At 41.1% G+C, this 288,358-nt stretch overlaps 2 protein-coding genes and 1 long non-coding RNA gene across 3 annotated transcripts; 2 read left to right on the top strand and 1 right to left on the bottom strand.

Annotated features, from left to right (window-relative positions):
- Positions 1–73,671: 73,671 nt before the first annotated feature.
- On the bottom strand, positions 73,672–163,236 carry LOC124789653 (TNF receptor-associated factor 6-B). Its single transcript, XM_047257086.1, has 8 exons — positions 163,146–163,236; positions 152,628–152,669; positions 125,755–125,885; positions 119,751–119,877; positions 109,047–109,154; positions 108,499–108,627; positions 79,603–79,883; positions 73,672–77,876 (listed from the first exon to the last, which is right to left on the bottom strand). The coding sequence occupies exons 2-8, from the start codon at positions 152,667–152,669 to the stop codon at positions 77,549–77,551; spliced, it is 1,146 nt and encodes a 381-aa protein (XP_047113042.1). The 5' UTR covers positions 163,146–163,236; the 3' UTR covers positions 73,672–77,548.
- A 5-nt stretch (positions 163,237–163,241) lies between these two features.
- Positions 163,242–286,267, top strand: LOC124789654 (dolichyl-phosphate beta-glucosyltransferase). Its single transcript, XM_047257087.1, has 7 exons — positions 163,242–163,518; positions 175,725–175,896; positions 205,512–205,711; positions 231,048–231,156; positions 254,880–255,123; positions 269,870–269,955; positions 285,923–286,267. The coding sequence occupies exons 1-7, from the start codon at positions 163,447–163,449 to the stop codon at positions 286,030–286,032; spliced, it is 993 nt and encodes a 330-aa protein (XP_047113043.1). The 5' UTR covers positions 163,242–163,446; the 3' UTR covers positions 286,033–286,267.
- LOC124789655 lies at positions 183,402–185,370 on the top strand. Its single transcript, XR_007016147.1, has 3 exons — positions 183,402–183,971; positions 184,118–184,612; positions 184,792–185,370. It is a non-coding gene; the product is annotated as an uncharacterized LOC124789655 (long non-coding RNA).
- Positions 286,268–288,358: the final 2,091 nt, after the last annotated feature.

The raw sequence follows: 288,358 nt of genomic DNA, 5'->3' as shown, positions 1-288,358 counted from the left end.
TAGAGACGTGGAGTTTTATTAAAAAATATAAAACAATTAACTCCGAAAGCATGCGCTAAACACGTGATGACAGTCATTATGAGTTTAATGTACACACATCAAAAAAAGTTTTGCATCACCGTGAGTTCCGGAACATGTACAGAAAATTGGAAAAGAGATCAACATAAACATCATTTTGCTCTTTCTATTGCTCATGAAAACCACACACTGCATGTTGTACCACCATGTAGCGATACCTTCAGAGGTGGTGGTCCAGATTGCTGTACACACTGGTATCTCTAATACGCAGTGGCACGTCCTCTTGCATTGATGCATGCCTGTATTCGTCTTAGAAGAACAAATTGTAAATAACACCATTTGGACGTTGAAAAACGTGTTCCCAGCATGTTGCATTATGATCAGTGACATCAGAAAAAGGCTCAGAAACAGCTTCATACATATGCAACATAAATAATAGTGTATGTCACCAATGCGACAAACTTGGAGCAACACGTTTTAACTGCAACAAATTCCAGTGCAACGATGTACAGCCAAAATATGGCGTGACAATCCGTATTCTTGCTTGGCGAAATACAAGTACTACATGATAATATTTTTCGTTTATACTTTATACGTGGGTATGGTATTCTGCTGATAAAGTGCATTTATTTGTAAATCCCAATATTGTAATTTCTACCATGGGGCTGTTATCAAGGAAATTATGTTCCTGATTACCACCTTCTCATGTGTATTGTATTGTAAGTATGATGCTCGCATTCTGCTGTTTTTGCTCACATCCATAATACTGGGTGGAGCTGGGGGAGTGACTATCGATAGTCAACAGAACACTGTATACATTATCATCCTGACGAGTTGCTTTGGACTAATGTTTTGAAGTATGTTTCGTTTCTTGTGTTGCGGGATCAGTGTGTCGAATCCGGGACTCCATATGGCAGAGCTGAAGCCGGGACCCGCCGCATCATATTTCGTCAGGAGGCCGAGCAAGTTCAAGAGCGTTGATGGGCAGTGCAGTGTGATACAGTAGTATTCGGTGACATTGCGTTAGCTAATTTATAGTACTTGATGGTGAGGCATACTGTCAGCATGCCGCCTGCTGATGTCCTGCAAGTCCAGCTGGCTCAGCAGACTCCTGGTATGCTGATGCCACTGCTGTCGTCATCAATGCTGCCCACCAATGGAAGTCGGCCGCTGCTCTCCCAGTCGCCACCCACCAATGCATTGCGACTTGCATTGTGCTGCTGCCCACGATTCTGGAGACTGCTACAGTCCCTGGTCCTCGCTGCCCTCTGCCCCGTTTGGCCCGCTCTGTCCAACCATAGGACGAAAGTGGATGTACTGGCCACCCGTGGCCCTCAGCCCGCCACTGCTTCCAGGACAGGACCAGACTCGAACCAGCCCCCTCCTGGACGCTGTGCCGCAACTTTCCGCTAGTGTTGCTTGCCGGATGGAAACACTAAATGCCGTCTCTAGTGCTGTTGCAGTGCTGCTGCGCCTCCCACAGCATACACCACGCCCCAGACCCCGGTACACCAGGTGGGAAGCAAACATGGCCCATAGACTGGATTGGAATCGAGCCCATCCTGGACCCGCTGCAGAATGCTGTCATTGCCCTCTTTCAGGCAGACCGTGCACTCTCCAAGTTCCAGGCTGCCATTCCGTTACACCCCAGTGTAGTGTCCTCGGAGGCGGAATTTAGCCCGAACAAGTACATAGAACCAAAGTACAAGTTTATTCCGAATACTTGTAACGTTGCTGCCAGACTGGCCACTATAAGCATAGACAAGCACAGGACCTTCCTAATGTTCGACTGACCTGGCACACACTGTCAATCTAAAATTGCCCGTCTATTTATATTGGTTTCTTCCTCGCTTCTGACATAGTGTCAGAGAGAGACAGAAACTATGGCAGGGATAAATTTCTACACATCAGCCATTTACAAATCGCCACTCCTGGCTCTGGCCTAGTGCCCCACCTCATACATTGCAATAACTTAAAACCGAGCGAGGTGGCGCAGTGGCTAGCACACTGGTCTCGCATTCAGGAGGACAGTGGTTCAATCCCGCATTTGGCCATCCTGATTTAGGTTTTCCGTGATTTCCCTATATCGCTCCAGGCAAATGCTGGGATGATTCCTTTGAAAGGCCACAGCCGACTTCCTTCCCCGTCTATCTCGAATTCGATGAGACCGATGACCATGCTGTCTGGTCTCCTCCCCCAAACAATCCAACCAACCAACCAATAACTTAAAGCAACACTGCAGTCTCCTGCCTCATTGTTGCTCCACTCAAAACAAATCATGCGTGCAAACCGTTGTCGCAGTTCCGTGCACATGAGTGCCATGTTTACCTTGCCTGGCCTGCTGGCTGTCGTCGTTACCACACTCTGCCAGTGGGCCCAGATTTCATCGCCCAACCACGCCTTCATTGAATTTTGACAAAATTTCCCTTTCCCTCGACTAGGACTGACACTAGCACAGCACTCGCTTGATGTAAGTCATTGTTCCGTTACGCTGTGGTTCAAAATTGTTCAAATGGCTCTCAGCACTATGGGAGTTAACTTCTGAGGTCATCAGTCCCCTAGAACTTAGAACTACTTAAACCTAACTAACCTAAGGACATCACACACATCCATGCCCGAGGCAGGATTCGAACCGGCGACCATAGTGGTCGCGCGGTTCTAGAACCGCTCGGCCGCCGCGGCCGGCCATTAGGCTGTGTAATAAAGTTAAGTGCATATTAGCACAAATATGAATACATGTTCTTTTATGTAGTGCGAGTATCCCTACATAAGTGGTCACCCTAAAACTACGGAGTAACAGTAAGGAAAAATCTCAATGATGGTGCAAGTTTGAAAAGTCAAAGATTTTGGCTAGTTCAAAGATAGCACATTGCATCAACACCTCTTTCTTGTGGTCGATGACTGCCACAGAACACCTTCCCTCCCACTGCCCCCCCCCCCCCCCCCCCATCATCCAGTGTGAAGCCTGGGGAGAGGTCGTGATGTAGGTTAGCATGGCACTCGGTCTGTGGTCATGTCTAAAGACGTCCCTGTGGGGAAAGAGGATCCGTGGGTGTAGATTCTGTTAATGATGAAGTTGTATTGCCACGCCACAGGTGACCAAACCATGAAACCGGGATCAGCCCGGTGATGTGGGGTTGTGGTGGACCATGAGTGGCATGTGAATACAGAGATGGCCATCATCGTCATTTGAGGCGGTGATGGTTGTCTCCTCTGCATCTGCAGGGATTGCTGATGCATGGAGGAGTGTGACCTGGTCGATCGAATCATCAGTGTGCATGTAGGACTAACAGTGTGCCTTTGTGTAGCTGCAGACAGATCCTTGACAGGAAGGGGTGACATGTTGACAGGGAAGATGGCAAAGCAGGTGTTGTCAGATGGTGTCGGCCGGTCAGTGTGATTTTGTATTGTCATAAGCACTATTATAACTGGAAGGAGAGCTCTGCTTATTAGGAGCACTGGGAGTGAGGGGTCGCATGGAAGCGGGATTGCTGGAAGAGTTGTCCTCCGAATTTACATCTTCGTCGAGCCGGCAAGCTCGTCTGATACTTGGGATGGATGCTGCTTTTCTTATACCATGGAGCAGAATGCGAAAGGGCTGCAGCGAGTGCCATAATACCTTATGTGGGAACAGGTAGCGTGGGTGTAGTGCAAGTCGCACCTTGTCATCATGCAACATCACTCAGTGTGATGAACTGTTGGATACATTTTACTAACATCGGAAGTTCAGAGTGTGTGGGAAGGTTGGAGTTCTCAATGAACTAAGCTGGAAGGACGAGAGGTTCCCCATACAGTAAGTCAGGGGAGGCTTGTAAATCCTCTTTGCACACTGAATGAACGCCAAGCAGGAGTCAGGGGAGAACGTCTGATCAAGACATGTTGTGGTACATCAGGAAGGCTTTTAAAGTGTGGTCCCAGCACTCATCCAACCCACTGCTCTACAGGTGGTAGGCTATTTTACGTAATTTGCTTGCAGTGCACAGGTCACACAGATTGGAGAAAACAACAGCCCCAAATTGTCGTCCCTGATCTGTTGTGACCAAAGATGGGCAGCTGAACTGCATGATCCAGGAGGCTATCATGCGAAAGAGTTGGCTGTTACATCTATGATCAGAATGGCTTCGACCCACCGACTAACAAGGTCGATGATAGGAGGTATCGAAAACCCTCTGAACGAGGGAGTGAGCCAATCAGGTCGAGGCGTACATGACAGAACCACCTTTAGCTATGTCAAACGACCCCAATGGTGGGTGTGCATGGTGGACAATCTTGGAACATTGGCAGGCTACACATGCACACATCCTGTTTTTGCAGTTTTCCCTAACCCCTGTCCATATGAAACACTCCATTATTAGGATCATGGTGGCCCAAATACTAGGATGCATGAGGTCATGGATAGCAGCAAATGTCTTACAACGCAAGACGGCTGAAACTAGGGGTGGATCATGCCTGTGTAAATGTTGCAGAGGACCGGTATGGAAGAACCCAGAATTCGGCGTGGCTCAACTGAAAATGAAGTAGACTCGCTGTGTAGTAACTGCTATATGTCATCATCTGTTTGTTGCTGGGCTGTTAGTTTGTCGAAGTCCCAAGAGAATGAAATCGTACAAACTCGTGATATGTAGTTGGCGATGACATTGTCTGCACCCTTAACGTAAAGGACATCAGTGAATTAACATGTCAGGTCCATGTGCTGTATCATTGGGGAGGGAAGTCAGCTGTGGGGTTACGCACTGCATCAGCCAGCGGCTTGTGGTCCATATATATAGTCAGTGACCTACCCTCGACGTCCTCATGGAAATGTCAAACTGCTTCCTAAATGGCAAAAAGTTCTTGGTCGGAAGTGGACCATTTGCATTGGGAGACGGACAACTTTCGCAATAAGAGACAAAGTGGTTGTGTGGGACCCTCAACCTGCTGCAGAAGTGTGGCACTGATGGCTGCATCACTTGTGTCTACCCTGATCGATTCCCACGCCCGGGTTCCCGGGTTCGATTCCCGGCGGGGTCAGGGATTTTCTCTGCCTCGTGATGGCTGGGTGTTGTGTGCTGTCCTTAGGTTAGTTAGGTTTAAGTAGTTCTAAGTTCTAGGGGACTGATGACCGTAGATGTTAAGTCCCATAGTACTCAGAGCCATTTGAACCATTTTTTTGCCCTGATCGATACTGGAATGTTGGAGACTGAGTGAGTGAGAGCGACAGTGTATGCGAGTGGAGTTTTTAGTGAAATGAAAGTGTGTCGCCTGTTGTCGCATCATGGAACCTTGAGAAGTCTGGAAGTGTTCTTTCCTGCAACTGCATCAGTCAACAGTACTTGCAGGGGGATGTGTCGTTGAAAAAAATTATTATGACAGGAAATGGCGTACATTGCTGTAAGTCTCAAGCAGAGGATGGCCATGGATAAATATAATTCATTCCGACGTGGGGCAGATCCCTTCAGTGGAGACAGCATAAACTAGCAATGTCACAATAGCAGCTCACAACTGTGATTTATCATCACTCGTCACGATCCAATTCTTGGCGAGTATATTAAGAACTCTTGATAGATGTTGTTCGTGTTCCTCAGAGGTAGTTCACGAAAAAAGAATATCATCCAGATATGCATCACAGTACAGGAGCGAGAATAGTATGGAATTGATGAAACGTTTCCAGGTCAGTGCAGCGTTTTCTAGGCCGTGCAGCATGTAGCAGTACTCATAGAGTCCGAAAGAGGTGATATGTGTAGTCTTGGGAATGTCATCCCAATGCATTGGGATATGGTAGTACGCTTTCTGACAATCTATCACACCAAAACCGCGCACTGTGGAGCTGTTAGGCGAAATCCTGTATGTGTGTTATGGGATAGTTATCTAAGAATGTCCAGGCGTTCAGTTGTCGGTAGTAGCCACACAAAATGAATGAACCGCTCTACCTTTGGAACTAAGTGGATCGGTGAGGACCAATTACTGTTGGAGGGTGGACAGTCTAGCAGTTCTTGTACTGCAGTTCTTGCATCCTGCAATTTAGTGGCGTTAAGGTGTCGAGCCTTGTGGCATACTGGGGGGGGGGGGGCTTCCGTGGTGTTCAGTCTGTGACAAGTACCATTAGTAATCGCACCTACCACCAAAGGTATTCCCTGAGCAACAACAGTGGCAACAGACGTAGGAACTCTCGCAACACTAGAAGCTGGACTGTCACTGACCTGTGGGAATAGGCGTCGCTATGAGCATGTCTGCAGCACCTGCGCCACGGAGGTATTGGAATGGTCATGTCCACGTGGTGTGGTCGTGTCCTCTGCTGCCTTGAGTGCACGTGTCAGGTCAGCTGACATGGTGGCGATCAGCTGTTGAAGGCGCGTGTTCTCAGCATGAACGTTGGTGCTCTCGCTGCGCTGATTTGTTGATGGGCTAGGGAAGAGTGAGTTCTGCAGCGAGATGGGGACATTCAATTGTGGCAGCAGACAGGACATCACAGTGCGTAGTAGGAGGCAGTGGGGTGGTAGCGAAGACCCCTACTATCCAACTGGTGGTAGCGTAGTGCAAGAGGGCTGCTGCTTCAAGGTCCAGTGAGAACCTGAAGTTACATAACAAATCCATGCTGGTAACAGGGCAGTTGACATCCGTGGTGCAAAATGTACAGGTGCAGTGTAAGGCAGACGAAAGATGCAGTTGAAGTTTGGCCAAGCTATGGACGCGAATTGCAGAGTTGTTGGCTACCCGGAGTGGTATAGAAGACAGCAAGAGTGCAGATGGAGTGCTCAACCTGGGAATGATGCTAGCATCCCTGCCCGTGTCTATGAGGAAATAGAGCATGCTGATCCTGTCAGTGTATAGCCTGCCAGAGTGATGGGTGGCGGAAGTGGTCGACCTAGGATGTGAATGGCACGCTGAAGTGTTGGTGTGAGCTGTGGCACCTATTCGACCTCATGCTTCATGTTTGGGTAGTTGCAGGGCGCGCGACACGAACGAGTGGCTTCCCAAATGTAATGTGGTACTAACATAGTGAGTATGCTGTGTGCGGCGCCTGGACTGGAGAGCTGGCAGCGTGGGGTGTGGCGTTCTGCTCTGGCATTGGGGTGGGCTGGGCATCCAGGCAAGGAGTGGCAGCAGGTACAGTGATCTAGGCACCAAGTGGCATTGTCGAATGTTGTTGTGTGCTACACACCCGACCTCTATGGCCAGCCAATGAAATACAAGAGTTGGAAGGGTGCAGTGCTACCAGCTTCTGGCATACCAGAAGAACAAGAGGATGTGAGTTGGTGGTGTTTGATGATGCTGTATGCCTGTCTTCCAGGTGCAGCTTTTCTTCAAGGGTGGCTTTTTTGCATAGCTGAAGATCTGATGGCAATTTCATGAGCCACAACAACCAGAGTACGAAGTCGGGGTGTTCGTTCATGCCAAACTGACCTCATAAGTGGCGCCAAAGCTGAGAAGGCATATGGTCACCTAAAGACACTTTATGAATAACGGAGTGGATGGCTTCTGCAGGAGGACATGTTAAGTGCTTGATGATTTGTGCTCTTGCAGTTGGGTATTTGTGCTGGCTCAGTGGCATGAGCAATAGATCGCTGACCAGGTCTGGCTCATTGTGTAGATGGCTCATCAAACAGATGGAGCGTGAGTCGTCTGCCAACATGCCATGGATGTCGAAGACTGTCCTGCAGTTGTGGAAGCTTCAGAAACCGCCCAACAGGTGGCCACTGTAGCATCGCTGGAACATGGTGGTGGGGGGTGGTGGGTATCCAGGAACTGGTGTATGATCTAATGTCTGTAATGCAGCATAAGTAAGCATGACACACAAGGCGCAGGAAAAAATATGGTAGGTGTGCGCGCCATAGCAGCTGTGAATGCAGTTGCAAGTTGTTGATGCGGCAACATATTGACATGTGAGTTGGGTGGAAGTTTATGCTCTTGTTTTGGGCTGGGAGGAAATGTGTTCCTTCAAATGTTGTGGAGCACTGCGGCGAAGAAAGTTCTCGTTTCAGCTGTGGTACAAAGTCCGGGAACTGCCACATATGTGGACACAGTGTAGTCTGTGTGTGCCACAGCTCGTGGACAGTACTTGTTAGGTTATATTGTGCCAACATGGAAACACATGGGTGTGCAAATACACTCAGAACTGTTGATGTCCGTATCGCCAGCAGCTCGTCAGTGAAATGGACTGTAGGCAAACTCATGGCCACTTCCAGATCACACAGCACGTGGCGGTTCATTAATGCTTTAAGGCACACAAATAATGCAGAACGAGTGTAGCAAAAACAGGTGCGCGGTCATATTGAAGAAGTCTGAGGTACCGCTATGGGTAACAGGTCATACAGTCGTCATATTAATAACCTGAACATTACTTTATACAGAAACTGGTATTAATTACGAACACAGTATACAATACAATATCACATGTCAAGTGTCGGGATGAGACTAAGGAACAAACCGCAATGGCGGCGAAAGTTTGAAAAGTCAAATATTTTGGTTGGTTCAAAGATAGCAAGTTGCATTGACACTTGATTCTGATGGTCGATGACCGCCACACATGTGTTCCACACCATCCCATACCGTCATGTCGTCCAAGCAAAACTTGCTCCACAACACTGACTGTGCCATCCATAATATCAAGAAGGAATTCTACATGGGACAACAAATTCCCTAGTTCGTAGTGTTATGGGATCCTATGTCTCAAACTGAATCCGTCCACGACGTTACATTTCCACCCAAGCCGGTCATACGGTCATTTCCCGCGCCTCTGGCATAGGATATTGCCTCGCACAGCCAGCCTTCAAGACAGTGAAATCAAGCAAACTTTAAAGACGTTCGCTTTTCCGTTACTTGCGCCGGTGCCGCTTCCACTTTTAGCTCGCCAGTTCTCACGGCCCACCCACGCCACGACTGCAAATTCAGGCCCTGCCGTTAGTGCCTGAAAACCTGGAGATGTAGTTTACAGTTATGGAGAACATTTTCATGCAGGAACATATTGTAGAGGATTTCGAACAGTTCACCTTAGTGATCTGTAGCCTTGACCACCTCAGTGCAACGGAATGTCGTACCTAACGGCCTGGGTTCGATTCCCGGCTAGGTCGGAGATTTTCTCCGCTAAGGTACTGAGAGTTGTGTTGCCCTTATCATCATCATTTCATCCCCATCGACACGAAAGTCGCCGAAGTGGCGTCAACTCGAAAGACTTGCACCAGGAGAACCGTCTACTCGACGGGAGGCCGTAGCCACATGTGTGTTGTTTTTTACCTCGACCACTATTCTTCATCTGTGACGTCGGACATCATTTTACATCCCCCTCCACAACAAGCTTACGTTATGATCAAGACAGCGCTAATCTCTTGCTGCACAAAACCTATAGCTCAGCGACTAACACAACTCCTGTACCACGAAAAGCGTGGAGACGGGCCGCTTTCAGACTTTTGGAGGCACTACGTACTATGGTGGACCGTTGTGTGCTGTCAGAATGCTTACTTTCGCACATTTGGCAACAGCAGTTACCTCTGCAGGTGCGATTAACCTTGATAGTGCACAAGAGTTGGCCGTTAAGTGAAGTGCTGCAAGTGACTGATAAAGTGCACACCCTGCTCAACTCACAGACCATGTTGGCCAATGCTGCTACCATCACGGCTAACGAATCGCCTCAAGCTTGGCCAAATCTGGCCAACATGGCCCTGGCCTGCGCTGCCACGGCTGCCTAATGGCCGCCGGACAGGAACAAAGATCTACGATCCCTCGTGCCACCATCGATCAACTGAACGCCCAGCTGCAGCACTGACAGCAACATGATGTCACGACTGAGGATTCACACACACGATCTTGCCATACGATGCAAGCCCCATGGTTCTTAAACAACCAAACTGGTTATAGCTGGTTCGTTTCGGCTCATTAGCTACCATGTGAATGATGCCATGTTCACACCTAAGTGCCTTTCACAGTCTGCCGTAGGCTTAGCTGACTGTGACGACCACCACATGCGCTGAAACCCACAGCAGCGCAAGACACTCCCATTTCAGTGGGACCCTATATTATGCTGATCGATTTCAACAGCTGTCAGATATGCAGATTCACAAAGGCTGTTCATTCCTTATCCCTCTACAGGGCAGACGTTTTTGGTCGACACCAGATCAAATGTCAGCACCTTACCTTTTGTTCCCCCCAGACAGACGCACAGACGAGGTTTGATTGCAATCATCATCAACTCGGCCACTCAAAAGTATGAACGAAAAACATTGACGAATGATATTGGACATGCAGAGAAATGCAGCTGGACCTTTGTGATGGCTGATATGGACCAACGTATACTGGGCGCCGATTTCCTGACGAAACAAACACTGATTGTGGAATTGTACAATGTCTGCCATGTCCATTCCGCCAATGGCGGCATTATCAACAGAATACTGGGACAGCTAACATCTCACACCTGCCTGAGGGTAGACGTCTCAGTGCACCTACATTGCAGGATGACAGAAGTTGATGGGAGCATTATCACCACAATCTGCAAGAGCCCATCCATGTCTTGGATAAAGAGATGATGCAAACAGAGGCATGTCGAACAAGCTACACACAGAAAACGACAGACTGAAGAGTGCCATACTGAAGAGGGAGTCTGAACTGCAGAAGGCTCAAATGATATTAAAACGGCTGATGGTGCAGCAACAGCCACCCACCGCTTCCTCTGCAGTGCCAGCACCCAAGCCACAGCAACATGGAACAAGAACGGGCGTGGTTAGGCACAAGAACGTGCACCACAGTTGGACAACACCAGGCCCACTGGTCTCCTCCCATGTTCGCAGATTCGCACCTGATACCTACACAAAACGAAGGCTGTTTTCGACAAAACGTTACAAGAAGGACCCACCCAACCATCCAACAGTCCATGGTCCTCCCTGCTACACCTAGTACATAAGAAAAACTGTCCATGGTGTCTGCGTGGTGACTATTGGGCACTAAACGACCAAACAGTGCTGGACAGATACCCTGTGCTGCACATGCAATACTTTACTCATTCACTGGCCTGGGCGACCATATTCAGTGTGTTGAATTGCTGTAAGGCTTACAACCAAATTCCCTTGGCCAAACCAGACATATATAAAATAGGAGTGACAGTCTTATTCATGCTGCTTCAATTTTTGGTAATGCCATATTGGACTCAAAAACGCTACCCAAACTTGGCAGAGATTTTTGGATAGTGCACTAAGAAGGTTACCTTATTGTTTTGCATATCAGGACGATCTTTCGGTGTTATCCGAAAATGCTCAGGAAACTGAGAAGTATGTCAAAGAGTTGCAAAACAGGCTTTGTGGTCATGGACTAACACCTAATGAGGACATGTACATGTTCGGAGAACCAGTGGTAGCCTTCCTATGTTACAAAGTGTCAGATCACTGCCAGAGAGATTGAAGTTGTTGCATACTCTTGACCTCAAAATTATCAGGAAATCAGATGATTCCAAGGGATGATAAACTTTACCGACGCCACCTCCCAAGAATGGCCACCATTCAGACACCACTAAATAACGCATTGGCTAGATGTTACAAAAGTAGCAAACACCTGCTCGTGTGGATGCTTGAGATGGAGTCGGGGCACGAAGCTGAAAGAGCCTGCGTGATGCAGTAGCTCACACCTTGCACCAGGAGCTCACATAGCCCTAGTAGTCGATGCAATCCAGTTCGCAATGGCTGCAGCAGTCTGTCAGAAGGTGAATGGACATTGGCAACAACTAAGTTTTTTCTCTCAAAAATTACATGTTGGCCGAACTCTCTGGAATGCATATGACAGGGAACTCCTTGTCCGCCCCCGGTAGCTGAGTGGTCAGCGCGACGGAATGTCTATCCTAAGGGCCCAGGTTCGGTTTCCGGCTGGGTCGGAGATTTTCTCCGCTCAGGGGCTGGGTGTTGTGTTGTCCTAATCATCACCATTTCATCCCCAAGTCGCCGAAGTGGCGTAACATCGAAAGACTTGCACCAGGCGAACGGTCTACCCGACGGGAGGCCCTAGTCACACTACATTATTAGGGAACTCCTTGCGATGTACAAGGGTGTCATGCATTTCTGCCGCTTCATTGAAGGAAGACCTGTCACAATATTCACTGGCCACAAACCCATCTTGACGGGTTTCTGCGAAATCAGATTCATGTTTTCCTTGGCAGGCTCGCCAAATCGAATACACATGCCAGTTTTCTATAGAGCTGCGCCATATCCAAGGAGCTGACAATATTTCCACAGACTACTTTTTATACTTCAGTGGGATAACTCCAGTATCGGACTATTCTGAACTTGCAAGTGCTCAAATTTCGGATGCACAGCTACAGTCTTTGCTGGCAGACTTTCCCACTGGCCTGAATTTCCAACTTATGGACGCACCCTGCAGCTCATCTAAGGTATAATGCAACGTATTTATTGCTAGACCACACCACATGTTACCACTCAACTGTGACAAGCCGGCCGGTGTGGCCGTGCGGTTAAAGGCGCTTTAGTCTGGAACCGCGTGACCGCTACGGTCGCAGGTTCGAATCCTGCCTCGGGCATGGATGTGTGTGACGTCCTTAGGTTAGTTAGGTTTAATTAGTTTTAAGTTCTAGGCGACTGATGACCTCAGAAGTTAAGTCCCATAGTGCTCAGAGCCAAGAGCCAACTGTGACAAAAAGTATTCGACAACATCTACAACCTGGTACACTCAGGAACTAATGCCTCAGTGAGGTCGGTGACAGACCTTCCTGTGCGGCTGTCAATCGAGAACGTACATGGGAGTGGATTTGCAACTGCTTTCAGTGCCAACACAGAAAAGTAGGATGAGATGTGCAATCTCCAGTATGGTAATTCCCGACTTCTATTGTGTATTTTGGGCATGTCCACGTTGATTTGATCGGATTCCTCCTCCCTTCTGAAGGTTATAGGTATCTGCTTACAGCAGGGTTCATTGCATACGATGTGTAGAGGCCATTTCACTCAGAGATAGTTTCATGGAGACTATCGCATGAGTGTTCATGGAAACTTCGATGGCTCATAGTTGGTGTCCATTTTTCGTTACCATCGACTAGTGACGCCAGTTTGAGTCTACACTGTTCCAGAAATTGTAAAACCTTTGAGGCTTCCACCGTAACCAGACAATCAGCTACCACCCAGCCAGCAACGGCTTGGTGGAAAAGTGGCAGCACACCTTAAAGGCCACCCTGACGTGCCACAGAGACTCTTGGACTCAAGTGTTGCCACGGGTTTTGTTGGGTTTGCAGACTGCCTTAAAAACTAGCATGGGCTGTTCATCAGCAGAGTTAGTGCGCAGGGAACCATGATGTGTCCCAGAAGAATTTCTCTTGCCTGTGCCACTCCCATACGAGGTGCAGCTACCCCATCTCTTGCAACAAGTCAGAAAGCACGTGGAGGCACTTATGCAACTCCGACGTCACAGCACAACACAACCTAGTTTCCGTACACCAGGCTCTCAATAGAAGTTCAAACGTCATGATTTGCACTGATCTGCTACGCCATCCTCTGTAACCACTGTGCACTGGCCTGTACCAAGTACTATGACATGACAAACACACGGTGGACATCCTCCTCCAGGGAAAGTCTCCTTAGAGTGCGTAAAACCGGCTTGCTTGGACGCTGCCAGTGCTACCCCCCCCCCACCTCACTGTGAACTTCAAACACACTTCACACTGAGCCAACGACCCTGCCCAAGCCAGACAGCCGTGGCACTCAAGACTTTCATATCAGAGGACTGAATGCATCAGTGGAGCCATTCAACAGCACCCAATTCCCTACTGTCTGCACTTGAATGGGCCGGGAGATGAAGTTTAAGTTCCCAGACGTAATTGGCACTCTGCATTTTAGGGGGAAGGGGGCTATGTGTGAGTGACTGTCGACAGTTGAAAGGTCACTCTTTGGAACGAGTTCCTTTGGACTAATGCTTTGAAGTGTGTTTTGTTTCTCACTTAATGTAAGTTGTTCTTCTACTCTATGTAATACTGCTAAGTGGATATTACCACAAATATGCGAACATGTTCTTTTATGTAGTGTGACGACCCCTACAGGTTAAATGATTACATATATGTTTTCGTTTCATATGAAACAGAAGCCAGTTTTGCTGAATGGTATTACGTTGGACTGTTTGTTACTGCTTATGAATCTGTGTATAATTGCTCAATTTCAATGCATTATAAATATATTGCTCGTATTCTACATTATTTTTGTTCCCATCCAGTTTTCGTACTTTTGCATTTAATCAAGGCCACCGAAATTTTCCATGACTTCTAATAAAATGTACTGTTTGATGGGCCTGTCGCTAATGTGTGAAAAAATTTGTGTAACTACTGTTGCTTTTTTAGTATATGCAAGGAAGAATGCTCTAGTCACCATGACTACGAAGCATATTCATCTACACCTACATCCATAATCTGGAAGTCACAGTGAAATGTATGGCAGTCAGTGGCAACTCCATTCAAAGCAGAGTTACTTATTCATTCCGTGAATAGATATAATAAGGCTGGAGACCTGAGAAACCCTCATCAATAGTTTATGCCTGGAAAGCCTACAGTCACAGATATAATAAGGTTGTATACCAATACTGTCGGAACCTGGTAACACAGAGTTCTCCATTAAATGCGAGAAAATATAGAAAATGGTTGCAAGGAAGAATAAAGTAGAATAAAAGCAATATAACTACAATGCATTTAAATCAATTAGTTCACTCACAGATTCATAAGCAATAACAAATACACATAACACCATAGAACACCATGCAATGAAGCAGCTTCTGTTTTATATGAGACAAAAACAAATATTGAATCATTACCTCACTCGGTACCCAAGTAGAACACATTCAGAATATTAGTAGCAGTTCAAAGAGTGCAATAGACACAAGAAGTCGTAATCATAAAAACACTGTTATGAAAGCGACATCTGTTAGCTATGAAACTACAACAAAATGGAAGACCAAAATCAGCCACTAAGAGAGTGAGATAATGGACTGTCAAACTTTCAGCACTCCAAGTGGCCTGGCAGTGAATCAAGTTCAAATTACTGGCCTTTGCCTTTCGCGGGCAAGGCGCGAAAGGCAAAGGTCCCGAGTTCGAGTCTCGGTCGGGCACACAGTTTTAATCTGCCAGGAAGTTTCATATCAGCGCACACTCCGCTGCAGAGTGAAAATCTCATTCTGGAAACATCCCCCAGGCTGTGGCTAAGCCATGTCTCCGCAATATCCTTTCTTTCAGGAGTGCTAGTTCTGCAAGGTTCACAGGAGAGCTTCTGTAAAGTTTGGAAGGTAGGAGGAGAGATACTGGCAGAAGTAAAGCTGTGAGTACTGGGCGTCAGCCGTGCTTCAGTAGCTCAGTTGGTAGAGCACTTGCCCGCGAAAGGCAAAGGTCCCGAGTTCGAGTCTCGGTCGGGCACACAGTTTTAATCTGCCAGGAAGTTTCATATCAGCGCACACTCTGCTGCAGAGTGAAAATCTCATTCTGGAAACATTACATATGTATTTAACTTATTTGGAGAGTAATAATTATAGCTGTTACAATTTGTATGTTTTTAGGATGGTTAGTGCCTCCAAGAAAGTGTGGCAAAAACAAGCCATTAATGCTAATTTTCCCCAGGCTGCAGGTCAGGTATTGAAGTGTGGATGTGTAGGTCCACAAAAGGTTAGTCTTTACTGACAATGTATACCATCTAGTGCTGCAGCTACGGCCATGCAGAAAACATCAGGTCATAAAGTTTGTGTCGTGTTTTTAGGAAGACTTCGATTCAGAGGAAAAACAACAAAGACACTGATGTATGTACATATTAAGATGCCACACATAAAAATATCTGTTACACCATGTGTGTGTGTGTGTGTGTGTGTGTGTGTGTGTGTGTGTATGTGTGTGTGTGTGTGTGTGTGTGTCTGTGTGTTTATGTGCATGTGTGTGTATCCAGACGTGTTCAAAAGAACAGATATCTTGTTGGATCTAGCGAGCATACAACTAATCATTCAAATTTTTCATGACGTTTGGGCACTTTGGGTACTGAAATGTATCAATTATATGCAGGTGATAATTTGTGCCAGACAAGGTTTTCACTTCCCACGAGCAGTCGCCGTAACTGCCTTGAACATCTGAGGATGCTTCCGTTCCAACCCAAATTTCCAGCCTGTTACTCAGTACTGACAAAGTGATACCTACCCATGAACCTCTACTTGTAGTCCCTGCGTTCCATAAGAGATCGGACAGGGTGTGACTCTGCACTGAAGGAAAGTATCGTTGGTCGTCATCACCTTATTGATCTATATGTAAATCAGCGACTATGTGTAAGAGATTCTTGGTAGGTATCACTGTGCCAGTAATGAGTGATTTGGGTCAGAAGGGAAGCATACTTGGATGGCTGAGGCCATTAAGGCGACCCTTCATTTTCAGTAGGAAATCTGGGTAATGCCTCAATTTTTTTATCTGAGAACTCTTAAAGTTTTTTTTTATTCAAAGAAACCTTATAACAACCTACATCCTTATTCTTCATGTCTACATATTTATTTCTCAACGTAGTCATCCTGATGATGAACACATTTCTCCCAACAAGACACCAGTTTGTTGATACCATCACCTCACCTCATCTTGCACTGCTTCAACAGTAACAAAGCGAAGTCCTAGAAAGTGTTCTCTAAATTCTGGAAACAGACGAAAATCGGATGGATCCAAGTCAGGACTCTATCGAGGGTGGTCGATGATAGTGAAACCAAGACATATTGGATTGTAGTAGATATAGTGCTTGAGTGTGGCCTGGCATTGTCATGCTGAAGGAGATGGTGCTATATGTGTGGACAAACTCTTCAAATTCATGCTTTCAGTTTCCTATGGGTCTCACAGTACCTTGCAGAGTTTATGGTGGTGCCTTTAGGCGTGAATTCCAAATGCACCGCACCTTTGACATCCCAGAACACCGTGAGCAAGGGTTTGCCTGCTGATGACATAGTCCAGAACTTTTTTGATGTCGGTGATCCTTTGTGGTGCAACTCCATCGATGCTCTCGTTGTCTGGGTCAAAACGGTGAACGCAGCTTTCAGTACCTGTCACAATATTGTTAAAGACCCCATGATCCCCATGCTCATTACGCAAAAGCACTTGTTTACAGATGTCCAATCTACTCTGTTTCATGTCACGAGTGAGCATATGAGGCACCCACTGTACACAAAGTACTCTGTACCACAGTTCTGCAGTGAAGGACCTTACATGCTCTTCTGATATGCCACCACACTTACATATGAATTGCATCTGTGTCATCTGATGCTTTTCTCTGATGACTCCATCAAACTGATTCCATTGAATCGCGTCAGTTGCCAAATGTGGTCATCCATTCCAGCTCTGTCACACACGCTGAGGTTAGCACAATCGTTTCCTTCATTATGAGAATGAACAACCCAACATCACACATTACTGATGTTGACACAATCATCACCATACACAGCTTTCATTCTTCTACAAATTTCAGTTGGACACACGTTTTCTGCTGTTTGAAAATCGATGACAGCGTGCTGTTTGTCACGCACCACGATAATTACATTAAACACTGCCATTTACACGCTACAGTTCAGAGCCCTCTAGTGGCAGAGCGTTGCAACGTCCGTCGGCGAAGCGGGAAGTCGGTCGAGTAATACGCATAACACGAATACATCAACTGATAATGAGAACAGATTAAAAACATTGGAGGCATTACTTTTCAGCATGCCTTCATAGAAAAACAATTAAGCCTGTGGTATCTGGCAGAACTGAACATTTATTTCCACAAAAAACACGTCTATACAGAATAGCTTACAAGCGTGGTGGTGAATGGTTACCTGTCAAGAGCGACATAGAATCCTCTGTATCACTTACGTCAAAGAGTAACAACACTACTGGCCATTAAAATTGCTGCAACACGAAGATGACGTGCTACAAACGCGAAATGTAACCGACAGGAAGAAGATGCTGTGATATGCAAATGATTAGCTTTTCAGAGCATTCACACAAGGTTGGCGCCGGTGGCGACGTGTACAACGTGCTGACATGAGGAAAGTTTCCAACCGATTTCTCATACACAAACAGCAGTTGACAGGCGTTGTCTCGTGAAACGTTGTTGTGATGCCTCATGTAAGGAGGAGAAATGCGTACCATCACGTTTCCGACTTTGATAAAGGTGGGATTGTAACCTAACGCGACTGCAGTTTATCGTATCGCGACATTACTGCTCGCGTTGGTCGAGATCCAATGACTGTTAGCAGAATATGGAATAGTTGGGTTCAGGAGGGTAATACAGAGCGCCGTGCTGGATCCCAACGGCCTCGTATCACTAGCAGTCGAGATGACAGGCACCTTATCCGCATGGCTGTAACGGATCGTGCAGCCACGTCTCGATCCCTGAGTCAACAGATGGGGACGTTTGCAAGACAACAACCATCTGCACGAACAGTTCGACGACGTTTGCAGCAGCATAGACAATCAGCTCGGAGACCATGGCTGCGGTTACCCTTGACGCTGAATCACAGACACGAGCGCCTGCAATGGTGTACTCAACGACGAACCTGGGTGCACGAATGGCAAAACGTCATTTTTTTGGACGAATCCAGATTCTGTTTACAGCATCATGACGGTCGCATCCGTGTTTGACGACATCGCGATGAACGCACATTGGAAGCGTGTATTCGTCATCGCCATACTGGCGTATCACCCGGCGTGATGGTATGGGGTGCCATTGGTTACTCGTCTCGGTCACCTCTTGTTCGCATTGACGGCGCTTTGAACAGTGGACGTTACATTTCAGATGTGTTACGACCCGTGGCTCTACCCTTCATTCGATCCCTGCGAAATCCTACATTTCAGCAGGATAATGCACCACCGCATGTTGCAGCTCCTGTACGGGCCTTTCTGGATACATAAAATGTTCGACTGCTGCCCTGGCCAGCACATTCTCCAGATCTCTCACTAATTGAAAACGTCTGGTCAATGGTGGCTGAGCAACTGGCTTGTCACAATACGCCAGTCACTACTCTTGATGAACTATGGTATTATGTTGAAGCTGCATGGGCAGCTGTACCTGTACACGCCATCCTAGCTCTGTTTGACTAACTGTCCAGGCGTATCAAGGCCGTTATTACGGCCAGAGGTGGTTGTTCTGGGTGCTGTTTCTCAGGATCTATGCACCGAAATTGCCTGAAAATGTAATCACATGTCAGTTCTAGTATAATATACTTGTCCAATGAATACCCGTTTATCATCTGCATATCTTCTTGGTGTAGCAATTTTAATGGCCAGTAGTGTATAATGTCAAATATTAGTCACACTGAAATTTTATACACTCGAGTTTGCAGGGAGAGAATGAGACGCTACATCATGCCTCCTCCCCGTCCCCCCCCCCCCCCCTCTCCAGTCTTAACGATATCGCAGATTAAGCATCACACATTGTCCTTCATGCGTTATCACTGCTTTCTTGAAACCTGGAATTGTGCCACTGGAGTCGTTGGTTCCAGCGGGATGTGAAGTATCAGTCTGTGGCGTCATTTTATTCTCTGAGGCGCCTGGCGTCCGTGGCTGTGGGGTATGGGGACGTTTTCTGGTACTACAGTCTTATCTTCTTGTTCATCTCTTGCAGTCCTTGCTGTGTCCAGTGCATCGAAAAACGAGGGTTTGAGTCGTTCTAGTGCAGCGGTGGTAGGCATACCATTTATTCTAATCTGGAATGTGTGGCCGCTTCTGATAATCACCGGATATGGTCTGTCTTATGATGGCTGCAACGGCTTGCATACTTCATCATTGTGTTCTCAAGATCTGCGCCGCGCGGGATTAGCCAAGCGGTCTAAGGCGCTGCGGTCATGGGCTGTGTGGCTCGTCCTGGCGGAGGTTCGAGTCCTCTCTTGGGCACGGGTGTTTGTGTTTGTCCTTAGGATAATTTAGGTTAAGTAGTATGTAAGCTTAGTGACTGATGACCTTAGTAGTTAAGTCCCATAAGATTTCTTGAACATTTGAACAAAATCTGCAAACTCAAAGAAGTGGCTCCCAGTCTGACTTGTGGGCGTCATTGGTCTAAGCTGACGTATGTGCTCTCATAATATAGCAGAAAAGCCTGATCATCAACTGCATCGTCTACCATGCAGTGCAAGACTTCTCATGGCAGATGTAACATTTGCCCATATACTACCTATGCTATCGTAGCATTTAGATTGCTTTTGAATGACGTCTGTAGTCAGATGAGTACACTACGTAGTGTCTCCATCCAATTGTGCGTCATGTGACATCGCAGAGTTGCTTTCAATTGGCGATGCTGGCGTTCAACTATACCAATTGATCCAGGATGATAGGCTGTGGTGTGTATATGCTTCATGCCTAATAATGTAGCTAATGTTCTGAACTGCTTCGAATTGTAGTCCCTGGTAGTAGTAAGGCAACAGGGGCACCACCCCACGTTGCGTTATTGCCAAATGTATTCAAGATGGCAGGTCCAAGATGGTGGTGATAGAAGTGGCAACATCGCAATGATGTCATGCCAGGAAGTTGAAATTTTGGCAGGAAATAGGCCAATTGGGCTACCTCTACTTACCTAACGCCCTCCCCTCCCCACTGCCTTTCATCTCCCCTCCCCGAGAAAATGGCGAGAATTTCAAATTTTTGCAGAAGAAAGGTCACTTGCACTGCCTGTGCTAAGCTAAGAAAGTGGCGGGAAACTTTTGGCTGGAAAACACGTCAATTGGACTACCTCCACTAACCTAAGTCATCCAACCACCACTTTCTCCTTGGAACTGATGGGAAAAGGACTCCTCTTTATTTCACAAGCAGTGTTTATTTCAACGATTTGAGTTGTCATAGGCAGTAGCTCCATCCAGTGTGTTCACCAAGAGATCCGTATTCCAGCTGACCTAGTACACAGTACTGCCACCAGAGAGCACTGTCATCCCATGACGGTCTGCAGAAAAACGGTGGGAAAAGGACTCAGTGTGTGTCCAGCTGCTAGGGAAAGGAATGGGTGTAATTTATTTATTTTCAGTGGGAAGTTGGAACAATTTATTTAGGGACGATTTCACATAGTTTGTTTATTACACTGATACAAAACACTCTCCCTGCACAATAAATAACCTACAGACTACTCGTAAATTATCGAAAAAATGCAGTGCACTGATGTACAGAAAGGCAGACAACTCGTAAATTATCAAAATAATGCATGTATAATGCTCTGCAAACACGCTTGCCAGTTGTAAACTGTTGAAATAATGCATTGCACAGCCTGCAGACCTGTAAGCTACTTGTAAATTATCGATATAATACAGTACACTGATGTATAGACACGAGAACCAACTCGTAAATTGTCAAAATAATGCATGTAAAACGCTCTGCAAACACGCTCACTAATTATAAATTGTCGAAATAATGCATTGCACAGCCTACAGACTTGTTCACAAAATAATGCGACAAACACATTCACTACACGTAAAACCGGCAAAATAATGCATGTAGAACACTCTACAAACACGTTCACAAAGCTTAAACAGCCGAAAATAATGCACTGCACAAACACTCACTGCACATAAAAACGCTTATCGTTAAGAAAGTCGACCACAATGTATCAGTGAACTGTTCCTTACAGAGGCCCTAAGGCAGCACGCTCACACTGGTCCCACATGCGAGATGCATCTTGGCATGCACCTATTCACTATTGCTGACTCATAGCTTTTGTACATGCACAGGCCTAATTCCCGTGCAAGAAATTTTTGCCTAGCGCCTCACCATCGCAAGTGCAACTAGAAGAACAAACCAACATCACGTGTCTATGTAAATAAAGGCCAAGTCTCCCCCTGGAGGCACTATGGAAATCTTTTGCAATGCTCTCAGAAACTGTTAAGGAAAATAGTCCAGAATAACACTGAATGCATTCTTCCAGATGGTCCTAAAAGTAGAGCCCATCCATCACATATTAGTCCCTCACGGGTATTGTGAAGTGTCGCAGAAATAGTTAACAGTCGCTTTTGTTGTTGTAGGAGCTTTCGTGATGTCTCAGCTTGTCTGCATGGAAATTCTTGCCCTAACAGGACCTGTTTACGAAAACAGTCCTGAATAACACCGAATGCTTTCTTTCTGAAGGTCCTAATGAGATAACCCATGCTACCCATATTGAATATTGTGATGTCCTGCTTTCAATAAAGGGCTCCGAAACGGTAAATGTTCTCACCGCTAAAAGTCTTGATCATGCCTGTGCGCTCTTGTGAAAACACAGTTAACCCTAAAAGCATTCTAGTTGTATGGAGGGACAGCACCCTGCTAGAGCACGCAGACTCCTCTGTTCCCATCCCCGGAGCACAGATACCCTTTGTTGCTGAACATTAACTGCTTGAGAAATTGTTACAGGGAGGACACAGGCTTTTTCAAACAGCCAACTGCTGTGCCCGAATGCCTTGTGACTGCTGCCTGCATTGGACACCCCCATAAACTTGTGGAGATTGCCCACCTTGAGGTGATGATTCTTTATCAACACAAAAGCAATTATAGGTAACTAAACAATAGGAGATAAATGTACAGCCATCCCAAGTGCAACTTGTTCGTCTAAACCGTAGCAACACAGGCCTCCCTAATGGTGAGGGGGGGGGAGCACACAGGCGATGGCGAACTGACAAAGACTCGACAGATTCCCACAGCTAGGTGGAGTGTGCTGTAAACTACTGAGTAGTTAGAAACTTTTCTCATCTGTGAAGACCTTCACGTGAAAACTCGAAAAAAATAGAGGAAACTGATATTTTAACTCGCTAATACTGATGTCGGTGAATAAAAGATTCCAAATCATCCTTATAATTTACAAAGTCATTTAAGATGTTTCTCATGTCTAGAGAACCAGCAAGCATGTCTTCCACCTGTCTTTCACCTACTATATGCACACAATGCACACCACAATCGATGATCTCTCAAGCAAATAGAGATGGGAAAATGTGAAGAAACAGTCAGCCGGACAGGGGAGGGAATAATGGTCCAGCACAAACACACGTCCTATTGAAGCTTCTCAAATTTCCATGGGGAACACACACGATCACGAAGGCTGTCCAACATATACTGAGAATTAATTCGCTATTCAGCCGTCTAGAGGGCGACACAGTTAGGTCAGCTACATTCCTGTACCCCAACCGGCCTTTCCATTTGGACGGCTGCTGCTGTTAGCGGGAAACGTGAATCATTCTCGCCACAGGCCACCACTACTACGTACTCCTCGCACACCAGACAGAACTGTCCTAGGAAACCGGTCACATGTATATTTGATCGCTATACTTACAATTAAATATTACGATTGCGGTCTCAATTGGACGATATTCGACAATGAGCACAGTATCAGAAATACCCCACGCTGAGAGCTGTGGCTCTGGAAATAGAAATATCTGTACTATTCTTATGACTTGACATACTTTTCCAAATAAAAAAAAATCTTCCATTCCCTTTGCTATCACAGTATTCCACGTCAAATCCCTATCTTCCTTACAACTGACCATAGTCCTTTTCTTTGCATATGTCGGAACACACACACACCTACTTTATAAGCCTGATGCTCAAGGCGAACCTATCACGCATCCCCTACTTCTAAGTATAATACTTCGCCAATAACTGATTGCTGGCAAGTGAAAATCAGTTACGGGTGGACATGTCTCATAAATTTTTCCTGCGAGTGGTACCATTGTGTCTCAGAAAGAGAGGTGTAATCATCTTACAAGCTGCCAGGTGTTAAAAACACGATCACAATGACCATGTTGCTGTCACAATCAGTATTGGTTCTACAGGTGCTCATAAGTATCGCTAATGATATCTATGTTAAAAATTGTACAGGCCTTATAAATCGTGATATGGCATTGCCTCCAAATGAAGTGGTTTTTCCAGACTAATACTGCAACACTGAAAATAGTCAGTGATCACCGGAGTATTTATTAACAGGCCAAAAGTGCGGGAGCACGTCACCGATGGTGTAAGCTCGTAATAAAATAACCGAATTTAGAAAGTGATTCGGCAAACAGACAATAATCGTCGCAGTTCCGGCATGGTACACGAGTTATCGGATACACGGACACTTCTAGGTACTGTACATTTGTAATGCGGTCTGTGACAAAAAGTCGACATGCGTTATCGGTATGAGTAGTTGTTGCTGCTACGTTTTCGGCTTCATGCTTCCACTTGCATGGTGGCGTACACTTTCGCCCGTCATTCCTGACTTTCTTGTGGTACGTACCAGTACAAAATTTGCGCCGATGGCGAGTGGTTACGATTTCTTGATGATCGGTGGAGTGGTCGCTGACCTGTGTGCGTCGTTTGTAATGCGGCTACTTGCGCGGTAAGCTCCGCTAATTGCTGCTGGTGCTATGCTAGTGTCACTGCAGACGTGTCCGTTTGCAGTGGTGTCAGTGCTGACACGTTTGTTGCGGGATACATGTCGACAATCCTGTACGTTGTTTGCGCTAGAGCATTTAAATCAGCCCCGCACACTTTCAAAAGTTTTTAAGTCTCAGAGGGTAATGGAGACAATAAAATATTGCGCAGCACGTTGTTGTTCACCGTGTTACTTGCCACTCCGCACAAACGGCGTAAAAGTTGTGACGGGATTTGATAGCCGAGATGCTCAGTCCCTAAAACCTTCTCTAGTCGCTTAGCTTCTGATTGTGATAGGCGCGTCACTAGCGCGTTCTTAATTGACGCATACCATTCGGCGTTGGGCGGTGCAGCAAAGATATCTTTTATCTCAGCAGTTAAGCCTTCTGTTAGTGCTGCGACTACATAGATATATGTCGTTTCGTCTGCAGACGCCTGCGCAAGGACGAGCTGGCTTTCAAACTGTGCAAACCGCAACACCCGATTGTGTTGCCAGAACGGCGATGGTTTAATTGTAACCTATTAACTGTGCTGCTCTCAGCTGGCTCTGTGGTGACTGGCGGATTGTCCACTTTTGTGCGAGAATGAGCGCGGCGCAGCTGACGCAAAGTAATCAACGTCCACGTTACGATGCGGTGCAGAACGTCGAAGCCGACGCGGTCGTGTTGTTGTGTTTTCGCCGGAGTCACAAAATATGTGATATCTGGTAGAATTGAACATTTATTTCCGCATAAAAGGTGTCTATCAGGGTAGCTTACAAGCGTGGAAGACTGAACAGTTAACTGTCAAGAGCGACATGGAATCCTCTCTATCACCAATGAGAAAGAGTAATTATAATGTCAAATACTAGTCGCATGGAATTTTTATACACCACTGTTTACTCGTGTTTGCAGGGACTGAATAAGATGATACAAGTCTCTCATTTCTCAGTATCATAACAACACCTACAATGACAACAGGATTCATTAACCGACTTTGGAAAACTTTTCGTCAGCAAGCTACATGAGCTAAGAAAAGAGCGGTGACACCAAATAAATTTACGACGATTTCTATGAGGCAGAAAATGATGTATTTAGGAGGCAGCAGTCAGTAGTAAACGTGGATGTGGTATGGAGATCATCAACAGCGTATTCCTCTGTCACATTTGTTGGAAGTATGAGTGGGACTGAAGCTAAAAAATTTTTTTATTGAAAATGATAATTTGGATTAATTTTAATGTGAAAATGAGATAAATATGCGATCAATTAAATGTAGGGTTCAGTGCTATTAACATAACTGAATTACGTTTACATAATCCTTCAACCCTTCATTCAAAGATTCACGAGCTGCAGGAACTATCTGAGATATGGCTGGTTTAGAAATGTGGAATCAATATGCAAGACTTTGATACGGATCTCCTCTTGCTTTCCTGAAATTTGTGCCTATATTTGAAACAACTGACCCTGCAATATTCATTAGAATTTCAAAATCAGACTGTGACGTCCTAGTGAAGTTACGAAAACCAAAGCTGTCTTCCTAAATTCAGCTCACAAAGAATGTCAGCCTTCCACGTCTTCTATGGCATGTTTTTGACCACTAACGACGAAAATCTTTTTGTTTGTCTCCTTATATCGTTGAGTATTATTAATGCAGCACCACATGCGGTTAATTCTTCCTCTCTATTTGTCATAGCGTAGCTCTCAATGCGAATACAAAATGTTAAACGCTTGCTGCCAGTTCAGCACAGAAGATGATGTAAATACATATTTGGAAATGTTTGTCGCCATTGTAGATGGGAACACAAATAAAGAACAATTTTGCCAACATGTTGCAGAACAAGTTACAAACAGTGTTGCGAACAGAAACATATTTAGCATTTGGAAATGGAAATGAAGTCCCATGCTTCTTTACAGAGCGTAGGGGAACGATGCGGGAGACCCGCACCGCCTTACTAGGCAAGGTCCTAATGGAGGTGGTTTGCCGTTGCCTTCCTCCGACCGTAATGGGAATGAATGATGATGATGAAGACGACACAACAACACCCAGTCATCTCGATGCAGGAAAAATTCCTGACCCCGCCTGAAATCGAACCTGGGACCCCGTGTTCTGGTAATAAATATGCAACCAGTCACTTTTTTACGATTTATTCAACCATGAACATGTTTTCGAGCCACTTCAGGCTCATCTTCAGATGGAGGTATTACAGAAACGTTATCTTGTGGACCAAGTGTAGCTAGATGGAGTGCTGGTGAGTGCACTGCCTTGGGGTATTGACATCAGATTGCGTCTTATAACATGCATTATTAAGCTATGCACACAAATAAACACAGTATGTAGCTAAACTTGGTTTTACACTGGCTCACAGGATGTAAACATTCGATTTTTTTTACAAAGAATATTCTTCACTAAGAGACTCTGCGTACCATACTTTTCTAAGCAGTGATGTAAAAGCTCAGTGTGGCATAAGCAAGAATAACTTTTCATGGTGATTAATTTTACATAATTGTAAATTGCCATATTGCAATGCTGTTTTGATTTCTTTAACTAACAATGCCCAATATAATAGTTAAAACCAGATTTTGTCCATTAACATATTTCCTTCCATAATCATAATAATTTTACAAACTTGTTGACTTATGATGTAGTCTGTATTATTGAGAACATTTGCTATCAATACTAACAAGGTAAAAGTTGGACGCTTCTCTCCCCTTTCATGTGCCTTAAATTGCAAATACTTCTTTATTTACACATTTTACAAGTGGTTATATGCATTTGAATGTTTTATTTTTCACATTTTGATCTCATACCGATTACTTAGCTCTGCCAATGGATTTTGAGCGCTATGCATTATCCACTATTGCATTATCAGATAGAAACATGTCACGAGTTGTTCAGTTTGTTTAGGAGAAAATTTTATCAGTGGTAATCGATTTTATTTGGGCTAGTGGGTTATCATTCGTAATGTTATAGTTTCTGTATAATTACTTGCATGTGCGAATGTAGTGTTCAGCCAACTGAAGAGGAGTATGGTACTCCTCGTCCCAATTAAGGTGGGTAGGTCGTCAAACGGACTGACTTGGAGCAGGACAGGCACCACATGACATATTCATTCCCACTGTCTAATCTTTTACAAATAAATTCATAAAACTTTGTCAGCATGACCAGCAAGGATTCAGGATTCACACTCATAGCAGCAGAAGCTCCAAAAAAACGAAATAAACCTTTCACATGTGAAATTTCATCATTTATTCACTTACTATTGGCTACATTTGTTGTTATAGGTACACTTTTCTTCCTAAGTAAGAGAGATTCTGCACAGCATACAAACAATACTTACAGATGTTTGAAACTCTAGAATTTATTTATGTTATGAGAAAATGAATGAGCTGTTACATTTTAAACTTCATGTTTAGAAAAAACTCAAATTTTATAGTTAATTATCTCAGTTTTACCACTGTTTTTTATAGCTTTGGAAAATTCTAGAGTTTTGCATTAAGGAGTTAGTGTTTAATAAGCATACCAAGTTTGAAAGTAACAGGATATTTGCGTTTTGCGGAAAATGGCCGTTAAAGTTTCTGCCCGTATTTGGCATCCTTTTAGAACTGTCAAGCAACATAAGCAGGTTTTTTTTTCATTTTCTAAATTAGTTCTCTTCCTTTTCACATTCCTATGATGCACTCTTCTTGATTTTATCACCTTCAAAAATGATTTATCTATTTTCACTGCACACTCTCTGTCTATCGCATACAAAGCTTTGACGAAGTTCACTCTGGGCTTAGTTCCTGTTTTCTCTAAAACATATTTCCTGCTTTGCACACCATCATTAAAACATGAAACTGCATCATAAACACCAATAGCAAGTGCATTTCTTCCCACTAACACTTTTTTGGTAATCGTTCCTTTACATATTGGTTAAAAATTGTATTTGGGTTTTGGGTAGTGCCATGAAGACATTTCTTCAATAACTTTTCATTTGCAAGGTCCCTGAATATAGGTTTGATGGCTTCCATTACAGTGGTCGGTAGAGAATTCCTGTGATGATATTCTTCACCACCAGAAATTGGCCTTTGGTAACCACACCATGATTCAATTTTTTTGGGCAGAAGTTATTGATAGGGTTATTGTCTGTGGACATTTTGTGGAAGTATAAGGCCCAAACTGTTTGCTTCATATTTTTCAAGCCCCTGTGTTCCTTCTTATTGCCAAGCCATAATATGTCAGTAGCTTGTCAATTTCTGCATCTGTCAGTCGCCCTCTCCCTTTTTTACCTTTCCCATCAGATAATTTTTTCCTGACAAGTCTTGTCTCAGCCTTCTAAGTCTAGTGCCAAATCTTTTCTGTACATCTCCCACACATTATAACTTCTGTACCATATGGAGCACATATTTGAATCTCAAGGAAAGCTTTACTATCACCATCACCAAGATATTTTCTGTATTGCAGGCAACGAGAGGCAACAGAACTGGTAAATGAACTGACAACTCCCTGCACTTCCATACCTCCGCTTGAGCGTTTATATTTCATAATTACATTCATTATCTGGAATCCTTTTCACAAACCATGACAAAATTTGCTCAACACTTCAGCGTCTAGTATTTTGCCAGTGTCAACAGATGTTGTTTTAACAACACCATTCATAGAAGTGTGCCCTCTTTTTTGCCAGATACCATCAAAAACGTGTCTGTGTGACCATAATTTTCGATAATAGATTCTTCTGCAGCATTTTTCGTTGAAGATTCTGGAACTTCTTTTACAGCCCCAAGCAGTAATATGTAATATCTCTCAAATTTTGCTGGAGGAGGTGGAAGATTCATCACTGCACAAAGTGTTCTTGGTGCATTCTGCCCCTTACCGATACAGTGCATGCCATATGCTACCCTCAAATTCACATCATAACCTTTGTTTACGATTTTAGATGTCACACAAGACACATCAACTTTGAATTGCTGCATATCACAGATAAGTTCGTAGAACTGCCTTTCCTGGCACTGTCATCTTCCACCACAGAACACATTGCACACCAAAGCAATACTTGCACATAACATTGTCCAAAATTAACTGTGAAAGTATGTTAACATCACCAACAATATTACACAAACCCTCAGATTCATAGCCTCCTTTTTCATTTAGCACCAAAAACAAGTTTCCTCCTTGAAGCACTCGGCGGTGGCTTGTTCATCGGCTCTAAGAGGTTGCTGTCTTGAGCCACTGGTGTAACATTTGTTGTAGCACCTTTTACAGTGTATCTGTTGCCCTGGTGACGTTGTTTGCGGTTGAAGCAATGAATTCTAGGGATCTTGTGCTATAATATGCCACAAAGGAACACAAAACAACATGGCCAAATGAAAATCGTATCGAAATTCATAACACCACACTGCAAGCCTTTCAAAACAGAACACACAAAATCAGCGATAAAACAGTGCACGTCGGTAGCAGCAGAGAAAGTATCGATATCAATATCAATGCTTAAATCAATAGCACGTAACACAGATGATCGTTCTTTTAAATTCAAAGTGTACATCATTGCATATGAACATCGACTGATGAAGGAATGTTTAAAGCTCTTCCTTATATTCTTCTTCTTCATCTTCCTCTTATTTGTAAATGTGAAGAGAAACATGATGCATAAATGTCCACAGAGATGTGCATTTAGGTTCTAGTAGCGCCGAAAATTGTAGAACACACGTCTTGTGCGAGTGAAGTATCGTTGTAATTCTTCTTCTAGTTGCAGGTCACGAAACGGGTCGAAATAGAAAACATTATTTGCATTTTTCATAGAACATGAAACCCAGTGGGTGCCAGGACCTCCAGAAACATCTAAAGTCACAGTAACACATTCACCAGTTTTCCACATAGTCTTTGGTAATGTATTCTGCATAAACACACCACAGAATCTTGGAATGTTGAATTTTTTTCTAACAAACTTAAGAAAATTAGCATTTGTGAGACGCCAGTCTGGTAGGATTGCTAATGGGCTTTTTTTATTTATGAGCAGACCAAGCCCTTTCCTGCAAGGTTTCAAACATAATCCTTTTCCAATGGCTGTGGCTTCCATCATGTGGTTATGAATTCTTGTTTCTTTTAACTGCACTTGGGAGTATTACACATTCTTGACTGTTCGAGCAGTAGTTGCAACACCACTAGCGAGGGACCCTACGGCCGAGACAGTGGAAAGGGCTGGGATGAGGAATGGAAGAAAACCACCAGCCATCTTGGGTATTGGTAGAACTCTAGGTGCTTTAAGCGATCCTCATCTTCTTCCCGCACCCTTCTGCTTCAAAGCGTTTTTAGTTGCATACATCACTGTCAGGATACAGTCATCTGAGGGTGGGGGTGGGGGTGACGGTGGGGTGATAAATTGATCAATTTAATTAATTTGCATATCAATTTGATGTCAGAATTGTGCTCAGAACGCCATCCCCCAACTACTTTCGCATCCCATGACCTCGTTGTGAAAGTGTTTGATTGCCTTTTTAGACCTGAGACGTTGGTGGTCGAATGTTGACCATTTGCACTGCGAGGTCAAAAGTGTCTTAGAGAAGAACCAAAGAGGCTTGGTTGTAACACTGATATGTTGCTTTAATATTGCACTCACGCCTGCAGTAATCAAGTTGTGAGCATCAGGTATGGGGTGAGCCAGTATAACAGTATGGGCGAGAACGACCTTGAGGGGCTCGAAATCTGTGATCATATCATTTGTTGAAGGCGCCTTCCTAGCGCCTTATATGTTCTTACCAATGAGGAAATAGGTAAGGGGGTCCTGTACAGAGGCAACATGTGGGAGATGGCAGCAGTAGAAATTTATGATACCGAGGTATCTACACAGGTCGCAGTAGTCTTTAGGTAAAGGGAGGTTGTGAATTAGCTCAACACAGACGTCAGCTGAATGCCTTTAGACAAAACGATGTAGACCAGGAAGGTATACTGTCATGGGGTTAAGATGACGTTCCTTATGATGTACGGGTGGACCTTCACTTGTATTAATTCCTTGGTACCTGCCATTAGAGATAACTGACATGACCATTTGTTGCAACTTGCCTGAAGAGCTTCACTGTCAGAAAGTGAGGGGAAAGTGCACTGGGAAGATACACTGGAGAGACAAATGTCACTGATCTTCAGGTTCTGAGACATCAGCATCACTGAAGGTAGAACAGACCTGGTAGCAGCTGAGTCGCCCAGTTGGGTAGAAATCATGTCAGAGAGCTGGCATGCAATGTGAAGAGCTGTGCTAGCCATATAGATGAAGTGTCAAAAATGGCTCTGAGCACTATGGGACTCAACTGCTGAGGTCATTAGTCCACTAGAACTTAGAACTAGGTAAACCTAACTAACCTAAGGACATCATACATCCATGCCCGAGGCAGGATTCGAACCTGCGACCGTAGCGGTCTTGCGGTTCCAGACTGCAGCGCCTTTAACCGCACGGCCACTTTGGCTGGCGATGAAGTGTCAATCTGTTGATGTAGTGAGGCATTGTGTGCCTGAAGAGCATTGACAGTGGAGCACATGAGCAAAAGCTTGAGTAGTGAAATGGTGACATGGCCAATAATGTGGAGCACTCGAAGAGGAAATGGAAGAGGGAGTCTTGTATAGGCAGCATGGAAGGGGCAGTGCCGAATAAGCCCAGAATTAGTGCACCAGATGCATGTTATAGCAGTAAGGCTGACTAGTTGTTGAGTAAAAGTACTAAGTGTCTAAGGAAAACGACAATGAGGACCGGCTGTCGACATCAGTGACATGAAATGTTCATGGGAAAAACAGTTCAGACATGAGATGAACCTAGAGATCCACAACATCAAGGACTTTGATGTGGGTTTTGTTTGTCAAGTGCAGTGTCAGTTTGGTAGGGAATGTGGGAGATAGGGTCAGCCTCTGCCCCTGCATTGATGAGAAATTGGAGACCTGATGTGCAGTCCAGAACGAAAAAACGACCGCTGGAAGATGTGGAACTGTTTGCTGACTGTTGTTTGATGAGTCACGGTGTATGAGAGGTAAGGACTGGGGTGTCTAAACTGTTCTGCATATAGAGTTTACCACATGGAAGGGGGTGGGGGGGGGGTGGCAGTTCTGAGCAATGTCTTTAAATGTAATGTGGAACCAGCAGAAGGGGTACACAATGTGGGGAGTAAGCCATGGCACACGCATACCCTCTGTTGGATTCTGCAGAGAGATGTCCTGTTGTTTGGCTGCTTTCTTGATAGAGGTCAGATGTGTTCAGGGAGTCGAACAACCACGTGCACCTTCACACAGCCTCTGCCAACTGAATGAATTGGAGTGGGGCAGGGGGTCGACCATAGTGACAACATTAACATCCGAATGGCTGTGTGGGCTAGCAAGAATGTGTCTGTGATGCAGAAAGCTATATGCTTGATCTGTGAGTCATAAAATGCCTTCCAGTCGTTTTGAAGTATGTGACAATAATTGAAATTGCAATTCATATGAGAGTTTGACAAGCCACAATGTCCTAAACACAATTTCTAGCATGAATTCAACATGCACTGACATGTGAAGGTGCCACCAAAGCTGGGATGGGAACCTATATCCTAAGTTATTGTCATGTATAATATGATGCATGAGATCGAAAATGGGATGTGACAGCCGGCCGAAGTGGCCGAGCAGTTCTAGGCGCTACAGTCTGGAACCGCACGACCGCTACGGTCGCAGGTTCGAATCCTGCCTCAGGCATGGGTGTGTATGATGTCCTTAGGTTAGTTAGGTTTAAGTAGTTCTAAGTTCTAGGTGACTGATGACCTCAGAAGTTAAGTCCCATAGTGCTCAGAGCCATTTGAACCATTTTTTTGGGATGTGACAAACATTAAGTAATAGTAGTTTTAGCCACAGATTATCTGCAATGGGCAGGTGCAGCGAGGGCCAAGTCACTGATAAGATCCGTGCGATCCTGCAAATGAATAGCCAGGCAAATAAACCAGGACTCTTCGTCCATAATGCCATAAAAGTCAATGATCTGCCAAGGTGAACCACGTAGTTGGATTGTCCTTCAGTAACAGAGGCAATTTACGAAACCTGCTGGATAAAACTGTTTGCAGAGGTGTTGGCGTAGGGGGTTGACAGCAGTGACTGGTGAAACTGATATAGCATTGCCTACAACAAAATTTTGATTGAGCAGTTGTGGGTGTCTCAGTGAGGCGTCACCTGATGTCTTTGTAGGGATGTCAATTGCAGTGACTTCATAGGCAAGAGAGCACAGTAGGCTGGCGCAGCAAGAACAACCATGTCTGTAATTGAAGGTAGCACTGAAGGAACAGTCGGAGGACAGACATAAGCAAAGTGTTACCAGACGCCCGCAGGGGGGTGGGGGGGCTGAGGATTTGCGATGCAGAAGGCACAGAAGCGCTGTTGACCATCACAGGAGGTAGAGCCGTAGCTACAGATTGTGAAAACAGAGAAGTCAGAACAAGAACATACAGAGCCAGGGAGTGGACAATATCTGTAGAAGACAAGTAATGCACAATGCCACGCCAAATAGCGACAGTGATGAAGTATGTAGTACAGTAACATACATTATAAACAGGTTGTGTAAAGTGCAAAGACAGATGATACTGTGTGGAAATACTGAAGTCGGTGCACTGCTTTTTCACCATTGTGCAGTTGGTAAGGTTAGAGTCTCCAACTGAGTTCCATAAGGGCGAAATTGTTTCTGCTCCAGTTTAACAGTAGGATGTTGAGGGTGATACATTTGAGATTCATAGCCTACTGGCACAATGTGATGGGGTAGCACACAGTCTGATACATTGTATGTTGCAGGATTCATGGTTAGTGAAGCGCACACATTGATGTAAACAAACATCAGAATAATGTTTAACAAAACGCAGGCGAATTTGGGGCTGTACACACTCAGGTCGAGAAAATATACACAAATCACACTTCTAGTACGCTACATACATATGAACTGAGCTGTTAAAATGGCGAACGTAGAAGTCTAACAAAAGATAGAAACATTGTCAGTCCATGACAAAGTGCAAATCCACGTTATAGGCGACGAAAACAATGTTCGTGAGCATCATTGGGGTCACTAAAGTGGCAATTCCAGTGCCAACGATGATAGGGTAGAGGATGGAAATCGTCATCAAGTGGTTCACTATTAAAAATTTTAATGAAACGTAGAAACACGATACAACTGAACGATTCGTAATGGCAAGCAGCCTCAAAGACAAAGATAGCAGAGTGAGTTACCACAACATCAAAGATGAACGATATTGTTCTAGTGCTCGATGGTCGCCAAAGCTCCTTCGTGGTGCGTCTTTTATTTTCTTTTGTGTATTTACCGTTTTCTTAACCATATTCAACATACAGTTGTTTGACAATCATTGACATCAGTTGCATGTCCGTTTTCACCAGCACTCACATGAGGATACAACCAAAGTGACATTGGGCTACATAGTATTGTCTTAAATGTGTGTCTACATGATGTGTTCTTTTTTTGCGTAAAGCGCATTGCTTCCGGCCGTTGGTGGGAACCTTTATGCTTTTAGTAGACGACAGGGAGCTGGAGCCTGTGCTTGTTTGATAGTGCAGTGTGTTGAGGTTATGCTGTGAAGCTATTTACGTAGAATAATGTCTGTTAACTCCAAAGGAAGCACGCTTAAATGTATAGACCACTGCAGACAACGAAAATCTTATGGAATGCCATTTCTAAAGATTATTTGAATAAAACTTTGAGAGGCGACACGCTGAATGTCAAGTATTGGATAAAAAGTCTCTGATCATCCTACTATAAAGAAAATGTATGTGAAAATTGTGGACGAATATTCATGCTATGCCGATTTAATAGCACAATTAAGGGATCTGACAAGAGAACAAACGAAATCATGGAGAATGTGTAGCTCCTCAACAAACTACTAGAAATAGAAATGAAACACAGTGATGATGAAAAAAATACAAAATTTGAAAACAAAACCTCCATTCTACTAGGTTCTGGCGTCTATGAAATTCCCAAATTTGTCCAGTCTGAGAGTGTTAGTCTACATCCAGTATAACCTTTCATGATTAAAATTGTTTAAACAATTTTTTTGTAAAACAAAGAACAAATGACGTATTGAAAGTTGATCAATCTTCAAATAATGACTAACGTCTCTTAAATATGTATAACTTTCAACAATAACTGAAATGCTTTGTTTTCAAAAGCAAAATAAAAAGTTCAACTGGTGTATAAGTCGCCACTTACTAGCTAGTGAAATGTTATTCCAGTCTTTTTATCACTAGAGTTTCCGAAGCAGAAAATCTAAAATCTCACTGTGATATTGCTGTGGCCATACCACAGAAACGCGATGTGGCAGAACTGAGGTCACAGCGACACAAGCATACAGTGCCGGCGTTCGCCGGCCCGCGCACGCAATTTACCGTTACTCTAAATTTTGGCAAATTTTGGCAACGGTGCGAACTGGACAACTCAATACAACATACGCCTCGGATCTTTCTCGCCGCGGACCACGTGGGTTCCCACAAACGCGAACGCAAAGTTTTGGTCATTCGTTCGTTTCATAGTGTTTTTCATCTGTCCGAAAAAGACACGACGCTCGACAGGTCGCGCCGGAACTGACCGATCTGAGATGTACAGTCACGACACCTGTGTAGGTACAGGTGAAAAACCACCGGATAGGGTACAGTTAAAATTTATTAAAAACAAAAAATGAAACAGCGATCGACCATAAGCGTTGGCAAATACATTAATTATGAATCTGCAGTAAGGCGCGGACAAATGAAAGAAAATTATCATTCATTTTTCTTTGTACATGATTTAGTTTTTGACTCTCATGAAGATGTACGGCTTAAAGTATGAAGTATTACGAGTGTTATGTATTATGCATGTGTTGGAATAAGATAATACTTAACAACAGTACGGTATTAAGTATTTTTATTGAAGTGAACTGGAACCAAGTAAGGAGGATTTTCTTATTTTTCACATGCACTGGTGTCCTTGAAGTCAGCTACCTGCATCTACAAAGAAATGTTAGAGAGGAAGTTTAAATAGTATAAATTCGCACAAGCGGAACATTTCTAATAATACAATTGTACTATCCTTTAATTTTTTTTCATTCACATATGCATATTTCTTATTCTTTTTATTATTATAACACAACTGGTGACCATGACAGGACTTCAGGGCACTGGTTGTAAGCAGGGTTTGTTAACTATTGTTACAGTAAGAAATTTCTATGACATTGTTATGAGTCATAAAAACTAATTGTCTGCATTTTTCTGTTTACATGAATCACGAGCGGGAGCAAGTAAAAGAAAAGGACAAAAATTGAGGAGAACACTTTGGAAACCAGTAAGAATTGGACCCAGGTCACATAAAATTTTCCATGGTAAGCTATTTTGTTCGGCACAGCAAAGGTAGGGCAGCTACCCAAGTTGCTTGCATGGTTATGCTTGGAAGTGCCTCTTTTGATGTAGATAGAAACCTTTTCCTCATTATTCTCTTCCTTGAATTTTATGGTGGAAAATTTTACAGGAGTTTTTTAGTGTGATATGCGTGATCCGTACAACATAAAGAATTGAGACACAATAGTTTGCGTATCATAATAGACACAAAGCAGGCTTTGACATCACATAAATTACAATGATCAAGTGTAATAATTAGCATGTAAAATTTTAACGTTTTTTGTGAAAGTTTTATTTTTACATATTCATACAACATGGCAGAAAAATATATGTCCATTGTTGATACCAATAGCGGAAACGCTATCAGCCAAGGTGGCGTAGCATTGCGCGATCGAACAATTGAAGTTAGGGCGCCATGCATGCCTACTGCAGAAGGTGTAAGTAAGTCAGAGATGAGTGTCGCAAGTGTGACAAATGATAGTGACGCTCCACATCAGAATAGCCTTGATGACACAATGTTTACAATTGACGAGACAGTGTCACGCATCTCCCAGAATGATTTACCACTCACGAATGAAATATTTATGAAATTTGACAACACGTTACAAACACCACATGTTCTCAACACAAGCACTAACTTGGAAAGTACAGCTGACAGCAGCTGCAGTAGCACAACTGATGCACTGCTATGGCAGTTATTATCTAACATAAACACGAAATTAGATAGTATCAACACCAATTTCAGTGATATAAACAGGATATAAACATGGTGACACAAGACCTAAATACAATGAAACAAGAACAAAAACAAGTATTCAAGGATCTGCAAGACATGGTCTCACAGAAGTTTGATGACTTAGCCAAACATTTTCGAATTGAAATCGACGAAAAATTGAATGATATGAAAGAACAAGTAAAGGATGAAGTACTTTCTGAAGTTAATGGTAACATTACGGAATTAAGACAGAGGGTAGATTCTTCTATGGCCATCATGATCTAGTAAAGCAACAGATAAAGAAAATCACAGGCGCAAACACAAATATTAAAGCCACACAAAATCAGTTGTGTTCGACAGTACAAAAGGTAACCACTGTCGTTAACAAACTAAATAAAGACTATGAAGGTGTACCTCTAACTGTAGAAGAGCTTATTTTAAGGGTAGCGACATTAGAAGTTGACTGAGCATGTGCTAAGAAGGAGAGAGAGAAGATCAATGAAAATCTGAATGATATTATTAGTCAAACTGAAGCAGGTACGTTAGATAAGGTAATACCATTGCAGAAAAGTTATTAACAGATTGTAGGTTATGCACAGATGTAGTAGAAAAACCTATTCAGAAAAAAGAAAATGAAATAGTGAACAAGGTAAACATTAACATACAAGCTGCGGAAAATAGGATTCGCAATCTTTTAGAAGAAAATATTATAGGATCTCGAAAAATGCACACAAACAATACATAAGCTACAGTGAACAAACTACAACCATTTGGTATTTATCCACAAACTGTCACGAGCCCTACACAAGGTACCAGTGACAATTGTAGAGTGCAAAATGTAAACATACCCTCAACTCCAATACCTGAGCAATTACCAACCGGAATTACAGGTATCAACAATAGCCATATAAATACGACCGAAAATGCCACGTGTCTATCAATTATTTTTGCAGACGAAGGTTTGCTGAGACATCGACAGTTGCCTACATTCACTGTGGAAGGTAAAGGAACGAATCCATTAGTATTTATCAGTGTTTTTCGTCATGTATTTCCACGCAAGTGGAAGGTAGCACAGAAAATCAGATCTCTCGTGGGATGTACGCAAGGTGACCTTCTTTTATGGGTAACTGATGTGGCCGAACGTTTCAGCCCTTACATCCAATCTGAACGAGCTTTCAACGACAAATACTGGTCTGAGGCAGCGCAGGAAAGACTCAACGTGAGGTTTTCAACCCCGCACCATTCAATGGCAAATTCGGTAGTCTACGTTGACACTTTGAAAAATACCTGAACAAGACACGCTACTGGACGAACCCAATATCACAGACAGACGCGTTAAAATTTTTGAAAAATCGTTTTCCATCGCACATTAGAGAAAAATTAGTCACAACGCCAGAGCACGACACTGAGTACTTTCTGTCAGTGCTTTATTCTATCGACTTAATCTATGAGGAAAGACCTGTACCCAATAGAGCAACAGAGAATCAGGCAATGATGGTACACACAATAGCAAAATTACATACCCGGAGGTAACGAGTACGGTAACGGGAAAAGAAAAAACAAACGATTTAAAAGAAATTTTCAAAACAGCAGGAGAAATTTCAACGCACGAGCGAATTACAATCCACCATCACAAGGCCCTATGCCGAACATGAACAGAAACAGTCAGCCGCAGCAGCCGACCTTTGGGCAGCAAAATAACGGCACAGCAGCTAACTACACAAATAATTGGCGAAATATCCACACATGCAACTAACTGAAATTACTCCAGGTAATGAATTAAGTCACACTACACCGTCGGAAAACACCAACCGGTCGTAGTTAAGTCCCCAGGCTATTGGCCTCTCAGTGGCTGGGGGCATGCTTGTTCCAGATGAGAGAATAAGAAGGTAAAGAAGTATCCAAGGTCATCAGTTTTGCTAGTCGCACATTATCAGAAGCAGAAAGGTCTTACTCTGTGTCAGAACTGCAAAGTTTAGCTGTAATATGGTCATTTAAAAAGTTTGGATTTTTTTGTGGGGCAAGAATACGAAAGTTTACTGTGACCATCAGTCACTGTCATTTCTTTTAACATGTAAACTATTGCACCATAGATTAGCTAGGTGGTGTATATGTTTACAAGAATTCAGTTTCGAGATCATTTATATTAAAGGAAGTCAGAACGTTATTGCAGATGCCTTGTCTAGGTTACCACAAGTTTTACACGAATTTCGTGAATTAGCAGAGCAAGATGCAGTAATCAAAACGTTATTAAAGCAAGGTACAACACAACAGTCTGATTACCATAAGTTTTGTTAGCAAATGACAATTAGGCTCGATGCACATGGGCGAGAAACAGCCGCGCATGCTCGCAGCGAGATAGCGGCGTCAGAACTATTCCAGTGCGCACACGGCGGCATCGCAGCGATAATCGCGCAACGGGGAGTGAAATTTCAAGTCATCCGATTTGCGTTAAAAAAATTGTTTTATGTAGATGATGCAAAACTACACCCATATCTGTACTTAGTTTCTCAATAAAACTTTGACTTTTCTCCTAAAAAACACTGTTTTAGAATGACGTACGTTCTCTGATATACAGTCTTTCTCACTCGATTTTGAGAAAACTGTTAGGTAAAACGAAATGATTTTTTCGTATGTTATAGCCAGAAATCTCAGCTTAACAATGAACTGGTTTTCTTTTCATTGTTTCTCGTAGTTATTGTCATACTTCAAAGCAAAGTACAACCCGCGCATATTTTGAAGAGTTTGCAGTGAAAAATGTAGTCTGGTTGGTTGTTTTTGGGGAATGAGACCAGACAGTGTGGTCATCGGTCTCATCGGATTAGGGAAGGATGGGGAAGGAAGTCGGCCGTGCCCTTTCAGAGGAACCATCCCGGCATTTGCCTGGAGTGATTTAGGGAAATCACGGAAAACCTAAATCGGGATGGCCGGACGCGGGATTGAACCGTCGTCCTCCCGAATGCGAGTCCAGTGTCTAACCACTGCGCCACCTCGCTCGGTAAAAATGTAGTCTCTGGCCAGTTTGCGTTTGGTGCATTTTACAGCATATAATGCATATAACGCTGGAAGGAATGCCATACCTGTTTCCAGCCTCGAGTCTTGTGGCCGTGACGAAATACGACGCGCCATACTCGAAGCTATGACTGCGCGCTGAACTATTCCGAAGCAGTACTAGATTGGGAGCCAACTAGTATGGTCGTATACAGAAGAAAGCAGGACTGTTTGTTTATTTCGTTTACAAATACATGAAGCAACGCAACAGGAGATTTTGGGTTCACCCGCTTGTTAGTTCACGACTGCTGAAAGGAGCATTCGTGACTCTGTTTACAGATTTACGAGAAGATGAAAGTAAATTCTTTAGTTATTTTCGAATGACTGTACATTCGTTTGATGAATTAACAGTGAAACTGCAGTCATTCATCAGAAGCATAGACTCTGCGATGAGGCTTTCAGTTTCACCTCAAGAAATGTTGGCTGTGACTGTGAGGTAAGCAGAGAGTATTTAAATATTCACACCATGTTTATTATTTTCATCAAAAGCTAAAATATAGTGAACTGGATTATAACTGTAAATGGTATTTCATATCAACGATATTCTGTTATCGTATTACTGAATATGGGATTTTACTAATGTATTTTGATGTAAAACATCATAACTAACATCAGTAGATTAGGAGCAGTCGAAATATTTTGCATATAGAGCTGTAAAGTAATTAAACAACGTTGTGCAGAAACTCCAATGCAGTACAAGAATATGTAAAGGGCAGTCGAACAACAGACACATATCTCAAAACAAAATATTTATTAGAAAAGTAATTACTAACACACTTAGAAATACCGTTCTTTTCTATACTTGTTGAGTACGGGTATCAAAAATGTCCACAGAATCCTCACTTTCTGTTGTCACACATGTACTGCTCTAGGACGAAGGGCTAGCCGTGGTGTAGTGGTGTTGCAGGGAACTGGCCCGTGCGTTGCGTGAGTCTGAGTAGGAGAATAACGAGACAATACACTCTCTTGATTGTTGCAGTGTGCAGAACGATCAATAGATTGCCTTCATTGAGGACATTGCGGAGCACTAAGATGGAAGCCTCATTCATGTTTCAGAACTTTTGCAATAATTTCATCACCTCGCATCTAAACTCCAATTTAACGTCCAAAGACAACGTTTCAACTGCATGAACCAGTGACTCAAAAAATAATTTGTCATCATTCGGTGCTTCGGGTGAAACTGACGGTACTGGAGTATTCGTGAATCTTAATAAAAAATCTTCAATTATCCTGCGTCGTTTGGTAGCAGGTGCATTATCCAAATTTTTCATAGGCTCACTCTGGGCAGTTGATGATGTTTCTGCTGTCAATTCATCCACAGTTTCATTACCAGCCACTCCATCATCATCGACACTAGTTTGCGTGGGACCTGGATCTATTGTGTTTGCACGGAACGACAGTTGACGGCCGTGTATATACCTTCTATACGAAATCGCTCCTTGCCCTGCTTTTGTGCGTTTCCTTTCACGTTTAATGAAGGAATCTTTAATACCCTTCCGCCTTTTCATGAATTTTGAACCTGTATCAAAACACAAACTTCAGTGTACCGGGGTGCTACTAAAGACATAGTACTATTATTATTATTATTATTAAGTTAATATTGATCTTTTGCAGATACCTGGGTAGTGACTGCAATCTAATTGACCAACATTATCAATACAGAATCGGTCACACAACACTGTGTAAAATAGTAAGGAAAGTTTGCAAAGCTCAGTGGGAAGTCTTGCGTGAAGAGTGTATACCAAAATTTACAGAAGGAAGGTGGCTGAAAAGTGCCAAGAGATTTGAAAAGCATGCAGACTTCCTGAACTGCTTAGGTGCCTTAGATGGTAAGCACGTGAGAATAGTTAAACCGTATTTAAGTGGTTCTCAGTTCTACAACTATAAGAAATTCCATTCTGTAGTCTGTTCGTAGTTGCAGAGACCGTACACCAGAACTTTCCTCTCCTACAAGAAACGCATCTTTAACTACCGTTTAAGTCGTGCTCGGAGATATGTGGAGTGCGTATTTGGTATTCTGAGGAATGAATGGCGAATATTTCACAGACCTATCAATGTTAAGCTGAACTTCACTGTTAGCATCATCAAATGTTGCTGTGTCCTTCACAACTGTTGTCGTTCCAGAGATAGCTTTAACTTTGTAGACACTTTAAGTATACAAGGCCTATGTGGTCTGGACAATGAAGTTCCAACAACCCAAGGAGGAAGTTTACTTAATTCTAGAAGAAATGTTCTCGCTGATTACTTCATAAACGATGCTGGGAAAGTACCATGGCAAGACAAATGAATCGCTGATTGCAGAAACAACACTTGTCCACTTTTTGGTTAAACTGAGTTAAGAGCTGATTTCCATGTTATGGCGCTCCCTCTGTGGAATGAATGCAGAAACAACATTTGTCCATCATTCTTAATTGGGCAAACAAGATCCCGACGTTAAGAGTGAGAGGAGAAAGAACACTTGTCCAGGACTAGTGCTATTTCTGCAGCCAACGTTGGCTAGCCTGTTGTGTAATATCATCTCTGCGTTCACACGGTTTTTCTTTGCGAAGCACAGCAATGTTGAACAGGGAAGATATGGACGTACATGAAGGTGGTGAAAGTAGAAACAGGAAAAAAGGTGTAAAGAATGTTGAGTATCAGCATGAAATCATAAAAAGGTCGCGAATTAGAGGTTTAGAGTACAAAAACTACAGTGGAAAGTTAGTTTCAAAGAAAAGCATTGGCGTGGACTGCAAGTAAGTAATGTTCTAATACGGGATGTTATACGTCAGTAAAATAGTAAACTAATGATTTATTGCGTGACTGAAATATCTCTGTAATCTTGTAGATGTTGTAGAAACTGCTTTGGAAGAATTCCTGAAGAGGAAAGAAATGAAGTATTTTCACTTTTCTACAATATGATATCAAAGGACGCACAAGATTCTTATCTCCAAGGGCTGATTACTTTAGGTAATATTTCCAGAAGACGAAAAAGAGTACCAGAAGGGGGCAACTGCAAACCAAGATGCAACAATTTTCAGTATTTTATTAATTCCAGCACTGGACGATCAGAGGTATGCAAGAAAGCGTTCTTAAGTATCCATGGTGTCACAAACCAAAGGGTAAGGAGGATAAGCAATCTGCTTGCTTGTGGAAAGTCGCATAGTGACCAGAAGGGTAAAAAGCATCGGGAAATCAAATCGGTGGTGCAGAAATAAGTTTGATAATTGGTCACATAAATTCCTATCCCCCAAAAAATTACTCACTATGGCAGGAGAGAACGGCGTTATTTAAATAGCCAACTTAATGTCAAAATCAATCTCCAAGCAAGTAATATTAAGTACGAATTTTATTTAAAAATATTCAAAGAGCGTTTTTCACTTACATTTGATCAACCACAAGTTGACACATGTGGTTCTTGTGAAGCGCTTCAAAATAAATTACGAAACAAAACACTGAATGAAAAGGCTAAGAGGGTTGCCGCGGCAGAAATGATGGTTCATAAACACAGGGCTGCAAAGTTTTCTGCTTGTATTCGTGAAGTACAAGTATTGCGTCAAAAAGACGAGGATGTTGCAGATATTGCCATAGATTTTATGCAAATCTGTCCCTTCCTACCTTCAGCAACTCAATGCTAATGTATTCAATATCAACAACCTGAAGACAGGATATGCAACATTCTACATTTATCACGAAGGTGTAGCAAAGAAGGGTCCCGATGAAGTCTGCACGTTTCTGCTGGATTACATACGAAACGAGTTGTCACCAAACATAAAATACCTGCATACATTTTCAGATGGCTGCCCAGGGCAGAATAAGAATAATACTATGGTCAGGTTCCTCATGGCAGTTGCAGCATCTCAGCATTTACTCAGAATTTATTATTATTTCCCGGTCAGAGGCCATTCATTCTTACCCTGTGACAGGAACTTTGCAGTGATTAAGAGGAAAATTCGAGCTGTCGATAGGATTTATAGCATCATGCAGTTTGTAGAACTTATTGTTGCTGCAAGTACCTTTAACAAATACCAGGTTAAAGTTGTTTCAACAGAGTTTGTACTGGCTTTCAAACAATGGTGTCCTAAATTTTACAAACGCAATGCCTTGTCTTTGGAAACAATGAACAGCAAAGTGCTCACAAGGAATGAGAAACAATCCTTCACCGTTTCAGAATTCATGGAATCTGAATACAACAGTGAGTGTAGTGGGAAAGTCATTGCAAAACCATACATTGGAAGCCTGTGATGCACACTTTTCGTTTACTTCTTGATTTAAAAACAACAGTAACTCTACTGACTGCTGCAGCATACGAAAAATGTATACCACTAAGTGAGAAGAAAATAGCTGACTTCAAGAAATTGGAGCCGTATATCCCTGAAGAGCACCTATCCTTTTACAGAGCTCTCTACAACTGGCCTTCAGTAGGCAGCAGAGGGCCAGACAGTGAATAATAGACATGAGTACAACCAATATTTCACTAAGCTTGCTATTTACCTGATTGTAATTCGTAGTTAAAAGTAGTTGTTCAGAATCTGTTATGTACACATAAAGTAAGAATTTTGGTAATCAGAAATAATATAGCTGATCTTCAGAAACTGTTATGTAGCCTAATAATAACAATTTTTGAATTGAACATAATAAATTTACAAATAAACTGCTGAATAACACAGACTTACATTTCTGGCAACCAACTGATTTCAGAAACAGCACATGTTCACGAAATTTGCGTATTTAAATCATTATATAATCTAATCATTACATCATTGAAAATAGTGTCTGGACATCGCCAGAAACTGTGCCGCTCAAAGTAAAATAGAGCTGTCAAAGAAAATAGATTTTTCTCAAAATCAACATGCATGGACTAATGCTGTTACTGCTATCAGTGATTCAAATTTATTTAAATCTGGTCGGTATCAATAATAGTGAACAGTGAAGCAATGTATTGTCGAATGTGAAAGATTATTTCATTTATGTCACTATTGAAATGTGTGTAATTATGTAGTTTGTGGCTGCAATACAGTAAGGCTGAAGTAACAAAATTTATTTTAAATTTTCATTATTAACTGGAGATTTGTTCATTGAGATGATGTGCTCCCACCAGGGAGCACAAAGCATTTGTTGCTTAACGCTATTTTAAGTTTTGAATGCTCACATTCGAACAAAAGCGCCACTAGAACACAAACACAAAATAGTTTAACGATTATGCCTACCTATATAATTTTTCTCCTGATCCGGTTTCGCAACAAAACCCTCACAAAACTCTTCACACACTTGAAACCAAGCGGCTCTCTTCTTAAGTCGATCGTGATACTCCTTGCGAGAAGTATCCCATATTTCTCGGTATTTTTTCACCTCTTCAATAAACAGTTCGACGTCGAAACCGATTGCATCCATGGCAGGCTGACTGCAGCTGTTGGTGTGGTTGCGAACACATGTGTGCTGCCCCATTCACGTGCAACGACTGCTGCGATCGGCGAGATCGCTCCGATGCAGCAGTGGCTGGCGAGCGCAATTCGCTCGCAGCGATATCGCTGTGGTGTGCGGAGCTCCATTGTTTCACATGCACTGCTGAAACGCGCAAGAAACTGACGCTGCGATCGCGCGATAATAAATCGCTCGTGTGCATCGAGCCTTATACAACAACAGTATCGCAGATGGAGTGAAGTCATGCAAAACCTTAAGCAAGATGAAGGCGGAAAGGTAAGTAAATGATTTCAGGAGTACAAGGAAGTTTTGTTTCATAGGAAACACGAAAATCTGATCAGTAGTGTGTGTGTATTCCTGAAGACTATATTGGCGAATTTATAAGACACACACATGAAGTTGGGGACATTATGGAGTAGGCAAATCTACTAAAAAGTTGCAACACATTGTTACTTTCAGAATTTGAGAAGGCGAGTCCTAAAGGTATTAAGAAAGTGTGCAATATGTCAAAAATCAAAACAGTCCAGTGTGTCAAAATATACTGAGCTACACCCAATACTCACAAAAAAAACCCTTTAGATATAGTAGTATCCCTGGACATAGCTGGTCCATGTCAAAAAAGTAAAGGTGGGGAAGATACATAGTAGCACTACACGATGTTTTCTCGAAACATATCAAAATGTTGACGAAGATACATGTATTCCTTTTTCTTTTTTTATGTATATTCTTCACTCAAGAACTTCTAGTTTGTGTTTTTTTGTCATGTGTTGTGTTATTTCCATTGTGTGCTTTCCCCTCGCACGAAAATTTGACTCTAAGCCAAGATGGCGAATCTAGAAGAACTATAAGAAACCATAGAAGACTTGCTTGTGCACAACCAGAGGCTCGAGGGTGAATTACAGGCGCGCTCTGCACTTACAGATTCTGTGCACCTGCAGACAGCTTAGGAAAATTTTGGCACACCAAACCCTGCAACACCGCCGCCTCCTACTGGTCCTGGAACGGCGACAAACACTGCACGGGTGTAGGTCAGGCTGCCTCCGTTTTAGCTTCAAGACTTGGTCATATGGTTCAGCCAAGTAGAGGTGGTCTTCATGAGTAACAACGTAACTTGCGAGCTTGCGAAATTCGGGCACATAGCGAGCCAGCTCGACCAAAACTACACGGCCAAAGTGTGGGACATAATTTCCGCCCTGCCAACGCAGGGTGCACTGAGGGAAGGACAGATCCGTTGGATCTTGTTGTCTATCAAACATCTAGTGCACGAATTGCTGTGTCAAGAGGAATGGGGCGACCAGAGACTTTCTAAGTTCCTGTGCCACTTGGGGCGCCTCACACAGTTCGACTTAACACCAGACTCACTGTTAACACTATTTGGGTGCGCAGCCTCCCTGCTCAGGTGCAGGCAGTAACAGCAGTCCAGACAGAGACGCAGCTGGATGCCATTGCAAACATGGCCGACCAGGTGCATGAGATGCTGGTAACGGTGCCAGCACTCACCTCCCATAGCCTCCGCCAAGGACACCAGCTAGTTCACGACTTGACCACAATGGTGGCAGCTCTCACCGTGCAAATTGACCAGTTGATGCATTCATGGGCAGAGGTCAGCAGGCACTGTAGCAGCAGCTGAATGAGGCACTGCTGAACTAGCTCACACAACTAGCAGTGCAGCACCAGTCATTCTAACGGTACTCCACTCACAGAAGAGCAGCTGCTGAGTAACTTCTGCTGTTACCATATGCAGTTCAGCATTGATGTGACACAGTATCATCTTCCATGCACCCAAACTCCAGTTGCAACTGGGCCTAGACACAACTGGCTGCAGTTCAGCACCCAGGTGTCTCTTCATAGCAGAATAGGTGGGTGGTTTGAGGTACCTCATTGACACGGGTTTGGACCTCTCGATATTCCCCCGTTCTGTGCTGAGAGGCCACAGACGGGCCAAGGCTCTCTCTCTCACTGCAGAGAACAATTTGACCATTAAAAAGTATGGCACACACAACCACAATATAGATCTTGAACTATGCCACACATTCTGATAGACATTTACTTTGACTGACACCAATGAGTTGATCTTGGGGGTGGACTTCCTTGGCCAGATGCTAGCTGACAAAGCGAACTGCTAGCTGATTGATGTGACAACAAATTTAAAAATAGCAGAATAGTCTTGGCAGGCTGTATTCTACTGTGTAAAACGTGTGATGTGCCCTTGACCTTATGATGACGTTCTGGAAAAACTTTCTGAACTCACCAGCCCAGTTGGCGCACTGAAGGACATCAGTCATTCAATGGTGCACCACAGTCAATGTTATTGTTTTTACACATGGCCTATTGTGTAATACTTATTTCACAGATGCATTGTTGTTTATCTAACCAACACAGGTTCCTCATGCCACATCATGCCGCCTATGTCAACTTATTCCTGAGAGCCTGGTGGTAGCAAAAACCGAGTTTGAGGCAACGTATCGTTCAGCCATCAAGCAGCCCATGGTCGTCTGTGTTGCAATTAGTTCCAAAACAACACAATTAGCAGTGCCGGTGTGGAGATTATCATGCCCATAATTCACAAATAGTGCTAGATCGATATCTGGTACGGCACCTTCAAGATTTTAATAACCCCTTGGCAGGCTGCATCATATTTAGCAAGATCGACTGCGCAAAAGTGTACGTACCCAGCTAGCACTCAAGCTCATTTCAAGGTGGATATTGAGTTTAGGTTCAGTTGAAAATTCAAGATTGAAAAATCAACTTGTTACACAGCTTATTTCAAGGTGGATATTGAGTTTAGGCTCAGTTGAAAATTCAAGATTGAAAAATCAACCTGTTACACAGTTTACATCAAGCTGTAAAAATTTAGCTTGAATTAAAATAATTTTCCCAAGCTTGAAATAAACTGTAATTTCCCTAGAAGGCTGTACAGCAGATGCGCGCGCAGCATAGCTTCCATAGACGTCCACGGGAAGCGCCACAAGCGTTTATAAGCCTTGCAGTTGCACTGACTCTGCTAGGTTTACGGCCATTTTATTTTTGTGACGTGCGTTAATGATTGTTGACTGTTGTGAAGTTTGTTTTATACTGGAAAATATTTCGGAAAGTGTGTGGCGTCCCCTGCCTTACTGCTACACCGGGTCTGAAGAAGATATATAGTGTATTACAGGTATGCTGGTGCATTTTTTCTCTAGTGGTACGTTAATATTACAAATGTTAAATATTATTACATAACGTAAAGAAATATCATATTCTTTTACGTAGAAAAATTGAACCTGGATGAAAGTGAAATGGATTACCAGCTAAGAAAACATATTACAAGTTGTTCAGCAAAAAGAGGTTGTTTTAAACTAGCTCTCTAGTACGAGGCACCAATAAATTAAAACTTAATGTTATTTTACCTTTTTAAAATCTCGCCTTTTTATATATATCGCCCTATTACATTTGTTTACTTGTAAATACTTGCGTGTGTCACACCATGAATGAATAATCATGAAGTGTGAAAAGTTTCTTTGCTAATACAAATAGTAATGACATGGTGAACGGGAAAAGTGCAACAAGAACCAGTCACTACATAGGTGTCAGTCTTTTTTTATTTACGTAGCTTTGACTGGTCTTCAATTGCTCTTAATTTTGTTGTTCCCTAGGTGAAATAATACTGCAAGGCCTACTGGTATTTCTTACTTTTATTGTTAGGCTATTTGTAATGTGGCTGAAATCTAATAAACGGCAATATTAAAATATGACAAGGAGAACATTTTTTGTTCTTTTACATTTCAGTTCCACTGAACTGGTAATTTCTTAGATTCATTTCGATTTCATCTTTTATTTCATTTTGATTCAGTTTTACTCACCAAAATATAATTGTGGATAGAATAAACGTCTACATTTTTCTAAACGGTAGTTTCCTTATAGGCTTACAGTATGAGGTGTATATGATTTCAAGTAATTGCTTCTTTATAATTCAGATTAAATGGTCCTGAAACTGTTAGCAATAGTGATGTGTGGCTTCTTCATGAAGTCATCGCAAAATTACCCAAATGTCATCTTTACTTTCAAAATTTCAAACAAAAAGTTATTTCAAATTACTTTAAAAACTGTTTGGAATGAAGTCACCAAAAGCAGCTGCTTACTCAGTGACGTGTATACTAGTTAATGATTCTTACTACATCAGTGAGTTTGAAGTTATTTTGCTAATCTGGGGCATAAATTATATTTAGGTTGATCAGTTTCAACGTTTTACATTTTTTATGTTTAGGTATGTCTAACATTTTCTTTTACCTGTTACAGGAGCATTATACCAGCAGAAGTCAGCGATATTTGATCCTGCTCTGGTCTGTGTGCTGGGGCCGGAGGGGCTTCAGAATAATTAAATTTTAAATTAAAACAATTTTAAACACTTTGAAAATAAAATTTTTTAAACATACATGTCTTGATAATTTTTTTCACACCATTTCCATTCTGATATTTATTTAATTAATTAGGTTCAATAAATTCAGATTAATAATTATGTAGCTTAAAACAAGCTGTAAATACCAGGCTGTATTCCACGTGTGTAGATACAGCTGGAGCCAAACTTGATAAGTCAAGCTTGAAATATAGCTTGAACTCTGCCAACTTTGATGTTTGTTTCAAGCTTGAATCCAACTAACAGGCCGGAATATTCCAGCTTTGATCAAGCTTATAAACTTGAACTTTACATCTGGAAACAAGTTTGAAACCGGCTTACTGTGCTATCTGGGTACAGATTACAATGGCGCCGAAGACGGCTATTATCACACCCTTTGGGCTTATCGAAACTCTGTTTACAATGTTCGGTCTTCAGAATGCTGCCCAGACCAGGCAGCGCTTCCTGGTAGCGTCTTGCATGGCTTTCCATTTTGTTTTGGATATCTCGACAAACTCCTGGTGTTCTTGAAGTTGGCTGAGCTCCACCAACCCATCTAACAACTGCCTTTCAGCGCCAGAGTGAAGCTGGATCGTTATCAATCCAATGTAATGCGCATCCAGTGTGAGGAGAATGGAGTTTCTTGACCATTCAATTACCCCCACTACATCAATACCACTACCGGAGAAAGTACAAGTGATTCTGAACACGCTTCATCCACAGACACACAAAGAATTACTCCATTAGCTCAGCATGTTGAACTTGTCTCGCCCCCATTTGCCCAACACTGCCAATGTGCAAGAACCTATGACTACAGTGCTACTTGGTCCCAGCGCAAAAGGGAAGACTCGTGTGAATTGGATGGACACTCTCGATCAGAGTTTCAGGGAGCCAAAAGGAATCTGACAAGCAATGCTGCTCGAGCACTTGGTACAAGACACAGGCGTAGCCGTATTGGTAGACATCAGCCAGGTTGCTATTGGCTTGGCGCTGCAACAGCATGTTGGTGGGACCTGGTAGTTAGTAGGTTTTTTCTTGCAGAGGATATAGGAATTGCAATGTGCTTGGAGTTCTTATCACCAGGAGTTGCTTGCAGTATATGCAGCTGTGAAGTACTTCTGCCCATTGATAGAAGCCTGACTGTCATTTTCATTGTCCGTATACCAGTAAGTCAGGCTTTTTGGAACAGCCACTCCAAGTGTTCACCATGTCAACTCCAGTAACTAGAATATGTGTCACAATTTACAACAGACATGCGCCATATTTCAGGGATAGACAATATATATTCTCTGACCCACAAGCTACCATCCTGTGTAGAAGGGCATGGTCGAATGGCTCCAAAGGACTCTGAAAGCTACCCTCATGTGCCACAACACTACCTTGATGAAGGCACTTCCTCTGGTGCTGCTGGGCCTGCAAGTAACTCTGGAGGAGGAGATCGATGTGTCACCTGCCAACCTCATTTATGTACAGGCTCTCGCAATTCCAGGTGATTTTGTAGAAATGGTTCAAATGGCTCTATGCACTATGGGATATGGGACTTAACATCTGAGGTCTATACTTAGAACAACTTAAACCTAACTAACGTAAGGACATCACACACATCCATGCCCAAGGCAGGATTCGAACCTGCAATTGTAGCAGCAGCACAGTTCCAAACTGAAGTGCCTAGAACTGCTCTGCCAAAGAAGCTGGCTGATTTTGTAGAGGAAGGACCACTCCCACATGACCCCACAGCACCCACCTTGACAGAACGTCTGCGCACTCACAAGGTTGAGCTCCGAACACATGCACCGATGCAGCTTGGTATGACGAAAGTATTCATGCATGCTGTTCTGTAGTGGAGCAGGCACTTGATGTTGTGCACTGACATGGAACAGCCATCTCTCCGGCTACCCTACACTGGACTGCACAACACAATAGCCGATAGAGAAAAAATGCAGCACACTGAGTGCTTCTAGAGTCTCAATTGACTGCATCAATCCAGCTTGTGTTTTGCCCACTCCAGCAGCCACCCACTTCTTCAACCCGACAGAAGATCTGACAACAGACGACACTCGCTCCAACAGTGGTCAGACAGATGACAGCTGCAGCCAGCTGTCATTGTGCCACCACAAGCATCTCCCACCACCTCACCAAGGCAACAGTGCTGCCACTCAGACTGTGACCACCACAGGTGCACGGTCACCCTCACCACAGCCACCAGCAGACTATGTCATGCACACCAGATACTGTGTCTGCTTCAAATGCAGGTGTAGGTCATCAAAACGCCATGCTATGCAATGCAGCAAGCTTGTGCCCCAACCACTGTATGTCACTAGAATTTGACACCACCCTGCCACTGTCTGCTGCAGAGACACTGTCCCCAGCTGGCCATGCCTGCAGCCAGTGTCTTCAGCTCAGGATACCAACTCCCATATCAACAGCGGCTTGTCCGTTGTAGCTCATGGACTTGCATTCACATCCGTGTGCCTCTGCCGTGTTGGGCGTTAGGCCGGATCGTCATCCATGCCAGTTTCCATACTCACATTCCCATTGAGATTCAGAATCACCCTCTGTGCCATTGAGCTCGTCCGTCACAGCTCTGGGACCCATGTTCAAGTCATGGCGACACCGGTTGAAATGGCTCTTTGAGAGGAGTATATCTATTTATTTATTTATATTCTTCTCATTAATTTGGTGTCTTTAAAAACACATGTGAGTGTAATTGTGTGGTCCAATATGCAAAAATTGTTAAAATGATTTTTACTTGAAATCTATCATTCAAAGAGATTTAAATATACTCTCTGATTTATGACTGTTGAGTTATTTATCTATTTTAGAAAATTATTTCAAAATTGGTTTTACTTTTATGTAACTCGCAATTGAGCAGTCAAATATTGAAATTATTGTGGACCCACACAACACTCGAAGAAAACTCCTCTTACCATCATATTCAGGCTGTGGTTGTCGAATTCTCGATCTCAGCGTAAACTGATACGTGAAATCTTAAAACTAGTGTTGTTCTCTGCTGTGGCTCATTGCTGTGAAAACAAGGCAATCTCTGCATTTCTACTATGATTTCGCTTTATGGGTCAATGCATAATGGTGTCCATTGAAGCAGTGGCCGCTAAATTTGTGGAAGTGTAAACGTCATAAGAAAAATTAATTCAATGCAAGGAATATGACATTAAAATAACTCGCACTCGAACTTAAATGTACTATATAACAACCACTAACCTTCGTGGTAGAATATGTCGGCTTCCTATTACTAGAAACAAGCGAAGTGAGAGGGAGATAAGAACAATCTAAGAGCGTTCTTCTCCCTTATTAACTGCATATAAGTTATTACATTTAAGGAGTTTACTCCTTGATACTAAGATTAAATTTACTATAAAACAGGAAAATTTTACGCCATCTATGTGGTCAGTGAAACACACAAGGTTCGTGCACATTTGTTTTATCGCGAGACACCTTCTCGTTTCAAATTTTTTTAATGTCTTTATGACACAATTGTCGCTGAGAGGGCACACATACTCGTGCAAGTTTATATTTAGTGTGCAATCTCCCTACCTCTGCTGTCTCATGAACTTTGGATTTGTCATTCTGAACAATTCAGATAGTGAACTACATTCTATTGTAGTGTATTAACTGTAGCACTAGTAAATGCTATGTGTCATTATTAAGCTATCAGTGCATCAGCCTTTGAAACATCGTTCCAAATGACTCACAGCCACATGCCTACATTGCCCATTGCTATGGACAGTTTGTTGACAGCCCTGGCTGCTGCTGTTGCTGTCACTAGCCAACTGTGCAAGAACATGCCCACCACATGCTCATCAGCCCCGCACACTGACATCATGAGTCACAGCCCTTCCACCACTGACTGATGTCACCATACAGCACATGAACTCTGAACACATGTACACCACAGATTGATTACCATGCTTTCTCGCAGCTATGGAGCTCCACTTTCCAAGGAGGGATCAGTGTGGTGGCTGTACCACAGAAATATGACAATGATGGAATTGTGGTCACAGCCAACATAAGCAAATAGAGCCTGGTATTCACTGGCCTGCATGTGCAGATTTACTGTTACACCAAATTTTGGCAATGGCGTGATGCACACCAGCCCGCACAAGATGCGGCAGGCAGTCAGTGTGAGTTGGACAAATCAATACGACACATGCCTCCGATCTTTCTAGCCGCAGACCATGTGGTTTGAATGAAAGTGACTCCCCAGAAATGTGTACACAAAAGTTTAGTTCATTTGTTTGTTTCACGGTGTCTTTCATCCTCCTGTGCAAGACACGATGCTCAGCAGGTCGCACCAGTTTTTAGCATGGATAGGGACTGTGACTGCTGTGTTCCGATGCGGGCTGAGTTGGCATCCCTTCGCTCCCAGCTTCAGGCAGTGTTGGCTTCGGTCACACAACTTGAAGCTGTTGCCAATGGGCATCACTGTGGGGGTCCGGATGGGGGTTTGTCGGGGACAGCCAGCTTGTACCACGCATCCCCTGATTGGACTACGGCTGTGGCTGCGCAGGATACTGCTCGCATTGAGGCTGACCCTTCACCCGTGTTAGAGTGGGAGGTCGTCTCGAGGTGTGACAGGGGTCGAAAGACATTCCAGAGGGCTAAAAGGAAGGCCACTCCAGTTTGTCTGACGAACCGGTTTCAGGCTCTGTCTCCGGCTGATACTGATCTTCGGCCGGACATAGCTGCTTGTCCTGTTCCAGAGGTTGTCCCTCAGTCTGCAAGATCCGGGCGGTCGCAGAGGGTGGGCTTACTGGTAGTTGGGAGCTCCAACGTCAGGCGCGTAATGGGGCACCTTAGGGATATGGCAGCAAGAGAGTGGAAGAAAACCAATGTGCACTCCGTGTGCATACCGGGGGGAGTCATTCCAGATGTGGAAAGGGCCCTTCCGGATGCCATGAAGGGTACAGAGTGCACCCATCTGCAGGTGGTCACTCATGTCGGCACCAATGATGTGCGTTGCTATGGATTGGAGGAAATCCTCTCTGGCTTCCGGCGGCTATCTGATTTGGTGAAGACTGCCAGTCTCGCTAGCGGGATGAAAGCAGAGCTCACCATCTGCAGCATCGTCAACAGGCCTGACTGGGGAGCCGAGTGATACAGAGCTGAGTGGAGGGTCTGAATCAGAGGCTGAGATGGTTCTGCAACCGTGCGGGCTGCAGATTCCTCGACTTGCGCCATAGGGTGGTGGGGTTTCGGGTTCCGCTGGATAGGTCAGGAGCCCACTACACACAGCAACCAGCTACATGGGTAGCAGGGGTTGTGTGGCGTGGACTGGGTGGTTTTCTTAGGTTAGATGGCCTTGGGCAAGTACAGAAAGGGCAACAGCCTCAAAGGGTGCGGGACAAACTCAGGACATGCGGGGACCAAGCAGCAATCGGTATTGTAATTGTAAACTGTCGAAGCTGCATTGGTAAAGTACCGGAACTTCAAGTGCTGATAGAAAGCACCGAAGCTGAAATCGTTATAGGTACTGAAAGCTGGCTGAAGCCAGAGATAAATTCTGCCGAAATTTTTACAAAGGCACAGGATAGATTGCATGCTACCGGTGGTGGCGTGTTTGTAGCCGTTGGTAGTAGTTTATCCTGTAGTGAAATAGAAGTGGATAGTTGCTGTGAATTATTATGGGTTATATTCACACAAATTTTCTCAGTATGTTATAGTCTTAGGTGGAGATTTCAATTTACCAGATATAGACTGGGACGCTAAGATATTTAGGACGGGTGGTAGGAACAGAGCTTCGTGTGACGTTATACTGAGTGCACTATCCGAAAATTACCTCGAGCAATTAAACAGAGAACCGACTCATGGAGATAACAAACAGACCCAAACTTTTCGACTCTGTAAGCGCAGAACACGGAATCAGTGATCATAAGGCCATTGCAGCATCCCTGAATATGGAAGTAAATAGGAATATAAAAAAAGGGACGAAGATTTATCTTTTTAGCAAGAGTAATAGAAGGCAAATTTCAGACTACGTAACAGATCAAAACGAAAATTTCTGTTCCGACACCGAAAATATGGAAAAAGATCAAGGCAGTCGTAAAATGCGTTTTAGAGAGATACGTGCCGAGTAAAACTGTGAGGGTCGGGAAAAACCCACTGTGGTTCAACAAAAAAGTTAGGAAACTACTGCAAAAGCAAAGAGAGCTTCATTGCAAGTTTAAACATGGCCAAAACCTCTCAGGCAAACAGAAGCTAAACGATGTCAAATTTAGTGTAAGGAGGGCTATGTGTGAAGCGTTCAGTGAATTTGAAAGTAAAATTCTATGTACCAACTTGACAGCAAATCCTAGGAAGTTCTGGTCTTATGTTAAATTAGCACGTGGCTTGAAACAGCATATCCAGACACTCTGGGATGATGATGGCATTGAAACAGAGGATGACACGCGTAAAGCTGAAATACTAAACACCTTTTTTCAAATCTGTTTCACGGAGGAAGACCGCACTGCAGTTCCTTCTCTAAATCCTTGCACAAATGAAAAAATGGCTGACATCGAAATAAGTGTCCAAGGAATAGAAAAGCAACTGGAATCACTCAACAGAGGAAAGTCCACTGTACCTGACGGGATACCAATTCGATTCTACACAGAGTACATGAAAGAGCTTGCCCCCCTTCTAACAGCCATGTACCACAAGTCTCTAGAGGAACGGAAGGTTCCAAATGATTGGAAAAGAGCACAGGTAGTCCCAGTCTTCAAGAAGGGTTGTCGAGCAGATGCGCAAAACTATAGACATATATCTCTGACGCCGATCTGTTGTAGAATTTTAGAACATGTTTTTTGCTCGCGTATCATGCCGTTTCTGGAAACCCAGAATCTATTCAGTAGGAATCAACATGGATTCTGGAAACAGCGATTGTGTGTGACCCAAACTCGCTTTATTTGTTCGTGAGACCCAGAAAATATTAGATACAGGCTCCCAGGTAGATGCCGTTTTCCTTGACTTCCGGAAGGCGTTCGATACAGTTCCACACTGTCACCTGATAAACAAAGTAAGAGCCTACAGAATATCAGACCAGCTGTGTGGCTGGATTGAAGAGTTTTTAGCAAACAGAACACAGCATGTTGTTCTCAATCGAGAGACATCTACAGACATTAAAGTAACCTCTGGCGTGCCACAGGGGAGTGTTATGAGACCATTGCTTTTCACTATATATATAAATGACCTAGTAGATAGTGTCAGGACTTCCATGCGGCTTTTCGCGGATGACGCTGTAGTATACAGAGAAGTTGCAGCATTAGAAAACTGCAGCAAAATGCAGGAAGATTTGCAGCGGATAGACACTTGGTGCAGGGAGTGGCAACTGACCCTTAACATAGACAAATGTAATGCATTGCGAATACATAGAAAGAAAGATCCTTTATTGTACGATTATATGATAGTGGAACAAACACTGGTAGCAATTACTTCTGCAAAATATCTGGGAGTATGCGTGTGGAATGATTTGAAGTGGAATGATCATATAAAATTAATTGTTGGTAAGGCGGGTACCAGGTTGAGATTCATTGGGAGAGTCCTTAGAAAATGTAGTCCAGTAACAAAGGAGGTGGCTTACAAAACACTCACCTATACTTGAGTATTGCTCATGAGTGTAGGATCCGTACCAGGTCGGGTTGACGGAGGAGATAGAGAAGATCCAAAGAAGAGTGGCGCGTTTCGTCACAGGGTTATTTGGTAAGCGTGCTAGTGTTATAGAGATGTTTAGCAAACTCAAGTGGCAGACTCTGCAAGAAAGGCACTCTGCATCGCGGTGTAGCTTGCTGTCCAGGTTTCGAGAGGGTGCGTTTCTGGATGAGGTATCGAATATACAGGGCTATTACAAATGATTGAAGCGATTTCATAAATTCACTGTAGCTCCATTCATTGACATATGGTCACGACACACTACAGATACGTAGAAAAACTCATAAAGTTTTGTTCGGCTGAAGCCGCACTTCAGGTTTCTGCCGCCAGAGCGCTCGAGAACACAGTGACAAAATGGCGACAGGATCCGAGAAAGCGTATGTCGTGCTTGAAATGCACTCACATCAGTCAGTCATAACAGTGCAATGACACTTCAGGACGAAGTTCAACAAAGATCCACCAACTGCTAACTCCATTCAGCGATGGTATGCGCAGTTTAAAGCTTCTGGATGCCTCTGTAAGGGGAAATCAATGGGTCGGCCTGCTGTGAGTGAAGAAACGGTTGAACGCGTGCTGGGAAGTTTCACGCGTAGCCCGCGGAAGTCGACGAATAAAGCAAGCAGGGAGCTAAACGTACCACAGCCGACGGTTTGGAAAATCTTACGGAAAAGGCTAAAGCAGAAGCCTTACCATTTACAATTGCTGCAAGCCCTGACACCCGATGACAAAGTCAAACGCTTTGAATTTTTGGCGCGGTTGCAACAGCTCATGGAAGAGGATGGGTTCAGTGCGAAACTTGTTTTCAGTGATGAAGCAACATTTTTTCTTAATGGTGAAGGGAACAGACACAATGTGCGAATCTGGGCGGTAGAGAATCCTCACGCATTTGTGCAGCAAATTCGCAATTCACAAAAAGTTAACGTGTTTTGTGCAATCTCACGGTTTAAAGTTTATGGTCCCTTTTTCTTCGGCGGAAAAAACGTTACAGGACACGTGTATCTGGACATGCTGGAAAATTGGCTCATGCCACAACTGGAGACCGACAGCGCCGACTTCATCTTTCAACAGGCTGGCGCTCCACTGCACTTCCATCATGATGTTCGGCATTTCTTAAACAGGAGATTGGAAAACCGATGGATCGGTCATGGTGGAGATCATGATCAGCAATTCATGTCATGGCCTCCACGCTCTCCCGACTTAACCCCATACGATTTCTTTCTATGGGGTTATGTGAAAGATTCAGTGTTTAAACCTCCTCTACCAAGAAATGTGCCAGAACCGCGAGCTCGCATCAACAATGCTTTTGAACTCATTGATGGGGACATGCAGCGCCGAGTGTGGGAGGAACTTGATTATCGGCTTGATGTGTGCCGAATCACTAAAGGGGCACATATCGAACATTCGTGAATGCCTAAAAAAACTTTTTGAGTTTCTGTATGTGTGTGAAAAGCATTGTGAAAATATGTCAAATAATAAAGTTATTGTAGGGCTGTGAAATCGCTTCAATCATTTGTAATAACCCTGTATTGCTTTCCCCTACTTATACCTCCCGAGATCACGAATGTAAAATTAGAGGCATTCGAGTGCGCACGGAGGCTTTCCGGCAGTCGTTCTTCCCGCGAACCATACGCGACTGGAACAAGAAAGGGAGGTAATGACACTGTTGGGTGGCTTGCGGAGTATAAATGTAGATGTAGATGTTAACTGTTCAGAGACACAACCTTTGTTTAATGTGGTTAACATGCCTGTACAACGTGCTTATCACAGGAGTGTGTACCCTCCAGGATCAGTGATCAAACTGTATCATCAGTACAACACATCCGTATGGGCATTGAAGATAAGGTTTTGTTTGTAACATCTAGTGAGCTATGGCAAAACAAATGTGTGTCACAGGAAAAAAAAAACCTCAACAATTCCTGTCAAGTTCCCATCGCCATGTTTCTTCCTTGGACATAGTGCATGGGTGGGGCAGTAAAGCCAGTTCACTGCACGTCAGGGACTATTAAGGGTGATAACATATGCCCACACTTCTTTCTCCTTCTCAAATTTGCAAACAAAACGTTGTTGCTGCTTTGTATTTTTTTGTAGCTCTTGGAAATACAGAAGCGTCCGATCTTACCCGTCGGCTTTGACCCATGACGTCACAAATACCGTGGAAACGACCATAAACAACAATTCCAATATGGCGGATATAAAAACATCGAATACGTATTGTAAATCAATATTTTCGAATCATAGGCGGCCGCTGCCGCGGCCGCATTCCAAAAAAAAACTCCCAACCTAACCTCAAGTGGGCTACGCTACAGATCAATATGTTCATCAAATTGCTTCATATTACGTATACATGTTCTTTAAACAAGAGTACATCAAACCATGTATTAGGTTTTCCGCGCCGTAATGACGTCACACACCACAACACGCTTACGTCACGGGTCAAAGCCGACGAGTAAGATCGGACCTTTCTGTTGACCCTAGCTCTTTATTTAGACACTTCCTTACATATAGTCGCTTTTGTGTTTTCTTTTTCTGTCACCTTTTCATCACAATAAACACAGCATAAGATCCCAAGCAAAGAAGGGGATCCATAGCAGACTGCTAGCACAATGAGGAAATGTGTGGACACGAGAACACCCATGCGCACATGCATTCTTTCCACAAATTTTGTGCATGGCTTTTTATTCCTGTGTGTATGTAATTGCACAAGAGGCATTAGGGGTGATGAGTCCTGCAAGTGTACACCTTGTTTACCTCATGTGTCAGTACTACAGTAGTTGCACAAATGTACAGTAGTGTTGTTACATGTGCAGTCAAAACACTATGTGTCAGTTTAGTGGAAATGCAAAAGGTCTTCACACATGTGGAGAATGGTGACATGGTCTTTATCTAGGTGTTTTGCAATGGGAGTTCCAAAGCTGGTGTTCATGAGTATGAATGACTGTTTTCCAATCACAAAGTTCCATATAGCAGAGTATTTAGCATGCTGCTTGACAGATTGCGTGAGTGTGGCATACAAGAATGGAAATAATATGGGGTTTAGCAATATCCCCATCACGCCATCTGAGCTCTAACCAATTGACCAATGAAAAACTAGAACTGGATGGCCAATCAAAAAATGCAATGTTTCGCCTCCGTGAAGGTTTATGTTATTAATACTGTTGTTGGTACATTGAATATTTGTCATAAACATGTAACCCTTTGTATGATTTCTTATACACTGAAGTGCCAAAGAAACTGGTATAGGCATGGGTATTCAAATACAGAGATCTGTAAACAGGCAGAATATGGTGCTTGGTCGCCAACCCCTATATAAGACAACAAGTGTCTCGCACAATTGTTAGACTAGTTACTGCTGCTACAATGTTAAGTTATCAAGATTTAAGTGAGTTTGAACGTGGTGTTATGGTCGGTGCACGAGCAATGGGACACAATATCTCCGAGGTACTGGTGAAGTGGAGATTTTTCCATATGACCATTTCTCGAGTGTACCGTGAATATCAGGAATCTGGTAAAACATCAAATCTCTGACATCGCTGTGGCCAGAAAAATATCCTGCAAGATTGGGACCAATGACAACCAAAGAGAATCGTTCAGCATGACAGATGTGCAACCCTTCCGCAACTTGCTGCAGATTTCAATGCTTGGCCATCAACAAGTGTCAGTGTGTGAATCTTTCAATGGAACATCATCGATATCGGTTTTTGGAGCCGCAGACCCATTTGTGTACCCTCGATGACTGCATAACACAAAGCTTTGACCCTTTCCTGGGTCTATCAACACTGACATTGGACTGTTGATGACTGGAAACCTGTAGCCTGGTCAGACGAGTCTCATTTCAAGACCCTGCATGTCAGCAGGGGACTGTTCAAGTTGGTAGAGGCTCTGTAATGGTGTGGGGAGAGTGCAGTTGGAGTGATATGGGACTCCTGATATATCTAGGTATGACTCTGACAGGTGACACATACGTAAGCATCCTGTTTGATCACCTGCATCCATTCATGTCCATTGTGCATTCCGACAGCTTAGGCAATTCCAGCAGGACAATGTGACACACCACACTTCCCAAATTGCTACAGAGTCGCTCCAGGAACACTCTTCTGAGTTTAAAGACTTCCGCTGGCTGCCAAACTCCCCAGACATGAACATTTTTGAGCATATCTGAATGCCTTGCAATGTGCTGTTCAGAAGAGATCTACACCCCTTCATACTCTTATGGATTTATGGACAGCCCTGCAGGATTCACGGTGTCAGTTCCCTCCTGCACTACTTCAGACATTGGTCGAGTCAATGTCATGTCGTGTTGTGGCACTTCTGCGTGCTCGCGGCGATATTAAGCAGGTGTACCACTTTCTTTGGCTCGACAGTGTAATTTGCTTCTTGCTCTATAGACACACACACACACACACACAAATGCAACTAACACACACATGACCACAGTCTCTGGCAGCTGAAGCCAGACTGAGCAGCAGCACATGATCAGACAGGCAACCGAGTGGTGGGGGGTACAGAGAGGGTGGGTGCGGGGCGTGGGAGGGACAGCAGGGTAGGGGCTGGATACAGTAAAGTGCTGCTTGTGGGAGCTTACATGGACTAGGTGGATATATGGTAGGGCACCTAGATGCATTTGGGAGGTTAGACGGAGGTTGGGGGGGGGGGGGGGGGAGGGGGTAGCGGAAAAGGAAAGAAGTAAAAAGACTGAAGTAAGACGGAGGGTGTGTTGGTGGAATAAAGGGCTTTGTACTGCTGGAATGGGAACAGGAAAGGGATTAGATGGGTTAGGGCAATGACTAATGAAGGTTGAGGCCAGGGGGGGGGGGTCACAGGAATGTAGGATATTTTGCAGGGAGAGTTCCCACCTGAGCAATTGTCAAAAGCTGGTGTTGGTGGGAATGATCCAGATGGCACAGGTTGTGAAGCAGCTGCTGAAATGAAGAACGTCATGCTGGGTGGCATGCTCAGCTGTTTCTTGGCATCAGTTTGTTGGTCACCATACATGCGGACAGTCAACTTCTTTGTTGTCATGTCCACATAGAATGTAGCACAGTGGTTGCACCTTAGATTGTAGATTACATGAATGGTTTCACAGGTAGCTCTGCATTTGATGGTATAGGTGACGTTTGTGACCGGACTAGAGTAGGTCGTGGTGGTGGGGGGGGGGGGGGGGGGGAATGTATAGGACAGTTTGCATCTAGGTCTCTTAAAGGGATATGAACCATGAAGCAAGGGGTTGGGAGCAGGGATTGTGTAGGAATGGATGAGGATATTGTGTAGGTTTGGTAGGCGTTGGATTACCACTGTGGGAGGGATGGGAAGGATAGTGTGTAGGACACTTCTCATTTCAGGGCATGATGATAGGTAGTCAAAACCATGGCAGGGAATGTAATTCAGTTGCTCCAGTCCTGGGTGGTACTGAGTAATGATGGGAATGCTCCTCTGTGGCCAGACATTGGGAGGTGGGGGGTGACTGGAAGGATAAGACATGGGAGATAGGGTTGGGAGGATAGTTATGGTCTGTGGAGGATTCAGGGAGGCCCTCAGTCTATTTCGAAAGGGACTGCTCATCACTACAAATAGGAAGGCCACAGATGGCTAAAATGTATGAAAAGGATCTTGCTATGGAATGGATGGCAGCTGTCAAAGTAGAGGTATTGCTGGCAGTTGGTAGGCTTGATACGGAAAGAGGTACTGATGTAGCAATCTTTGAGATGGAGTTCAATATCGAGAAAGGTGACTTGTTGGATTAAGTAGGACCAGGTGAAGTGAATGGGGAATGTGTCGAGATACTGGAGAAATGTGGACAGGGTGTCCTCACTCTTGATCCAGATGATTAAGATGTCATCAGTGAATCTGAATCAGGTGAGGAATTTGGGATTCTGGGTGTTTAGAAGGGATTCCTCTAGATGATCCATGAACAGGTTGGCTTAGGATGATGCCATATGGGTGCCCATAGCCATACCCCGGATTTGTGGTTGAGTATATAGTTGGTCTTGGTGACCAGGAAGGAGGCTGTTGGCTTGGAATCCGTTGGGTGTTGTGTTCAGTAGTGGTAAGGCAATGGGCATTAGGAATGTTAGTGTAAAGGGAGGTGGCATCAGTAGTGACAAGCAGAGCATCATGTGGTAAATGAACAGGAACTGCGAAGAGTCACTGCAAGATATGGTTGGTATCTTTTATATAGGAGGGTAGAGTGCTGGTAATAATCTGAAGGTACTGGTCCACGAGAGTGGAAATTCTCTTAGTGGGGGCACAGTATCCGGCCACAATGGGGCATCCTGGCTGGTTGGATTTATGGACTTAAGGAAGTATGTAGAAGATAGGAGTTATATTGGTTAGGGAAGAGATATATGTAGTAATTATCAGTAAGCTGCACCAAAATTTCTGCCCAGAAACAAGCGCAGGGATGAGATAAATGTTTATCTCGCAGTTTTTGTGGGCAGCTTGGTAATTTACCTTTTCTCCCCAACAATGTACAACAATGCTGGCATAGCTGTGGCGGCAATTCTGTCTTCATAAATAACGTCTATGAATGTGTCCATTTAAAAATGCAAGTTCTCATCGCATCAGGAGAAGGAAAGGAGGACATAACTCGGTAGTAGAAAGAAAACTTGCCACTTCTGCATATTACAACTTCTACTTAACAAAGCACTCAGACTCAATTACATGCGTCTTTCTCACACCAACTCAGGAGACTGACAGAGACCAAAATGGGTGAAACAAGACAAATGAAGTAAATAAAATAATGGCTATTTTTGTTCTTCAATTTTCTGTCAGCATAGATATAATCATACATCTCCATAATAGCCTCGCCATACGGAGACAGCAGGAATATTTATTTATATGTATATACCATTTAAGGAACCTAGACTACACAGAGTGTGGGGAGTGGTGGAATTGAGGAGAGAGATGGACTCTAGGGAGATATTTTGGGAATGGCCTAAGTTTTTGAGGAGAGACTGGAGATCCTGCTGGATTTCTGGAATGTGGCAGGGTTTGTAGGTGGATGAATCTGACAGCTGGAGGAGTTGTTCTGCCAGGCAATCCTTGTGACTCAAAACAACAGTGGTGGAGCCTTCGTCAGCAGGTAGGATTACAAGGTCAGGATCAGTTTTTTGGTGGTGGATTGTGGTTCTTTCTGCAGATTGGGATTTGGGGAATGATGATGAGGCAAGGTTTGAGGTTAAGAAATTCTGGAAAGTTAACAGGGGTGATTTGGAGGCAGTGGGCATGGATCACGTTTGGATGGACGAGTGAAATGAGTAAGGCAGGGTTCAACATTGGTCTTTGGTTGAGTCTGATTGGTGGGGTTGGTGGAAAAAAAGTGTTTTCAATGTAGGGAACAGGAGAAGGAGAGAAGGTCTTTAACAAGTCCTGCATGACTGATTTGGGTGTTGGACAAAAGATGAGGCCTTTGGAAAGGACCGATACTTCTGTGGAGCTAACGATTTTGGAGGAAATGTTCAGGACTGCGTATCAGGTCTGTTTAGGTTCTGGATTCTGTGTGGTGGTGGGAGGCAGTTTTTGAGGGCGGGATAAGATAAGATACTTTATTGTCACATAACATGTTTTTATAGTCATTTGATTGAGAACATTGGTGACTTGTCAGTCTTTAACCTAAGTTGTTACAGTATTTTATATATTACAGGAAATAAGTCATACATACATTGCTTATTATAATAAAAATACAACATTATATTTTAAATCTTTTCGTAACTCATCGAATCATTACTATAGCCTTCACACACATGGATGTACTGAACGGGATACAAACTGCCATATAATTCTATATATAAACATGATATATAAAAACAAAGATGAGGTGACTTACCGAACAAAAGCGCTGGCAGGTCGATAGACACACAAACAAACACAAACATACACACAAAATTCAAGCTTTCGCAACAAACTGTTGCCTCATCAGGAAAGAGGGAAGGAGAGGGGAAGACGAAAGGAAGTGGGTTTTAAGGGAGAGGGTAAGGAGTCATTCCAATCCCGGGAGCGGAAAGACTTACCTTAGGGGGAAAAAAAGGACAGGTATACACTCGCACACACGCACATATCCATCCACACATACAGACACAAGCAGACAAGGTCTTTAAATATGTCTGCTTGTGTCTGTATGTGTGGATGGATATGGGATATGTGCGTGTGTGCGAGTGTATACCTGTCCTTTTTTTCCCCCTAAGGTAAGTCTTTCCGCTCCCGGGATTGGAATGACTCCTTACCCTCTCCCTTAAAACCCACTTCCTTTCGTCTTCCCCTCTCCTTCCCTCTTTCCTGATGAGGCAACAGTTTGTTGCGAAAGCTTGAATTTTGTGTGTATGTTTGTGTTTGTTTGTGTGTCTATCGACCTGCCAGCGCTTTTGTTCGGTAAGTCACCTCATCTTTGTTTTTATATATAATTTTTCCCACGTGGAATGTTTCCTTCCATTATATATATATAAACATGAATATACAGTGAACGTGTATACTTTGTATCTATATGGCTTCGAAAGTATACCATTTGTACTTGCATCTTTACTCCCTATTCCTATTTGTAAATTCTTCTAAACTATAACATTGCTTTTTATTCATTTAGAAATTCTTCTAGACTATAATAACATTTGCTTTTTAGGTATATGCCAATGGTCTCCAATGTGGCCTTATCTTATTTCTGATCTTCAGAGCCATGTAATATGGAGTATTTTCATATACTGTGAGTCAGTGACAAGGTAGCATGTACACTCCTGGAAATGGAAAAAAGAACACATTGACACCGGTGTGTCAGACCCACCATACTTGCTCCGGACACTGCGAGAGGGCTGTACAAGCAATGATCACACACACGGCACAGCGGACACACCAGGAACCGCGGTGTTGGCCGTCGAATGGCGCTAGCTGCGCAGCATTTGTGCACCGCCGCCGTCAGTGTCAGCCAGTTTGCCGTGGCATACGGAGCTCCATCGCAGTCTTTAACACTGGTAGCATGCCATGACAGCGTGGACGTGAACCGTATGTGCAGTTGACGGACTTTGAGCGAGGGCGTATAGTGGGCATGCGGGAGGCCGGGTGGACGTACCGCCGAATTGCTCAACACGTGGGGCGTGAGGTCTCCACAGTACATCGATGTTGTCGCCAGTGGTCGGCGGAAGGTGCACATGCCCGTCGACCTGGGACCGGACCGCAGCGACGCACGGATGCACGCCAAGACCGTAGGATCCTACGCAGTGCCGTAGGGGACCGCACCGCCACTTCCCAGCAAATTAGGGACACTGTTGCTCCTGGGGTATTGGCGAGGACCATTCGCAACCGTCTCCATGAAGCTGGGCTACGGTCCCGCACACCGTTAGGCCGTCTTCCGCTCACGCCCCAACATCGTGCAGCCCGCCTACAGTGGTGTCGCGACAGGCGTGAATGGAGGGACGAACGGAGACGTGTCGTCTTCAGGGATGAGAGTCGCTTCTGCCTTGGTGCCAATGATGGTCGTATGCGTGTTTGGCACCGTGCAGGTGAGCGCCACAATCAGGACTGCATACGACCGAGGTACACAGGGCCAACACCCGGCATCATGGTGTGGGGAGCGATCTCCTACACTGGCCGTACACCACTGGTGATCGTCGAGGGGACACTGAATAGTGCACGGTACATCCAAACCGTCATCGAACCCATCGTTCTACCATTCCTAGACCGGCAAGGGAACTTGCTCTTCCAACAGGACAATGCACGTCCGCATGTATCCCGTGCCACCCAACGTGCTCTAGAAGGTGTAAGTCAACTACCCTGGCCAGCAAGATCTCCGGATCTGTCCCCCATTGAGCATGTTTGGGACTGGATGAAGCGTCGTCTCACGCGGTCTGCACGTCCAGCACGAACGCTGGTCCAACTGAGGCGCCAGGTGGAAATGGCATGGCAAGCCGTTCCACAGGACTACATCCAGCATCTCTACGATCGTCTCCATGGGAGAATAGCAGCCTGCATTGCTGCGAAAGGTGGATATACACTGTACTAGTGCCGACATTGTGCAGGCTCTGTTGCCTGTGTCTATGTGCCTGTGGTTCTGTCAGTGTGATCATGTGATGTATCTGACCCCAGGAATATGTCAATAAATTTTCCCCTTCCTGGGACAATGAATTCACGGTGTTCTTATTTCAATTTCCAGGAGTGTATTTCAATTTATGTCTAGTTGCATAGGCATGTGTGAATGTATTTCCTTCAAACAGATGTGAGTTTTCTGTTCAAAGAGAAGTATTTCATATATGAAGATGGAAGGGATTGTCATGAAGTCCAGGCTTTTGAATAGTGGTTTGCATGAATGTCTACTATTGGTTCCTGTCATTGCTCTGATTAAATCTTCTTTTTTTTTTTTAGTTTGAAGATTCGAAGGAGGTTTATCTTTTCAGTACCCCAAAATATTATTCCCTATCTTATAAGTGTTATGAAATACGCGTGATATACAGTTTTCTTCACTGTTAAATCCGTTACTTTGTGTAGTACCCTCATTGCATAAACTAAACTATTTAATCTCTTCATTAAACTGTCCACATGGTCAGTCCATTGCAAGTTTTTATTTAAAGTTATCCCAAGAAATTTTACAGAATCAACTATGGTCAGTTCTTTACCTGAATATTCTATTTGTGATATACATTCAGTAGTTTGTTTGGTCCTGAAGTGTATGATTTGGGTTTTTTCAAGATTTAATTTCATAGCATTATCTTTTATCCATTGTTCAAGTTCTTGTAGAGTTTGTTTCGTGGTCCTTACTAATTCGTCAGTGTTTTTGCAGAAGACTACAGCAGTTGAGTCATCTGCGTAAAGTATTGTATCTGTATTTACTTTGCTAGGCATGTCATTTATGTAATATAAGAACAGAAGTGGTCCTAATATCGAGCCCTGGGGCACGCCTGCTTGAATTTCTTTCCAGTTAGAGCAAGTTTTCTCCCCCTTTTGATGTATCACCACCCTTTGGTATCTTTTTTTGAGATAAGATGAAAACCATCTTATAGATTTTCCATGGAAGCCACGGGTACCCAATTTTTGGAGCAGTAGCTTATGGTTTACTGTGTCAAACGCCTTTGAGAGGTCACAAAAAATACCAGATACACTTTGTTTGTTGTCAAGGCATTTACTTACTTTGGAGATTAGTTCATTTACAGCTTGTAAAGTGTTTCGTCCCTTCCTAAACCCATATTGGTTATTGAGAATAATATTACCTTCCTTATTGTACTTTTCTAATTGATTACATACTATCCGTTCAACTATTTTAGAGAAAACTGGGAGTATAGACACTGGGCGGAAATTTACTAAATCATCTTGTTTTCCCTTTTTGTAGACCGGACAGACTTCAGCATATTTCAGTCTGTCTGGAAAGCAGCCCTCATCAAATGCTTGGTTTATTATTTTACAGAGTTGAGGTGCAATGCTGTCACTTCCTGCCTTTATGATATTTGTTGGAATTTCATCTCAGCCCACAGATTTAAGATTTTTTAGGGATTTTATGATGTTAGCTACTTCATGACATGATACTGCAGTACATTAAAACTCTCTTGATTCCCGCAGTACTGCATCAGGTCTCATTTGTGGAAGTAAGAAGTTATGAATTTTGTTTGTGGTTATGAAGTACTTATTAAATTCTTCACAGATGTGCCGAGTGTTAGTAACAGTATTCCTGCCAATTTCTAGTTGGTAATTAAAATGTTTTGTTTCTTCAGTACCTGTTCCTTTCTTTGCAACCTGCCATACTGCTTTTGATTTATTTGAGGCATTAGCTATATATTTACTGTTTGCCAATTGTTTTACTCTTTTAATTACCCGATCAAATATTTTTTTGCATTTGATTTTGTACCTAATAAATTCAGCATCACGGTTGGTTTTCACTTCCTTATGCATTTACCTCTTTCTAATACTAGAGATCCTGATACCTTCTGTAATCCATGTATTACTTTTATTGTATTTATCATTTGTTGATATGCGGGGAAAGCATTCATTGAAAATGTTCTTGAATTCAGATATGAAAGTGTTGCAATTATTGTTTACTGAACACTGGTTGCTGAAGGTCCAATGGGTTTCCTTTAATTTCAAGATAAATGTGTTTATATTTGGCTGGCTGAAATTTCTGACCAATTTCACTGTGGGCCTATATGTTTTGTCTATGTATGGCAATGACATAAAAAGTGCTGAGTGATCAGATATTCCTAAGTCTAATACATGTTTTTGTGTATTCCCATAATTTTTGCTGCTCACTATATTATCAATGCTTGTGGCAGAAGTGGCTGTTACCCTGGTGTACTGAGTAAAATTTAGTGTTAAGCCATTTGTGGCCATCAAATCCTTCAGGGTGGTAACAAATCTGTTTTCGTCTCTCGTATCTATATTAAAATCAGAACAAATTACAATCTTTTTATATGGTTTCCCTACCTGCAACCTACTTATCAGAGTTTCAAATTTCTCTAGAAATTCCCTAGTAGCCCAATATTCTGGGACATGATATATGCTTATGATTAGTAAACCGTATTCAGACAGCTCAATGCAACAGCTTTCGAATACCTGTTCCTCATTTAAACAATCGAATGTCATTTTGGCTTCGAAGTTTTGTGTCTGTTCCACTAATATACATGATCCCCCATACCCCTTTTTTCTGCAAAAACTCGATGCTAACTTGTATCCCGAGAGTTAATTTAGTAGCTTGACATTGTCCCATTTAAGCCAATGTTCATTCAAACATATGACTTTTACAGAGTTAATTTGCCCTAATAGTATTTCTAAGTCATATAATTTGTTCATCATTTCTCCCAACACACCACCTATGTTTAAGTGCATTATGAAGCTATTTTTTCTGACTAAAGAATTTACAGTATCTATTAAACTGTCGGCAAAGTTTACACTGATGTGAGTTTTTACTGCAAATTTACGGTCCCTCGCTTTGTTAGTTCTTTCGGACCTAATTCCATAGGAATTGGTCCGCCGTATGTTTCCCCGTGTGCGGGAGGCAGGGTTTGACAGCTATGGGGGATACAGAGGAGGTTTGGAGGTTGTTGGATTGTGGTAGTCCAAAGACAGGAGTAGGACGTGAACAGGGTGGAGAGTTTTTTGAACTGGCATTGTGCATGTTGCTCTAGTTCCTGGAGGACAAGAGTTTCAATTTTGGATTACATAGCAGAAGAATTTTGCAGATGGAGAGGGGGCATTGCAAGGAGGTTTGGGCCAGATTGGTGTGGTTTTGCAGGATTATGCTGGTGAGGGTTAAAGATTGGTGGAATCTGAAGAGGTGGGGGTCACCCACCACCTCCCAAAGTCCCACCATCTAGCCACAAAGGAGCATTCCCCTCATGGCTCAGTACCACCCAGGACTGGAGCAACTGAATTACATTCTCTGCCAGGATTTCGACTATCTCTCGTCATGCACTGAAAGGAGAAATATATAGCCCAGTACCCTTCCCACCCCTCCCACAATGGTATTCCATCACCCACTGAACCTACACAATATCCTCATCCAGCCCTACAGAACTCCTGCTCCCAACACCTTGCTCCGTGGCTCATATCCCTGTAATACACCTAGCTGCCAGACCTGTCCCATACATCCTCCCAACACCAGCTACTCTAGTCTGGTCACAAACATCATCTATCCCATCAAAGGCAAAGCTACCTGTGAAACCATTTGTGTGATCTACAAGCTATTCTGCAACCACTGTGCTGCATTCTATGTAAGCATGACAAGAAACAAGTTGTCTGTCTGCATGAATGGCCAGCATCAAACTGTGGCCAAGAAACAACTGCTGTTGCTGACACCCAAACCTCCATATGTCTGACACTCAGATCGGTATCAAATGTTGTGTGTCGATAGAGTATCAATCAAAACACTGATTCAATACATGCTGTGTGCTGTCACCCAGTAGAACAAGTGTAAATGGTAATTAAAAGTAACACCAGAACTATGGAGTACAGGAAAAGTGCATCTGCGAAGTGCAAATGTCAATGTCTCTGGTAGGTCGGCTGGTAAAGCATCAGATCGTCATATTAAGGTTTGAAACCTACTGATGCCTTTTTTTTTTCTTAGCTTACACTTGGAATTGTTATATGAGAGAACATTTTTGTGACTTGTAAAAAGGACTTTTTGGAGTTTGTAGCAAAGTTGTTTTGGCAGTCTGTTTTTGTTTCGTTAGTTGAAAGTAGCTAACCTATAAAGTACATTTGTATAGATAGGTGTGGTGTTTCCGATACAAATGTACTCTACAGGGGTGCTACTTTCAGCTAATGAAGCGAAAACAGACTGCCAAAAGAACATTGCTGCAAACTCCAAAAAGTCCTTTTTACAAGTCACAAAAATGTTCTCTCATATAACAATTTCAAGCATAAGGTGTTAAAAAAAAAGAAAAAAAAAATCAGCATCAGTAGGTTTTGAACTCTGGACCCTTAATATGACGATCTGATGCTCTACTAACTCACCTACCAGAGACATTGATGTTTGCACCTCACAGATGCACTTTTCCTATATTCATAATTCTGGTGTTACTTTTAATTACCATTTACACATGTTCTACTGGACGACAGCATACAGCACAAACTAAATCAATGTTTCGGTTGATACTCTATCGACACACAACATTTGGTACCGATCTGAGTGTCAAACATCTGGAGGTTCAGGTCTTATCACGCAACCCAACATGACGTTCTTCATTTCAATGAATGCATCACAGTCTGTGCCATCTGGATCCTTCCTATCAGCTTTTTGGAATTGCGCACGTGGGAAAACTCCCTGCAATATATCCTACATTCTGTAACACACCTGGCCTCAACCTTCGTTAGTCATTGTCCTTACCCATCTAGCCCTTCCCCCTTTCCCATTTCAGCACTACACAGCCCTCTACTTCACGAACACACTGTAAGTCTTTTTACTTCTGTCCTTTTCCGCTATCTCGGCCTCCACCTTGGTGTTCCACCCTCTCTCCACCTCGTCCCTGTACGCCACCACAAGCAGCACTTTGCTGTGCCCAGTCCCTACCCCGATATCCCTCCCACTCCCTGCCCCAGCCTCCTCCTTACTCCAATCACTTGGCTGCCTGTCCCATCAAGCTGTGCTGCTTGCAGTCTGGCTTCAGCTGCCAGAGACTGTAGTCATGGGTGTGTGAGTTAATAATTATTATTAATAATTCTGGCGTATTGTATCCACCCCAAAAAAGTACATGAAATGGATAACATTAGAGCACTTGATCTCCTTTTCCCCACAGTCATTCCAGGAAAATTCAGAAAGGTTCCTAACGGGGCTATTATTCATTATTATCATTATCATAATCATCATCTTGTAGCTTCCCACAACTAGCAAGGTCTGCTTGGAACACATGCCTCTCCATCTTCTCTGGTCCACCCATCTGTCGCTACTCCGGTTCGCTCTTCTCATCTTTTGTGGACTTTTTAGCCATTTGTCACTTGGCTTTTCCCTTGGTCTTCTGCCCTCAATCATCTTGTGTATGCATAGTTATTGCTATTGTTGTTTTCAGATTTATGCTTAAATTTCACTGTTTCTAGTATTTTTAAAGTTTCTTTCCATAAATTTTGTGTGTGTTATGATGAATTCTATTGGCACTAAGTCACTGCCACAGATGTGTAATTCAATAAATGAATACAAATATAGGTGTATAAAAAAAAAAAAGGAATGGTGGTGAAGCACATGCATGAAACAACTGTGATATCTATTCACTGCATTCTAAACATGTTTGCAAGTTCAGTTTGTGTGATAATTGCTCTTTGTTAAAACTGTAAGTATCTTGCTCAGAGTTCGTAACTATTTCTTTTCCCAAGAAATGAACATAACATGGAAGCAAAACATGCAGGAATGAGGTAAATGTGACAGACTTATATATTAATAGAATAACCACAAAAAAATAAGGATTTGAAAGTGCTTTAATTGGATAAACAATATACATTCAATATCTACTATAACCCAACCACTTTCGTAATAAACTGGACGGCATAATAGTGATTAATACTGGTTAAAATGATGACACCAGTAATACATATATTCTAAAAACAATGCAGTAAAATGTACATTACAAAAGGATGTTGTTATTGCACTCTGGAAAAGATCCCACCCACAAAATATAATACTGACATTTTAAAGTGTATATAACATACCTCATAATGCAAAAATATAGAATCTAACAATGTTTTCCTACTGATAAAATAGTCTCTCATTGCTTCAAGGATTTAGTTAATGGTTTTCCACAGTATGGTAGTTATTTGCACTTTTGAGTAATACTTTAAGAAACTTATGTAATTAAAAAAATAAATGATATCAACAACAATGCTTGCTGTTCTTAAGGACACAGACTGAATCTTCACAGTGCCTGTTGAGTTTCAGCAGCATGTGGGAACTAATACCCTGAAAGGGGGGAGGTCATGGGGATGGAACAGGAGAGATCTGAGGCATCAGTCAAAATTGTTAGGTCCTGCACTTAGGAACATAAAAGTATATGCTGCTGTAACACTGTATTGGCCATGTATGACACCATATGTAAGCCACCATTGCTTTTGATTTGAATTATTCCCATATTCACTATGGGTGGTGACATTATCCAAATCTAAAATACAGTCAAAGAAAAACGTCCCAGTACACCATTATAGGTTCCTCAGTGACATGATAATCAGATTATTAACTAAGTGCAAAACTTTTCACCCTAGTAATTATACAACAGACCATGCTACAGAAATCAATGGAAATGATATCACAAAATGGAAACACATGCACTACATTCTGTGGTAATGTTCATGCAACAGACAAATATACTACTATTGTATTTAGATAATAACAAGTACAAAAATGTTGTAAACAAAACATTAACAGACAAAATATTCAAACTAGTCATAAGTATGGGTTTGCATTCTGTCAAAATATGGCAATACACCACAGAACAACAATACACAGGTTTTGACAAGTTTTAACAATCACTCAGCTCAAGTGGCAGCAGATTAGAGCTTATGAGTTTGTATGCTTTGTGGAAGGCAAAAATGGTTGAACTCTTGTGTTGCTCCCAAGAATGTTTTGAGCAATGTCAGAATGACTGCAGCTATATACAGATTACAAGGGGATCCATTTTAAAGCAAGTATAACTAATTGAACATACCTAGTAAGAATACAAATTTACAACATAAGTCTCATCTTTTTTGGTGTGACACTTTGCATATAATCTCTTCCGGTGGAGACCATGAACAAGTCTGTAGTAAACTGCTAGTCCAATGCCACAGCGCCGATTGATTTTGATGAAATTTATCACAGTGTATAAACACATTTCAACATCAAAACAATTGTACACTAATATGCCATGAAAAACAGCAAATGACAATATTTCTTGCGGTTGTTTTGAATTGAGTCAACTGTGGTATATTAAAAATGACAAAATATAAGTTATGTTTCTGCACTAAGTCAAAGAAATAATATTATGTACAGTGGTATATTTACACATAAAGTATGTCAAAAATAAATCAAATGTGGTGTGTAAATACTTTAGGAGTAAAGGAAAGAATTCGTCAAATAGTTTGCGTTGAGCTGCTAACAGGCACACAAAATAGAGTAAAAACTTGTTAGCTTTCAGATGAACCCTTTTTAACAAGTTCAAGTACACACACATACCACACACACAAGTGCACACCTGTGCAGCTACATTGTGCCAACTGAATACCTCTGCCACAAATGCAGCTTGGCAGGAGTGAGCGGTTATATCAGGTGGGGTAGGGTTGGGTTGGGTAGAGGGACGAAGAGGCGAGAATTGGAATGAGGGGTTGTGGAGATGTAACTTGTGGCTTGGAGGGTGGCTGCAGATGTGCGGGATAGAAATGCGGGATGGGGAGGTGGCATGTCCATGGGCTCGGAATGCGACAACGGAAGCCGAAGCTGGTGAGTTTGTATAGTGCATGACAATGTCAAAGTGGAGGCATAGAATGGGAGGGGGTAACAGGACTGAGGAAGAGGAAAGTTCTGGGTAGAGGGTGTGCATGAAGTGGTTTAGTGGTGATTGAGGCCAGGAAGGAAGGAAGATAGGCAGATTTAGTTTAATATCCTATCAACATCAAGATCATTAGAGATGGAGCACAAGCCCAGACTGATTCCAGGATGGGGAAGGAGTTTGACCATGCCCTTTTGGAGGAATAATTCTGCCATTTGTCTACAGTTGTTTCACAGAAATAATGAAAAAACTTAAATCTGGATGGCCCTTTGTAGATTTGAATCATTGCCCTCCCAAATGTGAGTCTAGTATTTGAGGATCTGAGGGTAGAAGGATTACGGGAGTGAAGGAAGTGTTGAAAGGATAACTCCCACTTACATTGTAAAAAAAAAAAAAAAGAGGTGCTGAAGGAAAATATCCAGATGGCATGGTTTGTAAAATAACCCCTGAGCTCCAGCATGTTGTGCTAATCAGCATGGTCTGCCTCTGGGTGGTCAACTTTGTTCTTGTCCACAGTTTGTCGGTGGCCATTCATTCTGGTGAACAGCTGGTTGGTGGTCATATCCACATAAAATGCTCTGTAGAAATTCCAGTAGAGCTGATGGCTGATTTCATAGGTGCCCTTGCCTCAGATGAGACAGGAGAAGCCTGTGACAGAAGTAGAGTAGGATGTGCTAGGTGGTACATCCTACACATGATCTTTCCCATCCATCCTGAAATGGTATTCCTTCGTCCAACCAACCTACACAACATCCCTGTCCATCCACATGATACTCCAACTTCCAGTTTCTTGGCACAGAGGTCATATCCCTGTGGAAGACCCTGAGAGCAAGACCTGCCTGATTCAACTACTTATCGATTTCAACTCCAATCTAGTCACAGGCTTCTCCTAGCTCATCAGAGACAGGGACACCTGTGAAAGTAGTCATGTCATATATAGGCTGTGCTCTAATTTCTGCAGAGCATTGCCACTGCCAAACTGTGGCCAAAAACAGCTGATCATCCAGTGGTGGAACATGCTACTGAGCACAGCATGCTGTTCCACAACCCCTGCCTTCCCTCCAGCTCCAGCTTCCCTGAACTAGGAAGATGGGAGTTGTCCTTGCACTCCCATAACTCCCATAACTGTCTTGGCCTCAATCTCTATTAATTCAATGCATGCACACCCTCTACTCAATGGCTTCCCCTTTCCTCTATCCCGTTAAAACTATCAGTCCATGCCTCCATGTCATTTTCACTGTGCATCGCACTAACTCACTGACTCCAATGCCTATGTGTCGCATTCGTAGCCAGTGCACCTGCTGTCTCCCTCTCCTGAATTTCTATCCTGCACACCTGCTGCTACCATCTGAGGCACCAGCTACCTCTCCACAACCCCTCATCTCCCACTCCCACCGCACCTGACACAACTGCTCACTCTGGTCCATCAGCCGAACTGCAATCCTGGTATTGTGTGTTCAGCCAGCACAATGTAGCTCTCTCTCTCTCTCAGTGTGTGTGTGTGTGTGTGTGTGTGTGTGTGTGTGTGTACTCCAGCTCATAAAAGTATTCGTCTGAATACCAGCAAGTTTTCTTTTCATTCTTCTTGTGTGCCTGCCAACAACTCAATGTTTCTATTTTGTGAATGGTCTCATTTATGCATGAAATATATAGATGCATCAGACAAGTACTAGGTGAATGGCCATATTATTGTGTTCCATGAGTGCACCTGATGACGGTCAGTCAGTAAACTGATGAAATATTGCACATGCCTATCCGGCTTCTTGTCCAAGGTTCCTTACTGATCTACTACCTTGAGGAAACCTGAAGAATCACATTAATTACACACTTTGCACTTTTATTTTGATGGTAAGTGTATCATTATGTATGAATCCAGCAGACATAAGCTCTGGTATTGAAATAAATTCTGTGTATCCAAACCCTCTAGGGTTAATGTTTTTTGTTGGCTGTTGAAATGCATCAATTTCAGGCCTAGACATCATGGTTTCTTGAATGTGTAACTGTGAATCTTTCATATTGACCAAGCGAAAACTGATTCTTCCAGTGAACGGCCAATCTAAGCAAACATCATGATCAGTCTTCATAAGATGAATCAACAATGATAAGCAATTGTGGTCTTTTGGTGATATATTGAGCCGAGCACAAAACCTGAAACAAATAATTCTGAATTATAAGCTAAAAATGAGATGACAATCATTATTTGGTTCTGACATTTATCTATATAAAATGGAAAATTCACATGAGAAAATTAAGTAATGTAAATAATGTACGAGACAGAATTGCTGGTCACCACATGCCTTCAAGAGATGAAAAATTTATTACTGCCAATAGATACACAAGGTGTGTGAGAAAAATGAGACTGACAACACTGTGAGCAATCTGGCAATGCTGTGTTGTTCTACTTGTGTAGACTGGTGTGTTTATCCCTTCCAGAAGCTCAGTCTGAGTTTCAGCTCCGTACAGCTAACGTGATTCTTGAGAGTGCCATTAGTGAAGTTGTGTTTTGTTGTGTGCTATGAAAATGGAACAGTGGAATTTAGAGCAACCTTAAGCAATCAAGTTTTGTGTTAAATCCGGGGAAACTGTGGGTGCGACCTTTGAAAAGTTGAAACAGGCTTATAGGGAATATTCCTTATCAACAGCACGTTTTTTTCTGGCACAAATCATTTCTGAAAGGCCAAGAACATACTGAAGATGAAGCTTGCTCAGGGAGACCTTCAACATCAAAAACCGATTAAAACGTTGAACGTGTGTCTGCTCTTATGAGATCAGACTGATGTTTAACAATAAGTATGATGAATGATCTGTTAAACTTAAATACTTTCAATGTACATCAAATTCTGACCAAAGATTTGCACATGCGAAATGTTTGCGATAAACTGGTGCTGAAAAATCTCACAGCTCAGCAAAGGACAACTGAAGAAATTTATGTGTTGATCGTCTTGAAAGTACTGCCAATGACCACGAATGATTCAGTCATGTGATCACAGGCAATGAAGCCTGGATTTTTTAGTATGATCCTGAGACAAAGCAGCATAGTGAGGGGTGGCACACTGAGACGTCTCCTCAGGCAAAAAAAAAGCTCAAATGAGCAAATCTAAGATTAAAGAATGCTAATTTGCATTTTTACAGTAGATGTATAGTGCATAAAAAATTTGTTCCTCCAGGACAAACTGTCAACAAAGTGACTTATAAAGCTGTCCTCGAAAGGTTCATGAAAAGAGTGAATCGAGAGAGATTGGACATTGCAGACAAGTGGATGCTGTATCATGACAAACTTCATGTCACATGGACACTTCCATCTCAGAATTATTTACCTAAAATTGCATTCCTGTTGTTCCATAGCCCCCTATTCACTTGATCTGAGTCTTTGTGACCTTCTTTTACCAAAATTGAAAAGTGTATTAAAAGGATGTCATTTTCAAAGAGAACTTCAAAAGAATGAGACCGACGAATTAAAGGTCTTATCAGGTGAAGCTTTCTGGCACTGCTAGACAGGAAACAACAACTCTAGCGGTGTATAACTGCCAAAGGAAACTACTGTAAATGGGGACCACAATGTTACTTGAAAAATAAAATAAAAACTTTGATAGATACAAAATCAGTTTCTCTACTTTTCTCACACACCTCATATATGAAAGTTCATGTACTATTCTACCTTTCGGGACTATCGGTTCCTTCATCTTTGAGAAGAGAGGGATAGGTTTAAGGGATAAAAAGGAAAAGCATGGCACTTGGACATCAGGATGACAGGGGCCCACCTGTTGTGAGGATTAAGGAGACAAAAATTTATTATGTCTTAAGTAAGTGGAAAACAATACAAAGGAATTTCAAAAGGAAAAAAATGCAGTGGGTGAACATAGTAATTTGTTACCTGTATCCATTGGGTGAAGTGTAAAAGCTGGGGCTGTAAAGGAAATAATGTGCAGGTTCTCTTTCCATTGTGTTCAGCTCTTTACGAAACTCAGGGATAGCCCACAACATGACACCACCACAGTGTTTACGACAGATTTCTTCGAGGACAGCACTTGAATTGCTGACATGTTGCTGCAGCTGCTGCTTGATGTTAGACAGCTGTATTTCATGTTCATTGTACTTCTGTTCCAGGACCACAATTCTACCAAATAAGTCACGTGCCAGTGCTTGCCAGGTTTCCTAAAAATCATAAGTGCACTGCAGTCGACTTACATACATTTGCACATGATCTCCTGTATATTTTAAAGTCAATATTAAATGTGAACTGTAGAAATATACATGACTGATATGATTGTGTGAAAGTCATGATCAAACACAGAATTAACCTTTTAATACTCTGTACAGATATCACATAATATCTTGTACCAGTAGGTTTGAAAGTTGCTCTACTGAGGGAGATTCACAGGACTACCACCATTTTTTAACTGAGAGATGCATTTTTCTTGAAATAATTGTAAGGAAACTTATGCACTATTAATCAGTTGCAAAACATACCACAACATTTTTGAAGGCTTGAAAAACATAATGCTTTTACAGACATGGTCTTACAGAAATTGACAAGCTATCACATTCTTCGGACCTAAAACTGGTTCCACATCTAGTTAACATGAGACAGTTTAAATGAAATGTACGAGGTATATTTGGAAAGTAAGGTCTGATTTGGAGTGAAATGGAAACCAATGTGAAAATCCGATGGAACTTTGCAAACAACGTAGAGAATTGGTGGAAAGCACAGGCCGCTGCTTTCTGTGATGACGATACTGGAAAGTTTGTACAACGCTACAACAAATGTCTAAGTCAGAGAAGTGACTATTTACAGAGGTAGTTGGAAGGTGGGGGCTAACTGTTGTGAATAAAAAATATTTGATTTTCACTGTGGTTTCCATTTTGTGGCCGATCGGACCTTACTTTCCAAACAGCCCTCGTAAGTCATGGCACAACCTAAATTCTGAAATTTAAATCAGTTTAGTCAATCACACGTTCACTACATCATAACCATAGTATGATGTGGAATTTGTTCACCGAGCAAAATTTATACACACTTGCCAAAACACACATTCACATCACTACACGGTGGTGGTTTCCAGATTTTTACTGACTATTTAGCAATGCTGAAATATTCTTTTAAGGTATAAAAAGAGCTGCTAATGAGAAAAACTTTACATTTGACAATGTTTCTGCTGTCTGATATAAATTTTATTTCTGAGGGTATACTGACAGTTCTATAGCTGGGTATTTCATTGAGTCCTGTGCCAAATTTAGATTAACAACAGGAAACTGTAGATAATCAATTCTTCTATTACTATAATTTTTTGTATGTGTGAATATACTGTATTTGTTGTTTTCAGACCCAAATAGTTTGTTGGAGTGAAAATCTGTGGTTAATATTCCCACTTAAATTGACATTTATAAGATGTAAATGTATGAATCTGGCAACTAATTCTATTACTTTGTCTTGTAAAATAAGTACTTTTCACCTAAGTGACAAGTTATCCACAAGTGTGTTAAGTTATAGATTTTTCTGCCCCATAGTTGGCAGTACTCTGATGGCAAAAGCAGTTGGACCTAAATGCCCTAGCAGGGCTGTTATATACAGTCTTTCCAGTTTAAGTTTTCTCTGGTACCACACCCAAGAACTTGAAAGTTTCTACCATGTTATTATTTCTTACTTGGTACACTACTTAACCCTGCATGTCCCACCAATAAGGGGAAAAAATAATTTTAAAATTTTTCACATAATTAACCTTCATTACCACAGTAAGCAATGAATACAAGAAGAAACTGGCAAAATGTAAACAAAAATTGTTTTATGGGTGTGGTTCCACTTTGGAACCACAAGGACATACAGTTTTCAAACACCCATCATTTTGGGTAATATATTTGAAAGCAAATTCACATTTCTCCTTGACACAATCCCACGTCTCAAAACTTCCATGAACTCATAAAGTCTGAAACAAATTATAGTCCCAAATAATAAGCAAAAATGGGCCTAAAACTTAATAAGTTCATATACTGCCCCAGTGATTCCAGTAGTACAGCTCAAACTTACGTTACCCTAACAGATACCCTTGCTTTCACTGACAGTGATCTCCTCAACACAGCCATTACACATTTAAAAAAAACTACATGCTGTTGCTTTGAACATTATAACCGACTGCTACAATGCACTACATTTGTAGAATTACCTCAGTGTACCACTAGATGTCTCTGTCTTGCAACAGAATCTGTAGTTTCATGTTTTGTGCTCAAGGCACTGGTACTTAAAAAAACAAAAAAAAATATGATGGTTTCAGACAGAAACTACAGGTACAAGACAGGTGTGTGTGTGTGTGTGTGTGTGTGTGTGTGTGTGTGTGTGTGTGTGTTTCCCACTATTTGAAATTGGATCAACTATGTTTTATTTCTAAGTCTGAAGAGAGAACAGTGTTGCCTTGGCAACCTAATCATAAACATCTGTGTGTATTTGCCTAAGCAATTTCTCTTGATTTCAATACTTTCTCAAATTTTTCTCAGCAGTTTATTTCCAGACTGTGCAATGTGGGCATGCCTTTATATATAGCTCTACTTTAAGTCCATCCTTGGTGAAGTGCAAGTGTTTATTGTGTTCCAAGTTGGGTATGTACACAGCTGTAACTTATATAACATGTTCACTTTCTTGTTAACATTTAAGTTCTTTTATACTCTATATTCAGTGTGTCTGTTACACTAAATGTGAATTGCCACATGGTCTAACTGCTACTATGTTGAAGAAGGTGAACAATCTCCTGCAGCCAGATTAAGTAGCAACAATTGGATTAGCAGCCATGGTCACCTCCACAGAAATCATCATCAATGATGGTAGCCAACCAGTATGGATACCACCGGAACCACCATTCAACAGTAACAGAAACAAACACCCATTCCTTCATTCATTGTGTTCTGTAGATCTCGTAAAGAAGGAGAATCTTCAGGGATGTGGAACAAGTCAAGGTACACATTAACATGAGACAAAGGCATCATAGAAACTTAATTTGTATACTGTATTACCATCAAAACTATCACTACTCTGATTAATGCTATTCACACTAATGCCTTCTAAATTTGGTGTTTTTATCTGTTAGTAGTAGCTAAATATTTGCTTGACTACAATGGTATTTTTCAAAGAAAATATTATTACATCTATAAATACTGAGTCCCATTTATAGTAAATTACTTGTTGTACAGATACCACTGCCGACAGAAATTTTAAATCCCTGAACCTGGATATTCCAATAATTTGTAGAAAGAGTGGATAATGAGATAAGCTCTCAGTTTTCTTTTGAAGTGGTAGGGATTCCAAGTTTCTATCTTTATGTTGGGCAGGATCTTGTCGAATATCTCACACTGGACAAGGAAGCTTAATTTAAATGAAAATCATTTTTGTGTCTTGTATTGTGACTTTGTTTCAAAGTTCAGTCAAAACAGATTTTTATTATCAGCAACAAAAACCACTAAAAGGTAAATATATTGAAAAGTGAGTGTAAGAATTCCAAGAACTTCAAAAAGGCTTTTGTAAGTTGTATGACTACATACTTTACACAATATTATTACTGCTTGGTTCTGAACAAACACATTTACTTGAAGTGCACGGCCCAGAAGAAATTCCATAAGGCAATGGAGAGTGAATATATGCAAGCCAACAGTTCTTGTCTTCAGCTCAATACAGTGGGACATGTATTTGAGGGCATAAAACGTTGAATTGAGCTTCTGGATTACTTTATCCATATACTGACTTCTCCTTAACTTGTTATCTAACCAAGGAGACTGTGCTTCATTCAGTGTGTGATGATTGATGTCTACTTCTGACATTAAAAGGTAATTATTGTTTGTCTGAAACTGCATATTATGAGTCTTTGTGAGGCTAAGACTTAAAAACAAACTGTTTGCTGTGAACCACTTGTTGGACTGTTCAGTTATCATATGAGCAGTGTCTGCTAGGGTTGAGTTAGGACCCCTGATTAGTATTGATTAAAACAACAGTCAAGATTGCAATAACATTTGTTTATTACTACTGGTTTCAGCTTATGTTAAAGCTATCCTCAAATTTTTTGCACCTCTATGGCTGGTGCTGATGGCTCCTTGGCTCTTCGAGCGATACCACGATTGTACACACGCATTTCTTGTGTCATCAGCAAACACTACAGTTTTTGAACTGCCCTTTAAAGTCACTGGAAGAACATACACATGCCAGTCACATTAATGTGACCTCCAGTTATGTCTGATGTCAACGTGCAATAATCACTCACAGATGGCAGGTGCTATCACTAGCAGTGGAAGGTATATACAGCATCTTGGGGGACGTGGAAAACAGTGTATTCATAGTAGTAATACAGAAATGACGCAATTTATCTGATGTCCAGAAGGCCCGGATCTTTGGCTTTTGGGACATTTCCAAAATAGGTAAGTTTGTAAACTGTCTGCATGCACTTTAAAGTATACTGTACACGGTAAAATGAGGCTATACAATCTCAGAGCTGAAGCAATGTGGTACATCGTGGGCCACAGATGACAGGGGTGAATGATGGCTGCAGAGATGTGTACAGGTGAACAGATGAGCAACTGTCAAGCATCTAACGACCGAGATGAACCGAGGGGCTACCAACGGTGTCTCCTCAACGATCGTTCAGCAAACGTGCTGCATAAGGGTGTCTGCAGCAAGTGTCTGGTTCATGCATCCGTGCTGATAAAGCCTATCACAGCTGGGCACAGCACTGGGATCAGCAGGGCTCTACATCCCTATCAGTACCTTCTAGAACCTCACTGACTCTCTTCCTATATGTCACGGAGTGACCCGCACTGCATTCATTTATTCATTTGAACTGACTGGACAGTGTGTGTGGGTTAGAAACAAGAATGAGCTCAGTACCAATCCCTGTGACACTCCACGTTATGTTTCCCCACATTGAAGTTATTTTCACACCCGAGACTGTTAATGTGACTCTCTGCTATTTTTAAGCCACACATTCAAAGGCTTTGGCAAGGTCACACAATATAGCAACATTTTCTTGATTAACTCTGTCAGCAGTTCATTTGTGAGATCTTTTATTGCTTTCTTTGTGGAAAATACTTTGTGAAATTCAAACTGAGAGGTGGTTGACAAGTACTGGTTAGTCAAATGAGTCAGTATTCTATCACAGACCACTTCCTTGAATTCCTTTGAAGACTGGAAGAAATGATGCACGTCTGCAATTAGAGGTGGTTTGCAGATGGGCCTGTTACAGAATATTTAAGTCTCTCAGGGTTGATTGATTACAAAGGTAGCTTAGAGGTAATCTTATCAAGTCAAGACAGCACAAAATTTTAATGTTCTACTAGAAACATCATTACAGCCAGCAAAATTACTAATTTTTACTCACCTGATGAATTGTATACTTTTTTTAAAGCTAGTGTCTGTTGGTGGTGCACCAAATGTCTGGACAAGTAAATCTAATGTGTCTATATTTGAGTGTTTATTGCTGTGTGTAGTGTTTGCAGTGACTGTGAGGAAGTAATGATTGAATCTGATGGCCAAGATTTGAACGTGCAACCATTTCTGCCAGAGGTATTTTCTGAGGGCCTAATTTAATTTGGATTACTAGTGTTGTTTGTTTCTTGTTTTAGTAATGTTTCAAATAGGTTTTGTCTTATTCCTGGAATATTTCATTTTTTTGAGTGTAGTAAATGAACTATTCTTTTTTTAATGACAGAGTGGAATATTCAACACTACATCCTAACTGATGGTAATGGAGTTCCAAATCTTGATTACTGCTTGTTCTCTGAATTACATAGAGCTCCCTCTTCCAAGCACATGGCATTTTAATCCCAAGGGTTATCTATTGTTTATCCTTTCTTTTGTTCAATTTTGCCCTAACTTGTTTTAGGGAATATGGTTAGGAAAGAGTTAAAACTGCCTGTTTTATAAACAGCCTCTGAGCACAACAAGAAGAAACTGGAGATTCAAGTAGGTCTGGCAAATTACAGCATGAATCTGAAGAATGTGTTGAAAACAACAGAAACTTCCATATCAAATAGCATCACATTATTAAGTAGGAAATACTAACTTTTGTTAACTGTATGTTTGCAGACAGTAAAAATAAAAATGTTGGAAGACTCTACCCAAAGTCATCTGTCGAGTAGTTAAGATAGGGCGCAAACATGATTACTATTCAAAGCCCAAGAAAGCCTGAGAAAGGGCCATCCATTGAGTTCACAGTGCTGTGCACGTTTAAGATATGACAAAAATGACAGCAGTGTGGGATATAGTCAGTGTGCCGGTTTGTACAGCAGAGTGCAGTGCACCACATGACACTGTATACCCATGACAAAAGTCATGGGGTACTTCCTGATATTGTGTCAGACCTCATTTTGCCTGACACAGTGCAGAAACTCGATGTAGTATGAACTTGACAAGTCGTTGGAAGTCTCCCGCAGAAATAGTGAGCCATGCTGCCTCTACAACAGTCCATAACTGTGAAAGTGTTGCCAGTGCAGGATTTTGTGCATGAACTGACCCTTTAATTACGTTCCATAAATGTTTGATGGGATTCATGTCGGGTGATTTGGGTGGTCAAATCATTCGCTCAAAATGCCCGGAATGTTCTGACATAGTACATTGTCATCCATAAAAATTCCATCACCGTTTGGGAACATGAAATCAGTCTCCAAGTAGCTGAACACAACAATTTCCAGACATCATTGGTTCAGTTGGATCAGATGACCCAGTCCATTCTATGTAAATGCTGCCACCCCCAGCTTGCACAGTACCTTGTTGACAACTTGGGTCCATGGCTTTGTGGAGTCTGTGCTACACTCAAACCCTACCATCAGCTTTTACCAACTGAAATAGGACTCATTTAATCAGGCCCCCAATTTCATCGTCTAGGGTCCAATCAACATGGTCATGACCCTAGGAGAGGCATTGCACGCAATGACGTGCTGTTAGCAATGGCGCTCGCATCAGTCAACTGTTGCCATAGCCCATTAACATGACATTTTGCTGCACTGTCCTAATGGGTACACTTGTTGCACACCCCACTCTGATTTCTGCTGTTATTTCATGCAATGTTTCTTGCCTGTTGGCACTGACAACTCTATGCAAACAAGTCTCATCTCGGTTGTTATGCGAAGGCCGTCAGCCACTGAGTTATCCATGGCAAGGAGGTAATGCCAAACATTTGGCATTCTCAGCACTCTCTTGACACTGTGGATCTCAAATACTGAATTCCCTACTGATTCTTGAACCGAATATCCCACGTCTCTAGCTCCAACTACCATTCTGCATTCAAAGTCTTTTAATTCCCATTGTGCGAACATAATCACTTTAGGTCATTATGAAGCTACCGACAGGTCATGTGAGAATGTGCTCGACAAAAAGCTACTGACAGCACTAAGGCATAGTCCAACTTGAGTTATTGGAAAGCATCTGAAGCTTACTACAAAGCATGTGAAGCTTACCAGAAAGCATGTGAAGCTTACCAGAAAGCATGTGAAGCTTACCAGAAAGCATGTGAAGCTTCCAGAAGCCAAACATATGCAAATGATCTTGCTGTCTTATCATGCCCACATGAGGGAAGTTTTGTTATCTTCAAGTATCTTTATTAATGCATCAACATAAACTATTTCCCCCTTCAAAGTAATCACCCTAAGATAACACACACTCCTGTCAGTACCTTCTCTAATCTTGGAAGAGCCGGCCGTTGGTGGCTGAGCGGTTCTAGGCACTTCAGTCTGGAACCGCGCGACCGCTACGGTCGCAGGTTCGAATCCTGCCTCGGGCATGGAAGTATGTGATGTCCTTAGGTTAGTTAGGTTTAAGTAGTTCTAAGTTCTAGCGGACTGATGACCTCAGCAGTTACGTCCCATAGTGCTCAGAGCCATTTTTAACCAATCTTGGAAGCACTTCTGGAACTCACTTTTGATTATGGTGTTCAGCTTCTTCAGTGATTCTGATTTTATCTCACCAATGGTGGCAAAACAACATCCTTTCATGGTTCTTTTCAGCCTCAGGAGTGCTAAGAAGTCACAGAGGGCCATGCCTGGTGAATACAGCGGCTAAGGCAACATAACTGGTTTGTTTTTTGCCAAAAAATCATGAACAAACATTGATGTGAGCAGCAGCATTATCAAGGTGCAATTTCCACAAGTGATTTTATCACATTTTTGGTCATTTTCTTTGGATTGCTTCAAGCAAGTCACAGAACTTCCTTACTGGCTGTATGACCATAAGGCAAGAACTCATAATGCACTATCCCATTGTAACTGAAGAAGGCAGTGAGAAGAACCTTCACCTGTGATTGAACGTGTCAAACTTTTTCGGTCTTGGCTCTTCAGGCAGTTTCGAAGTCATAATACCATGTTTTTTCACGTGTTATAACCTTCTTTAGAAGTTCTGGATCATTGTCAACTTCATTCAGCAATTCCTGAGTGATGTCTACAGGACATTGTTTTTGGTCAATATTCAACAATTTCGGAAAAAAAAACTTTGCTGCTACATGTTTCATGCCCAGAACATCTGTTACACTTGTAACAGCCCTCAAACTTCTCCATATACTAAACAGCAACATGCTGGTTTTAAATACAGGAAGCAAGAGACTGGTCAATATTTGCATTATACAACCAGTGCTTTCACAACAAGATATTGCAGGAGGGTATATATACAGGATGTTACAAAAAGGTACGGCCAAACTTACAGGAAACATTCCTCACACACAAATAAAGAAAAGATGTTATGTGGACATGTGTCCGGAAATGCTTAATTTCCATGTTAGAGCTCATTTTAGTTTCGTCAGTATGTACTGTACTTCCTCGATTCACCGCCATGATTTCATATGGGATACTCTACCTGTACTGCTAAAACATGTGCCTTTACAAGTATGACACAACATGTGGTTCATGCACGATGGAGCTCCTGCACATTTCAGTCGAAGTGTTCATACGCTTCTCAACAACAGATTCGGTGACCGATGGATTGGTGGAGGCGGACCAACTCCATGGCCTCCACGCTCTCCTGACCTAAACCCTCTTGTCTTTCATTTATGGCGGCATTTGAAAGCTCTTGTCTACACAACCCCGGTACCAAATGTAGAGACTCTTCGTGCTCGTATTGTGGATGGCTGTGATACAATACGCCATTCTCCAGGGCTGCATCAGCACATCAGGGATTCCATGCGACAGAGGGTGGATGCATGTATCCCTTGCTAATGGAAGACATTTTGAACATTTCCTGTAACAAAGTGTTTGAAGTCACGCTGTACATTCTGTTGCTGTGTGTTTCCATTCCATGATTAATGTGATTTGAAGAGAAGTAATAAAATGAGCTCTAACACGGAAAGTAAGCATTTCTGGGCACATGTCCACATAACATATTTTCTTTCTTTGTGTGTGAGGAATGTTTCCTGAAAGTTTGGCCGTACCTTTTTGTAACACCCTGTATAAAAAACACTGTCATAAAACCTCCAGTGAGAGGTTTACAACAAAACATAGCATGAAAGGGGATACAAGACAGACAACCAGAAATGTGTAGGCAGTTAAACAATATACAGCAATACCGAACATGACACCTCCTCTTATCAGTCCAGTGTCACAAATTACAAAGAATCCATAACCACGACAATATCATCAGCAGAAAACTCACTCAAATCTTCATATGCAAACAGCAGCCTGCTTGAAAGAAATCATGAAGCAGCAAATTATAACTTTTTCCACATATGAATAACTGTAGTCATTTCATCACTTCAAATCATGAACCGTAGACAGTCTTTACAAAATCCATCTCGGTAATGGCAAACAGACCACTCAAATTCAGTTAGTGAAGTACAAGCTCCATTACATCCAATAAAGTGATATTATCAAAATGTCTTACCAAATACCCGATATTCTGTGCCATATGCAAAATATAGCTTAAGACAGGAGCACAGTTTTATCTTCCTAGTTAGAGCATAAGTAGAGTTAGTTATTTACATATTCCCTGGATCATAATTGTGACCTCTTGCTATGATGTGGTTCAAGTCTGTTTTACAGTTATAGTGTATATATTCAGCACAAAAAATGGCAGTGTGCTGATCACTTACATGATTTCTTAAGTACATGCAGTGTGTCGGCTTGGTAGCATTTATTACATTCAACTTAAAATCATAAATACTACATCAAATGAAAGGGCAACTCAAACAGTTTTTCTTTGAAGTGTCAATGTGAGCACCATTCATCACACATCTAGTGATCGGTGAGTTCATCCCAAAACTCAATAGTGAATGGTGAGTTCTTCCCAAAACTCAACCAATGGGTCTAGAGTAATTATTGCAACCATGCTGTTTCTAAGGTTGGGTAGATTAGCTGGTAGCAGAGGCACATACAGATGATTCTTTATGAAGCTCCAAAGGTAAAAACCGCATGGCGTCAGATCAAGTCTGTATGTGAAAGGCACGCAAAACAAGCTCTGTTACTTGATCCCCTGTGGCCAATCCAGCAGTTGGATACAATGTTTGTTAAAAAACTGTGCACTGAGTTATGCCAGTGAGGCAGCGCACCATGTTGCTGCCAAGTTCTGTGGTTCAGTTTCTTCCAATTGAGGAAAGAGTCACAGTTCTAATGCAGTGTTATAAGAAACACCAGTTACAGTTGCTTCACTGAAAAAGAAATGCAGTACACTTTTCATCGGGATATGAAAAAAAGCAACTGTACCATCTCGCGAGGATTTGCTGATATCCAGAAGTGCACATTAGATGTTTTCACATTTCCACTTAGATGAAATGTCAATTCATCGCTGAAGACAACACGATTCAGAAAATCTTCATCGTTATGCAGCAACGTTTTGTTTGTAAGGTTGGCACAGAAACTGTAGTCTGTGGGCTTTACAGATTGGAACAACTGCAGTTAATAAGGATGTAGATGCAGTTGTAAGCATTTACTTAAAAGTCCCCACTCAGACATCGCTGGAATTGCTAATTCATGAATAGCCTTCCAAACTGATTTCTTGGGGATACGCATGAAAGACTCTCACTCGTTCAACGCGTTCTTCAATCATTCTTGGTCATTTCATACTCTTCCCTTTGTGCACAGGTATACAAACAAAGCTGTTTGAGTTGCTCTTTCATTTGATGTATTATTTATGATTTTAAGTTGAATGTAAAAAAACTGCAAAGCTTTAAAACCCATATATTCATCATTTTCAAACATCCTGCATATACTGAACAATGGAAGCTCCAGGTTGGGATAACAGTGATGTTAGGAAAATATAGATTGCTAATACTGTAATGACGACTCATTAAGTTGCACAATTAAAACACACTTACACATTTTCTTTCGGCCACAAATCAGCCTTCTGATGAAGGCTGTGGCTGAAAGCTAATGTGCAACTGTCTTTTAACTTGCCTGTCTGCAAAGTAATGTGTCATTTTTACAGTAAGTAGCAATCTATCTTTTCCGTACACTGTTGTTCCTGTATATACTGGGTTATACTTAGCTATGTTCAATCCTACTCCCAACAAACAAAAATGCACATGCACACACACATGCATGTACATACACAAAATCATACTACAATACTTTTAGAAATCCTTCTATGGAGTAGAAGCAGTTGTCAATAATATTTCTATTTATGTTTGAAGTTAATTTTACTATCCATTAAAGTATTTACATCACTCAGTAGGTGGTCAAAGATTTTTGTGACCGAGTACCTCTTCCTTTCTGTGCCACACTAAGCCATCTTTATGATTATTATTGTTATTTTTAAACTCTGATCAGTTGTCGACAACAAATTTGATAGGGGAGTAAATGTGCTGTGAGGCTGTTTTTGGTAAAGAGCTGTCTGCAAGAGATTCTAGAGTGCACATAAAACATTATCTCTATTACACACATCTTTGCTACAAACACTGTTTTCCTCAGTGATGAGTTATCCTAGAACATGGCGCCATAAGACAATAGTGAATGAAAATAGGAGAATTAATTCAACTTTTTTTACATTTTCATTTTCAAAATCTGAGACAGGGTGGCACAGATGAAGTAGTCCACGTAAGTATAAAAAAATATAGTGAAAATACTGAAATGAAACAGACTTACCTATTATTTACAGTGAAAAATACATTTAAAGAAGATGCTGAAAGTGACCCCCTGCAACATCAATACCTTTGACTTCCAGATATTGTATTGTGTGTGGATTTGTTTCACAGACCTTGCTCTTCAAATGTCTCCATAGGGCCCGGGGTGGGGGGGCTCACATATTGTTGTTAGATCTGGCGAATGTGGTGGCCGTAAATGTTTGCTGTCATTTTGTTACTCAGTGAAGGCATCATGGACTTGTTCCATGGATACCTTAGACGTGTGGCATGTTGTCCCATCTTGCTGGGAGTTTATTTATTTATTTACACGTCAAGTTCCGAAGGACCAAATTGAGGAGCAAATCTCCAAGGTCATGGAACGTGTCAGTGCATGAAATTACAACATAAAAGTAATAACAAATAAAAATAAGTCCATAAGTTTAAGTAAAAGCTATCAGCAATACAATAAGAATCAGCTTAATTTTTCAAGGAACTCCTCGACAGAATAGAAGGAGTGACCCATGAGGAAACTCTCCAGTTTCGATTTGAAAGTGCATGGATTACTGTTAAGATTTTTGAATTCGAGTGGCTGCTTACTGAAAATGAATGCAGCAGTATACTGCACACCTTTTTGCACCTTTGTCTTTCATATTTAGTGAGTTGCGCAGAAAATATATCAAAAATTTCCATATATGCAACCGTGATAAAGGTACTCTCAAAATATATTGGTCTACTGATGTGTGTTTCTGTTACACCACACCAAATGCCAATTTTTTCCATCATGGAGTGATTGCTGACACACAGTGTTAGGGCTCTCCATCATCCATTACCTCGTGTTCTTTGAATACACATGACCAGAAAGATAAAACCCTGCTTCATCACTCATGATGTAATGGAAAGGGTCTAGCAAACCACTGTTGATGTTATTCAAAAGCAAAGTGCAGTAATCTGCATGTTTCTGACAGTCATCGACCTGTATTTGCTGCACAACTGCCACACGATACGGTTTCAAATTGGGACTTTCAATATCCATTGGCAACTACTCCTATGTACATGCATCTCTTGGGCCAGTTTACGTGTTGAATTCTTTGGGCTCTCAATAATTCTTTGGTGAATGTCTGCAACAGCTTCCGGTGTGCAAACTGAAGGAATTCTTTGTCATTTTACATTTTGCACAGATCCATAGCTACCCTAATTTTTGTAGTCTCCATACTGCCCTCTTTTCAAGTAATCCTCTATCTGGATACTTGACCCCCGAAATTTTGTGTGTTTCCTTAATCAAACCTGTTTTCACATATGCTTCCACAATTTCAATTCTTCACTGATAAAATAAACTGAAATGTTGACTGAAGAATGGTAACAATTGATTATTGCATAAAACTGTCCATAACCATAGACATTAATTCTATTTCAAATGCCGAAATATTGCACTTGCCTTAATAGGGGAGGTGAGCTACTTTTCACTGTGCCACGGTGCATTATCTGTAATGCAGAAGCTGCAGAATTAAGACGTTTAAGAAGACATGTAACATTTGTATTCCAGTTCAAGTTCTTATCAATATAAACATCTAAGAATTTAGAAATATTCTGTTTCATTTATTGAGTTATTTTCATGCATTATTTCTACTGATATCGGCAGGCCCTGTGCATGTATTTTGTTCTAGCTAAACTCAGATCAGACACAACAGATGGTTATAAAGGACTTGAGCCTTTTTTTATCCATCCCTTTCCAAACAAATTGAAAGCAATCACATTTTTGTCATGCTAGAATAATGATATAAAGTAGAACAGTTACATTCATATCTATTTACAGAGCCCCAGATTAACATGTAACAAAAACAGATGTAAGCACATCAGGAGGTAGCAGTGGTAGGAGCCACGGGATAGGGAAATGATTGCAGAAGGAGCACAGCACCACCAGGATAGTTCTGAGTGACATTTTGCCCACCGCACTTGGAATAACTTTCCAAACCCTCCCCCCCCCCCCCCCCCCTCCACAATATCCTGCTCCTTTGGCAACCATTTCCTTGCCCTTAGCTCCTACCCTTATGACCATCCCCACTGTAAGACCTGCCCTATCCACCCACCTGCCACCACTTATACTAGCCCTGTAACTGGCAAAACATATACTGTCAATGGGAGAGACATCTACGAAACAACACACCATGTACCAGCTGTTACGTAAACACTGTTCAGCTTTCTACCTGAGTATGAGTAGCACCAAGTTATCAGTTAGCATGAATAGGCACAGATAGAAGGTGTACACTGGTAATACAAAATAACATGTTGCAGAGTGTGCTCTACAAAATGACAGCCATGACCTTGCTGCTTGTTTCACCACATGTGTCATCTAGATTCTTCCCCAGACACCACTTTCTCAGAACTCTGCAGGCAGGAACTGGTGTTACAACATACCCTTGGTTCTTGCCATGCCTCTGGCCTTAAATTATGTTAATTTCTTCAGTCTCAGCATCTGTTCTCAGTAACTATTCCTTTCTTCACATTTTTAGTTTTGTATACCTTTTATTTTCTGACCTGTCTGTTTTCCTCCGTCCCCACTTTCCACTCTTATTAACACTTGCACGATGTTTTTTCAGTAATCTCTGTCTTGCTTATTACTCTATCCTCGAACATAACCTTTCAGGTTTTCAAGTCCGATCTAGTGCAGTTGGCAACTGTCAGTCTTTTCTTCTCACCCTGTATTATGTCTCTGGGCAACTTTTCCGTAATTATTCCCTTTTCTTAAATCTTGCCAGTCCTTTTCCTTTGTCCCTCTTCCTTCCCATTCAACTATTCTGCCAGAAGGAGCCACTGATTCCGAAAGCTTGCACATTTTGTTAATTTTTGTGTGTTTTCTCCTTCTTGGTGAAAAAATCACTTATGGAGGACATTCACAACTGACCTGTTTAACAGAATGCTATCTTTAGGTGCAAGTACTGCCCCAGACCCACATAACATCCATTACCAACCTACCAAACATAGGAAAAAAAATTCTATTCAATATAATGAGAAGGTTATGGGTGTAGGTAGCGTAGGATACAATGGAGGATGTGCAGTGGCCATTTTTCATCCAAAGCACTAGGCGAGTTCATTTGTTTGCTCAGAATGGGAGGCTGACAAGCGTTTGCCACCTTTCAGCCAGTCAGTGATGACAGAATTGGCATGCATGCCCTGCAATCTTGAGATTGCACCATGCAAGCGATAAAGCCTGAGTGAAACATCCACAACATTTCTCATACTTCAAAAAAGGTTGGAGATATCGAAATAAGATTTTGTCAGATGATAGCACACACAGAGGGGAGTATTTTGTCGTATGGTGATTATGCAAAACTTCATTATCTACCAAGTTATTCTGCTAACTACAGAATTTTCGAATGAAAGAATATAAATTTAGGAGCCATCGATAGCTGGTGAAATGAGAAATGCTATGGGTTTTGGAACAATGTAAGTGAAGTCATTACACATATATTTTGTGCCAAGGATGTGTGGTGTCACCGCCAGACACCACACTTGCTAGGTGGTAGCTTAAATCGGCCGCGGTCCATTTAGTACATGTCGGACCCGCGTGTCGCCACTGTGTGATCGCAGACCTAGCGCCACCACAAGGCAGGTCTCGAGATACGATAGAGGACTCGCCCCAGTTGTACGACGACATTGCTAGCTACAATACGGACGAAGCCTTCCTCTCATTTGCCGAGAGACAGTTAGAATAGCCTTCTGCTAAGTCCATGGCTACGACCTAGCAAGGCGCCAATTGTAACAGTGCATGTATCTTACGAGTCGCATTTGTATAGTCAAGAGAGATGTATCACAAGGAGACATTAAAGTTAAGTATAAAGCAGCTCCGTACTTTTCTTGCTACCATTCAATAGTTATCCTGTTCCAGAATTCACGCCCGTCGGCGTGTGTGTACGCGTGCCTTTCTTTCGGCTACTTCAAGTGGCGTAACAGTCTTGTTACGTCACTACAGATTGGCGACGAGTAAAAACTTCTTTCTGATTGCTTACATTTATTTGTGTCATGGCTTCGCCACAATCTCCAGATGTACTGTCCGAATTTTATCGCTTGCAGACTCAGCAGACGCAGGCGTTATTGGATGCCCTTGGACAGCTCGTCCAGGGTCAACGTGCCATTCAAACCGATGCGGCCGCCGCCGCTTCACCGGTACCGCAGCCACAACCTGCCGTTGCACCACCGTTTCGCAGTTTTAATGAAACCCACGAGACTTGGCAGGAATGGTCCCGCCAGTTCGCCTTCCATCTCGCCGCCTACAGAATTCAAGGTAATGAGCGGCAGCCGGTTTTGCTTTCTTGTGTCGGTGTGTCCACCTACCGTGTGATAGTGAAATTGTTTCCCCGACGCGACGTAGCAACTCTGTCCTACGAGGAAATTTTGTCTGCTTTAGATGCCTATTTCAAAGAAACAGTTAATGTGGTTGCAAAACGGTATAAGTTTTTTCGTACGAAACGTACGGCCGGTCAAACTAATAGGGTGTGGGTAGCAACATTGCAAGGACTTACTAGGGACTGTGCCTTTGACTGTGACTGTGGCCTTTCTTATTCAGATACAATGGTACGTGATGCAATTGCACAGAACGTTCTGATGTTCGCATACGGGAGCACATTTTGAAATTAGTTAATCCCTCCCTTCAACACGTGATAGACATATTGGATAGACAAGACACACTTGACTGTGCTCAGGAATCTTTTGAAACTTCGCCAGCAGTGTGTAACATTAACCGGCCCGCCGGGCGAGCTGCGCGGCCCGGTCAACTGCCCTCGCGCAAACAAACGCAGCTGCCGCCGCGCTCTAAGCCACGTGTGCCGCGCCAGCCCACAAATGCAGTGAAATCATGCCCGCGGTGTGCTACTAGACATTCGCGTGAACATTGCCCGTCACGCCAAGCTATTTGCTTTTTCTGTAATAGGAAAGGACATGTTCAAAGTGTTTGCCAGAAAAAGCTCCGATCAGACAATCACAATCATTCCAGGCCCTTTGCTTCGCGCCGGAATCGAACCAAAGACACTCAGGATCGTGGACCTTCGCCCATGGACATTCATGTAGTTAATTCCGATTCGTCCAGTGCCACTTTCTCAAACAGTGACTGTGTTCGTCCCACAAAAACTGTGCGTCGACGTCGCCGGAAATCACGTCAATTAGCAAGTGATTCTGTACAAGTGTCTGTTCAAATTGCACAAAACAGTCGCTCTTGTCGTCAGCAGGACAATAAACTTTTTGTGGACTTAGACTTTGAAGGCAAAGTGATACCATTCCAGCTCGATACCGGAGCTGCAGTTTGATTGCTCAATCACGACACGTACAAACAACTGGGCAAACCTCCGTTGCGTGCCGCAAATGTTCAGTTAAAAACATATTCCGGACCACATGACGTCATCGCGCGTCGGCTACCCCGACGCAATGGAGGTCGACCCTTCGGCCCCTCTTGTCTCTTTACGGGCGCATACACCGCATGTTGACGTGCACCCTGGACTAGGTTTTCAGGCGTTTCCTAGCTCCCCTCGGACCGAATGGCCGGGTGCGGGTGGCACAGCCTCGCCTGTTGTTAGGCTCCCCACCTCATCGCATACGTCAACATGGGGTCCTCCCCACGGCGGGCGGAAGCCTTATCTTACGACCGTTCGCCGATTTGCGGGGGAGGAATGTGGTGTCACCGCCAGACACCACACTTGCTAGGTGGTAGCTTAAATCGGCCGCGGTCCATTTAGTACATGTCGGACCCGCGTGTCGCCACTGTGTGATCGCAGACCTAGCGCCACCACAAGGCAGGTCTCGAGATACGATAGAGGACTCGCCCCAGTTGTACGACGACATTGCTAGCTACAATACGGACGAAGCCTTCCTCTCATTTGCCGAGAGACAGTTAGAATAGCCTTCTGCTAAGTCCATGGCTACGACCTAGCAAGGCGCCAATTGTAACAGTGCATGTATCTTACGAGTCGCATTTGTATAGTCAAGAGAGATGTATCACAAGGAGACATTAAAGTTAAGTATAAAGCAGCTCCGTACTTTTCTTGCTACCATTCAATAGTTATCCTGTTCCAGAATTCACGCCCGTCGGCGTGTGTGTACGCGTGCCTTTCTTTCGGCTACTTCAAGTGGCGTAACAGTCTTGTTACGTCACTACAGATTGGCGACGAGTAAAAACTTCTTTCTGATTGCTTACATTTATTTGTGTCATGGCTTCGCCACAATCTCCAGATGTACTGTCCGAATTTTATCGCTTGCAGACTCAGCAGACGCAGGCGTTATTGGATGCCCTTGGACAGCTCGTCCAGGGTCAACGTGCCATTCAAACCGATGCGGCCGCCGCCGCTTCACCGGTACCGCAGCCACAACCTGCCGTTGCACCACCGTTTCGCAGTTTTAATGAAACCCACGAGACTTGGCAGGAATGGTCCCGCCAGTTCGCCTTCCATCTCGCCGCCTACAGAATTCAAGGTAATGAGCGGCAGCCGGTTTTGCTTTCTTGTGTCGGTGTGTCCACCTACCGTGTGATAGTGAAATTGTTTCCCCGACGCGACGTAGCAACTCTGTCCTACGAGGAAATTTTGTCTGCTTTAGATGCCTATTTCAAAGAAACAGTTAATGTGGTTGCAAAACGGTATAAGTTTTTTCGTACGAAACGTACGGCCGGTCAAACTAATAGGGTGTGGGTAGCAACATTGCAAGGACTTACTAGGGACTGTGCCTTTGACTGTGACTGTGGCCTTTCTTATTCAGATACAATGGTACGTGATGCAATTGCACAGAACGTTCTGATGTTCGCATACGGGAGCACATTTTGAAATTAGTTAATCCCTCCCTTCAACACGTGATAGACATATTGGATAGACAAGACACACTTGACTGTGCTCAGGAATCTTTTGAAACTTCGCCAGCAGTGTGTAACATTAACCGGCCCGCCGGGCGAGCTGCGCGGCCCGGTCAACTGCCCTCGCGCAAACAAACGCAGCTGCCGCCGCGCTCTAAGCCACGTGTGCCGCGCCAGCCCACAAATGCAGTGAAATCATGCCCGCGGTGTGCTACTAGACATTCGCGTGAACATTGCCCGTCACGCCAAGCTATTTGCTTTTTCTGTAATAGGAAAGGACATGTTCAAAGTGTTTGCCAGAAAAAGCTCCGATCAGACAATCACAATCATTCCAGGCCCTTTGCTTCGCGCCGGAATCGAACCAAAGACACTCAGGATCGTGGACCTTCGCCCATGGACATTCATGTAGTTAATTCCGATTCGTCCAGTGCCACTTTCTCTAACAGTGACTGTGTTCGTCCCACAAAAACTGTGCGTCGACGTCGCCGGAAATCACGTCAATTAGCAAGTGATTCTGTACAAGTGTCTGTTCAAATTGCACAAAACAGTCGCTCTTGTCGTCAGCAGGACAATAAACTTTTTGTGGACTTAGACTTTGAAGGCAAAGTGATACCATTCCAGCTCGATACCGGAGCTGCAGTTTGATTGCTCAATCACGACACGTACAAACAACTGGGCAAACCTCCGTTGCGTGCCGCAAATGTTCAGTTAAAAACATATTCCGGACCACATGACGTCATCGCGCGTCGGCTACCCCGACGCAATGGAGGTCGACCCTTCGGCCCCTCTTGTCTCTTTACGGGCGCATACACCGCATGTTGACGTGCACCCTGGACTAGGTTTTCAGGCGTTTCCTAGCTCCCCTCGGACCGAATGGCCGGGTGCGGGTGGCACAGCCTCGCCTGTTGTTAGGCTCCCCACCTCATCGCATACGTCAACATGGGGTCCTCCCCACGGCGGGCGGAAGCCTTATCTTACGACCGTTCGCCGATTTGCGGGGGAGGAATGTGGTGTCACCGCCAGACACCACACTTGCTAGGTGGTAGCTTAAATCGGCCGCGGTCCATTTAGTACATGTCGGACCCGCGTGTCGCCACTGTGTGATCGCAGACCTAGCGCCACCACAAGGCAGGTCTCGAGATACGATAGAGGACTCGCCCCAGTTGTACGACGACATTGCTAGCTACAATACGGACGAAGCCTTCCTCTCATTTGCCGAGAGACAGTTAGAATAGCCTTCTGCTAAGTCCATGGCTACGACCTAGCAAGGCGCCAATTGTAACAGTGCATGTATCTTACGAGTCGCATTTGTATAGTCAAGAGAGATGTATCACAAGGAGACATTAAAGTTAAGTATAAAGCAGCTCCGTACTTTTCTTGCTACCATTCAATAGTTATCCTGTTCCAGAATTCACGCCCGTCGGCGTGTGTGTACGCGTGCCTTTCTTTCGGCTACTTCAAGTGGCGTAACAGTCTTGTTACGTCACTACAGGATGTACTTTTCTGTAAGATTTTGAGCTTACTTTTCCTGAGTTCCTCACTTAATACTTACAAAAAATATGAGTGTAGGCTTCAGTTTATAACAGCACTTCCCCTCCAGCGCTTGGCATTTCCCCTACAGCGTCTGCCCACAGCCCCCACCACGACGACTCTCCCCAAGTATCCCCTGCCATCTGCACAGCTACCGGCCATGGTATTCTGCATGCTTACACACAGGGCTCATGTACCTCAGCTGAATACAGCACGCATTTTTGCAGTAAGGAAACTCAATAAGGCTAAAAAGTGCAGGGAATTGTGCAGCCCAGTAACTTTCATTTCCTGTCCTTTTAAGCTAACTGACAGAATGGTAAAACAGAAACTTGAATGACGACATAAAACTAATTCCAATATACATAGAATGCAATTTTGTTTCTGGAAAGGGAGGGGTGGTTGCTACAGTGTAATCTTCAACAGCTTCCTATAGAACAGTGATACCAAGAGTGGGAGAGAGAAATGTCACTTCAGTAACTAGCAGTGCTGAAGAGATTATCATCGCCTGTACTCAGAATTCATAACAATTCTGAAATAAGAGAAAGAAAACTCTAAACTATTTTGCACTTGGGTCAGGTGGCAGCAGAACCTCCATTATTGTTCACTATATACATCAAACACTTCTAGATTCATAGAATCTGCGAGGAAAATTTTACAATTAATGAGATAATAGACTTGCAAGTTAATATGGTTCACCAAGACTTAAGAAGCAGCATATTTTATAACAATGGTTACTTCTACATTTCTCTGAAGGGGAATAACTGAGTAGTGTGTTTATCAACTCCAAACGCAGCCCTAGAACAATTAGCTTTTGATCATTAGTTAATTGACTGCAGTGGATAGCCACAGGAGTCTAAGCACACCACACTCTGCATATGGCTCGCTACTAACACATAGAGTAAATGTGTCCATGGTGTACGAGTAGTTTTAACTGCAGTAGTAGTTTCGAAGCATTCCCCTGTTTATCATTTAGCTGTGGTGGACAACAGTTTTCTAGGACTACTGATGCAGAACCACCATATTTTATTTTTGATGTCAACCCACCAGATGGTATTTCAATGTACTGTATGTGCCTCTGTTATGAGTTCAGTATCATCACTTTTGGCAGAATCTCAGCATCCTTTGTAGCTTGCTGTACATCCAACAAATGACATTTCATTTCCGCATATTTGTGCTCTGCTGGATAAATATATTATTGTTGTAGACTGCAGTAAATGACATAAATGTAATAAATAAATACTCCAATTCTCTTCGTGTGTCTCCAATGACTGAAACAAAACAATCCTGAGAATGTTGTGGGTTGGCAGGACAGCCAACACCGGTTATGAGAGGAAGCCGAAAGGCACGCGTTTTAGCTCACGCAGGCTGGCGTGAGGTCTGGAACAGGTCAAGGAAATTAGACTTTAGCAAAAAAGGACGTAGCTGTGGAATACTTAACTTTAATCCATAAATGGTGAACGTCGCTCTTGACGGTACATGTTTTACAGTATCAATAGTAACTGGTAATGGCACCTTGCTAGGTCGTAGCAAATGACGTAGCTGAAGGCTATGCTAACTATCGTCTCGGCAAATGAGAGCTTATTTTGTCAGTGAACCATCGCTAGCAAAGTCGGTTATACCACTACGGCGAGTGCTAGGAAGTCTCTCTAGACCTGCCGTGTGGCGGCGCTCGGTCTGCAATCACTGATAGTGGCGACACACGGGTCCGACGTATACTACCGGACCGCGGCCGATTTAAAGGCTACCACCTAGCAAGTGTGGTGTCTGGCGGTGACACCACAGAGAAATAGTGAGCATGTCTGAAGTATTCAGCATCTAGAAGGTGGGGAGAGATGTGGCACTGCAACATCCACTGCATGGCTGCCAAGGGGTCATTCTTTCTATGCAGAATTCCAGCTGTCGGTACAGGGATATAAGGAAGACAATATGTATTTACTGCAAGCAACACATAAGTTTCCCTTGGACTATGAGTTTCAGTTTCTTCACATGGGTGCTATCAATATTTAGAGCTGTTGTAATTGGGAAAGTAGGTAAACACTGAGGTTTCTTTATATAAACTGGCTGAGACAGGACGCATACAAGCAGCTGATCATATCAGTGGCTGGGGATTGCATAAATTTTAACAATTCACATTAAATAGCACCTAACAAACTCAACTGATGCACATCAGTGACATTAAGATGACTGAAATTCTTATAAACTACTACATGAACTTCGGGTATTAGAGGATAGTTGGGAAATATGGAATACTGTAATTTCTCGCCTGTTGAGTGGTTTTCCCAAGTGGAAGATGCATGGACTATTTCACAATGTTTTAATGATTCTCTATAGCAAGTCCAGTTAATCCCCAGACATTGAATGAGGTTACAGTGCAGGAAAATTGTTTTCGCAGTTCTACAAACTTTTTGCAGCTAAGTTTTAAAAAATTTTCAATAATTATACAAAAGGTACACTAGCAATTAAAACCATACAATGCATTACGTAAAAGAATAGTCAATTGTTGTGTGTTGCTCAATTTTAACTACAGATACAGTTGGTTCGGTTCTTATTTCTGAAGTCCAAGATGGCATGTCAGACAATATTGAGTGCATGGTATTTCTTGAGTGCGCAGGTGCAGAGAACAAAGAATACATTTTTGATTTCTGCAGACAGATAAATGTAAAATGAAATGACCTATACTATGGAAACAGATAATTGTTTCAGAACTTTTTTGAAGTTAATAAACTTAAGAGATACGTTATTGAATCAAATTAATTTCTGTGTATAGTAGAAATGTTAGTCGCAGACAGGTACAACAAAAAGATTGCTCAACAAGCAATCTTTTACACACACACACACACACACACACACACACACACACACACACACAAAATATTGTGTGTGTGTGTGTGTGTGTGTGTGTGTGTGTGTGTGTGTGTGTGTGTGTGTGTGTTGTCTACGTCAAAAGAAGCTTTTCGATTGAAAGCTTACTTGTTTAGCAGCCTTTTTGTTGTGCCTGTTTGTGACTCAACATTTCCACTATATGGTGAGTAGTAATCTGTTCTTTTATAATAGTCATTATTCCAGCCTGAATTTTCCACTGTTAAATTATTTTTTTCTGCTTCCCGTAAGTATGTCTTTTAATAGTTTAAGTTAAGTGCAATCTCAGAATCGAATTTTGCATACATTAAATATGATTTTTCCCAAATTTACATGAGTATCCACATTTTTACTACTCTATCCCTGCTGTGACTCGCCGATCATTCAAAGCGCCGCCGCGCAATTATGCGTGTCCTCTACGTGCGGCGCTGTCTGCCAGCCATGCAGCAGCTGCGCCACCTAAGCGGCCAGCCGAGCAGCGGCCGCTAGACTGGGACTCAGTGCTCATTCGAATGCTAACGTGTACACATGTCTTGCTTGTCAACTTACTCTGTGACTTATATGTGTTGTATCGTTCTGAAATATATGTGTCAAACTTGACGTTACAACAATTGGCGACGAGGTAGTGGATTTTTCCTTTTCACCGTTGACCAACAGGGTTCCATGGCTACTGTTGAGCAACTATTGTAAAATCTCCTTGAACAGCAAACGCTTCTAACAGCGGCGATTCGCGATTTCATCGCGGCGTCAAATGCGGGGCGTTTCTCGTCGTTGGCTATACCTCCTTTTCCTCCTTACAACGAGACGGCGGAAGACTGGTCTGATTATGAAAAACGTCTTTGACAGCACTTCTTGGCATTTCATGTCACGGACGAACAACCATGTAAGTCTCTGTTCCTTTCCTGGATTTCACCTAAAATGTATCGGTTGTTGTCGCAATTGGTTCCTTTGAAGGATCTTGCGTCTTTGTCCTTTGCTGAAATGTGCTCACTTCTGTCTGTCTATTTTCAAAAGCAAACATTTGTGGTAGCCTCTCGTGTTGCCTTTTTATCGTTGTCAAAAACAGCCACATCAATCCTATTGCGCTTGGGCTGCTGAACTTCACACCCTCAGTCGAAAGTGTCAATTTGTTACTGACGTTCACAAAGAATCCTATGCCGATTCCATGGTACGGGATGCTATTATCCGGTCGGCGCCCGACAAAGAATTTGGCAACGTGCCCTTCAGTTGGCGAATCCGACTCTAGATGAAGTTCTCTCCATTGCGCAGTCTTTTGAAATTTCTTGCGCCGCTGGGGCGCAAATAGAGGCGTGGGGTGATATCGGCGAAATACAACCTCTGTGCGCTATTGACGATGCGTGCGGCGTGTCCCCGCCGGCCGACGTGGCCGCAGTGCGCTCCCACGTGCAGCCTCAGCCTAGCCGTAAACAACCCGCTAAGAAACTGCAGCAAAACCCCCGGCAACTTCCTTCATGTCCGCGGTGTTTTACGAAACATTCACGCGAGGATTGTCCCCAACGTTGGGCTGTGTGTCACAATTGCAAAAAGAAAGGTCATGTGACTTCCGTTTGCAAATCCGACCGCATACATGATGTTCATGAACATGACGCTGATTCTGAGTCTGTGTTGTCTGTCAGTTGCACTTCTTCCCTTTCAGGGAAGTTATTCTTCACTGTTCAAATCCTTGGTTGAGATGTTCGCATGCAAGAGGATACTGGTTCTGCTGCCACTATAATTAATTCTCAGACGTATCTTCAGTTGGGTTCTTCACTCCTGTCACCTGTCACTCGGCAATTACGGACGTACAATAAACAGAAGATTTCTCTCTTGGGACAGTTTAATGCTGAGGTATCTTACAAATCCGTCGTTCGCACTGTTACCATATTTGTGGTCAACCAGAGCAACGCAGAAAATCTTTTGGGTTTCGATGCCTTTCCCGTATTTGGGTTCTCCATAGATGACTCTGTCAATATTGTCTCTGATGCTATTCCTTATGCTCAACAGGATTCCTTGTCGACAACATTTTTGTCCCTTTTTTCTCCTGGGTTAGGCTGTGCAAACGACTTTGAAGCTCATATCACGCTCAAACCCACTACTCGGCCTAAGTTTTTTTGGGCTCGGCCCATTCCTGTGGCCCTTCATGATCGGGTAAAATGGGAGTTGGATCGTCTCACTACATCAGGGGTCTTGCTTCCTGTCACTTCCAGTGAGTGGTCCTCTCCTGTCGTTGTCGTTGCTAAGCCAAATGGTGATATTCGTCTCTGTGACGATTTCAAAGCGACTGTAAATGCTCAATGCCTCATCGACACTTACCCTATGCCCCGTCCTGAAGAACTGTTCACTAAACTTGCTGGAGGCCAGTATTTTTTTAAAATTGACCTGTCAGAAGCTTATCATCAACTTCCTCTCGATGCTGCTTCCCGGCTGTTTGTGGTCCTTAACACGTCTTTCGGCCTCTATCAATACCAACACTTGCCATTCGGGGTTGCTAGTGCCCCTGCTCTCTTTCAGCGATTCTTGGAACAATTATTGCTTCCTGTCCCTGGGTGTATCAATTACATGGACGACATTGTTGTCACTGGCTCCACAACTGAAGAACATCTTCAAAATCTCCACACACTTTTTCATGTCTTACAGACTGCCGGTCTTAAGTGTAATCTTCAGAAATCACAATTTTTTCAGGCATCTTTCACGTACTTGGGGTTTCAACTCTCTCGGGATGGTATTCGTCCGCTTCAGCAAACTGTCGCTGCGATCGATGCCCTTCCTCGCCCTACATCTGTTAAGGAACTGCAGGCCTTCTTGGGGAAAATAGCATACTATCACAAGTTTTTACTGTCTGCGGCTTTGGTGGCTCAGCCGTTGCATCGCCTGTTGCATAAAAACGTGCCTTTTCACTGGTCCGCATCATGCGACGCGGCTTTCCAGAAATTGAAGACTATGCTGAAACAGGCCCTGTGCCTGGCTACTTATCGACCTGGCCAACATCTTGTCCTTGCCACAGACGCCTCTCAATATGGGGTCGGTGCAGTCCTTGCGCACCGTTTTTCTGACGGTTCGGAACAACCCATTGCTTATGCCTCCAAAACGCTCACGGAGGCCCAACAAAAGTATTTTCAAATTGAGAAAGAAGCTTTGGCCATTATTTATGCTCTTCATAAGTTTGGTGTTTTTCTCTATGGCTCAAAATTTCATCTTGTTATGGATCACAAACCACTTGTTTCCTTGTTTCATCCATCAACGTCACTTCCCGACAAGGCTGCACACCGCCTCCAGCGTTGGGCTCTTTCCTTGTCTTGTTTCAATTATGTGATTCATTTCCGGCCAACGGCTCAACATGCAAATGCTGATGCTCTGTCTCGCCTTCTCATGGGTCCTGATCAGGCATTCGATAGGGACGAACTGTTGTGTTTCCACCTGGATGTTGCCGAGCAGCGGGTTGTGGGCGGGTTCCCCATCACTGGGGACAGGCTGGCGGCTGCTATGGGTTCTGACCCTACCCTCTCCCGGGTTTTACCTGTATTCAGAAGGGTTGGCCAGATCGCCCATCTGCTAAGACTTCTGATCCGTTGCGGAACTACTATGCTTTGCGCTACCGCCTGACGGCTAGGGATGGTGTTATCCTCCTTTTCACTGACAATGCTTCGCCGCGCGTTGTGGTACCTGCGTCTTTGCGTGCTTCGGTCTTGCGCCTCCTTCACCAAGGGCACTGGGGTGTGTCTCGCACAAAATCTCTGGCGTGCCGTCATGTGTACTGGCCTGGCATCGACTCTGAAATAGCATACATGGTCGCTGCCTGCGGCCCTTGTGCATCACAAGCCGCTGCCCCGAAGTCATCTTTGTCACCGTGGCCTTCGCCTGAGAAGCCCTGGGAGCGCATTCATGCTGACTTTGCGGGACACTTTTTAGGTACTTATTGGCTCCTCGTAATTGACGCTTACTCTTAACTTTCCTTTCATTGTCCGTTGCACGCCGCCTACCACCGCGGCAACCACCAGTGCTCTCGCCCGCATTTTTTCTTTGGAAGGCCTCCCCTCTACTCTTGTTACTGATAATGGTCCGCAATTTGCCTCTTCCAAATTTTTGTGCTCGTCACGGCATTATGCATGTCACGGCCCTGCCGTTCCATCCACAATCCAACGGTGAGGCTGAACGACTGGTCCGCATATTTAAGGCTCAGATGTGGAAACTTCTGACTTGCTGCTGATGATGCGCTTCTCTAGTTTCTGGCATCTTACCGTTTCACCCCCATGGGCGACCACAGCCCAGCTGAGCTCTTACATGGCCGACAGCCCCGCACGCTACTTCATCTTCTGCGGCCTTCCACCTCACGGCCGTGGGTGCCTTCACTTGGCCGGTTCACCGCCGACGACCTCGTCTGGGTGCGGGGATATGGCAGGCGGCCAAAATGGAGCCTGGGCCTCATCTTAAGACACCATGGCAGACGCCTGTATGAAATCCAGACGGACACGGGGGTTGCAGTGCGTCATTCAGACCAGCTTCGGCCTCGTGTGCCAGCAACGCCTGTTCCAAATGCCGCTACATCACCTTTGGCTCTACCTGACGCTCGGGATCTTGGCATCTCTCAATACTCACAACGCAGCCCTCTCACCGTCATCGCGATGCCAGCACAAGAACGGACGCCACCAGGAGACGTGCCCATGCAGGAACCGGATGACCATCCTCTGTCAGAGCAAATCTACTCGCCTCCTCCTCCAACGGACGCCGACACATCGCCCATGTCTCCTGTCATATCAACTGGACTTGCCGCAATGGGCAGATTGGTGGATGGGCCCCCAGCAGATTCGACCCCTACATCTCCTGTCATCTCGACCCGTTATCATCGGGGACACTTCCGTCCGTACGGGAAGCCTTCTCCCCGAGACTTTACAGTGAGTCAAACAATGCCCAAGGACGTTAGCCATCTCCAGGACACCTCCATCAAGACCAGTGCAACAATTTCAAAAGGGGGGAAAGTGCTGTGACTCGCCGCTCATTCAAAGCACCGCCGTGCAATTACGCGCGTCCTCTACGTGCGGCGCTGTCTGCCAGCCATGCAGCAGCTGCGCCACCTAAGCGGCCAGCCGAGCAGCGGCCACTAGACTGGGACTCAGTGCTCATTCGAATGCTAACGTGTACACATGTCTTGCTTGTCAACTTACTCTGTGACTTATATGCGTTGTGTCGTTCTGAAATATATGTGTTAAACTTGACGTTATAACAATCCCATATTTCCCAACTATTCCACTTCAACCTCCATGTACAACTTTTAAAAACTCTGTTAGGTGGTAAGGTTTTAGAAGAATAAGTTCAATTTGGAGATACAACTGCAAAAGTAAATGGTATAATACCCAAACTTATGCTAAGAGTGCGTAACTAAATGCACACTTAGCAGTAAATGAGTGCTTCCTTAAAACAGTAATCTAACTATTTTTGTTATCAGTCAATGAGGATGCATTCTATCATTTGAAAAACACACTCACACACACACACACACACACACACACACACACACACACACAATTTCAAGATAAATAAATACCCCATTTTTCTCTGTGGATTCTCCTTTTGAATCTGGTGCCCAAAGAAGAGCTGCTTCCTGTGCTTTTCCTTTCAACTTCTCTTCAACAGAGTTTTGTCTTCGTGCTTTCATGTGTGCTTGTCTAAGCAGCTGAAAATATGGTACAATGTAATTAAATTAGTGTAAATATGTTTATCACTGTTGAAAGTCATCTCAAAAAGAGTTCGCAAGAGGAAATCAATTTTAAATAGAACAGAAAACGTTTTAATCTCCAAAGTAATGAGAAACACAAGAAAGTAATTTTCACGTGAATATTTTTCTCAACATATACAAACATTATCAATCAGTAATAACAACCATATTTTTTCATGTTACCGTAATGCTTATTAAGGTCTACTATTTTTAGCATAATAGCTCTCTTCAAGGCTATATGTGATTTTTATTTGCATTTTTATCAGTGTCATCAGTCTCCTTATCACAGTACAAAGTTGAAACACAGATACAAATTTACACAGTACTATTTTCTTTTATGCCTAAAGTACAGAAATTAAATCTGGCAAATAACTTACATCTAGATGCTGATGAACTTGTGATTTCAGATGTTCAGCCAAAGAATTCTTTGTAAGTATTTCTGTACATCCCACATCATGGAAGGTACACTGAACTTCTTCCCTCTTCTGCAAGAACAATAGATAGAAATAAATTAGGTAGCTATCAAAACAGTCATTCACACAAAAGTTGGAAAATATTTCAAATGTTTTAACATAATGTTTAATATACTGTGATGCTCTTAAGGTGAAACTTAATATAATGTGTATTGTTGAACTATTCATTACAGGCAACAGCTTCAGGGTGCTGAGCAGGCATCATGAAGACTGGCAATGACTGATGCCCAGTTCTTGGTACTCTGTCCTTAGCTCCAAACACTGCTGCAGTTCATCCCATTACATTCCTCTGCCCTAAGAAAAATCTGGCTGCTATGTTTCCACTGAAATCTGGATGTAACATAAGCACTGATTCATTTAGAAGTAATTACACTTCATGCCCCCTACTTCACTCAGATTGTCACTTGCTCCTTTATAATATTTACATTTCTTTCCTGACATTACTAACAGTTGCCTCATACACTAAGTATTTGTTCACAACTGATTTGGTTCCTTGTCAGACTGTTTCTCATTGTTGCTGTTTTTATTGTTTTGAACACCTAGGATGAAAGATGGCATGGATGAAATCTGAGCAACTTTCTACTTGAACAGGCAAAAAGCAACACCTATTATGGCTAAAATTATTGAACACCTAGGATGAAAGATGGCATGGATGAAACTGAGCAACTTTCTACTTGAACAGGCAAAACACAACACCTATTATGGCTAAAATTATTGAAGCAGCTGAGACTGATGTTCTTGTAGTTATAAGCTGGCGATTTTTACATGCTCTAAAAGGTGTTCCATCAATAAGTGGCTATACAGGATGTTACCTCTTCATATCAGTAAAAAAACACAGAAAAAGGGTAGGTGTACATACTATATAATATCAGAATTCACATACATTTTTTTGCTATAACCCATTTTTTTTTAAATTAATATATTTTGGCATACATCTATCAAACTTATCAGTGAGGCAGCACAGTCACCAAAATGCTGCATGTCATTCTCTGCCAGTGTACACTACTTTCATGTCATCCACATGTGGAAGCAATGTAATGTCATCTAGATGTCAGAGAGAACAGGAAATTTCATTTTAATGTGTTTAGTAGTAGTATGTTATTTTTTAATGCTTTGTGTGTTTTGTGGTACATAGGATTTTTAGTTTGATAGACCTCAAAGCATGCTATCACTTATTTACAAAAAGGTACAGCCAAACTTTCAGGAAACATTCCTCACACACAAAGAAAGAAAATATGTTATGTGGACATGTGTCCGGAAACGCTTACTTTCCATGTTAGAGCTCATTTTATTACTTCTCTTCAAATCACATTAATCATGGAATGGGAAACACGCAGCAACAGAACGCACCAGCGTGACTTCAAACACTTTGTTACAGGAAATGTTCAAAATGTCCTCCGTTAGCGAGGATACATGCATCCACCCTCCGTCGCATGGAATCCCTGATGCGCTGATGCAGCCCTGAAGAAGGCGTATTGTATCACAGCCGTCCACAATATGAGCACGAAGAGTCTCTACATTTGGTACCGGGGTTGCGTAGACAAGAGCTTTCAAATGCCCCCATAAATGAAAGTCAAGAGGGTTGAGGTCAGAAGAGCGTGGAGGCCATGGAATTGGTCCGCCTCTACCAATCCATCGGTCACCGAATCTGTTGTTGAGAAGCGTACGAACACTGACTGAAATGTGCAGGAGCTCCATCGTGCATGAATCACATGTTGTGTCGTACTTGTAAAGGCACATGTTCTAGCAGCACGGGTAGAGTATCCTGTATGAAATCATGATAACGTGCTCCACTGAGTGTAAGTGGAAGAACATGGGGCCCAATCAAGACATCACCAACAATGCCTGCCCAAACGCGTGTGGATTCTCGTCAGCCGACACATGTTGATTGTGAAAATTTACAATTTGACCACTTTGGAATGAAGCCTCATCCGTAAAGAGAACATTTGCACTGAAATGAGGATTGACACATTGTTGGATGAACCATTCGCAGAAGTGTACCTGTGGAGCCCAATCAGCTGCTGATAGTGCCTGCACACGCTGTACATGCAACATTACTCATCACATGACGACTGCCTACCATCCACAAACTAACGGGCTTACTGAATGCCTTAATAAGACCTTGACTGACATGCTATCAATGTTCATCTATGTTAAACAGAGTAACTGGGATGAGGTGCTACCTTTCGTGACATTTGCCTACAACACCACCAAACAAGACACCACAGAATTTATGCCATTTTTCCTGGTGCATGGCCATGAGGCGATGATGACGATGGACACTGCATTTCCGTTGCATCCTGATGACATGGACAACGACTACATCGGCCAGGTGTTAACCAAATCTGAGGAAGCTCGGCAGTTCGCTCGACTCCACACACTACAGGCTCTAGAAAATGATCACCGAAGGTATGTCATGAGCCACTGCCCTGTTGTCTACCAGCCTGGTGACCTCATCTGGATCTTCACTCCTGTTTGGAAGGTTGGCCTCTCTGAGAAGATCCTTAGGCGCTACTTTGGACCTTATAACGTTGTAAGACAGTTGTCTGAAGTTACTTATGAAGTTGAAGATTTCAACCCCGACACATGACGACGAAAGATCAGAGATACAGTCCACATCCTTCGAATGAAGCCCTATAAGGATCCCGCAACACAGGGTAAATTTGAAGCTCCAGCGACAGGCAACAAGCGGAAAGGTAACGAAGAATGTAGCGGCAAGGGAAGTTCTTAGAAGATCACTGCCACAGCAAACATCAGTCATCGGGAGTCGGAGTATGCAGGACTGATGATTTGTTCCCGGACTAGGAGGACCTAACACCGAGATGCTGTTCTCTTAAGGAGGGAGTAATGTCAGAGAAAAATCCGAGTAGCACAGTCGCTGTAGTGTAGTGGTTACGATACTAGATTGTTGCATGGAGGGTCATGAGTTCAAACCTCGCCTGAATTGAAACATTTTAATTTCTATCTTTGGTTCGAGTACATTCTAGAAGTATCCGCAAATGGCAAGGCTCATTGTAGCAGAATGTTCTGTAGCTGTATATATATTGTATGAGTTCTGGCCAGAGGCAGTTCGCTCCGCACTCTCGTATGTGCAAGTGCTGAATAAACCTAAGGTAGTGTTCGTCATTCCTACTTTCACCTTCCACTATGTGACATTATTTATAAGCTGCCTATCAGAGTGCCATGCGATAGCTTTACCTTTTCGGAACTGAAATTATGAATGCTGACAGGCACAACTGTGCTTCCACCAATTTTCCATATGTAGGACAAACTAAGCTGTGTCAAACATTGTGCCTTATCTAAATCTTCACTTTCAGGCAAAGGCACAATTACACACAAACAGTTAACCAGCAGATCTGATTCTACATCAACCCAGATTAATTTCCTAGTATTTTGGTACAATATCCTGCAAGCCGACTTTAAGAGACCTTATATAGACCCCCCCCCCCCCCTCCCCCCCAGGCTAGGGGTGATCTTTGTGGCAATAATGGGTCCACCCCCCTACCCCTCCTCCGAATTCTATCATTACAGAACTTTGACTTGCAGTGTGGTGGGTTTAATTCTACTTTATAAAGTATTTGCCACAGATACTTAAAATTCTGTATCAAATAATAATCTGCGAAACTTTCCTGTCACATAACAGGTCAGAAAAAAAAAAGACTGTCACTGATTCCGTGCGCATGTTACCTGTGCTTACCTTCACAGTGGACACAGTGCCCCCTTCCCCATTTGCCTGAAGATGACGAGGTCCATCCTGTGACCACTTTCCCTGTCTCAGCAAACTTTTGTTCGTACAATTCCATTCATCTTCAATCTCCAGAGCGGTGGATGGACACTGCTAGATTGTTTTAAATTTTAATTTTAACTACTTTTAAGATTGCTGACTATGTTTTCAAAAATTTCAAAAATCTTACTCTGGCTAAATCTGTGGAGTGTCTGCAATTGCGGATCATGTGCAAATGTTCTGGAATAGATGCAACAACCAAAACAGCTGTTGTCACATAGAAGTTGGTCAAACCCGAGTGGCTAGCCCCTGGGGAATGACATGTGGAATGGTGACATGGAGTGTCTTGCTGCTGCCGAGGGTGGTGAGCAGGCAGGTCGATGACGCCTGGTTCTTGGTGCTCTGTCCTTGAACTCAAGTGATGCTACAGTTCTTCCCTTTACTTTAGCATGAAGCTCCTTTTTGCTCAAATGAGGGCACTAGCTGCACAAAACATCAAAAGTGTTGAGGAATCACCCCAATTAACCACTACTCGACAACTCACAGCCTGACAGGAGCTGGCTCCATGGTGCACAAACTAACTTGATGGGATCTTGGCTGTGTTCAATAGGATTGAGATCAAAAGGGCTACACGAACACCTCATATTTGTTGAGTGTTCCTGAAACCAATCTGGTGCAGTTCAGGAGCAATGGTGTGATGCATTATTTCAATGAAGATTTGTGTCAACTTCCGGGTGCCATAGGTTCAACACAATGAGACAACAGGTTTCTGTATTGTGCCTCAGTAAAAAGCTATGACTAACATATCAGAAAGCCCATTTCTTCTCGTGTAAAAAATGCCCACACAAGAATGCCTCCAGTTGGATAGTTGAAAGCATACTTATATCCTTCCGTGATGTGTACCAAAATGTGCTGTAACTTATCATTCCATGTCCTCTTTTTAGGTGTCATGGCTGGGCTCATAGTTATAAACATTACTCAAACAAAGCTGTATACACTGAGATACCTGAGGGTAAACAGAGACAACCATGTAGATACCTGTAAAAAACACTGAGGTACATAAAAAGTGTAAATGTGTGATTAAACAACTTAAAAATGTAGCACTGCATGATAAGCTTTTGCTATATTATAGACAGTGCTACATGGCTTATCATCGAGGTCATATGTGTCAAATATAACAATAAAAGGTTCGTATGAGCCTGATCTAAAAAGATATATTATGTAAATGCACAGGATAAAGCAGGAAATTAGTAAATAACTGATAGCATGCTTTGAGGTCTATCAAACTAAAAATCCTATGTACCACAAAACACACAAAGCATTAAAAAATAACATACTACTACTAAACACATTAAAATGAAATTTCCTGTTCTCTCTGACATCTAGATGACATTACATTGCTTCCACATGTGGATGACATGAAAGTAGTGTACACTGGCAGAGAATGACATGCAGCATTTTGGTGACTGTGCTGCCTCACTGATAAGTTTGATAGATGTATGCCAAAATATATTAATTTAAAAAAAAAATGGGTTATAGCAAAAAAAATGTATGTGAATTCTGATATTATATAGTATGTACACCTACCCTTTTTCTGTGTTTTTTTACTGATATGAAGAGGTAATTACGTAACAAAATGGCAATGAAAACTGTGTTTACATGGAAGCAAGAAGACAAAGTTTTTCAGCTAACCTCTTCATTCATGAAAAATATCTTCCCTTGGTAGTTTTCCTTCTAACAGACTGCCAATTAATTAGCAGATGCAGTATCCAGATGAAATCACACATTTTTGAAGTTTAATCATGACTGCTTCTGCTTCAGATCACTGTACAAAGGGTTCAACAACATTGCTTAAAAGGACCCACTAAGTTTTTCACTTTTTCAAACAGGCTATCATGAAAATAGTCCCTGAGTACCAAAAACCTATTATGATTTTTTCCATCAACAAAACAGGTTTTGCTGTTTTTTGTTTTTTTGGTGCATTTGCAGCTTTACTAATCGAGTGTTGTACTTACAGTTAGTGATGATGGATCTATGTTTTATTTTAAGTATCATGACAACACCAAAAAGCCTTCTGATAGTGGTCCACAATTTTCAACTGTTCTTCCTTAACTGCTTTTGACCTAGGAGGGCTTAGGTGACACTGATGCTTCCTGGGCACTCAAATGGGTCTGAATGATGACGAACTTAGGAGCAGACCATGTCTCTGTGGAAAACTGGGGATCGCAGTAGAAGTGAAGGCCCTAGTAGCTGAAGACTGGTCTATTACACAGGGGGTGACAGTGGGAAAATTGAAAATCAGTCATGGATCAGCTTTTAACATTTTACACAACATTTTGAACACAGCACAGGTTATCACTTGCTGGATTTCGTAACAGATCACATCCAATAAAAAAGCCTGCCAAAATGAGAGTGCAGAAAAAATTTGTAGATTCAGAAACTCTGAAAAAGGTAAAGCCCCAATCATCATTGAGAAAGGTGAGGTTAAATGTTTCTTTGGGACTACCATGTTGTGGTGCTAACAGATTATGTTCGTAAGCAGCAAACCATCAAAGATGCATGCTTCTGAAATCTCCTGATGTGGTTACAAGAGACTGTCAAGATGAAGAGTCAATTTGCCTTCCCCATTCCCCCCCCCCCCCCCCCCCCCCCCTATCTTCCTAACTTGGCATTGAGAGACTCATTTCATTTTTATAGGATGAAGACATTATTACATGGCAGGCATTTCCAAAACGACAACGAGTTAGTTTTCGAGATGACACTTTTCCCGAACAGCTAAAATGCAGATTTCTGCACACAAGGTGTTCATCTAGTCATTCATCATTGGGAAAATGTTTTGCATTTAAGGGTTAGTATGTAGAAAAGGGTTACCACTGACAGCAAGTTTCATTATTGCAGTTGTCCATAGCTTGGGGTCTAGTGGTTAGCATTGCTGCCTCTATATCATGGGGACCCAGGTTTGATTCTGCTCGGGGACTGGGTGTCATGTTTTCATCATCAATATCAATATCATCGACATGCAAGTTGCTCAAGTGGGATCAAATAAAAAGACTTGTCTCTCAGTCAGTAATGCCATACTATCATTTCATTGTTTTATCATTGCAGCTTGATCTTTTCCTAGTTGACACTTAAAACCTTATCACTATCCATAATAAGGGGACTATTCACCTGCAATAGAACAGCCTGCCAAGTTTGGCAGTAAAGTAAATTGTGATTTATTCATCTTATCACATACAATATTCAAATAATTTAATTTGTTGTATAGGAAAATTTCCAAATTTACAATGAAAACATTCTTAAGTGAAATATAAAAACTTTACATGGCATGAGCTTAGATGATGTGAGCTTTTTCAAGTAACAGTTTTCGACCATCTAACTTTTTAAAACGGAACCCCATACTTTTTAATACCACTTTAAGTGACGTTTTCCCCCTGAGAAAAGTTCACTTTCTTTTAAAAAATTAGCAACTTCGCTATAGTGGGGTGTTCTTTCCTTCTATAATATGCTTATGCATGCCGATAAATTGCATCAGTTTAGAAAGAATCAATATCTGTAACTGAACGAAGCTGCCTTTTTTTCTTTCCAGAAGTACATAAAAACACACTGTTTTTCCCACAAGGGCTGTTTTCCACACTGCTTACCTCAGTATCTATAAAGTGTTGAAGTAGCACCCCTTTCCTTATAACCATTCTCTGACTGAGTCCAAGAGTTTTTGAGGTACGCTCTAAAAATTTATTGGCAGAAATCAACGCATGACCATGAACAGAAACAAATTCTTTTTATTCCTTATAAAACTCATGCGTCCTCCGTAGCAATTTCAAAGCCTGACCATTTAATGAAACTCCACGGATTGTCGCTTGGTGAATGATGTTGTTTTGGTGACATGTTTTAATAAACAGAAACTGTAGCTGAGGTGGTAACACAATGTAACGTAACACAACACAACACAAAAGCAGCCGGTCGCACACAAACATACAATTTTTACATGGGAGCCGGCAACGTCGTAGCATCAATGCCAGAACTGGTTTTTGTAGCGGTGCTATTATTGTTTCAGTAGACGCAGTGCCTCGTATTCCTCACTTGTTTGTCAGTCATACTGCCAACTTTACAGTGCTTGGGGAGTGACCTTGAAGTGAAATGTTTCAGCAGCCTGGGGATAAGGAGGCATCTACCTTTTTCATCACCCCATGGACGGCAATGACGTCCTGATCAGAGAAGTATGTTTGCATTTCGGCCTAGGTCAGATCGTCGAGCAGCCTATTGTAAATAACACCAGGGCAAGAATTCGGAGTTCTGTGGACCTCAACACAAACAGGATAGCCATGAAGAAGCGATGCTGCAAGCAGTTTTTGTGCTTGAGAATCAGAAGTAGTCTCTAAAAGCAAAGTGCCATTCCGTAAACGAGAGCAGGATTTCACAGGGCTGGCAATTGCTGTCTTCAGTATGTGAAACCACCAGGTACTATGGTGCAGGTGGGCGGGTCTTTGAATCATTAGCCTCATTCCGTATACATTTCGTAGACAATGATTGTGTAGACAATTGGTTCACTGTGAGAACATCCCTCACGACTGCCAGCGTCTCCGATGGTGCGCTGCTTCCAACTGGGGGTTCCCTTCACAAGGGGGTGCATCCGCCTTAAGTAACTGACCACATCTGAGGTCACACCTCCTGAAACCTGACAGAGGGGTCAATCGGCATTTTGAAAAAGTAGCAGCACAGGCAATCACCCCACCCTGGGTCTGGCCTGTACCAGGTGGTACGTGTGAACCCTACCTCTTGACCTGGGGCTGGGAATTACATGTTACACAGTCACCTGTTATGCGTCATACGTGTTGGGCGGCCTTCAGGATCGCACAGGGAGAAAGAAGAAAAAGGAGGAGTCTCAAGCATCTAAGTGGAGGAAGGATAGGAGAAAGTGAATGAAGAAAGGAAAGGGGAACAAAAAACAGTGGTGAGACTGTTCTTTTGTCTGTTACAGACAGTGCGGACCATTTCCAAAAACACATCAGACATGTTCCCCACGGGAAGGGAAAAAGAATAGCGAATAGCAAGAGGATAGATATGCAGTACAGAAGGGAAAAGATGCTGCAAAGTCTGGGCCCCCCAGTGAGCAGAAATCTTAAGTACTAACATCAGCGTCTTTTTTAATGAACTGTTTTTAGATGGAGAAAGGAAGGCAGATAGTATATGTGTTTCTTTAAGACTACTGTTGTTATTTTATTTCAATAAATTGAAACACATTTGTGACAAAAATATGCATTTCCTCTAAGTCGCAAGACAGATTTAAAATATGTTCACTGATTTCAGAAATAACCTCGGAAAAAAGTAGGCCTCTTGAAAGAAGTGTATAAGGCAGGGATGAGTTGTGTAAACCAACACTATAGGTGACCATCAATAAAATGTTGGTTATACTATGTTCGTTATTTTTGGTTATTAGTCACTGTGTTATGTGTATTATATTACAGGTATTGTGTGATTTTTCTTTCAAGAAATATATGAGTGCGTAGTGTACAAACTGCCAGCGACTGACAGTTTTGTTCTTCTTATCATCTACACTTTCTAATATAGAAATTATTTTCTAAGGGCCAAAATGTACTAGAAAAAATAAAATGTCTGTAAAATGCTGCACTGTACAATGTACAGTCGCAATTCCTGAAAGGACTGCACATTAGTGGGAAATGATGGGTTTAAGATTGGCATGCCTGATCTGTTAGAGACACCTACAGAAATGGCCTGTGGTTTTGGTCCGTTGTGGAAGTCCCCTCGTGTGGCCAGCTATTCACATGTCACAGACACCATGTTGAAATGAGGCCACGTTAATCAATCCATGCAACAGATAACTTACGCAAATACTCTGAGAATCAATACTAATGAGGATAGGTAGCAACTCACCATAAAGATGATCGCTGAGCCACAGACAGGCACGTAGAAAAGACAATCACACTCTCACAAATAAATTGTCAGCCATATACTTCGTAAGAAAACAAGGTCATACACACATTCACACAGTCAGACAGACACACCTCACGCACACATGACCACCATCTCTGGCTGCTGCGTCAACAATCTCTGAGAATCAGATCCTAACAAACCACTCCTCCCGTCTCCCTGCCTCTTGTCAGTAGCTGCTAGGTTAGTGACAAAAAGTGGTGGCAGCACTGACTGCAAGCTGTGGGGAGTGGTAGGGGGAGGAGAAGCAGTAAGAGTACAGGAGTAGCGAAGTGGCGCACATACTCAGCTATGCCCAGCCAGTGACGACGCATGACATTTCAGTAAACAAACCATTTCATCTACTGAGACAAAAACGAGATTTTTCCCGTTTTTGTTTTTCAAATTTCCCTGATATTTCCCTGACATGTTTGAAATTCCCTGATATTCCTTGTTTTCCAGAACTTGTGGCAACCCTGGTCACTTATTGTAAGAATGTTTACATTTGTTTTGTTGCAATCTTGTCAAATTCCATTACATTTGGGAAATTTCATTAATCCTCAGTAGACAAACTTTTTGTTACACTGTATACGTGTATGTACATCTTATTTTCTACTCTGTGACAATTCAACGTTATATAACTTACAAGAACTACATCTTGAGCATGGGTCTATCTCATAAATTACTGGAGGTAACTTTATTAGATTGTTGCTAGTTTTCTGTGTCAAATGTGCCACTATCTGAGTTTCACATGATTGAAGTTTGTTAAGATGACTTCAATTGAACTTCACCATTTAATTCAAACTGACACCTGTTCTGCCAATTTAAACTTCTGGGAAATATTCAGTGACACATTCATCAGAAATCTGGCAATTAGTATATTTAAATTTCAAACAAGGGAAATGTCAAGTTTCTGTTAAAATTAAAAAAATAGTGTTTTGTGTTACTGCTCATACCTCATAACTACAGGACGAAGAATGGAGATCAAGTTCCTGAATCTCACGACGGGTGAAGTTGTCAGGAAACAGATCTGTCTCCTGATTGATAGGAAGGCTATCAATAGGACAACTCTGGTCTTTTTGCCTGGGAAACAAAGTAAATGATTAGATGTGTATGAATAAAGGTTCTAAATAAATTGTTACAATTGCTTTCTCATACACAAGTCTTGTACAATTATTATTAAAAATTATGAAATTCTCCAGATCACAAAACTGTATGTTTAATTGTGGATATAAATACTCCTGTTCTGGTGTTCTTATAATCAGTGAACTGCAAAATATAGAACTAAATGAATCTGACTACGCTTCCGGGTTATGTCTTTAATAGCTACAAATACTTACAGAGATGTAGTCGAAAGAATAGTAAGGATAAACTCCCCTAGCACATATAAGAGGTAGGTATTAACTGTCAGAAGTACAGGTGAGATACCACTGCAATGCAAGGTGGAAAGACATAATAGGTGATAACTTGTAACTTGCACACAGCAGGTAAGAATTACCTGACTTCCTGAGACAAAAGAAATCAACTTTTTGTAAGGTAGATAGTGTTGTAGCTTGAATCTGACAGGAACTCGGAAAGATTTAACCCCAAATTAGGAAACAGGAATCAAAATCAATGAAATCATTTGAAAGACAATACCAGTAACCAGAATATTATTCAATTGAATGTTTTTTTTTAAATATCCATTCCATTGTGGTAGGGTACTACAGCACCCAGTTTTGAATTGCTCCAGAGTAAAAACAGTCATGGTTGCAAAGTTATTTAATATCGATGACTCATTTCACCCTTTGGGGCATCTTCAGATGGTCTATAAAAACAATAAACCTTGAGCGTGCCAGCTGACTCCACCATAGTGGCAAAAAAATCAGGCCACACATACAAAATAAATGTGGTATGAGTCACACATACTAACAATGCATATAATGCAGCAATAGGTGGATAGGAGGCATGCACGACTGGCAAAAGGCACATCTGCGAAATACAAAAACTACATAAAACTAATAAATTATGATGCATATGTGCAATCCATTGCAATCACAAGAAACCAAAAGTATATTAAGATACCCCTACACAAATTGGTAAAATGAAGACATGAAAAATGGAGAGTTATCATGTCATTAAATTGTAATGCAGAGTAAAATAGCTAAATTTGAAAAAATACGTGCAATGTATGCATACAGGATCAACAACCCAAACATCAAGGCATCAGGATAAGTGGCAGTCATAAGCATTGCAAACTAGAGAAAAGGCCTAGTTTTAGTCATTAATATAAAGAAATGTAAGGCACAGAATATAAAAAGGCCAAGTCAATTGTGATAAAATAAGGTCATCAATAACCTGGCCTTGAAATACAGCTCCCCAACTTCATTCACAAGAAAACAAATAAGTTAAAAATAATGACGTTGACATAAAATAAAAGGTATCATTGTAGCAACATTCTAAACATTGTATCATAATATACTTGATTTCTGTTAATTATTTGATACTTCAGCAACTTTTTTTTATCAACATACAGATGTTTAACTAATTCCAGCTCCTTGAGTAGATTCAGCTTTTTACTCTTCTGGGCAAGGCATAGTATTCTCAAGTTTTCTAGTGTGGGTGAAAGGTTTCGAGTGTGGGAGACTGGTGCCTGCTTGACTTAGATGCTCAGGAAATGCGGACTTCTGTTTAACCCAGCCTTTACCAGCATGTGTTCACAGAACTTGGTTTTAAACATTCTGCGAGTCTGGCCTATATATGACATTTCACAATCGCTAACTCTAATTTGTATACACCCGACACTGCATATTTATCCTTATAGGGTTGTGCATTGTGAATGTAATAGCTTCATTGAGTATCCACTGTAGTAGAATTACATGAAACAATTATTGCGATAATTTGTGACATGTTATACAGGGGCATTTGAAAAGTGCGTGCAAAAATAAAAACTACTTATGTATTTGGGGTAAACCTTTTTTATTTTTCGACATAGTCTCCTTTTAGACTTCTACACTTTGTCGAATGCTGTTCTAATTTGTTGATCCCTTCCGAATAACAGGAATTGTCCAAGTCTGCAAAATAGCTATTAGTTGCTGCAATCACCTCCTCTTTTGAATAAAATCTTTGTCCCACCAGCCATTTCTTCAAATTGGGGAACAAATAGTACTCAGAGGGAGCCAAGTCTGGAGAATACGGGGGAAGTGGAACGAGGTGGAATACTATTTCCATTAATTTTGCGACCACAGCTGCTGAGGTGCGTGCTGGTGCATTGTTGGGATGGAAAAGGACTTTTTTGCGGTTCAATCACCAGCGTTTTTCTTGCAGCTCAGTTTTCAAACGGTCCAATAACGATGAATAATATGCACCTGTAATAGTTTTACCCTTTTCCAGATAGTCAAAGAGGATTATCCCTTGCGAATCCCAAAAGACAGTCACCATAACTTTTCCGGCCGAAGGAATGGTCTTCGCCTTTTTTGGTGCAGATTCTCCCTTGGTAACCCATTGTTTAGATAGTTGTCAGTCTCAGGAGAATAGTAATGTATCCATGTTTCATCCACAGTGACGAAAGGATGCTTAAAGTCCTGCGGATTCTTCCTGAACAGCTGCAAACCATCCTTGCAACACTTCACACAATTCCGTTTTTGGTCAAATACGAGCAATCATGGAACCCATCATGCTGATAGCTTTCTTAAGCCCAAATGTTTATGCAAAATATTAAGTACCCATTTATTCAAGATAGCCACAGCACTAGCAATCTCACGCACCTTAACTCTTCTGTCATCCATCACCATAGCATGGATTTCATCAATGATTTCTGGAGTTGTAGCCTCCACAGGACATCCAGAACGTTCAGCATCGTTTGTGCCCATATGGCCACTCCAAAAATTTTGAAACCACTTATAAACTGTTCTAATCAAAGGTGCAGAGTCACCGTAATGTTTATCAAGCTTCTCTTTAGTCTCCTGAGGCATTTTGCCTTTCATAAAATAATGTTTAATCACCACATGAAGTTCTTTCTCGTCCATTTCTTGACAATCATTTGACTTCCTTGATTCACACGAATGCCAAACACAATGAAATAGACCAATGTGCCTGAAACCTGGTGTGCGTTCTTTCCAAAGATGCTACTAACTAAACGTGACCTCGATATGTGCCGGTTGTGCCATCTCTCGGACTTTGCACACACTTTTCAAATGCCCCTCGTACTTTATGTTGCCATTTTTGGCACAGATGTATTTTTGATCAACTGATGTATATTATCACCTCCTGTGAAGATGGACGCCAAAACCTGAACAGAATAAATAAAACTGCACAACTGTTGCCACAGGAAACGATTTTTTCCAAATATTTATTGGGTGTAATTAACCACTTGAAGAAAGGTCTATGTACTGATAATTTTTTAACTAATTATGTAGATTCAGATTCTTTATTTGCTGTTGATCACATACAGTAGAATATGCATTTTTAGTGACAGAATGTAATATTCACATTACATGTACAAATTAAACAACTTAACAAAACAGTGCAGCTATAGGTTTAAATACTAAATTGAACATTGCACACATCAAGTGAAAGAGTACAGTTATAATCTTAAACATTAAAATCAACACTGTCTACATAACAGAATTCTTTTACATTGTAACATGGGTTTTTTGTTAGCCAATCACAAATTCATGCAAATGGCAGACAGTGTTTGTTGGTAATGAGGATCACCCTGTGGCTAACATGCCTTGGTGCATGGCCAGCACATCTTGTCACAGTGTTACACCGTCCGGGTTATCTGGATACTTCCCACTAACACCAACCTGTCAGAACTCCGGAGATGGGAACTTGCCCTTCAGTATATCCTCTCTTCTCGTTACCCACCAGGCCTCAACCTCCGCTTATTTCAAGTTGCCGCCGCTCATACCTCACCTGTCATTCAACAACATCTTTGCCTCTGTACTTCCGCCTCAACTGACATCTCTGCCCAAACTCTTTGCCTTTACAAATGTCTGCTTGTGTCTGTGTATATGCGGATGGATATGTGTGCATGTGTGTGCGCGAGTGTATACCTGTCGTTTTTTCCCCCTAAGGTAAGTCCGCTCCCCGGATTGGAATGACTCCTTACCCTCTCCCTTAAAACCCACATCCTTTCGTCTTTCCCTCTCCTTCCCTCTTTCCTGAAGAAGCAACCGCTGGTTGCGAAAGCTTGAATTTTGTGTGTATGTTTGTGTTTGTTTGTGTGTCTATCAACATGCCAGCACTTTCGTTTGGTAAGTCACATCATCTTTGTTTTTAGATAAATGAATTATAGAAGTACACAACCTGTCGAAGTATATAGTATGATCTTCAGTAGATGTCTGACATACAGGTCAAAGTTCATATACACATATCAGCGATCATGGATCCTAAAGATCATGCACAGACCTTACAATGTTCTTCCATAGGTGTCAGTCTTATGCATTAGTCCTCGTGCACATCCAACTGCTGAAGGTCCTTCTGCAGTTCATCCTCCCATTGCTTCTTTGGTCTTCCAACTGAGCGTGTACCATTTAGGTTTCCCTTCAAGCACAGCTTTGGCCCAGACAGTGTCTGGCCTCATAGCAAAGTGCGCTTCCACACTTGTTCCCAATGCTTTTATTTTCTGCAAAATGTTTTGTTTTTCACCAGGTCGTACAGTTCTCAATTCTTCCTATGTCTCCAAATGTTCTCTTTACAGATTGGTTCAAAGAACTTCGTCATGGTTTTCTTTCAAAGTTCAACAAGTTCTCTCTGTTCATGGAGGTATGTTCTGTCTATGGAACTAAATCAAAGGCTGTTTATTTATTGCCATACACATTTTGATTCTTTTATTTGTGAAACATCTTCAGCAGCCTGTAATACATGTTTCTTTTTACACATATAATAAGTGTATTATGTAGTAGCCACAATATGTTACTATGTTACAGTTTGACAGGTTTTTCTCTTGTTTTTCAGATTAGAATCAGATTTTGTAGCACAAAATTCTGTGAGGTGAAATTATCTTTCAGTGTTACGATTTCCAGAGCTGTTAACCCATATGTGTGATGATGGAGATGTGTTCATTAGTCCCCATGCTATTGCTGGCCAATTTCCGGCATTTTTTTCACCCACATTTGTTACAACACATCACTTGCACCCTTCACTGCAACCTCGCAATATTAATATTGGTGATCAAACTGAAGCAAAGCCAAGATTCATTAAAAGCCTTGAGACATCTATACTCATAATGCAGGATATTATGATCACCGATTCACATTTTTTCATGTCAGAAGAAATGCTTGTAAAAGCTCATTATGTGGAAAAGTCTCACCCCTTAAAATTCTCCTTCTTAATGGGTCTCCAGAATACAATGAATGAACACATGAATGAGTGAATGCACGAGTCATGTTGCACCACTAGGAGACATTCGGGGAACAGTTGGAAATTTCTTTTATGGTCTCTTCCTCTGCTGAGTGACCATGTTCTCCATATGTGCAAGCCATCTGTCTGAAAATGTGTTCACTTTTTGTTTGGATAGATACACCCAATTTTCACAGTGCGCTAAAGGTACCAATCAATTTCTAGTATAACACACAAATCTATGCTTTTATGGTAAAAAAAAATGCAGCTCATCAGAGATCCCTCTGTCTTTGATGTCCTAGTGGCAGCCAGAAACTTGTTACTGAGCATTTCCTCTTGAATTATGACTTTGCAGCAGAATTTATGGTGTCTAGAAATTACTTGCACTGTAATAATTTTTCTTCCTGAAACAGCTATGACATCTCCATGATCTATTACGTCAACAATGTGGCAACGAAGGCCACAGAATTTCCTATGATGATGCCACAGGGAATGGATTGAAAGAATTTGTGGGGGTAAAATGATACAGTGTTTGTTAAATTTCCCAAAGGAAATACTACAGAATGAAAAGAACACAAAATTAAACCATTTAAAAAATAAATGCAGTTCTGATTCAAAGTATTAATAATTACAAACCTCAGCCAGTCTGTAATGCAGTCACTGCAAAATCGATGCCCACATGCTGTCAAGATGGGATTTCTCATGCACTGAAGACAGATTGGACACTCAAATCTGGCTTCAAGATGTGGCTGTCCATTGAAACATGGCTGCAACATTAAACTGATGATGTATTAAGCAGCCATTATTCCAGCACAAAAAATTCAAGACTTTACTTCCTTAGCCTTTGCAGTCAATGTCTATTTTTCCTATAAATATAACGGTGAATGTACAGTGTGTTTCACAATTTCTGTTACAGGCTTCTGGAGGTTGTAGAGAAAAGTATGGATACGAGAGAAGTATGGATAAGGGGGATTACCGGAGAATGGGATACAACCTGTTGTCTTTGACCAATGATGTTACAAGTTACCAGAGACAATGTATTGCACAGATTTAACAGCAAAGACGAATGTTGAGAAACAAAGGAATGCAGGACAGAGGAAACAGATGGTGGACATATAACAGATGGTGAACATAATGTTAAGTATCTCACTTCCTTGAGTCCTAGTATCCTATTCTGCAACTGACCTACATAACTCAACTGAAGAATGGGATGCTAGTGCAAAAAAGAGAGGAAAAAAAGGCACAGAAATAATGTTAGCATGTAATACCTCAGTTGACAAATTGAGTTAATCTATATAGAGTAACTGCAGTATGGGATACAAATTTAACATGTGTTGACTTTTTTGCCTTCGCTAGCACAAGTATCCAATTTTTCAGTTGACCTGTGCAGGTCAACTGTAGTATGGGATACAAATTTTACAGGTGCTTTTTTTGTCTCTGTTACTACTAGCATGCTGTTCTTCAGCTGATACTAGTAATAGCAAAGGTGAAAAGAGTGAGACATCCATAAGATTTGTATCCCATACTTCAGCTGACAAATCCTGCTTCAAGTCTTCCATATTCATCAGAATAGGTAAATCCATACAAAAAAAAAAAAAAAAAAAAAGCAAAAAATGTCCCGCATGAAAAACAATTCTTCCAAAATATCTCAAACTCTCTAAGAATGGAAATAAGTACTGAATGAATTGAAATGAACAAATGATTTAAATTAATGTGAGTGACAAAAAATGTACGCAATGTCTAGCCCTGTCTTTTGAAAACACATTCATTTATTCCAATTTACAATGATGACGCCTCACTAGAGAACATAACCAATTTTTTATCTATGGTTAAAAAATAAAAATATTAATATCTATGAATACACTATGACGTCACTGGTCACAGCCAACTGGTTGCATCCCAGTCTTCATTTGACCCATATAAGGAAGCCATGTCCGGAAATGTGCCATTTGGATATAAAAAAAATGTTTGGCACAGATACTGAGTATTCAGTTTCTGTTATAATTATGACATCACATATCATTTTGATCCGATTACAACAATGGCTGTGAGAAACTGATATGTTAGCTACTATGAGAGCTGACAGTGGTTCTCCATGGGTGCCTGAAGCATTAATGACCTGGATTTGATCTCAGAAGTCTCGTAGCTTTTCTTTGTTTACGCCTTCCTCAGATCATTGATTTGGTGACTACTCATTAAACAACAAACACAACATTGTAGAAATTAATTCGTGACCTCATATCTATTGACAAGTAATACTGCCATGACCAGTTTGTATTCATGAATTTAGACATTTAATTTATCACAAGTCAGTACTTCTACTAAATTAAGATTTTTCTGAAAGAGTGGCAATATAATTACTGTACACTTCAATTATTGAGTTCTGAATAACAAACAACATAATGTTTTCTTGGTTACATAGTCATGGCACACTTTCACTTTTTAATATGGACATTGATTGGCATAGTAATCTAAATGAGTCACATCAACAATTACATTCTGATAGCTTTGCGCAGACTAACTAATAGCGATGAAAAGATGCTGGTAATTTGATTTCTCAGCAGAGACTAACTGACACAAATGGCTACATGATATGTAAGTTGTTTCCCAGGGCAATAACTCACTTATACATAGAACCTGTGCAATTTGGATTCTCACTACAGACTCTTTCAAACTGAACACATGTTGACTTCTTGATATCTAACCACCGACTGACTGGATCTTTGTACAACAGGTCTACTTTAGAAGCATATAACATTAAAAATCAAAATTTGTTATTACATGTTGAACATCAACATAGATATCAGAAACATTAAAAGATAAAACTGGCAAAGAAGCTTATCAGTTTAACTGTTGTTGCTCTGGTCTTCAGCCTAGAGACCAATTTCAGGCAGCTCTCCATGCTGCTCTATCCTGTGCAAGTCTCTTTACCTCCAAATAATTACTGCAACATACATCCTTTTGAACCTGTATATCATACTCGTCTCTTGGTCTCACTCCACAATTTTACTTCCCACACTTCCCTTCCAATACTAAATTGCTGAGCCTTTGATGTCTCAGAAGCTGTCCCATCAACCGATCTCTTCTCTAAGTCAAGCACAAATTTCTTTTCTCCTCAGTTCTATTCAGTACCTTCTCACTGAAATTAATGAAAAATAGTCTACATTGTGAGGGTTATTTTATTTAAAATGACTGGTTTCAGCCTAGTCTTAGGATATGTTCAGAATAGCACCATTAGCTGAAGTAGATGATGTCCAGATCAATCAGTAGACCTCAGTCGCTGAAACTTCAGCTGATGGTGCTATTCTGAAAAGGGCCTAAGACTATGCCAAAACCAGTGATTTTAAATAAAATAACCCTTGCGATCTACAATGTTTTTTCACTAATTTTATACAGCTTAAAAGATTGCTGTTTCCCACAAATGTTACCAAAAAATTTCGCCTTCTCACTGGTTACGTGATCTACCCATCTAACCTTCAGCATTCTTCTGTGGCACCACAGTTCAAAAGTTTCTATTCTCTTCTTTTCTAAACTGCTTATCATCTGCATTTCACTTCTGTACAAGACTACACTACAGACAAATACTTTCAGAAAAGATTTCCTAACACATAAATCTAAATTCGATGTTAACAAATTCCTCTTCTTCAAAAACACTTTTCTTGCCATTGTCAGTCTACATTTTATATTCTCTCTACTTTGGAAATTATCAGTAATTTTACTGCACTTATAACAAAACTCACCTACTACTTTTAGTGTCTTGTTTCTTAAGCTAACTCTCTCTACATTGGCTGATTTAATTTGACTACATTCCATTAGCTTTATTTTGCTTTTGTTATGTTCATCTTATACTGTCCTTTCAAGATAGTGTCTATTCTGTTCAACTGTTCTTCCAAGACTTATGACCTTTCCTGTCTTTGACGGCAAACTTCAAAGTTTTTATTTCTTTTTCCTGAGCATTCCTTCTCCACATTTTTCTTTGGTATCTTTTAATGTATAACATGAACAACATCGGGTATAGGCTACAATCCTGCCAACTCCATTCCCAAATCCTGCTTCCCTTTCATGCCCCTTGGCTCTTATAATTGCCTTCTGGTCTCTGTATAAGTTGTACATAACATTTTTATTCTTGTATTTTATCCCACCTCTTTCCTGGAATTTTAAGGAGTATATTCCACTTCACACTGTCAAAAGCCTTCTCCAAATCTACAAAAGCTATAAATGTGGGTTTGCCTTTCCGTATCCAGCTTTCTCAGATAACTTGTAGGGTCAGTACTGCCTCATGTGTTCCTACATTTCTCCAGAATCAAAACTGATCTTCCCTGAGGTTGGTGTATCCATTCTTCTGTAAATAATATATGTTTGTATTTTGCAACCACGACTTATTAAACTGATAATTTAGTTTAACTATGAGCTAGTTAACTAGACAATGACAAAGTTAGAGGTACTATTTTATGAAAATGATTTCTATGTAAAAGGAAATTTCCAAAGAATGCTAAAAAGTTTGGAGAAGCTGAAATTTTTCAAACTGAATAATTAACAAACTAGTAAGATCTTTTTTTATGAAAGCAAATTTTTTGGGGTTCAGAAAAATCATGGCTACAGAACTATGGTACTGGGAAATAATCACAAGCTAAGATTGGAATGTTCTGGAATACAAACATACTGAATATGAAAAACTTTTGAAATGTGAAGTTTTTGGAAAAAGTAAGATGTTCATTGAGAAGAGGAGAATAAGGTCTATCAAATTGACTACCTCAATTCAGAAACAAACAACAATTTTCTCACTGAAAATTTCACCTCCACATGGTTTGCATATGTAGATGATCACTAATAATTCTTTAAAGATGAATTAATTATATTATTTTTATCAGTAATTAAGAAAGTACACAGAGAATAATAAAGTTTTGATAATCTCTCATTAAATAAGAAATCATATATTTTGCACTGCACATAAAATGTAAAAAATGGAGAAAAAAGGTTTTTTAAGGAGTAGAATTGTAACAACTAGCTCTATGTCTCAATGTACCATACTCTCAACTTTGAAGAGGATGTCTTTCATCATCCACAAGACAACATGACAGTGAGTATTTGAAACACTGTCCATGCAGTTTTGAAAGTGATCTGATCTTCAAACTTACAGTACATTCGCAGACTTGGGACTCTTACCAAAACTTTATCTAATAAGTTCTCTCTGCAGCATCTTTTTCTTCTTCTTCTTCTTTTTCTTCTTGCTCTTGAGGTGCCATGTCTCTCTGGTGAGATTTGTTATCATGAGGGCTAATCTTTTTCTTGACTTTCCGGATCAAAACAGTTGTGGGGAAGTACATCTGAACCACTCTCTCAGATTCTCTAACCACAATGTTGTCTCCATCCAACAGATCTTTTTCCTACAACTTTTCCATCCATTACAAGTTTCATGACACTGTACCCTTCTCCTCTAATCATAGAGCCAAATTATTCTAGTTTTTTGGTTTTTATTGTATACTCAATTCCTTATTCTTCTTGATTCACATTAGAACTTCTTCACTGATAATACTTTGTGTCCAGGATATTTTTAATTAACACTTGTCCATATAGCTACATTTCGAATGCCTTAATTTTCCTCACTGTTGTCTTGTAAGTGTCCATGTCTCCATTGCACACAAGAGTACTGAGATTACATTACATTTAACCATTCAAAGTCTTAGTTGTAAGTTTAAATTACAGTTGATAAAATACAATCTCATCTTTCAAACAAATGCAGTGATAGCTGGTTCAAAAGCTTGTTATAAATACTGCAACACTCTACACATATGTCACCAATGTATCATTTACTCTTCATGCTATTTGTCCCTCTTCGTTTCCAGTTTTACTGGTCTCCTCCTTCACTATATTCCATATTGTCTTTATTTTGTTATCTGATATGACTATCTTTTCCTTGTAATATATTTTCTTTGATGTCCATATTACAGTCTTTAATATTTTGCAGTATTTCTTGTAATGTGCTATAGCATCAACATCAGAACTGTTTCGGATTGACAGATACAGTTTTCTTTTTGTTTCACAAGATACCTTTATTCCTTGCGTGATCTGTGACTTCTTTACAGTGGGAATTAAGTTGAATGATAGTGTTACTAACTCAAATAAGTTCTTATTGGGAGAATCTTTAAGAAAATCTACACTGAAGTCACCAGCAACCACTATTTCTTTGTTTTTGGTTGTTAAATAGGCCAGTACAGCTTCAAGGTGGCTTGTGAACAGATTAAAGTTACCTGTAGGTGCTCGATATACACTTAATATTATGAAAGAATTTTTTAATGAAATTTTACTTCTGTTGCACATGCTTTCATACACTGTTCTAGGCAAAATTTTTGAATGTCTATGTTCTTAAATTTATGACAGTTCCTGATGAATGAGGCAACTCCTCCTTTCTCCATTTCTGCTCTACAAAAGTGAAATGCTAATCTAAGTCCTGTAACACTTACAAGTTCTATGCCAGTGGTGACATGATGTTCAGAGAGACAGATTATATGTCAGCTGGGATTGAGGACTCTAATTCGTCTATGCAGATAATTAATTCATTAATTTTATTTCTCAGTCCTCGAATATTTTGATTTAATAAAGATAGCTGACGATTCATACTGACTGAGTTAAAATTGGTTAGAGATGCCACCATGGGATACCTCAACAACTTCCATAATACGAATTTGACCCTCACTACCCCAGCAGAAGTAATGTTCATCATAAAATCTTTAAAATCAAAAACATCTACAGTGCGCGTCATTTATGTTGGCGGCCGAGTTTAGGTTCGTTCTGCGCATCTGACATCACAAAACACAGTCAGCCAATGAACAGAGAATGACGTTGCCACATCTCGACTGCAGTGCAGAGCATGGACGAGTGTCTTCAGTTTCAGAAACGTTCAGTCATAAATAAAGTAATAGAACAAAAGCAATGTCTTGATAGCAGACATTCTTTTACAGAAAGTTTGGAAAAAGCATTCTTTATACCAATTGCTTCATATTCTATTAATTAATTAAACCAAACAAGCAATAAGACTCCTAATTCAGGCGATAGCAAGGAAAGGTGTTTGTATCACTCTCACGAACCGCTTTTTCGCAATAAAGAACAGCGGTAATTGTTTATTTCCTATTGTACTTCGACGAAGCGTGAGTAATTCATAGTCATACCAACAGTGTTTGTGAGTATTTTGCGTGATGTCTTTTATCCTCGTGTCGTCGTGTGGTCAGACGAGGTGCGTCAGTGTAACGGTGAAGGTTTTGGGCTGCTACGTGAAAGGTTATGAGTTCAAACCTTGTGCGGTGATTAATATTTTCATTATTTAAAAACAATATCGAAGTGCCTTACTTCACGAATTATATTCGTTTGAATGCAATTTTTTGAAATTTCTAGTGCTTTGTCTCTTCATTAACCCTTTCGCTGCTGCAGACGCGTGCTCCCCGCATTCCACGCTGTGCGCGATTTTGTCATCACTGCACTGCTCGCGTGTGCAGACACATGGTGTTCCCACTGCTTTGACACACTTATCATTCAATTTCACAAAAACTATTTGGCCCAAAAATTTGATTTTTACACGTCTTCTTGACTGACACCTTCCCCCCATAAATGACTTAATTTTGTTTCGATGTTCAACGCGGTTATTATGCAGCATTAAATGTAGTAAACCATTGCACGAAATTTCGAAGAGTTTGCAGAGGTAGAAGTCCATAGCGTGTACTTTCCGTATGGTCGATTTTAGTTGCCACAATGTTGAGAATGAAATGTGGACAAGATACCAAAATTTCATATAAAATTTACTGTATAACAATATCTCATTTAATTTAAGTACAACATAGGTGTCGTATGTAATATTGAGAAATATTCCGTCTTTCGCGACTGTAATAAAAGTATTATTTACACCGGACGCGTTTGGCTTTATTTTAAAGCACTTCAATCAAGAAAAGGTATGGCATATACACAATGGCACTCATGTTCTCTTTCTTGTTTTTGTTCCACAGTCGCAGTTTTACCCATGGTACTGAAATATATTCCTCTTCTGCAACTGTAATAAGGGACTTATTTAGACCAGACGCGTTTCTCTCTTTTGAAGCATCTTCAGTGGACAGTATTTTGTCTCCTCCATTGCCAAGTCACCTTTCGTAGTTTTGTGCTGCGGTAACACAATATTCAACGTTTGTGTTGGCAGATCAGTGTTTTAGCAAATAAATGATGTTCGTGTGTGCCACACACAAAAATTATATTTGACATAGCTCAGAGCACTTCACTGACAGACGGTATATTCAAGTTCTAATGTTTTTGTAAGTCCACAGTTTTGTTTAATGTATTTTGTCTACTTACTTTTGATTGATTGAAGTGCTTTAAAATAAAGCCAAACATGCTCAGTGTAAATAAAACTTTTGTTACAGTCGCGAAAGACGGAATATTTCTCAATATTACATACGACACCTATGTGCTACTTAAATGAACTATTGTTATACAGTAAATTTTATATGAAATTTAGGTATCTTGTCCACATTTCACTCTCAACATTGTGGCAACTAAAATCGACCATACAGAAAGTATACTCTATGGACTTTTACTTCTGCAAACTCTTCAAAATTTCGTGCAATGGTTTACTATATTTAATGCTGCATAATAACTGCGTTGAACATCAAAACAAAATTAAGTCATTTATGGGGGCAAGGTATCAGTCAAGAAGATGTGTAAAAATCTAATTTTTGTGCCAAATAGTTTTTGTGGAATCGATTGATAAAGAGTGTCAAAGCAGTCGGAACACGATGTGTCTGCACAGGCGAGCAGTGGAGTGACAAAATCGCGCACAGCGCGGAATGCAGGGAGCAAGTCTTTGTAGCAGCGAAAGGGTTAATGCGGCCGTGGTGGTTTTACTTCATGAACTGCGCGCTCCCCCCTACACGTAAGCTTGCGAACTATGCTATACTATGGCGCTGCTTCTATTGGCGCGTGCGTCATGTGCAACTGGCAACGCAGCAATCTCCCGCGTCTGGGCGTGCATGCGCGAGCCGCCAAGATAAAAGAATTGAACTATAGTGGGTATGATGAAATATCAAGAAAGTTAATTAAAGAATGTGACATATTAAGCTGTCTGTGTTACCAGTTCTTTTCAGTGGAGTATTTCCTGAATCGTTAAAATATGCTGTGTAAAGCCACTGTTTAAGAAGGGAGATAAAGAAATAGCATCAAATTTCTGTCCAGTTTCACTTTCGCCAGCATTCTCAAAATTTTTAGAAAAGATAATGTACAATCAGCTTTATAACCATCTTATCACAAATAACGTACTGTCAAAGTTTCAATTCGGATTTCTAAAGGGTTCTCATAATGAGAATGCTATCTACACTTACAGTGACAATGTACTTAATTCATTAGACAAAAAATTGCAGCAACTGGTATATTTTGTGATCTGTCAAAGGCATTTGACTGTGTAAATCACAATATTCTTGTAAGTAAATTAGAATATTGTGTTGTAACAGAGAATGCTGCAAAACGGTTCAATCATATACCTCTGGCAGGAAACAAATGGTGTTATTAGGAAAGAGACATGTATTAAGCTATCAGGCATCATCCAACTGGGAACTAATTACATGTGGGGTCCCACAAGGTTCCATCTTAGGCCCCTTACCTTTTCTTGTGTATATCAACGACCTTTCATCAGTAACATTACCAGATGCCAAGATTGTTTTGTTTGTCAATTATACAAACATTGCAATACATAGCAAATCAAGTGTAGTCTTAGAAAGATAGGCTAATAAAATATTTGTGGACATTAATCACTGGTTCCTAACCAATTCTTTGTCACTGAACTTTGAAAAACACACTACATGCAGTTCATAACTTTTAAGGGGTGTTCCACGAGTATATGCCTAACATATGATGACAAGCAGATAGAAGGACAGCATTAAATTCTTGGGATTACAGCTTGGTAATAAATTCAACTGGGAGGAGCACACCACAGAACTTCTGAAGCATCTAAACAAATCTCTATTTGCAATGTGAATTGTGCCAGACATAGGGGATACAAAAGTGAAAAACCTGGCATACTATGTTTACTTTCACTCTGTAATGTCATATGGGATTATTTTTTGGGGTAATTCATCAAGCCAAGCTAAAGTTTTTTGGGCACAAATAAGTGCAATAAAAGTTATATGTGGTGTGAACTCAAGAACATCCTGCAGTGGCCTGTTCAGGGAACTAGGGATACTAACAACCGCTTCCCAATATATTTATTCCTTAATGAAATTTGTCATTAAAAATATATCACTTTTTCAAACCAACAGCTTGGCTCATGAAATCAGTGTTAGAAATAAGAATAATCTCCACAAGGCTTTAAAGTCACTTAATCTTATGCAAAAACGTGTGCATTATTCAGGAACACACATTTTCCATCTTACCAGCAGCCATAGAAAGCTTAACAACCAATGAAATTCAGTTTAAGAGAAGCCTAAAGGATTTATTGGTGGCCAACTCCTCCTACTCCATTGATGAATTTCTCAGTAGAAGCAACTGATTTGTGTGTGTGTGTGTGTGTGTGTGTGTGTGTGTGAGAAGTACAATTTAACTTCTGTACCATTTCAGTGCAGTAATGCGTTCATTGTAAATAAGTATTGTAGCAGTTCTATTATATGTTTATAACCTTATAAATAAGAAAACAATTTTTTTTTATTTTAATTTCAGTGCATTAATGTGATCTTAGTACATGAGTGTTGTAAAAAAATCCTTTCATATAGTGTTAATATAAAAAAATGACTATCATTCCACTTGGGACCTGTGGAAGGTACATTAGCTGGTTTGTTTTAGTTGTAAATATTTGTTATGTATTATTGTTTTCTGACATGTTCTACATCCTGGAGGACCTCCTCAATACGGATCAATTGGAATGAAAGTAAATCTAATCCAATCCAATCAATTCTGCTACTGATTTCCTAGGTATGATTGAATTTACCCTTGATCCAAGTACTCAGATATTTATAGTTTGCTACTCTTCCAATATGTACACTGTTAATAGTAATACCTGATGAGATCTTTGGGGTTTTGGTAACAATCATGTATCTGGTTCTACTAAAATTCATTCTTAAGCCAAAATCATTGCTGAATATTAATTTCTTCAAATAGTGTCTGTAGCAGTGTTACATTTTCTTTCAGAACTAGTCTGTCATCAGCATAGCGAGCTGTAACAGTAAATGGATGTTTCACATTTATACAGCTTGCACCGAAGCCATCATTTTACATATCATATTCATTTACTGCTCAAAATATAATCACATTATGTTTAAGCTAAATTCAACAACTAAATCAGCTTTATTACAATGTTTTCCATTCAGATGGTTCCAAACACAACAAATAAATGAGTTATTTAAATGGACACTTATAACAAAAATACCTACTTAGTGAAGGAAGAAAGATTAGGTTTATAATCCAGTCGATATCGAAGTCACTAGAGATGGAGCACAAGCTTGGAATGTTTTAATGATTGGGAAGGAAGTTGGACATGCTCTTTCTAAGGAACCATATTGGCATTTGCCTGGAGTGATTGAGGGAAATAGCAATAAACCTGTATTATTGGAAAAAAATTAAGAAGATGGTAACATCAAAAACGAACTGCACCCAAATGAAGATCAGTTTAATGACTACAATTTTTATGACAAGATAAGAATTCAGTTAAGAAGTGTAAGACACATAATGAAGATAATAACAGACAACAGATGTTAACGCTGGTGTTCTTTACTCCACAGTAAAAATTATATTTTTCTAGCATGGAGTTAAAATAAAGAAATAGCTTGCATTTGGGCAACTGGTGGAAGGCAAGGAATAGAAGAAGCATGTATCAATTGTATCAAGGGAAAATTTAACCAAGAAAACTAATACATTATAATATGGAATTTCTGGCCAGTACTTATCCTCAACACGCAAAATATGCAGTAATATCAACAGATAAGTATAAACTTAAAAGTTACACACTACCTAGCTTTTGGAACTAACAGTTCTTTCATTGAGGAGGAGAAATGGGCAGGTGGGGTTAGGGGGAAAAGGAGGGCAGGTTACTTAACCACAGGATGAGAAAGACCTATCTTACCACAGATGGGTCCCTTGATGAAAGAACTGTTAGTTCTCACCATATAGCGGAGATGCTGAGTCACGATAGGCACAACAAAAAGATTCACACAATTAAAGCTTTTGACCATTAAGGCCTTTTTCAGCAGTAAACACACACACACACACACACACACACACACACACACAAACGCAACTTGCACACGCGTCTGCAGTCTCAGAGAGCTGAAACCACACTGCGAGCAGTAGCACCAGCGCATGATGGGAGTGGTCACTGGGTGGGGGTAAGGAGGAGGCTGGGGCGGGCAGGGGGAGGGATAGTATGGTGGGACCGGCAGACAGTGAAATGTTGCAGTTTAACGGAGGGCAGGAGAGAAGGTGCGGAAAGGGTAAGTAGCGGAAAGGAGAGAAATAAAAAGAAGACACAAAAAGAAATTAAAAGACTGGGTGTGGTAGTCAAATCATGGCTGTGTAGTGTTGGAACGGGAACAGGGAGGGGGCTGGAAGGGTGAGGACAGTGACTAATGAAGGTTGAGGCCAGGAGGGTTACAGGAATGTAGGATGTATTGCAGGGAAAGTTCCCACCTGCACAATTCAGAAAAGATGGTATTGCTGGGAAGGATCCATATGGCACACACTGTGAAGCAGTCATTGAGATGAGGGGTATCATGTATGGCAGCGTGTTCAGCAACAGGGTGGTCCACTTGTTTTTTGGCCACAGTTTGTTGGTGGCCGTTCACGCGGACAGACAGCTTGTTGGTTGTCATGCCTACATAGAATGCAGCACAGTGGTTGCAACTTAGCATGTAAACCACATGACTGGTTTCACAGGTAGCCCTGCCTTTGATGGGGATAGGTGATGTTAGTGACTGGACTGGAGTAGGTGGTGGTAGGAGGATGTATGGGACAGGTCTTGCATTTAGGTCTATTACAGGGGTATGAGCCATGAGGTAAGGGATTGGGAGCAGGGGTTGTGTAAGAATGGATGAGTATATTGTGTAGGTTTGGTGGATGGCAGAATACCATGGTAGGAGGGGAGGGAAGGATAGTGGGCAGGACATTTCTCACTTCAAGGTACGATGAGAGGTAATCGAGAGAGAGGCGGAGAATGTATTTCAGTTGCTCCAGTCCCGGATGGTACTGAGTTACGAGGGGAATGCTCCTCTGTGGTCAGACTGTGGGACTTTGGGAGGTAGCAGGAGACTGGAATGATCAGGCACGGGAGATTTGTTTTTGTACAAGGTTGGGAGGATAATTTTGGTCAATGAAGGCTTCAGTGACACCCTCAGTATATTTTGAGAGGGACTACTCGTCACTGCAGATGTGAAGATCACGGGTGGTTTCAAAATATACCGAGGGTCTCACTGAAGCCTTCACTGACCATAATTATCCTCCCATCCTTGTACAAAAACAAATCTCCTGTGCCCTATGTTTCCAGTCTCCCACCACCTCCCAACGTCCCACAGTCCGGCCGAAGAGGAGCATTCCCCTCGTAACTCAGTACCATCCGGGAGTGGAGCAACTGAATTACATTCTCCGCCTCTCTCTCCATTACCTCTCATTGTGCCTTGAAATGAGAAATGTCCTGCCCACTATCCTTCCCACCCCTCCTACTGTGGTATTCCGCCATCCACTGAACCTGTACAATATACTCGTCCATCCTTACACAACCCCTGCTCCCAATTCCTTACCTCATAGCTCATACCCCTGTAATAAACCTAGATGCAATACCTGTCTCACACATCCTCCTACCACCACCTACTGCAGTCCGGTCACTAACATCACCTATCCTATCAAAGGCAGGGCTACCTGCGAAACCAGTCATGTGACTTACAAGCTAAGTTGTAACCACTGTGCTGCATTCTATGTAGGCATGACAACCAACAAGCTGTCTGTCCGCATGAATGGCCACATGTCAATGACTGCTTCACAGCCTGTGCCATATGGATCCTTCCCGGCAACACCAACTTTTCTGAACTGTGCAGGTGGGAACTTTCCCTGCAATACATCCTACATTCCTGTAACCCTCCTGGCCTCAACCTTTGTTAGTTACTGTCCTCACCCATCCAGCCCCCTCCCTGTTCCCATTCCAGCACTACACAGCCGTCATTTCATCGCCACACCCAGTCTTTTAATTTCTTCTTTTTATTTCTCTCCTTTACGCTACTTACACTCTGCCCCCCCCCCCCCCCTCCCCCGGCCTCTGCACACATTCTCTCCTGCCCTTCATCTAAACTGCAACCATACCATCCCTCTCCCTCCCTGCCCCAGCCTCCTCTTTACCCCCACCAAGTCACCAGTCCAATCATGAACTGGTGCCGCTGCTCGCATTGTAGTTTCAGCTCTCTGAGACTGCAGATATGTGTGCAAGTTGTGCACGTGTGTGTGTGTGTGTGTGTGTGTGTGTGTGTGTGTGTGTGTGTGTGTGTGTGTGTGTGTGCGTGCGTGCGTGCGTGCGTGCGTGCGTGTGCGTGTCTACTGCTGATAAAGGCCTTAATGGCAGAAAGCTTTAATTGTGTGAATCTTTTTGTTGTGCCTATAGCGACTCAGCACCTCTGCTCTGCTATATAGTGAGTAGCAACTTTCCTTCTCTGGTATTGTTACATTCCATCCAGGATTTTCCATTGTTTGATTTAACCTTTTAGTTCTGAAAATTAAGTAGATTGTAACTTTTACTTTTAAAAGCATATATAAATATATTTCATAGACTATTAAGGGGTAGTATGGATCAACTTTTCACTGTCACATTCTTAAAACGTCAAAAAATGTCAATATATTTTTTGGAATGTTGTTGTACAACATAGGGGATAAGGGAGAGGGGGAGGGAGGGTGGGAGAGAGGGAGGGAGGGAGGGAGGGAGGGAGGGAGGGAGGGAGGGAGGTAGGTAGGTAGGTAGGTGTGTGTGTGTGTGTGTGTGTGTGTGTGTGTGTGTGTGTGTGTGTGTGGGGGGGGGGGGGGGGATACTGAATGGAATATTCACGCTGTGTTGTTTCAAAATGAGATCCTTTCATTCATTCATTGAGTCATTCATTATGCACTGATCCCATATAAAAGAGAGCCTGTTGAGATGCGAAATGACTCAAAGTACAGTACGAATGAACAAATTTAAGCAGTTGTTAGAATGGCATTAATTACACTGCCCGACAAAAAATGAAGCACTCAAAAGACACGATCAGACGTCAATATAACTATGTACACATACACACCACAGACAGGCATGTAATGGCCACCACAGTGAAGCAGTGTTGTTCACATCTAGTGTTTTCATCAGGCCTTCTAGATTACATAAAGGTCGTAAATAGTTTCAGATGCTGAGTGATCACTGAAGGATACAGAGATGTGACACACTCATGAGAGGCAGAGTTTGAAGCTTCATTGCGGATCTCCATTTGGCCAGCTGGCTAAATTGTGCAATATCCATGTTTGTGGGGCATTTGGATGTGATAGTGCCCTGATGTTGGACTGCAGGGAAACATGAGGGAAGACAAACTCACTGTCGAGGTTCTGGTCGAGTACATCTCAATGACCACTGTGAACTATGCACATCATAATCCCCTCATGTCTGTGTCTGCTATCTGAGAGCTAGTAATGGACCCACTCCAACATTCTGTGTCATGTTACACCACTCATCACAGAGTAGCAGCAGCTGAGCTATGGAATTACCACCCCACAAGCAGGCTGTTGTACACAAACAACTGTGTCTGTAGTGGTGCCACGACCGAGAAGTGTGCATTGCTGATGAATGGCATCAAATTGTATTCCGTGATGAATATGGTTCTGCACTACCCTGCATGATAATTACTGGCAAGTATGATGGTGACAGGTAACATTCTTTCAATGTTTCAGAGAAGCACAGTGGTGTTACTCATGGCCCCATGGTGCAGGGGGCAATCAGATATGAATTCAGGTCATGGCGACTATGGGAACTGTTATATCCTAGCCAGTAATGTCACCCGAGCCCGCTGCCAAAAGGTTGGCAGCATCAAAGTCCGGACGCCGTCCGCATAGGCAGCGCCAGCGAGACAGCAAATCACCGCAAGTCTGCGCGCGCCACCGCTGGCTTCTGGCTTCTTAAGCGCTGGAGTCGCGAGCGCTAAGACAGTTCTGCATTCGCCGCTCAGTTGTATACTCGCCTCCGAATTGTGTACTTGGTAGTCAGTTGTGTGTTCATCGCAGCAGAGTTGTTGTTTGTCGACAGCCGACGCTGACCTAGCCGCTCCGACTCGAACTAGACAGATTTCTGTAGACACCGAGTTCACTACTGTGTTACTGTATCTTCATTAATAAAAGATAAGTACCGACTTTTATTTAATATGAGTGTTTGGGCTTTCATCTTTCTGTTCACTGTTCCAGCGGACCGGTCGGCCCGCTATTAAAAGTGTGGCAGTGACTTCGTAAGCCATTTCTACAGCCAAGTGTTTGTCGCTACGAACACCGCCACAAAACTGGCGACGAGGATCTCCGAACTCGTGTGCAGGGCTGGTTCAACTTGTTCTTGTTATACTAATTATAGCGATAAACTTTTGGGGGCTGGTTTAATTTGTGTTCACTATGTCTGCCGAATTACAACAGTTGATCTTGTTACAGAGTCAGCAAATACAAAGTCTGGTGGAAGCAATCGCCAAACAAGCAGCTAATCCTCCAACACAAAAGGAACAAGCACAGGCAGCACCACAGTTCCGGGCTTTTAATGAATCCAGAGAAGAATGGCGAGAATATTTCGCGCAGTTGCAGGCGCACATGTCAGTCTACAAAATCACAGGTACTGAGCGGCAGCTTTATTTAATTTCCACTGCAGGCGTGGAAATCTATCGACTACTTTGTAAGTTGTTCCCGGAATCCCAGCCGCAAGCTTTAGACTATGACGTTGTTGTTAACAAGCTTGCTGAGTATTTCGAGTCGCGAGTTCATGTGGCAGCAGCCAGATTCAAGTTCTTCAGATTAAAGAAACTGCCACATCAATCAAATAAACAGTGGTTAACAGATTTACGGGGCCTCACCCGTCAGTGCCGATTTAATTGTGTGTGTGGAGCTTCCTACAGTGATGTCATGCTACGAGACGCTATTACGCAAAACATTGCAGATTCTCGTATTCGTGCTGCTATCTTAAAGTTGCCTGACCCGTCATTAGAGACTGTGATGAACATCATTGAAGCCCAAGATACTTTTGACTATGCTGAGTGTGAGTTAGATCAGCCATGTATTTCTCAAATTGCCTGTGCTAAGCAAGTTATGTCACGCCCGCGGCCCCACCGGCAGAGTCAGACTGTAAACACTAGCCGGCCGCGTCATGTTAAACACATTCGTCAGCCGCGTGTGCAAAATGATAGAGTTAAGTCTTGCCCTAAGTGTGTTCTTGCTCATCCTCGTGAACGTTGCCCGTTAAGAAACGCGGTTTGTCACTTTTGTCAAAGGAAAGGACACATCCAGACTGTTTGTTTGCGTAAACGCAAGAACAATTCTAGTGCTGCCCAGCCCATGGATATTCATGTTCTTCAAAGCCAGCCCGCCCAGAAGGTCGCGTTTAAAGACTCTTCCACGGTTCGTGTGGGTAATAAACTTGTTCGCAATAAGCCACCCACCCAGCCCTCTGCTATGCGACCCAAGCGTAATTCAAACGCTGTAAAAAGTAATGTACAGACTGCAAGTGAAGCGGGAGTAGTTGTTCCACCCGCCCAACCCACGAGTTGTCGTAAGCAGCGAACACGCGCTAAACGCGCTGATTTTGTGTCTTCCGCCTCCACTGCACCGATCCAGAGACAGTGTAATAAACTATTTGTGAAGTTACGCATCCAGGATAAGACCTTCAATTTTCAATTAGACACTGGTGCGTCTGTGACTCTCATAAATAGTGCTATGTATGCAGCTATCGGCCGCCCTAAACTTTCAGCGGCAAAACATTCTTTGGCTACTTATAGTGGAGAACAAATTCCTGTGTTAGGTGTATGTAGCGTGCCAGCCACATTCCGTGGCAATACAAAAACAGTTTCATTCACAGTGCTCCGCGCTACAGACAGTGTAAACATTTTCGGATTGGACTATTTTGATTTGTTTGGCCTGTCTATCCAAGACAATGTGTTGCAACTTAATTCTGTTGTTGTTCCTCAAGACAGCATAACCGATTTGTGTAAACGATACAGTGACATATTTAAAGACGAACTGGGTTGTGTTGCGAACTTTGCCGCTCATATTACGTTAAAAGATAATGCTCAGCCTCGATTTTGTCGTGCTCGTCCAGTGCCTCACGCCCTCCGGGCACCAGTAGAAGACGAACTTCGTCGTTGGCAAAACAACGGTGTTATTCAACCCGTTTCAGCGAGCCAGTGGGCTTCTCCCTTAGTTATTATAAAGAAACCGTCTGGCAAGTTACGTTTGTGTGCTGATTTTAAGTCGACAGTTAATCCTCAGACTGTCATTGATTCTTTTCCTTTGCCTAGACCAGACGAGCTGATGGATAAGTTAGGGGAAGCTCGTTTCTTTCCAAAATTGATCTCCGTGAAGCATATTTGCAATTGCCCCTCGACGAGCAATCACAACAGTATTTTGTCATAAACACGTCGTTGGGGTTGTTCCGTTTTCTGCGTTTGCCTTTTGGTTGTGCGTCAGCTCCAGCTGTTTTTCAGCGTTTTTTGTCACAACTTCTGGCTAATGTGCCATCGTGTTGCAACTATTTAGACGATATTGTTGTCCGGTCGGACGCCTGCTGAACATTTCCGTAATTTGGAGTGTTTGTTTAAAGTGTTGTCTCAGGCAGGCCTACGTTGCAACATCGATAAATGTTCATTTTTCCTTACGGAGCTGGAGTATCTGGGACATGTTATTAATGCTCAAGGCATTCATCCCTCCCAGTCACATTTAGCAGCCATTCATGATTTGCCCGCCCCTCGCAATCTGCATGAATTGCAAGCAGTTCTTGGCAAATTGACATATTATATTAGGTTTATACCTAATGCATCACAGATTGCTGCACCGTTGCATCGTCTCCGCCGTAACAATGTTCCGTTTGTGTGGTCAGCTGATTGCCAATCAGCCTTTCAGCAGCTTAAAGAGGCTTTATTGAATGATCGTTGTCTGGTCCATTACAACCCTAACAAGCCTCTGGTGTTAGCTTGTGATGCCTCTTCTTTCGGCCTCGGTGCTGTGTTGTCTCGCCGAGTCGGCAACACCGAACGTCCTATTGCGTTCGCATCTAAATTGCTAAATAAAGCTCAGTGTAATTATAGCCAATTGGACAAGGAAGCGTTGGCTATTGTGTTCGGTGTCACAAAATTCCATCACTACCTCTATGGTAGACCATTCTATTTAGTAACAGATCACAAGCCCCTGACGTCACTGTTTCATCCGTCTAAGCCAGTTCCTCAGCGGACAGCTCAAAGACTACAACGTTGGGCTCTTTTGTTATCACGATACCAGTATGAGATACTGTATCGCCCTACAGCTCAGCATGCAAACGCTGACGCGCTTTCTAGATTGCCGATTGCTGCGGATGATGTCTTCGATTCCTCTGAAGACTCTTGCCATCAGATTGACGCCGATGAGCATCAATCCCTCCGGGATTTTCCGATTGATTATCGTCAGGTGGCACGTGAGACAGCTACGGATCCTCATCTGAGTTTACTATTACGTTTTGTTCAACGTGGTTGGCCGTCCAAGGCAAAGGACATATCGGATCCTGTGGTTCGTCGCTATTATCCGCAACGTCATCTGTTGTCTGTTTCGCACGGAGTTTTGCTGTTACGCACCGAGAATGACCAGCTTCGTGTAGTGGTTCCCCAAGTGCTCCAATCAAAGGTCCTCGACTCGTTGCATCAAGGTCATTGGGGAGTGGTCCGCACCAAGCAGCTTGCCCGCCGTCATTGTACATGGATCGGCATTGATAAGCAGATTACGCAGATGTCTACAGATTGTTCGACGTGTGCCGAACACCAAGCTGCTCCGCCTCAACGCTATTTTGAGTGGGCACGCCCTGCCGGTCCCTGGCAGCGAGTACATATTGATTTCGCTGGTCCATATTGGAATTCTCGTTGGCTCATCGTGATAGATGCATTTAGTAATTTTCCGTTTGTTGTGCCCATGCAGTCTACAACGTCTGCACAAACTATACAGGCGTTGACTTCAATTTTTTGTATTGAGGGTCTTCCAGAAGTTTTAGTGTCTGACAATGGTCCACAATTTACCTCTGCTGAATTTGAACGTTTTTGTTCTGCCAATGGCATTCGCCATGTTCTTACTCCGCCGTTCCACCCTCAATCGAATGGTGCAGCGGAACGTTTTGTACGCACATTCAAGGATCATATGGACCACCTTCGTGCTACGCACTCTCGTCAGCAGGCCCTCATCACGTTCCTGTCGTCGTACCGGACCACGCCACGCGACGGCCCTTCGCCTGCGGAGCTTCTCCACGGCCGTCGTCATCGCACCCTACTACGGTTGTTGCACCCCCCGGATCGACCCGCCGCTTCTGAGCATCGCACGCGTTTTCAGCGCAACGACGCTGTTTTTTTCAGAGTTTATCACGGTCGCCGTCGTTGGGAACATGGTACCGTGATAAGTGTCCAGGGTCGTGGTTTTTATACTGTTCAAGGTGCTACTGGTGTGCACAGGAGGCATCAGAACCAGTTGCGCCGCACTGGCCGCCCGGATTCTGCCGCTCGTTCTTTGTCCACAGATTTGGTCCGCGGCGGGTTCCAGCCGCGCCTTCCGACTTCGCTGCCGCCCCCAGGGCAGCAGCAGCAGCAGCAGCCGTCGCCGCTTCCACGCCGACAGCCCGTCCCGTTGATGCGTCCCGCGCAGCTTCATACGGGAGCGCCCCAGGTGGTCGCTCCGGCGCCTGCGGTCCCTCTTCAGTCGCCACCGCCTTCGGAGCTGATGGACGTCGACCCCTCAGCCGGGCCGCCTTCCCAAGCAGTGGCTGTGCAGCCTGTCCTGCAGCCGCTTTCCTTGGGCACCCCCAAGGAGTCTGACACCGCAGCGCCTTGTCCGGCGCCCACTCAGCAGCCGTCGACGCAGCGTCAGGAGACGCTGCCTCTCTTCGTGGGTCCCGACGCCCCGTCGCGTCCAGTACCAGAAGCTGCGCCCGTGGTCACAGGCGTGCGCCCTGACCTCGGTTTTCAGTCGGTGTTTCCCGAGGCCCCTCGCAGCCAATGCTGGGGTGCGGACCGGGGACTGCCACCGACAACAGTCTCCGCCCCGGTCTCTTCTGCTACGCCTGCGGCCAGACCCCTCCCCCGCCGTCGACGCTCGCCACGTCATTATTCAACGACGGTGCGGCGATTTGGGGGGGAGGAGTGTTATATCCTAGCCAGTAATGTCACCCGAGCCCGCTGCCAAAAGGTTGGCAGCATCAAAGTCCGGACGCCGTCCGCATAGGCAGCGCCAGCGAGACAGCAAATCGCCGCAAGTCTGCGCGCACCACCGCTGGCTTCTGGCTTCTTAAGCGCTGGAGTCGCGAGCGCTAAGACAGTTCTGCATTCGCCGCTCAGTTGTATACTCGCCTCCGAATTGTGTACTTGGTAGTCAGTTGTGTGTTCATCGCAGCAGAGTTGTTGTTTGTCGTCAGCCGACGCTGACCTAGCCGCTCCGACTCGAACTAGACAGATTTCTGTAGACACCGAGTTCACTACTGTGTTACTGTATCTTCATTAATAAAAGATAAGTACCGACTTTTACTTAATATGAGTGTTTGGGCTTTCATCTTTCTGTTCACTGTTCCAGCGGACCGGTCGGCCCGCTATTAAAAGTGTGGCGGTGACTTCGTAAGCCATTTCTACAGCCAAGTGTTTGTCGCTACGAACACCGCCACAAAAGGAACTCTGATGGCACAACAGTAAATCATGACATTCTGCATCCCCATGCATTACCTTTCATGCAAAAGAATCACTGTGCCCTTTTTCGAAAAGACAATGCTCGTCCCCACATGGCACGTGTCTCTATGAACTGTCTGCACGGTGGCAAGGTATTCCCATGATTAGCAAGATCCACAGACCTGTTCTTGATAGAACACATAAAGAACCAGCTCAGATGTCAACAGCAGTTGTGGGCCAGTTGGCCTTGGGAGAGGATACAACGGCTTTCTGATATACTTCTCAACCGAATCAGAGCATGCATCCAGGGTAGAGAGGGTGCACTATCATACTGACAACAGATCCTACACTGCCAAATTTGGCCTGTGAGCCTCTTAGTCTAATGCCACCTCCATTGACTGTTTGTCCTAGCAGCCCTTAGAGATATACAGGATGTACATTAAGTCTGAGAACACTTTCAATTATTTATTGCACAAGGACCAAACCTTGTACAGATATCATACATATGTCATTTTGAAGACAATCCCTGAAAGTTTTTTTTTTTTTTCATGTATACCGCCATAGTATAGTTTGATAATTTGCCGATAGTCAGCACTAAAACAGAAATGTGGTGAGTTCAGGTGCGGAGCAAGCTTTCTGCGTGTTGGAGTTCGACAAAAACAAGTGTGCTACAGCTGTTCAAGAGATGCTTAAAACCAAGTACGGTAAGAAGCCGCCAACAAGGAAAGGTAAATGTTTTTTGTGCCTTGCCACATCGAAAACTGTACGGGCCATTCTTCTTCGCCGAGAGCACTGTCACAGGATATTCCTCCTTGGACATGTTGCAGCAATGGCTGATGCCTCAAATGCGGACTCTCCATTCATCTTTCAGCAGGATGGGGCTCCACCTCATTTTCATCAAGAAGTTCGTGGGTACCTGAACATGGAGCTGCTGCATCGATGGATCGGCCGTGCTACAGAAGGGGACAGCTGTTTCATGAAATGGCCTCCCCAATCACTAGAGCTCACTCCGTGTGACTTTTTTCTGTGGGGACACATCAAAGATCTGGTGTATGTACTGCCTCTACCACATAATGTAGCAGAGCTCTGGGAGGGAAAACGCGAAACAAGTCAACGATGCCATGCTGGGATGGGTATGGTGAGAATTCGATTACTGTATTGATGTCTGCCAGGTCACTCATGGTTCGCATACTGAATGTTTCAAAATGCAATATGTATGATATCTGTACAATGTTTAGTTCTTGTGCAATAAATAATTGAAAGTGTCCCTGACTTTATGTACACCCTGTATATGGGTGCTATGCCATACAGCCATAATTTTAATGACAATTATTAGCTTTATTTCAATTCCAATGTCTGAAATTTTATGTGGTTTAAATATTATCTTCTTATGAAGTATTTTATATGATGAGAGGATTTTGCTCTTAAATCTGTTCATCTGTTACTACAATTAATTGTTTGGATTTTCTGATGAAGACACTCACAGTTGGTGTCGAAACCAAGTTAAATTAAAATCTTGTTGCAACTATATGGCTGACCTGATTTTATGATCACTGAAACAACATCACATACTCCTTCAACTTGTGAAGTTTCATTTTGTTTCCTGCTAACATTCAGGGCCTCACTTTTTTGTCAGGCTGTGCATTATCATTAAATAACTACAACAAATTGTGCTCCTCAAACTACTTTCAATGTAGTAAAAGTAACAGAAAAGCTAGTACTTTGTTAAAACATGTTGCTTGCCATACCTATTTTGGAAAAAGATGCAGCTGCTGTTTTTCTTCTATTGCTAACTTGACATCTACGCAAGTACACAAATCAAATGGCTCTGAGCACTATGGGACTTAACTTCTGAGGTTGTCAGTCCCCTAGAACTTAGAACTACTTGAACCTAACTAACCTAAGGACATCACACACATTTATGCCCGAGGCAGGATTCAAACCTGCGACCGTAGCGGTCGCGTGTTTCCAGACTGTAGCGCCTAGAACCGCTCGGCCACTCCGGCTGGCACTGGTACACAACTATTTATTGTAGAACAATAGTTAAATGTATGACATAAGAAAAGAGGTATGTTTACCATTTGTCAAACAGCTGACAGGTATATTCAGTTTCTCAATTTCCACAATAGAATTTGTAGATGTGGCTACCAGAGTATGTTTTAAATTTCTACTGATACTACAGGAATTCACAATTTTGTGTTTTATCTCAGAGGAAACTTAGCTGAACTTAAACAGCCCCAAATTTGACAATGGACAAAGAGGCAACCTCAACAAGGAAATAATTTTTCTTGATTGGTGACTCCATGGAGTGTCCTGTGTACCACGACCAGATATTGGATATACTTAGAAGGAGAGACAGCATTGGTCGTATTTTTTTGTTTTATTAACCGCAAAATCGATTTTCGGGACCAAAAATCGATTTTGCGGTAAATAAAACAAAAAAATACGACCAATGCTGTCTCTCCTTCTAAATAATTTTTCTGTTATTACTGGAGTTATGGACCTTTGAAGAGCCACTGGCAAAGTTTTCGATTATCTCCTGCACACACTATTCTTATTGGTTGCTTCTGTTGAATAAATCCTTTGATTACTTTAGCTCCAGTGTCCCAATATATAATACTGCAAGAGAACAGGGAATGGAATTATAGATAATAAGCCAGCTCCCTAGTTTTCAGGCTAACTTTTAAGTGCAAAGATACTGAACCATGTTTGAATTCAGCCCATCTTTGGTGTGAGTGGCTTCATTGCGTCTGTCCTAGAGTATGCCCATCTCAGCAAGCCTCTTTATGTACTGTAGATCTCTCTGTATATTTCTGACCCATCTTTTACTTCTTCCTTTCTTCTCTTATAACAAACATTGTGCGAAAGCACATTATTCTATATGTACTAGCTATGATTAGATTAGATTTACTTTCATTCCAATTGATCCGTCCAGGCTGTCCAGGATGTAGAACATGTCAGATAAACAATAAAACATGACAAATATTTACAACTGAAACAAATAGGCTTATGTACCTTCTGCAGGTCCCAAGTGGAATGATAGTCTTTTTTTTAAGGAACACTATATGAAAGAATCATTTTACAAACACTCATTTACTAAGATAACATTAATGCACTGAATTTAAAATTAAAAAAATGTGTTGTTATTTATAAGGTAGTAAAAATATAATAGAACTACTACAATACTTATTTACAATGAACACATTACTGCACTGAAATGGTGCAGAAGTTAGATTGTACTTCACACACACACACACACACACACACACACACACATACATACATACATACAAATTGGTACAACTGAGAAATTCATCAATGGAGTAGGAGTTGGCCAACAATAAATCCTTTAGGCTTTTCTTAAACTGAATTTCATAGGTTGTTAAGCTTTTTATGGTTGCTGGCAAGCTATTGAAACTGAGTGTTCCTGAATAGTTCACACCTTTTTGTACAAGAGTAAGTGACTTTAAAGCCTTGTGGAGATTATTCTTATTTCTAGAACTCATTCCATGAATTGAGCTATTGGTTTGAAAAATTGATACATTTTAATGACAAATTTCATTGCGGAATAAATATATTGGGAAGCAGTGGTTAGTATCCCTAGTTCCCCAAACAGGCTTCTGCAGCATGTTCTTGAGTTCACACCACATACCACTTTTATTGCACGTTTTTGTGCCCAAAAAACTTTAGCTTGGCTTGATGAATTACCCCAAAAAATAATCCCATATGACATTACAGAGTGAAAGTAAACATAGTATGCCAGGTTTTTCACTTTTGTATCCCCTATGTCTGGCACAATTCACATTGCAAATAGAGATTTGTTTAGATGCTTCAGAAGTTCTGTGGTGTGCTCCTCCCAGTTGAATTTATTACCAAGCTGTAATCCCAAGAATTTAATGCTGTCCTTCTATCTGCTTGTCATCATATGTTAGGCATATACTCGTGGAACACCCCTTAAAAGTTATGAACTGCATGTAGTGTGTTTTTCAAAGTTCAGTGACAAAGAATTGGTTAGGAACCAGTGATTAATGTCCACAAATATTTTATTAGCCTATCTTTCTAAGACTACACTTGATTTGCTATGTATTGCAATGTTTGTATAATTGACAAACAAAACAATCTTGGCATCTGGTAATGTTACTGATGAAAGATCGTTGATATACACAAGAAAAGGTAAGGGGCCTAAGATGGAACCTTGTGGGACCCCACATGTAATTAGTTACCAGTTGGATGATGCCTGATAGCTTAATACATGTCTCTTTCCTAATAACACCATTTGTTTCCTGCCAGAGGTATATGATTGAACCGTTTTGCAGCATTCTCTGTTACAACACAATATTCTAATTTACTTACAAGAATATTGTGATTTACACAGTCAAATGCCTTTGACAGATCACAAAATATACCAGTTGCTGCAATTTTTTGTCTAATGAATTAAGTACATTGTCACTGTAAGTGTAGATAGCATTCTCATTATGAGAACCCTTTAGAAATCCGAATTGAAACTTTGACAGTACGTTATTTGTGATAAGATGGTTATAAAGCTGATTGTACATTATCTTTTCTAAAAATTTTGAGAATGCTGGCGAAAGTGAAACTGGACAAAAATTTATTGCTATTTCTTTATCTCCCTTCTTAAACAGTGGTTTTTGATTTTAAAGATTTTATGATGGACATTGCTTCTGCTGGGGTAGTGAGGGTTACTTGAAATGTCTGGCCTGAGGTATTCCATAGCAGCATCTACAGAACCTGACAACCCCATCTTTTCTGTAACAGTTATAAAATATTTGTTAATCTTTTCCTTGTAATAATTTTGCTTTGATGTCCGTATTACAGTCTTTAATATTTTGTAGTATTTCTTGTAACGTGCTATAGCATCAACATCAGAACTATTTCAGATTGACAGATACAGTTTCTTTTTGTTTTACAAGATACCTCTATTCCTTGAGTAATCCATGGCTTCTCTGTAGACTTTGTTCTAACCTTGGTTAATTGTTGGAGAAAACAGTGTTCAAATAAGGTAAGCACTTTATCAGCAAAAGTGTTATATTTTTCATTCATGCCATGAGCACTGTAAACATCACTCCAGTGAATGTATCTGAGGAGTGTCCTAAAATAATCAATTTTTGGCTTATTGATTATCCTCTTGAACTCAGATTTAACAGATATAGCACTGAAGGAATACCATAAATCAGCATAGTTGATAATGTAATATATAAAAATGTGTTTACAAAATAATGAATGCTATTATTCAAGACTAACTGAATAATGAGATAAGATTATCTGGGTGAGTGTTCCACTGCTTTAGGAGTACGAGGGTTTGAACACGCATTTTCAATCTCAGGCCTCTTGATGTACAGTATGCACTTCAACATACTTCTAATTATCTGTATGACTTTGTTTCTTATCTTTGGTCTATGATCTAAAAGCTAACCAGACTGAGTGTATTGTTCAAACTTACAGTTACAATTTTTTAATATACCATAAGCCTACAACAATAATTATTTTTTCTTGTGGAACACATGACCTTTGCATCTGGTTTTTTTCTTGTGTGTGAATTATTTATTCACTGTGATAATTCTACACTATGAAATGTTGCATAAAAGATTATACAGACTTTCATAGCTGGGGTATACTCACAATTTCACTTTCTTGAGCACAACTTCCTCTGTTGTGAGTCATCTGTAAAATTACAAATAATTTGGTTAGATACTGGCATGTGTGTATTGTGCACACTACATTAAATAGCTCTCAATGAAAAAAAAACACATACAAGCAGCAAATGGAAGTCAGGAACATAATCGCAGAGAATATTATACACAGGTGACAATGGTAGCTGTGATGACAGCTATGCATTTGATGACAGCTATGTATTTGCTAATATGATAGATAACTATGATAGATAACTTTTCAAAATCTAAGTACTGAGTAATACACTGGGCATCTGAGGGTGAAAACAGGCATTTTAGATGTGGCATGAAAGAATGTTCACAGAAAATGAAAAAGTAGTAAGCAGGTAAGGACAGGTACTTTATGACTCTGTAAGGCTAACAACCCCCCATGAACCATGGACCTTGCCGTTGGTGGGAAGGCTCCTGAAGGTGGCAGGGGTAAAATAGAGGGAGCGAAAGGCTATTTACAATTTGTACAGAAATCAGATGGCAGTTATAAGAGTCGAGGGGCATGAAAGGGAAGCAGTGGTTGGGAAAGAAGTGAGACAGGGTTGTAGCCTCTCCCCGATGTTATTCAATCTGTATATTGAGCAAGCAGTAAAGGAAACAAAAGAAAAATTTGGAGTAGGTATTAAAATTCATGGAGAAGAAGTAAAAACTTTGAGGTTCGCCGATGACATTGTAATTCTGTCAGAGACAGCAAAGGACTTGGAAGAGCAGTTGAACGGAATGGACAGTGTCTTGAAAGGAGGATATAAGATGAACATCAACAAAAGCAAAACGAGGATAATGGAATGTAGTCAAATTAAATCGGGTGATCCTGAGGGAATTAGATTAGGAAATAAGACACTTAAAGTAGTAAAGGAGTTTTGCTATTTAGGGAGTAAAATAACTGATGATGGTCGAAGTAGAGAGGATATAAAATGTAGACTGGCAATGGCAAGGAAATCGTTTCTGAAGAAGAGAAATTTGTTAACATCGAGTATAGATTTAAGTGTCAGGAAGTCGTTTTTGAAAGTATTTGTATGGAGTGTAGCCATGTATGGAAGTAAAACATGGACGATAACTAGTTTGGACAAGAAGAGAATAGAAGCTTTCGAAATGTGGTGCTACAGAAGAATGCTGAAGATAAGGTGGGTAGATCACGTAACTAATGAGGAGGTATTGAATAGGATTGGGGAGAAGAGAGGTTTGTGGCACAACTTGACTAGAAGAAGGGATCGGTTGGTAGGACATGTTTTGAGGCATCAAGGGATCACAAATTTAGCATTGGAGGGCGTGGAGGGTAAAAATCGTAGAGGGAGACCAAGAGATGAATACACTAAGCAGATTCAGAAGGATGTAGGTTGCAGTAAGTACTGGGAGATGAAGAAGCTTGCACAGGATAGAGTAGCATGGAGAGCTGCATCAAACCAGTCTCAGGACTGAAGATCACAACAACAACAAGGCTAACAAAAAGAATAATTCAGAACAAAAATTAAATACATAACTGAATGAGCAAGAAACTAGATTCTTTACAAGTAAACAGAGTAGTACTGGTGATATACCAATCAACAATCAAGAATGTAAGGGTGAGAGGCACTTTGCCTTGTGTTTTATTGCCTTCACTACATTTGTCATTCGCATGTTCAGTATCTCACTTTCCTTAATAACATCTTATTTCCTCCAAATCATCTTCCACATCATTCCACGTTACAAAATTATGTCCTATTATTGTTGTTTTTACTCCTTGTTATAACAGCTCATAACAGCATTGTCGCTGGTATATCAAAACGCTAACAGTTAAACTTTCACAAAAATGAATTACATAAAAAATCAGCTCATCAAAATAACACAGTAGTAATAAAAATGTAAAATAATTGCACAAAAAATGTTCACAAATATAGAGCCAGAAAAAATTTAACACTTGTGTGTTACAGCAACCTTGAGTATATATTAGATGTTCCTTACCAAAATATTTGGTAAATGCAAGAAGAGAGACACATTTGCAATCTAATCATTCAAAATACAGAGCATCAGCAAAATGGAAGCATCTTTCAACAAGTGGTATACTGATTTCATATCATAGGCATCACTGGTGGATTCTCTTGGCAAAGGGGAACCGCACTTCAATGGGCAGTGCCAAATGATCAGTTACGAAGGACTACATTAAACTGTAGTTGCTAGATGGAGCTTCACCATGGCCAGGCAGCTGACTTTACTGTCTCCAACTTCTTGTCTCACATTCCCAGCCACCTCTCCTTCCAATAGTGCATGGTCCTATGCCTCAACAGTGAGGCAACTACATAAAAACGTACTTCACAACTCATCCCTGTAGGTACTATAGAAGCCGTCTTGGCTACTGCACCTGCCAGTTAGTTGCTCTCATTGTAACACACAGTGGTACCTAGCAGATTATCACCTACTTCTGTAAATACTGCAGATGAAGGAGGATTTCCTGGATGGACTGGACTGATTAATCTGTTAGATCTGAATGGTTTAAAGTGCTCTCAGGGTATTGGAACAAAGAGGAATTTCATAACTCGAATAAAGTTAATCTGCTTCTGTGTTCACTAGACTGCATGCATCTCAGTGTCACAGACAATAATATCCTGTGAAATGCAGGGTACAGCAGATCATAGTACCAAGGGAATGTAAAATAACCTTTGACCTATTAAGAATCCAGAGTGACATCTACCTCCATTCCTGGGCAATAACTGGAATCTGAACCATACTGAACACCATTAATTCAGCTTTCATGCAAATTTAAAAAAAGCCTTTTTCATCATATGTGACTTATGTATATCAATTTCCATAATTGAGTGTTCATACGGGTGGAATATTGGTGACTGTGAATCAGACAAGAACTTACATGTCTGTAACAGTGCGAGAAGTTGTTGCAATATGGATTGTGGTGGCTCGCTAGTCTCAGTATAGAGACTGCAAATGGTTGGCTGATTGTACAAGGATTAAGGGATCAAACTATGGGATCATCAGTCCATTGTCAGCAAAATACAACAGTAATGCTTACCAGAAATAAAACTGATTCAAGCATCTTACTTTGCCATATGGAAAGCAATATAAATGAGACACTCAGAACACTAACAAAAAAGTTGAAGCAAGTTCGGGAGATGTATCTCAAAAGTGGAATAGTGTATAGGATGTAGGCAGAGCACAAGTTATGCATTAAACAATGATCTAATAAATAACTCTCTTCAAAATCATGAATGGGAAAATAAGGAAGATGCTGGGTATGAGCATGGTGCTCTAGGTACTCCTGAGCTGTATCAGCCAATCATGGTGGATCATAAACATCAGCCATTTGATATCCACATCTGGATAAAATGTCTCACCAAATTATCCCATAAACTACAATCTTCAACTATCCATGTACTTCTACACCCAGTTTCTTTCTTTGCCTGAATAATACACAAGTATATTTTCATTCTTTAATAAATGATGATAGCTTTAGTGGAATTTTTGGGGAATTGTCTTCCTTTACAAACAGTCAGTTTTTGTGGTGCACTAATTGACATCAAGACTAACTCAGTAACAAGTGAAGTAATGTGACTACTGCCACTAGCCATTACATAACATTCACAATTATAAAATCTTTCTATGTATTGTATTGTGTAATTTTTTCTTCAACTTTAGCCATTACTTCTCCATCCCCCCCCCCCCCCCCCAATCTCCATTCCCCCACCCCTCCCCTCCCCTCTACCCTTCATATTTTATTTATTTTTATGAAATTTTCATTGTACCTTCTGGCATTTTCAAAATAGTTTTATTTGAATATTCTACCATGTTCCTGTTATAATTTGCTGTAATGTTCATCTTCTCTTCAGTATCTGGCTCATTGACTGAAATATTTTCTGTTCATTTGCTTCTATGTATCGGCAACAAATTTAAACATTTTCCTAAGTAGCTTTATTAAATAACTGTTCCTCTCATGATAGACACACGATCCTGGGGCAGCAGTGAAGGTGGATAAGTTGCAAGGACAGCTTCAATTCACATAAGGTATTGTTGGGGGGGGGGGAAGATCCAGATAATAATTTTCACTAAATTTGAATAGTTAACGTTTGTCCATTTCTCGCCAAATGTGGCTAACTCCACATAAACTGCTGTAACATGGCTGGTCCTTATATAACATTCAACAATCACAAAATCTTTCTATGTATTGTTTATACACCGAATACAATTGAAATACACACTCTTATAAAACTGGTTACAGAATTTAGCTTGACAAATGGTGGCAGATGGCCCGATAAAATTAGCATGTTTAAACACCTTGATTTTTACATTACAAATTCACAAACGATTCGCTGATAACAATATGCTGATTACTTTCATTAATTACTTCATAATCACACCATGACTTTTGATGCTAACATCATATCAGTGTCTGTACATTGAGTTTTATTGTTATTACAACTGCTGTTTTGTGTACTATTCTTTCAAAGAATGATCTCAGGGTGTGTTTACATTTGGCTAAACATATTTTGTGTTTGCAGTACAATCCTTCTACAATTTTTTAGGAATTGCGTATTATGCACTTAATTTCATTAGAAACTTATTAGCTTTCATAGGTATAGTAAGTGTATAGCAATACAACTAAAGCTTCTGCATGTACTGGGTTGTTAAAATGAAACTGACTATGTTTCAAGTGCCGCAGTCTAGTAAGAATGTGGTGTGGGTGCAGGAAAAGGGGAGAAATGGTCAAACACACGACAAGGGTGGTTCTAGTACATTTACTAGCATATAGTCACAAGTTATAACATATGTTCAATATGGTTTCCAGACTCAGCAACATGCTGCATCCATAACACGGAATGATCGACAGCTTGTTGCAGCATATCCGGTGTAATCAGAGTGATACAAGGACTCCAGATAAATCCCTGACAGTCACAATCTTTCATATATCCCCACAACCAGAAGTCACACGAATTCCGGTCAGAGGATCTGGAAGGCCACACATGCACATTTATAATGTGCAGATCTCACAGTAAACCTAATAGGCCCTTGACGTGTCATCTCTTCGAAGAAGCAAAGAAAGAAGATTGGGTTTAACATCCTGTCGACATCGAGGTCATTACAAACTATACAAACTGAGCACAAGTGCAGACTGTGTCAAGGATAGGGAAGGAAATCGGCCATACCCTTTCAACGGAACCACTCCAGCATTTGCCTGGAGCAATTTAGACAAATCACGAAAAACCTAAATCTGGATGGCCAGATGCAGGTTTGAACCATCATCCTCCCAAATGCAAGCCCAGTATTTGAATAAAAATGGACAGACAATGGAGGAGCTCGTGAAACCACACCACACGGTCACACAAGCTGAGTGCAGTGGTCATTCCTGCACAACATGTGGAGGAGTAGAACACCCCCCCCCCCCCCCCCCCCCCCGCGCAACAGTTCTGTGCACTTGCCGCACCGATCATAGTAAAATATGCCTTGTCTGTCAAAAGCACATTCCAGGGCCACGTCATCCATTTCCATGCATGCCAAAAATGTAGGGCAAAGTCATGTCATTGTAGCCTATCTTGGGGCTTCATTTGGTGCACATTCTGAATCTTGCAGGGATACCAGTGTCAAAAGCACTGCAAAAGTTTTCAAATTGTTCTCCAATGGAGAGGCAATTCCCATGACACAGCTCGAGCACTGGCTGCAACATTTGAGCCATGCACAGCATGGTTGGCTATAGCTACAGCAACTTCATCAACAACTGCCATTGGAATGGGCAGCTTCCCTGTCCCTGCTGCACCAGCTGATTCACCTGTTTCTTCAAATTTCTTGATCATACTCTTTAGCCAATTTATTGACACATGAGTGCTTTGCAACTATTTCTGTTGGTGATATTCCCACTGTGCAGCACAGCTATTGCTGCCAATCCGATAAAACAATCTTAACAGCAGTTCACAGTCTTCCTTCTCAATAACTGTGTTTCGTATGAAAAATTTCAACCTTCTTCACACTATACTATTGACAGTCACTTCTCAAAAAAGAAGTAGGAAACATTACACATTCTGACAACTTACTGTGCCATATTTTCACCAAGTGACAGTAAGTGGAACTATTATTTTTTCAGCATACTCTGTGAGCACACCAATTAATAAACTTACCTACGATGTTTCATTGTCCTGCAACATATACAGACCACACTGCAACACTCCGAACATTGGCAGTTTAATTATACCCACCCATTATATGACTCCGCCTCAAGATTGTGTGATAATATCACAGTCTTGTTAACACATGACATTCTTCTCTTTGTTTTATACTGTCCCATTCTGCTACATTACGAGATGCCATGAGCTGTGAAGCAGCCAATGGGTGATCAGCTGTGCTCTAGGCCATAGTCTAGTAAGTGGACAGTTGGCTGGTGGTCATGCTCACATAAAATGCTGTTCAAAAATTGCAGCATTGCTGGTCTAGGTCATGAATGCTTACACAGCATACACAGCTTATTCCATACTCTGACAGTATGGAATAAGCATATGATTGGATTGGACTCAGTTGCTTTGAGTGGGTGTATTGGACTGTTCTTACACATGGATCTTCTACAGTACAGGATGTTCGAAGTGTTTGTGGTGTGTGGATGGTGATACAAGATATTATGAAGATTGGGTGGGTGGCGGAATACCAATTTTAGAAGAGTGGGAAGAATTGTGGGAAGGATGTTCATTTCCTATACCCAGTGAACCACTTCATCATCCCTCATAGCATCCAGGTCCTGTCTTTTCTGGCATTTTCCATCTAACACATGCACTAGAATGGCTTACGAACATCACAGAAAATCTAAAACCTAAACAAATCCAAAACACTGTTGTCATGTGGAAGTTCCAGTCCTATCCAAAGGCCTCACGCTCAGCCCCACACCCAAGGTAAACCATGAGGGACGCTCTACAGGGGAAACACTTTATTTTCTGCCAATCACTCCAACCAAATCATAACAATGAATCTTTCCTGTACCAATTAAAGCTGTCATCCAACCGCGTATCTTCCCGCTCCACAAAACCAGCTTCAGTTACCTTCTGGGAAGTCATTATTTTCAACTTTGAGATATATAGTGCACCAAATATCACACAACAAATTGTTTTTTTCCCACACCTTTGGAAGTTGTAGGAGACAGCATTTAACAATTATTATTAAATATCTTATGCAAAATATCAAACCATAAAGCATTATAATTGCTACACTATGCTCAAAAACTGTCATGGAGATATGGAGAAATACCATAAACCATGATCAGTAAGCAAAATCTTTTTATATACTATAGTTAAAAAATAAATAAATATAAAAAATAAATAACGAAGACTATTCTTTAGCAATCTTGACAATTAAAACTTAGATTCAGCTAGGGTACAAAACAAGCATCTACAAGTAAACATGTAGCAATGTTTCTCATGCAGTTCAGGTAGCCAGGTATTGTGTGATGTCCAGTCCTTCAGTGAATTGGGCAGTGTTGGCATCTTAGGTATATATTGCTGAATTAATTGCACACACCTGTTGGTACTTTTCACATGATGCAATAACTTGGAAAGTGATGGCTGGTAACTGATTGTTATATTGTACAATGAATTACTGGGCTTATGGAGACTGAAGGTTCAACCAACACTGCTAAATTTCCTAAGAGAACCCATGATCCAGTAAAATTGGTGGCTGGTAGCTTATCCATTTCTAAATTAAATTGTATGAAAAAGCTTTTACCAATACCCATACAATATTAATTTTAATTATTTTCAGCTACATTGAGATTAGGTTGTTTTAGTATCATAAATTTTATGTTTGACAGATTTTTATGGGACAACTAATCCTCTGAAGTTGGTAGCATTTAATAAAAGCCGTTGTGGTAGGTGTAGAATTTTACTTACTGAAATTTATGACTGCTACAGACAAATCACAAATGGATATGCTCATATTACCTGTAACTGCCGCATCGCTTTTTCAGAGTTGGGGGAGCAAACTCATCCAAGCATAATGGATATTGTACTGACCTCTTAATAGCAGATGTAATACCATTTATGACTACAGAAAAATAGGGTCTAGTGTAGCAGGGGATACAACCCGTCGGCTTTGGACAATGACGTCACAAGTCCCCAGATAGCAGTTTACCATTTTCGCTTTTGCTGTTATGTTTCAGTTTCGTTTTTTTACTGATTGCTTAATAAAGTGGATCTGTTTATTCTATCTCGTGAGATTTTTTTTTAAAAAGCCAAAAAACACTTATCAGCCACTGAAGGGAGCTACAACACTAAGAAGAATCGCTTCTCGATTGGCGGCTTGTGACGTCAATGTCCAAAGCCGACGGGTTGTATCCCCTGCTACACTAGTCCCGAAAAATAGCAACACTGAGTGCACTGCTTTAAAGGATATGATTATCCTGTTCAAACCCATCTGGCATGACTTTTACAACATGATACCCGAAGAAATAATGTGAATAAGGACTGTATGAACATAGGTAGATATCTTTTGAAACCCCGTTAACTAAGCTATTTGAGGATATTGTGCCTCCAAGTGGTATCATAAGCCTTCTCAGGATAGAAACAGAAACCAATATTGTGTTATCTGCTTTGGAAAGCCTGTTGGACAGTCACTTACAGTAGGGTAAGGTCATCATAAAATTATATCTCTGAACCAAAATTGTATAGCAGTTCCTAAGTAGCTGGTGAGAACTACACTATGAAAGCCACAGGGGCATGTATGGTCCATCCCAAATGCCACTAGGGTTGTTAAAATTACATCCTCCCATTAGTCAGGAAAGCTTCATGTGTCCAAGACTGGATTGAGAAGGGAAAGAATGATTTCTTCAGCTTCCCTCAAAAGATACCACAACATGGTAAACTGAATTTTGCCTTGACCAGGTGCTGTATATTATGATGGAAAATGCTATGATGTTCAGCAATTTATACCAGGATCTCTTTCTGTTCTCCTTAATAATTCAGCAGTATTTTGCCATTGCTGCACAAATTGCTATGAGATTATTTGCAGTTGGTGGGCATTTGATCCGCTGCAGAGATTTACACCTGCCCTGATTGAAGAACAGCACCCTCCATTCCAATGAAAGGTAGGTAGTCATTATAGGTGGCCTGGAGATTTTGTGTGGATGCATTATTGGCTTGGCAGATCCTGTTGGTAATGTGATCCCCCTACATCTAGTGTACGCTCAATGTTTAAATAGTTATTTGAGTGTGAAGTGTCAAATTGTCCTTCTTGAGATCTAGTTTGGCAACTTCCTCTCATGCTGCTAAATCTCAGTCAGGAAGTAGGTAGTCACTTGAGGCAAAATTGTTGAGCACTTCCACTGAGCATTGTCTGCGGGTCAACAGGGCAGCATATCAAGATATCAGTGGCAGAACTCATTTCAGTGTTTCTAAAGACATGAAACTCTCAACAGCGTAGCCCCAGAGTGTTGGGGATGGTAGAATCAACATTGCATGTTAGTGTGTTGAAGTGCCCACAAAGGCTGAATGGATAGGAGAGCTCAGTAAATACATTAAAATGTAAATATGGCTACATGCTGTGAGTGTCTTCTGGTCAGAACCCTCATTAGGGGTCAGATACAGGAGCATGTAATTGTTCTTTGCGGCATGTAGACTACTGCAGCAACTGCTTGTAAAGGTGTATTAAGGGTGGGGGTTTGGGGGGGGGGGGGGGAGATGCTAAGTTATTTGTGAATGATAAGTATGGACACAGTACCTTAGCCCTACTCCAAGTGAGAAGATAGTCCTGTCTGCAAGGGCAACAAGTGTTTTACACACAGGTAACAGTGTATCTGAAATGTATCTTTTGGCTACATAAACACATTATCATCTGTGATAGGAATTTCAGTTTCTCCGCATTAACACTAATCTCACAGCCATTACCTTGCCCAGAAGCCTTCAAGTCATTCAAAATCTGGATCATGATTTCGCCCCAGGTTTTTTTTTTTTACAGCTCTAGAACTTTGGCAATGCACTCATTTCACAAAAATGCAAGGATGATTTCTCTCTGACGAGAATGGAACGGCTGGCTTGAGAATTGCCTTAAACGAAGGGTAAGTTACGTTTCATTTTATAAATCTCTCCAGTGAAATTTAAGAAGTTCGGCGCTGATTATGTATTATTTCAATGATTATGCTACACAATGCCTACAGTCACCAATCTCATAAAATTATAGCAATACTAATAAACAGGAACGATATAGGTAATCTGTTTGTTGGCGCAGTTCTGTTAGTGCGAACTTGCTTTTCAGTTGGCGTCATCTGTAACTCTACAATTCGTCCATTTATACAAAATATGCAAAAATAACAGATTATTCGCAACCAATAGCTCACACTTGCTAATCTGTCTTGCTCTAAAACCGCGAGGTGAATGCGGGAGAAAGCTCGCAATGAAAAAGGAAAAAAAAAAATTACGGATATTCGTTGCCAGAAAATGAAACGGACGCAAATCTCAATACTAGGAATTCTTTGAATATTTACAAAGAAGTGGAATGATAAACAACGTTCTTTACAATTACATACCGTCTGCACACTTTCTCCAATCCATACGCCCACTGTGTAGTTTACATGTCAACCTGTTACACACAAATAAATACAAAGATCTTTAAAGGAGAAGACGCTACGATTCGTTTTCACGCTCACGCTATTGCCGCCCGCCAGAGTTTGTTGCTTTCGGTGTTCATCATCACGTCATATGTTTATCCACACTGTGCCAGCTGTGCAATGTCAACAACATGCTTTGAAAGAATAAGTTTTGACGTGGCATAGCGTATTTGAAAAATCAATCCATAATGTGCAGAGAAGGACCATTATAACCTGGAATATGGAACTGCTGTCTCATTTATGGTGTGCACTTAGTGCTGCAGTTTTAGCCGGAATTATTTTAGTATTGTTGGTAAGTTGTTTTGCCGTTTTCTTTTGAGTTTTAACTGCAGATTTAAATGTTATTAAATAAAACTTTTAAGTGACGGCTCTTGTTATAAATATTTCATTGTAACAATACGTCTTCCCATGATGTAGGATGGTTTTTGATGAAGAAGTGTGATTTGAAAGACTGCAAAAATCAGACCTAACTGCTTGTTAAAAACGCAACTATAGAAAAGAACAGCAGGAACATAGTGTGGAAAATTAAATTTTGCAGTTTGATCATCCTGGCGGTAATTATGTACCTGATGACTGCCCTGTCAACTAACTGTAAACAATATGTGACATGCAAAAGTGTTTCAGTTGCAATGGCCTAACGTAAAACAAAAAGGAAGAGAAGAACAGTACACTCATTTTCATAGGGCTCAGTAAGTGCAGGAGGACATAAGATTAAAATATAATAATCAAGACATACACCAAGTATACTCCTCCTAATACTTAGGCCATTATATTGACAATTAATTAAATTAGTCTTGCCATGTTCTTGATTTAACCATCAGAGCTAGTTCAGCAACTTATGCACTCCATATTAAGGTGTCAACAGTTAATACCGGTGCTGTTAATGTTGCTTGCTGTGGTTATTTTCATTCGTTGTTGTCCAGCGGCATTATGTTTTGGGGGTAACCAACAAATGGTGAAGAAGGTATTCATTACTCATAAAAGGTCCATATTTTAAGTGGAGTTAAAAGAAATCGTATATATGCAGAAATGTTTTTAGAAAACATAAAATATTAATGACCTCACAGTATATTTTGTCGCTTATGTGCTTTGTGATTAATAACCACTCAGTGTACAAAAGAAATAGTGCATATCATGACCATGATACAAGATCAAAACACGACTTGTGTACCAAACTTGAGTCTTGTATAAAAGGGTGTGCATTACTCAATCACAAAGGTGTTCGGTTCACTCCCATCTGACAGTTAAGAGTCTTAATAGTGTAATGCGACAGTGTAAGAATAAGTTTAGGGAATATATCTGAAAACCCTTTCTTCTCTCCTGATGAATTTTGTAATGTGAATATTTCTCTACTGTGCATTAGGGATGACACACGGCATGTGTAATATTTCGTATTACCACTTTGTGAATTTCTAAATGAAGCCTTAAATGCAATAGACAATAAAGAACATATCTTAGCCATATTTCTAGATCTCTCTAAAGCATTTTATGTCATTAATCACAACATCTTGCTTCAGAAACTTGAACCTGTAGGTATTAGGGGCCCAGCCTATGAATGGATAAAATCAAATGATGGAAAATCCAGGATGGAATGTAACAATACCAGAGAAGGAAAGCTGCCACTCACCATATAGCGGAGATGCTGAATCGCGATAGACACAATAAAAAGATTCACAAAGTCAAAGCCTTCGGCCATTAAGGTCTTTGTCAGCAGTTAACACACACACACACACACACACACACACACACACACACACACGCAACTTGCACACACATCTGCAGTCTCAGAGAGCTGAGTAGTTTCAGCTATCCGAGACTGCAGACGTGTGTGCAAGTTGTGTGTGTGTGTGTGTGTGTGTGTGTGTGTGTGTGTGTGTGTGTGTGTGTGTATATATATATACTGCTGACAAAGGCCTTAATGGCCGAAAGCTTTGATTGTGTGAATCTTTTTATTGTGCCTAATGGATAAAATCGTATCTCCAAAACAGAGAGCAATTAGTTAAGCTTACTATCCAAGAAGGGAACAAGATAAAGTCCTACAACTCAGAAAAGCAGAGCATCAAGTATGGTGTACCACAAGGCTCCATTCTAGGACCAGTTCTGTTTCTACTCTTTTTAAGTGACTTGGAACTGACTAGCCGATTCCATAATTACATAAAATTTGCAGATTACACAAATGTGATAGTAAAAGGAGGACCAAAGAAGAATTATTACATGAGTTTAAAAATTGTACCACCCACATTACAGACTGGTTTTCTGGAAACAAATCTGTAATAAACACAGAAAAAAGAGTTACAATACATACACACATAGTGCAAAATAAATGTCCACTAGCACCAGACATAGAGTTGTTTACTAGAACCCTCGAAAATGTAAGCGCTACAAAATTTCTTGGGATAGGCATCCAAGAAGATCAAAGATGTGTCCAACATACAAATATATTACAAATAAATTAAATACTATTTGCTATACTGACAATTTTTTTTCTGATTGAACATCAAAAGAGACACTAAAAGATGCATACTTCGCCCAGGCAGAATCCTTACTGCGATATGGCATAATCTTTTGGGGAAACACACCAGCTAGCAAAAGTTGTTTTACTGCTGGCCATTAAAATTGCTACACCACGAAGATGACTTGCTACAGATGCGAAATTTAAGTGGCAGGAAGAAGATACTGTGATATGCAAATGATTAGCTTTTCAGAGCATTCACACAAGGTTGGTGCCGGTGGCAACACCTACAACGTGCTGACATTAGGAAAGTTTCCAACCGATTTCTCATACACAAACAGCAGTTGACCAGCATTGCCTGGTGAAATGTTATTGTGATGCCTGGTGTAAGGAGGAGAAATGTGTACTATCACGTTTCCAACTTTGATAAAGGTCAGATTGTAGCCTATCTTGATTGCGGTTTATTGTATCGCGACATTGCTGCTCGCGTTGGTCAAGATCCAATGACTGTTAGCAGAATATGGAATCGGTGGGTTCAGGAGGGTAATACGGAATGCCGTGCTGGATCCCAACGGCCTCGAATCACTAGCAGTCAAGATGACAGGCATCTTATCCGCATGGCTGTAACGGATCGTGCAGCCACGTCTCGATCCCTGCGTCACCAGATGGGGACGTTTGCAAGACAACAACCATCTGCATGAACAGTTCGACGACGTTTGCAGCAGCATGGACTATCAGCTCGGAGACCAGGACTGCGGTTAACCTTGACGCCACATCACAGACAGGAGTGCCCTCGATGGCGTACTCAACGATGAACCTGGGTGCACGAATGGCAAAACGTCATTTTTTCGGATGAATCCATGTTCTGTTTATAGCATCATGATGGTTGCATCCATGTTTGGCGACATTGCAGAGAATGTACATTAGAAGCTGGCGTATCACCCGGCTTGATGGTATGGGGTGCTATTGGTTACACGTCTCGGTCACCTCTTGTTCGCATTGACGGCACTTTGAACAGCGGACGTTACGTTTCAGATGTGTTATGACCCGTGGCTCTACCCTTCATTCAATCCCTGCAAAATCCTACATTTCAGCAGGATAATGCACGACCGCATGTTGCAGGTCCTGTACAGGCCTTTCTGGATACAGAAAATGTTCGACTGCTGCCCTGGCCATCACATTCTCCAGATCTCTCACCAATTAAAAACATCTGGTCAATGGTGGCCAAGCAACTGGCTCATCACAATACGCCAGTCACTACTCTTCATGAATTGTCATATCATGTTGAAGCTGCATGGGCAGCTGTACCTGTACACGCCATCCAAGCTCTGTTTGACTCAATGCCCAGGTGTATCAAGGCCCTTATTACGGCCAGAGGTGGTTGTTCTGGGTACTGGTTTCTCAGGATCTTGTTGTTGTTGTTGTCTTCAGTCCTGAGACTGGTTTGATGCAGCTCTCCATGCTACTCTATCCTGTGCAAGCTTCTTCATCTCCCAGTCCTTACTGCAACCTACGTCCTTCTGAATCTGCTTAGTGTGTTCATCTCTTGGTCTCCCTCTATGATTTTTACCTCCCACGCTGCCCTCCAAAGCTAAATTAGTGATCCCTTGATACCTCAGAACATGTCCTACCAACCGGTCCCTTCTTCTTGTCAAGTTGAGCTACAAACTCCTCTTCTTCCCAATTCTATTCAATGCCTCCTCATTAGTTATGTGATCTACCCATCTAATCTTCAGCATTCTTCTGTAGCACCACATTTCGAAACCTTCTATTCTCTTCTTGTCCAAACTATTTATTGTCCATGTTTCACTTCCATACATGACTACACTCCAAACAAATACTTTCAGAAACGACTTCCTGACACTTAAATCTATACTCGCTGTTAACAAATTTCTCTTCTTCAGAAACGCTTTCCTTGCCATTGCCAGTTTACATTTTATATCCTCTTTGCTTCGACCATCATCAGTTATTTTGCTCCCCAAATAGCAAAACTCCTTTACTACTTTAAGTGTCTCATTTCCTAATCTAATTCCCTCAGCATCACCCGACATAGTTTGACTACATTCCATTATCCTCGTTTTGCTTTTGTTGAGGTTCATCTTATCCTCCTTTCAAGACACTGTCCATTCCGTTCAACTGCTCTTCCAAGTCCTTTGCTGTCTCTGACAGAATTACAATGTCATCGGCGAACCTCAATGTTTTTATTTCTTCTTCATGGACTTTAATACCTACTCCAAATTTTTCTTTTGTTTCCTTTACTGCTTGCTCAGTATACAGATTGAATAACATTGGGGACCTGCTACAACCCTGTCTCACTCCCTTTCCAACCGCTGCTTCCCTTTCATGCCCCTCGACTCTTATAACTGCCATCCGGTTTCTGTACAAATTGTAAATAGCCTTTCGCTTCCTCTATTTTACCCCTGCCACCTTTAGAATTTGAAAGAGAGTATTCCAGTCAACATTGTCAAAAGCTTTCTTTAAGTCTACAAATGCTAGAAATGTAGGTTTTCCTTTCCTTAATCTATTTTCTAAGATAAGTCGTAGGGTCGGTATTGCCTCACGTGTTCCAACATTTCTGTGGAATCCATACTGATCTTCGCCGAGGTCGGCTTCTACCAGTTTTTCCATTCGCCTGTAAAGAATTCGCGTTAGTATTTTGCAGCTGTGACTTATTAAACTGATAGTTCGGTAATTTTCACATCTGTCAACACCTGCTTTTTTTGGGATTGGAATTATTATATTCTTCTTGAAGTCTGAGGGTGTTTCCCCTGTCTCATACATCTTGCTCACCAGATGGTATAGTTTTGTCAGGACTGGCTCTCCCAAGGCCGTCAGTAGTTCCAATGGAATGTTGTCTACTCCAGGGGCCTTGCTTCGACTCAGGTCTTTCAGTGCTCTATCAAACTCTTCACGCAGTATCGTATCTCCCATTTCATCTTCATCCACCTCCTCTTCCCTTTCCATAATATTGTCCTCAAGAACATCGCCCTTGTATAGACCCTCTATATACTCCTTCCACCTTTCTGCTTTCCCTTCTTTGCTTAGAACTGGGTTTCCATCTGAGCTCTTGATATTCATACAAGTGGCTCTCTTTTCTCCAAAGGTCTCTTTTAATTTTCCTGTAGGCAGTATCTATCTTACCCCTAGTGAGATAAGCCTCTACATCCTTACATTTGTCCTCTAGCCATCCCTGCGTAGCCATTTTGCACTTCCTGTCGATCTCATTTTTGAGACGTTTGTATTCCTTCTTGCCTGCTTCATTTACTGCATTTTTATATTTTCTCCTTTCATCAATTAAATTCAATATTTCTTTTGTTACCCAAGGATTTCTACTAGCCCTCGTCTTTTTACCTACTTGATCCTCTGCTGCCTTCACTACTTCATCCCTCAGAGCTACCCATTCTTCTTCTACTGTATTTCTTTCCCCCATTCCTGTCGATTGTTCCCTTATGCTCTCCCTGAAACTCTGTACAACCTCTGGTTTACTCAGTTTATCCAGGTCCCATCTCCTTAAATTCCCACCTTTCGGCAGTTTCTTCAGTTTTAATCTACAGTTCATAACTAATAGATTGTGGTCAGAGCCCACATCTGCCCCTGAAAATGTCTTACAATTTAAAACCTGGTTCCTAAATCTTTGTCTTACCATTATATAATCTATCTGATACCTTCTAATATCTCCAGGATTCTTCCATGTATACAACCTTCTTTTATGATTCTTGAACCAAGTGTTAGCTATGATTAAGTTATGCTGTGTGCAAAATTCTACCAGGCGGCTTCCTCTTTCATTTCTGTTTCCCAATCCATATTCACCCACTATGTTTCCTTCTCTCCCTTTTCCTACTCTCGAATTCCAGTCACCCATGACTATTAAATTTTCGTCTCCCTTCACTACCTGAATAATTTCTTTTATCTCATCATACATTTCATCAATTTCTTCATCATCTGCAGAGCTAGTTGGCATATAAACTTGTACTACTGCAGTAGGCATGGGCTTCGTGTCTATCTTGGCCACAATAATGCGTTCACTACGCTGTTTGTAGTAGCTTACCCGCACTCCTATTATTTTATTCATTATTAAACCTACTCCTGCATTACCCCTATTTGATTTTGTATTTATAACCCTGTATTCACCTGACCAAAAGTCTTGTTCCTCCTGCCACCTAACTTCACTAATTCCCACTATATCTAACTTCAACATATCCTTTTCCCTTTTTAAATTCTCTAACCTACCTGCCCAATTAAGGGATCTGACATTCCACTCTCGGATCCATAGAGCGCCAGATTTCTTTCTTCTGATATCTCAGGATCTGTGCACCCAAATTGCGTGAAAATGTAATCACATGTCAGTTCTAGTATAATATATTTGTCCAATGAATACCCATTTATCATCCGCATTTCTTCTTGGTATAGCAATTTTAATGCCCAGTAGTGTATATGCCAAAAGAGAATTGTAAGAGCCATAGAAAATGCTGCATCAAGAAGCTCATGTAAGCCCTTATTCAAGAACCTACATATCCTTCCACTACAATGTCTGTACATTTTACAAGTAATAATATTTGTAAGGAAAATCTTAGAAAATAGCAACAATCTTGAGTCAACTAACCATAGTATCCACCTGTATAACAGTAGGAGAAAGCAGGATGTAAATGTTCAACATGCACACACAAGACTAAAACAGAATGGACCACTAAAAACAGGAAACAGACTATACAATAAGCTATAAGTTCGTTTTGGTTACATTTGGCTGTTTAGGCCTAATTTTTGATCGTGCGTATTTAGCGTTATACCACAAATTTAAATGCATTTGGTAATAGTTTACTTACATATTCGTTTCCAAAGCATATTTAGTGTCCTTTTGCATCTGTATTTAATATATTATCATTATAACTTAGTAAACCTCTTAGGCTAACTAATTTCCAAACTACCATGGATACTAAGTGTGTGAGCTGCAGTAGGAAAGTTAGTTCAGGGGTTTTGTGCAGCTGTTGTGACAGGTGGTTTCATTGGGGAAATTGTAGCGGCATGGGAATTGGGGAAGCAAACGAGACTCTTCCATTCTTTTGCAGGGTTTGCTCGAGAGATAGGATTATAGCTGAACAGGAGGAGAAAATTAGAGCCCTTCAGGCTGATTTGGATAGAGCAAGGGAGGAACCGAAGAGGTTAAGGGGGGAGGAGGGTAAACAGCAGTGGGAAGTGGTAGCTGGGAGCAGGGGCCACAGAAAGAGGACAGTGTCTGACAGTTTCCCAATTGGCACAACCAATAGATTTGCCTTGCTACCACAGTTAAGTAAGGAAGAGGCTCCAGTAGAAGTAGATGTATCTCACTAGGAAACCAACTGTTAAAAAAAAAGGAAGTAAGAGGAAAGTTCTGTTGCTAGGTAGCAGCCATGGAAGAGGTGTGGGCCAGATTTTGCAGGAAAAATTAGGTGACAGGTATCAGGTCACAAACTTTTTCAAGCCAAGTGCATGTCTTAGGCAGAGGATATAGGTTCCTTGTGCAAGGGTTTCTCAAAGCAGGATCATGTGATGGTAGTGGGTGGAGTGGGAAACAGTATTGGTAGGGATCAGGGCTACAGAATTGACTGTGACCTGGTGAAAAAAAACCACCCATACCAGTGTTGGGCCTGTGCCCGCTTTCGTGCGGCATGATTAGCCCCAGTTGAACCGCTCTGTCAGGAGGGTAAATATGGAGTTGGATCAGTTGCCTAGGGCAGCCACTTTATCAGACATTGGATTGGTTTCTGTCGAGGCTATTGATTGGGGGGATTTCACAAGGCGTGGCCTACACCTCGATAGGAAAGGGAAGGGTAAACTGGCAGGTTTGTTAGCGAAATCCATAAGGGGTGACACAGTGTCCCATGAGAAGTTCAGGCAGGCAGGTGCTAAAGAGGTCCAAAAGTCACATGATTCTCACAACAGTAAAGTAAATAATAATGTTATCATATTTATCAAAATATTGGTGGATTAAAGAAAAAAGTAGATTCTCACAAAAGTAAAGTAAAAAATAATGTTACCATTTTTCACCAAAATATTGCAAGATTGAAGAATAAAGTAGATGAGCTCCTGGTTTGTTTAGATGACATTGAATCTGATAATGTAATAGATTTACTACGCCTGTCTTGAGTATCACATTGTGTCTGATATGGAAAAGGTAAATATCAGTGATTATAAACTAGCTGCACATATGAGTAGAGATAATAAGGTGAGAGGAGGAGTTGCCATATATGTCAAAAGTTATCACTGTGTAAAAAGCTTAGATACAAAAAAGTTTTGTCTAGAGCAACATATAGAAGCATGTGCCTGTCAACTTAAACTGAAGGAGGGCTCTTTTATAATTGTAACAGTATATAGATCACCTTCAGGAAACTTTCATTTATTCCTGGAAAACTTGGATGCCTTGTTGTGCTATCTGTCAGATAGGGGAAAGCAAATTATTATTTGTGGGGACTTCAATGTTGATTCACTGAAAGAGTGTAATAGGAAGAATGACCTGAAAGTCTTGCTCGGTTCTTTCAATTTGACATCTGTCATTAATTTTCCTACTCGGGTAGTAAAGGACAGCAGCACATTGATAGATAACACTTTTATAGATCAAGATAAGTTTAAAAACATAAATTCTTGTCCTGTTGAGAATGGCCTTTCTGATCATGATGCTCAGCTAGTTACAGTATATGACATAGCTCCATTCAGTAATTCAAAACTACCCTCCAAAGTAGTGCGTTCAATTAATGACTCAACAATTAGAAATTTCAGAGAAAATCTTCAGCAGTTAGACTGGGATGAGGTGTACAAGGAATCCGATGCTAATTTAAAATATAACTTATTTCATGATACACTTGTAAGAGAATTTGAAAACCGTTTCCCCAAGAAAGTAGTTAAATCTAATTATAAGAAACCATGCAAAAAACCTTGGCTTACTAAAGGAATAAAAGTATCTTGTAACCACAAAAGGGAACTTTATCTAACAACAAGAAAGAGTAATGACCCAGAAACGGCCAAATATTATAAAAACTACTGTGCTACATTAAGAAAGGTTATTAAAAAGTCCAGAAGCATGTGCATCATGTCAGATTAATACCTCTGATAACAAAATCAAAACAATTTGGAATATTATTACAAGGGAGACAGGGCAACCAAGAGTACAGGATGACGGCATCACCATCAAAGCGAATGGAAACTTGATAAATAACAAGCTGGAAGTCGAAAACATTTTGAATAATCATTTTTTAAATGTTGCAGAGAAAATAGGATCTAAATGTTCATTAGAAGAAGCAAGGCAGTTAATGGAAGAGGCCTTACCCACACCATTTGATACAATTGAAATTCCACCCACCTCTCCTTCTGAAATTAGGAAGATAATAAACTCTCTTAAGAATAAAAGCTCACATGGAATTGATGGCATTTCCAGGGGGATAATAAAAGCTTGTTCCCAAGAAATAAGTAGCATTCTTAGCCACATATGTAATAGCTCTCTGAAGCAGGGTATTTTCCCAGACAGACTGAAGTATGCCATTGTTAAACCACTGCATAAAAAAGGGGATACGTCTGGTGTCAACTACTACCGCCCAGTCTCTCTTCTGACTGCCTTATCCAAAATTCTTGAAAAACTAATGTATTGTAGAGTAGCTTCACACCTTTGTAAAAATAAAGTCTTAACAAAATGTCAGTTTGGTTTCCAAAGGGGTTTTTCAATGGAAAATGCTATATATACTTTCACTAATGAAATATTAAATGCTCTGAGTAACCGGAAGTCACCCATTGGGATTTTTAGTGATCTATCAAAGGCTTTTGATTGTGTAAATCATGGAATACTTCTAGATAAGCTCAAGTACTGTGGTATGAATAGGACAGTGCTCAAATGGTTTAAATCATACCTAACTGGAAGAGTGCAGAAAGTTGAAATAAGCAGTTCACATAATATGCCAAAAAGTGGTGATTTCTCAAACTGGGGAACAATTAAGAATGGGGTGCCGCAAGATTTGGTCTTGGGTCCTCTGCTGTTCTTAATGTATATTAATGACTTGCCATTCTATATTCATGAAGATGCAAAGCTGGTACTTTTTGCCAATGATACAAGTATAGCTATCACACCCAACGGACAAGAATTAACTGGTGAAATTGTAAACGATGTTTTTCAGAAAATCATTAAGTGGTTCTTTGCAAATGGGCTCTCATTAAACTTTGACAAAACACGGTATATACAGTTCCACACAGTAAATGAAATGACACCATTGTAAATATAGACTTCGATCAGAAATCGGTAGCTAAGATAGAATATTCAAAATTTCTAGGCATATGCATTGATGAGGGGTTGAACTGGAAAAAACACACTGAGGATCTGCTGAAACGTTTGAGTTCAGCTACTTATGCCATTAGGATCATGGCAAATTTTGGCAATATGCATCTGAGTAAATTAGCTTACCACACCTACTTTCATTCTCTGCTTTCGTATGGCATCATATTCTGGGGTAACTCATCACTGAGTAAAAGAGTGTTCATTGCACAAAAGCGTGTAATCAGAATAATTGCTGGAGCTCATCCAAGATTATCCTGCAGACACTTGTTGTAAGAGCTATAGATCTTCACTGTAGCCTTACAATACATATATTCACTTATGAAATTTATTATTAACAATCCGAACAAATTCAAAAGTAATAGCAGTGTACATGGCTACAACACTAGGAGAAAGGATGATCTTAACTACGCAAGGTTAAATCTAACTTTGGCTCAGAAGGGGGTAAATTATGCTGCCACAAAAGTCTTTGGTCATTTACCTAATAGCATCAATAGTCTGACAGATAGCCATATAGCATTTAAACGGAAATTAAAAGAATTTCTTAATGGCAACTCCTTCTACTCATTAGATGAATTTTTGGATATAGTAAGTGGGTAATTTCATATTGAGTGTCATGTAATATTTTGTGTAATGTAATATCTTGTATAGACACCTTTTATTAACCTGACACGTTCCACATCTTTACGAAGTGTCGTATTTATGATCTATGGAACAAGTACTAATGTAATCTAAGCTACACGCAAACATTAAAACAACAAAAGACACTTCAAAATTTAAAACGGCTGTCCATAAATATTTATTGCAAAAATGAATATCTTGAAACATAAAAATTTATTGCCAAATGTAAAAAAAAAGAAAAAAAGACATTGAATTACTTGGGTTAAATATAATGTATGGAAGCTGAACCTTCAATTGTGATAGTATTAAGCCTAACTCAATGTAATTATTCTTGTATGATTTAAAAACATGTATTGTAAATCACGATGACTTGTCCAATATTATATTGTATACCTTGTACAACAAATGATCAAAAGGACCAATAAAAAGTAATGTAATGTGATGTAATACTGTAGCATTCAGTATTACTGTAATTTTTTTATTCTCCGCTTAATTAGGAACTTTTTATAATTTGGAATAACTACAACGTATGATTTTTATTGTTTCATACTTCAGTTTCACTGTAGTAAATGCTGAAGTCAATAATTATAACTATATTTTATTCTCATTCTCACATTATATTGCAATTTGCAATTAATATATTTAGTTACTGTTCACATGAATGGCTACAATACCTCAATTTTTAATTTTTGTTTTACTTGTTAAATATGACTCGTTCTATATCCACGGAATTATTTTACCTACTGGATCAACAGGCCATGAATAAAAAAATAACCCCTTATATGGACTGTCAACCTTCCCAGAAGTAGCGGTTGTGTCTATAATTATGCATTACAATCTTTAACACAATCATTTCTGAATCTGGGAATCGTCAAGTTATATTTAGTTTGATTACTATATGAGTAAGTGATGAAGAGAAGAGAAAAATAACTAAATAATTTACTCAACTGTTCTCATATGTGTTGTGATAAACCTGGTAGCTATTCTGTGCTTGTGTGTTGTCTCAGCTGATCAAAGTATTAAACAGCACCAAAATGCTTTAACTGTTCCCATGAATAAATTTATTCCTGCAAATAATCATTAAATAATCCTGTACATATTGGAGCTCTGCAGATGTTTTTGTGTGTTCTAGCTCTCTGTGATACTAAAAGTGGTATCCTTTCCTTACCCCATCATTGATCGGTCTTCAGAAGAGAAGACTTTTTGTGATGAAAATTCAGTACAGCAGAATTTTCCTGATCTTGAAGATACATGGAATATTCATCTTAGTGTTGTAGTGCCAGCCTACAATGAAGAAACGCGACGTAAGTGTTGTAAACTAATTTTCTGTTTGATCAGGTGTAGCTACATTAGCCTAGGAATTGTAAAATGCATTTCAGGTTACTGACCTCTACATATTTTCTGGAAACTTTATGATCTCTTAAATTAAAGTGTGTTTAATTTTTTAAAATGTATTCCACATCCATGAGGATCATTTCACTTAGGATTTGTGGAAAGAACATTAGCATATTTTTGTTGGCATATATGACTCATTCTACGTCATTAAGTATCTGCTCAGTATGGACGTCTACAACAAAAAGTATATCTCATCCAGCTGTTGGAAACATTTACATTCTGCAATGATACAAGAACCATTACTGCAATTGTGATTTGATTACAATGTAAACTAATATTATGGCAACTGAACTGCGAAGTGTGTAACAGATGACGACAGCATTGCTATACTGTGTTGTGGCCGGAGCAAAATATAGTTACTCACATTTCTCTCAAAAGAAGGAAGAAAGAGACAAGATATGTTGTGCATATTACCCTTGAAGTGCTTTCATGATGCAGTACTGTCCTTCCAGCAACGTGCTTTGCTAATCATCAGCCATTTGACATACACTGCTGTATAAATGCCCCTTATGCACTTTTCTGTGCTGTATAGCCTTCAGCTATATGCAACTATGATGCTCTTGTTTATTTTCTATGGTGTATTTACCATTCAGTCACCTGGTTACATATCTTCTGTATGCTCATTTTATTTACGTAGCAGTGTACGTAGCAGTGTCAGGAGGCTGTGGTGGAGGCAAGGGGGGGGGGGGGGGGGGGGGTGGTAAAGGAGAGGAGGAGAGAAGGGAAGTGAAAAAGACCTGTGGGTGCATTGCCAGAGAGTGGTACACAATGAGGGCGAGGGCATGTGCATCTCAATTGGTTCTCTTGATTTGACTGTTTACCATCACTTGATGAATAGTCTTTGCATTAAAAGTCCATGTCTCACAGCTCTAAGTGAAAAATAGTAATAAATACTGTCTATTTATTCTAAACTTCCTGTTTCAGATAAGTCAAAATCTTAAATTTTATAAGTTCTGTTTAGCTTTTCAAGGGCAAAACAGCCTTGTTAGTGTTCTATTTATTTTGCTGACCTTTCAGACACTTTCTTCTGCTGCAATGCATGCAAAAGCTCATTAACCCTTTAGACATTTGTGTTTCATTTTTTCAAACACAGCACATAAGGTGCATTGTTACACTCATGCTCATAAATTAAGGATAATGCTGATACATCGTGAAACAACACTCTGGTGGGCAGTTTGCGGGTTTAAATCACCTTGGGGTATGACCATGCAGTGCATTTGACTTGCGGTTGTCGCATGGTGGCGCTGGCAGCAGTCCACATATGCCGAGTTGTGACGTTTTCAGATGTGATAATGGCGACTGTGTGTTGAAAATGGCTCAAAGAACACATGTTGATGACGTTATGAGGGGTAGAATAGTAGGGCGACTGGAGGCTGGTCAAACACAGCAGGTTGTAGCACAGGCCCTCCGTGTGCCACAAATTGTGATCTCAAGATTATGGCAACAATTCCAGCAGACAGGAAATGTGTCCAGGTGCTACAGTACGGGATGTCCACAGTGTACAACACCACATGAAAACCGATATCTCACCATCAGTGCCCGCAGACAGCCACGGAGTACTGCAGGTAGCCTTGCTTGGGACCTTACCGCAGCCACTGGAACAGTTGTCTCCAGACGCACAGTCTACAGATGACTGAACACACATGGTTTATTCGCCCGGAGACCTGCAAGGTGCTTTCCACTGATCCCTGGTCACAGGAGAGTCCGTAAAGCCTGGTGTCAAGAACACAGTACATGGTCATTGGAACAGTGGTCTCAGGTTATGTTCACAGATGAGTCCAGGTATAGTCTGAACAGTGATTCTCACCGGGTTTTCATCTGGTGTGAACCAGGAATCAGATTTCAACCCTTTAATGTCCTTGAAAGGAACCTGTATGGAGGTCGTGGTTTGATAGTGTGGGGTGGGATTATGATTGGTGCACGTACACCCCTGCATGCCTTTGACAGGGGAACTGTAACAGATCAGGTGTATCAGGACTCATTTTGCACCAGTATGTCTGCCTTTTTAGGGGTGCAGTGGGTCTCACCTTCCTCCTGATGGATGATAATGCATGGCCCCACCGAACTGCCGTCATGAATGAGTACCTTGAAACAGAAGCTATCAGGTGAATGGAGTGACCTGCCTGTTCTCAAGACCTAAACCCCATCGAGCACGTCTGGGATGCTCTCAGTCAACGTATCGCTGCCTGTCTTCAAACCCCTACGACACTTCAGGAGTTCCGACAGGCACTGGTGCAAGAATGGGAGGCTTACCCCAGCAACTGCTTGACCACCTGATCCAGAGTATGCCAACACGTTGTGTGGCCTGTGCACATGTGCATGGTGACCATATCTCATATTGATGTCGGGGTACATGCGCAGGAAACAGTGGCGTTTTGTAGCATGTGTTTCAGGATGGTTTTCCCAACTTATCACCAATACCGTGGCCTTACAGATCTGTGTCGTGTGTGTTCCCTATGTGCCTATGCTATTAGTGTCAGTTTTGTGTAGTGCCACATTGTGTGGCACCACATTCTGCAATTATCCTTAATTTATGAGCATGAGTGTAGTTAATTAGTTAGTTGTTCCATAAATTGTATTTGTGATGAACTTCATGATGTGGAACATGTGAGATGAACAAAAATAGTGCATGTGTGCACGCCCCCACCCCCTCCCTCCCACACTCACACACACTGGAAAATGAAAATAATCAAACAGTGGAATGTTCAGATTGGAAAATCAACAGCATTATGAAAAGGATAGACTGCTACTCACTATAAAGATGACATGTTGAGTTGCAGACAGGCACAACCAAAAGACTGTTACGCATTGAGCTTTTGCCCAAAGCCTTCCTCAGAAAAGATAACACACATTCACATGAGCGAGCATAACTCATGCTCACATGACTGCTATTTCAAGCAGCTGTGGCCAGAATGCAGCTGTTGAAGTCAACAAAAACATCAATCTGGAGTAGGACGGGTAATGTGCTTGGGTACCAGAGTGTGGTTGGGGAAAGAGAAGAGCACTGTCTGGCAGAGTATGCAGGGACTAGATGATGGCAGGACAAGGCTGTCAGTGCAGCAACAGGAGGCTATGGGGGAGGACCATGGGTGGGGGGGGGGGGTGGGGGGGGGCTGAAAAGGGGAAAAAGTCAGTGGGTACATTGGCAGAAGTGAAACACAATGAAGGTAAGTGTACATCAATTGGGAAGAGGTGGTATGACACAGGGGGTGGAAACTGTTGGGTGGAGAGTGTGGGGACAGTAGGTTACTGTAGGTTGAGGCCACAGTGGTTTCGGGAGTGGAAAATATTTTGTAAGGAATACTGCTACTTGCACCGCAGTTCAGAAAATTTGGTGGTGGAGGGGAGAACCCGGGTGGGCTGGGTTGTGAAGCATTCATTGAAATAAAGTTGCATGTTGTGTGACAGGGTAGGCCAATTTGCTCTTGGCCACAATTTGACTGTGTCCATACATCTTGGGGGACAGCTGGTTGGTAGTCGTATGTATGTAAAAAACTGTGTAATGATTGCAGCAGAACTTTTATACGACATGGCTGCTTTCATAGGTGCCCTGACTCTGATGGGATAGAGTAAGCCCATGAGAGGACTGGAATAGGAAGTGCTGGATGGGTTGGCTGGGCAGGTCTTGCACTTGCACTTTTCTCAAGGATGTGATGCCTATGGCAAGTGGTTGGGATTGGGAGTGGCACAGGAATGGACTAAGGTGTTATGGAAGTTGGAGTAGGGGGGAGGGGAGGGTGACGGAACACCACAGGAGGGGTGGGAAGGATCTTGGGCTGGATGTCCCTCATTTCAGGGCATAAGGTAATCAAATCCCTGTAGCAGAATGTGGTTCAGCTGTTCTAGCCACGAATGGTGCTGTGTAACATAAGGGGCACACCTTTGTGGCAGGTTTTTGGGAGGTGACATGGCATGGGAAATCTGTTTGTGGACTAAGTTTGGGGGATAGTGCCTGTGTATGATTGCCCTTCCTTCTGCTGAAAGCTTGGTGTTCTTAGTAAGGGACCAGGGGAAGGATGGGGAGTCAGAGTTGGTGATAATTAATTTCTGGAAGGTGACCATGGGGTGGTTAAGTGGGCAGATTGGGGTTTCTGTTGATCACGTTTCCTCCCTCATCCTCTTGTATTTTCATGTTTTATTTTCCATACCTACAAGTGCCACAAAACTTGTGAATCTTGACCTAACCAATGCCCCTTTCTCCTCATTCTCTTTCCATGCCAGACAAGTTAAAAAGCTCAATAGTTAAACCACTTCATAAGATAGATGACAAGACAGACTTAAACAATTATCATCCTGTTTCCTTACTGACACCTTTTTCAAAAATATTCAAGACAGTAATTTACTCAAGAGTAGCCGCACTCTTGAGTGGAAACAGTTTACTGTGCATATCACTGTTTGGCTTCCAGAAGGGTTGCTTGACTGAGAATGCAATTTATACATTCACTGATCAAACAGTGCAAGCCTTAAGTAGTAATGTATCTCCAGTTTGCAGTTTTTGGTTATCTTTCCAAGGTGTTTGATTTTGTAGGTCATTTAGTCTCTTAGAAAGACTCAGGTTTGTATGGAATTGATGGCTTTTTGCACAGTTAGTTTGAATCATACTTAACAAATAGAATGTAAAAGATCGTTTAAAAAATCAGACAATGTTGCAAAGGTGGATTTTGCGTGTGTGTGTGTGTGTGTGGGGGGGGGGGGGGGTGTAAAATCACAAAGAGAGTCCCACAGGGTTCAATTTTGGGGCAACTCCTATTCCTCATATATGTGAATTCAACTAGCAAAATAGGTCTTTTTGATGATGTTACTAGTGTTACAATATTTCCCATGAAAGAGAAAGCAACAGAAAAGTTGGTAAATGAAATTTTCAAAGAATTATTAAATGGTTCTCTGAAAAGGGATTCTCCTTAAATTTTGAAAAAAAGAAAGGAAACACTACATTCAGTTCTGTACAATAAATGTGGTCAGTCATACAAATATTTGAGGTAGCACATGAGGAGGAATCAGTAAATAAGGTAGAATGCTCCAAATTTGTGCAGGTGCATATTGATGAAAACTTGAACTGGTGGCTGCATATTACTGAGCTTCTCAGACATTTAAGTTCAACTACTTTTGCTCTTTACATAATTGCTAATCTTGGAAACAAATGAATGAACATCAGGACATATTTTGCATATTTCCACTCAATCATCCCCTACAGAATAAGTTTCTGGGGTAACCCATCTCTTAGAAAGAAAGTATTTATTGCAAAAGAAGCAAGCAGTAAGAATACTATGTGCTGTTCACCCACAAATGTCATGTAGGTACTTCTTCAAGGAGCTGGGCATTTTAACTGTGCTGTTACAATACACATATTCTCTAATGAAATTCATCATAAATAATCCATCACAGATTGAGAAGAACAGTGATGTCCATATCTACAATCCTAGAGGCAAAAATGATGTTTATTACCCATTATTAAATCTGTAAGTGGCTCAGAAAGGAGTTCAGTAACCAACAACAAAAATTGTTGGACATCTGCCCAATGACATGAAATGTCCAACAGGTAACAAGCAGGTTTTAAATCTAATTTGAAATCATTTCTCCGGGATAGATCCTCCTGTTCCAGTGACAGCTGTCTGTATAAGTGTAGTTGCATGGGAAACTGCATTTATACAGGGTGTTTCAAAAATGACCGGTATATTTGAAACGGCAATAAAAACTAAACGAGCAGCGATAGAAATACACTGTTTGTTGCAATATGCTTGGGACAACAGTACATTTTCAAGTGGACAAACTTTCGAAATTACAGTAGTTACAATTTTCAACAACAGATGGCGCTGCAAGTGATGTGAAAGATATAGAAGACAACGCAGTCTGTGGGTGCACCATTCTGTACGTCGTCTTTCTGCTGTAAGCGTGTGCTGTTCACAACGTGCAAGTGTGCTGTAGACAACATGGTTTATTCCTTAGAACAGAGGATTTTTCTGGTGTTGGAATTCCACCGCCTAGAACACAGTGTTGTTGCAACAAGACGAAGTTTTCAACGGAGGTTTAATGTAACCAAAGGACCGAAAAGCGATACAATAAAGGATCTGTTTGAAAAATTTCAACGGACTGGGAACGTGACGGATGAACGTGCTGGAAAGGTAGGGCGACCGCGTACGGCAACCACAGAGGGCAACGCGCAGCTAGTGCAGCAGGTGATCCAACAGCGGCCTCGGGTTTCCGTTCGCCGTGTTGCAGCTGCGGTCCAAATGACGCCAACGTCCACGTATTGTCTCATGCGCCAGAGTTTACACCTCTATCCATACAAAATTCAAACGCGGCAACCCCTCAGCGCCGCTACCATTGCTGCACGAGAGACATTCGCTAACGATATAATGCACAGGATTGATGACGGCGATATGCATGTGGGCAGCATTTGGTTTACTGACGAAGCTTATTTTTACCTGGACGGCTTCGTCAATAAACAGAACTGGCGCATATGGGGAACCAAAAAGCCCCATGTTGCAGTCCCATCGTCCCTGCATCCTCAAAAAGTACTGGTCTGGGCCGCCATTTCCTCCAAAGGAATCATTGGCCCATTTTTCAGATCCGAAACGATTACTGCATCACGCTATCTGGACATTCTTCGTGAATTTGTGGCGGTACAAACTGCCTTAGACGACACTGCGAACACCTCGTGGTTTATGCAAGATGGTGCCCGGCCACATCGCACGGCCGACGTCTTTAATTTCCTGAATGAATATTTCGATGATCGTGTGATTGCTTTGGGCTATCCGAAACATACAGGACGCGGCGTGGATTGGCCTCCCTATTCGCCAGACATGAACCCCTGTGACTTCTTTCTGTGGGGACACTTGAAAGACCAGGTGTACCGCCAGAATCCAGAAACAATTGAACAGCTGAAGCAGTACATCTCATCTGCATGTGAAGCCATTCCGCCAGACACGTTGTCAAAGGTTTCGGGTAATTTCATTCAGAGACTACGCCATATTATTGCTACGCATGGTGGATATGTGGAAAATATAGTTTCCCAGACCGCAGCGCCATCTGTTGTTGAAAATTGTAACTACTGTAATTTCGAAAGTTTGTCTGCCTGAAAATGTACTGTTGTCCCAAGCATATTGCAACAAACGGTGTATTTCTTTCGCTGCTCGTTTCGTTTTTATTGCCGTTTCAAACATACCGGTCATTTTTGAAACACCCTGTATGTTTCTCAGCTCTATGTTTTTCGTACTTGTATGTTGTATACTGTATACTTTTTCAGTTTTGCGTGCAAAATTACCCCACTTGCATGTTTTCCATTTATACATATTCGCACTTTTATGCTATTATTTTTACTCCTCCACAGTCGTTTTTGTCGTGCATATACATAGTAAAGACCAAGAAATTGTCTTGAAACGTTTTGTATATGATGTGGCCAGTGATTGTTGGTTTGCTGTCTGCATGCAAAGTCAAGTTATTATTGCGGGCTTTAGCTATGGTACACATTGTGACACTGTTGCTGTTGACCTTGTGGCAATCGGTTTCAGATCATATAACTTGGCGGAACATTGCTCCCAATAGCGGCCTTCCCACATTGCCACTTGGGGGTGCTGTTGACCGGCCAAGCAGTGGGTAGCCACTTATGAACAGTTGGCACAAGACGTCAATGAAAACAGCATCAGTAGTGGCAGCATAAAAGTTGCTCACAGCTACAGCTTCACCTTTGTGAATGGCAGCATGATGCACCATGGCGTGTGAATACATGAGTGCTGCAGAGTAGTGCTTCTTGATGGCATCGTGTAATGGGTAAGGTCGGGGAAGTCCTAGTGAACCTCAAGTGAACATCCCAAAGTGTCTCAAAATCCCATGGTCTATCTCAACTACCATACTGGCCAATCAATCGCAAGATGTAGTGCTTTGAAAGCTGGACCAAGTGGTGAGAAACGCTCACGTATCTGGGGTGGAAAGTTTGCAGATGTGGAAAAATGCCTACAGATTTGGTTTCAGCAACAGTGTGCAGGTAATGTACCTAGTTCATGTGCAATACTGGAAGAAAAGGCTTTAGAATTCGCAAAAAAACTTAAATGTTGAAAACTTTTGTGCTTCTTCTGGTTAGTTACACCGATTCAACATAAGATGTGACATTACTGGCCGCATTGTTTACAGGGAGGCCAACAGTGTGGATAATGTCACCATACAATATTCGAAAGAGCATAATCTCCCAACTATAATCGCAAAACGCAGTCTGAAACACATTTGAAACACTGGCGAAATAGGACTTTTTAAAACTTGTTCCAGACAAAACCTTTGCATTTAAGGTTGATCACTGCTTTGGGGGAAAGAGAAGCAAGCAGAGAGTGACAATGCTCCTTACCATAAACACAGATGCTCTGATAAGAAGGATGGATGACTGCAAACCTCAGTAAGCTTAATGCCCGCATGTGTCATGAGACGAGGAAAATATGTTTGGTTCATTCTCTGGTGCTACAGTTCAGCAGCATAGAACTGGCATTTTTTCCAGCAAACTGCATGAGCCATTTTCAAACTCTGGATTGGGGCATCATTGCTGCCACAAAAGCAAAGTACAGGAAAATGCTGGTTCAATGTGTCATCACACATCTCGACAATAGGAAGGGTGATCCTCAGCTGGACGTGTTGCAGGTATACCAAAGAATTGCATTGTAGGTTAGGATACACTTTACACATACACTGTGTATGTATAGCATTCCCTGTCAGTTCCCCCTGAACTTCACTAAAATTTTTTAGAATTGATGTATAAATGAAATTAAATTCACCACAGATACTTATATGTAACTTTTTAATTTATTTTTCTTATCTAGGCAATGCAGTCCATAAGGACTGCTTGGGATCAATTGAAGCCAAACAAAATCACAGGTGCTTTCGAGAAACTGATATTACAAAAGATGAAATTCAAGCTGACCCCGAAAATGTTGAACATTTTGATGTAGAGTTCAATATACCAGATGACAATGACTGGGCTTGTATTTCAAGTGAAACTAATTTTGATGATTTTGTTGTTTGTGATGCTGATACTGCCATGTGTTGTGTACAAAATGAGGATGAAATAATTAAAGAAGTATGCCAGTATCAGCTGAAATAAATAGTTCTGAGGAATCTGAAGAATTGGATGGAGAATCTGTGAACCCTCCCAGTCTGTCAGAAGCATTTACTGCATTGGAAGTAACACAACGTTACATAAGATCAAAAAACATTAGTGATGACAAGATGGTCACAGTGATTGAATATGAAAACTTGATTTATGAATGCAGTATTGCTTCCAAAAAACAAATGACTGTTGATTCATTCTTTAGGCCTAAATAACTTTAATTGTCCATAACTTAGGCATAAGCCTACTTAAACTGCTGTACCTATTACTGTACAGTGTAAGTATCTTCTGTTTGCACACACTTAAGTGTAATTGAAATATATTTAAAAATTCCAATTTTACATTAATCTCACTAGTACATTTATTTTACCATCTCCCTTCAAAAATGTATAAATGAGGTTTTACTGTCATGTGTTCGTTAATGCTAACACTAATCAACAATATTATGAAAAGGATAGTTGCTACTCACCATATAACGGAGATGCTGAGTCACAGATAGGCACAACATAAAGACTATCAGAGAGTAAGGTTTTGGCCAGCAAGGCTTTTGTTGGAGATAGACAACATACATACACTCACACAAATGCAACTCACACACACATGACTGCAGTCTCTGGTTGCTGAGGCCGCACTGCGAGGAGCAGTGCATGATAGGAGAAGTACCTGGGTAGTGGGGGTATGGAGCAGGCTGGGGCTGGGAGGGGGGGGGGGATAGTGGGGTAGGGGTGGTGGATGGTAAAGTGCTGCTTGTGAAACCATACAGGGATGAGGTGGAGAGATGGTAGGGCACCTAGATGCAGTCGGGAGGTTAGATGGAGGCCGAGGGGTGGGGGGTTAATGGAAAAGGAGAGAAGTAAAAAGACTGCTTGTGTGTTGGTGGAATAGAGGGCTGTGTAGTACTGGAATGGGAACAGGGAAGGGGCTAGATGGGCGAGGACAACGACCAATGAAGGTTGAGGCCTGGAGTGTTACAGGAACATAGGATATATTGGAAGGTGAGTTCCCACCTGTGGAATCCAGAAAAGTAGGTGTTGGTGGGAAGGATCCAGATGGCACAGGCTGTGAGGCAGTCATTGAAATGAAGAACACTGCATCATTTTGATAACATGTGACAAACTATCTAACTATCCAACCACATGCGTACTCCTATACTTCAATTGTTACTGCCTTTTCTCCTATGTTTTTTGCACTTTTTATGTAGTTTTGGATAATTTTACATATATTCACATATTTGTGCATATTGTTGTGTATTTTTATGTATCTGTGTGTATTTTTATGTGTTTGCTGTCGTTTTACGTGTATTTTTCTGTTACCCAGCTCCCCTACAATCACCTAACTCTTTCCGTTGCCCATTTTCTGCGTCATTCCCTGTTTCCCTAATGCCATCCCTGTCACAATGGACCCATCCTTCATATTTCTGCATCAGTTCAGAGAAGTATTCATTTTCCTGGCTAAAACCCAGACCCACATCCTGTTCCTCAAGTGCTGCCAAAATCTTGGAATCACTAACCCCCTCCCTCCAGACAGTGACATTCACCTATTCAGATTCTGCCAGTCCGTGCCCTCACAAACTTAGTACTGCAAAAACATATCTCCATGGCACAGACATCCCAGAACCACCTTTGCTACCACTGCAAGATACTGCTACTGTGCAACCCCTATTACATACATCACATCTCTGAAATTGAATCCCTTGCTCTACATCACCTGGAAGAGCATTCCAAACACCATCTACATAAGTATCCAACCTGCTGACATCTCACTGCCCCATCCTGTATCCTATCCATAGTGTTTCTTCTTGTCAACACATCATAGCACCCAGACTGCGCCTAGCTGACCTTATCAACTTGCCACATCTCCAAAAACTTCTTACCAGAGCCAAAACAATCCCAGAATATTATTGTTAACATTTCAACCAAAATCTTCAGCCCCACAGAAGTTAGTCCTATCCAAAGGCCTCACCTTCAGCTCTGCACCCAAATTTAACCATGTTGAACTTGTCAAAAACCTACTCTCTTTCTTTTGATACCTGCAATGTAAACAGTTCCTTGCCACCAATCACTCAAATTAAAACCGAACTATTCCCAACAATGAACTTTGCCTGTCCCAGTTGCTACCACCAGCAAACCATGACCGACCCCCCCCCCCCCCCCGCCTCCGCCCCTTTGCTCTTAACCACCCTCTATTCACCTTTCAGGAATTCCTTATCTCCAACTTGGCCTCACCATCTGTTCCCTAATCCCTTCCCAATAATGCCAACCCTTCAGCAGAAGAAGGAAAGCCATACACAGCCTCAAAAAAGATCCTGACCTAATCATTCTACCAGCAGACAAAGGTTGCACCACTTTTACTATGAATTCCAGTGACTACCTGACAGAAGGCCTCTGCCAATTGGCTGACTTCTATAACTTCATTCTGCCAGAATGATCCTATCCCAGAAGTCCAACATAACCTCCAGTCCCTGCTTAAAGCCTTGGGCCCTCCCCAGAACCTCTCCACTGAATGCATTTCCCTCCCCATCCCTATGACACTCCACACAACCACCTTTTACATGCTTCCAAATATACACAAACCCAACAATCCTAGATACCCCATTATAGCTGGTTATTGTGTCCCCACTGAAAGAATTTTGGCCCTCATTGACCAAGACCTGCAATCAATTGCCCAAAATCTAGCCTCCCATGTCAATGATACCAACCAATTCCTTCACTGACTCTCCACTATCCCCATCCCTTATCCTCCTGGATCCCTACTCATCACTGTTGACGCCACCTCCCTGTACACCAACATCGCTCATGCCCGTTGTCTTGCTGCTGTTGAAGACTGCCTTTCCCAACATCATTCAGACTCCAGACCCACTACATCATTTCTCATACACCTTACTAACTTTATTGTATCACACATCTACTTCTCCTTCGAAGGGATGGTCTACAAAAAAGTCCATGGCGCTTCTATGGGCTTTCGCATGGCACCCTCCTATGCCAACCTGCTTTACTTGGTCCTCTTCAGCCCAGCGTGCCACCTTTTGGATGTTGACCTTTTTCTCGTTGATGGCTCTGTCCACACTTCTGTCCACATTAAACTCAACAACCACCAACAGTAGCTGCATTTCAATAGCTGCCATCCTTTGCACAGCAAAAATCCCAGACCACCTAGGGTTGGCATATCTTCAGTCACAAGAATACCCTGGCCCACTATGCCGCAGATCTCACAAAGGCTTTCAAAGACCGAGTTTGCAAACATATTTCCCATGCCATATTCCTACATATCTTTAATTCTCCCACCATCCCCAAGAAACAGTTACAAAGGAGTGCCCGCTTCATCACTCAGTACCACCTCAGACTGCAACAGCTGAACCACATTTTCAACAGTGCTTTGATTATTTATCATAATGCCCTGAAATAAGGGACATCTACCCACAAAGTTTCTCACCTCTGTAAAGTTGTGTTCCATCACCCACCCACCTCCACAATATTGTAGTCTAGCCCCATACCACTCCCAGTCCCAATCCCTTGCCACAGGGATCATATCATTGCACAGCTTTTTATATGACTATGAACTAGTTGCCCACAAGGATGAATGGCCACTGCCAAACTGTGGCCAGAGCAAAGTAGACTACTCTCTTGCACAACATGCAGCTGAACATAAAATGTGTGATTTTAATGGCTGCTTCACAACCCTGGCCATCTGGATCCTCCCCTTCACCACCAGCTTTTCTGAACTGCACAGGTGGAAGTTAACCTTAAAACACATTTTTTTGCCTGTGAAAGTATCTCGACCTTAACCTACTGTAACCTACAACCCCCATACTCTCCACCCAAAAGTTTTCACGCTTTCTGTCCTATTAACTCCTCTCAGTTCACTTCTCTTCACCCTCACTGTGTCCTACTCTCTGCCAACACACCCACTGTTATTTTACTCTTCTCTGTTCCTCTCCATTTTTGCTCCCCATTCTGCCCGCTCTGCCCTTATTCCATCACAGCCTCCTGGTGCTGTGCCTGACAGCCTTGTCCTGTCCCACCATCAAGTCCCTACATGCTCCACTAGATAGTACTCTTCTCTCTCTTGCCCCCCTCCCCTTCCACTGTACCCTGCTATTCCTTCCACTTCCCACCCCACTGCAGATTGCTGTGCTTTTTACGTTGCTTGTCTGCAACTCAGTGTGTCATCTTTACAGTGAGTAACAATCTATCCTTTTCATAATATTGTTAAAAAATATTTTATATGGCTATGTGCTGGCCGTTTACAGGTTTTTTTCTGTAAAATTGACAAATTATTTCTATTCAAGGATTCCTCTGTGGTGTGGAAGGAGTTGTTAACGAAAAACATCTTAAATATACATTTGAACACCTACGACAAAAAGAGCGTGTCAATAGCAACAAAATTAAAACACTGCATAACAGTCAGTCAACCAGAAATAACATTCGCAAGTGAAACCATCTTGAAAACAACTAACACTGCACAAATAGACAAAATACTCAAAATAAAGAGAAAAATATCAGAACGTGTATAACAAATCGTACCAGAAAGATGGACACCGAAGACCAGCTACAAATGAAACAGTCTACAAGGAAATAGAACCGATAATGAGTACAATCAGGAAGAAACGCATTTCATTTTTCGCACATCTAATCAGAAGACCAGAAAACAGGATCATTAGGAGAATAATAGAAAAATTGTGGAATAGTAAGTGCAACATTAAGTGGATTACAGAAATCAAGGAAGATATGGATGAGCTACAGATTACATTACCTAAGAAACAAAACTGACAAAATCAGGAAACTCACAGACAAACCACACTGCAAACGGGAATCAACAAACAGACAGTAGGAAGGGTGATTTCTGATGAAGAAAGAAGGATGAGAGCCGAGAGAATGAAGAAGTACTGGGCTGACAGGAAACTAAAAAATTCTTTGTATAAAGTTGACTAGAGTGGTCCAATGAAGGCCATAAAATGTAAATAATAATAATAGATTTGAAAACTCTTCTGCTAGCTCTCCGCATTTTATTTTCATGGGTACATTTCTCAAACAGTTTTGTAGCTGCGTGTTTCATGCATTTCTGTGCCAAAGTTAAATTCATTAATTGCTGATGATACAGATCATTTTTCCTTCTAGTGTTGTACATCTGAAGATCACTGTTCCTTTCAAACTCAGGTGGATTGCTGATAGCAAATTTCATAAGGGAATAAATGTACTGTGAGGCTGCAGTTAATATTCTCAGCTTCTTAAAGAAGTGTGTGGAGGATGTGTGTGTGTGAACCTCAAACATAATTCTAATTATTTTCTGTTGTGCAGTGAGTAATTTTTGTTGGAGTGAGGAGTTATCCATATTATTAACCCATAAGACATTAGTGAATGAAATTATGCAAAATATGTTAACTTACTTACTGCTATATGCCTCAAGTTGGAATTATTCTTACGGCAAAAGTAACCAACTTAAACTTTTTGTCAGGTCTATTATATGGTTTTTCCCAGTTTAGCAAAGCTCTACATTCTGTTCCTAGCAAAGCTCTGCATTCTGTTCCTAATGGGCTAATTGTGACTGACCAACCACTACAAATGATGCCACTGGATGTGGTATAGAGGGGTGTGGTGTTCGCACACTGCTCTCATGGCCATCGTCTGATTTCTTCAATTTGAATCCACTAGTTCTCACTCAAGTTGCTCCTCAATTGGCATCATGAGGCTGAGTGCACCCAATTCTAGTCCTCCAATGAAGAAAACATGCATAGCTGCATTGGAATTCGAACCTGGATCTCCTATGCAGCAGCCAGACATGCTGATAACTGAACTGCGGAGTTGGATGTTTGTCTAGTTTGTTTCCATCAACAAGCACAGCAAAGAACTTTATTATTTTTTGTTGGTATGCCATCTTAGTAGGAAGTGGGAGGTTTTTGACAGTACAGATTCAATTGAGCTGTGTTTCTCAAATTTAAAGCTAGCCCATTTTTGCAAAACCAGTCAGTAATTTTAACAAAACCATCATTTACTACCATTTTCTCCGTTGTTGCTTTTTTGTTTGGTTTCACACCTATGCTTGTATCACCAGCAAACGGGACTAACTATGCTTCCTAATTCAAATGAAATGAAAGATCAGTAAGCTAAAACAAGAACAGTAGTGGGTCAAAGATAGAACTGTGGGAATCTCATTGTAATTTCTCTACATGCAAATTATGCATCATTCCTCTTTGTCTCATTGATTTTCCGTCAGATTTAGTCCCTGTGGTTGTAACACCTTAGAGGGAATGTGTCATGCAGTTCTCCAACTCCTCAGCAGATCTTCTACACTCAGCCAAAATTTATGCGAAGAACAAAACGGTGTTCTGAAAGGATAGGCTAAACACAGTTTGCGATGCCTTGTTTGTTGCTGTTCGAAGTAGTTTATTCTGTCGCGAAATTGAAGTAGACAGTTCCTGAAGTAGACAGTTCCTGTGAGTTAGTATGGCCAGAGGTCATTGTTGACAACTGGAATAAAATAATAATTGGATCCTTTTACCGACTACCCTCAATTTAGATGATACAATTGCTGAAAGGTTCAAAGAAAACTTGAATTTGATTTCAAACATATACCCGACTCATATGATTATAGTTGGTGGTGACTTTAATTTACCCTCAATATGTTGGCGAAAACACATTTAATTCCATAGGTACGCATAAAACATCATCCGAAACTGCCCTAAACGCATTCTCTGAAAATTATTTCAAGCAGTTAGCTCATGAGCCCATGCCAATAGTAAATGGTTGTGAAAACACACTTGACCTCTTAGCAACAAATAATTCTGAGTTAATAATGAGCATCAAAATTGATAGAGGGATTAGTGAACAGTGTTGTTGTAGTGAGATTGAATATTGTAACACCGAAAGGCTCCAAAAATAAACGTAAAATATACCTATTAAAAAAAGCAGATAAAAATTCACTTGACACCTTCCTGAGAGACCATCTCTACTCCTTCCAGATTAATGATGTAAGTGTAGACCAGATGTGGCTTGAATTCAGAGAAGTAGTATTGGCACCAATTGAGAGATTTATTCTAAATAAATTAAGAAACAATGTAGCTGAACCTCCTTGGTACACAAAATGGGTCAGAACACTGTTGCACAGACGATACAAACATGCCAAATTTAAGCAGACACAAAATCCCCAAGATTTGCAATCTTTTACAGGAGCTCAAAATTTAACACAGACTTCAATTTGAGATGTGTATAATAGTTTCCATAATGAAACTGTCTTGAAACCTTGCAGAAAAACCAAAGAGATTCTGGTCGTACGTAAAGCATGCTAGCGGCAAGACACAATCAATACCTTCTCCGCGCTATAGCAATGGAGATATTATCGAAGACAGTGCTGCCAAACCAGCGTTACTAAACACAGCTTTCCGAAATGCCTTCACAAAGGAAAATGAAGTAAATATTCCGGAATTCAAATCAAGAACAGCTGCCAATATGAGTAACATAGAAGTATGTATCTTTGGAGCTGTGAAGCAACTTAAATCATTTAATAAAAGCAAGTCTTCTGGTCCAGATTGTATACCAGTTAGGTTCCTTCCAGAGTACTTAACATTCATATATAACCGTTCGCTCGACGGAATATTCGTCCCCGTCCATCTGTGGAAAGTTGCACAGATCACACCAATATTCAAGAAAGGTAGCAGGAGTAATCCACTAAATTACAGGCCCATATCATTAATGTCAGTATGCAGTAGGATTTTGGAACATATATGTGCTTGAGCGTTATTAATTACCTCAAGGAAAACGGTCTATTGACACACAGTCAACACTGATTTAGAAAACATCATTCTTGTGAAACACAACTAGCTGTTTATTCACATGAAGTGTTGAGTGCTATTGACAAGAGAATTCTGATTGATTCTGTATTTCTTGATTTCTGGAAGGCTTTTGACACTGAACCACGCAAGAGACTTGTAGTGAATTGTGTGCTTACAGAATATCGTCTCAGTTATGTGACTGGATTCGTGATTTCCTGTCAGAGAAGTCACAGTTTATAGTAGTTGATGGAAAGTCATCGAGTAAAACAAAAGTGATTTCTGGCGTTCCCCAAGGTAGTGTCATTGGTCCTTTGCTGTTCCTTAACTATATAAATGATTTGGGAGACAATTTGAGCAATCTGTCTTAGGTTGTTTGCAGATGATGCTGTCATTTATCGACTAATAAGGTCATCAGAAGATGAAAACAAATTGCAAAATGATTTAGAAAAGATATCTGTATGGTGTGAAAATTGGCAGTTGACTAAATAACGAAAAGTGTGAGGTCGTCCGCATGAGTGCTAAATAGAATCTGTTAAACTTAAGTTACATGATAAATCAGTCAAATCTAAAGGCCGTAAATTCAACTAAATACTTAGGAATTGCAATTATGAACAACTTAAATTGGAAGGAACACATAGAAAATGTTGTACAGAAGGCTAGCCAAAGACTGTGTTTTATTGATGGGACACTTAGAAAATGTAACAGATCTACTAAGGAGACTGCCTACACTATGCTTGTCCGTCCTCTTTCAGAATACTGCTGCACGGTGTGGGATCATTACCAGATAGGACTGATGGAGTACATATAAAAAGTTCAAAGAAGGGCAGCACGTTTTGTATTATCACGAAGTAGGGAGAGAGTGTCATTGAAATGATACAGGATTTGGGGTGGTCGTCATTAAAACAAAGACGTTTTTTGTTGCGGCGGAATCTTCTCACGAAATTCCAATCACCTACTTTCTCCTCTGAATATAAAAATATTTTGTTGACACCGACCTGGGTGTTCATTCTTCCCGCGCTATATGAGATTGGGATAATAGAGACTTGTGAAGGTGGTTCGATGAACCCTCTGCCAGGCACTTAAATGTGATTTGCAGAGTATCCATATAGATGTAGATGTAGATTTGCGGCAATACTTGGTTGTAAACCTGCATCTCTTTTAGTAATAAAATTAAAACAATTTCGAGTATTGTTAAAAGGGAAACAGGGCAACCGAGAGCACAGGAAGACTGTATTTCTAACAACACAATCCTAGAATGATGATGTTCAGGCTAAAACTTCAGTCTTCTTGTGAAACATGTGATGCCCCATGTTCAGGAACTGCTCCGATACAGCTGATTTATCAGGTTGTCCCAGGTGGTATGGTGATGGTGTCAAACTGTTGCATCCTTGAGCCCCCGTTTCGCGATGTACATCTAGCAATTACAGAGGTCAAGGATCACACTTTATTAATAGTTATACCACAAAGTAATATCTCCAATTACAGTAACATTTTCAGCACGTACACCAAGTCCTTTCATCCATACATGAATTTTTTCATCATTACTAACTTTTCTACAAGAGCGTGTATACAATGTAAATGGCATATTACTATAAACGTAACTAGTGCTACTTCGGGTCAATTCAACAATGCCAAGTCTTGTAGGCGATGACATATTGATTGGTGAATGATTCAAGTCCAGGAAGAGAGGTTTTCTCACAATGAACAATACCTAGGGTAAACCAACCACTACCAGAATTTCCAGTAGCGACATCCAGTGTAAAGTTGACCCTACAGCCGTGGAAGAATATAGGTCCATTTAAGATTACTGCTTGAGTCGATCAAGATGTCATCGCCTACAAGACTTGGCATTGTTGAATTGACCCGAAGTAGCACTAGTTACGTTTATAGTAATATGCCATTTACATTGTATACACGCTCTTGTAGAAAAGTTAGTAATGATGAAAAAATTCATGTATGGATGAAAGGGCTTGGTGTACTGGCTGAAAATGTAACTGTAACTGGTGATATTACTCTGTACTATAGTTATTAATAAAGTGTGATCCTTGACCTTTGTAACCGCTAGACGTACATCGCGAGCCAGGGGCTCAAGGATGCAACAGTTTGAAAAAATTCGAAAACATAGTGCCGCACTGCCCGCTGAGCGCCTAGTGAGTTGGATTGCAACCAGCCCGACTTGGCTCGGTGCAGTAGGATACGCATGCTGCTAGTTTTACTACAGCACGTGTACGGGATAACTCTCTCCCTATGGTGCCTTCAGAGTCTAAGTCCGTTATCAGTGCGTTACGTAATGAAGGTCACTCGCTCTCTTTATAAGTGGACAGTGCACGCCAGCGGAACCGTTCCCCCCTGAAGATATCTGTTTTGAGATGTGTGTTTCAACATGTAAGCCTAATATAAGATTTCCCAAATTGCCATGGGATGTTATATATGCCGCATTTTCTAAGCCTAAGAGCTTCTTCAATTTCGCTGATATATATGAGACATTTGATGTTGTGACTTTTGATGATTCTTTCTTTTCTTGGAGACATGCTGCCAAAATATGGCAAGAAGGCCATTGCAGTGTTGCCTCTGCATCTTCATTTTCTTCCCTACATTAAACTTGCTTTGATCAGAATGCCTTGGTGTACTAAAGATATAAAAAATATCTTGTGAACAGAAAAGGGAAATGTATCTTGTAGCTAGGAAGAGTAATGATCCAGAAACAGTACACCATTGTAAAAACTAGTGCACTATAATAAGATTTTTTTAAAAAAAAGTCCACAAGTGTGTGCATTATATCTGAGATTAGCATATCTGATAATAAAATTAAAACAATTTGGAGTATTGTTGAAAGGGAAACAGGGCAACCGAGAGTGCAGGAAGACTGTATTTCTAACAAACTCAATGAAAAGAATAAACTCAATGACAAGATGTCAGAAGTAGAAAACATTTTTAATAATCATTTTTTAAGTGTTGTAGAGAAAATAGGATCCAGCTATTCATTAGAAAATGATAGGCAGCATATAGAAGAGGCAATACTTGTGCAATTTGATAAAATTAAAATACAACCCACCTGTGCTACTGATATTAGGATAATAATAAATTCACTCGAAAGTAAAAGCTGACATCGAATTGATGGCATTTCCAACATAGTACTAAAATCTTGTTCCCAGCAGATAAGTAGGATCCTCACCCACATATGTATAGCTCACTGAAACAGGGCACTTTTCCAGATAGACTGGAATACGCTATCGTTAAACCATTGCATAAGAAATGGGACAGGTTTAATGCTAACAACTACTGCCCAGTGTCACTTCTGACGGTTTTATTAAAAATTCTTGAAAAAGTAATGTATTCAAGAGCAGCAATACATATCTGTAAAAATCAGGTACTAACAAAATGTCAATTTGGTTTTCAAAATGGCTTTCCAACAGAAAATGCTACATATGCTTCCACTGATCAAATATTGAATGCGTTGAATAACTGTGATCTCTCAAAGGCTTTCAACTGTATGAATCATGTAATTCTTCTAGATAAGCTTATGTATTGTGGTATGAGTGGGACAGTGCACAAATGGTTTAATTCATATTTAATTGGAACAACACAGAAGGTTGAAATTAACAGTACAAATAGTCTGCAAAAATCAGCAGAGTCCTCTAACTGGGGAAGTATCAAGAATGATGTCCCACAGGGTTCAGTCTTGGGTCCCTTATTGTTCTTAATATATATATTAATGGCTTGCCACTCTGTATTCATGAAGATGCAAAGCTAGTTCTTTTTGCTGACGATACAAGTATAGAATCACATCCAACAAACAAGAATCAGCTGAGTAAATTGTAAATAGTGTCTTTCAGAAAATTATTAAGTGGTTCTCTACAAATAGACTCACACTAAATTTTGAGAAAACACTGTGGATTCAATTCTGTACAGAAAATGACATACCACCATTGATAAATATAGACTATAAACAGAAGTCTGTTGCTAAGGCAGAATATTCAAAATTTCTTGGTGTGTGCGTTGATGAGAAATTGAATTGGAAGAAATACATTGATGATGTTGTTGCAAATTTTGGTGATAAACATATCAGTCAATTAGCCTACTGTGCCTGTTTTCATTCATTGCTTTCATATGGCATTATATTTTGGGGTAATTCATCATTAAGAGAAAAAGTATTCATTGTGCAAAAGTGTTTAATCAGAATAATAGCTGGAGCCCACCCAAGATCACCTTGCAGACATTTATTTAAGGAACTCAGGATATTGACAGTACCTTTGCAATACATACATTCACTTATGAAATTTGCTATTAATAACCCATCCTAATTCAAAAATAACAGTGATGTGCATAACTACAACACTAGAAGAAAGTATGATCTTCATTATTCTGGGTTAGATCTGTCTTTGGCACAGAAAGGGGTGAACCATGCTGCCGTAAAAATCTTTGGTCATTTGCCAAATAGCATTAAACATCTGACATTTAGCCAACCAACATTAAAAAACAAATTAAAAGAATTTCTGAATGACAACTTCTTCTACTCAATATATGAATTTTTAAATATGATGTAGTAGCTGTAAATAATAATAACAATAATAATAATAATTATTATTATTTTGTGTAAAGAAAACTTACATTAAAGTGACACGTTCCACATCATTATGAAGTGCTGTATTCATGATCTGTGGATTAAGTATTAATGTATGTATGTATATGTGTGTATGTATGTAATGCATTGTGTATCTGACTGACAGAATGACCGCTTTGTTGGAACACTTTTCTTTGGGGTATGCAGGTCACTCGGCAGACTTGTTATCAGAGACCGTATGTGTTCCGCATACCAGAGAATGTAGACATTTCCACATAGTGCAGAGTGATGACAGGTTCTGGCCTGTAAATAGTAGGTTGGTGCTTAAATTCCTAGAGTTTTTGTAGTTGCTATGTGTTTGTTTATCAATTGTCATTTTTTATTTGTAGTTCATTGTTGCTAATTGAGATTACATTTTGTCATTTGGAGAAAGTGAGTGGAGCTGCGGGTGCTAGAAAATGGAGTTCCAAGTGGAGAATTAGAACAGTTCCAACATATTCTTCTGTTTGAGTTTAATAGATGGGTGACAGCAGCAGAGGCAGCCAGAAACATTTGCGCTGTTTATGGAGATAATGCCATTTGACAGGGTATGACAAGAAAATGGTTTTCTGATTTTAAGGAGGATCATTTTGACATTAGTGACTCTCCAGGTTCAGGAAGACCTTCAGGATTTGAAAATAGTTTTGAACACTTTAATCCTCAATGATCCACATCAGTGTAATCGAGCACTGGCAAATGTGATGAAATGTGATCATTCTACCATCATGAGACAATCGCATGCAATGGGGAAAGTACAAAAATCGACTGCATGGGTACTGTACACTTTTAAGCCAAACTCACAAAAATCAGCAGGCGGTCATATTAAGTGCGTCTCTACTTGCTCGTCCTCAATTGGCTCACGAACAAGTCCAACCGTTCCCTTCCTGTATCACTGCTGGTGACAAGAAACGAAGTCTATATGCTAACGTATAGGAAAAGAAAGAAATGACTGAGTCCAAACAAAGCAGCAATTCCCCATACAAAGACCTACATTCGTGCCCGAAAGGTAATGTTATGCATATTGTGGAAAAGTGACAATGTGTGGTCTACTATGAATTGATTCCCTACGTGTAACCTTTACTGCTGACATTTATTGTCTACAAATGAGACGTCTTGTGGATGCAATCCAAGAACAACGACCAGGAAGACTGTGTGAAATGATGCTACTCCATGGTAACACTCGCATGCATTCTGCAAAAACACTGTACAGGAGTTGGGTTGGAAGTCATTTGCACCCACTTTATTCCCCTGACCTTACACCATCAGATTTTCACCTTTTCTGATCTCTACCAAGCAACAGTCAAGGAATTTCCTATCTGGATGAAAATGTACTCCGAATGTGGTGACAAGTTTCTACAGCCGCAGAATCAAAAAGTTACCACAACGTTGCCAGACTGTTGTAAATAGTGAAGGAGAATATATTATTGCTGACTAAAGTCTCTATTATGTGTATCCGTTGTGTTTATTAAACTTACGGAAAACTGCCAAGAACTTGTGCACCCCAGTACAACTCTGTGTTAGTCAGCTTCTGGTAGACACTATGTTCCAGGGTATTGTGGTACCCAGGAATGGTAAGCTGCCATCTAATTTTTCACTTCCATAGTGAACTGAATATTCAGATGGATTGGGTTCAAATGCTGGAGAAATATAGATAATGTCTGTGTTCTGTGTGGCCACACCACAAATGAATTGTCTACATGCCGTCAGAAACAGGAAGGTTGGAGACTTTCTGACTACAGTCTTCCTTAAAGTAGTTGCCACCATGGGAGACAACGTCTTCTCCTGGTCACATTGTCCACTTCTTCAGAATAGTGATTATTGACTAGGAAATAGATTGAGGTATAGGAAATAGACTGAGGTAAGCACATGTTTAAACAGTGCCACAATATCTTTCTCAAACTTGCTGCTGATGGTAAGCTCCAGTTCTGCAGAGGTACTTTCATAAATGAAGAGACTACTTGAAAGCCAACCAAAAGATTCAATGCTTGTAGTTGAAATGTCTTCAGGTGTCCTATGAAGTTCTCTGAATTCTGGATATGTCATTATTTGGTGGTGAACTTGAGAAGTGTATTTGCAACAAGTTCATTGGGAAAACCTGAAAAGTCAGATCTGGCACCTCTACTGAGAGGAGATGGCCAGTGACAGAGGTGAATTTGACAATGTCTCTGTGACTGTTGTTAGAATTAAGTGATGGGCAAGTGCAGTCCTAGTGGAAGAGAGGGTACCTTATATGTGATGGGAACTGCGCATGGTGTCCATTACTATCACTGTATCTGACGATCTCTTTGAATGTCTCTGCTGTATTCTGGGATTGGGTAGGTAGCAGTACCTGGAAGTAACAGGCTGGAATAAACAGCATGCTAAGGTTCACCAAATGGCAAAGTACACTCTCCTTGAGACCCAAATGCAAAGAAGAAAATGCATCACATTGGCTTTGTTGGTTGAGAAAGGTCTGAACTTTGCACCAACATCTGGGCAACTCCAATCCAACTTGTGAAAAGCTAGTATAGAGCAGGAAATTTCAAAACTTCCCAGTGACATTGCAGAATAGATTTGGAGGGATACCTGCTGGATTTGAACGTGAGCCCCATATAAAAACTTTAATATCGTTTCAGAGGAAAGGAAAGCTCTGGGAGACTTGAGAGCAGACCAAAACCTCGTTTTTTTTATCTACTGATGAAGGGAAAGCCACTGCCCTTCTCTCACGGATGACTACAACAGCAAGATAGAGGCTTTGCTCGATGACCCTGCATATTGCTAGCGAAGAGAGAATCCGATTTGCAAGGTTCAGAGAAAATCTTTAGACCTTCTCAAGAAGAGTTCTGTTCCAACAAATGTAATCGAGGGCCTGCGCCAACAGGCTGCAGTTCCCTCAAAACTGTGTGGCCTGCCAGAGATTCATAAGGAAGGGTTTCCTCTTTAGCCTAGTAGTAAGCAACATTAGAATGCCCACCTATTTCCTGACTAAACATCTTACTTCACTGATGGGACCTCTCATTGACAAATGTGACAATTACATCTGGAATTCAGAGGACTTCATAGCATGACCAAAGACCCTTAAACTACAACTGTCAGATCTTTTGGTTAGATTTGATGTTGTATCTTTATATTTGAAAGTATCTCTGTAGGACTCACTAGAGCTTATCAGCAGCAAGTCTGAGAGAGACAGTGTGCCATTGTTTAAACACATTCTTACCTCAATCTACTTCTTACTCAATATCCCGTACTTTGGACAAATGTTCAGTGACACCGTAGCAAGTCCCCTGTCTCCCATGGTGGCTAACTATTTTATGGAAGACTTCGAGGTAAAACCTTTGCAGTTGGTGAGTCTCTAACTGTTCTGATGGTATGTAGGCAATATATTTGTGGTGTGCCCCCTGGAATGGAGACATTTCCTGTGTTTCTTCAGTATTTGTACTCTCTTCACATGAATATTCAGTTCACAATGGAAGTGAAAACAGATCACAGCTCTCATGGTTAGAAGAAAAGCTATCACTACAGTGGTACTTAGTGTCTACCACAAACCAACTCAACAGAGTAATATTTGCAGGCCACAAGTTGTCATCACCCTGCACAGTGTGCTAGTACCTCATTCTCTCTGCTACATAAAGCACATGTGGTCTCAGATACCAACAGTCTGCCTGGTGAGTTGCATCTCCCAAAGAACAATGTTACATTACAGCAGTTATTCTGTATTACAGTGAGTGCCAATTATATTATAAAATAACCCAAAACATTAACATTGCGAGCTTCTATGCAGACACTTTACAGTAGTATAGAAAGAGTTGCCTAAACATCATATGAGTGCTATCCAGAAAGTAACAGACATTTTTGTGTATCGCAGCAGTGGGCATAGCTACAGCTGCCATCTTGCTGCAATAACATTCCTACACTCAGTACACATCCAGCACTGGTAGTGAGCGGTATGTGTCCCTACTACTGTGCTTTCTGTGATGTGTTAAAAATATGCACTGCAATAGAAAATACTGCCACTTGTGAGGTGCATTCTGCAATTAGGTTTTTGTTTGCAAAAAACTGCAACCAAATTGAAATTTATTGTGAGTTTTGATTACAGAAGTTTCGTGACATTTCCTCCAAAATTGACAGAGTTTTATTGCATGAAACTGTGGCGGAGAACCTTGGTTACCAGATATTTTCTGCTCGGTGAGTTCCCAAAATCCTAATGGAAGACCACAAAAAATAGTGTGTGTTGCAGCAATGACCTTCCTTGAAGATTATGAGAAAATTGTAAGAGAGTTGTTGATCATACCGTAACTGGGGATGAGACTTGGATGAAGCATCTTAGTTGTTAAAGGAAAAGGCAGTTGATGGAATGAAACGCATAAATTCTCGCAGAAACCAAGGCTGTGTTTGCAAATTCTGTCAGCTAGAAAGATCATGGCCACTGTGTTTGGGACTCAAATGGAATGATTCTCATTGATTTCCTTGGATGTGGCACAACAATTAACTTAGTTAGGTATTGTCAAACACTGACAAAGTTAAGGCAGGTGATATAAAACAAGCGTCACGGAAAACTTACTCACACAAAAGTTTAGTTGTTTTCATGACAATGCATGTCCTCAATGGCCAGTTGTACCGAAGAGATCCTAATGGTTTTTGGCTAAGAGGCGTTTGATCATCCACAATACTGCTCGGATTTGGCACTGAGCAACCGCCACCTCTTTCCCAGCAATGAAGACGTGACTCACTACACGATGATTTGGTAGTGACGCTGAACTGCATGCTGGTACAAACCAGTGGTTGCAATTTCAGATTTCTATAATAATGAAATTTGGTTTTTTCGTATTGCTAATTTTTTATTTCAAATTACCTGTTTCATTCTGGATAGCCCTCATGTTTTAATTTGATCTGATAAGTTGTTGAATATACGTGTACTGTGTACCCTATCTAAATCCGTTTTGCACTAACGTTAATCCCATGACGATTTTGTAGAGGCTGTTTTGTCCTGGTACTATATTCTTGCTTCTCTCTGTTTTTGAGAAAAGAGAAATATTGATAATCACACATTCTAACCACAGCAGCTGCAGAGAATGCTCATGTATGTGTAAGGTGTGCTTGCTTGTGTGACTGTGTATGTTCTCTTTTCTTTTCTGAAGAAGGCTTTGGCTAAAAGCTAAGTGTGTAACAGTCTTTTAGTTATGCCTGTCTGCAACTCAATATATATCTATTGTGAAATGGTTGCCAAAGTTTGTTTTCTTGAGAACTCTCTGCAAGATGTTCTAGAATTAACACCAGACAGAATTATTATAAATTGCTTCTGTAGTCTACAAAATATTGTCCTTGAGAATCAAGTTTCCTCCAAAAATTTATCTACCGTAACTCATTAGCGAGTGGAAATATGTGGAATAAACTAGTTTCTTCAGTTTTAGATCTCCTACAGCAGTGATGATGCATATTGTAAATGCAGGTAAACTAAAGTGCTTAATTAACTGTGATTTTTCCATTTAGGGTTGTGACTTATATCTAGTAACAAAAACTTGGGAAAAATTTACATAATATCAACAATATGATTGCAAATACACTTCTAGATTAGATTAGGTTCAATTTTTGTTCCGGAGACCAAAAATGAGATGATTCTCATGGGTGTGGAACTTGTCAGAAAGTATAACATACGAACATTAAACATTTTAATATAATACTGATTACCCTGATCATTTGTTAGGAGATTGTCGAAATAGGTGAATACAACACGTTAAATTGGAACAGCTGATATTTACAGAAGTAACACGCTGTCAGAATGAAACATTGTAATGCACTATTAATAAACTTATCATACACAAAATACCTAATCTTGACTGTTGTGACCAACTGCTGTCAAAACTGAAATCTGAGAGCTATTTTTACTTAAGCTGGGTTAACAATCTCTGTTAAGATATTCATCTATGGAGTTTGCCACTGGATAACATTGTGTAAGTCTCACAATATTCCACCCGTACAACTGTTCAGCAACTTCACTTTATGGTACTTGCTGTCGTCACTGCTGCAAGACATGACTGATGTTAATCGCGCAGCAATGTCAAAATTTATCAGGCCAGGAGCAGTATATACAATTACACGTTGAAGTGCTCACAGTTGGATGAAAGCGGTGCTCCTATGATGAAAGCTGAAAGAAATTTCTACAGTGTGCTGTGTCTGGCCATGAATCCGGAAGTTCTTGTTTTGCTTTTTTTAATTTAACAGCAACCAGTGCTGGATTCCACGTAGTGCTGATTGAAACCGTGCACCCCTGTTGACCAGATTGTCTGCCATACAGATATGTATGGCCTCCTTAAAAGTGCACTCTCAGAATGACAAAGCTGAGCATAAAACTCCAGCCATCTTGTAAAACGTGATGCCCCATGGTCAGACGGGGCTCTGCAGTCACTGATTTATAGGATTGGTCCAAGCATATATGATGGCATTCAAATACAACATTCTTGCACGGTTCAACATGTCTATCCAATATAAGATTTCTCACATTGCCGTGGGATCTTATATGAACCAAATTTTTTAAGACCAAGATTGTCTGACCAAACATTACAAATTCCTAAATTTTTCTGGTGGATAAAATCATAGTTGATGGCATGTCTCTAGAGAATTCTTTCTAATCTTGAAGCTATACCACCACAATATAGCAAAATGGTCATTGCAGTGGGTGCCTCCGCATCTTCATTTACTTCCCTACACTGAAATCACGTTGATCAGAATGCATTGCTTATGTGTCTATTCTCTGTGGGATGCACGGAATATGATTACTGTATTTTAATGTTATTCTTCTCTTGGGGTTTTGCTACAGATTTTATTGAAACAAAGCAAAAGCATTCTCAATATTTTTGAATCCCTGATTCAGTGATAATTGATACTCATTGCTCCATTATATGAGTTCATGACTTCCAAGTTGGCCATTGAGCAATATCTGTTCCTTAAGCTAATTTACTATAGACTGATTAAAATCCAATGTTTTTTTTATGTGGTTGGTGATAATTTTAGTAAATATCAAGTTCTTTATGGAAAGGAGGCTGATAGGTGTTTAATTTTTGTTTTGTCTTTTCTGTATTCTTTTTGGCGAAATATAATCATGCATTTCTATAAATGACCAACACAAATTATTAATTACGAGAGAACTGACATGGAATTTGGCTCTGAACAGCACCAAGTGATCACCCCGCCCCCCCACCTCCCCTGCCACTGCTTACTTGCTTTATAAGATTTTAACAATGCAAAAATTGCAAGGTATTTTGTTACAGTAGTCAGATAATTAGATGTATAATTCAAATGATATTTTTACAGAAACATAATTACATCAATACATCTTACTAGTTGCCTGGAAATGTCTAGCATAGTTACAGTCTTCAAAGACAAATATAAAATTTGTACATTTAATAATAGTTCTTCATTAAACTTAAAGTATATTTTAAATATTTCAAGATGGAATTTGCAAACATATTTAGATAGTCTGTGTTGATCATACAGAGATAGAATTTTAGCATAAAAATATGTTTAAGTTACGATATATGAGATTTTATACATCAGATAACAAATTATAAGGTATTGACAGTAGATACAAGAAGTTATATTATTCACAATACTGTATCAGTTATCACACTAAAAGTGTGGATCGAGTAGTAAACTAAAAGCGTCTTGATACCATACATTACAACCTCCTTGAAATGTTTTAAGTTATGAAAAGTTTAGTACAGACTGCACATATTTTACATGATACGAATCACAATACTTGTTACTTTGTAACATTAACTGAATTTTTCACCGGTGCTTGACACCACATGACAACAATGTTAATTAGGAAACACTTTCCTGATGAGGGTTGAATAAAACTTAGGCAGTTTTTTGCTTTACTGATTTTTATTTGTATGAACTAGTTTTAAGCTTATTAGGCCATCTTCAGATAACTTTCCTGATGGTCTGCAAAATGTTACTTATTTTATCGTGAACTTGCTTTCCTATTTAATATTGAACAACTTTGATTAGTAACAGACATGACACTATGATAAAATATGGTATGTTATTATTTAGTTGTAATTTTATTCTTTTCCTGTTCCAGTTCCACCAATGCTTGATGAATGTTTGGACTTCCTTGAAAAACGAAACGGAAGTTTCAAGTATGAAATTATAGTTGTTAGTGATGGAAGTACTGATAACACTGTTTCTGTTGCATCGCAATACACTAAAAAATTTGGATCAGAGAAAGTCCGAGTATTAAAGCTTGTTAAAAATAGGGGTAAAGGAGGTGCAGTACGGTTGGTAAGGAAGTTCATTTTTGGCATCTTGCATTTAGTATTATTGTTTCATAAGGACCCATCTTTACTGTATTAACTACCAATTGCATTACACAAGAGAGAAACAAATCGTTTGCATAAAAAGAGTAGAAAATATGGACAGTTGAAACAGAACTGTAAATTACATACTGATAAGCAAAGTCCAGCATGGAATAATGACAGTATTATGAAAAGCATTGATTGCAATTTACCATATAGTGGAGATGTTGAGTCACAGACAGGCACAACAAAAGGACTGCTAAAAAAATGAGCTTTCAGCCAAAAGGCCTTCTTCTGAACAAGACAACATACAAACACGTTCATGCAAATGCAACTCACATGCACATGACAACTGTCTCTTGCTGCTGAGGCCAGTCTAGTGTGAATGGGTGTGTGTATGTTGTCTAATTCAGAAGAAAGCCTCTTGGCCAAAAGCTCACTTGCTAAGCTGTCATTTTCTTGTGCCTATCTGCAATTCATCATCTCCACTATGTGGTGATTAGCCATCTATCCTTTTCATATAATTGTCATAATTATAAGAAATGTTGATGACAATCACTATAGTGTCTTTATGTAATATTGATGACACCTTCAGCTATATTTATAGGCTATATTTTATTTGTAATCAGTTTCGGTGCTATGTTACGTCTTTTCAGGCCTCTCTATGATACTGAGTAATCATATGGATATTGGGTAGCCATTGTTAATGTCTCATAGGGTGGGCTTTTCAAGCTCACATTCCCACCCAGGAGGCAGCACGATTGGGCATGGCCACAGGTGGGTAGGGGTGGGCAAACAGTTGATGTACGAGCATTCTTGCAGCTGGTCCATAGCCCGCACAACCTAAGTGCAGTGGCCATGTGCATGCGGGGAGGGGTGACCAGGCTGCTTGTCTATACTTGAGACACATGCACTAGGGCCATCTGGCATGTAACTTACAGTACCGCTCCTGCCCAAGGGTGTGATGAGAGGCATCCTTTGCTTGTGGGGCAGCATCTGAGCAGCCTGTGATGAAGGGTACAAAAAATCAATAACTGCTATGTTGAATCTTTTTTGATGCTATGGTGTGAACTATGTAGCACATCAACAGCATATAAATACAGCTGAATGTACCATCCCTACTACACAAAAATGTAGTCCCGAGACATACTGTAAATGGATGTGTGGAGATCACTGTAGCAATCTGATCCACAAGCACAATCAGATTTCTGAGTAATTGAAAGTTCTTGTTGTACATGCATGGAACTTAGAGTATTGGAGCCAAAAGCATATATTCTTACTAAAATCATTGTTACGATGAACTTCCAATGATTCTTATCTGTTAATTCCACTGTAGGAAACATACGTGACTATGTTTCACAAAGCTCATTCAATAGTTCACATTGATTATTTGCATACAGCTCTTATTTAGAGTGGCAACAAAATGCTCCTTGTACCACATGTGGTGAAATAGGAAATGAGCTCTGATGGCTTAGATGCTTTCAGTTAATTTCACTGTGTTCTAAAAAATGTTATACTCAGAATGTGGACTGCAAATGGTAGTATCAGTCACTGGAATGCTCACTGACTCTGTAACCTTCCTTCATCTGCTGTGTATAATCACAGGAGGTAATCATTACAGCACGGAAGCTCTGTAACCAGTGGCAACTGTTGTATAAGAGCACAAGAGCATGTGAACACCCCAACTTTTGACGCCTTGTGGATTTATTGATTGTTTTTCTTCGAATGCTGTTAAACATAATATAGATGTGGTAATCTAAAATTCATGGCATAATTCCGCCGTGCTATGCTACATTGCTACTCCTCAAGGCTCCATGAAACTTGGCATCGGAGTCACAAACACACCATTAGTTGTGCAAGTTTTAAGGAGCTTTTATGCATGCACAACTGGTGTGATGTAATTGCCTTATGGACCAAATACATATGGATTTGATAAACAACGTGCACAGCTCATGGCAAGCACAGGTAGCCCTTACCACTCAACTACAAGTTTGTGTCAATGCCATCAGGTGGTATCACATTGCAGTAGACTTTGTCTCTGTTTGTTTGGTATAAATCCTGTTAGGAAGTAGCACACTCCTCAGATGTGTCAATTCACTCACTATATGATGAAATTAGATTGGACATCAGTATATGTTAGAGTTATACTGATAGAAAAACCTATTTTGTAGGATTCTGAATGAGATATAGTGTATTAAGTTTTGGATTTTATAATGCAGTGATTCATTTGAGGTGCTGTGAACCATAAAGCAAGCCATCGTTAATTGTGAGACTGTAGCATTTATTCATGCTTCTGACATCTGTTGATATTATGATGGATTAGGTCTATCTGTGCTACAGGCCAACAATGTATAAGATAAGTATGACTACAAGCAAACATTTAATGAAGAAGTGCATAATAAGCATAAGATGTGTGGGTGCAATGTACGAATGTCTAATTTTTAGCCCGGAAGTTAATTTGTCAACTAATACATACACATGTGTTAGGGATCTTGTACATTTGTCTGAGAAAATAAAAAGTATGAAAACTCTCACTTTCACAAAAATGTGAACGCGAGATTAGCGAAGGCTTAAACATTATTTTGTTTGTGCCCTAAACTGTATTTAATTGTGTACCAAACAACAAAATTAAAAAAATTCTTTCTTTTTTTTAGACAAGTTACATATGTTATTATTATTATTATTGTAGGCAGTGGCTCTAGTTGTATAAATATCTTGATAAGCAGAACTGTTACACGGCAGATGCTATTAATTTCACACTCTCATATTTATCTGAATCTAAAAATTTGTGAACACCCAGAATGTATACTTATGACCCGCCACTGACTGTAACAAATACGTCTGAAAAGGCCACATACAAAATTTTGGTGGGGGGTGGGGGGGTGCTCTTGGTGCTCAGTTCCTACTTGAGCTAAGAACATGGGGAATTTCTTGGTTTAGCCGAGACCAGTGGCCATTTGTACAGCAATTCAAACATACTGTAACTATGTCACAGTATATTAAGCAGGGTTTGAACAACCTGGAGCTGGCACCCAAGCAGATTATTTAAATTGATTAATTCCTCTTGCAAAAGAACTTAATTGGGCTGAAATTAATGCTCAACTAATAGCACCATGTGTATGTGCACCTTTTGCATTTTACATGCAAAAACAGTCACCCATAACTACCTCCGGACTGGAGCGAGACTGATGGTTCAAATTTTTTCCACTGGTCTGTCGTACCTTGGTCTAAGGTAAGTTTTAACCATTTAAAAAAATCTTCTATTGTGAGGATTTTATGTGCAAAAAAAACACATTTTTCTGGAAGATTTTTGAAATGCGCCACTTCTTTACTTTAAATGTGTATGAAGTGGTTCAAACTTTGCACAGAGTTAGATAAATGGATAAAGTCATTTTTTTTTAAATCCAGTAATCTTTATCTGTTGTTGAGATATGATGGCTTAAAGTTCATTTTTATGTGAAATGGTTTAAAATAAATAAAAAATGCATTCTTATTATGAAATTGAATACTTACTTTCAAAAATCTAGCTCCATTTGGATTTTACATGTAAAAAAACACTTTTTGTGAGTTTTTTTATGCGTGCCACTTCTGTGTTTCAGACTTACGCGAATTTGTTCAAATTTTGTAAGAAGGTAGGCAAATACTTGTAGTTAATGGTCATCCAGTTGTTTTGTGGTAGCCTTATCCATTGCCACGATATAAGCAACATGGTTTGAAAGACAATAAAAATACCTGTACTGAATCAGTTGTCACCTGAGTGAAAAAATGTCTACATTGGTTGGCAATCTGTGGCAGTCTAATGTCAAAATTGTGGTAGAGTAAAAGTTGGGAACCAGAATGAAAAATGCTCCCCCAAAAAAGGCGAATGTGCCTTGGGCCAAGTTAGGGGTGTAAAATAAAGAAACTATCTTTTTGATTTATCTATCAGCTGTAAAGGTGTTTAAATTAAACCATTTTGATATAGTCACTCTTTTTTATGTGTGAACCCTATTTCCTCAGTGCAGTGAGCTCTGTTAGACCTACCCCCTGTTACCTGTATGATGAGGGGTGTGACAGCAAATAGACAGAAATTTATGTACTTTTAGAGAGAGGGATGCATTCACAGTAAGAAGTATCTGAAAGTGGTGGTGCACCTGTAATAGGAAGTATTCCAGATTAGGAATACTAAACTTTAACGATATGTTATGTCATATTACATGATATGACTAATGCCTTGTTAGAAAACATGATGGTATATGGTCTCATGTATATGGTTCATGACATCTTGTCTCATGTTAACGATGTAGGAAATGATAGATTGCTGCTTACCGTAAAGAATACACATGAAGCTGCAGACAGGCACAATTAAAAGACACTTACATAAAGTTTTCATCCACAGCCTTCATCGGTAAAACACACACACACACACACACACACACACACAGGGAAAAAAAGGAGCAAGAAAGGAGAGGAACAGGGAAGTGCAGGCGGGTGCATTGGCTGAGGGCTGAAAATAAACAAGGTGGGGGATGAGGTTGGGAGGAGATGATAGGACATAGGGGATATGAACTGTTGGATGGAGAATGTGGGGACAGTATTTTACCATAGATTGTGGCCAGTATAGTTACGGGAGCAGAGAATGTGTTGTAAGGGTAACTGCCATCTGTGCAGTGGTGGTGGAGAGAAGGATGTCGATGGCTCGGGTAGTGAAGCAGCCATTGAAATCAAGTGTGTTAAGTTCAGCTGCACGCTGTGTTCACAGGGTGGTCTACTTTGCTCTTGGCTTCAGTTTGGCACTGGCTATTCATCCTGGTGGGTAGCTGGTTATTAGTCATGCCAATATAAAAAGCTGTTCAGTGATTGCAGCAGAACTTGTAAATGATATGTCTGCTTTCACAGGTGGCCTGGCCCCTGATGGGGTAGGACAAACCTGTGACAGGACTAGAATAGGAAGTGCTGGGTGGGTGGATTGGGCAGGTTTTGCACCTCGGTATTCCACAGGGATATGATCTTTGTGTCAAGGGGTTGGGATTGGGAGTGACATAGGGATAGACTAGGATATTGTGGAGGTTGGTTGAGTGACAGAACACCACTTGGGAAGTATCCCAGATGGGATGAACCTCATTTCAGGGCATGATGATAGATAATCAAAGCCCTGGTGAAGGATGTGGTTCAGTTGTTCCAGTCCAGGGTTATGAAGGGGAGTCTCCTTTGTGGCTGGTTCTTCGGGTGGTGGGAGGATTGGGGGTGCGAGGGGAAATGGCACAGGAGATCTGTTTGCGGACTATGTCTGGGTGATAGTGCCTGTCTGTGAAGGCCTTGGTGAGACCCCAGCATAATCAGCAAGGGGTTTTTTTTTCACTGCAGATATACTGTTCCCAGGTGGCCATGCTGTGAAAGAGGGTTTTTTTTTGTGTGTGAATGGGATGACAGCTGTCAAAATGAAGGTACTGTTGGTGAGTGGTGGTTTTAATGTGGACAGAGATGTGGAATGAGCCATCAGTTAAGTGAACAGACAGATTCAGACACAACATCCATAAGTTATATCCAACCTGGTGACTTCCTACTGCTGTCTCGGGGCATCACTGTCCAACCTCTATTGTATCGACAGTGTTCCCCTTCGTCCACACCACACGTCAACTAAACCATGCATAGCTGACTTCTTCAACTTGCCACATTCCCCAAAACTCTCTACCAGCTGTCCACCAAATCCAGAGCCAAAACATTCCCATAGCACTGTTGTTAACCGTTCCACCAAAACCCTCAGCTCCACAGAAGTTTCAGTCCTATCCAAAGGCCTCACCTTTAGGCTTACAACCAAATTTAACCATGCTGGACTTGTCAATGACGTACTCTCTATAAAATGACTTTTATCTTAATAATATGAATATTTATATTTGTGTTTGGAGAGAGAGAGAGAGAGAGAGATTGAGATTGATTTTTGATTGAGATTTTTACTTTAAGTCGTAACTGGTACCTGAATTTTGGCTGCTGCCTCCTTGAATGATCAGCTTCTGCACCAGTTGGTGACATATTACAATTTGGAGGACGTTATTGTTCTTTAAGGTGTAAAATACAACTCTGTTAGTTACTTGGCCGTATTGCAGACAGCTTTGAGCCCAAATTTTTGTACCTTTTCATACCTAAGGGACCACTGTGGTAAGTAAATAAGATCAAACAGCAATCTGCTTTTTGTGAGAAAATGAGATTGCTTGGTACACAAACTTCCTTCAAACTACACGTCCTGCTACATCAAAATTGGCCAGTGGAGTTCAGCACCATACTATTGTTCAAGAAAATAATCCAATTACTGTAATTAAGAAATTATGAGAGGTTGTTGCTTATTGAATGAAAACTATAGAGAATGCATTTCTTTTCCTGTATTTTAGTGAACTTTGTACACTTACAATTCTGTCGATTGATAGACGGCAATGATAATGAAGTTCACCTCCTTTTCCAAGAACAAGATATTTCTATTCTTAACTCCCAGAAAATTTGTTTACGTAAATGTTTGGAAACTCTTACACATACTTTACTTGGTTTTATCTCTAAAATATCAATTTTCAGTAAATGTAACAATACCTTCTGAGCGACCGCCTAGCAACACGTCCTCTTTCCACAAGATACAGATTAACAGTTCTCTCTGTAAATTTTTTTTTTTTTTTTTTTTTTAAAAGAGTCCATACTCAAAGATTCTCAACTACTATCGTTGTGGGGATTGCGCGCCAAAGTGTTTGTTGCTGTCTAGCTGCACTTCACTTCACTTTTTTGAATCACATTTACATTTTTGGTATTTGCATACATTACTGAGCTTCTCAGAATAAAATCAGACACAAATTAGTTTTAAAAAAATTAGTGAGGCACACATAACATTACATCTCCTCCTCCCAATCCCTGCAATGGAAGCACTCCTTTGCTGCCAATTCCTCCAGCCAAAACCACCCTAATTCCAACATTGAACCCTGCCTCTTCTAGTTCATACCAACTGTGATCCTTCCCCCACCCCCACCTCCTTCCCACCTAACCACGCACTGGTCACCTTCCAGAAATTCCTTGCCTCCAAACACCAACCTTTAAGTAGAAGAAAGAACAGCCATACACAGCCTCCAAACAAATCCTGACCTAATCATCCTACCTGCAAACAAAGGTTCTGCCACTGTTGTTATGAATTACAGTGACTACCTGGCAGAAGGCCTCTGCCAGCTGTCTGACTCCTCCACCTATAAACTCTGCCAGAGTGACCCCATCCCAGAAGTCCAACACAAACTCCAATCCCTGCTTAAAGACTTAGGCCCTTCACAGAACATTGCCCCTGAATCCATTTCTCTCCTCACCCCTATGATACCCCCCACACTCACCTTCTACATACTCCACTAAATCCACAAACCTGAACAATTCTGGACACCCCATTGTGGCTGTTATTGTGCCCCCACTGAAAGAATTTCAGCCCTCATTGACCAAAACTTCCAACCAATTGCCCATTATCGATCGTACCACACCAAACACACCAATCTCTCCCTTCACTGACTTTCCACCATCCCCACCCCTTTACCTCCTGGGTCCCTGCTTGTCACTATTGATGCCATCTCCCTATACACTAACATCCCTCATGCCCATGGTCTTATCACTTCTGAACACTGCCTTTCCCAGAGTCCTTCAGATTCCAAACTCACCACCTCATTCCTCATACACCTCACTAACTTTGTCCTAACCCACAACTACTTCTCATTTGAAGCCTCTAGTCTGGTTCAGGTTCATTGATGATATCCTCATGATCTAGACTAAGGGCCAAAACACCCTATCTTCATTCCTTCACAAACTCAACACCTTCTTTCCCATCTGCTTCAAGTGGTCCTCTTCAACCCAGCATGCCACATTCCTACATGTTGACCTCCTCCTCTCTGTCCACATTAAACCCACCAACCACCACAATACTTTCATTTTGACAGCTGTCATCCCATTCACATCAAAAAACCCGTCTCACACAGCCTGACCATGCTTGATTTCAGTCGTTGCTTCACTACATGAGCCATCTGAATCCTTCCATCTACCACCAACTTTTCTGAACTGCACATATGACAGTTATCCTTACAACACATTCTCCATTGCCGTAACTATCCTGACCACAACCTATGGTAAAATACTGTCCCCACACCCTCCACCCAATGCTTTCTACCCTCTCCGTCCTGTCATCTCCCGCCACAAGCTCATCTCCCACCCGGTTTACTTGCAGCCCTCTGCCAACGCATCTGCCCGTATTTCCGTGCTGCTCTCCTTTTTTGCTCCTTTTTTTCCCCACCTCTCTGCCCCAGAACCTCCTGACACTGCAGTTGTTGCCAGTCTAGTCCGTGCACACTCCACCAGACAGTGTTTGTTTCTCTCCCAATCCATACACCATCCCTGCCCCTTCCCCGCCCCGTACAGATTGCTGCTTGCATCCCACGTGATAGTTGCATTCTGGCCTAAGATCTGGAGTTGGCAGCCATGTGTGCATGAAGGGTGCTTGTGTGTGTGAATGGAGTGTGTCTCTCGTTTACTGATGAAGGCTGTGGCCGAAAACTATATGTAAGTGTCTTTTAATTGTGCCAATGTGCAGCTTGACATGTCTTCTCTGTGGTAAGTAGCAATATACCTTTTCCCACATTGCTGATATTCCTACCTGGAGTTTCCATGTCTCATGTTAGTTTACTGGGCACGATGCATTATATTACATGACATAGGTAGGTAACTAACAAGTAAAAAAGCATGAATATGTCAAGATGTTTTGATTTAAACATCTTCAAAGCCGCCAGATAAGTTGAAAAGCTACTTCCTTTCTTTTATGTCCCTAACTCTTCCTAGGATATTTTTGTGCTATGAGTGGAGCATTTTTCACTATGGCACGTATGTGAAAATCATAGTGAAAACATGCAGTATAATTCATCCATGGCAAGAAGCAATGATGCTATACTTAATTAAGTGTTACATATGCTTGTATATGGACGCCTTGCGTTTGTCGTGGACATTCATGTGAAGTGAACATAGAAAATAACAGTGAGAGATGAAAAGTGTCTGTGTTTGATATGTTTGAAAGATGTTCTATTGTGGCGTAATAATTGAACAGTATTTAAAGGGAGTAGCAAGATTTATACTGGCAGCACATCATTACAGTTTTTTCCTTCCTTGTCTTGAAATTTTAATAATTACAGTGAATGTTGGATGGACACAAACATAAAACTAATACATTGAGATCTACTAGTAATTGCATTTAGCAGAATATCTCAGCATACTTTTTCTATTATTCCAAACATCAGTTGTGCAATTTGTAGTTAGGTACTTCCATATTGTGTATGGGCAAAATTGGGGGGGGGGGGGGGGGGGGGGGCGTGGTAGTGGAGCACCCCAATTTAGTGTGTGAGAGCATGATGTTAATTATTTGCATAGCACTGTTGCATAACTAACATATGATAAGATGAATGTAACAAGGAAAATAATCAATTATTGATAATATAAGCGGATAGATAAAAAACCTACTCACCAGCGGGTAAAACACACACACACACACACACACACACACACACACACACACACAAAATAGGATTTAACTGTAAAGCTTGTAAAAGTTAAATCCTTTTGTATGGGTGTTCCCCTGCCGCCACTTGGTGAGAAGATGTTTTATCTATCCATTTATATGGTAAGGTCAGTATTTTCTTAACCATTGTGTTGTGATGCTTGATTAGGTTCACAATGATGAATTAATAATGTTAGAAACTCACCGTATAACGGAGATGCTGAGTCGCAGATAGGCACAACAAAAAGATTTTCACACTTAAAGCTTTCAGCCAATGGCCTTTTTCAACAACACACACACACACACACACACACACACACGACTGCAGTCTCAGGCAACTGAAACCACACTCAGTTGTTGTGCCTATCTGCGACTCAGCATCTCCGTTATATGGTAAGAAGCAACTTTCCTTCTCATGATATTGTTACATTCCATGTCAATGTCATTGAACATCACACGAAGGTCCCTAGACAAAAGCCAACAGACAAACATCAATAGTCGCTATGACTATTGCGAAAAATATACTGGTAGATTATGCAGACATGAGGTAACAAGGGTGTATTAGGGTGTCCATGTTTCAAGCATTTCAGCACGTGCGTACCTTCTTCAGTAGTGAGTATCCCTAACTGCAGTGAGTGCCCTAGTATCACAACCAATAAATTTTTGTATTTTCCTCCAATGCAGAAGCACAATTCAACTTTGTGGCTAATAGTAACTTATTCTTCAGTTTTGACTATCCATAAGTTGAGACTGGCCACTTGCTTGCAGTAGGAGACTTTAGGATATTCTTTGCCTTCCACACTGCCTGGCACTACAGAGAGGGAGAGGGAGATAGAGAAAGAAAAAGAAAAAGAAAAAGAAAGAAAGGGGGAAAAGGAGATGTGTGCTTTAGTTAGTCCTGTACCCACATCTTCACTGAGCTAACATTACAGATTGCATACAGAAACTAAAAAATTATAAGGAGACACAACATCTGCTCAGTACTTACCTTTAGGACATGAAAATACAGTCTGTTAATAGACTCATGTAAAAGTAAGAAAACTATCCTAGAGTTTGAAACTGTTAGTTCCTTTCTCAGGGAGAAATAAGGGATAGATTGCTTACATCTGGGAAAGAATGGTAGGCCACTCAGATCACAAATTGGCTCATCTCAAGGGAAGAAGGTCAACAAGGGGTTTGGGTGACCTGTCCCTCTCTAACAGCAACACTGGTTGCCTTAAACGGCAATTGTTGTTAACGTTATACCTCCGTGAGGAATTTTTGACATGTGACCATGAGATAACCTAATGGAAACAGAACAATCAAACTGAGATTCGTTTCCGAAACACTCCAGCAAAGCATAACCAATAATAAATGGTGGGTCAAGAACAGACGTTTTCCCAGCACAGATGCAAGTTGTAGCATTAAATATTAAAACCGGTCGCCCACCTAATTAGGCATTCTTGGGTCAAGCAAAATCATAAAGCAGAAGGCAGTGCTAAGACTAACCTAACCTTCCTTGACACACACAGTAAACTCTTTCCTTATATCTGTTCATACTGCAACACAGTAACCTAATCTTGCAGATAAATGTGCTACTAACAAACAAATGGCCAATGAGATTGTAAACAGTAACGTATGCCTCTCAACAACATGTACCTTAAATGAGCTAGGTGCAACAGTTTATAAAACCAATTACTGACACACATGAAACTAGTTGCAATACTGAACAGGGGAAAGCCTGAAATGATTCTGAATTTAAATCAGGGGTCTGCTAATGATCACAATCTATAACTTCATTGCCTAATACAGGGTATCTAAGCATGTGCATTAACCATTTTACACTAGAATAGATAACACAGTAAATAGGAACTGTGATAGCTGTTTGCAGATGTGAGCTGAGTTGGTGACACTACACTTACAACTCCAGGCTGTGTTGGCTTCTGTCACACAGCTTGAGGCTGTTGCCAAGGAGCATCACTGTCAGGAGTCGGACGCGGGGATGTGAGGGATGTCGAGCATGTCCCAAGTGTCCCCCGATCGGTCCACTGCTGTAGCTACCCTGGCTACTGCTTGCACTGAGGTTGACCCCACACCCGTGGTCGAGTGGGAGATAATTCCAAAGTCTGGCAGGCAGCAAAAGACTTTCCAATTGGCCAATTCTAGGGCCTCCCCGGTTCGTTTGACAAACAGGTTTCGGGCATTATCTGTGACTGATGATGTCTCTGAGCTGGATGAAGTCGTCCATCCTGTTCCAGAGGAAGCTTCTTGGCCCGCAAGATCTGGCCATTCACAGAGGGTGGGTTTGCTGGTAGTTGGGAGCTCCAACGTTAGCCACGTAATAGGTCCCCTTAGGAACATGGCTGCCAAGGAGGGGAAGGAAGCCAGTGTGTACTCTGTATGCATACCAGGGGGAGTCATTCTGGATGTGGAAAGGATGCTTCCGGATGCCATGAAGAGTACAAGGTGCAGCCAACTGCAGGTGGTGGCTCATATCGTTACCAATGATGTGTCACTTTGGATCGGAGGAGATTCTCTCTGGTTTCAGGTGGCTAGCGGAAATGGCAAAGACTGCTTGTCTTGCTTGTGAGATTAAGGTGGAGCTCACCATATGCAGCATCATTGACAGAACCAACTGTCCTCTTTTGGTGCAGAGTTGAGTGGACAGTCTGAATCAGAGACCCAGACGGTTCTGTGACCGTGTAGGCTGCAAATTCCTTGACTTGCGCCATTGGGTGGTGGGTTTCTGAGTTCCGCTTAATAGGTCAAGAGCAACACAGGTAGCGGGGGTCTGGGCGGATTTTTAGGTTAGAGGGTCTCAGGTAACCACAGAAAGGGCATCCGTCTAAAAGGGAGCAGGTAAAACACAGTATGGTGGTTGTAGAAACGATCATTATTGTAGTTGTAAATTGTTGTAGCTGTGTTGGGAAAGAACCAGAGCTCCAAGCCCTAATAGTAGAAAGCACTGAAGCTCAAATAGTTATAGGTATGGAAAGCTGGCTAAAGCCGGAAATAAGTTCAGCCGAAATTTTTTCAAACGCCCTAACAGTGTTTAAAAAGATAGTTGGTGGAGGAGTATTTATTACTGTCAAAAGTAGTTTACCTTGTAGTGAAATTGAAGTAGATAGTTTCCTGTGAAATAGTATGCGTAGAGGTTATACTTGACAATTGGGCTAAACTATTAATTGGACCGTTTTGTGGACCCCCTGACTCAGAAGATATAGTTGCTGAAAAACTCAAAGAAAACTTGAGTCTCATTTCAAATAGGTACCCCAATCATACAATTATAGTCAGTGGTGACATCAATCTACCCTCGATATGCTGGAAAAATTATACATTTAAAGCCAGCAGCAGGCATAAAATGTCATCTGAAAGTGTACTGAATGCTTTCTCAGGAAATTATTTCGAACAAATAGAACCCGAGCCCTCTCTAAGCATAAATGGTTGCGAAAGCATACTTGACCTCTTAGCCACAATTAAACCTGAACAAATAGGGAGTAACATGATGGTTACAGGGATTAGCAACCACAAGGCAGTTGCTGCTAGGCTGAATACCATAACACTCTCAACCATCAAAAAGAAGCACAAAGTACATCTATTTAAAAATGCTGATAAAAATGCTCTTAATGCCTTTTTAAGAGACAGTCTCCACTCCTTCCATTCTGATTATGTAAGCGTAGAAAATATGAGAGATAGTATCGACGGCAATTGAGGGATATATACCACATAAATTAATAAGTGATGGTACTGATCTCCCATGGTACACAAAATGGGTCAGACCGCAGTTGCAGAAGCAACAAAAAAAGCTTGCCAAATTTAAAAGAATGCAAATCACCAAGATTGGCAAAATTTTGCAGAAGTTCAAAAGATAGCGCGTACTTCAATGTGAGATGCTTATAATAATTTCCACAATGAAACTCTGTCTCAGAATCTAGCAGAAAACCTAAAGAGATTCTGGTCATACATAAAGCACACCAATGGCAAAACGCAATCAATAACTTCACTGCACAGTAACAACGGTGAAGTCACTGATGACAGTGCCACAAAAGCAGAGCTATTAAATACGGTTTTCTGAAACTCCTTCACCAAAGAAGATTAAGTAAATATTCCTGAATTCCAATCAAGAATAACTGCCAAGATGAGAAACATAGAAGTAGATATCCTCAGTGTAGCAAAGCAGCTTAAATCACTTAATAAAGCTAAGGCCTCTGGTCCAGATTGTATACCAGTCAGGCTCCTTTCAGAGTATGCTGATACAATAGTTCCACATTTAGCAATTACATGCAACTGCTTGCTCACAGAAAGATCTGCATCTAAAGACTGGAAAAGGGAAATAGTGATACGCTGAATTACAGGCTGCTATCACTAACGTTGATTTGCAGTATGGTTGTGGAACATATACTGTGTTCGAATATTATGAATTACCTCGAAGAAAATGATTTATTGACACATAAGTCATCACAGATTCAGAAAATATCATTCTTGCGAAACACAACTAGCTCTTTATACTTGTGAAGTAATGAGTGCTATCGACCGGGAAAGTCAAATTGATTCCATATTTTTAGATTTCCAGAAGGCTTTCGACACTGTTCTCACAAGTGTCTTTTAACCAGATTGCGTGCTTATGGAATATTGCCTGAGCTGTGTGACTGAATTCACGATTTCCTCTCAGAAAGGTCACCGTTCGTAGTAATAGACGGAAATTCATCGCGTAAAACAGAAGTAGTATCGGCTTTCCCAAAGGAAGCGTTATAGGCCCTCTATTGTTCTTGATCTATATTAACGACACAGGAGACAATCCGAGTAGCCGTTCTTAGTTAGATTGTTTGCACATGGTGCTGTCATTTACCATCTTGTAAAGTCATCAGACGACCAAAACAAATTGCAAAATGATTTAGATATGATATTTGTATGGTGCAGAAAGTGGCAGTTGGCCATGAATAAAGAAAAGTGTGAAGTTATTCACATGAGTACTAAAAGAAATCCGCTAAATTTCGATTACGCGATAAGTCACACAAACCTGAAGGCTGTAAATTCAACTAAATACTTAGGGATTACAGTTACAAATAAGCTAAACTGGAACAATCACATAGTGTTGTGGGTAGAGCAAACCAAAGACTGTGATTCATTGGCAGAACACTTAAAAAGGACTACTAAAGAGATTGCTTACACTACGCTTGTCTGTTCTATTATGGAGTACTGCTGTGTGATATGGGATCCGCATCAGGTGGGACCGACAAATGACATCGAAAAAGTTCAAAGGAGGACAGCTCGTTTTGTATTATTGCGAAATAGGAGAGATCATGCCACAGACATAATATGTGAATTGGAGTGGCAATCATTAAAACAAAGGTGTTTATCGTTGCAATGGGATCTTTTCACGAAATTTCAATCACCAGTTTTCGCTTCCAATTGCAAAAACATTCTGTTGGCACCCACCTACATAAGGAGAAATAATCATCACAATAAAATAAGAGAAATCAGGGCTCACACAGAAAAATTTAAGTGCTTGTTTTTCCTGCACACCATTCGAGAATGGAACGGAAGAGAGACAGCATGAAGATGGTTCATTGAACCCTCTGCCAGGCACTTTATTGTGAATAGCAGAGTAATCACGTAGATGTAAGAAGCAGTCCTTTGACTTACTCAGAAATATAATTGGCTGCGCAAATGACAACATGACATAAATTCAACCACTTCCTCATAATAGATTAGGACACCCAGAATGAAATTCACTAGGTTATGATTCCTGTCCAGGTTTGTGATTTGGGATGATCACTGGTGTAAGATAGAGTTTTTAGCAACACCACAATTATTATTATTATAAAATCAACCAAATTTCACAAATACCTGGTCCATTTACAGAGTGCCAAAAATAAACAATTTAGTGGAAGGCTAGTGGTGCTGGTGGCATAATTTTCAGTGGCTATTAACCTGGCGGCAATGCAGTCATGGCAGTACTGTTGGCCTCGCCCTGTTACATATCTTCTTGCTGTCGGAATGATACACTCCTGGAAATTGAAATAAGAACACCGTGAATTCATTGTCCCAGGAAGGGGAAACTTTATTGACACATTCCTGGGGTCAGATACATCACATGATCACACTGACAGAACCACAGGCACATAGACACAGGCAACAGAGCATGCACAATGTCGGCACTAGTACAGTGTATATCCACCTTTCGCAGCAATGGAGGCTGCTATTCTCCCATGGAGACGATCGTAGAGATGCTGGATGTAGTCCTGTGGAACGGCTTGCCATGCCATTTCCACCTGGCGCCTCAGTTGGACCAGCGTTCGTGCTGGACGTGCAGACCACGTGAGACGATGCTTCATCCAGTCCCAAACATGCTCAATGGGGGACAGATCCGGAGATCTTGCTGGCCAGGGTAGTTGACTTACACCTTCTAGAGCACGTTGGGTGGCACGGGATACATGCGGGCGTGCATTGTCCTGTTGGAACAGCAAGTTCCCTTGCCGGTCTAGGAATGGTAGAACGATGGGTTCGATGACGGTTTGGATGTACCGTGCACTATTCAGTGTCCCCTCGACGATCACCAGTGGTGTACGGCCAGTGTAGGAGATCGCTCCCCACACCATGATGCCGGGTGTTGGCCCTGTGTGCCTCGGTCGTATGCAGTCCTGATTGTGGCGCTCACCTGCACGGCGCCAAACACGCATACGACCATCATTGGCACCAAGGCAGAAGAGACTCTCATCGCTGAAGACGACACGTCTCCATTCGTCCCTCCATTCACGCCTGTCGCGACACCACTGGAGGCGGGCTGCACGATGTTGGGGCGTGAGCGGAAGACGGCCTAACGGTGTGCGGGACCGTAGCCCAGCTTCATGGAGACGGTTGCGAATGGTCCTCGCCGATACCCCAGGAGCAACAGTGTCCCTAATTTGCTGGGAAGTGGCGGTGCGGTCCCCTACGGCACTGCGTAGGATCCTACGGTCTTGGCGTGCATCCGTGCGTCGCTGCGGTCCGGTCCCAGGTCGACGGGCACGTGCACCTTCCGCCGACCACTGGCAACAACATCGATGTACTGAGGAGACCTCACGCCCCACGTGTTGAGCAATTCGGCGGTACGTCCACCCGGCCTCCCGCATGCCCACTATACGCCCTCGCTCAAAGTCCGTCAACTGCACATACGGTTCACGTCCACGCTGTCGCGGCATGCTACCAGTGTTAAAGACTGCGATGGAACTCCGTATGCCACGGCAAACTGGCTGACACTGACAGCGGCGGTGCACAAATGCTGCGCAGCTAGCGCCATTCGACGGCCAACGCCGCGGTTCCTGGTGTGTCCGCTGTGCCGTGCGTGTGATCATTGCTTGTACAGCCCTCTCGCAGTGTCCGGAGCAAGTATGGTGGGTCTGACACACCGGTGTCAATGTGTTCTTTTTTCCATTTCCAGGAGTGTATTTATAGGGCTAAAAATCATGCCATGATAATGGTATCACCAAATGCAGCATCTGAGGCCCATAAATACTGCCCTTGAGCTCTTTTGGCCTCAAAACTCTGGGAATATGAGCCACAATAATCTGCTTCCCCACATCTCTTACATTTAACCCTATGTTCCCTAACTGTGGACCAAGTCCTTTACAGTACATTACATAACAATCATTTAAATAGTTATTTAAGTTCACAAGCATAATTTAAACAACATTGTTCAAAAACTCACATAACTGAAACATGTATGCATAGACAAAGAATTTCCATGACAGATACAACATTAGACATAAGCTAACTACAAAATGGCACACAAATATTGATTCAGATACAAAATAGGGCCAAAGTAAGTGTTAATAGCTCCTTTTGCCCACCTGCTCCAATATATCCTCCTTTCTTCCATGAGGAAGGAACTAACAGTTTGAAAGCCAGGATAATTAATAACTCTGCACACAGTTTTTCTAAATATGCATGCTATTCATCCGACAAAATTCTCTTTGCTTCCGCATGCGACCTCTTTGTTTGTATGTGCCCCACAAGTAGCCTCCTTTCTCTCTAATATACTTCTGAGCCCATTTGCTGCAGTTGTGTTCCACTTCATGCATATATTCATTGAATTTTTTCTCCATTTAACAGAAAATGATACTTTCCAATGTATTTCTCACTTACTGCTAAAAACACCAAATTGGTCCCTAGTATGCTCATTTACCTAAAAACATATAATCCAGGTATAGTACATTTCTTTTTTTAATGCTGGTTCCTCTTTTGATACCATGCCAAAATAGGAGGAAGTTTTGTGAATATTCCAAGCAAAATACTAGTTCTGACTTTATTACCTACTTCAAAAGATAGAAATGAATATTAAAACAAGTGTTTTCAAAAGCAAAAAACTAGAAAATGACAAAGTAATGTGTAATTTCAAGAATGAAACTGCAGCAACCTGGCAAGTTATAAGAAGAGAAATAGGTGCAGGGCCAGTTGATGACAGTACTACAGACTTCATTATTAATAACAGTGGCTAGTGCTTTCAACCATTATTTCTCCAACATAGCACAGCATTTGATAAAAACTCGCGAAAAAACAGCCCTACAATAAGAGTGTACAATCAGATCAAAAAATTCATGCAAATACATTATTCATGCATCTAGCAACACCCAAGGAACTGTAAAATTATAAAGAGATTACCTAATAAATATTCATTGGGTGCTGGTGAGAACAGATACTATCATCAAAACTTGTGTAACATTTCTTGTGGCACCACTAGCAGACATAGTAAATCATCATTTGAGAAAGTGTATATCCAAATAGAGTAATATTGATAAAGTAACACCTCTGTATAAGAAGGGTGCAAAAGATGAAACCAAGCAAGGTCGTTGTGGTGTAACAGACGACAAGTGGTCTGTTGCATGCGCCATTTATCGCCCCTGGCCTTGCACAAATTCTAATTAAATGATAAAATTGAGTTGCTGGTTAGGATTTGTTAGTTATGTGCATAAATACTGCGGAAGTATTTGGTTTTTATATGTGCAGATAATTCAAACACAGAGCCAGCAGCCGGCGCGGACTTTCGTTGACGTGGCAAGTAGCGGGCCGCCATGGAGCAAACACAGTAAGGCTGATGACGTCGCTCCATGGAGGTCCAGAGTCACGGCGGTGGGATACTCCGAGGCGGTTGTTGGACTTCGGAGGAAAAAAACAAAGAATGTATAATGAGGAACTTTGTGTATAACAGTGAAAGTAGGAAGAAGCAATTTAACGGCCGGTAACGCAGTAGGCGGTACCTGAAGAGCCGACTGTACATAGGTATCAGAAATAAATCACTGTAACTATTGTAAAAAAGGAGTTCTGAGTAAGAGATATTACGAGAAGCTGTCAGACAGCGTCAGTTACTGGTGAATGATCGCCATAGGCGACATTTTCTTCATCAGCTGCGCTGTCTCCTCTTTCACTTGACGAATTTAGTGAACATTAAGACAGAGCCGAACCACGCAAATAATAAAACTCGTCAGTGGGGCGGGGACAGCGCATCGTGAAGTGGTTAGCGCACTGGGCTCGCATGCGGGAGGACAATGGTCCAAACCCGCATCTGGCCATCCTGATTTACGTTTTGCATGATTTCTCTAAATCGCTTCAGGCAAATGCGGGGATGGTTCCTTTGCAAGGGCATGGCTCATTTCGTTTCTCATCTTTCTCTAATACAATGGGGCCAGTGGCATCACTATTTACTGGCCTCCCCCAGACAAACCAACCAACTAAAATGTGAAATTGCTAATTATAGACCATTTTGACTCATAAAGGACTCACAAGATTGGTCCAGAGCTAGAAAGTCAACATAGTCAGCAGTTCTTACATTTTTAAATGAAACACTAATGCAGTGCATGATAAGCAACATACACTGAAGAACCAAAGAAACTTGTACACCTACCTAATACCGTGCAGGGCCCCCGTGAGCACACAGAGCTGCTGCATCACGACGTGGCATGGACTTGACTAATGTCTGAGGGAATTAACACCCTGAATTCCACAGGGTTGTCCATAAATCTGAGAGTATGAGGGGGTGGAGATCTCTTCTGACCAGCACATTGCAAGGCATTCCAGATGTGCTCAATAATGTTCATGTTTGGTGAGTTTGGTAGCCAGCTGAAGTGTTTAAACTCAGAATAGTGTTCCTGGAGCTACTATGTAACAATTCTGAACGTGTGGGTTGTTATACAGGGTGATTCAAAAAGAATACCACAACTTTAAGAATGTGTATTTAATGAAAGAAACATAATATAACCTTCTGTTGTACATCATTACAAAGAGTATTTAAAAAGGTTTTTTTCACTCAAAAACAAGTTCAGAGATGTTCAATATGGCCCCCTCCAGACACTCGAGCAATATCAACCCGATACTCCAACTCGTTCCACACTCTCTGTAGCATATCAGGCGTAACAGTTTGGATAGCTGCTCTTATTTCTCGTTTCAAATCACCAATGGTGGCTGGGAGAGGTGGCCGAAACACCATATCCTTAGCATACCCCCATAAGAAAAAATCGCAGGGGGTAAGATCAGGGCTTCTTGGAGGCCAGTGATGAAGTGCTCTGTCACGGGCTGCCTGGCGGCCGATCCATCGCCTCGGGCAGTTGACGTTCAGGTTTCATAACTAACCTTTTTCGTAGGACTCTCCATACAGTTGATTGTGGAATTTGCAGCTCTCTGCTAGCTCTGCGAGTCAATTTTCCTAGGCTGCGAACAAATGCTTGCTGGATGCGTGCCACATTTTCATCACTCGTTCTCGGCCGTCCAGAACTTTTCCCTTTGCACAAACACCCATTCTCTGTAAACTGTTTATACCAACGTTTAATACACCACCTATCAGGAGGTTTAACACCATACTTCGTTCGAAATGCACGCTGAACAACTGTCGTCGATTCACTTCTGCCGTACTCAATAACACAAAAAGCTTTCTGTTGAGCGGTCGCCATCCTAGCATCAACTGACGCTGACGCCTAATCAACAGTGCCTCAAGCGAACAAATGTACAACTAAATGAAACTTTATAGCTCCCTTAATTCGCCGACAGATAGTGCTTAGCTCTGCCTTTTGTCGTTGCAGAGTTTTAAATTCCTAAAGTTGTGGTATTCTTTTTGAATCACCCTGTATTGTCCTTCTGGAAATGCCCAAGTCCATCGGAATGCACAATGGGCATGAATGGATGCAGGTGATCAGACAGGAGGCTTAAGCACATGTCACCTGTCTGAATCGTATCTAGATGCATCAGGGGTCCCATATCACTCCAATTGAATATGCCTCACACCATTACGGAGCCTCCACCAGCTTGAACAGTCCACTGCTGACATGCAGAGTCAATGGATTCATGAGGTTGTCTCTATACCTGTACACGTCCGCCTTCTCAGTATAATTTGAAATGAGACTCATCCGACAAGGAAACATTGGCTATACATGTATGTTATGTTGTGGACACAAGTAAATAAATAAAAAGTTCCAAAGAAAGTATGTGCTGATAGGAGTGAATATTACCGAATTATCAGTTTAATAAGTTGTGGTTGCAGCATACTAACACAAATTCTTTACAGAAGAACAGAAACAGTGGTAGAAGCTGACCATGGGGAAGATCATTTTGGATTCTGGAGAAATGTTATAACACATGAGGCACTACTGAACCTATGACTTCTCGTAGAAGATAAATTAAGGAAGGCAAACCTACATTTATAGCATTTGCAGACTCAGAGAAAGTTTTGACATTGTTGACTGGAGTACTATTCTTTTAAATCTTGAAGGTAGCAGGGGTAAAATACAGAGAGCAAAAGGCTATTTAAAATATTTACAAAAACCAGACTGCAGTTATAAGAGTCAAGGGTCATGAAAGGGAAGCAGTGGTTGAGAAGGTAGTGAGATGGGGTTGTAGCCTATCACCGATGTTATTCAGTCTGTTCACTGGGCAAGCAGAAAAGGAAACAAAAGAAAAATTTGTAGTAGGAATTAAAGTTTAGGGAGAAGAAGTAAAAACTTTGAAGTTTGCTGATGACGATTTAATTCTGTCAGAGACAGCAAAGGACTTGGAAGAGCAGTTCGACAGAATGAACAGTGTCTTGAAAGGAGGATATAAGATGAATGTCAGCAAAAGCAAAATAAGGATAATGGAATGTAGTAGAATTAAATCAGGCAATGTGAGGGAATTAGGTTGGGAAATGAGACACTAAAAGTAGCAGGTCAGTTTTGTTATTTGGGCAGCAAAGTAACTGATGGTGGATGAATCAGAGAAGATATAAAATGTGGACTTACAATGATGAAAAGTGTTTCTGAAGAAGAGAACTCTCTTAACATTGGATATAGATTGTCAGGAAGACAAGTTTAGACAAGAAGAGAATAGAAGCTTTTGAAATGTGGTTCTACAGAAGAATGCTGAAGATTGTGTGGGTAGATCACGTAAATAATGATGAGGTACTGAGTAGAATTAGGGAGAACAGAAATTTGTGCACAACATGACTAGAAGAAGGGATCGGTTGATAGGTCACTTTATGAGACATAGAGAGAACACCACTTTAGTATTGGAGGAAATTGTGGGGGTAAAAATTGTAGAGGGAGACCAGGAGATGAATACAGTAAGCAAATTCAGAAGAATTTAACTTGCAGTAGTTATTTGGGGAGGAAGAGGCTAGCACAGGATATAGTAACGTGGAGTGCTGCATCAAACCAGTTTTTGGACTTAAGGCCGCATCAACTGTCTTATGGCATCATATTCCTGGGTTAACCTGTCATTGAGGAAAGAACAATGTTTTCTGCACGTATCCACCCTAGAACATTTTGTAGACAGCTCTTTAACCAGCTGAGCATAGTAACAACAGCATCACAGTACACTTAGTTCCTTACATTGTTTGTTGCCAACAATCAGTCACAGTTTGAAAACAACAGTAACTTTCATAAATGTAATACTGGTAGGAGAAATGATTTACACTATCCATAACTCAGGTTTAGTATGGCACAGAAAGAAGTGATGTTTCAGCCATAAAAATCTTCGACCACCTGTCCACTGAAGTAAAGATTTTAATAGAGAATAAAATTAATTTCAAGTACAAACTATCTGCTTGACAACTTCTTCTACTCCAAAGAATAATTTCTGAATGTGTAGTACGATTGTGTGTGTGTGTGTGTGTGTGTGTGTGTGTGTGTGTGAGAGAGAGAGAGAGAGAGAAATGAAAGCAAATCCATATTGCTGAAATATTTCATCGTAGTTTTGCTTTTTCACATGCATGTCTACAATTCTATTTCTCTGCACTTACCTGTCATAGCTGAAAGGTCCTGTTGCTGCAGGATCTGTGGTCTCATTATTATGTGTTGACTTGGTCTTTGAAAGATGTAACTACTTATCCATTGCTAAGCTATTTTGAATTATGTATGTCGTGAAACAATGCCAGCCCCTAACTTGACAAAATCTACCTGCTTGTTTCTGACCTTGTATGCCAAAGCACATTAGAAACACTGGATTACTTTATACAAAATTCTGTCAGTTTTACACTAAACAGATAAACACTGTCACTCAAACTGAGAAGTTTGGTGGATCTCTCAACACAACAGATCATACACTTGTACTATCCATGCCCACTCATTCGGCAACACAGCTAGTTCTTGGGTGTGATTGTTGGAACCTGACAGGAGTTCCCTACACTTCAGTAGTTACACATTGGTCAAAGCAGAGGAAACAGATGGCCTAAATCTATTATTAGTGACAGCTATGAATGATTGCAATAAAATACGAAAAACCGAAACCAATGGTTGTAAGCGGTGAGTGGTTGCAGTTGATCATTTTTTACTATGCAACAAACAATATGAACACTGTTGTGAAAGTGAAGGATAAGATTAAGAGTCACAAAAACATTTTTTTTCTGGATTACTATGTGAGTCCCAGTTTAAGAAGCCATGCAACGCAGATTTGCTTGTACTGATATGGAACCTATGTAGAGCAGTTGGGTGGGAAATAAAGTAGGCAAGTAGAAGTCAGTGGCTGTGTTCATCCACAGAGAGATTACTTCACTGTTATTATTTGACTGGGACACTTTCTGGAATTTTGTGCTAGAATAGAGTGTATATTACTGAGTTGTGCATGTTTGATGATGATCAAGCATTGTGTCAAGAGAAGTGACCTATGGAGAACAATGTTCACAGACACCAGTGAGATGATCTTCTTGCAGCATTCAGAAGCATAAGGCCCTTGTCCAGACTCCCAGTTTTTTTCTTAGGTCTGTGATGGGACTTCATAGGAAAATTTCTAAACATGTTGTTTCTGAAGGAATGTCCCATAATGCTCACTCACAAATCATAAGATTTAACATTGCATTGAACTATACATACACTGGAAAATACAGACACAGCCCTACTGTATTTTATGCCAAAGGAAGGCAATCTGACTAGTCAAACAATGTCCCTCACTGTGTGTGAAACATACAATTTGTTTATGAATGCTTCGGGATGTAAGACACTAGGAGATATGAAAGTTTGTGTTTGTCCTCAATGCATGCTCAGTGGCCAAGGCATTTAAGGTGACAGCTTGCTTAAAGTCAGAAATCTGGGTCCGAATCATGGTCCAGCACAAATTTTCAAAAGTTGTTATAAATCATATAGCTATTGTACAATCACATTCACAATTTGAGAATACATTTCATAATTTAATGTGGCTGTCAATCGTCAGCAGTGTCATGTATGTATGTCCGAAGGAACATTACATTGAACTATACAGACACTGTGCTGCTGTATTTTATACCAAAGCAAGGAAATCTGATGAGCAAAACACTGTCTCTCCCTCAGCAGGAATCAGGCGATTTTTATGTTAGAATTAAGGAATGTAAGACACCAGGACATATGGGAGTTTGGGTTGGTCCTAGAGGTGTACTCGGATGGCAAGGGAGGTTATGGTGATTGCTTGTGTAAAGTGGGAAATCTGGGTTTGAGTGCTGGTCTAGTGCAAATTTTTGAATGTTACTAGTACATGCATGTCCAATGGAACATTGCATTGGACTATACATACACTGTAAAATACAAAGACAGCCCTACTGTGGTTTTCTATTTGTGATGTACTGTACTTGCCTCATTTTCTTGACTGCTGCCAGCCATTTCTGTGTAATTTCCCTGAAGTCATTTGTCATTGTTGTGTTCACAGAATTCTTCTACTACCATTGCATTTTTTCCTATTCCCCTATTTTCCTTGCTTCATCCCATAACTCTCTAATTGAATTAATAGTGTAACAGTTAAGACCACTGCTCATTATAAATGGGAGTTTGGGCTAAAGTCCTTGCCTGGAACAAATATTCATGCTGTGTCACAACATATTCATTGCAAGAAGGTCTATTCATTCACACTTTTTGTCATGTTTATGGCCTACTGTGAACTAGCTGCAATACGCTTACTGTGATTTTACTGCAGTGTAGAAACATGTGTTGAAATTACTCAGTGTGTATACTAGGCCTAATCTGTGGGCACTGGTAGTTGTGCAGTTGTTTTAAGATTGATGTGATAAGATGCTGCATTACCTATTACTGCCCTGTCAAAAACTTACTTTAGTCAATACTGATATTTCTATCTTGTTTCTTTTGCATATATAGGTTTTGTAACAGTCAGTCACTTAAATCCAGGTCATGCTCAGTTAGTTAACATAACCTGTTCTGTTCCACAACTAGTTTGCAGCATCCCCAAAGTGGGTGGCTCTTTTGCCATTTTATTGTTTTCTCAAGTAAATTTTCTTTTAATACAGTACATGAATTTTTACTGTTAAATTAAGTTCAACCACTTTACCTGTTTTTGATAGTGTATGTGTGCTTTTGCTCACATTATGATTTTTCTTTGTCTTTATTTTCAGGGTGTTCTAAGCTCCCGAGGAGCTGTTATACTTTTTGCTGATGCTGATGGTGCTACAAAGTTTTCAGAACTTGAAAAACTTGAAACGAGCCTCCAGAAGTTGACTGGAGGTACAAAGTCTCATTATTACATGTATTTCTTTTTAATTATACTTTGCACTGCTGTGGTTCAAAATTCTTCTGATATATGTATTATTATCAATACTTTATTAATATTTAAAACATATCTTATTTGTGAAGAGACAGTAGTCATATTTTAATCTGAATCCTCTTCCCTAACTGCCATTTTATACAGTCTTCACTTTGTGAGAAATGTCTCAGATTTTATGAAATCCATGTCTGATTTTACGTTTGCTGCTGTTGATAGGGCTAATGTTATGAGTTGATGCACTGTTCCTCAGGAATATTGCTGACAGATAGCGTAATTCCAAGTGTACATAAATGGTTTCCTTTGACACTCAGTTGAAGTGAACATAGTCGTTTGCACAAATATGTGTATCATAATCATTGTAGTCTGCAGCAAACTACATCAGTCACACTATATGTCACTTTTAATTCCAATAACTGTGTAGACATTTAATATTTAATCCCACTATGGCTACTGGTCTAACTTGTTAATTTTTGTTGGCAGCTGGATTAGTACAAGCAAGATGAACTGAAGATAGACTGGACAGTCATTTGTTTCATTGTGCAGTAAACAATAAAACAAATTACTCTTTTAATTTTGAATGTGATCAACAGTTATAGAACAGCAGTGACCAAGCTTTCTAACAAGAGTACTGAGCAGCGTATTGCTACAGTTCAGAGCACATCCCATGAACAAATTTCAGCTACGTCTGCATCTTCATGACTACTCTACAAATCACACTTAAGTGTATTGCAGAGGGTTCATTGAACCACTGTCAGACTACAGTATTTACTTGAATCTAAGCCGCACCTGAAAAGTGAGACTCGAAATCAAGGAAAAAAAAAAATTCCCGACTCTAAGCCGCACCTGAAATTTGAGACTCGAAATTAAAGGGTGGAGAAAAGTTTTAGACCGCACCTCCAAATCGAAACAAAGTTGGTCCATTGTAACATGAGACACAATTTAGGTCAAATGGATGAAGATACAGCTACAGTGGCTTGGTTCAAGTCATAAGCTTGACAGTTAAGCTTTACCAAGTAGCCATTGCTATGTGTCAGGCGCTCCGTCCTTATTTGTACGGGTACCCTTCCTTTTTCATGTGCTTCGTGAATCGATTGCTTATTTTGCTTTGATCTGATAAGTGGCGTTCTCTTTGTTATAGGTGTTTACGTCACTCTAAGCTGAAACTGCATTATTTTAATGTGTCATGCATTGTTTGTCACATTCTGATAAAGAGTGTTTACAACCTGTCGCCGCTCGCGGCATGACTTGCTTTTGTGCGCGCTACCGCGGCTTACAATAAAAACAAAAAGAGAGGAATTGTCTCATAAGCGAAACAATGGCAAGAGACTGCTATTTGTTGTTACTCACACTGCTACTTCCTTTGATAATAATCAACAAGAACCAAATAATAGACTGCGTATGATAGAAGAGGTTCTGAACGAGAGTTTAGCAAAATTTTTTCTCCGTTTGAAAATCTTTGCAAACACCTCTTTAGTACATTACATTCTGCACAGAAATTAGAGTCATCTTAGATTTAAAAATCTAGTCAGTTGCCGTGCCTCTTTTCCTACTGTATCACTATTCAGCATAAGAATAATACGTATATAAACATGACATGATATGTATATTCTTCCGTGTTTGCTGTTGTCTCACTCTAGTTTCATAGTTTATTAGGCAGACAGGATTTAAATGAGATAGCAGCAAACACGAAAGAATACATGGCATAATGTTTACATTCTTCTACCTTTTCTTTTAATTTATTTACTGACGCAGAGGTTTTGGGCCAGTATTTATTTTTGTGCCTGCAAAGCATGCCTGTGTAGCGCTACATATATTCAAAATGGTTCAAATGGCTCTGAGCACTATGGGTCTTAACTTCTAAGGCCACCAGTCCCCTAGAACTTAGAACTACTTAAACCTAACTAACCTAAGGACATCACACACATCCATGCCCGAGGCAGGATTCGAACCTGCGACCGTAGTGGTCGCGGTTCCAGATTGTAGCGCCTAGAACCGCTCAGCCACCCAGGCCGGCTACATATATTTGACGGCAGAAGTTAGTTGTGGCGGCACCTACAAACATTTTTCAGAACTTACGCTTACTTTGCACTCCTTCTAAGCTGCAAGCGGTTTTTGGGATTACAAAAACCGGAAAAAAAGTGCGGCTTAGATTCGAGTAAATATGGTATTTCTCTACCATTCCACTCTCAAAACAGCATGCAGGAAAACCAACACTTAAATTTTTCTTTATGAGCTCTCATTTCTCGTATTTTATTATGATGATAATTTCTACCTATGTAGGTCGTTGTCAAGAAAATATTTTTGCATTTGGAGGAGAAAGTTGGCAATTGAAATTTCATGAAAAAGATCTTGCTGCTGTGAAAAACACCTTTATTTTAGTGATTGCCATCCCAACTTGTGTCTCATATCCATGACACTCTCACCTATACTTCATAATAATACAAAATGAGTTGCCAGTGGACTCTGATCACAATCTATTGGTTATGAACTGTAGATTAAAACTGAAGAAACTGCAAAAAGGTGGGAATTTAAGGAGATGGGACCTGGATAAACTGAAAGAACCTGAGGTTGTACAGAATATCAGGGAGAGCATAAGGGAACAATCAACAGAAATGGGGGAAAGAAATACAGTAGAAGAAGAATGGGCAGCTTTGAGAGATGAAGTAGTGAAGGCAGCAGAGGATCAAGTAGGTAAAAAGACGAGGGCTAGTAGAAATCCTTGGGTAACAGAAGAGATATGGAATTTAATTGATGAAAGGAGAAAATATAAAAATGCAGTAAATAAAGCAGGCAAAAAGGAATACAAACGTCTCAAAAACGAGATCGACAGGAAGTGCAAAATGGCTACGCAGGGATGGCTAGAGGACAAATATAAGGATGTAGAGGGTTATCTCAGTAGGGGTAAGATAGATACTGCCTACAGGAAAATTAAAGAGACCTTTGGAGAAAAGAGAATCACTTGTATGAATATCAAGAGCTCAGATGGAAGCCCAGTTCTAAGCAAAGAAGGGAGAGCAGAATGGTGGAGGGAGTATATAGAGGGCCTATACAAGGGCAATGTACCCATCTGGTGAGCAAGATGTATGAGACAGGCGAAATACCCTCAGACTTCAAGAAGACTATAATAATTCCGATCCCAAAGAAAGCAGGTGCTGACAGATGTGAAAATTACCGAACTATCAGTTTAACAAGTCACAGCTGCAAAATACTGATGCGAATTCTTTACAGACGAATGGAAAAACTGATAGTAGCCGACCTCGGGGAAGATCAGTTTGGATTCTGTAGAAATGTTGGAACACGTGAGGCAATACTGACCCTACGACTTATCTTAGAAGCTAGATTAAGGAAAGGCAAACCTACATTTCTAGCATTTGTGGACTTAGAGAAAGCTTTTGACAATGCTGACTGGAATACTCTCTTTCAAATTCTGAAGGTGGCAGGGGTAAAATACAGGGAGCGAAAGGCTATTTACAATTTGTACAGAAACCAGATGGCAGTTATAAGAGTTGAGGGGCATGAAAGGGAAGCGGTGGTTGGGAAGGGAGTGAGACAGGGTTGTAGCCTATCCCCGATGTTATTCAGTCTGTATATTGAGCAAGCAGTGAAGGAAACAAAAGAAAAATTCGGAGTAGGTATTAAAATCCATGGAGAAGAAATAAAACCTTTGAGGTTTGCCAATGACATTGTAATTCTGTCGGAGACAGCAAAGGACTTGGAAGAGCAGTTGAGCGGAATGGACAGTGTCATGAAAGGAGGGTATAAGATGAACATGAACAAAAGCAAAACGAGGATAATGGAATGTAGTCGAATTAAGTCAGGTTATGCTGAGGGAATTAGATTAGGAAATGAGACACTTAAAGTAGTAAAGGAGTTTTGCTATTTGGGGAGCAAAATAACTGATGATGGTTGAAGTAGAGAGGATATAAAATGTAGTCTGGCAATGGCAAGGAAAGCGTTTCTGAAGAAGAGAAATTTGTTAACATTGAGTATAGATTTAAGTGTCAGGAAGTCGTTTCTGAAAGTATTTGTTTGGAGCGTAGCCATGTATGGAAGTGAAACATGGACGATAACTAGTTTGGACAAGAAGAGAATAGAAGCTTTCGAAATGTGGTGCTACAAAAGAATGCTGAAGATTAGATGGGTAGATCATATAACTAATGAGGAGGTATTGAATAGGTTTGGGGAGAAGAGAAGTTTGTGGCACAACTTAACTAGAAGAAAGGATCGGTTGATAGGATATGTTCTGAGGTATCAAAGGATCACCAATTTAGCATTGTAGGGCAGTGTGGAGGGAAAAAATCATAGAGGGAGACCAAGAGATGAATGCACTAAACAGATTCAGAAGGATATAGGTTGCAGTAGGTACTGGGAGATGAAGAAGCTTGCACAGGATAGAGTAGCATGGAGAGCTGCATCAAACCAGTCTCAGGACTGAAGACCACAACAACAACATCAATGTCCTCTGTCAGTTCTGTCTGGTATGGATACTCCAGCAGAGTAGTGTAGGCTTTAGTAGATCAGCTGCATCTTCTAAGTTTTCTTTCAATAAAACTCAGTCTGGCTTGCCATCCCCACAACATTTTCTATGTGAAATGGAAGGACTGAACCAGAGACTTCAATGGTTCTGTGACAAGATAAGCTGCGCCATAGAGTTGAGAACTGTAGAGTCCCCCTAAATGGATCAGGTGTACACCACACATAAGAGGCTGCTACTTACATAGCTGACTGTGTATAGGGTGGATACAAGGATTTTTTTTTTTAATATTAGCTGTGATAACTTTAGGAAACACAAAAATGTCAGTGGAAGGCCGAAAGAAATGCCTGCCACAAATGAGAGTATTAAAATCCTAATGGTTAACTGCCGAAGCATTTGCAACAAAGTGCCAGAGTTTGAAGTGCTCCTGAAAAGCAGTGGAGCTCACATAATACTAGTTGCAGAAAGCTGGTTGAAACCTGATATTTACAGCAGTGAGATTTGGGGGGGGGGGGGGGGGGGATAATGTAAGTGAATATTGAAAGGATAGGCAAATGGGAACTGGAGGTGGTGTATTTGTCACAACAGTCAAGAAACTCAAATCGACTGAGATAGAAACTGAAGCTGCAGAGACTTTATTTGGGCAAGATTCAGTATCAGCAATTGGCATAAAATGATAATTCGGTCCTTCTATAGCTCACCAGATTCGTCTCCAGATTACAGTTTCATTAGGGTGTTATCACTAGGGATAAGATAGATACTGCCTACAGGAAAATTAAAGAGACCATTAGAGAAAAGAGAGCTCAGATGGAAAACCAGTTCTAAGCAAAGAAAGGAAAGCAAAAAGGTGGAAGGAGTATCTAGACGGTTTATATAAGGGCAATGTGCTTGAGGGCGGTATTATGGAAATGGAAGAGGACATAGATGAAGATGAAATGGGAGATATGATACTGTATGAAGAGTTTGACAGAGCACTGAAAGACCTAAGCTGAAACAAAGCCTCAGGAGTAGAAAACGTTCCATTATAACTACTGATAGCCTTGGGAGAGCCGGCCCTGACAAAACTCTACCAACTGGTGAGCAAGATGTATGAGACAGGTGAAATACCCTCAGACTTCAAGAAGAATATAATAATTTCAGTCCCAAAGAAAGCAGGTGTTGACAGGTGTGAAAATTACCAAACTATCAGTTTAATAAGTCACGGTTGCAAAATACTAACACAAATTGTTTACACACAACTGGAAAAACTGGTAGAGGGTCAGTTTGGGTTCTGTAGAAATGTTGGAACATGTGAGATAGTGCTGACCCTATGACTTATGTTAGAAGATGGATTAAGGAAAGGCAAACCTGTGTTCTAGCATTTGTAGACTTTTGACAATGTTGATTGGAATACTCTCTATCAAATTCTGAAGGTTTCAGGAGTCAGATACAGGGAGTGAAAGGCTATCTACAATTTGTACAGAAACCAGATGGCAGTCATAAGAGTTAAGGGGTATGAAAGGGCAGAACTGATTGAGAAGGGAATGAGGCAGGGTTGTAGCCTATCTCCGATGTTATTCAATCTGTATATTGAACAAGCAGTAAAGGAAACAAAAGAAAAATTTGGAGTAGGAATTAAAATCCATGGAGAAGAAATAAAAACTTTGCAATTTGCCGATGACACTGTAATTGTGTAAGAGACATCACAGGACCTGGAAGAGCAGTTGAATGGAATGGACATTATCTTTAAAGAAGGATATGAGATGAACATCAACAAAAGCAAAATGAGGATAATGGAATGTAGTCAAATTAAATCATGTGATGCTGAGGGAATTAGATTAGGAAATGAGACACTTAAAGTAGTAGATGAGTTTTCCTTTTTGGGGAGCAAAAGAACTATGATGGTCAAAGTAGAGAGGATATAAAATGCAGACTGGCAATGGCAAAGAAAGCATTTTTGAAGAAGAGAATTTTGTTAACATCGAGTATAGATTTATGTGCCAGAAAGTTTTTTCTGAAAGTGTTTGTATGGAGTGTAGCCATGTATGGAAGTGGAACATGTACGATAACTATATAATGGAAGGAAACATTCCACGTGGGAAAAATTATATATAAAAACAAAGATGAGGTGACTTACCGAACAAAAGCGCTGGCAGGTCGATAGACACACAAACAAACACAAACATACACACAAAATTCAAGCTTTCGCAACAAACTGTTGCCTCATCAGGAAAGAGGGAAGGAGAGGGGAAGACGAAAGGAAGTGGGTTTTAAGGGAGAGGGTAAGGAGTCATTCCAATACCGGGAGCGGAAAGACTTACCTTAGGGGGAAAAAAGGACAGGTATACACTCGCACACATGCACATATCCATCCACACATACAGACACAAGCAGACATATTTAAAGACAAAGAGTTTGGGCAGAGATGTCAGTCGAGGCAGAAGTGTAGAGGCAAAGAAGTTGTTGAAAGACAGGTGAGGTATGAGTGGCGGCAACTTGAAATTAGCGGAGATTGAGGCCTGGCGGATGACGAGAAGAGAGGATATACTGAAGGGCAAGTTCCCATCTCCGGAGTTCGGATAGGTTGGTGTTGGTGGGAAGTATCCAGATAACCCGGACGGTGTAACACTGTGCCAAGATGTGCTGGCTGTGCACCAAGGCATGTTTAGCCACAGGGTGATCCTCATTACCAACAAACACTGTCTGCCTGTGTCCATTCATGCGAATGGACAGTTTGTTGCTGGTCATTCCCACATAGAATGCATCACAGTGTAGGCAGGTCAGTTGGTAAATCACGTGGGTGCTTTCACACGTGGCTCTGCCTCTGATCGTGTACACCTTCCGGGTTACAGGACTGGAGTAGGTGGTGGTGGGAGGGTGCATGGGACAGGTTTTGCATCGGGGGCGGTTACAAGGATAGGAGCCAGAGGGTAGGGAAGGTGGTTTGGGGATTTCATGGGGATGAACTAACAGGTTACGAAGGTTAGGTGGGCGGCGGAAAGACACTCTTGGCGGAGTGGGGAGGATTTCATGAAGGATGGATCTCATTTCAGGGCAGGATTTGAGGAAGTCGTATCCCTGCTGGAGAGCCACATTCAGAGTCTGGTCCAGTCCCGGAAAGTATCCTGTCACAAGCGGGGCACTTTTGTGGTTCTTCTGTGGGGGATTCTGGGTTTGAGGGGACGAGGAAGTGGCTCTGGTTATTTGCTTCTGTACCAGGTCGGGAGGGTAGTTGCGGGATGCGAAAGCTGTTTTCAGGTTGTTGGTGTACTGATTCAGGGATTCCGGACTGGAGCAGATTCGTTTGCCACGAAGACCTAGGCTGTAGGGAAGGGACCGTTTGATGTGGAATGGGTGGCAGCTGTCATAATGGAGGTACTGTTGCTTGTTGGTGGGTTTGATGTGGACGGATGTGTGAAGTTGGCCATTGGACAGGTGGAGGTCAACGTCAAGGAAAGTGGCATGGGATTTGGAGTAGGACCAGGTGAAACTGATGGAACCAAAGGAGTTGAGGTTGGAGAGGAAATTCTGGAGTTCTTCTTCACTGTGAGTCAGTCCAAACTGAACAATCCATTGCCCTCACCCACCTAATCCTTCACCTACACATCAACTCGGCCAATGAACACACCCGTCAACTCCTATCCTTAATAAAAGTCCTTAATCTTTCCTCTCCCACATCCACACCGGCTGTTCAGAGCATCCTCCTACAGGCCAACCGTAAATTAGAACAGCATGCCACCCTCCACCTCAAAAAACTATCCAATCTCCTGGTTTCCCACCTCCGGAAAGGCAACTCACTCACCCTTCACAACCTTTCCAGCAAACCTCGACCTCCTCTCATTGCACACAAACCCAGTCTCTCCCATCTACTCAATCTCCCACTTCCAGCTCCACTCCCTCCAAAACCTCAAAATTCCGATCAACACAATCTGGAACCACAACACCCTAATTTAGTAGTTAACCTTTCCTCCAAACCTCTCTCCCAATCCGAAACCTCTGTCCTATCCAAAGGCCTCACCTTCAGCCCCACTCCCAGATTCAACCAAACAGCCCTCGTCAAAGATTTACTGTCCTACACTCGTACTCTCTGCTGGAAGTATCACTTTGCCACGAAGAAAAATGATCCTAATCCTACTCCTAATGATCCGACTCCTCAAGACACCATCCAAATTGAACCCTGCCTGGAACAGTTCCGTCCTCCGTCACAGCGGGACCCACCTCCTCTTCCTCAAAATCACCCTCTCCAAACCTTCCAGGAATTTCTGACTTCCAGCCTTGCATCTCAATCCTTCTTAAAAAACCTTAATCCTACACCCAACATCACCACTGCTGAAGCCCAGGCTATCCGTGATCTGAAGGCTGACCGATCCATCGTCATTCTTCCGGCGGACAAGGGTTCCACGACCGTGGTACTTGATCGTCGGGAGTATGCGGCTGAGGGACTGCGTCAGCTTTCAGACAACACCACATACAAAGTTTGCCAAGGTAACCCCATTCCCGATGTCCAGGCGGAGCTTCAAGGAATCCTCAGAACCTTAGGCCCCCTGCAAAACCTTTCACCTGACTCCATCAACCTCCTGACCCCACTGACACCCCGCACCCCTACCTTCTACCTTCTTCCTAAAATCCATAAACCCAATCATCCCGGCCGCCCCATTGTAGCTGGTTACCAAGCCCCCACAGAACGTATCTCTGCCTACGTAGATCAACACCTTCAACCCATTACATGCAGTCTCCCATCCTTCATCAAGGACACTAACCACTTCCTTGAACGCCTGGAATCCTTACCCAATCTGTTACCCCCGGAAACCATCCTTGTAACCATTGATGCCACGTCCTTATACACAAATATTCCGCACGTCCAGGGCCTCGCTGCGATGGAGCATTTCCTTTCACGCCGATCACCTGCCACCCTACCTAAAACCTCTTTCCTCATCACCTTAGCCAGCTTCATCCTGACCCAAAACTTCTTCACTTTTGAGGGCCAGACATACCAACAGTTAAAGGGAACAGCCATGGGCACCAGGATGGCCCCCTCGTACGCCAACCTTTTCATGGGTCGCTTAGAGGAAGCCTTCTTGGTTACCCAAGTCTGCCAACCCAAAGTTTGGTACAGATTTATTGATGACATCTTCATGATCTGGACTCACAGTGAAGAAGAACTCCAGAATTTCCTCTCCAACCTCAACTCCTTTGGTCCCATCAGTTTCACCTGGTCCTACTCCAAATCCCATGCCACTTTCCTTGACGTTGACCTCCACCTGTCCAATGGCCAACTTCACACATCCGTCCACATCAAACCCACCAACAAGCAACAGTACCTCCATTATGACAGCTGCCACCCATTCCACATCAAACGGTCCCTTCCCTACAGCCTAGGTCTTCGTGGCAAACGAATCTGCTCCAGTCCGGAATCCCTGAATCAGTACACCAACAACCTGAAAACAGCTTTCGCATCCCGCAACTACCCTCCCGACCTGGTACAGAAGCAAATAACCAGAGCCACTTCCTCGTCCCCTCAAACCCAGAATCCCCCACAGAAGAACCACAAAAGTGCCCCGCTTGTGACAGGATACTTTCCGGGACTGGACCAGACTCTGAATGTGGCTCTCCAGCAGGGATACGACTTCCTCAAATCCTGCCCTGAAATGAGATCCATCCTTCATGAAATCCTCCCCACTCCGCCAAGAGTGTCTTTCCGCCGCCCACCTAACCTTCGTAACCTGTTAGTTCATCCCCATGAAATCCCCAAACCACCTTCCCTACCCTCTGGCTCCTATCCTTGTAACCGCCCCCGATGCAAAACCTGTCCCATGCACCCTCCCACCACCACCTACTCCAGTCCTGTAACCCGGAAGGTGTACACGATCAGAGGCAGAGCCACGTGTGAAAGCACCCACGTGATTTACCAACTGACCTGCCTACACTGTGATGCATTCTATGTGGGAATGACCAGCAACAAACTGTCCATTCGCATGAATGGACACAGGCAGACAGTGTTTGTTGGTAATGAGGATCACCCTGTGGCTAAACATGCCTTGGTGCACAGCCAGCACATCTTGGCACAGTGTTACACCGTCCGGGTTATCTGGATACTTCCCACCAACACCAACCTATCCGAACTCCGGAGATGGGAACTTGCCCTTCAGTATATCCTCTCTTCTCGTCATCCGCCAGGCCTCAATCTCCGCTAATTTCAAGTTGCCGCCACTCATACCTCACCTGTCTTTCAACAACTTCTTTGCCTCTACACTTCTGCCTCGACTGACATCTCTGCCCAAACTCTTTGTCTTTAAATATGTCTGCTTGTGTCTGTATGTGTGGATGGATATGTGCGTGTGTGCGAGTGTATACCTGTCCTTTTTTCCCCCTAAGGTAAGTCTTTCCGCTCCCGGGATTGGAATGACTCCTTACCCTCTCCCTTAAAACCCACTTCCTTTCGTCTTCCCCTCTCCTTCCCTCTTTCCTGATGAGGCAACAGTTTGTTGCGAAAGCTTGAATTTTGTGTGTATGTTTGTGTTTGTTTGTGTGTCTATCGACCTGCCAGCGCTTTTGTTCGGTAAGTCACCTCATCTTTGTTTTTATATATAATGTACGATAACTAGTTAGACAAGGAGAGAATAGAAGCTTTTAAAATGTGGTGCTACAGAAGAATGCTGAAGATAAGATGGGTAGATCATGTAACTAATGAGGAGGTACTGAATAGAATTGGGGAGAAGAGGAATTTGTGGCACAACCTGACTAGAAGAAAGGATCGGTTGGTAGGACATGTTTCTGTGGCATCGAGGGATCACCAAATTAGTATTGGAGGACAGTGTTGAGGGTAAAAACCGTAGAGGGAGACCAAGAGATGAATACACTAACTAGTTTCAGATGAATGTAGGTTGCAGTAGTTACTTGGAAATGAAGAAACTTGCACAGGATAGAGTAGCACGGAGGGCTGCATCAAACCAGGTTCTGGACTGAAGACCACAACAACAACAAGGCATCCTGTGAAGCATTACTAAATGCCTTCTCAGAAAACTACCTAGAACAGATAGTTAGGAACCCCACTCATGATGGAACTACAGTATATTGGATGTAACGGCAACAAATGGACCTGACCTCTGTGAGGATGTCCACATCGAAACTGGTATCAGTAACTACGCTCGTTTGTGGCAACAGTGATTACTTAAGTACCAAGGACAACTAAAACAAGCAGATAGATATTATCTGCAGTAAAGTAATAAAAAGTCAGCAGTGTCATATCTCAGTGAGGAACGTGAAACTTCCAGTGCAGGCAGAAGCAAAAAGAGGAACTATGGTCTAAGTATAAAAGAATAATTGATCATGCACTGTATAGATGTACGCCCAGGAGAACAGTTAATAATGGTAAGGAAACTCCATGGTATGCAATCACTGTAAAGAATTAAAAAAAAAAAAAAAAAAAAGACAAAATCTACTGCTTAATTTGTGTGAAACAAAGCATAGGGGTACAGATAGAGAGGTGCTGAATGAAATGCGTTTGGCTGTCCAGAAAGCAGTGCATGATGGCTTCAGGTAACTACTGTAGCAGAATATTGTCAAATAATATTTCACAAAACCCATAGAAATTCTGCTCATTTGTAAAGGCTTTAATGGAAACAAAGTTTGTGTCCAGTCCCTACTGAATGAGACAGGAACTGCAATTGAAGGAAGCGTAGCAAAAGCTGAAATGCTTAACTCCATTTTCAAATGTTACTTTACAAAGGAAAACCCAGAAGAATTGCCCAAATTTAATTCTCATACCACTGAAAAGATGAATGAAATAAATATTAGTGTCAGTGGTGTTGAGAACCATCTGAAATCGTTAAAACTGAATAAAGCTCCAGGGCCCAATGGAACCCCTGTCAAATTCTGTACTGCATTTTCCCCTCTTCTAACTATAATCTATTGTAGACCCTCGAACAAAAGAACATGTCCAGTTCTTGGAAAAAACCACAGGTCACATCTGTTTACAAGAAGGATAGTAGAAGTGATCAACAAAACTCCTGTCTAATATCCTTTATACCTTGAACAGGATGATCCTCCATGCTAAGTAGCATGGATTCCAAAAACATCGAACATGTGAAACACAATTTGCACTTTTCTCACATACTGTCCTTGCAGAGTGGAATTGATAAACCTTTACCAGGTTTGGGCAGCATTTCATATTCCAAACATCATGAATCTGCTTTCAACACGCCCAAATGGGGTAATCATCACCATCTTGGGAATGTCTTCCTCCACCACGGATATTTGCTTGTATAATTGGGCACAGTCCAAAACACTGAAGCTGGCCTGTGTGGCCGTGCGGTTCTAGGCGCTGCAGTCTGGAACCACATGACCGCTATGGTCGCAGGTTCGAATCCTGCCTTGGGCATGGATGTGTGTGATGTCCTTAGGTTAGTTAGGTTTAATTAGTTCTAAGTTCTAGAGGACTGATGACCACAGATGTTAAGTCCCATAGTGCTCAGAGCCAAAACACTGAGTACTGTTGTGCCATGCAGCATGTAATTGTAGTCACACAACATCAACATGCGATAGCGATCAGGTACAGTTCTGGAGTTGAGTGCATGGATGCCAGCCTCTTCGTTTCTTCAGGAAGAGGTGCAGTGCAGGTAACCATGGGCTACATGATGGTCAGATTATTCCTTTCTTAAGCATCCCGTCAAATTCTGCGATGGCCAAATGATCAGGTGCCAAATGCATGGATCTACAAGATACCAGAGGATCATCTGTAGTTTCAGTTCTATGCACCGTATTATATGATATATGTGTAGGTGTGCATGGAGGTCTGCTCAAAGTTGGAAACTGTCTTAGAAGAGAGGCATACTTCACTACAGATGCCTGCATCAGCTTAACACTGTGCACTGATGTATTGTATTGAAGGCCTGCTGTCATCAGTCCACTAACGTGCCAGGAGGTCGGCTCTTATAATCGGCTCCGTAACGTTGGTGATAGTGAAGTCTCAGTTGAACGGGTGGTGCAGTCATAAATTCAACTCGATCCATGGTGTTCCATGTATTGAAGTGGGCGAGTTATTAGCAACATATAAACAGAATGCCATAGGCAGTCTACAGCTGTGCACTGAAGTTCTTGGTAGGATGTTTAAATCTGTGCTGGTGTCTATCAGATACATCTGGATGGGACCTTGTATCACTAATGAACAGGCACCATAACTTTGTGGGGCAGTCAGTTCTGCCTACTACTGACTGCTGCTTTCATTTTAGTATGAACATGGTGCTGTACATTTTTGTACTTGTTCACTGAACCTATGGTGTTACCAGCATATAGATTGTTCCATGCTCGATGACGCAGCATTGGTCGACGATCAGCTTGTCTTTATCTTCAGCGATAACATCCTCTACCTTTCCAAGCACAACTATAATTGAGGAAGTGTTTAGTGCTTTGTATTGTTTTATAACAATGAAAATAGTCAATTTTTGACAATATAATGTAATGGATAGATAAAAAATCTACTCACCAGATGATAGCAGGAAGACACACATATAAAAAAGTGTTTTATATATGCCAGCTTCGGAGCCAGTGGCTCCTTCTTCTGGCAGAAGGGTTGAAGGGGAAGGAAAAGGGGCGAAGGAAAAGGACTGGAGGAGTTTAGGAGGAGGTTGGAGTTTGGAAAAGAGTCTCAGAACCCCGAGTCAGGGGGGACTTACCAGTTGGGATGAGAAGGAAAGACTTTCCTTCTCATTCCATTCTATAAGTCTCCCCTGACCCGAGGTTCTGGGTGACTTTTCCAAACTCTACCCCTTTCCCTAAACCTTTGCGATAGCATCGTACTGAACTGTGTGCTGCCAATGAGTTAAACTACTTGCACCCAACTGTTACTGTCACTGTTGTTCTAGTGCCCGGCACTGCCACTGTATTAACCTGTGGAAGTGCAATGGCCTCTTGAATTTGATTGGCGAGCTCCATTACGGTGTCCAACAACATTTCCATTTGTGACCCCATGATCGCTTTGACTTGTGATGGCAGCCTGCTGCTCCACAGTGTTTGTAGTAGATTGTCAGGAACTGTAACTGTATATACCTTGCTCCACAAATGTTGCTAATATTGCTGAACGCTTGCAATTGCATATGTCTTCTGGTGTCTGCATGTGATGGATTCGCTTCCTGTGCGATGCTGCGACTCTTCGGATTAATCCAATGTGAGCCTTTTGTACTAATCTCTTGAGATGGTGCAGTAATCACATCTTGTACTTCTGCGGCATAGTGGTGGTCAAGTTGACTCACAACAAGGGTGAATTTTATCGAGAGCCATTCATGCACTCCTGTGTTGCACTTCCCAGCTACTGCTAAAGTGCTCTATGTCATTTTCTAACCGTACCACAACCAATCTCTGGTTGAGTGGTAGTGTGTGAGTCAGTTTGCTCAGTCATATTATGTGTCTATTCTGACTCCGAGCACCACATCCAAACAGTGTGGAAACATTTATTACCTGCAAGCATAAAATATGAAAACAATGAATTAAACATTTCCTGGCCAATGCACCAAATTGTAGCATAGTGTGCCTTTACCTCTGTGATAAGGTGAGTGGGTAAGACATGTAGCTACATCTTGCTGGTGCCCAGATAGTGTGGTAATGGACCTCCACTTAAACCCACTTACCTTGGCGCTGCATATCATCCCACTGACTGAAGTTTCTACGTGCATCTCATTTTCAAAAAGCACAAGCATACAGTATGATCTCTCTATAGCATAGTTAAAGCAGTGAGAAACCCTTGCATTTTTGATGAAAGGTTTTGATTCATGCACAAGTCAGAATAAATTTGACTTTTGAAAGGAAACTATTTACCTTGAAGTGCAGTGCTACCTAAAAAAAAAATACAAACAAAGCAGCAGCACAAGAATACACATATAAAAAAAGTTTTACACATGCAAGCTTTTGGAGCTCGTGGCTCCCTCTTCCAGTTGGAGGGTTGAAAGGGAAGGAAGAGGGGTGAATGAAAAGGGGTACAGTTTGGAAAAGTCACCCAGAACCATGCGTCAGGGGAGTCGTACCGGACAGGATGAGAATACCTCTTCCTTCCCTTTCAACCTTTCTGCCAGAAGAAGGAGCCACTGACAAAGAAAGCTTCCATACATAAAACACTTTTTTATATGTGTGTTCTCGTGCTGCTGCTTGGTGAGTAGATTTTTTATCTATCCAGTTACATTATATTGTCAAAAATTGGTTATTTTCATTTTTATAAAACAATACAAAGTACTATTCCTCAATTACAAATGTGCCAGGTACAGAAGCAGTGAGAGCCAAATGTTAATCTTACCTTGTTAGTGTTACACATTATTTCATGACTTGCAAAATTTCATCAAATATTATAGCCTTAACATTATTTACTGAAACCCAGTGGCTTCACTGGTTTTAGTTACTGCCAGTAAAATGCTAACATGAAGCCCTCGCACATCAGACAGTTTTGTGAGATGTGAAACAAAGTGCAAAGCTGCGTCTCAACCTGTAACACCAAGGGGTGGCATTGCCATACCTGTTTGGATGATTTATCAATGTTGAAGCTGCCTTTGGTGTAATACAACATGAGGGAGAGTCTGATAGCTTCTTTGTAGCTCTTGTCATAATTAGTAAATGGATTCTCGTCATAAATTGTTGGTTTTATTGGCTTCCATTGGGTGTGTGGTCCTGAGGCATGCCTCCCAAAAAAACAGAAGATTTATCCTAGTTTTAGTGGAGAGAAACTGCTATTTTGTGTAAATCTTTTCCCTTAAGTACTTGTCTCACATTCTGCTGTGAAACTCTCTGTAGAGCGTGTCAGAAATTAAGTAGCTTCACACTACTTTGCATTCTTCCCCCACTCATGTGAAAGTGTTGGTCCTGTAATTGCAGGGAAACTTCATTTTAACTTGGGGAGTCTGTGGCAGTATTATTCTATCAATGATCTGAAATCTTCCTGATGGCCGTGTACCCCTTTCCAGTGAGAATACACTGTAAGATCTGCTATGTTGGCTCTGATTGCTTCCACGCATACACCCTCTGGTACAGAATTCAAGCTCATATTATGTAATGAAATTAATTATGTGCAAAGCAAATGTACGTTCCATATCACTACTCCTTTTTTGAATTTGAATAAATCCATATGACAGTAGCTCACAAATCAATCACATGCAACCAAAATATTCAGTAACCATCACTGAGGTGGAATGATGCGGAATGGAATGTGGACTCATAGAGCCTCACACTACAAGTGCAAGTGAGCTTAGAAAAGTATTTAGTTTACAGAAGTGGGACATGTGAACATTTCATGAAGTTTGTAACTCAACATTTTGCCTAATTGTATCTCTGGTTAATAACAAGGGTGACTTTGGGTTCACACAGGCAATGCACAACCCCAAAACTAGGACTAAAAATGATTTCCATACAGAGTATGCCCCCTTATCTAGAGTTCATAATTGGGTTTTGTACTGTGGCACAGAAGTCAGTAACAAGTTGGCAGTAAACATCAAGCAGGAAATTGAAAGTCCTCAGTTATTCAAAAGCAAAGGAAAAGAATATAGTCACTCTTTGTATATAATATTTGGACCCAGCGATGTAAATTCTGCATAATTGTAGTGCTTGTATTCAACAGTGCTTGGCACAGCCAGTATGTGAAGAGCTGCTAGTTGTTTGTGTAAAATTATGTAAATACTTTGTTTGATGTATTAGATAAAAACAGCAGATGATTAGTATAACAGCTGTTATTTTTAAGCGGCTGTTTTCTTCCCAAATACTTTAGGATTAAAGTAGACCTCTCACCAAAAAACAGAAGTGTTAAGTTATTGATAGGCACACACAAAGAAAAGAAAACTTGCTAGCTTGCACTCTCCACCCAACAGTTTCCCCTTCCTCTGTCGTGTCACCCCCAGCCATTCCTGTCCACACATTGCCTTCATCGTGTGCTGCTTCTGCTGCATTGTACAATTGTGCAGGCCCATATACCTGCCACTCCTCCCTCCTGCATTCCTAGCTGGCTAACTCCAAGCTGTTAGCCACAAATCCCCTGTCCCTCTCCCTGCCTCTCGCCACCCTCTCCTTCTATACATCCCACCCGACACTACCCTCTCCACAATTAGCCTACCTGCTGCAAAATAGCATTGGCATTATTAGTCTGGCCAGCACAGTGTATATATATAACAGAGGGAAACATTCCACGTGGGAAAAAAATATCTAAAAACAAAGATGATGTGACTTACCAAACGAAAGTGCTGGCACGTCGATAGACACACAAACAAACACAAACATACACACAAAATTCAAGCTTTCGCAACCAATGGTTGCTTTGTCAGGAAAGAGGGAAGGAGAGGGAAAGACGAAAGGATGTGGGTTTTAAGGGAGAGAGTAAGGAGTCATTCCAATCCGGGGAGCGGAAAGACTTTGCCCAAACTCTTTGCCTTTACAAATGTCTGCTTGTGTTTGTGTATATGCGGATGGATATGTGTGTGTGTGCGAGTGTATACTTGTTCTTTTTCCCCTCTAAGGTAAGTCTTTCCGCTCCCGGGATTGGAATTACTCCTTACCCTCTCCCTTAAAACCCACATCCTTTCGTCTTTCCCTCTCCTTCCCTCTTTCCTGACGAAGCAACCGTTGATTGCGAAAGCTTTAATTTTGTGTGAATGTTTGTGTTTGTTTGAGTGTGTATCGTCGTGCCAGTGCTTTCGTTTGGTAAGTCACATCGTGTGTGTGTGTGTGTGTGTGTGTGTGTGTGTGTGTGTGTGTGTGTGTGTGTGTGTATATTTTCTTCAAATTTTAATTCGCTCGATAGTTGATGTAAGATGCACTGGCATGTCAAAGTTAAAACTAGTATGTACAGTATGTTAAAAGGTAAACCAGTATTTACAAAGTGCTACGCCAAGTTCATCCATGCAGTATTACAGATCATACAGTACATCACTGGTGCTAAAGCACCAAGTAAGGCGATTTTACACATGCGATCTTGGCTGAGAAGTTCTCTTTCTTCAAATTAAAGTATTTACATTCTCCAAGAACTTTATTACAAATGTTTTCCTCCCAAGATACATACACACATATAAACTAATCTTTAAATAGTTCCCATAATTATAATTGTGAGTAACTTAGAATTGGTCAGAATTTATTGTTAGCATACTTTACATAAGTAGCCTGCAACGCCTGCTTCTGTCTGTTAATGTATTGCTTGATTCATTCCATATACATGTGGAACGTGAGGTGTGCGTGAATGAAAGAATGAATCATCAACATCTTGACTGTGTACACAACACAATTTCATGCCCTATGAGGTAAAATTGCACAGAGAAACTGCACCAAGATTTTGTGTTTTGTAGTGCCTTTGTTCTCATTCTTGACCTTTCTAAATTTGTCTTTTAGGAGCCACCTGTTTATATAAACAACCACTATAGTCAAGACCATCTAAGAACATCCTTGACAGCTTGCAGCATTGTTGGCAGCTTTCAGCTGTGAAGTGCTAGTGGCTGCAGGCAAAAACACTAGCTGGCTATGGAGCCCTGACAACACAAAGGCATTTGCTTAGAGACGTTTACAAAATTGCGTTACATTATCAGTTGACGTAGTCCCATGTATCTGCCACACGCAGTCCTCTGCAGCTGTCAGGGATCAACTCATGCTGACTTAACTATAGGTGGCACTATTGAAATGTGACAGTGTTATTGTTTTAAAATATGTCAGCTAAGAAATTGGCCAAATAGTTAGTTTACCATGAATTTTTAAAGAAACAGTATTCTAAAGAAATGTAAATTTCGCATGAAGCTTTCCTTTTGGTATTTTTTATGATTCGCGTTCAGAAAAGGTAGATCAAATCAGTAGTCGTTCTGAAAGACATTGATAGGCATCTCGAAAATTGCAGTAAATTAGATTTTGCATGAACATTCAGCTGTGAAAAAGATTTGTTTTTGATAGCTTCCACATAGTTTTGCCAAAGCTCAAAAATGTTAATTTGTCAATTGTAAGGAAATTCTCAAATAATTCAACCAAGGAAATGCAAAATCTGTATTCAGCTTCATAGCAGGAGATGAAAATTGGATATATTCATACTCCCTGGAAATGAAGCTGAAATCAGCTGTTTGGTTGCTCCAAGTTTAGCTGAAACTAAGAAAAGTTGTTTGTTCGTGAAGCACTTACATGAAAATGATCACTAATTTCTGTGTCTAAACTGGAATTTGTCCATTACTGAAGAGATAAAATCAGGAAAATAACCAAAAATGTGTTGTTCTTTATCATCACAGTGGTGTCTGTCAGGCAATTGATTATTTGAAGGAGAAAATCATGAAATTAATATTTCATTGCCCTTATTTATCTGAATTATTGCTTAATGACTTCTTTTCATTCCATTATGTTATTAAAAATGTATGAATGGAGATTTTTGTCATCTAAAGGACATGTTGAATCCTTCCAAAACCAGATTTTTTAGATGCAAACACAGTGGGAAAAAATGTTACCAAAATTAGTTTTAATGCATGCAAAACTGTATAAATTCCAAAGGTGAATGTTTTGGCAAGCAATAAAAAATTTTCACCACAAAGTTTTCTTTCTTTGTTTTTGTGAAATCTTGAAAGGTGGCCCTAACATTAAAGATCTTTAAGTGCTCTCCCAGTGCTATAACATATGGCAATGGAAAATCCTGGTGAAACGTAAACAATTTAGGGGAAAATGTAACAATTCACCAAGCAGTAGAGCTGTTGCATTATTGACAGACACATAAGCAGGACAGAAAACTTGCTGGCATTTTGATATTTTTTTTAGCTGGATTGCATGTGTGTGCGCACACGTGCACCCACCCACACACCTGTACATGTATATTGTGCTGGCTGAATACGCAATGTTGGGGTTGCAACTTGACTGCATTGAGGAGTTGTATTGGGTGGAATGAGAGAGGGGATAAAATTTGTGGCTATACTAATTAGGGGCCTAAATAAAACTTCACTAGATGAAACAAAGAATATGGACAAGCTTGATTCGATGCACAAAGAATCATGTAGACAGCTTACAAAATATTATGCAGTGTTGAACAAAGAGCTGTATCCTACACCTAACAGAGTTTTTTATTGGTGACACACAAAATCAAACCTCTTGTGTTCAGTTTGTGTACGGTGTGTGTGGAAGTGTGGACATTCTGCAAGAAGGAGAGCCAGAATTCAAAAGCTTGTTAATACTGTGTTCGGTTATGTGTGTGTCTGGTTGCCACACCTCAATCTGCTAAAGGTGAGTCCTTCTTCTTCTTCTTACGCAAGTCATTCACAGTGCCTCTTCCAATCTTCTCATTTCGTGCAAAGACTGTTGTTCACATTTCCTCCCATTGTAATCCTCTTTGGTTCAAATCTTCCCTCACCTGAGCTCTCCATCTTGTTCTTGGTCTTCTTCCAGTTTATGTCAAAGAAGAGTGATTGCCTTTCCTTTATTTAATGGGCAAACTACTCATTTCATTATGCTACAACATTTAAATAAACTTTTTATGAGTCCTGCTTTTACTTTGGACTATGGTCTAGATGATGAAATTAATTCTCATTCCTGTAATTTCAAGAATAATTCAGTGTGAGTACACATCCTAATATGTGTCCATGACTACTCACAGAAATGAACACTCAGGGTCATCTGCACTCCATCACTAAATGTGAAAAACCCACTGTTGAGTCAAGAGAGACAGTTTTACTTGTCTTTGAAACTTACTGATGCTATTGTGTAATGAAGCTTGTACGCATAAAACTACCTACAGCTGCAACAGCAATTACCTTCAATGTGTCTAGTTTTCAGAGAATTAACCAGTTGAAAGGACTACGAGAATAATACAGTAAAAAAACTCAGTTTGGTGTGGGTTGTACTTACAAGTATCTCGTACTATGTTACTGTGTACACAAAATCCAGTCTTATTTCGTATATTACCATTCACCATATTGTTTTATGTGATTATTTTCTGGAGTAATGCAGCTGAAGTCATTAACAGATTTATTGTGCAAAAATGAGAAATAAGAATATTTCGTTAAATGAATAACAGTGCATTCTGCAGAAATCTACTCACAGCAAATGCCACACTATAAGATACTGAGATAGTTGTTATGTTGATTGTTTCTGGAGCTATGTTTCAGAGTGTGTTCTGTTTTCTGGTTTTCTGACGCAGATGTCCTCACCAAATTACGCTCAGACATAACTGGACATTAGAAATTCATGTAGATTGGCTAGAGGACAAATGTAAGGATGTAGAGGCTTATCTCACGAGGGCTAAGGTAGATACTGCCTACAGGAAAATTAAAGAGACCTTTGGAGAAAAGAGAACCATTTGCATGAATATCAAGAGCTCAGATGGAAACCCAGTTCTAAGCAAAGAGGGGAAAGCAGAAAGGTGGAAGGAGTATATAGAGGGTCTATACAGGGGCGATGTTCTTGAGGACAATATTATGGAAATGGAAGAGGAGGTAGATGAAGATGAAATGGGAGATACGATACTGCGTGAAGAGTTTGACAGAGCACTGAAAGACCTGAGTCGAAACAAGGCCCCTGGAGTAGACAACATTCCACTGGAACTACTGACGGCCTTGGGAGAGCCAGTCCTGTCAAAACTCTACCATCTGGTGAGCAAGATGTATGAGACAGGCAAAATTCCCTCAGACTTCAAGAATAATGTAATAATTCCAATCCCAAAGAAAGCAGGTGTTGACAGATGTGAAAATTACCGAACTATCAGTTTAACAAGTCACAGCTGCAAAATACTAACACGAATTCTTTACAGACAAATGGAAAAACTGATAGAAGCCGACCTCGGGGAAGATCAGTTTGGATTCCGTAGAAATGTTGGAACATGTGAGGCAATACTGACCCTACGACTTATCTTAGAAGAAAGATTAAGGAAAGGCCAACCTACATTTCTAGCATTTGTAGACTTAGAGAAAGCTTTTGACAATGTTGACTGGAATACTCTCTTTCAAATTCTGAAGGTGGCAGGGGTAAAATACAGGGAGCGAAAGGCTATTTACAATTTGTACAGAAACCAGATGGCAGTTATAAGAGTTAAGGGGCATGAAAGAGAAGCAGTAGTTGGGAATTGAGTGAGACATGGTTGTAGCCTCTCCCCGATGCTATTCAATCTGTATATTGAGCAAGCAGTAAAGGAAACAAAAGAAAAATTCGGAGTAGGTATTAAAATCCATGGAGAAGAAATAAAACCTTTGAGGTTCGCCGATGACATTGTAATTCTGTCAGAGACAGCAAAGGGCTTGGAAGAGCAGTTGAACGGATTGGACAGTGTCTTGAAAGGAGGGTATAAGATGCACATGAACAAAAGCCAAACAAGGGTAATGGAATGTAGTCGAATTAAGTCAGGTGATGCTGAGGGAGTTAGATTAGGATATGAGACACTTAAAGTAGTAAAGGAGTTTTGCTATTTGGGGAGCAAAATAACTGATGATGGTTGAAGTAGAGAGGATATAAAATGTAGACTGGCAATGGCAAGGAAAGTGTTTCTAAAGAAGAGAAATTTGTTAACATCGAGTATAGATTTAAGTGTCAGGAAGTCGTTTCTGAAAGTATTTGTATGGAGTGTAGCCATATATGGAAGTGAAACATGGACGATAAATAGTTTAGACAAGAAGAAAATAGAAGGTTTCGAAATGTGGTGCTACAGAAGAATGCTGAAGATTAGATGGGTAGATCACATAACTAATGAGGAGGTATTGAATAGAATTGGGGAGAAGAGGAGTTTGTGGCACAACTTGACCAGAAGAAGGGATCTGTTGGTTAGACATGTTCTGAGGCATCAAGGGATCACCAATTTAGTACTGGAGTGCAGCGTGGAGGGTAAATATCGTAGAGGGAGACCAAGAGATGAATACACTAAGCAGATTCAGAAGGATGTAGGCTGCAGTAGGTACTGGGAGATGAAGAAGCTTGCACAGTATAGAGTAGCATGGAGAGCTGTATCAAATCAGTCTCAGGACTGAAGACCACGACAACAACAACATGTAGATTCAAAAGGAGAGAAAACAAACATGTCTTATTAATCAAACTTTATGTAAGTTATTTTAATATCTAGTAGCAAAATGAGTCTTCTCAATTTCGCCATTCTCTCTCTGCGTGTTTTCTTAGATATTTTGTGGACATATCTATGATTGTTATCATAGCAGTGAAGGAGTTTAGGAAGATTATGATGTTATATAGCAATAGTAGTAGTAGTAGTAGTAGTTATTTTTGTATTGTTCTTTGGAAAAAAAACAGTATTTGAGTTTTATTGTTTGTTGCTAGGTGACTACACAAAAGAACCAGATGGTGTTGAAGGTAGAATAGCTGTAGTATGTGGATCACGTGCACACTTGGAGGAGGAGGCCATTGCTACCCGGTCCATGTTTCGCACGTTACTGATGCATGGATTTCATTTTCTTGTCTGGCTGTTTGCTGTGAGAGGGATTCGTGATACACAATGTGGATTTAAACTGTTTACCCGTGAAACTGCCAGAGTGTGTTTTCACAACATGCATGTTGAGCGTTGGTGAGTGGTATTAAGCTTAACCAGATAATCAATGTTTTCTTTTTTAGTTTCTGTAAGATCACTACAGTCTGCAAAGTGATGAACAGTAACTACGAATTTTGACCTAGATTTATTCCACCTGACTCCTGGATTGCCTCTTGTTATTTGCACTTTCCTGAAATAATTAAAGTAAACAAAATCAGTTTTAGCAAACCTTGTTAAGTTACCTTTATTTTACATTGCTTTGTGTTTTTAGGTAATCTCTAGGTACATTTACAGTAAACAGTGACTTCATATCTTAACATAATCAAGTTTATCTTTAAATAGATGATGATCAACTTTTATTGAGTACTGCTGTATAGTTGACATATTTGTCCCAAGAGAATCAGCAGGTGTATTGATATTTAAAGCAGTTCTTGTTGTTTCTTCAGTCTCAGTTATGTATTTATAATTATATGATGTGGTTTGATCACTCTGGATCATCTTCAGATCTGAAAAAAATGAAACTAAATATTTATCATTTAATATTGTACAATAAGCAGAAAAATGTACATGAATTTTGCAACAGCAATCTGGCTTGTCTGTTCAGAAACTCATCTCAGGGTACTGTGGTTTGCAGATGTGGTCAGTGTTTTAAATAGATATCTGGTGGTGGTAGGGGAGTAGGGAAGGGGAGAGGGGAGGAAAAGGAAAAATGAAGCAAGGGTGATTGAGAGAGGCGAGAGGAAGCAGGAGGGAGAGTGGTAGGGATGTCACGAGTTTAGCAAAAACAGTGTTGCTAAAAAAAGTATAATTATGTAAAAATACTCATTAAAATGTTAATAGTGTAGAATAATGAGTGCATAAACTGTAAGCAGCATAAAATTATAAAATAGAGCAAAGGGTAACAAGAGTGGTAAAAGACGGCAGGGAGTAGGGGATGGGGGATGAGGGCTAGTGGTAGGGATGTTACAGGTTTAACAATAGAGGGTCTTACACTAAAATTGCAGAAATGCAATTATGTATAAATTTTTCATTAAAATATTAAAAGCATAGACCAAGGGCTGCAAAAAATTGTAAAAGGGATAAAATAGTGCCTAAATTATAAAAGTGGAAATAAAGTAACTAAACCTTAAATAACATCTTAAAATGTTTAGTGTGAAACATTGAAAGTGTAAAACCATAAAGTCTTGCTCTGAAGGTATAAAAAGTAAAATTTTATAAAAATTCTCATTGAAATATTAAAATTATAGAACAATGGATGCATAAATAGTAAAAGACATAAAGATTGTAAAATTATAGAAGTGAAATTATGTATAGTATAGTACCAAGAACTGACTTAAGTGTCATTAAATATTAAAATTAAAAAGAAAAGAGGTATAAAATGATGAAAAGTGTAAAACAATAAATTATAAAAGCGAAACTCTTCAGCAACTAAATTTAACAGAGAACAGAATGTAACAGTTATGGGTAATTGCATTTGATTCTGCGTGGTAGCCTATGGCACAGAATTGTACAGTATTTACGGAAACCAGTGTGCATGCCGTTGTGCTGCTGCCAGAATGGTGTATGAATCAAAGTGCTACTTGCTGTGTCCTATCAGTGAGTGGGGTTGTTACTCATATGTGTCATGCGTCAAGACGGACAAGTGAAAGAGGCCTTCAGAGTTTCTAATAAAAGTACTATTGATAAAATCATTTTGCTGATTTAATGTGTTGCCAGGTTCTTGCAGGTCATGTGTAAAAATCTCATTTTCTTCCGACATTTAGAGGAGGTGTCCCTTAGGTTCAGTCTGCAGTACTTCCAAATGCATATCAATGGTTCCAACAGCATGCTTTGGTGTTAGAAGATGTTCGTCAAATGCTGTTTTATTATTGTGAATTAAAGCATGCTCTTTTAAACATATTTCAGACTTCAAACATCGTGCCTGTTTGACCTATGTAAACTATTGGACTTTAGTTTGTCTATGCCTGCTGCCATGAATTTTGAGGCTTTTCTGTTCAGATGGTACCTCAGTCTGAAATGGATAATGTCATTAGTTTTAAACCCTATACAGAAATTGCTATTGCAAAGTTGTCTAGCAGTAATGGCTGAAACCCATCCTTTATAACATATGGAGAAGTACGTGACTTTCTTGTCTTCCCTTTCATCTGTTAGTGCAGTGCCACTGATTTTACACTGTTGTTTACTTTTAATTTTCTATAGTAGCTTAGTTATTGTTGGGACTGGATAACTGGTGCTCACTGAAACTTGCGTTATAATAGCGATTTCTTTATTCATCTTGTGCTCGCTTAGTGGCAGTTTTAATAACCTATTAATCATGGACTGAAAATATGGTATCTTGATTTTTCTTGGATGCCAAGACTTTGAGTTAATTATAATGTCTGCACAGGTTGTTTTCCTGTACTCTCTAACACAGTGTTTACCCACGTCTCTTGTAACTGTAATGTTGAGATAGTTGATGACTCCTTTACTTTCATGCTCAGCTTTAGCACTCGGTCTCTCCACTGTATCATTAGCACTACTTTGATCTCCTTTAACTAACAAAATGGCATCATCCACTTCACGGTAATAATAGAGAACTTTCCTGGCTACTGCAGGGTTGCCAGTGAAAAATTGATGTTCGAAATGATTATGGAAAATCTCAGCCATAATGCTGAGAATTTCACATGGCTAGCCGTTCTAATTGGTGGTCTATCTTACCATGGAATATGAAACAGTTGTAGGATAATGTAAGTTCTAGAAGCTCCATTGATTCAGCTATTACTGCTGTAGCCTTTTTGTAGTGTTTTATAATTTTGTTCTTAATGATTTGTAATGTCTCATGGACAGACATAATTAGTGTATAAATTCACCACATCTGGGGTTGCAAAGATGGAATCAGCTGGTATGACTATATCCTTAACTTTGTCAACAAACTCGAACATATTTTTTGAACAATACTGCTTGTAAAATGTGTGTGGTATTTAAAACATTTGTGCTAGTATAGCATTTATCAGGTCATTAGCACTCTTGTGTCTTATTGGATACAGGACTCATGTTTTTATTGTTTTTATGTAGCTTTACCTGTGCATGTGTGTCTGGCCTTTGAGGGTTGATACTATATATGTCTTATTTTCCCTCCTCATACTAGGTAGTAGAAAATCAGTCTTGAATTTTGCATATTAGTAGTGCATGAAACTTTTTTTTGGAAATGCATTCACTTTATTTATCCATTTTTCAGAGAAAAATTTTTCTGTTTCATAGACATAATCATCACCACATAAAGTGACCACAGTGCTGTCCTTATCTGCCCTTATGATTAATGCTTTATACCTCTTTAACTTCTTATTTAAGTTATCTATAGTCCTGCTATCATTATTATGATTACTTTCTGACTGAAACTGTGTTTTTAACATGGTGATGACTTTGACTGTCAAGTCATTGTGTCTATGAATAGGAAGTCCTAATATTGGTCTGGAGCTATAATTTAAACCTTTTGATAGAACTATAAGAGGAATGTTTGTAAGATTAACAAACTTTATTATGTCCTGAGAGGGAGGTAGAAGGACAACTTACAAGACAAGGGTTCTTACCTCAATCAATGAGAGAAATTAGCATGGGCTGCTTGTAGTACTCTGACAGCATCTCAGCTACAAGCTGAAAGTATTTCAAAGTATGGAACTTGGTGTAAATCCCAAGGAAGCAGAAGGGAAATAAAAATCAGACTGTATTTGTGATAATGGAATTCTACTTCAGGCACTATTCTATGGCTAAGACTTCCTTAGCTAATTCTGTGTCCAACTCTGAATTCATATTGATATAAGGCAGCTAGCTATTCCTCAGGACAAATGACTCCACCCAGCAGACAGGAGTGCCAATAGCACAGTATCAGCCCAACTCCGTTCTTCACAAAACATCAAAAACTTCCCAAAACTTCCTATGTACTAACTATCTTAACCTATGAACATCTTTCATTGGCCAGTGAAGATTAAGGACGTGGAACATTTCATTCTACAAATGACATGTTACACCTCAGCATATTATTTTTAGATCAAGACTCCAATCTTCTCCCTCATTTATAACAATGCAGTAGAAGGTGGGTCACCTAACATTACCACTGGAAACATCTCCCAAACCACAACAAACACTGAATAACCTATTCCATAGACCAAAAGTGAGGAGAGGGGTTGATGGAATTGGTTAACACAAACCATTGAGAAATGTACGGAAGTTTGATTTTCAGTACAGACTTATGCTTTTTTTAAAATGAAAACCTGTTATTATTTTTAGCACAACTGAAAATAGAAACAAATACCAATGCTGTTTGTTACATTGTAAAATGTTAAGTACATCTGGAGTAATTTGTAATGTAAAGTTGATGCTTGAAACCTCAGACATTCAGTTGCATGTTTTAACAAACAAGATCTGTAGGGGTATGTTTATGAAGACTACAATGTTTACGAGTTTGACTGTCTCAGTGTCTGCATGCTGCACTTGCTGAATTAGTCCTTGTACTCAGAATAACTGTAGTACACTGTGTGATAGTGTACTGTACACAAATAAGAAGAAAAATACGCACAGTAGGAACGTGAGAAGGTCGCAAGTACAACAGTGTGTACAGTGTTGTCAGAACTGTGAAAATGGTTTATTCTAACTCTGAAAGGACAGAGATGATACTCATCTATGGTGAGTGTAGAAAAAATGCAGGTGCAGCGTGCAGGTTGTATGCAAAAAGGTACCTGGACAGAGATCATCCAACACGCCGTGCATTTGAAAGCATCTACAAACAATTGTGTGCAACAGGTATGGTCACAACACACAAACGGGTCCATAACAAATCTATCACAGGAGAAGCAGGTGCAGTTAGTATGTTAGCTGTTGTTGCTATCGACTCACACGTGAGTTCACATGACATTGCTAGAGGCAGTGCAATGAGTCAAAGTAGTGTAATGCGCATACTTCATCATCACAAATTTCACCTGTATCATGTGTCGCTGCATCAGCAATTACATGGAGATGACTTTAATAACCGAGTGAATTTCTGTCAATGGGCATTAACAGTGAAGGCGTTGCAGTTCAACCTGTTTATCAATGAAGCATGTTTCACAAACCATGGTGCAGTGAATTTACAAAACATGCATTATTGGTCCATGGACAATCCTCACTGGCTTTGACAAGTAGAGTGACATCGACTGTGGAATGTAAATGCATGATGCAGAGTAATTGGCTACCATCTCATTGGTCCTCACTTCATTGAAGGCACCTAAACAGCTGCAAAATACATCGAGTCTCTACGAAATGATCTGCCGACATTGCTAGAAAATGTCCCACCGGAAACATGTAGAAGCATGTGGTATCAGCATGATATGGTGCTCCTGCACATTGTGCAGTGAGCACTAGGCTGACCCTTGACAGAATGTTCAATGGGTGTTTCATAGGATTTGTCAGATGCATAAATTGGCCAGCCTGTTCTCCTGATCTTACACCTTTAGACACCTTTCTGTGGAGTATGTTAAAGGAAAATGTGTACCGTGATGCGCCTACAACCCCAGAGGATATGAAACGTATTGAGGCAGCCTGTGGCAACATTACACCAGATGTACTGCATCATGTAAGACATTCATTACACAGTAGATTGCAAATGTGTGCAGCAAATGATGAGCATCACTTTAAACAGTTGTTGTTGTTGCTGTTGTTGTTGTTGTGGTCTTCAGTCCGGAGACTGGTTTGATGCACCTCTCCATGCTACTCTATCTTGTGCAAACTTCTTCATCTCCAAGTACCTACTGCAACCTACATCCATCTGAATCTGCTTAGTGTAGTCATCTTTTGGTCTCCCTCTATGATTTTTACCCTCCACACTGTCCTCCAATATTAAACTGGTGATCCCTTGATGCCTCAGAACATGTCCTATCAACCGATCCCTTCTTCTAGTCAAGTTGTGCCACAAATTTCTCTTCTCCCCAATTCTATTCAGTACCTCCTCATTAGTTACATGATCTACCCATCGAATATTCAGCATTCTTCTGTAGCACCACATTTCGAAGGCTTCATTCCATATAGGGCTACACTCCATACAAATACTTTCAGAAACGACTTCCTGACACTTAAATTTATACTCGATGTTAACAAAACTCTCTTCTTCAGAAATGCTTTCCTCACCATTGCCAGTCTACATTTTATATCCTCTCTACTTCAACCATCATCAGTTATTTTGCTCCCCAAATAGCAAACTCATCTACTACTTTAAGTGTCTCATTTCCCAATCTAATTCCCACAGTGTCATCTGATTTAATTCTACTACATGCCATTATCCTCATTTTGCTTTTTTTGATGTTTATCTTATATTCTCCTTTCCAGACACTGTCCATTGTGTTTCACTCCTCTTCCAGGTCCTTTGCTGTCTCTGACAGAATTACAATGTCATCGGCGAACCTCAAAGTTTTTATTTATTCACCATGGATTTTAATTCCTACTCCAAATTTTTCTTTTGTTTCTTTTACTGCTTGCTCAATATACAGATTGAACATCGGGGAGAGGCTACAACCCTGTCTCACTCCATTCCCAACTACTGCTTCTCTTTCATGCCCCTCAACTCTTATAACTTCCATCTGGTTTCTGTACAAATTGTAAATAGCCTTTCGCTCCCTGTATTTTACCCCTGCCACCTTCAGAATTTGAAAGAGAGTGTTCCATTCAACAGTGTCAAAAGCTTTCTCTAAATCTACAAATGCCAGAAACTTAGGTTTGCCCTTCCTTAATCTATCACCTGAGATAAGTCGTAGGGTCAGTATTGCCTCACGTGTTCCAACATTTCTATGGAATCCAAACTGATCTTCCCTGAGATCGGCTTCTATCAGTTTTTCCATTCGTCTGTAAAGAATTCGTTTTAGTATTTTGTAACTGTGACTTATTAAACTGACAGTTCGGTAATTTTCACACTTGGCAACGTCTGCTTTCTTTGGGATTGGAATAATTAAATTCTTCTTGAAGTCTGACGATATTTTGTCTGTCTCATACATCTTGCACACCAGATGGAAGAGTTTTGTCATGGCTGGCTCTCCCAAAGCTACCAGTAGCTCTAATGGAATGTTTTCTACTCCCGGGGCCTTGTTTTGGCTTAGGTCTTTCAGTGCTCTGTCAGATTCTTCATGCAGTATCATATCTCCCATTTCATCTTCATCCATGTCCTTTTCCATTTCCATAATATCACCATTGCCCTTGTATACACTGTCTAGATACTCCTTCCACCTTTCTGCTTTCCCTTCTTTGCTTAGAACTGGTTTTACATCTGAACTCTTGATATTCATACAACTGGTTCTCTTTTCTCCAAAGGTCTCTTTGATTTTCCTGTAGGCAGTATCTATCTTACCCCTAGTGATATATGCCTCCACATATTTACATTTGTCCTCTAGCCATCCCCCCTGCTTAGCCCCTTTGCATTTCCTGTCATTCTCATTTTTGAGACATTTGTACTCCTTTTTGCCTGTTTCATTTACTGCATTTTATGTTTTCTCCTTTCATCAATTAAATTCAATATCTCTTGTGTTATTCAAGGATTTCTACTAGACCTCGTCCTTTAACCTACTTCATCCTCTGCTGCCTTAACTATCTCATCTCTCAAAGCTACACATTCTTCTTCTACTATATTTTCCCCCTGTATTTGTCAGTTGTTCCCTAATGCTCTTTCTGAAACTCTCTACAACCTCTAGTTCTTTCAGTTTATCCAGGTTCCATCTCCTTAAATTCCCACCATTTTGCAGTTTCTTCAGTTTTAATCTACAGCTCATAACCAACAGATTGTGGTCAGAGTCCACATCTGCCTCTGGAAATGTCTTACAATTTAAAACCTGGTTCCTAAATCTCTGTCTTACCATTATATAATCTTTCTGAAACCTTCCAGTGTCTCCAGGCTTCATCTATGTATATAACCTTCTTTCATGATTCTTAAACCAAGTGTTAACTATGATTAAGTTACGCTCTGTGCAAAATTCTACCTGACAGCTTCCTCTTTCATTCCTTACCCCCATTCCATATCCACCCACTACTTTTCCTTCTCTTCCTTTTCCTACTATCAAATTCCAGCCCCCCATGACTATCAATTTTCATCTCCCTTCAGTATCTAAATAATTTCTTTTATCTCATCGTACATTTCTTCAATCTCTTTGTAATCTGCAGCACCAGTTGGCATATAAACTTGTACTATTGTGGTAGGTGTGGGCTTCATGTCTATCTTGGCTACAATAATGTGTTCACAATGCTATTTGTAGTAGCTTACCCACGTTCCTAATGTCACAGAAAAAGCTGAGTAGCACCATAGTATAGTGGTTATAATACTAAACGGTTGCAGGGAGGGTCATGAGTTCAAAACTCACCTGGACTGTATAATTTTAATTTCTATACTTGGTTTGACTACATTCTGTAAGTATCCACAAATGTAAAGAATCATTGTACTGGAATGTTCTGTAGCTGCATACATACTGTATATGTTCTGTTCGGAGGCAGTTCGCTTCATGCTCTTGTATGTGCAAGTGCTGAATAAACCTTCGTTAAGTGAAGTTAGTGTTTGTCATTCATCTAATTACACCATCTTCTACATGACATTATTCTGGTGGAGGTGCCGAGTATTGGAACTTGTGATAGCGCACATTATCTACGACACAGTGACTCCCACCAGGCCAAGACAGAGCCGCTGTTTATGTGGTGAGAAACCCGAGTTTGAGCCATATTCAACAGATCGCAATCTATTGGAGACAGAAGAAGAAGTGGACGTTACGATGACAGCAACTGTGTGCCACCACATGAGACATCCTTCCGTGTTCTTTGGTGACAATGGCCAAGATCCAAACAAATGGCTGAAGGTATATGAGCATATGGCCAAATTTAACAAATGGGATGACACCGTGTGTTTGGCTAACATATTTTTCTACTTGGAGGGCACTGCTAAGCAATGGTATGAGAACAATGAGGAGAAGTTCACATGCTGGGAAGCATTCCAGGTGGAACTGCGTAAGTATTTTGACAACACACAGCAACAGAAGTGCAAGGCTGAAGATAAATTAAAGTGCAGGGCACAGTGTCCAGGAGAAACTACAGCATCGTACATTCAAGATGTCTTGGAGCTGTGTAAAATAGTGGATCCTAGAGTGAAGGAGGAAGATAAGGTTGGACATTTCATGAAGGGTGTTGCTGAGGACATGTATCAAGCCCTACGCCTGAAGGAGGTTTCAACAACAGACGACTTCATAAAATCGTGCCAGTATATCGAGACAATGCATCAAAAAAAGAATAACAAGCAAGAAGTTTGAATGGCTTCCAAATGTCGTATCAACCTCTGTGATGGAGGAAGCAACTGATTTCACAAGTGTTCTTCGTCAGATAGTGAGAGAGGAAGTTCAGAAGGCACTTGGATTGCACGGCAAGCAACAAACCGAGACACTTCAAGAGGTCATAAGGGAGGAAATGGAACAGACATTGAACCCAATCTCTCATCCTTTATTTCCCTTTAAAACGGTGAAAAAGTCAAGACCCAGGAGGAGTTACGTTCCTACAGTGCCGCATGAGGGACCTTTGTGGGACGTCTGGAGGACCCAGGAAACCAACAAATATGTTTCCACTGTGGACGACCGGGACATGTGGTGCGCTACTGTTGAGAAAGGCGGCAGATATTTGATGATGCCCGCGCCAGAAGACAGCAGACTGATTTTAGCCGACGCCAACTCCAGTACGATGAAAATGAACAAGAAGATGTGGGTGCAGGATGACGTAGGTCACCATTGCCACAATCTAGCTGCTGCAGAGGATGCTTCCCAACAAGCCAATCCAGGTCTCCATTGCCGTTTAGAAGCTCCAGCCGATCACCTTGCTGCTGCAACCTAGAAAACTACAGGGTGCGACCTTCCTTGGAGGTGAGGCCACCGAAGAGAAAACTCCTCCGCCGTTGATCACTACAAAAATGATAGGAAACTACCTCGATATCCTCATGGAATCTGGAGCATCATATTCAGTCATTTCGGAGAAGTACCATCGCCTGTTGCAGAGAACCATATTCGTCGACAGCAAAACATCCCTGCTAAAGGTGGCTAATGGGGAAAAATGTAAAACCCGCAGGAAGATGTACCATTCGTATGGACATAAGTGGCCATACATAGCCCTTAAAAGTCATTGTCTTACAAGAGTGTAGTCATGATGTCATTCTCGGATGGGGCTTTTTGAAAGCTTCTCAGGCAATTATAATTGTGGTTGCTCGAAGATTATGCTAGATGAGATGAGATACTGTGGACAGGAAGATGCGCATCCGAGTGTGTGGAGACTATGTATACTGGATGAAGTGATCATTCCTGCAGTCAGTGCTAGAAAGGTAACTGTCACGTGTCGTGCCATGCATCAACCCATGGATCTTGTAGTGGAATGTAAGAGAAGCATACCCTTGAAGAATAACTTGGTCATCCCAGCCTCTGTCGTCTCATTTAAGAACGGATTCAGTGAATTGTGTATAGTTAACTGTCACCGAGAAATGCAAATCCTTCCAACACGTATGTGTGTAGCAAATGCTGAGCCGTTAATTGAAGAAAAGCTGAGCGTCATAGAAACCTCCCATGCCAAGTCTGTGGGCGAAATTAGCACTACCACTACGAGACAAGATCTTCTAGCTTGACTATCCCCAGATCTCACTGAGGAACAACAGAAGAAGCTACTTGCCATTCTTCAAGAGTTCTCTGAATGCTTCAATCCACAGGTGAAGAGCAAATTAGACAAATTGACGATGAAGCACCGGATTAGCAATGGAGACCATCAACCAATAAGCCAGAGAGCATACTGTGTGTCAGCAACTGAATGTTGAATAATTCGTGATGAGATAGAGAAAATGATGAAGAATGACATCATTCAGCCTTCGCAGGGCCGATGGTCGTCACCAGTGGTCCTCGTCAGGAAGAAGGATGGCAATTGGTGCTTTTGTGTTGATTACAGGAAGCTTAATAAGGTAACTAAAAAGGACGTTTACCTTCTTCCAAGAACTGATGATACACTAGCTTGTCTGAAGGGGGCTAAGTTTTTCTCAACCGTGGACATGTACTCGGGATATTGGCAAATCGAAGTAGATGAGACTGATCCTTAGAAAACTGCAGTCATCACCCCTGAGGGCCTGTATGAGTTTAAGATGATGCCATTTGGTTTGTGTAATGCACCAGCAACTTTTGAACGGATGATGGATAATCTTCTGAGGCACCTGAAGTGGACAATGTGTCTTTGTTATTTGGATGACATTATAGTGTTCTCAGAGACATTTGCCGAACATATAAATAGACTGAAGGCCGTTCTTAAGTGTCTCCAACAAGGTGGACTGAAATTTAATCCAAGAAAGTGTCTCTTTGGAGCAAAAGAAATCAAAATACTTGGACACCTTGTGTCAAACGAAGGTGTGTGGCCAGACCCAGAAAAAGTGAGATCTGTAACGGAATTTCTATTCCTAAAATTATTAGAGATGTGAGAAGTTTCCTCGGATTATGTTCTTATTACCATCGTTTCATCATAGAATTTTGTATCAAAGCCAGGCCACTCCAAGAGTTGTTAAAAGCTGATGCTAAATTTATCGGGGGTGGTGCTCAACAAGATTCTTTCGATGCGCTGCGAAAAACTCTGACGACTGACCCTGTACTTGGTCTGTATCATAATGAGAGAGCACCTACAGAACTACACACAGATGCCAGCGGGTATGGGATCGGTGCTGTTCTGGTGCTAATTTTGGATGGAAAAGAGAAGGTTATAGCCTATGCTTCTAGGACACTTACAAAAGCGAGAGAAACTACTCAACTACAGAAAGAGAATGTTTTGCTGTGATCTGGGCCATGTGCTGCAAAAACAGCCAAAGCATTCAAGGTAGCCAAATTGAGAGTGGAAGACATTGTATTAAAACACGGTGCCCCAAGGTCGTTAATTACGGATTGAGGGAAAGTTTTTTAATCGAATCTTGTGACAGAGATAAACCGTCGGTGCAACATTACTCATCACATGACGATTGCCTACCATCCGCAAACTAACGGGCTTCCTGAACGCCTTACTAAGACCTTGGCCAACATCCTCGATGTTGAACAGAGCAACTGGGATGAGGTACTACCTTTTGTAATGTTTGCCTAAAACACCACCAAACAATACACCACAGGATTTACACCATTTTTCCTGTTACGTGGGTGTGAGGCGACTACGACGATGGACACTGTGTTTCTGTTACATCCTGATGACGCGGACGACGACTGCATCGGCCAGGTGTTAACCAGAGCCCAGGAAGCTCGGCAGTTAGCTCGACTCCGCACGCTGCAGGCTTAAGAAAATGATCGCTGAAGGTATAATGTGAGCTTCCGCCTGTTCTCTACCAGCCTGGTGATCTTGTCTGGATCTTCACTCCTGTTCGGGAGGTTGGTCTCTCTGAGAAACTCGTCAGGCGCTACTTTGGATCTTATAAGGTTGTAAGACAGTTGTCTGGTGTTACTTATGAAGTTGAAGATTTTGACCCTGATACAAGACAACGAAAGATCAGAGATACGGTCCACATCCTTTGAATGAAGCCCTATAAGGATCTTGCAACCCAGGGTAAATTCAAAGCTCCAGCGACAGGCAACAAGCGGAAAGGTGACAAAGAGCATAGCGGCAAAAGAAGATCACTGCGAGGGTGAGAATCAGTCATCGAGAGTCGGAGTATGCAGGACTGATGACTCGTTCCCGGATTAGGAGGACGTAACACCGAGACGGAGGGAGCAATGTCACAGAGAAAGCTGAGTAGCACTGTGGTGTAGTCGTTATGATACTAAACTGTTGCATGCAGGGTCATGAGTTCAAAACACACCTGGACTGTAAAATTTTAATTTCTATATTTGGTTCGACAACATTCTGGAAGTATACACAAATGTAAAGAATCATTGTACAGGAATGTTCTGTAGCAGTGTATATACTGTATGTGTTCTGGCCAGAGACAGCTCACTTGTATGTGCAAGTGCTGAATAAAGCTTCGTTAAGTGAAGTTAGTGTTTCTCATTCATCTAATTACACTGTCTTCTACGTGACACTATTTTTTTATTCATTATTAAACCTACTCCTGCATTACCCCTATTCGATTTTGTATTTATAACCCTGTATTCACCTGACCAGAAGTCTTGTTCCTCCTGCCACTGAACTTCACTAATTCCCACTATATCTAACTTTAACCTATCATTTCCCATTTTAAATTTTCTAACCTATCTGCTCGATTAATGGATCTGACTCTCCATGCCCCGATCCCACATGCTTGTCTGTCCTCTCAGCAGATACCCCTCCGTTGTGGTCACACCTGCGGTACTGCTTTCTGCATTGCTGAGGCACTCAAGCCTCCCCACCAACGACGAGGTCCATGGTACATGGAGGGGGCAGGGGCAGGGGGGGGGGTTGAACAGTTATTGGCCTGAAATGTCAGGACACACTCTTTTACATTCTTTAATTGAAAACAAAAAACATATTTGTGAGTTTAACTACATTCTCATGTTAATGTACATTTTCTTGTAACAAATCAGTGCTGTACAGTATTCTTCAGAGGAAAAAACTAATAAAATGTTAACATTTGGACGTAACATACTGTTCATATCTCTTCTGTACTTATGTTACACCACTGTTCTTTTTGTACTCGTAATTAATTCGGTTCTCTCTGATACACACAATTGAACTGCTGAGAAGTTACTCAAGCGTCAGCTTTGCATTACAAATTACTCTGGATGTATTTAACATTTTACAATGTAACAAACAGCATTGATTAAGTATTAGCTTCTATTTTCAGTTGTGCTAAAAATAATAACAGTTTTCCATAAAAAAAGTATGTTTTGAAAATCATACTTCTGTGCATTTCTCAATGGTTTGTATTAACCAATTGCACCAGCCCCTCTCCTCACTTTCGGTCTGTGGAATTGGTAATTCAGTGTCTGTTGTGGTTTGGGAGGTGTTTCCAGTGGTAATGTTACACGACTCACCCGGAATACTTTTTAAGAGGTAAATGAATTCTTGTGTGTGGATTGTTACAAATTTTGTGCTACCATTTGATGACAAGTCTTCTGAAATTTTAAAACTGGTGTATATGGAAAAAAGTTGACAAGATTAATAAGTCATTATGATTATGGTAGAATTATCCTCTATTGATAAAATAATCTATCATTAGCAGGAGCAACTGTAAAACCATGAGTGTGGTCTTTGGTAGTTGCAAGATTAATGTTTGCAGTGTAATTGTTGTTTTGTTTTTGAAGATGAAAATGAATTTGGTCATCTCTAAACATTCAAGGTGTTATAAGGCATGTACACACACACCTCTCTCTCTCTCTCTCTCTCTCTCTCTCTCTCTCTCTCTCTCTCTCTCTGTTACAGCATCATGTCTCATCTGCTGTGAATCATTAATGACCATGCAACTTCTTAAGTTTGACTAAAAATTTGGGAAGAAAAGAAAGTTGCAGTTGCTTTATATATAGGTTGCTTTACTCAGCATTGTCCAGAAAGACTATGGTCATGTTAAATCAGAATGGAAAAATGTTTGCCCACAGAGAACGTTAAGTGTGTTTTGAGTTACTGAGTAATAATGACTGAAATGGAAGATAGTAGTTACCTGTTTCTCTATCAGTACTTGACAAATTTTCTTCCACCAAAGTTAGTATGTTAGTCATATGCAGGAGAAAGTGGGCTCTGGTAGCAAAACAGTCAGATGATTTCATATTTAAGAAGAACTTTATATGCTTTAAATGCATATTAAATAGTACTCAGTGCTTCTTTTGGATAATATGTACATTTCTTCCAGGGCATTTGATGTGGAGCTTTTGTACATTGCCCAGAAGCTGAAAATTCCTATTGCAGAAGTAGCAGTTGACTGGACTGAGATTGAAGGTAGACATATCATTTACATGTATTTTAACAAGAAGTGTAAAAGTATTAAATATGAATAGTGATAGATAAACAAAGATCATGTTTGTCTTCAATTGGAGATGGAGAGCATTAGTAATACAATCGTAAGACTGTGTTATAATTTTTCAAGCATTTCAGACTTCATACAACTGTCTCAAAACCAAAAGAAAAAGTAAGATAGAAGGAAGGAAACACATGAGAGTATTGTAAATAACAGACTATACTTATGTTGATGTAAAATCAGTAGAACAAGGCTGTGTGTAAAAGAGAATGCAATAATGAAAAAGACGAAGAATAAGTGAGAACCAACTGAACCCAGTTTGTCGTTTGACACTTGTTTGTTTATTTTGTGTACATCTTAGAATTCTTTGATTTATCACTAGCTTAAACATTTCTTCTTTCTCTCCTTCTTTCCTTTACTTGAAAGGACTTTGAACTGATCAAAAAGCAACAATTAATTTTGAAATATTTTATGAAATATTTTATCTGTTTGCTGTGTGCAGGTGCGACTCATAGTTAAGGGTTCTAGCTGATGCTGTCCTAATATGTATAAGGTGTTCTGAAATTCCCATTACAAACTTCTAGGACTTGTAGAGGGGACCGAATAGATAATTCAGTGAAACCCCTATTTCATGTTTTTGTTTGTTCCAGACATAAAAAATGCAAAACTGAGGAAAACTCAGAATCAAAGAAAATGATAAAACCCCCAAAATATGAACAAAAATGTGTGTAATTGGCATATATGATTAAAAATTGTAATCCTCTCCTGTACAATGTTCATACAATAATTTGTGACAGTAAATTTCTTTGGTTCTTAAAAAATCACAATATATAACAGTAAGTAAAAGCTTAGTATCTAAATACAAGGTAATCAAGCTATTTTCTGACATTCTAGAACCACAAATTATACGTCAAAACATGTGTCTTTGGAGAACTTTCCTTTGTGCTCACCCAAAAAATAGCAAAAATTGTTGAACATGGTGAATTAAAACGAAAATTGTGAAGTGTGCTGAAAGGCATCAGAATCTAACATGTGGGGTGCGTTTTTTTCTTCTCTTGCTGAGGGAAATAGACACGTGAGAAAATGGATGTACTTCTCCAATTGATACTAGCTTATTAGAAGTCGGCTCTATGAACTTCTGTATGATGTGTAAAATGTAAATTTAAAAGAGAGCTGAAGTGCTACAGTTTCGTCTGATGCCTTGTATCACTGCTGCCGAACTTAACAGTCTGCAGTGTGTGGTGCAGAGTATATACATGAGTAGTGTATGTAGATGTTGCAACTGTATTGTGTCAGATTTGCGCATGAAAGTCTTTAAAATGAGCTATTGCAAAACCCTTGTTGTATTTCTGTGAGACATCTCTGCCATAGCACATGATTTGCATGAAAAGTATACTTTCAGCACTTTATAAAATGCTTTCATCCCTACCTGCACTCTCGTCATTGAGGAGCCTCTCCTCTTCTCCACACCCAGCAGGTGAGCTCATTTTACTTATGTTAGTGTGATGCAGTGGCTGCACTGGATGTTGGGTGGCATAACAAGTCGCCAACCAGTAAGATTTCACTAGCTGGAAATGGCCAATGTTTTCTTGTTTATGACCAAGCATATTCTTCGAAACACAGTGTTTGAATTTAAAAGATCGATATTGTTGCTGAGTACAGTGTATTGGAAATATTTGCAAAAAGACAAGACTGAGTAATAAGTGCCACAAGAAAAGGTGGTGGCTGGGCCCCATTGGTACGTATTGCCTTGGTTTGGCACACTTTATTTAGACTGTCCTGTTTTTCCAATGCTGCCACAATCTGGCAGTATTTGTATCACAATTGCATGGTGAAGCTAAACGTTGCAAGCTGTGGTGGCAACACCAATCGTGGATTATGTCAGCATATCCCCTTGCAAATTACCCCTCTTTGCAGCAGACTGAAATATTCCCTTAATTCCTCCATCACCCATGGTGCAAACCGTCTATCTTTTATGCCACTTATAACTCATTCAGTCACATCAAATGTCAATAGGAAGAAAATGGGACAAAGTCAAGTGAGACATTGAAAGAGAATGTAGAATCGAACCTTACAAGGAAGAAATGTAAAATTGGGTAATTTTTAGCATTGATCTTACAGGTTTTTCACAGGGGCTATGAATTTATGGAGTAGAATCACAAAAAATGTAAAATTGGAGAACGTAAAATTGAAGTCCCACTGTTATTTTGAATTGAAACCAGTGTTTGGAAACATATTGTTTCCTTGCTACAGCCGTTTGAAAACGTTTGCTAGGTAGGTATGCAACAGGGTAGTCAGGGAGGGCTTCTTACATCATATTGATGTCATTTGCCATCTATCCTGCCTCTCTGACCCGATTTGAGCCTCATCCACATGTCTTACTTATAGAGCAACAAGATTGAATCAGGTTTTCAGAATATACCAGCACGGTCCTTCTTTATAGCAAAGTTTACAGTAAGAGTTCCTCGTTGCCTTTATCAAGATTGTTATCCACAATTTATGACTCCATTGCATACACCTTTTACCACAATTATGTAATGGCTTTGAGAAAGGGATACCGTCGCCGTCAGCGGGAATGACTGTTGTCCTCCAAAGAGATGCCGAATTCCCAGAGTGCAAGAAACTGTACTGCATCACGTTGAAGAGAACCCGTCAGTGAGTACACAAGCAGTTTCTTTGGTTATTAATGAGTAGAACCTTAAAACAAATGATGTACTGGGTCACACCTAATAAATTACTCATTACCAACATGTTTTCAAATGGTTGTAGCACGGAAACGGTACCTTTCCGCACATGAATTCCTATACAAAACATTATGTACTTCCTCCCATTTACAAGTTGTAGAAGTTTGTAGGGGCAATTTCCAAACATAGTTGCTGGTAAACCTTCCGGGATGTGAGGTTGTGGTCCAAGAAACGGTTCTGTTCCTGACATTTCGTCTAGGACTGCACTGGACATCTGTAGAGGCACTCCTCTGCTGAGTCTTGCCAACTGACTCAGCGGAGTAGCGCCTCTACAGATGTCCAGCACAGTCGTGGATGAAATGTCAGGAACGGAACTGTTTCTTGGAACACGACCTCACATCCCGAAAGGTTTACCAACAGCTATGTCATCTGGTCGTGAAAGCCTTCATTCTGTAATTTCCAAACACCCTGTTTATTAAAGTATGTTTCTTAATAATGTGTTACAGAATTTAAGTCGTCAAGATGAATTTTGCATACTTCCCACACGGATTTAAATAATGACAGCAACGCTTTTGAAACTGTGGATATTGAATGATGTTTATTGTCCAATTAGTAAATAATGTTGTGCTTCCAGATCTGCTGCCAACTTATTGTTTTCATTTTATGCACAATATTTCGACGTCTGACCCAGCTGTCTTCTAGAGGTGCTATGAGTTTCACTGTTATGTGTATTTGCTGTCTGGACTCTTATGTCTGGTCTCCCGACAATGAATACACATAACAGCAAAACTTGTATCACCTGAAGAAGATAGCTGGGCCAGTCACTGAAGTATTGTGCATAAAATGAAAACAGTAACTCAGCAATATATCTGGAAGCACACCATTAATCAATCATGTTGAAAAAACCTGAGAGATCACATGTGGTATCTAGCATTTCAAGGCTACATCTTGAAATGTTTGTTAGATTCGTGTAGTAGACTATATCTCTATTATCTTTTGATTAACCAGCGATTAGTATAAATGTTTTGATGGTGTTTGAAATAGTTTTTCTGTGTGGTGCATTGGCAGTTTTATCCGCTGTAGGAGTAAGTTTACAAATGTCTCACTAAAGTGCATTAGAATATGCAGACACACGTGTCATCACCTAACAAGAATTTCACAAATCATTAGAAGAAACAGCATGCATAATATGTCCTGTTATTGTAGTAACCGGACGTGGACTGCAACATACCTACTCAGAAGCTCACACTCAGCTCAGAGGAGATGTTGGGTTTTAGATCATCAGTTTCTTGGCACACGAGCAGTTGTGTACAGGAGTGGAACAGCAACAGGCTCAAGCTGAGAATTTTCAGGACTTTGTGATTGGAGGCAGTGCAGAATGACTAGGATGTTAGGCTAAGGATGCGGATATGGTGATGATAATCAAATACCAGAACAAATGGCTGTCCTGGCTTGTAACAATTTTAAGATTCGGGTACAAAGTAGCATATGCTACTACAGACCACAAACCACGGAAGTGCCAGATGCTATTGCTCTAATCGAACCCTTAGGTTCAAGTACTCGTCACAGTGAAAGTGACGTATAGACGTAGGAACATGAAGACAAATGTATGATGGAAACCAATAATCCTAGTCCAGATGTACGCAGAAGCTAGCTTTGCAAATCCTTCTTAGTGTACAAATTTAACTAAGCATAATGCTCAAACACACCAGTAGGCTATCAGTCATCCAAAGCTGGAACTCTCCTCTGTCTGAAACTAAGAAACTTGCTGGAACCTGCCTTACTTTGTGTTTGAGGTTCTCTATATATGGCATTTGGGGCTCTCTGCTAACATGTGATATGTTCTGTGTTGCTTTTTAGCTCCAGTTTGCAATCAGTGAGTGTGAGATAAACTGTATCTCAATGCATATGACCTCTTAACAGACTGACAAAAGCAGCTTGCACTGTGCATCTCTACATGACTTTGATGATTTTTCTTTCTTTTTCTGGCAACCTTGTATGATTTGCTGATAACATCTCCCCTACCAGGAGGTGATTTGTCCTCAGATCTTAGATACTAATTTTATGCTTCTTTCTTATATAAGTTACATTGTTGTGTAATATATGTACATAAATACCTGGGTTTCTCTTTTCTTTTAACCTATAAACCTTGATAGAATTAATACATCCCTGTGACACAAATATGTACAATAAGTAATCACATCTTTTTTTATACTTCATCTGTGATCCTGTGTATCCAGTGGCAAAGCACTGTGGTTAGGAATAATTTCAACGTGGGGAGGTGCACTTGTGAGATTTTCACATAAGCTGAATCACAATTCACATGCACATGGTCTACCACTTCTCTTCATTCCTCTTCCTGCACTGGATGCTGCATCTGAGATGCCCTAGCATCACTGCTATGGTTACAGGATGGTAGTGGTGGTGACTAAAGCATAGATGGGAATGCATATTTTCCAGTGGGATCTCTTCTCAGTCTCTGCTATTGTGTGTAATCCTAACTCATTTTCTAATTCACGCAGATGTTGCACTATCCATTTTAGGTCCTGCAAATGACTTATTCTCTTAGGTGTAGGCAAAGTTCTCTGACGTCATTACTATCTGCTTGTATTTTAGCTTTGGACTGGACCTCCTTCATGTATATGCTAACACTGGGTAGTAAGCCCCGGATGACTCATTCTGTATTGTCAGCTGGGTATACAGTATAGTCTACTTGCCGTATACTGTACACTTTCCGAAGAATTTCAGTGTACCTGTTTCTTTATGATCATATGTCTGTTGGTTCACGACTATCATATAGAAGTGTTTATGTTTCATCTTTGGGGGCTACATAGTGTCCAGTGGGGTCCAAATGCTATGGTTATCAACACAGTTTTGTTGATGCAGTTATTTGGAAACTCTTGCAGCTGCTTCAACAGGTCTATCTCACTGGGGTTGTGCTATTGTGTTGTTTTAATTGCAAATGTGTGCTTGAATATCTTTTGGGATTGTGCTATGTCTTTACAGTCTAGTTGATCCTGTAATAAAGTAGCATTTTGTTGCTTGGCATTGTCCATTAGTAGAAAGTCTGTTTCTGAATCCAAATATACATACCAATCCTCCTCTCTCCTTATGGGTAGTAGCAATACCATGCATAAATTGAAAACTTGGTTCTCTCCTAGGGATACTTTCATTATATGTGCTAAATACATGTGTGTCAATTAGGAACACATTGGTTTCTATTGTTAGGAGGAACCTATATCCATACTGTTCTTTAAGGTCTAGTGGAAACTTATTGTTACCAGAGCCATACCTAATTAACTGGAGGTATTCTATCATCTGTACGGTGTTAATGATATATGGTGCTAATATTCCCTTCTGTGGATTCGTGATGTCTGCCAATAACTGTTCATATTCTTCTCATAATCCTTGGAACATTACTGTCAACTGTGTCATCTGCTCATTAAAAACTGTCTCTAAGGTTAACCACTGCAACTTCTGGTCTGTTTCATTCTGAAATTTAGAGAGTTTTTTTCTTAATTTTCTCTGTACTGGTCCACTGGATAACTGTGCACCAGTGCCAATTCCCCATGCAGTTAAAATTGGTTATTGCAGATTTCACTATCATTTATTCCTCCTGGCTTAGGTGCAATAGTTGCTTTTGTTCCTGTTCCAGTTGCTTATTCTGATCTCAAAGTACTCATTGTCCTACTTGTTTAAAGTGCCAAATAAAAGTTTACTGCCTGATCCTACAAACTTTGTGAGTCGCCGATAGGAAAGTGTAGTGACGCTTCTCTCTCATTAAAAAGGCAAAATATGAACAGTTCTTCGTGTAGAGAATGTAAAAAGCGTGTGATGAAGGGTATTCTGTGTATCAAATGCAACTTCTGGTTACACGAAAAGTGCGCGAAAGTAAATCTAAAGTTCGTCAGCGATGATTTTCCGTGGACATGTCATGGTTGTTTACGTGACGAAATGGCCGATCTTGTAAGTGCAGTTGATACAAAAAACGAAATTATAAAGTTACTACGAAGTGACATTGAGGCATTAAAAACCGAACTTTCAACCATCAAGAAAGAAAATGATACATTAATACAAGAAAAGAAGTCCTGTGTGTGTAAAAGCCATCAAACGGAAAAGCAAGAAGATCGCGAAAATACGAATGACCGATCGTACTTTAAAAACAACATTTCAAGTGTTCCCGTTGATGTCTCGGTAAACTCAGAAAGCCAAAAACCGGAAGATAAATATTAATGGAAGGCGGTGACATACAGCAAAAGGAAAAACAAGGCGACAGATACGCAACAAAAGGAAAATGACTTTTTAATAATTGGCGATTCGCTGCTGAAGAATATCGCTGTCCCCAATTGCAAGATCGACGTACGACCTGGTATTAGAACGCATCAACTCGGTAAACATTTTAAAAATATGGTAAATGCAAGACAAGATACTACAGAACCAGATTCTGAAACCAGACATAACTATAATGGGGTGTTTATACATGTTGGGACGAATTCGTTAAGGAGCAGCAGTGAGGAAGAAATGGCAAGCGAAACAAGAAACATGATTCGTACTGCAAGAAATATGTATGCAGGATCTCGTCTGATACTTAGCGGAATCATAAACAGAAGGTCGGTGAGTGAAAAATATATCGCCAAAATAAACTGTGCTCTTAAAGAACAATGTGATCGTCTTGGGGCAATTTTTATAGACCCAAACAAATTCCTATGTAAAAGCTCACTAGCGAAGGATGGCTTGCATTTAAATAGACTGGGGTCTGTAACGTTCAGCAGAATGTTTGCAGATGTCTGCAAAATCATTAGATGCAAGGGAAACTAATATGGCCTGAAGGGGATGAAAAATCATACACTCCAGCTGGAAAAGAAAAATATAAGCACCATACAAAAAAAGACAATACTAAAGAATTTGCCCCAGAATACAGCTCACAACATGTAAACCAACAAAAGAAAAATTACATAAAAGTACTTCATCAAAATATTCAATACTTTGGTAACAAAAAATTAGAAGCAGAAGTACTCCTGAGTGAAGTAAGACCAGACATATTATGCATAAGTGAACATGGACTAACTGAAAGTAAAATACATAATGTGGCAGTAAAGGACTACAAACTAGCTAGTTACTTCTGCAGATCTAAATATAAGGATGGTGGCGTTTGTATATATATTAAAACAGGTACTCTATCAAAGAATGTAAACAGTGAAGCTGCTACATTTCCCATAGCTAGAGAAAAAGACTTTGAAGTTACTGGTATAGTGGCAGAGGATTTTAGAGTGTTTTGTGTGTACAGGTCACCATGTGGCAATATTAGCATCTTTCTAAAAAAAATTGCTAGCTTATTGAGAATGAATATGAAGAGAAATCTTATTATATGTGGAGACTTCAACATTGACATGGGAAAAGACACAAAAATAAGACAGGATTTTGAAGAATTGTTAATACAGCATAACATGAAAGTGACAATAACTGCACCAACAAGAGTGACTTCACAAAGTGAGACAATTATTGACAACATAATTACTAATATGTGTAACTATGAATCACATGTAGTTCAGACAGAAATATCTGATCATCATGGACAACTAATCAGCTTTTGCAGAAGTAATGACACAGTATCAGAACCAAAACAAACAACCAAAGAAATTAGGATCATCAGTGAACAAAATATCAACATCTTTAGAACAATGTTAAGTAAGGAAACCTGGAATGAAACCCTACAGGCCCAGAGTGTAAATGAAAAATATGATGCATTTATTTCAACAATTAAGTACCATTTTAATGTAGCATTTCCCAAAGTAAAGAGACAAGAAAGGCATCAAGATCAAACACAGTGGATTACGAGTGAAATACTAGAACAGCGAAGGAAGCTTCAGGATGTGAGACGGATGGGTGAAGCTGAAAACTATAAAATGTTAAAAAAGAAGTATAGAAAAACAATAAGAGAAGCGAAAGCAAGAGCAATTGACACCACTATAGCGAACTCAAAAAACAAGGCAAAGGCAGCTTGGAATGCAATCAATGCTGAAAGAAAGGAAAAAGATGGGTCAAACAAAGAAGAAGGTATTAGGTCAATTAAAGTAGACAACACAGTGGTCACAGATGGTATGGAAATAGCAAACATACTGAATAATAACTATATCAGTGTAGTAGAAAACCTAAAATTGGAAAGAAATAGTAAAAAACAGAAGGGTATTAAGGTACCAAAAAGATCATGCAGTACTATGTTCTTAAGACCAGTCACGGAAGATGAATTGCGGAAAACTATACAGAAACTGAAGTCCAAGAAATCAGCTGGTGATGATGAAATATCAAATCATGTAATAAAGCTGGTATGTGAGGAGATAATAACACCACTGCTGAACATTTCAAACTGTTCTTTCAGAGATGCAATTTTTCCAGAAAAACTGAAGATAACGAAGGTAGTGCCAGTGTACAAGAAAGGGTGTAAGGATGATCCCAACAACTACAGACCAGTTTCACTGATATCAGGTTTCTCAAAAATCCTAGAAATGCTTATGTATACCAGATTAGTTAACTATTTGGACAAACATAACATTCTCATGACCTCACAACATGGTTTCAGAAAGGGTAATACTACAGAATCAGCAATTGTCAGTCTAACAGAATACATTTTACAGTCCTTAGATGAGAAAAAGGTTGTCTCTGCAATGTTTCTGGATCTTTCAAAGGCATTTGACACCATTGACCATGAAATGCTGATACAAAAATTAAGCAACTGTGGCATTCGGGGGCAACCAGGTGAATGGATAAAATCATACTTGTGCAACCGCAAGCAGTATGTATCATTAGGAAACTCGTACCAATCAGAAACCAAATCCATCAAATATGGAGTGCCGCAGGGTTCGGTAATGGGGCCATTGTTATTTAATGTATTTGTTAACGATATAGGTGTTGAGGAGGAAGAAAAGAAAATATTGTATGCTGATGACATGACAATACTAAATAGTGACCAAAATATGGAACAGCTTGAGAGAAGAGCATACATATCTGCAAATGTCACAGCTCAATGGCTGTTGGAAAATGAACTGGTTATAAATCTAAAAAAGACTATGTATGCAGTGTTTAAAAACAAGGAAAAGGCTGTAGACATGGATTTAGAGGTTGATGGAACAAGGCTGGAAGAAGTAGAATCTGCTAGATTCTTAGGTATTCTTGTGGATAATGAACTGAAATGGAAAAAACATATTAATAATGTCTGTAAGAAACTGAGCTCCGTCATATTCTTAATGATGCAGCTATCACAGTATTCAGACAAGAACCTTCTGTGTACAGTGTATCATGGACTTTTCGAACCATACTTACAGTATGGAGTGACGGTGTGGGGAAACTCAAACAAACAAGAGACAAAACGAGTGTTCACATTACAAAAAAAAAGCAATTAGGACCATTTTAAGAAGAAAGACCTCTGAAACATGCAGAAACTGTTTCAAGAATTTAGGTATCTTAACTTTTTCATCATTATATATATACAAAACAATAATGTACATCACAAAAGGCAGTGAGGACTGGATTACAAATGCTAGTGTACACACCCACAATACAAGAAAGAAGAATGAAGTACGGAGCATACCCCACCGACTGGCAATGCTAGAAAAAGGACCCCAGTACTCTGGTATCAGACTACTAAGAAGTCTGCCCAAAACCCTGCAAGATAGTGTACTTCACAATGAATTTACAAAGAAACTTAAAGACTATCTCATTGAAAAAGAGTTTTACAGTGTTGCAGAATACTTATGCCATTAAATTTGTATATATTGTTACTCATTATCAGTGATGTAAAAATGTAAGCTAAAGGTGTAGAAAAATAATTGATAAAGAATTTTAATACTTTGACGTGTCCTATATTACACGTACATTTACTGTACACGATGTAATCTTACAGGATCAAATAAAATTCAATTCAATTCAATTCAAGTCCCTTGCTTGGACTGTGGTTCATGAAGAGCCATAGCATGTCTTTCTGCCATTCCACCATTTTCTCTGTGGAGTTTCCATTTATAGCATCCAGCCCTGTTATCTGGAACCACTTGTCCCAGTAATCTTTGTGCCACGCGTATCTTCTTGTCACCTTTTTCTTCTAACTTGTGTGAACTGATGTATGTCACAATTTTCCACGTGATACTGGTGATCTCTACTTTTCCTTCCAAGTTGTAGTATATCTCTGGGGTGGCATGAAACTCCTCCATCTGGTAGGCATCTAGCTTATACTGGATTTAAGTTGCTGTTATTCACCCATTTATCAAAAAGGCTCCTAGCAGCATTTTCGTTGGGGCCAAGTAAAATAAAAGAGGTTTGTCTTAATATCTGGACATCTAAACTTCTAATTTTGTGTTCCTCATGAACATATTCCACCTCTGTCCCTTCTTCCTGTTTGCTACAGCTGCCAGGGTTAGGATAATAGAGGTGAAGTGACCAAGGAACAGCCTATCTTCGAGGATAAACCACAAAGTCTCTCTCACATAAAACTTTTGAATTCTTATATATAAGTACCCCTTTAATCAGTTTTAAGATAGAATGTACCTTGTTCTTTCTCTTTCTTTCTTCAGAACAAATTAACTCACTTTCAATCTCACATTCTTAATGTTAGATGAACTCCTTTAATCTGTTTGTGTTACTATTATGAACTTCTCATTTGTTAATTAGAGTGCTACATTTGGTCCATGAATCTTCATGACATGAGAAGATCCTCTCCATGGGCCCATTAACTTGTTTGCCTGCCTATTCTCAAAGTTTTGTCTGTAATAGTAAATTGTCTCCTGCCTTGAATTCCATTCTGTTTTGAGTGCTTCATGAAATCAGGTTATTATACAATTGGTGGATAACTATGTTCTCTTTTAATATGTAATATTCCTTATTTGCTGACTGATGCATCTTTAGTTCTGTTATGTAATCAGCTTGTGCTTTGGCTGCATCCTGCTGTAGGATCCCAGGAATGTTTCATATTATCCCAAAAATAGCTCAAATGAAGTGAACCCAGTTAATGAATATGGTGTGGCGTTATATACAGAAGAGGTAAAATGCATCTATTCACCCAGTTTTCCTGCTTCATTCTCACATGACGTAGATATTCTGTTAGTGATTGATGCATTCTTTCGAGTGCTTTGTTCACTTGCAGATGGTATGTGCAAGACTGAATCTTCTTGAACTTCGGTAAGCAACAAACCCTCTTTAGGGTGTTACTTTGGAAGTCTGTGCCTTGGTCACTTTCTCTGTTATCTGGAGTGGTCCGACTATGTTGACACCACAACAGGTGAATACCTGGTTAGGTATTTTGATCAGCACTAAGTATATCGTAACCTTATTGGGGATAATCTTATTCTTCTGACAACTCTTGCAACTTTTAATGTACTCTTCTACGTCTTTATTCATACCTTTTCATGAGCTATACCTTTTAACACAGTCATACATTTGACTGACTTCTTGGTGTCCACCTTTTGGTGAATGATGAATTTGCTTGAGAATAGCTCGTTTCTCCTCATACTAATGGCTGCTTGCTGGTCATCTTGTTCTTCATCATTGGCCTCCTCCACATTCCTAACAACTGCAGCTGGGTGTTCTGATAATGCCTGACAATCCATCTGCTACTGTGTTTTGCTATCTCTTTTTCTACATTATCTCCAAGTCATATTCTGCCAGTTTAATTATGAATTTCATTAATCTTGATGATGGATCACTTATGTGCGCCAACCATTTCAAGGGTTTCTGATTGGTATATAAAATGAATTTTCTTTTGTAAATGTAAGGTCGGTAGTGGTCCACTGCCTACACTGTGGCTAAGATCTCTTGCTCGATTGCACTATATCCTCTCTCAGCATTGTTCAGTGTCCTGGATGTAAAGGCTTCTGGTAAATCTTGTCCTAATTCTCCTTGACTCAGTAGGGCACAAATCGACTGTTTCGTAGTGTCCATTGTGATTATAAACTGCTTCATAAAATTAGGATACTGTAAGATTGGGAGGCTAACTATTTTCTCTTTTAATTCCTGGAAAACTGCTTCCTTCTGAGTTGACCACTCATAGTTTCCTCATTTATTGAGTGGTTCATGTAACAGTCTTGCTATCCCACTGAAGTCTGTGATAAAATGACACAACCTCTAGAAAGCTCTCTAACTGATTCATGTTACTGGCTCTTGGGTACACTTTTTGCACTCATAACTGATTCATGTTATTGGCTCTTGGGTACGCTTATAGCACTCATGTTCTGTTGGTGGGGTTTTAATCCTTTTGTTGTAATTACGTTTCTATAGTAAGTTACTTCTCTGTAGGAACTCACACTTGTCAAGTTGCAATTTTAAATTGTAAGGCCAAAAGGTCACACTGTAGATGATGTAAGTATAGCTGTTATCAAGCTGTTATCAGTGACCTAGACAAAACGAAGTAAATGAAACACTTGAAGCACTGGTAGCGCTGTGTTATGACAGAGCTCCTATTATGAGTACCCGGAAAACTGCAGTTAAAATTAGAATTGAAGGGTATTTGAAAATGCTGACTTTGTTCTCTGCAATGGACATCATTTAAATTCAGTTGTGAAGGTTGTGTGATACAATAAGAGTACAGATCTTAACTTGGAATGAATTTCCACCTTTTTCTCCCAGTCTCCTAAATGCACAGCAATTCTTGATGAGATAATGAAGAAACATATTCCCTCCTGTCCTCAGTCCTTGAGATGGAAACTCAACTTGTGGAACATAGTCGCTTTATAAAAACGCCAAAAGGAGATTCTTAAATGCATGGGGAAAATGACACTAATGATTACAGAACAATAAACCGGGCTATCAGACTGAAGGGTCTCCTGCTAGATGATGATTTTCTCTCCTGGTTGCATTTATTTTAGTAAAGTCATGCTTCATTGTGACATTCTGTTCAGTGAAATGTGCCAAAAGAATACTGATGCAGCGAAACCTCTTGAGTATGTATGAGGCATTTTGGAAATATCTTAAATTATTTTTCTGCTCAATTGCCATTGACATTTGTCAACTTTTCTATGCCCTCATCACAGAAAGATGCTGCCAATGAAGACAGCCACTGCTGAACACCATTTTTTGCATTATCATTGCTGTCAAAGTGCCTTCCTTCAAAATCATGCTTCAAGTTCAAGAACAAGGTGATAGTCAGAAGGTCGCAAATCGGGGCTGTATGCTGGATGATTGAACTGCTCCCAGTCGAATTGTTGAATAATGTTTTGAGGGACGGGGACGTGCATTGTTATTACAATAAATGAAGAAAGAAGTAGCAACAATGTAAATTGTTCATTAATGTCAAACACTGTCTTGGATAATCAATGAGATAAAATGTTGAGAATGTGTAAAACTTATTGTAAGTGCTGTATAGTAAAATAGTAATGAATGACACAGATTCGTTCCCATTAATTTATTACAGAAATTAATCAACAGTGCCAAAATGAAAGACAGTATTCTATATATAAATTACTTTAACTTTAAAATACAATACAGTAACATATTCTGCAGTATACTGTCTTACTTAAGGTAATCAGTTCTCTCTGTTTGCTTTCTGCATCTAAGATGTATATATACATTTTGCATTTGACAATGCATTCATTTTAACACCTCACTATTGTCATTTGTATTAAACTCTTCTTTGAAAACAAGAACTTTTGGTAAAGTTTCCCTGCACTGAGAGCTTTGTCAAGTGATGGCACAACAAACTGTGCTTCTTGTTCATTTTCATGTTTGTTAGTCACATGTTGGCTTTGGATGTCAGCTACAATTTCTTCATTCCCTGAGGTGTAAATGGTAAGACTGGCATCTACATGGTTGAAGTCCTCTATTTCATAATTTGACAAAGATGGACAAAATTGTTGCACTAATTCTGCCAGAGGAATGTCATCCTCATCTTCATTATGAGCTGTTGCTGAAAATGTTTTTCCCTCACTATGGGATGATGAAGAAAGATCTCTGAACCCTGCATGTTTAAAACAAGTGTCAATTGTATTTGGAGGGGCATTTTCCAAAGTATTACTCTTTATTTTTTATATGCAGTAATCATAATTGTGATTCTTATCTTAGCCTGTTCACCTTTAAATTTCAGTATCTTATCTCAGGTCATGTTGTAAAATAAGCTGTCGCTGTATTATGTGTGACTTTTCTTCAATATTACATACTTTCATTTTTTTGTGATGTATTTAAAGCAATGTTTGCATTGACTTCTACAGGAAACAAAGTTTGATAATAAGTCTTACATTGTTGTTAGTAACCTGCAGATATGTAACAAACAGAAATGAATAATGGATGTTATAGCTAACATATTCCTCCACAAATGTAATAAAAATACGTTAGTTTATATGCTAAGTCACAATAAGTGATGTCGTACTAAGCAATTTTTTAAATATATCGTTTTCATAGGGTTTAAACGGGACCAATAGATATCACTGTTATAGCCAATAAATTGTTAAAAGCAATGTTACTGTAAATGGTATTGATTGTATTATAGCTGAATTTTCTACATATAAGTCAGTACATACATGAAATCTTAACTGCTATATTGATTAAATTTTTGTTACCTTTGATGATAAGCTGAGCATATGTGTGTTTAATGAAGCTTTGATTCATTTGTAGTGATGAATATGTTGATTAGTTACGTAATTTTATATATGGTTTGCATTTTCTATTTTATTTTTTTTCAGAAAGCAGCTATATTTTCATAAAGTTGTAATAGAAATGGGTATTAGTTCTGAATCGGGAAAAATAAAGAGAAAGCAAGTAATAAAATGAAACTTCCTGGCAAATTAAAACTGTGTGCTGGACTAGGATCGAACCCGGGACCTTTGCTTTTCGCAGGGAAGTGCTCTAGCATCTGAGCTAACCAAGCACAACTCACGACCCACCCTCACAGCTTTATTTCTGCCAGCTCCTCATTTGCAACCTTCCAAACTTCATGGAAGTTCTCCTGTGTGACTAGCACTCCTGGAAGGAAAGGTACTTCAGGGGCAGAGCATAGCCACAGCCAACCAAGGTAGAAATAAAGTTGTGAGGCCAGGTCATAAGTTGTGTTTGGGTAACTCATTTGGTTGAGCACTTGCCCGCAAAAGGCAAAGGTCCTGGGTTCGAGTCCCAGTTTGGCACACAGTTTTAATGTGCCAATGCACACTCTGCTGCAGAGTGAAAATTCATTCTGGAACATAAAATAAAGTTTAACCGTCCATAACATTTTCCTCAAGTGAGGAATGGTTCGTGTTCATTATTTCTCCTTAAATTGAAATTTATGTTTCCCTGTTTGTCATTTTTGCAGGCTCAAAGATTGTTCCAGTTTGGAGCTGGCTGCAGATGGGAAAGGATTTACTCCTTATCTGGTTTCGATACCATATAGGAGCATGGAAGCTGAGGAAGAAATCTGCTTAGCAGTGTGATTTAATGGCTGTACCATGTAGGTACCTGGTGCTGTGTGAAAAGATTGATTCATTTGTTCGCTGTAGAAACCAAAGCAAACATTCCATGGGAAATATCTCAGTGGTATTTTGTACTGATATTTTTTGTAAGAAGCTGATACTTGTGACATACATATTGTTAATGCTTTTATTTTTTGTTTCACACGTACATTTCAACAGACAGAAATAAAAGATAAAATTTTCAACTATGGTATGGTCATTCATTTTTATCTACTGCTGTAAGTATCCAGTGAAGTTTTATTTGTAGCATTTATTTCTCATTCCATTCCCTCTCCACCCCCCCCCCCCCCCACACCCCAAAAAAAAAAAAAAAAAAAAAAAAAAAAAAAAAAAAAAAAAAAAAAAAAAAAAAAAAAAAAAAAAGAATCAAATTTTCAGTTTTTCTTATCCAGTGTCTACATGCACCCATTCCTATTGATTATACTAATACAAACAGATGACAACTAAACTGCCTGTCACTATTGCATAAGAATTGTTGTAATTTCTGGGACTCAGAACAGGTGCACATTCCCATCACCAGTGGCATCTTATATGTACTTGTTTCATAGCACAGGCCAAAGACATTCCTGATAATATTCATATATTTATCTAATTATATGAAAGTTTTAATCAGTGGTCTATATTGGTAAATTGGTAGGCCAATTGGTTCTATAGGATTAAAGGACCAGACTGATATGATCGATTCCCCATATGCAAAACAAGTCCATGGGGAACAGCATTGCTCTGTTAATGATGCTGTTCTCCATAGACTTGTTTTGTATAGAGGGGATTGATGATCTTGTAGTTTGGTCCCGTAATCCCAGAGAACCAATTGGCCTACCAATTTACTGATAGAGACCACTGATTTAAACTGCTAAGGCCACCTTGGAGTTTTACCATGTCATGGAAAATAGTAAACAGAGACATCCAGAATATTGACAATGTTAAGAATTAAAATCAATTTCAAAGAGACATAAAAACAGGTACAAAACTGGACCAGCATGAAGGCCAGAGGCAGATGAGGGTGCTTCGGGGTTCATCTCTCAGCAGATACAGGACAGGTGCAAAACAATGCTATAATAAATTAAAAATATTATGACAGCAGTTACTAACAGCCTTAATTTAATGATAGATATTCTGGAGCCATAGGCAGTATACATGGAATTCATTTATTTCATTGGGTGCAACCAGTTTCAACCTTCTTGGTTGTTATCAATTGCTGATTAAAGGGAAGTTACACTACAAACTGCCAACTGAATTCCATGTAGTCAAATATCTCAACAATTGTCATTATCGGTTAACTCAAATCAGTACACCTTAACAGTATTAAATGGCACATAGACTGGCAATATAACTGCCATTTACTCTGTGTGTGGTAATGACCAATAAGAATGTGGAAACTGGTTGTGCTCCATTGAAATATAGGAGACTTGATATATACAGCTTATAGTTTCTTTGCGTGGCCATCCTCCGCAGCAAAGGCCGGCCGAAGTGGCCGCGCTGTTCTGGTGCTGCAGTCTGGAACCGCGAGACCGCTACGGTCGCAGGTTCAAATCCTGCCTCGGGCATGGATGTGTGTGATGTCCTTAGGTTAGTTAGGTTTACCTAGTTCTAAGTTCTAGGGGACTAATGACCTCAGCAGTTGAGTCCCATAGTGCTCAGAGGCATTTGAACCATTTGAACCTCCGCAGCAAACACAGAAATATTTGTCTTGTAAATAAAAACGTTTTTATTTACAAAACAAATACAGCTTATAGTGTTTTTTCCAGAATGTCTGTTATTAAATAATCTAAAAAGTAGCACGTCTAAACAGACAAGAGGAAAATTAAGAGACACCATGAGTTAAAAGCAATTTTAGGAGATGTAAGAAGAAGTGTGAAATGGCTGTGGTACAAAGAAAAGAGGCAAACAGGAGCACTTACTTGTGATGAGAACCTCCTTTATTCTTATTATGCCTGACCTCTAGCCAACACACGATTCTGTAAGACATTGAAACGATAAACAATTCCTCCACACAGGAGTGGTCTCCACAGTGTTGTGAAGATTATTGGAGGGAACAGTAGCCCACCATTCAAATGAGTTGTTCTGATAGATTACAAGCCTCATATGTACTCTTAAATCAGTGCCTGGTCTCTCCATTACCAGTGTTAGCCGTGCAGTCATTTCCGTGGCTAAGTGATCAGCTAAATTGTTCCCCAGATTTCCCATGTGACTTGGGATACAGCGAAAAATGTCTGAGGCTGCTGTACAACTCAAATCATAAAGCTGGTTATGGATAGTAGACACTGTTGGGTGGTGAA

Source organism: Schistocerca piceifrons, chromosome 3 (assembly GCF_021461385.2).
Source record: "Schistocerca piceifrons isolate TAMUIC-IGC-003096 chromosome 3, iqSchPice1.1, whole genome shotgun sequence".
Classification (NCBI taxonomy): Eukaryota; Metazoa; Arthropoda; class Insecta; order Orthoptera; family Acrididae; genus Schistocerca; species Schistocerca piceifrons.
The sequence above is the reverse complement of the archived record's forward strand: the minus strand, read 5'-3'. Positions and strand labels throughout refer to the sequence as shown.

What these genes read in the sequence shown, in the direction of transcription:
- LOC124789654 (XM_047257087.1), top strand. Translation starts at nt 163,447, where the DNA reads ATGGAACTGCTGTCTCATTTATGGTGTGCACTTAGTGCTGCAGTTTTA. An exon ending in AAGGAGGTGCAGTACGGTTG is followed by an intron (nt 205,712 to 231,047) that starts GTAAGGAAGTTC and finishes CTTTATTTTCAG; the next exon opens with GGTGTTCTAAGCTCCCGAGG. An exon ending in AACATGCATGTTGAGCGTTG is followed by an intron (nt 255,124 to 269,869) that starts GTGAGTGGTATT and finishes CATTTCTTCCAG; the next exon opens with GGCATTTGATGTGGAGCTTT.
- LOC124789653 (XM_047257086.1), bottom strand. Translation starts at nt 152,669, where the DNA reads ATGACTCACAACAGAGGAAGTTGTGCTCAAGAAAGTGAAATT. An exon ending in TGCATTACAGACTGGCTGAG is followed by an intron (nt 119,878 to 125,754) that starts GTTTGTAATTAT and finishes TTTGTTTCCCAG; the next exon opens with GCAAAAAGACCAGAGTTGTC. An exon ending in AAGTTCATCAGCATCTAGAT is followed by an intron (nt 108,628 to 109,046) that starts GTAAGTTATTTG and finishes CCATATTTTCAG; the next exon opens with CTGCTTAGACAAGCACACAT.